The sequence below is a fragment of the Salmo salar genome, chromosome ssa20 (assembly GCF_905237065.1).
Source record: "Salmo salar chromosome ssa20, Ssal_v3.1, whole genome shotgun sequence".
Taxonomy (NCBI): domain Eukaryota; kingdom Metazoa; phylum Chordata; class Actinopteri; order Salmoniformes; family Salmonidae; genus Salmo; species Salmo salar.
Window position 1 is genome coordinate 48,616,781 of NC_059461.1, and position 284,667 is coordinate 48,901,447.

General features: G+C 43.4%; 7 protein-coding genes, 1 long non-coding RNA gene and 2 other non-coding genes across 15 annotated transcripts; 5 read left to right on the forward strand and 5 right to left on the reverse strand.

Moving 5' to 3' along the window:
- The first annotated feature begins 32,294 nt into the window (after nt 1–32,294).
- On the forward strand, nt 32,295–67,846 carry LOC123729246 (uncharacterized). Its single transcript, XM_045703526.1, has 13 exons — nt 32,295–32,391; nt 32,488–32,520; nt 33,560–33,617; nt 46,316–46,458; nt 46,613–46,747; nt 47,072–47,310; nt 52,007–52,038; nt 52,613–52,770; nt 55,931–56,031; nt 56,791–57,020; nt 65,964–66,292; nt 66,530–66,586; nt 66,767–67,846. Exons 1-13 carry the CDS (start codon nt 32,352–32,354, stop codon nt 67,036–67,038), a joined length of 1,827 nt encoding a protein of 608 aa, XP_045559482.1. The 5' UTR covers nt 32,295–32,351; the 3' UTR covers nt 67,039–67,846.
- Nucleotides 67,847–76,689: 8,843 nt separating this feature from the next.
- LOC123729325 (uncharacterized) lies at nt 76,690–77,649 on the forward strand. Its single transcript, XR_006761093.1, has 2 exons — nt 76,690–76,898; nt 76,978–77,649. It is a non-coding gene; the product is annotated as an uncharacterized lncRNA (long non-coding RNA).
- A 618-nt stretch (nt 77,650–78,267) lies between these two features.
- Nucleotides 78,268–95,297, forward strand: calm3a (calmodulin 3a (phosphorylase kinase, delta)). Its single transcript, XM_045703527.1, has 6 exons — nt 78,268–78,745; nt 89,715–89,745; nt 90,134–90,277; nt 91,366–91,472; nt 92,420–92,555; nt 93,157–95,297. Exons 1-6 carry the CDS (start codon nt 78,743–78,745, stop codon nt 93,183–93,185), a joined length of 450 nt encoding a protein of 149 aa, XP_045559483.1. The 5' UTR covers nt 78,268–78,742; the 3' UTR covers nt 93,186–95,297.
- Nucleotides 95,298–107,252: 11,955 nt separating this feature from the next.
- Nucleotides 107,253–158,511, reverse strand: LOC123729248 (prostacyclin receptor). Of its 2 annotated transcripts, XM_045703530.1 has the most exons (3): nt 158,236–158,509; nt 156,904–157,844; nt 107,253–109,613 (listed from the first exon to the last, which is right to left on the reverse strand). In XM_045703530.1, the coding sequence occupies exons 2-3, from the start codon at nt 157,729–157,731 to the stop codon at nt 109,290–109,292; spliced, it is 1,152 nt and encodes a 383-aa protein (XP_045559486.1). In that variant the 5' UTR covers nt 157,732–157,844; nt 158,236–158,509; the 3' UTR covers nt 107,253–109,289. The 2 variants fall into 2 exon arrangements, with proteins under 2 accessions (XP_045559486.1, XP_045559485.1); XM_045703529.1 differs by having other exon boundaries at nt 156,904–158,511.
- Nucleotides 158,512–175,083: 16,572 nt separating this feature from the next.
- Nucleotides 175,084–180,988, reverse strand: LOC123729249 (4F2 cell-surface antigen heavy chain). 2 transcript variants are annotated; one of them, XM_045703532.1, is made up of 10 exons: nt 180,449–180,595; nt 179,099–179,484; nt 177,503–177,667; nt 177,067–177,170; nt 176,890–176,967; nt 176,702–176,757; nt 176,336–176,534; nt 176,103–176,210; nt 175,915–175,992; nt 175,084–175,719 (listed from the first exon to the last, which is right to left on the reverse strand). In XM_045703532.1, exons 2-10 carry the CDS (start codon nt 179,469–179,471, stop codon nt 175,327–175,329), a joined length of 1,554 nt encoding a protein of 517 aa, XP_045559488.1. In that variant the 5' UTR covers nt 179,472–179,484; nt 180,449–180,595; the 3' UTR covers nt 175,084–175,326. The 2 variants fall into 2 exon arrangements, with proteins under 2 accessions (XP_045559488.1, XP_045559487.1); XM_045703531.1 differs by having other exon boundaries at nt 175,085–175,719; nt 180,594–180,988.
- A 222-nt stretch (nt 180,989–181,210) lies between these two features.
- ppm1na (protein phosphatase, Mg2+/Mn2+ dependent, 1Na (putative)) lies at nt 181,211–190,022 on the reverse strand. The gene is made up of 6 exons (XM_045703533.1): nt 189,165–190,022; nt 187,101–187,672; nt 183,111–183,228; nt 182,762–182,876; nt 182,561–182,624; nt 181,211–182,435 (listed from the first exon to the last, which is right to left on the reverse strand). The coding sequence occupies exons 1-6, from the start codon at nt 189,568–189,570 to the stop codon at nt 182,406–182,408; spliced, it is 1,305 nt and encodes a 434-aa protein (XP_045559489.1). The 5' UTR covers nt 189,571–190,022; the 3' UTR covers nt 181,211–182,405.
- A 4,313-nt stretch (nt 190,023–194,335) lies between these two features.
- Nucleotides 194,336–210,396, forward strand: LOC123729251 (reticulon-2). Of its 4 annotated transcripts, none has more exons than XM_045703534.1 (10): nt 194,336–194,470; nt 195,627–195,680; nt 196,280–196,816; nt 197,258–197,470; nt 205,152–205,359; nt 206,073–206,211; nt 208,753–208,822; nt 209,116–209,162; nt 209,282–209,340; nt 209,576–210,396. In XM_045703534.1, exons 1-10 carry the CDS (start codon nt 194,413–194,415, stop codon nt 209,649–209,651), a joined length of 1,461 nt encoding a protein of 486 aa, XP_045559490.1. In that variant the 5' UTR covers nt 194,336–194,412; the 3' UTR covers nt 209,652–210,396. The 4 variants fall into 4 exon arrangements, with proteins under 4 accessions (XP_045559490.1, XP_045559491.1, XP_045559492.1 ...); XM_045703535.1 differs by having other exon boundaries at nt 197,261–197,470; XM_045703536.1 differs by lacking the exons at nt 194,336–194,470; nt 195,627–195,680; nt 196,280–196,816; nt 197,258–197,470 and adding an exon at nt 200,695–200,841.
- On the reverse strand, nt 203,879–203,950 carry trnav-uac (transfer RNA valine (anticodon UAC)). Its single transcript has one exon. It is a non-coding gene; the product is annotated as a tRNA-Val (tRNA).
- A 4,872-nt stretch (nt 210,397–215,268) lies between the features above and the next one.
- LOC123729252 (rho-related GTP-binding protein RhoU) lies at nt 215,269–223,572 on the forward strand. Its single transcript, XM_045703538.1, has 3 exons — nt 215,269–215,752; nt 217,596–217,654; nt 221,099–223,572. Exons 1-3 carry the CDS (start codon nt 215,536–215,538, stop codon nt 221,552–221,554), a joined length of 732 nt encoding a protein of 243 aa, XP_045559494.1. The 5' UTR covers nt 215,269–215,535; the 3' UTR covers nt 221,555–223,572.
- A 24,493-nt stretch (nt 223,573–248,065) lies between these two features.
- On the reverse strand, nt 248,066–248,140 carry trnav-uac (transfer RNA valine (anticodon UAC)). The gene has a single exon. It is a non-coding gene; the product is annotated as a tRNA-Val (tRNA).
- Between the last annotated feature and the right edge of the window lie 36,527 nt (nt 248,141–284,667).

Here is a 284,667-nt window from a genome sequence, read left to right on the forward strand (position 1 = left end):
CTCAATGACATGGATCCCAATCTCAAATTTACTATTGAAAGTGACACTCAACGCGTTCATTACCTCGATATGTGGATTGAGAAATCAAATGGAACCCTGTTTACAACTCTGTATCGAAAAGAAACAGACAGAAATACTCTATTACAGGGGGACAGCTTCCACCCTGAGCCATTAAAAAGAGGACTTCCTAGAAGCCAGTTTTTCAGACTGCGCCGTGTATGCTACTCCAATGATGATTATCTAGAAAAAGCAGCGGAGATGCGCACTAGGTTTCTAAGAAGAGGCTATTCGCCACAATGTGTGGATGAAGCTCTTCATTTGGCATTGGGAAAAACACGAGATGAATTGTTACAAAAAAGACCAGCTAAAGCAAAAGAACACTCCGTTATGTTCACAACCACATATACTTTGAATTCGCGAAAAGTGGGAGGTGTGGTTAAGAAACATTGGCATATTTTATCATCGGACCCAGCTTTGCCGGCTGAATTCAAGAATCCACCACTCATTGTGTATAGGAGAGGTCGCAATTTGCGCGATAAATTGGTTCATGCCAACTGCCAGCCACGAAAGAAAATCAGCCAGGCTCTTTTACGCCCGCTAGTAGCTATAAATGTAGAGGATGCGCACAGTGCAACAATATGATGAAGTGTGAATATTTCTGCCACCCACACACAGGAAAACGGTTTCAAATTAACGATATCATCACGTGCACCACCACCCATGTTATTTACATTATTAAATGTCCATGTGGGCTCTGCTATGTTGGTAAGACCTCCCGCTCTCTCAAACAGAGAATTAGTGAACATAAAAGTTCAATCAGGAGAAACGACAGGGATTATCCAGTCGCAGTACATTTTAATGACCAAAAGCATGACATTTCTACCTTTAGATTTTGTGGTATAGAGAAAGTCAAGATATCAGACAGGGGAGGTGATATTAATAATACTCTGAGCAAAAGAGAATGTTTTTGGATTTTCACCCTCCAGACATTATTTCCTAAAGGACTTAATGATGAAATGCCTATGTATGTTATGTTGTGAATTTAAAATATGTTCCTATTTAAGATTACTTTGTTTTTTCGTATGATGTACCCAATGATTAATGAAAACTTGCTATGTCCTCGTTGTGATTTTATGGACGTGTTCGGTACGTCTTGTCTATACACTTTTGTAATATTTGTGAAATGCATATTGTTATGTTTGGTAGCACTTATTTATTTTTCCTTTGCCTCCAACCCCTTTCCATACGTGGAACGGATGTGGGTGGGGCTAGGTCTACATAGAGGTGCTGTTTTCTGAAAATTCACAAAAGCTCTGACGAAGGCCGTTAGGCCGATATGTAAGCTTATTAAATATCAGTGATACTATCAAGAACAGTGTGCGGTTTCCTTTTTTCATTCATCCTGTTTCAACTGTTGCCATGCACCTGTAACAAGATTGCTCAGATGTGCGAGTGCCTTTTGAATCTTGTTAAACGATTGGTCTAAAATGGCTAGCTGCTAGCCAAGTTACATTACAAAAACGTTCCCATCAAAATCTATCCGTTTTTGCGTCTCAATCCACCGCATGTACTAGTGTTACACTTCCGGGTGAAAGGTGGCAGAGCTAGAGCCGTGTTTGTCAGAGCATCCAGAAAATTGGTCTTCTCACGAAAACGCCCCCACAAGTGTCAGGAGACTTGTCTGAAGTTGGTGCTGTCGATGTGCCAACTTCTGTTTGGTAGCTTCTGAACCGTTTGCGCTACAAACGTTTTGCTCTACGACCCCCACAAGTGTCACAGGACTTGTCTGAAGGTAACTGGTACCGGATTTAACAAACAAAGGGAAGTATGAAGGTAGTTTTGTGCCTACCCCAAAAAGGGGGTTAAATATGAGTAAAAAACTAACAGAATATTTCCTGAGTTTTTTTTAATATCTCCTAGATTTAGGACAGACTCTTCAAAACATTGTTTCTAATGATACTCCCCCCCAACGTCTTAGACTCTAAGGAATTAACAGCCAATGTTTACTTTTTTATTTGGGGCTATGACAGTCAATTGCAAATTTGCAAATTAGTTTGACATAATGTATCTTACCTCACCACCACTAATGAGATGGGTGTGCATGTCGCGTCGCAGCTTGTCAAAGTCAGGAGGTGTGGTCGACAGTGCACTCCTCATCTCTGCTGTCATCCAACCTGGATCGATATTTGATTTTATTGAAGACGAGAGCACTGAATCCAGCTTCACACAGATATGAGCTGGCAAAGGGTACCATGATTTTTATGGTGCTTTCAAGACCACTGGATACACTGAAAAATACGGTCGAGTCGGATCTTTACAAAGGGGCCCAAGTTCCCGAGTTGGAATTCCCGAGTCGGATGACCGTTCAAATAGATTTTTCCCAGTCTGAGCTTGATTTTCAGAAGTCAGAGATTTCAGAGTTCTCAGTTGTTTGTAAAGATGCATTAATGCTTAGAGGGATAGGGCAGGGTATTCCCTTTGAGTCAGGAACCAAAACTCCTCCATAGTCAGCTGTGAACGCATTCGTCACATAACAGCTCGATCAGCTGTTCGATTTTCACTTCGATTTGGAAGAGTTGCCCTCGGTGTATCATACAATGCGTCCATATGGCAGAGGGAGACACAATCATAACTAGAGTGCAGAGGCCTACCCGCCATCGCACCATTGATGGAGCCCCATCTGTGCAAAAGCCCACCATTCGATTCCATGGAATCTGTTTTTCATCAATATAGCCATGCAGCACACTGAACTGTGCCGTTTCATGCTTGGGAATCGTGAAACAGAACAACATGTCCCTGTGAATAGCATCCTCCGACTTGTATAGTGAACAAAAGTCAATGCATGGGCACCTCGGTCCTCACAGCTAAAGTCCATTTGGAAAGCATAAGCTGGGGTTTTCTTGAGTCGTTCAGTCAGAGTTCCTCTTGATTGCTAGCAATAGCATAAATTCTTCGTTTAACAGTGTTATCTGACAAAAGTATTGATGTGAGTTTCTGAGAGTAGCGGTGTGTGGGTAAAATAACTGGGGAAGCCATGCCCCCCCCCCCCAAAAAAGCCATATTACAACCTATGTGTTGTGATAATGGAGACAATAGGAAGACACAGTGGCAGAATACACTCAACCACACCTTTGTTTTATCACAAAACCGGATAGCAACCTCTGTCCAGTGAAGTCCACATAGCATTTTGCATGTACAGTAACAGACAGTTACATGACCTACAGCATGGTCAAGCAAATTAATGTTTCCAACATTTTCATACCACTAAACAACTATTGATTTAGAACCACAGAGAGTTACCACAAGTCACAAAGAAAACAGAAGCTGCCTCCACTATTCCAACACCATTTCAACTTCAACATTTCAACATCATCAAATCATCTCTGCTTAGTATAATACAGTGACAACTAAAAGATACCAAAAACAATTTAGTCCAATCAACGTAAGCCAAACATGGTGTGGCTGTCCAGGGTTCTGATTTCTGTGTGTGCATGCATGTGTGTGTGCATGCGTTCAAATTCGTGCAAGTAGAAAAACATGTTTGACTCACACTACTTATAGAGAACGGGGCCAGAGCTTCCGAGTTGGAAGACCGTTCAAATAGATCATCATGGTGTCATGACCCCTAGTTTGAGAGCAGTTGATTTAACAGGAGGAAGTTGTGAGTCATCCAAATATTTCAATCACTATTACAGTCTAATAATTTATCTGTGGAGATAAAATCCTCTGGTGATACAGGGCTCCTGAGTGGTGCAGTGGTCTAAGGCACTACATCTCAGTGCTAAAGGTATCACTACAGTCCCTGGTTTGATTCCAGGCTGTATCACAACCGGCCATAATTGGGAGTCCCATAGGGGGGCGCACATTTGGCCCAGCGTCCTCCGGGTTAGGGTTTGGCTGGGTAAGAATTTGATCTTAACTGACTTGCCTAGTTTAATAAAGGTTAAATTAAAAAAACTGCAGAGTTGTGCATTGTCTGCATAGCAGTGAAAATCAATGTTGTGCTCTCTGATAACACTGCCAAGGGGTAACATACAGTATATATGACAAAGAAAATCACATGGTGTACATCCCAGACCTGAAGAAGATGTAAGATCAAATATAAAAATATAAATAAGGAAAATATATTTAAATAATGTGTATATATATAAAAAAAAATTAAATGCCTATATATATGGGGGATTGGAAATCATGCAGTGTCACGGTTGTCGTACGGATTAGACCAAGGTGCAGCGGGAATATGTATATTCATCTTCTTTTATTCGGCAGAAAGAAGGGAAAACCAAAACACTCATATACAAAACCAACGCCGATACTAAAACAGTCCTGTCAGGTGCACAAACACTAAACAAGGAACAACTACCCACAAAATCCCACAGAAAAACACCCCTCTTAAATAGGACCTTCAATTAGAAGCAACTAGGAGCAGCTGCTTCCAATTGAAGGTCAACCCATTAACTAAACATAGAACTAGACATACTAGATAAACATAGAAATAACTAACATAGAACATAGCCCAACAAACCCCGAAACACTCTAAACAAACACCCCTCTTAAAACAGAACATAGCCCAACAAACACCCCCTGCCACGTCCTGACCAAACTACAATCACAAATAACCCCTTATACTGGTCAGGACGTGACATGCAGACAATCTATCTGCGATATTAGCTGATCTACCCCCCCCCACCTTCTTTCAATTAGTGGAATAATTCATAAAGAAGTAAAAATATTAGCATTTGAATTATTTGTCAGTTTTCAATGACACATGGATGGGGAAAAAAACTATATTAAAAAAACTAAGATGTGTATTAAAAGTGGCTGTGTGTGGTGGTGATGATGATGATGATGATAGAAGAATAAAAGCCCTGAACGGAGACAGCAAGCACATCCGTGTCACGCCCTGATCTGTTTCACCTGTCTTTGTGATTGTCTCCACCCCCTCCAGGTGTCGCTTAATTCCCCCGGTGTATTTATCCCTGTGTTTCCTGTCTCTGTGCCAGTTCGTCTTGTATGTTTAAGTCAAACAGTGTGTTTTTTCCCCCCGTGCGCCTGCTTCTTCTATTCTCTTTTGCTTGTCCTCCTGGTTTTGACCCTTGTCTGTTTCTGGATTCTGTTACCCGCTTGCCTGACCATCCTGCCTGCCTTGACCTCGAGCCTGCCAGCCACTCTGTATCTCCTGGACTCTGAACTGGTTTTGACCTTTTGCATGTCCACGACCATTCTCTTGCCTACCCTTTTGGATTATAATAAATATCAAAGACTCTAACCATCTGCCTCCCATGTCTGCATCTGGGTCTCGCCTTGTGCCCTTATAATCCGCCTCTTCTTACCAAACATCCTGTAGTAGAGGGTCAGAACCTAAGAATCAGCTTAAGTATATTGGTGAGGGCACTCGCAGCCAACCGCATCCAAATAACACAAACACACACACGCTTTTAAAAGTATTTTGAAGGCCCCCTCGTTATAAGCTGCAATTCTTTACATTCAAATGTCCTTATTGTCATCTGAAATTGAAAATAGCCCACAATATTTTATATTCAACAATGCCTAATTAATTTTGATCCAGGAGTAGGATCAATCAAGTAGGGGGAGTGATTGATTTTTTTTATACAAACACTACCGTAAACACGCTAGCTAAATGCATCACATTGCCCCAGCAGCCTAATTACAGTCTTAACTGGCTTCCACCTTGGTGAACAGTGCACAGACTTTAGAGTGCTACCTCCTTTATTTTGCTAGGCGGCATCAATGTCATAGATTGTCTTGAGTGGTCTACTGCAGAACCAAGGATAAAATACAAAACATTTTCTGCTCACGTTTAACCGAGGGACAACAACATTTACAACTCAAATGGTACTCATAAAACATAACAAAGATTTTTATAACTAACCCAAGATACAGTAGACCAGAAAATTGTTTCCAATGGGAGCAAATGAATAATAGTGGGCAGAACAAGCATGGAGATGGGCAGCACAAGCTAGTGAGACCCCACGTTCTAGAATCTATTTGGATGTTTCTGTTAGGGAATGCTTAACATTTGCCCTTGCACTCCTTCTAAACAACACCATTTTTTAAAACTTTGACGTAGGGTAAAGTCTACAAAACGCAGTCCACTCTGTTTGTTACAGATTCTAGTTTTGGAAACCGAAAACTGTATGGAGATCAAATTGATCAGAAGATTAGCAGAATGACTCCCAAAATCCATCCCACTCCGCCTTCTCCCACTGCCGGCCAGTGGGTTCCCTCTCATCACCATTTAGTAGTAAGTGGAAACGCCAACCGGATGCTTCACATTTATACATCTGGTGAAATATCTGGCTCATTGTTCTATCTGTGAACGTACTCTTTGACCAATTTCAAAGATAATCTGGTAACTCTGAGTTGGTAAGTAACAAATACGAGTGACTTCTCTTAGCGAGCTGTGGACCAAAAATCTAGCTTGTTTTGCTCTACAGCATTGTACTTGGACACTGCTTACAAGACCAAGCATGCTGGCTAGCTAGCGAATGTGACAACACAAACAACTGTGGCAGAGCAACCACAGACAGCCTAGCGCTACTGAGTGCAGCTATAGAACTCTACAGTACCATTCGTGGACAGGGACACGCTTTGTGCAGCCATGTAGAAATACATGGTTTAAACCATGCCAGAGAGGTGGGAGTGTTTGTTTCAATTGGAAGCTTTTATTTTCATATTTACCACTGCATTTTACACAAATAGGAGAATGGTTAAATTAGCGTTATTTAGGGGAGCTAATCTCTCATTCAGTGGAGCTGAGCCCCCCCCCCCTGACTCCCCCATAATTCGCACAATGCCACGATGGTGTAATGAGAAGAGCTTCAACTTGGTCAACGTAATGGCTGGTTGTAAACTGATTTGCGCCAAATTGGATGTATCCATTGCAGAACTAAACAAATATGAATGAGTTTATTATTTTCTGTTGCATAAATCGTTTGCTGTATGTTATTATTGGTTTTGAATATGCTGATTTCAAACATTATGACTAATAATATGTAAACCGTTGCAGAATTCTTGTCTATTAGCAGTGGCGGTTCTAGCTTGTATGGCTCTCGGGGTGAACCCCCCCTGTCATTTCTATTCAGACATTTGGAACAACACAAATAAATAATCATAACATTTAAAACTATATAAATATAAAAAATATATACATAAAATAAAAATCAGACTCATAAATATCAAAGAAGATGTAAGAAAGACAAATAGAAACAAATTTGTGTTGATTTGGCACTCGAGCATCAATACATTACCCATCCCCCAACACTGGCAACCAAGAGTCAAGACTAAACCAATTGACCTTGGTGGTGTGCAGACTGGTTTTATATTATTCTTAACAATTTTACACAAACCAGAAAAAAATGCAACAATATGTCTGTGAAACTATATATTCACAGTATTATGAATGAATTGTGGTTTATTTGGTAGCATTTTGTAGTGTGACTGATTTTACTAATTGCATTAGTACTGTACAAAGTTAGAGTTGTGCTATTTGATAGATTCCCACGCTCCCCCTACCTCGGGCTTCCAGTGGGGAGACGTATGGTCAACCTACCCCCCGCCCCCCTCCCCATCTTGCACTTCTGAATGTGAGACCTTCCCAGGCAGTAGCCTGCCTAGCTCACAAACTAGAATCAGGGCGCCCACTCCGACAAGGTTAATTGACCCACAGTCCCACACGGTGACATGATATCATTAACGTGACGTGTAAATGAGAGAGAGAAAACCGATCGCGCAAATGTCACCATTCCAAATGTTTTGGTGCGGGCGCCCCCGTGCCACCCCCGGCAAGATGCCTGGGCGGCTGCCCATGTCGCCTGTACCTAAATCCGCCACTGTCTATTAGACTACTGTTATTGAGAGGAAACGATGAGAAAATGTGAAAGAAGAAATTTGCTAGTGTTTAGAGTAAAACTGTTTTCACGATACATTGATTACATTACGAATACATTACGTTTTTTTTCTTTTTGATGAAAAAAAGGTTCCAACTAACTCAATTATATAAAAACATATCAGTGTTGCCTATATGCAGATAAACCATGCTGGATATTTTGTAGCCAGTGTCCCTCCAGTTAGGAGATATCGTACCAGTCATGGTAGTCCGACATGTATGACATCCCCTCCGGGAAGCCTGCATCCGTGTTGCCGCATTTCTCTGTCTTTGGTGGTGCTCAAGTCCATGTTCCTGTGGCACAGGGTTTCCACTGTGGCATCAGCACACAAGCATCTACCCACCGGGTTTGGCAAGAACATGGGCAACAGTGGGCATCGTAGGGGTCTACTTTGGCACAGGCAGCTACACAGATGGATCAGCTGACCCAGGATCCAAATCAGCCACGTACATCATACAGGAAGAAGCTGTGTGGTCCACTGGCAATGTGTCCAAGGAGTCGAACCATCTCCCACAACAAGAGCCTGGAAGGAAACATATGAAAGATGCATGTTTCCGTTACGGAACGCCTCCTTTGTGAAGTTCTCCTCTAAATTGTTTCTGCCACAAGTTGTTTTAATTCCCATTCTGTTTTCTTTAATAGTTATAATACCACTCATGCACTATTTTTGGACCACTTCAGAATTCAGGTAGTTTCAAGTTATTTTTTGTCGCCGGTGTCAACTGATTATTTTGATATACAACAATTTCATTGTGGTTTCTGAGGCTCCGCTAAAATATCGTTTTGAGGCGGGGGATCCGGTAACCGAGGTACATATCCTATTGCTTTCTCCAATCACCTTAAGATCAGTGATTACCTTACGGAAGAGAGGAGGGAAGGATGTGTTTTTGAACAAACCCCCTTGAGACACCATCACATTAGTTCCTTCCATTATTTTCAGCATATTTTCAGGAACGCTATATTTATAAGACTATAAGGTGTTCATAGTGTATACAATTGTTTTCCCCGTAACTGGACAGTAATCCTGTCAATGTTCTGTTTTAAAAAATGTGTGTGAAACAAAAGATACACTATATATACAGAAGTATGTGGACAGCACTTCAAATTAGTGGATTCGTCTTTTTCAGCTACACCCGTTGCTGACAGGTGTATAAAATCGAGCACACAGCCATGCAATCTCCATGGACAAACATTGGCAGTAGAATGGCCTTACTGAAGAGCTCAGTGGCTTTCAATGTGGCACCGTTGTAGGATGAGACCTTTCCAGCAAGTCAGTTTGTCAAATTTCCAGTTTGTCAAAGTTCCTGCCATGTTCAGCTGTAAGTGCTGTTATTGTGAAGTGGAAACATCTAGGAGCTACACCGGCTCAGCTGCAAAGTGGTAAGCCAAACGAACTCACAGAACGGGACTGCAGAGTGCTGAAGTACATAGAGCGCAGAAATCGTCTGTCCTCGGTTGCAACACTGACTACCAAGTTCCAAACTGCCTCTGGAACAAACTTCAGCACAAGAACTGTTCCTCATGAAATGGGTTTCCAGGGCCGAGCAGCCTCACACAAGCCTAAGATTACCATGAGCAAAGCCAATCGTCAGCTGGAGTGATGTAAAGCTCGCCGCCATTGGATTCTGGAGCAGTGGAAACACGTTCTCCATCTGGTACTCCAATGGATGAATCTTGGGTTGGTGGATGCCAACCGTAACGTTTGGTGGAGGAGAGGAATGGTCTGGGGTTGTTTTTCATGGTTCAGGCTATGCCCCTTAGTTTCAGTGAAGGGACATCTTAATGCTAGAGCATACGATGACATTCAGGACGATTCTGTGCTTCCAACTTTGTGTCAACAGTTTGGGGAAGGCCCTTTCCTGTTTCAACATGACAATGTCCCCGTGCACAAAGTGATGTCCATACAGAAATGGTTTGTTGAGATCAATGTAGAATAACTTGTTTATTTTTATTTTTTTAAATTGGGGGGGGGGTGGAAGAATTTGCGGCCTGCACAGAGCCCTGACCTCAACCCCATCGGAAAACTTTGGATGAATTGGAAAAGTGACTGCGAGCCAGGCCTAATTGCCCAACATCATTGCCCAACCTCACTAATGCTCTTGTGGCTGAATGGAAGCAAGTCCCTGCAGCAATGTTCCAACATCTAGTGGAAAGCCTTACCAGAAGACTGGAGGCTGTTATAGCAGCAAAGGAGGGACCAACTCCATATTAATGCCCATTATAGGCCAATCTCAAAGCTGTCACCCCTGGTGAAAATACTTGAAACCCTTGTGAGTGACCAGCTAAAAGAGTTTTTATATACTAACTCTATTTTATCAATGTACCAATCGGGTTTCAGGAAGAAGCATAGCACAATTACAGCAGCCATGAAGGTTTTAAATGATATCACTGAAGCTCTTGACAAAAAACAGCATTGTGTCTCACTTTTTATTGATCTCTCTAAGGCTTTTGATACAGTTGATCATGCTATACTAAGGCAGAGATTGTCGAGTGTAGGTCTTTCAGAGCATGCAGTTGCATGGTTTGTTAACTATCTGTCTGATATAACTCAGTGCACTCAATTTGATGGGCTTAGGTCTGTTAAATTGTCTGTCTTAAATGGTGTGCCCCAAGGCTCTGTACTTGGTCCTCTCTTATTCACTATTTATATAAATAATTTAGACAAAAATGTCCAAAATGCACAACTTCATTTTTATGCTGATGATACTGTTATTTACTGTTGTGCTTCATCTCTTACAAAAGCTTTCCAGAACTTGCAAACTGCTTTTAATACTCTTCAACATAACTTGTCTCAATTGAAGCTTATCCTCAATACTGACAAAACTAAACTTGTGTTTTCTAAAGCAAGAAATAGACCTCTGAACCTTTCAGCTATTACTACCTGTCAGGGCAAGGAGATTGAGGTTGTAACCTCATATAAATATCTTGGAATTTTGATTGATGATGGCCTTTCTTTTAAAATGCATATTCAACAACTTACAAAAAAATTGAAGCTGAAATTAGGATTTTATTTTAGGAATAAGGCTTGTTTTTCTTTTGAAGCCAGAAGGAGGCTAGTATCAGCTACATTTATGCCTTTACTAGACTATGGGGATATTTTATATATGAATGCTTCCGCTCAGTGTTTGAGATCAATTGACACCCTTTACCATGACACTTTGAGATTTATTTTAAATTGCAAAACCCTTACGCACCACTGCACTTTGTATACCAGGGTTGGCTGGCCTTCTCTAGTCACTCGTAGGCTCAGTCACTGGTATACTTTTATTTACAAAGCCATTTTGGGTTTACTACCTTATTATTTGGGCATTTTTATTGTTCAGAAATGTGGTGGGTACTCTCTTCGTTCGCGGGATTTTATCTTGCTAACTGTTCCAAATGTCTGAACTGAATTTGGTAAAAGGGCTTTTATGTACTCTGCGCCATCGTCTTGGAACGCCTTACAAAATACTTTTAAACTGGAAGAACTTGTCCCGATTGGTATTTTTAAATCACTGATGAATGATCTTGAGACTGATTCTCTGACATGTCAATGTTTTTAATTTGCTGTTTTTGATTTTGTTATATTCTTTGTTAATTCTATGGTTTTTACTAGATTACTTGTAGTTTTTCATGTTGTTTGTCTGTAATTTTTGTAATGACTTGGCGCTGCCTATCTTGGCCAGGACGCTCTTGAAAAAGAGATTTTAAATCTCAATGAGCCCTTCCTGGTTAAATAAAGGTTAAATAAAATAAAAATAAAAATAAATGATTTTGGAATGAGATGTTCTACGAGCAGGTGTCCACATACTTTTGGTCATGGAGTGTATGCTGTGCTCAAAACGTTTTATTTTCTCTGCGTAGGTCATAGAGAGCATACATCTACTCAGCTGTAGTGATCTCTCTGACATGGTCAGTGTGTTTTAGAATAGTATGTTTGACTTTCTTTGAGACACTTTTGGTGAGAGCTTTGTACATCATACAGCAAGAGGTTGTGTGGTTCACTTGAGAACGGTGTGGTTAACTGGGAAGGTATTCAATGAGTCAGACCATCTGCCACAACAAGAACCTGGATGGAAGCATATGAAAGATGCATTTTCTTACTCACTTTCCTCTAATTTCATGCCAAGTTCTCCCCTAAATTGTTTCTGGCACAAGTTGTTTCCGTTCCAAATTCCATTTTATAAAACAGTTCTAAGGATTTTTTTGCTGACCGGGCTCAAATGGTTTCCTTGACATAATATGGTCCACTACTTTTTGGCCAGAGCTCTGGTGGGCCCTGGTCAAAAGTAGTGGTTTTGAGACGGAGGATCTGGTAACCGAGGTACATATCCTATTGTCACATCCTGACCAGTAAAAGGGGTTATTTGTTATTGTAGTTTGGTCAGGGCGTGGCAGGGGGTGTTTTTCTGTGTGTTTTGGGGTTTGGGGTTTATATTCTATGTCCTTTTTTCTATGTTTTGTATTTCTTTGTTTTGGCCTGGTATGGCTCTCAAACAGGGACAGCTGTACTTCGTTGTCGCTGATTGGGAGCCATACTTAGGTAGCCTGTTTTCCTTTGGGTTTTGTGGGTGGTTAATTTCTGTTTAGTGTTGTTACCTGACAGAACTGTTTTGGCTGTCGTTCGTTTCTTGTTTTGTTTAAAGTGTTCCATTAAAATATTATGATGAGCACTAACCACGCTGCGCCTTTGTCCTCTTCTTCCAAAGACAACCCTTACACCTATTGCTTTCTTCAATCACCTACAGATCAGTGATTACCTTACGGAAGAGAGGGGGGAACAATGCGTTTTTGAACAAACCCCCTTGAGACACCATCACATCAGTTCCTTCCATTATTTTCAGCATATTTTCAGGAACACTAAAATTATAAGACTATAATGTGTTTGGTAGAGGTGTAAAATATGTATGTTGTCCATGCCCAGTGAGGCTCTCCATGGTGCTGTTGAAGAGACACGGCGCTCCACCAACACTCCGTCAAAGCCATCTAACATAAATCATGTAGCCTATACGGTAAAAAGAGTATATAGCCTCTATAGTTTTTTTCTGCAGCCTACAGGGCGACCAAATTTATGACAACATCATGAGCCAGGCACTTTTACCATCATGCGTGTTTCTTATCAAATAGCCTAAATGGCGCCCTATCAAATAAAATGTGCATCGATGTGAATATGAATGAACATGTTAACAAACACACCATATCCTAAAAACAGGACAGTTGAAAGTAAAATGGAAGGCTGATATTCACAGTTTGAATAGGCAAAATGATTAGTCTAAGTCTTTGTCGGGTACCAGGACTATAAAGCTGATGCAACTTCCCGTTTTAGAAACCACATGGATAGGCTTTCATAAAAATGCACTGCAGGCAGACACTGTACAGGCTATAGGATACTATTCTACCTTGCAGGGATAGGAGGAGGGCAGCAATTTTTGGTCTCGCCTTGACAGTCCCACGACAGAATAGGCTTAGGATGATTTTGGCAATCATGAGCTTCACTTCGAAATAGCCAGCATGCATCTCGGTCAGCACAGCCTCCTTTTCCTCTTTAGTGAAAATCCCCCTCCTATGTGGCTGGCCATACTTCCCCTGTAGATTCATGTGATTGCTTAACAAGTTGGAAGACAAGAGTTATAGAAATATAAAAGAGAGGTCAGGCTCGGAACCAAATAGCCAATATTGTAAACCGCTAACCACGTACTTTGAGATACAATCTGATTCAAATAAAGATTTGATCACTTTTTCTCTGTCAATTTTTGTGCAGTTACAAAAAAGGAGAACGACTTTAAACCATTTCTCTCTCTTCATCTCCCTTTCCATGCATGTCCACTCACTAATATGTGGTGACGGAGTTGTTCTCTGCTCAGCTGACAGAGACAGGATAATTATAGTCCATTCTGTTCCAAGTAGGTTACTTTAACTTATTTTATTTTTATTGAATATTAAAACATACAATCTACTTGCAGTGAAGCCGCTCAACATTTACATTAGATGCAGTCATCTAACAGACTCCCATCTAGAGATTATGTTTAACATACAATTTTAATCTATCTAATCGAATAGAATCCACAGATTGCAAGTTGAAGATAAATACTTTTACTAAGAGTATTAGTATATTAGTAATTGACTGACCAGGTCTCTCCAGATCTCCTAACAATTTTAGATTAATGTTATGCTTTTCAGGCATTCCTGAACCTGAGACCAGAAACAGGCTACCTGAGGGCAATACCAAAACAAATGGTCTATTGATTCTGTGTCCTCACAACAACATCTGCAGAGCTGCGATGATTGTATGCACCAAATATTCAACATTTTGTTGGTGGAAAGAATTCTGTAAAATCATTTTAGATGTAAAGCACAGAGTTTTGAATCTTACGTAGTTTTATATATCAACTCATACACCCTGTGCCATGGAATTGGTACATCAAAAATCTCTTCCGAACTATTTTGCAATCTGTATAGCACAGCTGTCAACATCCTGGTCCTCAAATGAAACTGGTATACTTTCGTATTTATGCTATTTTTATTCCTCTGCCAGTTTTGATCCTTTATATTGGGCAGACAGACAAGTTCCCTACCTCCTGCCACCTGCCTCCTCCATTTTTGGGGTAATGTTTTAATCAATTGGTTGCAATCTTGGATTACCATACAATTCTTATAACTCCACAAAAGACAAAACTCTACCATTCCAATTTACAATATTTAAAAACAAAATACCCTTTTCAAACACCTTTTCCATAAATACTGGTATCAACCAGCACATTTATGTTCAGCCATAATATTTGTTGTATCATTTTAGGGGGATGAAAATGAAATTGTAACCAGCTCTGCAATGCTTGTTTGAAAAAGAGATATACTTTGAAAAAGGTTTAATTTTCAATTAATCGAAAATGAGACATGGCAATCTGCAAAAAGGCAATTTTTATACAATGGATGAGCTTTTCTTATTCATCTACTTGAGAACCTGTCACGATCTTTACCTTCATCTGAAGATATTTCGAAATCACTGTCAGACCAATACGCAGCGGGTTGCGTGCTCCACATCATTTTATTAAATATGATGTACACGAAAAAAACAATAAACACGACAGATGAGTTTCACAGGCTGAACAGACAGCAATGCAAAAGATAACTACCCACAACCTACCAAACAAACACACACCCCTATATAGGACTCTCAATCAGAGGCAACTAAAAACACCTGCCTCCAATTGAGAGTCCAGCACCCAAACATAGAAAACCTAAACTAGACAGAATGCAGAAATGCAACCTAGAACATACTAACCTAGAACATACACCCAAAACCCAGGGACAACTAAATCAAACACCCCTCTACAACACACACAAAACCACCACCATACAAAACAAACATCCCTCTGCCACGTCCTGACCAAAATACTAAACAACTTCTCCCTCTGCTGGTCAGGACGTGACAGTACCCCCCCCTAAAGGTGCATACCCCGAATGCACCTAAAAAGACAACACAAAATTCCCCAAAACCAAATACAAACACCAAATACAAATACCCCCTAAACAATAAGGGAGGAAAGGGAGGGTGGCTGCTGTCAACGACGGCACTGTGCTACACCCTCCCTCCCCAACCCACCTATCCTGGAGGTGGCTCTGGTTCCGGCCTCCTGCCCTCCAGGTTGTAGGCAGACTCATTGGGGTCCGGGTCGTAGACAGACTCAATCCATTGGGGATCGTGAGCAGGTTCCCTCATTTCCACGCTGTAGGCAGACTCATTCAAAACACAGTTAGTCACATTCACTTCTGAGTCGTAGGTAGACTCCTTCGGTTCCGGGTCGCAGGCTGACCCCCTCGGTTCCGGGTCACAGGCAGACCCCCTCGGTTCCGGGTCACAGGCAGACCCCCTCGGTTCCGGGTCACAGGCAGACCCCTTTGGTTCCGGGTCGCAGGCAGTCTCCCTCGGTTCCGGACTAGACACTGTTGCCAGATACTCTGGACTGCACACTGGTGCCGGATACTCTGGACTGCACACTGGTGCCGGATACTCTGGACTGCACACTGGTGCCGGATACTCTGGACTGCACACTGGTGCCGGGCTCTTGAGGCTGGGCCGACGCACTGGAAGCCTGGTGCGTGGGGCTGGTAGAGGTGGTACCAGGCTGAAGACACGCACCCTAGGGCTAGTGCGAGGAGCGGGAACAGGCTGAATAGGACTAGGCCGAATCATGGGAAGCTTGGTCCGGGTTGCTGGTACTGGTCGTGCCAGACTGGAGGAACTCACTTCCGGGATAGCACGAGAGGCGGGAACCGGAAAGACTGGGCCATGGAGGCGCACAGGTGGCCGTGACCGCACCGCCTGCACAACCCGTCCTGGCTGGATGGAACTAACAGCCCTGTACGAGCGGGGTGCTGGTACAGGGCGAACTGGGCTGTGCAGGGGCCTGATGGTTGCCGTGCGTAGAGCGGGAGTAGGGTAGCCTGGTCCTAGGAGGCATACCGGCGACCAGACGCGCTGTGCAGGCATCCTCCTACCAGGCTGGATGCCCACTCTAGCACGGCATCTGGGAGGGGCTAGAATGGCGCGCACTGGACTGTGCGTGCGTATGGGCGAGAGTGCGCACTTCAGCGAAACACGGCACCCTCCACCTCATACGGTCCTCCATATACTCACGGGTAGCTGGCTTATGGTTCTTCTTAGGCCTAGCCAAACTACCCGTATGCCCCCCCAAATTTTTTTATTGGGGGTGCCTCTCCGGCTTCTTCGCCAGCGCGTTCCTGGCCTCATATCGCCTCCTCTGTGCCTTAGCTTCCTCCAACTCCTCCTGTGGGTGACAGTATTCCCCAGCCTTGTGCCAAGGTCCAGCCCCGTCCAGAATCTCTTCCCAAGTCCATTCTTCACCATAGTCCATATAATCAGTGTTCCTCTTCTCCTTCTTCCGCTGCTTGGTCTTGTTGTGGTGGGTAGTTCTGTCACGATCTTCACCTTCATCTGAAGATATCTCAAAATCACTGTCAGACCAATATGCAGCGGGTTGCGTGCTCCACATCATTTTATTAAATATGATGTACATGAAAAACCAATAAACACGACAGATGACAGTTTCACAGGCTGAACAGACAGCAATGCAAAAGATAACTACCCACAACCTACTAAACAAACACACACCCCTATATAGGACTCTCAATCAGAGGCAACTAGAAACACCTGCCTCCAATTGAGAGTCCAGCACCCAAACCTAAACATAGAAAACCTAAACTAGACAGAATGCAGAAAGACAACCTAGAACATACTAACCTAGAACATACACCCAAACCCCAGGAACAACTAAATCAAACACCCCTCTACAACACACACAAAACAAACATCCCTCTGCCACGTCCTGACCAAAATACTAAACAATTACTCCCTCTGCTGGTCAGGACGTGACAGAACCATATAGGGTTCAAATAAAACTTTTGTGTAAGTGAAGCTTTTAGAGTGTCAGGGCTGTGCGCTGCTGGTGGAAAAGTCAGGTGCAGGAGAGCAGGGAGTATTGAACAAGCGCACACTTTATTATGGCAGTAGACCTCCATCCCACAAGGCAAAAGTGTAAGGCGCGATAAATGTTCAATACAAGACACTGTAATACAAAATAAACAAACCGTGCGCAAAAAACACGGAAACATGAAAACCCAGTCGGGCACGTAACGATAACCACGTAACACGAAACAATTACACACAAAGACATGGAGGGGAACAGAGGACTAAATACATGCAGTGTGATTATGGAATGAAAACCAGGTGTGTATGGAACAAGACAAAACAAATGGACATATGAGAAATGGAGAAGCGATGGCTAGAAAGCCGGAGACGTCGATCGCCGAACGCCACCCGAACAAGGAGAGGAGCCGACTTCGGCGGAAGTCGTGACATAGAGAGAGGTTTAGTGCTTTTATATTTAATAATCTCAACCCACCTAGCTCATACTCATTATATAGATAGGCACGCTCTATCTTGTCCAGTTTAGCATCCCAGATGAAGCAAAATATTTTTTGCTCATATGATTTGAAAAACAAAATCAGGACTAGGCAGTGCCAGAAGTAAGTGAGTAAACTGAGATATCACAAAGGATTTAATCGGTGCAATTTTTCCATAAATAAACAGGTATTTACCTCTCCATGTTTGCAAGATCTTGTCTATTTTTACTAGTTTTCTATTGAAATTCATTGTGGAGAGCTCATTTATATATTTTGTGATATGAATCTGCAAGTATGTCTGCTTCACCGTCAGCCCATTTTATAGGTAAACTGCAGTGTAATGTAAAAGTTGTATTTTTTCAAGATCCAATACGTAATATGGTACTCTTAACTTTTCTGGACTCTCTGGACTAAAACCTATCTAGATCGTCAATGAGACATTGCAGGGATCTAGCTTGCAGACTTAATATAAAACTTAAGTCATCAGCATACAAGGTTACCTTGGCGCTCCTCTATGTACAGCACTCTGGGGACTTCCTGCGGGTAACCATGACATCCACCAATCACCCCTGTAACTGAATCATTAGAGGTACCTTAGAGGTTCCTCAAATTTATTTTGATGCTGTATGAAGGCACTGTGCTGCTGTCTATTGGTTAGAAAGTTGGTGTCACAACTGTCAGAATGATCGGACCAATGCGCTTCATGGTTGTAGTTCCACATCTTTTTATTTATAGTGAAATGTTGCAATACACCAAATACTAGAAATACAAAAACAACAAAATGTGACGCAGAGAGGAAAACACACTACTCAAAATTAACATCTTAATGTTGCATTCAATGTAACAGTCAATTTTAAGATGGCTGTGGCTGTATCAAAAGAGGCAACTATGGAAAGTCATTTAGCAAAATAGGTGATAACACACGATGTGGGACTGAGCCGAGCTGTAGGGCAATTCCACTCTAAAGAGCGTGGTTAGCACTCAGAATTTTCATTATAAAATGTATGTCAAACAAAAACCAATGATTTCAAAATGGAACAAACCATACAACTCCATGCACAAGGACTACTTTTAACAATTTGCAATAATTGGTTTGTTTGACATACATTTTAGAATGAAAAATCTGCGTCTCAGCATCACTCTACTATCGAGGAATTGTCCTGTTCCAATCCACGCCACTTGTCAGTCAGGATGGCTCCGTATTGAACAGCCTGATGTCGTTTCATGCCCAACCCACCTCATGAAGAGCTATCCTCCTATAGGTTTTCACTTCATCCCTGACCTACTCTACTCATATTGTTTAGCAATTACTATCACATACACTCATTATAGAACCAACTGTCACCTCATGACCCTTGTAAGAGGTCATTTTCTATAGCAGAGGGGTCAGGGCATGACAGGGGGTGTTTGGTTGGTTTTCTTGTTTTCTATTTCTATGTTTTGTGTTCTAGGTTGTAATTTCTATGTTGGGTTTTTCTGGGTTGATCTCCAATTGGAGGCAGCTGGTCCTCATTGCCTCTGATTGGAGATCATATTTAAGTAGGGGGTTTTTCCTTTTGGGTTTGTGGGTTGTTAGTTTTTGAGTAGTGTGTTTTCCTCTCTGCGTCACGGTTTGTTGTTTTGTTATTTTCAAGTGCTTGGTGTATTGCATTTAGTTTCACGGTTAATAAAGATGTGGAACTACGAACACGCTGCGCTTTGGTCCGATCATTTGAACAGCCGTGACAGAACAACCCACCAAAAAACGACCAAGCGTGGGAGGGAGTATCTGGAGGAATGGACTTGGGAGGAAATGTTGGATGGGAAAGGACCCTGGAGGCAGGCTGGGGAGTATCGTCGCCCGAGGGAGGAAATTGAAGCAGCAAAGAGGGAGCGACGATACTACGAGGCGCTATATCCACCAAGAGGCAAGGTGGAGAGGCAGCGGGGCATACGGGGAGTTTGGCGATGTCAGGGGGGAGACCTGATCTAACTTCCCTTGCTTATCAGAGAGAGCCGTGGAGTGAACCGGAGCCAGTCAGGGAGTCAAGCGCGGAGCTCGACGCAAGATTCCTGAGAGAGGTACTGGCATTAAGTGCACTGCAGAGCGGGCGTGCTGAGGAGCAAGTGGATGAACAAGCAATGGGTTATGCTGTGATGCGCACTATTTCGCCCATACGCACTCACAGCCCGGTGCGGTCGGTGCAAGCTCCTCACCGGTGTAGGGCGAAGATGGTCATTCAGCCAGGAAGGAGTAGGCCTGCTCAGCATGCCTGGTCTCCAGTTCGCCTCCATAGCCCGGTACGTCCTGTTCCTGCTCCCTGCACTCGTCCTGAGGTGCGTGTTACCAGTCTGGCGCCACCTAGGCCAGTTCCACACATCAGACCTCCAGTGCGCATGCTCAGTCCAGAGGGTTCTGTTCCTGCTCCCTGCACAAGTCCTGAGGTGTGTGTTACCAGTCTGGCGCCACCTAAGCCAGTTCCATGCATCAGACCTCCAGTGCGCATGCCCAGTTCGGAGTGTCCTGTTCCTGCTCCCTGCACAAGTCCTGAGGTGTGTGTTACCAGTCTGGTGCCACCTAAGCCAGTTCCACGCATCAGACCTCCAGCGCGCATGTCCAGTTCGGAGTGTCCTGTTCCTGCATTCGTCCTGAGGTGCGTGTTACCAGTCTGGCGCTGCCTAAGCCAGTTCCACGCATCCGACATCCAGTGCGCATACCCAGTTCGGAGTGCCCTGTTTCTGCTCCCTGCATTCGTCCTGAGGTGGGTGTTACCAGTCTGGTGCCACCCATGCCAGTACCACGCATCAGGATTCCAGTTCACATTCCCCGTCCAGAGCTTCCGGCGACAGTTCCCCATCCAGAGCTTCCGGCGACAGTTCCCCGTCCAGAGCTTCCGGCGACAGTTCCCCGTCCAGAGCTTCCGGCAACAGTTCCCTGTCCAGAGCTTCCGGCAACAGTTCCCCGTCCAGGGCTTCCGGCGACGGTTTTCAGTCCGGAACCTACTGAGACGGCCTACAGTCCGGAACCCACTAAGACGGCCTACAGTCCGGAACCCACTGAGACGGCCTACAGTCCGGAACCCACTGAGACGGCCTACAGTCCGGAACCCACTGAGACGGACTACAGTCCGGAACCTCCAGCGACGCTCCTCAGTCCGGAGCCTCCAGCGACGCTCCTCAGTCCGGAGCCTCCAGCGACGCTCCTCAGTCCGGAGCCTCCAGCGACGCATCCCAGTCCGGGGCCTCCAGCGATGCTCCTCAGTCCGGAGCCTCCAGCGATGCCTCCCTGTCCGGAGCCTTCAGCGGCGGTCTGCAGCCCGGAGCCTTCAGCGGCGGTCTGCAGCCCGGAGCCTTCAGCGGCGGTCTGCAGCCCGGAGCCTTCAGCGGCGGTCTGCAGCCCGGAGCCTTCAGCGGTGGCCTGTAGGCCAGAGCCTCCAGCGGCGGCCTGTAGGCCAGAACCTCCAGTGGTGGTCTGCAGCACAGAGCTTCCGGTAATGACCTACAGTCCGATTCCTCTGATAATGATCCACAGGCCGGTGTTACAGAAGCGTAGCGATCTACGGGCGGAACGGGGGTTACGCCCTGAGCCGGAGCCACCTCCGTTGCTGGAGGATCGGAGGGAGAGGAAGGTTCTGGGTGTAGCACTAGAGCCGCCATAGACTTTTGTCACCCTCCCTACCCTCCCTTTGTGTTTTGTGGTTGTTTTGTTGTGTTTTTGTTTGTGTGCAGTCGGGGTCTGCACCTTTGGGGGGGGTACTGTCACGTCCTGACCCTTGTAAGAGGTAATTTTCAATAGTAGAGTGGTCAGGGCGTGACAGGGGGTGTTTTGGGTGGTTTTCTTGTTTTCTGTTTCTATGTGGGTTTTCTAGATGTCTATGTTGGAGTTATTGGGATGATCTCCAATTAGAGGCAGCCGGTTCTCGTTGTCTCTAATTGGAGATCGTATTTATGTAGGGGGTTTTTCCTTTTGGTTTTGTGGGTTGTTAACTTCTTACATCTAGACGTTCCGCTAGCGGAACACCGCTCCAATATCCAATGATAGGGCGTGGCGCGAAATACAAACTCCTCGAAAATCCGAAAACTTCCATTTTTCAAACACATGACTATTTCACACCATTTGAAAGATAAGACTCTCGTTAATCTAACCACACTGTCCGATTTCAAAAAGGCTTTACAACGAAAGCAAAACATTAGATTATGTCAGCAGAGTACCCAGCCAGAAATAATCAGACACCCATTTTTCAAGCTAGCGTATAATGTCACAAAAACCAAAACCACAGCTAAATGCAGCACTAACCTTTGATGATCTTCATCAGATGACACTCCTAGGACATTATGTTATACAATACATGCATGTTTTGTTCAATCAAGTTCATATTTATATCAAAAACCAGCTTTTTACATTAGCATGTGACGTTCAGAACGTGCATTCCCACCGAACACTTCCGGTGAATTTACTAAATTACTCACGATAAACGTTCACAAAAAACATAAAGATTATTTTAAGAATTATAGATACAGAACTCCTTTATGCAATCGCGGTGTCCGATTTTTAAAATAGCTTTTCGGTGAAAGCACATTTTGCAATATTCTGAGTAGATAGCCCGGCCATCACAGGCTAGCTATTTTGACACCCACCAAGTTTGGTACTCACCAAACTCAGATTTACTATAAGAAAAATTGGATTACCTTTGCTGTTCTTCGTCAGAATGCACTCCCAGGACTTCTACTTCAACAACAAATGTTGGTTTGGTTCCAAATAATCCATAGTTATATCCAAATAGCGGCGTTTTGTTTGTGCGTTCAAGACACTATCCGAAGGGTAACGAAGGGTGACGCGCCCGCGCGTATCGTGACAAATAATTCAAAATATTCCATTACCGTACTTCGAAGCATGTCAAACGCTGTTTAAAATAAATTTTTATGCGATTTTTCGCGTAAAATAGCGATAATATTCCGACCGGGAGTCGTTGTTTTCGTTCAATGACTGAAAATGTAAAATGGACTCTTCACGTGCACGCGTGCGCCCGTCTCATTGTTCTCAGATCGACCACTATCCAAATGCGCTACTGTTTTTCAGCCATGGACTGCAAAGTCATCATTCAACGTTCTGGCGCCTTCTGAGAGCCTATGGGAGCCTTAGAAAGTGTCACGTTACAGCAGAGATCCTCTGTTTTCAATAAAGAGGCTAAAGAAGGCCAAGAAATGGTCAGAGAGGGCACTTCCTGTTTGGAATCTTCTCAGGTTTTGGCCTGCCATATGAGTTCTGTTATACTCACAGACACCATTCAAACAGTTTTAGAAACTTTAGGGTGTTTTCTATCCAAATCAAACAATTATATGCATATTCTAGTTTCTGGGCAGGAGTAATAAACAGATTAAATCGGGTACGTTTTTTATCCGGCCGAGAAAATACTGCCCCCTATCCATAACAGGTTAACGGCCTATTATTCTGTCGTTCCTTGTATCTTTTGACTCGTTAATATCTCGTATCTCACTCTGCTATATTAGGTTTCCCTCCTTCAATGGATAATCAGACCTAGATGTGCGCCTCCGGAAGATCTGACCATCCCCTCCTAGGCGTATTTAGACAGGCGACCTATATTAATGTAATCATGTGTCACGACTCCTGCCGAGGGTGACTCCTCTCCCTGTTCGGGTGGCGCTCGGCGGTCGTCGTCACCGGCCTACTAGCTGCCACCGATCACTTTTTCCTTTTCTGTTGGTTTTGTCTTTATTGGTTTCACCTGTGTTCCATTAGTGATTAGTTGGGTATTTAAACCCGTTTCCCCACCTGTTCTGTGTGCGGGCTTATTTCTGTCTTTCATTGTGTATTGTGTAAGTGGAACGTGTTTTGTGTCCTTGTAGTTTTGATTACACCCTGTTGTTATTTTTGGGTGTATATTCTCTTTGACGGTGCATTTATTAAAGCACGATAGCAAACGCTCTTGTTTCCTGCGCCTGACTCCACACCCACTACATCAAGCGTTACATCATGTCTCTGACCTACTCCCTCATAATTATATTACTATATTTCGCCTTCCAATTTATGTTTTTGTGCCAATGTCTTTCAACCAATTTTACGTTTAAGGTCTCAACATTTAGCTAGTTTATATTGGTAGTGGCCACAGATACCATGGAGTCATTCCGGACCTCTCCTCCTCCTATTTGGATTTATACCCGATTCCTATTTTCCATTTGCACAGAATACTTGGTTCCCTTTAAAACATTTTTCTCCACACAATATTCTAAAGACAGGTCACCAGATATGAACTCCTTCGGATATACCAGCGTCTAACACCCAGAGTACATTAAAATCGTTCATAAACACTCCCCCCTTTCACTCTCACATCACTCATTTCAACATTTAATGCAAACATACAGGTGCTATCCCCCAAATCCGTGAATAAAGAGCACCACCCTTGATATTTTACAGCTGAGGTTTCAATGTTGGTAGGATCTCGTCACCGCTTCTGTCGCAAACCAGTTCGCCACCGGCCTGTAAAGAACCCTCAGCAAGGAGCCAGGTCTTTAATCTACGGATATTTCATCCGCCTGTGCACGGTTTCGGTGTCTCCTTGGACCGACAGAAGCAGGTATTGAGTTCCAGCTGTCGAAGGACCAAGCTGTCAGTGGAATTTTCTATCCCAATGATAATAAGTAACAATCAATAAGCCTTGACTAATCCCCAAGTTTGTAAGAATAATTAGGCAAGGACTCAGCTTTCTGCAAAAGGTCTGTACAGTTTATTCAGAGAACGTTCTGAAGTCCATTACACAAAGACATTCATTTTATGCTCACTCCCCACTTACGCACATACCTCCACACAAATAGTAGGTGAGTTGTATCCCTCCCCGGAGTTCTCATCACTGTTAATCACTACCCAGCGCTGTCTGTTCCTTTCCCTCGAGATTAGAGGGACCTTGAGGGTCACTCCCTTTCTTCTCTAAGTTACTCAAAGTTCCTCAGCTGTCGGGTCAATCACAGTCTACTTGTTGTCGCTATTTTCTTAGGCCCACTAACACACACACTCACATTTCTCTTCCTTCTGGGCCTCTACTAGACCTTATGGGTCTTTCGTTTAGTACTTTAATTATTCATTATACATGCTACATAACTACTAATTACTAATTGGTTACGTGACAGGGTTGGATTCTTTAATCATTTACCTTTGAACATATTATTCCCTTATCAGTAGGCTGAGATGAACAAGGCGTTCTTGACCGCAGATCGGCAGTACCAAACATTGCCAGAGACCAGGAATTCCACATTTGATATGCGCAGGGTACACTAAATAAGAAGGGTTGCAGCCAAGGAATGGGAAGTGTCTGTATAGGAATGCAGCCTCAGGATATGTGGTTTCCAGTTTACGTAGAGTCCAATGAAGTTCATTCAGGGCCATCAATGTGTCTGCTTGGGGGGGATATATACGGCTGTGATTATAATCAAAGAGAATTCTCTTGGTAGATAATGCAGTCGACATTTTAGTGGATAAGTGACAGCTTGGAATTCAAATGAGGAGATGGACAGGTGAGAAAGGGAGAAAAGAGAAAATCTTCACCACTGCAATGACCAGATGCTCTCGGACAATAAAAGAAAACGTAGACAAATGAAGAGAGAGCAGCTGGAGTAGAGGTGATTCATGTCTCCATCAGGGCCAAAAAGTCAAGGGACTGAAGGGCAGCATAGGCTGAGATGCCAAGGAATGGGAAGTGTCTGTAAACCCTTCAGGGAGAGGAGTCGAACAGGTAATGAAAACACACACATAGTTGCCAAACCTACAAAACAGCAAAATGAGATCATCTGAAATAACTAGGTAAGATACTCAAGTGACTGAGTGGTGGGAGCCTTCCTAGAAAAACTAAGCAAAACAGTATTTTTTTTTGGCAACAGCCTTAGTTTTGCGACAAGACCACCGGCTGACACGACTGCTGCTGAGAAAGCAGGGGAGACAAAGTACTAATAATAATTGCTAAATGCCTTGCAAAGGTGAAGAGCACACCTCCTGGTAATCATCTCTGATTACCTAGGAGGAGAAACCACTCCACCTCCAATACAGCCACTGATTATGAAAACACCTCTCAGAACCAGTGATGATCTCCAGGTTCTTACAGTGGGGCATCAGCATAATCTATAGATAGGGCAGAACAACACAGCAGATGGAATTAGATTTAGTATGGAGTTGAAGTCCCAATTTAAAATCCTTGTACAATCCATAGACATTGTTAAAAAGGTAAGCAAAAGGAGGGCACTGGAGTTTGAGGAAGGTGGAGCCGAGTTGCGTAAGGCATAAGACGAGTTGGTGACTCACTGGTCACAGAGAAAGTTGAATTGTTTTAACTAGGGCTTTACGACCCCTGGAAAATAGCTTATAGTTGTAGACGTATGCGACCTAATGTCCGATTAAAAGTCACCTCTATAGATAAAGTTTCAAGAAGGAAGATTCAACACATAGAAGTAATTGAATACACATTGGGAAATTTTCACGGGGGTAAGAAGATAATTGCATGTGAGGTAGATATATTGACCAGTCGAAAGCCATAAGTAACAACGCAAAAATGGGCTGTTGACCAGGGCCTTAAAACCTCTGGGAAATAGCTTATTGTTGGATACATGTGAGACCCAATAATCTATCAAAAGTCATACAAGTAATTGTTCTAAGATACTAGTGGAAATTAACAGTAGGTAAGAGATTCACATAGAAATTTCGCAGTGTTTTCAATTATATTTTCGACAGAATTGGTAGGTGTTGGTGGGGTTTTGAGAATTTATTGGCTTGACCTTTGGTTTTGCGTCAAATGCTTTTGTCCATATTGCCTTCATTTGCTTTCCATTTCCGGACATATTTCCAGAAAATAGCATTAAAAAGTGGTTGTACAAACGAATATATTGGCCATGTGATTGACGTCCGCTGGGTAAGAACAAGAATGCTTTAATGCAGTGAACAGAGTGACGGGGAATACAATAAGTATTTGAAAGGTTACTTTTGGAAGGTGAAGGTGGAGGAGTTGGTGGATTGGGGTCTCTCCCTCTATGGTCAGATCCGTAGTGCGCCGGGATCCTCCGTGTGGGTGTCCGTCTGGGAAGTGATGGAGGAAGGGCCGGGGCTGATTGGTCTGATTGCTCAGTTTGGCCGGGCGGCCAGCTCTAGGAAGATTCTTGGTGGTTCCAAACTTCTTCCATTTAATAATGATGGAGGCCACTGTGTTCTTGGAGACCTTCAATGCTGCGGACATTTTTTTGGTACCCTACCCCAGATCTGTGCCTAGACACAATCCTGTCTCGGAGCTCAACGGGCAATTCCTTCGACCTCATGGCTTGGTTTTTGCTCTGATATGCACTGTCAATAGTGGGACCTTATATAGACAAGCGTGTGCCTTTCCAAATCATGTCCAATTAATTGAATTTACCACAGGTGGACTCCAATCAAGTTGTAGAAATATCTCAAGGATGATCAATGGAATCCGGTTGCACCTGAGCTCAATTTCGAGCCTCATAGCAAAGGGTCTGAAATTATTTCTGTTTTTCTTTGTAATACATTTGCAGACATTTCTAAAACCTGTTTTCGCTTTGTCACTATGGGGTGTTGTGTGTCGATTCATGAGGACAAAATATATTTAATGCATTTCAGAATAAGGCTGTAAGGTAAGAAAATGTTGAAAAGGTCAAGGGGTCTGAATACTTTCCAAATGCGCTGTTTCCCCAACCATCTACCCATAAGCACCACCCTCCACACCGGTCACCTCCTCATCACTCCTGTCACTTTCACAGAGCTGCAGGAGCGTATCAAGAAACTGAAGATCAAGCCACCAGGGGAGGACACAAGCCAAGTTCCTTGGGGTCACATTCCAAGAAAATATCCATGTATCCCTAAAGAGTGACTGGAGAATGAGGGAAGTAAGTGCTTGAACCACCTTAGGGTACTCTGCAGAAGAAAAGGAGGAGCCACGGCCGGGACAGCCATAAGATTGTATCAGAGCTACATCCGGCCACTCTTTGAGTATGCTACACTAGCCTGATGAAACGTGGGGAGGTCTCACGTCAGAAAACTTTAGACCATTGCCATGAAGATGGTATACAAACTCCTCACGCAAACAAACACACACTGCATACATTAACTTTCAGATCTGAGAACCGAAGAGGAGAGGGATGGCTGTTCTGGAAGTTTACCCTCAGGTCAGTGGACAATCCATCTCTGAATCCCATGATTCAGGAGGAAGAAGCTTACCCGCCCAGATTTTGGTCCAGCACCCCTCTCTCTGTGCTTCCTAAATAGTGAGCATTTTCATCACTTCTAAACCACTTTCAAACCCATTTTAGAGTGGATATCTCCTGTATTTTATTGTGATTGTAGCCTCTCTTATTCCTGCTGATATTTTAACACATGGTTTTTAACCCCTGGACCTACTCTAAACCACTTTTAAACTCACCTGTCCAGGAACAGTGGGTCACTGCAATAGAAGCTGACATTTTAACAACCTAAACCCCAGTTTTACTGCACTGTAAGTTGATTTTTTTCTTTCACATAACTCTTAATAACGCTAGAGGCTGACATTATTTACATTTTTACTATCCAAACCCATTTCAAACCACCTATGGACACAGATGCTCCCAGCTTTTAAGAACGTTTTACATTTGAAAAATAAAAATACATATAATCCTCTTTTTAAAATATGTATACTTACCTGCAGTGACCTTTTAAAACATTCATAGGCCTACTTACCCAAAGTGCCCTTTTAACATGCACACCTACCTAATGACTTATCGGAATATTTACCTGAGATCCAGACCACAATGTAGACGGTATGTTGCTGCAGAAGACATGCGCATAATCCTCTTTGCCTCTCCTGTTGAATGATGGAAACACCCCCAGTAATCTGAAGAACAAGTTTCCATCCCCTACTTTATATTTTTTATAAAGTCATTACACCTCCCCCAACCCCCTTGCCCTAAACCGGGTTTGTATCTTATTTCCAACCCTACCCCTTAACACTTTACCCTAAGCCGGGATTGTACCCTCTACCCAACCCCTCTATTTTATTATTTTCTTTACTTTACTTCTTTTAACATTTTTTATCTATTAAAGTTTGTTTTAATCAAATCAAGTTGAGGAAGAAAAAATAATAATTCCACCACCACCCGTTGTACCTTGCCAAATATGACCTCCACCAGACAGATACATGGAGAAGAGGGATGGATATAAGAGGGCACGAAACTCTGAGTTGTCCCTACCAATCCCAAAGTTCATATTTCTTTCTTGTGTTTATCTGTTCAGATTTTTGTTCACTGGATATACTGTATGGCAATATTCTTAAACGTGAGGCGCAAGAGGACAGTTGGCAAGAGAAGACGTTATTGGTTACTAACTTGGTTAGGTAAATGTTAGGTAAATGTCCTTAAGTCTTCTAATTAAAAATGAGCGCTATTAGCTAACTTTAACGTCTTTCTCTTTTTATTGGTAGAGGATTTTATTATTTTCCTGGCTTTTGAAATGGCACTGTTACTACAGGAGATGATGCTGTCATAGAGCATATGATCTGTAGAAGGACTAGCTAGGCCTGTTAATCATAATGCCCATTGAGTGGACATTCCAAATGACCATGGCAATTATGCATCACAATAGTAATATTAATTTTGCAACACGTAGCAATCCACTCACAGTACCTATTAACTGGCTGCTGCGATTATAGTCTGGGGGGGCCGTGTGTAAAATATTCAACAGATGTTATGACACCCTGCCCTGTTTAACCCAACTCTTAAACTAATCCTCAAATCCTTTCAAATAATCCTGTCAAATAAACACAAGGCCTAAAACAAAGGAAAGAAACGTGAGCTCGTAGAGAAAAAAAGAGAGTTGGAAGCTGTATTACTCATAGTTGATGTGATGATCACATGATTGTAAAGAAAAACCAGGCGCAAGAACTCTATTGAGTGGAGGCCACATCCAAGACTATTTACATTTAAGTCATTTAGCAGACGCTCTTATCCAGAGCGACTTACAAATTGGTGCATTCACCTTATGATATCCAGTGGAACAACCACTTTACAATAGTGCATCTAAATCTTTTAAGGGGGGGGGTTAGAAGGATTACTTTATCCTATCCTAGGTATTCCTTAAAGAGGTGGGGTTTCAGGTGTCTCCGGAAGGTGGTGATTGACTCCGCTGTCCTGGCGTCGTGAGGGAGCTTGTTCCACCATTGGGGTGCCACTATTAATATCAATGTTGCAAGATGTGAGTCTTTGATTAGTTCAATACAGCTTGATTTGGCTCGTTTGGTTTGGCTCAGTAGTGTGAAATGTCCTGGAGTACAGGAAGCAACATACATTATTGGGTGTTTACGTAAGAACCTTATCTCTTTTAGATGAACCAATGTTATCTAAATGTGTTTTTGGCAAAAGGTCTGGGGTGGGTTGCATAGTAATTCCCCTAAAATACTTTTCTCATCAACTGTGGACACGTTCCTACTTTAAGAGTTGCATTTTTGGGACAAACAGTACTGCGGAATAATTATGAATGTGGTTCCATTTGGGAATTACTAACTCTATTTGTATGCTCAGGTCAGTGGAGGCTGGTGGGAGGAGCTATAGGAGGACAGACTTATTGTAATGGCTGGATTTGAATAAATGGAACGGTCTCGGTAGTGTGGAATGGTGGTGTACGTACAACCTGTGGTGGTTGCTGAGTAGCCCCACAGACGAGTAAAGCTGAAATTGCCCTATTATTGACCTAGTCTCATTAACCCCTGTGCGGCAAAACATTAGATTATGTTAGAGGAGTATATCGTAAAAGTAGCCACATAGCCATTTTTCGACCAACCACATGCATCACAAATAACCAAAAAACAGCTAAATGCAGCACTAACCTTTGACAATCTTCATCAGATGACACACCTAGGACATCATGTTACACAATACATGCATTCTTTTGTTCGATAAAGTTCATATTTATATATAAAAACAGCATTTTACATCGGTGCGTAACGTTGACTAACTATTTTCCCTCAAATGCATCCGGTGAAACAGTGCTATAATTTACTAAATTACTATTCGAAAACATTTTTAAAATGTAATATTGTCATTCTAAGATTTATAGATGAATATCTCTTGAAAGCACCTGTAATACCAGATTTAAAAATAACTTTACTGGGTAATCACACTTTGCGATGAAAGGGGATGCGATACTCTGAAAAATAGGCTAACGTTACAGGTCTGCGCCATCTTGGAACAATCGCATATCACATCTAGTCTTGTATACTATTGTCAATAATCCCTTACCTTTGGTTGTCTTCATCAGAAAGCACTTCCAGGAATCCCAGGTCCACAACAAATGTATTTTCATTCGAAAAAATTACTCCTTTATGTTCCAAGAGCTTGTTCTTGTTAGCGCGTCTGAAGGCTGCTCCAAAACTTCCGTCGGCCACGGGACAGCTATTTCAAGAAAAAGCATTTTTTTTCCATTTAGGTTCGTTCAAACATGTCAAACGTTGTATAACATAAATCTTCAGGGCCTGTTTCAACAAGAGAGCCAATCAGATTCGAGGGGGACGATTGCATTGTGTTTCAAAACGTTTCGAAAGGGGAGGGTAGACAGGGCCGCCGGCGTCATAATGGTGATGGCCCTCCTCATGTGACCAATTTCAACAGTGTCTCATTCATTCAGTTTTAACAGTAGGAGACTCAAACCACTTTGTAAAGACTGGGGACATCTAGTGGAAGCAATAGGAAGTGCTCAATGAACCATAGCTCACGGTGTGATTAATAGGCAAAGATGTGAATTTGAGTCCACAATTCAGAATTCCACATCCTGTTACGATCGGTCTCTGGGTTTTGACTGCCATATGAGTTCTGTTATACTCACAGACACCATTCAAACAGTTTTAGAAACTTTAGGGTGTTTTCTATCCACAAGTATTAATTATATGCATATCCTAGCTTCTGAGTTTGAGTAGGAGGCCGTTTAAAATGGGCGCGAATTTTTTTCAAAAATCGCTTTTAGCGCCCCCTATCCTAGGGGAACGCCAAGAGGTTAATCAAAGAATAGCCCTCTTGGCCTCCGGTTCCCTGGTCCTCCTCACATTTTCCTGACATTCTTCCTATTTCCTTTTAAAATGTATACGCCGATGACGTGAATGTCGATTAAGGCAGCCCTCCGCACCTCTCTTATTTTGAGAGGTTGGATTAAATGCAGAAGATACATTTCAGTTGAATGCATTCAGTTGAACAACTGACTAGTATCCCCCTTTCCCTTACCCTGTTCCCCCTGACCCCTACTGTCTCTGTGCTCAGTATCTATGCTGCAATAATCTATGTGACGGGGGGCTAGGGTCAGTCTGTCCTTTCTGGTGTAATTATCCTGTCTTATCTGTGTTTGTGTGTGTGTGTGTGTGTGTGTGTGTGTGTGTGTGTGTGTGTGTGTGTGTGTGTGTGTGTGTGTGTGTGTGTGTGTGTGTGTGTGTGTGTGTGTGTGTGTGAGTGCCAGGGAGGAGGAGCGGCAGGCGTGACATCTTTCAAGTGTGGCTGAAGTATATCTAGTCTTTCATTGTAGAGTGAGACTGCTTTATGGAAAGAGTCACCATGACCACTCCACTACTGATGTTTGGTATGTGACCATCACTATCAAACTCTGCACATTTGCTAGAATTTGTCTGTACAATCTCTGGACTTTTCTTAACATTTGTTTGTTTCATTTGTGCAGTACTTCTGGCTCTACCCTGCTACAGCGCAACTGGTAAGTGGAAAGCACTATCATGTCTTTCATCTGTTTGTATGATGGAAATGGGGCCAACTGTTGAGAAGTGTAGGGATGTGTGGGCTACTACTCTGCCTCCCAGGTTGATGTGTGTACGGTATGTTGTACTGTGGGCTCCTCTTCTTTTACAGTAAGCAATAGCAAAATTGATTGTGAATTATTTCTCTGTGGCTTGGACTTGAGCGTTTGTGCATCATGTACCTTACTTCCTTGATATGCCTGCTGAAAACAAATCTCAACCAGGAATGCATAGATTTTTGTTTAAAGTCACAAACAGAGTTCTGCCTGTAGATGGATATCTCTGCAATCTAGATGATACATTTGTGAAGTCAGTTGAGTCATCATTACCGTAAACAGAATGGCCTGCTTGAGCATGGTTTTATAGAGCTCTGTGATGTTTTACCAGTAACTACTAAGCAAAGCCAGTTCAGACAGAAAGGTCAGATTACACCAATCGGAATCAAATTCTTTCTACCTTATTTTTGTGGTCTATTTAAGTTGACCATTTCTGCTCACACATTCTCTTCTCCTGCATTGCTGTTGCGCTAAGCTATGCGATAGGCTTTTCTTGCTGCTTAATATTGCTGCTGTAACATATCTGCCACCCCGCTATGCATTTTTTGTTTCCCACCAGCCCTGCCTCCATCTGTTTGGTTCTGCTTTTTTTCCTGTCAGATTGGTATATATCTCGCTCACTGCCTGAAGTTGATTAATAAGGGTAATAATTGACTCATTGCTCGGACAATGAGCTCTCCTGAAGGAGCTTAACGCCAAGATCAAATGTATTGCAATCTATTTTGTAATACATGGATAAAGGAATTGTGGGTTTAATTTCTGAATTGAAACAATTAATGATTAAATTCTTTATTTAAAAAAATTCTAAGCAACTGTCATTGACAATATTTTGCACAGGACATTTACATAGGACATTTTTCAGTTAGTGTAAAGAGCTTCTCACAGAACACGTAGCCAGGACATTGTCTTAAGGTGTGGATGTTCCTATTGTTCCATCTCACAGGGCAAATCAATCGTTTTGGACTTCCAGTCTCTGCCCATAGCAGGGATTTCTATGTCAGGTGAGTATAGTCAGTATATAATTCCCTCATCTGTGCTCTGTGTAGAAGTTGCCTAAAACTGACCATAGATCAGTGTTAAGTGGGGTTATTTGTATTTTTGTTGAGCAAAACTTTGTGTGGGAGCTAGGCCTACTACGCTGTGTACCCCAATGCACTCAAAAACTATGAAGCCAGCTATAGCCTATTGCCTGTTTATGAGTCTTGTGGTAAACCGTGGGGTGTTGGGTTGAGCGTGCAGAGATTAACACAGAGACAAAAAACACGACTTTACTAGGCAACAAAATAAACATAACAACAAAATAACTTAGGTTTGGCTCGGTCCTTCTTCTCAGATTCTGCTCCGTGTTTGTTTCTTGGTCTTCCCTCGCAGTGTGCCACGGTGCTCCCTTTATGTGGCGTGCACAGCTGGTTGGCACTCTCCCCTAATTACCTCTACTTGGGGCCATCAGCGTCGGGGTGCCCAGCCCATGTACTCCCAGCAGAGGGAGCCAACGTCGCGGCACATACCTCCCCTCTATCAGCAACCCTTGGGGTAGACCGTCCCCCCCGTCTCCCGTCCCCCCCACCAACCGGGAGGGAGGCGTGCTCAGGGCTAGGTTTGCGTCCCTCCTGGAGAAGGCATCCGCATTGCTTGTGGATGACAGAGAATCGCTGTAAGGACAGGAACCAGCAGGTCATTTGTGTCCTTACCTCTTGCCATCCACACAAGGGGGACATGGTCAGTGGTCAGGGTGAACTTCCTCCCGCGGAGGTAATACTTGAGGGTGTCCAGTGCCCACTTCACGGCAAGGCACTCCTCGACAATCGAGTACTTCTTCTCCCTAGGGAGGAGCTTCCTGCTGACATACATGATGGGGTGCTCCTCGCCTTCCTGCTCTTGGGACAAGACGGCCCCTACCCCTGTGTCAGACGCGTCTGTCTGGACCAGGAGGTTTTTGAGGAGTCGAGTCCCGGTGCAAACATAGCACGTCCTTCAGGGCCTGGAACGCCGCGTCTGTGTCCTCTGTCCTTCGCACACTCTGGGGTAGGCGTGCTTTCGTTATGTCTGTGAGGGGAGAAGCTATTGCGGCAAAGTTAGATACAAATTGACTGTAGTAGCCTGCTAACCCCAGGAACAACTTAAACTGCCTCTTGGTTCGGGGGACCGGCCATTACCTAATTGCAGCGGGATATTTTTCTTGGGGCTTCACATTTCCCTGCCCGATTTGATAGCCCAGGAACTCCACCTCAGAGTAGCCAAATGTTGTGTCTCTGACTATGATAAAATTATATGACATGCTATTTTATCAAATCGATTACCTAACGTGATTGAATTAAATCATGCAACAATTAAACCATTAATAACCTGGGGCATCATGGAAGCATTCATTTATATAGAGCGGTTATCTCCCGAATCCAATCTCTTAAAGATCTGAAGATCTTTTATTATTAATATCTGTCAATTATTAATCGTCACCTTATTCAGTCTCATTCTGATGGTCGTAAAGTACTTGGTTATCTGCACGAACCCTGGCTAACAAGTTGAATCAGCAATACACAAATTGGCTTAATTATTTATTTATTAAATACCGAAATAATCACACAGAATGACATATATATATACACAGGATAGATCATACATCGATTACTAATCATGTCATGAAAAGCCCCTAGTGGGCTAACCCCATATGACGGCTGGTAACACAAAGGAAGGGGGTTGGATTTGAATGAAAGAGCGAGAAGACTGAGAGACAAAGGGATTGGGTCTCTATCAGACCTTGATAAGCTATTCTACCGTAAATACAGAATCTTATGGATTCTAATAACTGCCCATTCGGAAAAGGAAAATGCAAGATATATATTTACTCTGAGCTGCGCTTCGATAGATTAGTCGAAGATAGAAGACTGGTTTACCCAGCAGAGATCGACCATTGTCCTTTGAAGAATCTTTCTGGTCGTAGTGTTGTAGAGCGGATACGTTAAAGTCGTTCTTTGGAGATTGTCTGTCCTTTCCTAAGCCACGTACGTTTACAGCTGCAGCTGATAACTCAACGTCTAGGAGGTATCACTTCTTCTTTAGCCTCTCTGGGCAAGGTGGGACGTGACCGTCCCACACTATTCAACAGCCAGTGAAATAGCATGGCGCGAAATACAAAACAGCAAAAATATCATAATTTCAATTTCTCAAACATATGACTATCTTACACCATTTTAAAGATACACATCTCCTTAATGTAACCACATTGTCCGATTTCAAAAAGGCTTTACAGCGAAAGCAAAACATTAGATTATGTTAGGAGAGTACATAGACAAAAATAACCACACAGCCATTTTCCAAGCAAGGATATATGTCACAAAAACCCAAAACACAGCTAAATGAAGCACTAACCTTTGACGATCTTCATCAGATGACACTCCTAGGACATCATGTTACACAATACATGTATGTTTTGTTCGATAAAGTTCATATTTATATCCAAAAACAGCATTTTACATTGGCGCGTGATGTTCAGAAAATTTATTTCCACCAAAACTTTCGGTGAATGACCACATCAATTTACATAAATACTCATCATAAACGTTGACAAAATACATAACAATTATTTTAAGAATTATAGATACAGTACTCCTGCAACCGCTGTGTCAGATTTTAAAATAGCTGTTTGGCGAAAGCACATTTTTCAATATTCTGAGTACATAGCTCGCCATCAAAGCAAGCTATACAGACACCCGCCAAGTTCTGGGGTCACCTAAACTCAGAATTAGTATTATAAATATTCTCTTACCTTTGCTGATCTTCGTCAGAATGCACTCCCAGGACTGCTACTTCCACAATAAATGTTTTTGTTCGAAATAATCCATATTTGTTTCCAAATACCTCAGTTTTGTTCGTGCGTACAGAGCACTATCCAAAGGCATAACGCGCGAGCGCGGTACCAGAGACGAAAAGTCAAAATGTTCCATTACCGTTCTTAGAAGCATGTCAAACGTTGTTTAAAATCAATCTTTGTGGTATTTTTAACGTAAAAATGCAATAATATTCCAACCGGACAATAGCATATTCCTTCAAGAAGAAAAAGAAGGAACGGCGTGCTCGCGGGATCGTGCATTACCAATCCCTTTGTCCATAGGCAGTCCACTCATTGACTGAGCTACTATTCTCTGCCCGGTTACAGGAGATGGATAAAAAACTTTCTGAACGCTTTTGACAGCCAATGGAAGCCTTAGGAAGTGCAACATGACCCCGCAGACACTGTAGTTTTGATAGGGATTAGAAAGAAGAACTACAATTCTCAGATCTCCCACTTCCTGGTTGAATTCTTCTCAGGTTTTTGCCTGCCATATGAGTTCTGTTACACTCACAGACACCATTCAAACAGTTTTAGAAACTTCAGTGTGTTGTCTATCCAAATATACTAATATGCATATTCTAGTTTCTGGGCCAGAGTAGTAACCAGTTTAATTTGGGTACGTTTTTCATCCGGCCGTGAAAATACTGCCCCCTGTATTTTAAGAAGTTAGTGAATAATCGTTCAAAGTTCAGACCAAGTTTCCATAATCAGCTCACGCTGTATTCTGGCTGGTCTAGTTGAAATTCCGCATTCCAGCGTGGTGATCGTCACCTCCACGTTGAAATTTGCCCTTTTGAACGTTAGGACAGCAGTCCTAACATTTCTGGAACTAAATGTTAATTTCGTTAGGTTGAAGTTGAAATTAGCCCTTTAAACATATGAACACCAGTCCTTACATCATCGAGAACTGAGGTTGAATTCCGTCAACGGGCTTTGTACTGGGGGAGAGAAGGGCGTGTTTCATAGTTCTCAACAAATGTCTGTTCACTTGGGCGTGGCCACTGAGTAAGCATAAGTTTACTTATGAAAACAATTCTCTCATTTAGAAGCTAAAATCACATTTCATCTTCTCACAAATTGTTTCCTATTTAAACATTTAAATTGTACAACAATTCCATGTGAATCTGATAACTACAATGTGTAGAAATTCCAAGATACAATTTATGTTGTCCTATCATCAGATATAATGTCCCAGACAACAACATCTGACATCATATTCTTTAAGTACCAACGAAGACTTTCAACTGGTTGAGAAAGGGAATATTGCTCCACTTCCCAACCTTTTGATGGTAACATACTTTCTCTGTGGTAACACAGGGCTTTCCAAGAGTCCATTCTGTAGAGTGGAGAGAAAAAGGGGAAAGGTATTTATGGGGGGGATCATAAACCTCACCCAACAGGGCAATGTCATGACACCAGCTTGCACTTGTGGGGGTTCGTGGTCAGCCCCGCATCCCTTAGCGCATCCATCACCGCCTGTAACCTACAGAGATGGGACTCCCAACTGTCACTGTGCACGATTATGTCATCCAAATAAGCAGCAGGGTACTCACAGTGCGGGCGCAGGACACGGTCCATGAGTCTTGGAAAAGTTGCTGGGGCCCCGTGGAGCCCGAAAGGAAGAACCCGGTAGTAGTATAGCCCCACCGGGGTGCCAGTACTTGGGGTAGGCGTCGAATTTACTGACCTCGTCCAAGCCCCGGAAGTCATTGCAGAAGCAGACGGTTCCGTCCGGTTTCGGTACCAGCACTATAGGGTTAGACTACTCACTGTGGGACTACTCCAGTACCCCCATCTTTAGCATTGTTGTCACTTCCCGCTGGACTGCCACCCTCCGGGCTTCTGGTATCTGGTATTGCCGTTTACTCACTTTTTTTATGATGTTCCACGAGATCCGTATTCCCCGGCACCTCGGAGAACACGACCTTGTAACTTTGACAGTGGGCGGGATCTGCTTTGGCCGGGTCCACTTTGTGCACAGCGCCTCTCGTGCGTGCCACTTCTTCAGTAGGCTCACATGGTAAAGCTGGAGGGGTTTTCTCCACCCCGGTTCGTAGACCTTATAATTGACGTCGGCTACCCGTTTGACGATGTTGTAGGGCTCATGCCACGTAGCCAGGAATTTTCTCTCCGTTGTGGGGATCAGCACCAAGACCTTCTCACCCGGATGGAACTGTTGTGGTTGGGCCCCCCGGTTGTATACCCACTCCTGGGCTAGTTGCACCTGGGCCATGTGCTCCCTCACCACTGGCCAAATTGCTGTCATCCTCTCCCTCATCTCCTCTGCGTGTTCCACCATGCTGCGAAGGGGGGTTGGTTGCTCCTCCCAGATCTCCTTGGCTAGGTCCAGCAGTCCGCAGGGCTGATGGCCATACAGGAGCTCAAAGGGCGAGAACCCAGTGGACGCTTGGGGTACCTCGTGCACCGAGAACATCAGGTGGGGCAGCAGCTGGTCCCAGTTTCTCCCGTCTCTCTCGATGACCTTCTTCAGCATCTGCTTTATTGAAGCATTCGACTAGCCCGTCAGTTTGGGGATAGTACACACTGGTCCTCACCTGTTTGTTTCGTAACAGATTGCAAAAATTTCCCGCGGAATACCCACCCGGCTGGATAAATGGAAGAGCTCCCGTGCGATACCTTTCACTGCTGCCATGCGTAAAAGGATTGCCTCTGGATACCGAGTGGCGTAATCCACGATTACCATGATGTATTGGTGTCCCCTCGCAGTCTTCACCAACGGACCCACCAGATCCATTGCCACCCGCTCAAACGGCACCCCTATAATGGGCAAGGGAACCACAGGGTTTCTATAATGTGCCTTCCGAGCTGTGATCTGGCACTCTGGGCAGGTACGGCAGTAGTCCTCCAAGGTGCACTTGACTCCGGGCCAGTGGAACCGATTCCCGATCCACTCCCTGGTTTTCTCCATCCCCTGGTGTGCTCCGAGCAGGTGGGTGTGGGCGAGCTGCAAGACAGTCCTAACATACCAGGTGGGTATGAGTAACAAGTCATTCGTCTCCCTATTGTGCTTAACTACTTGATACAATAAATTATGCTTGATGGCAAAGTGGGGGTAGCGCCACTCGGTTACCCCAGGTAATAGCACAACATCCACCGCGATCACCTGGCCCCTCGCGTTCTGGAAGTTGAGGTCTTCTAATTGGGCCGTCCCGAACTGGCCCGTGATGATTCCAGTGTTGGGCGGCCCGTCTGGTGCCTCCACCTCCATAAAGGGGAACCTGAAGTCCTCCTCGGACGATGGCTCGCTTCCCGGCACAGGGTCATCTCCCTCCTCCTGCTCCGACTCGGGCCCAGTGGCCACCTCTGGTTTCGGGGCATCCTTTTTCCTCTCCTTCCTACATCACACACGCATCTCCACAGTGCCTGGAAAAGAAGGCAATCTCTACCCAGGAGAATGGGCACAGGCAGGTTAGGAACAGCCCCCACGCACATCTGGCACTCCCCCTTGGGGTGGTTATCCACACCGGCATGGTTGGGTACCTCTTCGTGTTCTTGTGTACGCAGGACAATGTCACCTCATCTTTCCCCTCTCGTGTGAGCCACTGCGGTTGGGCCAGGGTAACATGCTGCCGGAGTCCAGCAGAGCGCTGTTATCGACGACATCGATTCGTACTGGAACACGACAAGACCGGAATATTGATTAGACCTAGAAGTTTAGTATAGACACTTTTTCATAACATTTTAGTTTAAGTAGGTCTAATGATATAAGTAGGTCTGATGATATTCTAAAAACATAAAGTGCATATTTTTCTCTACTGACCGTATAATAAAAACATTGCAACTCTCCATGTCGCTGAATCAGTGGGAGCCCTGAGCTTGTATCCAGGCAACAAGACTAGGGGTCTAGGGGTGATGGGAGACGTGATCGCACAACAGCTGGGAGAAAGACGGCCCAGTTTCAGTCTCTCCCAACACCGCCGCTAATGTTTGGAACATGTCAAATATGCCCCTGTCCACTCGCTGTCCCCACAGTTCCAGTTTGGCTTTGAATGCAGCCACTTTATCTGCCAACTTAAAGACAGTTGTCATTCTCCCCCTGAAGTGACAGATTGAGTTCGTTGAGCAGGTTGAATATGTTGCACAGGTATGCGAATTTTGCGACCCATTTCTCGTCATTGAAATGTGCTGCCAGTGATGACTTTTTTTCTGAAAGAAATCTCTGTAGCGGCTCTCGTAACTCAAACACTGGCACTCTGGCAAGCGATCTCCCCCTGGATAGCCATCTGACTTCTGTGTATAAGAGAAGGCGTTTGTGCTCTGCGTCCATTTCCTCACAAAGCTGCCCAAACAGACGCAAGTTAAGAGTGTGTGCTTTGATGTGATTGATAACTTTAATAACATAATTTAATACGACGTTAAATTCAGGTGACATTTTTCAGCTAGCCAGCATTTCTCTGTGAATGACACAGTGCGTATACTCACATTCAGGTGCAACCTCTTTAACCCGGGTAGTGAAACCAGACAGCCGTCCAGTCATGTCAGCAGCCCCATCCGTGCATACGCCAACACAGAATGACCAATCAAATTTGCCTGACATGTAATCATCCAAAGACTTGAATAGTTCTGTGGCCGTTGTGTTAGTCGGCAGGGACAGCGCACACAACATATCCTCACGCGCATCATCCTGAAATATATATCGCACATAAACAAGCAGTATTGCCTTGTTTTCGACATCGGTAGATTCGTCAATCTGGATTGCATACCACGGTGACTCGTTAAGCCTCTCTAGCAATTGTGCCTCAACGTCCTTCGCTATTTCATCAATTCGCCTAGTGACGGTGGTAGCCGAAAGAGGAACCTGCTATCTTTTAGCTGCAGTCTCTCCTAAGAGTTCACGGCAAATGTCCTTAGCAGCAGGTAGAATCAACTCCTCACCAATAGTGAAAGGCTTCTTGGCCTTAGCAACGCAGCTAGCCACTAAGTATGACGCTCTCAGTGCAGCCACGTTTTTTGATGCGGTGTCTTTCAAGACTTGCTTCTGTCCTTGTTACAGTTTTCTTTGCTCAAAGAATTCAACATGTTTGTCTTTAAGTGCAGGGTGCTTGGATTCGATGTGCCGAAGCAGTTTTGAGGGCTTCATTGCCTCGTTAGATAGCCTATCTCCACATACTACGCACAGGGGGCTTGGAGCATGCGAGTCACCTTTCGCAATAAAGCCATATTTTAGGTAGGACATCATATTTCCTATTGAATTAGGCATTCTTTTTTTGCAGTCTCGGGCTCTGCTGTCTCTACATTATCAACATCTTCGTTGGGCCTTTTAGCTCCCTTACCCCTTCCGAAGAAGCTCTCCAGCGACGTTTGATTGTTTTTATTCATGTCAGCTAACGTAGCTAGCTCACGCAGACCGTGATGAACTCGCGGCGCACATATTACTCAAGTTCAAAATCTGTAAACTGTTATGAGAGTGATGAGAAAAGACCAACAGACTGCACCAAGTTCAATGTAATTACTGCACAAATAGTCTATAATTGTATATAATAATTATTTTCTTTTACCGTTTTTGTAATAAATTATTTTCCTTTCCGTGCGGCCCAGTAGCAAATGTGCCCGGTGGTTGGGGACCGCTGCTATAGCATACCACATTTTACGGAAGAGTAGGGCCAAGTGAAGATGGAAAAAAATAAGCAGTGATGGTTGGTGGTACTTGGATTATAGTTTTTTTCTCACATTTAGAAGGGGCGGGCGGGGGTTCTAAGCTGACATATGGAATTATTTTAAGATGGTCATACCATGGATTATTTAGCTATTTGATTTGGAATTTTATGACACCTTTAGGTATAAAAAGACAGTCACAAAATAAATAATAAGAAACAAGGTTTTGAAGTGTATGTCCTATTTTTAGATATAAGTAAGCTCAGGAAATATATAATCGTTTTTTTACACTCTTTTTTCAGTAAGCATGCCGGGGGGACATGCCGAGGCAGTTGCAGTACGTTCTGTGTGGTGCATACATTGGATTTATCTAACATTTTTGTCAAACTCTATGTGTCCATGGCTTGACAGAAAGGGTAGCAGAAGGGGAATGATGAACTTTTGTTGCACACATATCCAGATGATGCTGCGAAAACCCTGCAGCTGTGATCTAGACATAATTTAGGGATGACTCATGGTCTGACAAACACCGCTCTAGCTCTGCCACTTTTCATTCTCAAAATGCTTACATCTCGAAATTTAGTTTTGAGTTTACTGCGACTTTATTCTTGAAATATTGTAACTTTATTCTCAAAATATTGCCACTTTTCTCTCGAAATAGTACTACCCGTGCAAAAAGGAATAATCCAAGTACCACCACCCTTATTATAATTGTTTTTATATTTTCTTGGCCCTAATACTCTTCCCTATGGTAAAAGGTCGACGTTTGGAAGTCTCAATAAAAAATACTCTTGTCACGTGACTATAGAAATCTAAACATTCTGTTTTTAGAGACACAATTTTCCAATAGCCTATGATTAAGGTGACTATAGTCAATCTGTTTCTGGGTTCTCACCACCACCACCATCATCAGTGGTGTAAAGTACATAGGTAAAAATACTTTAAAGTACTACTTAAGTAGGTTTTTGAGGTATCTGTATTTTACCATTTATATTTTTGACAACTTTTACTTTTACTCCACTACATTCCTAAAGAAAATAATGTACTTTTTACTCCATTTTTTTTTCGTGACACCCAAAAGTACTCAATACATTTTGAATGCTTAGCAGGAAGGGAAAATGGTCCAATTCATACTCTTATCAAGAGAACATCCCTGGTCATCCCCTGATCTGGCAGCTCACTAAACATAAATGCTTTGTTTGTAAATTATGTCAGTGTTGGAGTGTGTCCCTGGGAATCTGTAAATAATGTTTTAGTAAATAATTGTGCAGTCTGGGTTGTTTAATATTTGGGGTAGACTAGTGGTTAGAGCGTTGGGACAGTAATCGAAAGGTTGCTGGTTTGAATCCCCAAGCTGACAAGGTAACATCTGTCGTTCTGCCCCTGAACAAGGCAGTTAACCCACTTTTCCCTGGTAGGCCTTCATTGTAAAAAATAATTTATTCTTAATTGACTTGCCTAGTTAAATAAACGTTAAATTAAAAAATATATAAGGAATGTGAAATTATTTATACTTTTACTTTTGATACTAAAGTATATTTTAGCAAATACATTTACTTTTTATACTTAAGTATATTTAAAACCAAATACTTTTAGACTTTTACTCAAGTAGTATTTTACTTGGTGACTTTCGCTTTTACTTGAGTCATTTTCTATTAAGGTATCTTTACTTTTAAGTATGACAGTTGGATACTTTTCCCACCACTGATCATCATTATCCTTATCATTAGGCTATTCACATAATTCAAATTCAATCAAGTCACATGCACAATTCGATCGCCCAACATTAATTTATTTTTTATTTGTTTACTTTTGTTTAACTAGGCAAGTAAGTTAAGAACAAATTTGTATTTACAATGACGGCCTACCCCGGCCAAAACCTCCCCTAACCAGGACAACGCTGCACTAATTGTACGCCGCCCTATGGGACTCCCGATCACGGCCGGTTGTGATACAGCCCAGGATCAAACCAGGGTCTGTAGTGATGCCTCTAGCACTGAGATGCAGTGCCTTAGACCGCTGCGTCACTCGGGAGCATTCACTGACATCAGTGCACGAGACGACTCCATTTTTTTTCTTTCAGTGTTTGAACAAATACAACATCGCCCGGTTGGAATATTATCGCTATTTTACGAGAAAAATAGCATAAAAATGTATTTTAAACAGCGTTTGACATGCTTCTAAGTACGGTAATGGAGAAAAAAAAAAATTCACGAAATGCGCTGGCGCGTCACCCTCGGATAGTGACTTGAACGCACGAACAAAACGGAGCTATTTGGATTTAACTATGGATTATTTCGAACCAAAACAACATTTGTTGTTGAAGTAGAAGTCCTGGGAGTGCATTCTGACGAAGAACAGCAAAGGTAATCCAATTTTTCTTATAGTAAATCTGAGTTTGGTGAGGGCCAAACTTGGTGGGTGTCAAATTAGCTAGCCATGATGGCCGGGCTATCTACTCAGAATATTGCAAAATGTGCTTTCACCGAAAAGCTATTTTAAAATCGGACACCGCGATTAAATAAAGGAGTTCTGTATCTATAATTCTTAAAATAATTGTTATGTTTTTTGTGAACGTTAATCGTGAGTAATTTAGTAAATTCACCGGAAGTGTTCGGTGGGTATGCTAGTTCTGAACAAAACATGCTAATGTAAAAAGCTGGTTTTTGATATAAATATGAACTTGATTGAACAAAACATGCATGTATTGTATAACATAATGTACTAGGAGTGTCATCTGATGAAGATCATCAAAGGTTAGTGCTGCATTTAGCTGTGGTTTTGGTTTTTGTGACATATATGCTAGCTTGAAAAATGGCTGTGTGATTATTTCTGGCTTTGTACTCTCCTGACATAATCTAATGTTTTGCTTTTGCTGTAAAGCCTTTTTGAAATCGGACAATGTGGTTGGATTAACGAGAGTTTTATCTCTCAAATGGTGTAAAATAGTAATATGTTTGAGAAATTGAAATTATAGCATTTTTAAGGTTTTTCGTATTTCGCGCCAGGCGCTACCATTGGATATTGGTGAGGCTCTGTCCATAAAGAAACTTTCAAAGTTCTTGAAATTTTCCAGATTGACTGACCTTCATATCTTAAAGTAATGATGGAATGTAATTTCTCTTTGCTTATTTGAGCTGTTCTTGCCATGATATGGACATGGTCTTTTACCATATAGGGCTATCTTCTGTGTACCACCCCTACCTTGTCGCAACACAACTGATTGGCTCAAAAGCATTAAGAAGGAAAGAAATTCCACAAATTAACTTTAACAAGGCACCTGTTAATTTAAAGCATTCCAGGTTACTATCTCAAGAAGCTGGTTGGGAGAATGCCAAGAATGTGCAAAGCTGTCATCAAGGCAAAGGGTGGCTACTTTGAATAATCTCAAATATAAAATAGATTTTGATTTGTTTAACACTTTTTTGGTTACGACATGATTCCATGTGTTATTTAATAGTTTAGATATCTTCACTATTATTATACAATGTAGAAAAGAGTAAAAAATAAAGAAAAACCCTGGAATGAGTAGGTGTCCAAACTTTTGACTGGTACTGTATATGTCTTTTGTATTTTTGAGTCAATTTCAATTCAAGATTTTTCAAGTAATCCGCCCAACCCTCTTTTATTTATTCTGTCAACATTGTAAAAAAACGAGATATTGCCTAGGTCTAGATATAGTAAGTCTATATAGGCTGGTTTAAAGAGTTTCACAGCCAGCCGTTCTGCACACGCTAAAATCACAGTGTTTCCAATTCTATAGCCATGTTACATAGTGTTTTTTAATTGAAACAACCTCAGCCTTTAACCATCCAAATATTTTATAAAAAATTCTGCCGATATGAACTAATTTATTTTAGGACATAGAGTGAACCAATTTCTGTAGTCTATAGGCCCACATACAATACTCTGTTCTTACGTATGAAGGAATGCAGCTCGTGCTTCCTGTGACTTGTTCAATCACATGCAGCTCAGATTTATTTTGTAAAGAAGAGTTATCAAGATGTGAAAAAATATTAACACGGCCTATAATCCAAAAATAACAGCCTTCCCGACTTTCTCCGTGAACCGCCTACAAAGGAGTTCACTCCTGCTGGAACCAAAAATGGACCAAAAATTGTCCTTCAAATGGTTCTCTTATATGGGCACAGCCAAAGAACCGCTTAAGGTTCTAGATAGCAGTTTTTTTCTAAGAGTGTATGTGCTGCACATAATGCCTTATAGATATAAAGATGAGCCTCTGCCTTGCAGGTCTCCCGGAGATAACTTCTGCGGCAAGGTGAAATTTGTCATTTCAGGGTTCACCTGCTGTGAAAGACAATTGCATATGGGGGCTGAGCAGTCCTGCTGTGGAAACAGGTCCTTCTACCTCACCCAGGCTTCCTGTTGTGGTGGTGAGATAGACAGAGTCATGTCTCCTAGCAGTATCCCACTGTATCTATTCACTCTAACCTGATAACTGTGAAAACGTTATTTTCTCAGCACCTATTTAGTTTTGTTTTGATATGCTTGATATGTGTTTATCTGTGATTCAACTATTTCTTGCAGGTCAGCTGACTCTGAATGTGAGCCAGCTGGTGTCAGATTGCTGTGGTTCTAGGGCCTATGATCCACTCAACCAGCTGTGCTGTGACTCTCAGATCCTAATCAGGACCCAACCCCATTCCAAGTGTTGTGGAAAAGGTAAGCGAGATCAGGTCTATTCACATCTATTGACGTCTTTGCTGTCATCATCGATTATGTAGTTGTGTTTGTTTTAAATTCTTCCCAAAAGCATAAAAAGAGTTGGTGTTGTTTTACCGTTTTTACCATAGAGGTCTGTCTACTCCGAAAGCTGTTTGTGAGATGTTTCCCAATTCTCTCATGCTAAGTCTTTGTGACAACCTAATTTCCCACCTGCACCTCATGGCTCTTATGTTCACTTACTAACTTTCACAATGTCAACCTTGTAACACTTGACCTGAGCGCTTGAAAGCACTTGATCAATCATTATTACCTGTTCCACAGAGCTTTACAATGAAGACAACCAGCTTTGCTGTGGAGATGTCGTTAAAAGAAAGGTCCTGACCAAAATGTCTGGTCACCACCGGTGCTGTGGAGACCACCAGTTTGACCAGCGAAGCCACTGCTGCTGCCACATCACTGAACCATCATATCAACTAAACCCTAAACCTCTCAATGCAAGCTGCTGTGCTCCTGCCATCCAGGAAGTGCTACATACTATTCCCCCAGCGCAAACTGGTCAGGTACAAAAACGTATTTGTGCCTTACGCACTGAACCTTCTGAACAAATAAGAACATTAGGGGCATCAAATCCAAAAAATATATATTGATCACATACACATATTTAGCAGATGTTATTGCAGGTGTAGTAAAATGCTTGTGTTCCTAGCTCCAACAGTGGAGTAGTATCAAAGAATTCACAACAATACACACAAATCTAAAAGTAAAAAAATGGAATTAAGCAATGTCTGAGTGACATTGAATAAAATACAGTAGAATACAGTATACACCTATGAAATGAGTAAAGCAGTATGTAAACATTATTAAAGTGACTAGTGTTCCATTTAAAGTGACCAGTGATTCCATGTCTATGAATATAGGGCAGCAGCCTCTAAGGTGCTGGGTTGAGTAACCGGGTGGTAGCTGGCAAGTGATGGCTATTTAACAGTCTGATGGCCCTGAGATAGAAGCTGTTTTTCAGTCTCTCGGTCCCAGCTTTGATGCACCTGTACTGAGCTCGCCTTCTGGATGATAGCGGGGGGAACAGGCCGTGGCTCGGGTAGGGGATGGCCTTGATGATCTCTTGTGTATTGATATTCTAGTTTTGTCCCTTTAGGGCACCTATAACCCCCCCCCTTGCTTACCAACGTTAAAATGCTTGGAATGTTCTTCATGTGAAACGCATTAAACAATGCCCACGTTCATTTCTACTCCCGCCTCATGTCCTGTCCTTATATTAGTTGCATAAGTAATACAGTGTGCTATACAACATTATCTTTTTGGACTCCTGAGGTTGAAGAGGCGCTGTCGAGCCATCTTCACCACACTGTCTGTGTGGGTGGACCATTTTAGATTGTCAATGATGTGTGCACTGAGGAACTTGAAGCTTTTCACCTTCGTCACTGCGGTCCCTTTGATGTGAATAGGGGCATACTCTCCATGAAGTCCACGATCAGCTCCTTCATTTTGTTGACGTTGAGGGAGAGGTTATTTTCCTGGCACCACTCTCCCAGGGCCCTCACCTCCTCCCTGTGGGCTGTCTCGTCATTGTTGGTAATCAGGCCTACTACTGTTGTGTCATCTGCAAACGTGATGATTGAGTTAGAGGTCTGTGTGGCAACACAGTCAAATCAAATCAAATGTTATTTGTCACATGTGCCGAATACAACCTTACAGTGAAATGATTATTTAAAAGCCCTTAACCAACAATGCAGTTTTAAGAAAAAAACTAAAAAAAAAGTAAGAGATAAGAATAACAAATAATTAAAGAGCAGCAGTAAATAACAATAGCGGGGCTATATACAGAGGGTACCGGTACAGAGTCAATGTGCGGGGGCACCGGTGTCGAGGTGATTGAGGTAAAATGTTTCCATGTAGGTAAAGTTATTAAAGTGACTATGCATAGACTATAACAGAGAGTAGCAGCAGCATTCCGCTGGCTACCCAGACTATTCTGCAAATAGTCTGGGTAGCCATTTGATTAGCTGTTCAGGAGTCTTATGGCTTGGGGGTAGAAGCTATTTAGCAGGCTCTTGGACCTAGACTTGGCACACCGGTACCGCTTGCCATGTGGTAGCAGAGAGAACAGTCTATGACTAGGGTGGCTGGAGTCTTTGACAATTTTTCGGGCCTTCCTCGGACACCGCCTGGTATAGAGGTCCTGGATGGCAGGAAGCTTGGCCCCGGTGATGTACTGGGCCGTACGCACTACCCTCTACAGTGTCTTGCGGTCAGAGGCCGAGCAGTTGCCATACCAGGCAGTGATGCAACCAGTCAGGACGCTCTCAATGGTGCAGCTGTAAAACCTTTTGAGGATCTGAGGACCCATGCCAAATCTTTTCAGTCTCCCGAGGGGGAGAGTGTCACAACTGTCTTGGTGTGCTTGGACCATGTTAGTTTGTTGGTGATGTGGAAGCCAAGGAACTTGAAGCTCTCAACCTGCTCCACTACAGCCCCGTCGATGAGAATGGGGACATGCTCAGTGCTCCTTTTCTTGTAGTCCACAATATCTCCTTTGTCTTGATCACATTGAGGGAGAGGTTGTTGTCCTTGCACCACATGGTCAGGTCGTGCCTGGCCGTGCAGTCATGAGTGAACAGGAAGTACAGGAGGGAGCTGAGCACACACCCCTGAAGGGGCCCCGTGTTGATGATCAGCGTGGTGGATGTGTCGTTACCTACCCTTACCACCTGGGGGCGGCCCATCAGGAAGTCCAGGATCCAGTTGCAGAGGGAGATATTTAGTCCCAGGGTCCTTAGCTTAGTGTTGAGCTTTGAGGGCACTATGGTGTTGAACGCTGAGCTGTAGTCAATGAATAGCATTCTCACATACACTAGGTGTTCCTTTTGTCCAGGTGTGGAAGGGCAGTGTGGAGTGCAATAGAGATTGCATCATCTGTGGATATGTTTGGGCGGTATGCAAGTTGAGGTGGGTCTAGGGTGTCAGGTAAGGTGGAGGTGATATGATCCTTAACTAGCCTCTCAAAGCACTTCATGATAACAGAAGTGAGTGCTACGGGGCAATAGTCATTTAGTTCAGTTACCTTTGCTTTCTTGGGTACAGGAACAATGTTGAACATCTTGACGCAAGTGGGGACAGCAGACTGGGATCGGGAGAGATTGAATATGTCCGTAAACACTCCAGCCAGCTGGTCTGCTCATGCTCTGAGGACGTGGCTAGTGATACCATCTGGGCCGTCAGCCTTGCGAGAGTTAACACGCTTAAATGTCTTACTCACGTTGGCCACGAAGAACGAGAGCCCACAGTCCTTGGAAGCGGCCCACGTTGGTGGCACTGTGTTATCCTCAAAGTGGGCAAAGAAGGCGTTTAGCTTGTTCAGAAGCAAGACGTTGGTGTCCGCGACGTGCCTGGTTGTCCCTTTGTAATCCGTGATTTTCTGTAGACCCTGCCACATACGTCTCGTCTCTGAGCCGTTGAATTGCGACTCCACTTTGTCTCTGTACTGACGTTTTGCCTGTTAAAATCCCCAGCTACAATAAATGTGGCCTCAGGATATGTGGTTTCCACTTTGCACAAAGTCCAGTGTAGTTCAGTGAGGGCCTTTTTGGTATCGGCTCGAGGGGGAATTTACACGGCTGTGACTATAACGGAAGAGAATGCTCTTGGGAGGTAATATGGTGGACATTTGATTGGGAGATATTCTAGGTTGGGAGAACAAAAGGACTTAAGTTCCTGAACGTTATCACAAGCACACCATGATTAGTTAATCATGAAACATAAATAACCGGCTTTCTTCTTCGAGGAGAGGTCTTTATTCCTGCGCAATGTACTGAGAACCCAGCTGGCTGTATGGACGGGGACAGTATATCTGGAGGGAGCCATGATTCCATGAAACAAAGTATGTTATAGTCCTCGATGTCTCTCTGGAAGGAGATCCTCGCCCTGACCTTGTCTACTTTATTGCCCAGGGACTAAAGAGTAGTGAGTAAAATACTCGAAAGCGGTGGCTGGTCGCACGCCTCCTGAGTCGGACTAGAAGTCCACTCTGAATATCTCTTCTCCGCTTGTGGCGTCTTGGAGCAGCCTCTGGGATAAGTTAATTGCCCTGGGGTGTACGAACAAAGGATCCAATTCGGGAAAGTCACATTTCTGGTCGTAATGTTGGTGAGTTACCGCCGCTCTGATATCCAAAAGTTATTTTCGGCTGTATGTAATAACACAAAAAACTTTTGGGTTAATATTGTAAGAAATAACACACACAAAAAAAATGAAATACTGCAAAGCTGCTTAGGAGCAAGAAGCAGAGCTGCCATGTCATTCGGCGCCATCTTCACCCTACATTTGGACTCACTCATTAGTGAATGTGCAATAGTGAACTACAGTGAAATGTAACCAACGGTGCAATATAAAAGGGAGATTGTAGGGATGTGCAAAAACATCATGTGCAATATTCAGGTATTTTGGATATTAAGGGGATGTGTAATATTGAATATAGGGGGGGGGGGGGGGGTTTATGTAATGTGGAAGGGTGTTGAAAGTCCTTAACGGTGCAATAAGCAGTTGCTACATCCATTTTTGGACATATAAATGAATAATATGTACCCATTGATTGTTTCTATGAATTTGAGAGTGATTACATTTCTCCAGCCCCATCTCTCAGCTAGGGAAGGTGGGGAGGCTGCTTTGTTTAATGTTATGCCGAGCCTATGCCATGCCTGTCACGCCCTGACCTTAGAGATCCTTATTATTCTCTATGTTTGGTTTGGTCAGGGTGTGACTCAGGTGGGAAAGTCTATGTTTTCTATTTCTTTGTGTTTGGCCGAGTGTGGTTCCCAATCAGAGGCAGCTGTCTATCGTTGTCTCTGATTGGGGATCATATAAGTTGTCATTTTCCTTTTGGGTTTTTGTGGGATCTTGTTTTCTGTTTAGTGTCCATGCTTGACAGAACTGTGCGCTTTCGTTTTCGCCTTTTGGTATTTTGTTTATGTGTTTTGTGAATAAAGGAATCATGAACACTTTCCACGCTGCGCTTTGGTCTACTTCTTTTTTTGTGAACCTTTTCTTACCACAATGCCTTTTCTTGTACATGAAGCAAATATCTATGAAAAACTGAAAATGAAGAAATATCTAATTTCATCTGAAAGGACAATGTTTAATGTTAGTAAAAGGTGATCTACTAGTTTTGTATGGTTTTAATGAAACTTCACATTATGATGGTTAGTCATCTTTGTGTGTATTTTGTTCTTTCTTTTGTTTCAGCACATGGGAATTGATCAGAGTTCTCCAAAATGGTAAGATTGCCTTTGACCTTCAACCATACAGTATACTGAACCTCATGTTTCACTTTCTTTATTCAATGTTCAATTCAACCATTTCATTTACATTCAGGTTTTAAAATAATATACTTGATGTCCATTGGCTAAAAGCCACAATGGGAATGGCATCTGTTTTAAATTATGCAATATTTATTTTTTTTAACACCCACTACATGTCAGCTTTTCTGAAGGTTCTTTCTAGGTGTTACAAATTGTTTTATTTTCCTTGTGGGTTTAGGCTTTTGTCCTTGGCCCGAAACATTGGAATGGTCTGCCAACAAGCACATTGATATTGTGATAACCTCAAGTGGTCCTTTAACTGTAAACCTTTGTCTGAGAGTGGTGGAATAATTAAAAACATGCTTATGGATTATGTAAAAAAATTAATAAAAGAGTAACTGAGCTTGTGCATGTGTATAAGTGTACATATAAATATGTTTATGGTTTGTTTATGTGTGTCTTTATGTACAAGTTTCATATGCATCTAATTGTGTGTGTGTGTGTCTGTGTGTGTGTCTGTGTGTGTGTGTGTCTGTTTCTCCACATGCAGTATGCCTGGGGAGAAGCCTTGTGGTCAATGTGCCTGCTTTAACCCAACAACAGAACGTTGCTGTGTGAACCCTACATCTCTCCAGGGACAAAGTTACTCACATGACCAGACCTGCTGTGAGGGAACACTCTGCCACACCCCAGATAAGACAGCACAAGGTTTACCACTTATCTGCAATGTGTTTGTGTGAGTGTGTGTGTGCGTTTGTGAGTGTGTGTGCGTGTTTCCACTATAATAAACATCTTTCGGACTAGGGGTGCATCTTTGCGAGTCTGAGTCTGAGAGCAGTGCCAATCTTAGCATGTAAATATTGGTGGGGGAAAAGAAAACAAGTGGGATGCATGCCAGCAGAGCCACTACACAACACAACACTAAACAATACATTAATTGCACTATAACGGTGACAAACGGTGCCCACAAACTGTTACCTCCTACATAAAGCTGTCCCAACAGCAGCCTCAACATCTTACCACTGCTACACCTGGCTATCAGCGGAGCCTTGTCTGGCAGCGATAAGATTTAGCCTCATTTACTGCCTTTTAAAAAAACATAGCTGATATGGCTGACTTGCTTAAACAAATGTGGTTTCTAATGACAATTGAGATCCACAAACTATGGCATAAGGGGACGACAAGCGGATAAGAGGCAATCCGTAATTTTGATTAAGACATTAATGAGCGAGCTAGGACGGACGTAGTCAATATAAGAATTTGTTTAGCGCTTTTGAAATGTACAGTGACAGAATTCAGAACATGGGCCATTCTTACAGTGTTCTCCCTGTACACCAAGTCAGAACCGTAGGATAAATAAAGGGAGCATATAAGCAGACAATGAAAGCCCTTACAATATTCGATGATTACATTTCTCTAAAACAGATTACTCTCACTTATAATTTGCACACAAACCACTGTCTGCTTGGAGTAAGAAATAATGAATATATTTATGTGGAAATGCCTTGGTTTGCCGTGTATCCCTCCTAACCGGGCCTTTTTGCTGCACGCTTCTAAGGCTCTGATTGTCCAAAAGGGGTCCCGACCCATCTTCTACTGTTGTTCTCCTCTACAGTCGTCCAGTATCAGGTGACTTGTCGTGTAGTCCTGAACAGAACTACAAGTTTATTCTCCTTCAATTCGCTCTGAAAGATGCTTCTTTGAAGATAGGCTAGCCAGCCATGTTGATGGTTCCCAGTGGGGTGATGAGAGTAGCGTTCCACAGGGGTTTGAGAAGAGTAGTAGACTGGTTCCACTTCAATTCGCTTTCTAGATACTTTACTTCAGACAGCTAATCAGCAGTACCAGTGATTGTCCAGGAGGTGACTTTATCGTCCCTACCTCGTGTTGAGATTAAATGTTTTTAATCCACTTTAAACGTGAGCTGCAGCTCAACGTCTCTCTGGTCTAGTATGTTCATTTCTTAACCAATAATGTATGCAGTTTGCTGGAAAGGGGCAGTTCCGGCAGGCTGACATGCTCTCTGACCTCACTCAAGGGGGCGGTGACTACTTACTGTGCACAGTTATAGAAAAATGTGCTCTTATAGAAAAATGTTTCTAAAATCACATCCCTCTCTTAACAAAAACACTTTCATAATTTTTCAGATTTCATACACAACGCATCGGATGGACCTCACACACATAATGTGTATACTTTTCAAGTTACAGTATTTCCTTTATAACATTTTTAATAACATCACAAACTAACACCCGAAATGTCACCAGTGTTCTCCAGATCGTCTCTGACCATTCCCCACATTCTATGTTAGAAGTATTGTTCCAGAAATATTGTTCCAATATTGTTCCAATATTGTTCCACTTTAGAACGTGTTTGAGTTTTTGCGGGAAAAGGTCTGTTGAAACAAAGGCTTGGGTGAATTTGGAGAGGGAGATGCCTGAATGTGCTCTCCTTGATTTACAAAAAGGTGTGAGTCGTTAACCCCCCATATGGGTGAGAGAGGGTCTGGTTAAAGTTATTTTGTGCAAAGCTGATCTGACCTAATCAATTTCCCTGCCGGTTCTTGACTTTGGTGTCACCATTTATCAAAATTCAGCAGCCGCTACTCTTATACCATTGGATGCCATCTACCATAGCGTCCTTTGCTTTATTACAGGTGACAGTTTTAATATTCATCTCTGCGTCCTGTATCAGAAGATCGGCTGGACCTCGACTAAAGTCATGTTGATCACTTCATTACTCATTACTCCCCAGAATAAATGAAAGTACATTTAAAAAAATTAAAGAATGGTCGTTACCGAGATGGGTACTACCAACACGTCAGCGCCATTCGTGTACAGAGTTAATAGGAGGAGATTACTGGGCTACTAAGTTCACATATAACCAGTGGTGGGAAAAGTACCCATACTTGAGTAAAAGTAAAGATACCTTAATAGAAAATGACTCAAGTAAAAGTGAAAGTCACCCAGTAAAATACTACTTGAGTAAAAGTCTAAAAGTATTTGGTTTTAAATATACTTAAGTATCAAAATTAAATGTAATTGCTAAAATATTGTAAACTATCAAAAGTAAAAGTACAAATCATTTCAAATTCCTTATATTAAGCAAACCAGATGATGCCATTTTCTTGTTTTTTATTTACGGGAAGCATGGGCCACACTTCAACACTCAGACATAATTTACAAACGAAGCATGTGTGTTTAGTGAGTCCGCCAGATTAGAGGCAGTTGGGATGACCAGAGATGTTCTCTTCATAAGAGTGTGAAATGGACCATTTTCCTGTCCTGCTAAGCTATCAAAATGTAACGAGTACTTTTGGGTGTCCGGGAAAATGTATGGAGTAAAAAGTACATTATTATCTTTGGTAATGTAGTGAAGTAAAAGTTGTCCAAAATATGAATAGTAAAGTACAGTACAGATACCCCCAAAACGACTTAAGTAGTAGTTTAAAGTATTTTAAGTTAATCCTTGTGTTGTCTTAAGGTTAAAAAATGACCCGCCACTATGTTTAACAGCAGAGAAAACCCCCTAAATGATGTTTTTTCAACTTGACATTTTAGGACTTTTCCAAGAGTGACCCCAACATTAGAAAAAGTGAAACATCGCCTTTGCTCATATTTCCATGAAATCTGTACACCACCAGGGTTCAAATATTGTGTTAGGGTCATTTTTGACCTGGCAGTTATAAATAATTTACACACCACAAAAACCACAAAGACACACACACACACACACTGAGAAATTAAGATGATGTGTGCTACTGATTGAACTCAGAGGCGAAATTGATTGTGTTGGGTAATTACAAATTAGTTCATGATTTTCCTTTCTTGAACATCACGGTCCTCCCTCCTTCCCATCTGTCTGCCAGGTCACTACCATGGTGCTAGCTTTGGCTCTCAGGTTTACAATCCAGACATCAACATCTGCTGTTCCGGGAAGCTGTCCAATAGGGTGCCTGGAAAGAACCTGGTGAGTCCATTAGCCCACAGACCTAAGGCCTAGAGCTAAAGCTTACTTCACTGAGCCTCCTCCACTACATTAGGTTCAGTTCTCCTCATGTCAGTCAAAGTCAAGTAAAACGGCTTAGTCATCCATCTACCTGTTGAGTTGTTGGTCAAAGCATAAAGACAATGCTGTACAGTACTGGGATGTAAAGTATCTGTCTAAAATGGTCAAAATATCTAAAAGGGGCAATGTAAGACAAGGCTGACAATATAAGTTTTCAACTGACCAATTTAAGTCCACTCAGAATGTTTAGACAGGGCCCCATTGGGAAGTGGGTGTCCCATACTCATTGCCAATGTTCTAGAGTGCTGTCTGTCTATCAAGGACAAAATATGCCCTATGATTTGCAAGTAAAAATGACTATTTAAAGTGGTGTTTGCTTTACTTGGGCTATATGCGGTACTATGTCAGTTTTGGCAGCACAGTTAGTTTTGTAAGCCCCACCCTGCAACCAGTTAGAGTAGAGCAGCTCCTCTTTTGTGTGAGAGTGTGTCAGACGACGGATAACTAGAGGTCTCTTTTCTATCGCTTGGCACTCTGTTGGTAGAGGATGTGTGCACAGGTCCCCTGGTAAGAAAGTTAGACTCTCTTTTATAGCATGTGAACTTTTGCGATTGTGTGTGAATTTTGGGTATGTGCATGCTACGGTGTGTTTGCATGTCTGTTATTCATGTTGTGTGTGTGTGTTGTTACCCTGCTGACTGGTGTGTGTCTCTCTCCCAGTGCTGCGGTACAACTCCGTATGGTGTAGAGGACCGAGGGGTGCTGTGCTGTAACCAGACCTTGCACCGTGTGGTGGAGGATGGGTACCAGTGCTCCCCAGGTGGCTACTTGTATCTGCCATCCCGTGACATGGTGTGTGGTTCACACGTTCATCTCAACGATCCAGGCAAACACTGCTGTGGAGAGGACACATACGACCCTCAGTATGAAATCTGCTGCAACGGACACAAGTGAGTTGCACTGTAGTGTGGAAACTGTAAGTAGTTGAACCTAGTCAGGTAGTTTATCCCAAAGATGTGGGGTTATCACTGTCTGCAAGCACAGTTCAGAATGCCTAAGGGCTCATGATTAGATCACTTCATCTTCAGCAGAATGTATCCAGCCTCCCTGTCTAAGTGTTTTTATTTATATTTAACTAGACAAGTCAGTTAAGAACAAATTCTTATTTACAATGATGGCCTACCCTGGCCAAACCAGGACGACGCTAGGCCAATTGTGCACCACCCTATGGGACTCCCAACCACGGCCGGTTGTGATTCAGCCTGGAATCGAACCAGGGTCTGTAGTGACGCCTCTAGCACTGAGATGCAGTGCCTAAGACCGCTGCGCCACTCGGGAGCCCAAATTGTTGATGCAATGTCTTGAAAGTGTGTGTGTGTGTGTGTGTGCGCGTGTTTGTACTATAACTAACTGTAGAAAGTATTGTAACGACCCGGTATTAAGTAGAGGCTGTGAGGGGGTGGCCAGTTCCAGGGGGAAAAAAAGAGGTTAAGAGCTTCCTGGGGCTGGCATCCTACTATCGTAGGTTTGTGAAGGGGTTTGTGGGGGTAGCGGCTCCTTTGAACCACCTTCTCAAGGAGGACACTGTTTTTCAGTGGACCGAAGAGCACCAGCGGGCGTTTGAGGCCCTCAAACGTGCCCTGATGGAGGCCCCTGTCCTGGCCTCACCAGACCCGAACCGTCCGTTCATCCTGGACACCGACGCAAGCAATGAGGGTTTGGGGGCTGTGCTGGCTCAGCGTGGTCCTAATGGGGAACACGTAGTAGCTTATTACAGCAGAACTTTTGATAAGGCTGAAAAACGCTACTGCGTGACAAGGAGAGAGCTTTTGGCTGTCGTGGCAGCAGTACGCCATTTCAAGTACTACCTGGGGGGCCTGCCGTTTGTGGTCCGGACGGATCACTCCGCCCTTCAGTGGCTTCTCTCCTTCAAGGAGCCAGAGGGTCAGATTGCCCGCTGGCTGGAGGAGCTGCAACCCTACGACTTCCAGGTGGAGCACAGAGCCGGCCTTCGCCACAGCAATGCAGACGCCTTGTCCCGCCGCCCGTGTGCTGAGGATGGCTGTGGGTACTGCGCCAAACGGGTGGAGCGAGAGAGAGAACTGTGCAGGGAGGAGGGAGTCACCGCCACGGTGAGTCAGCTGAGTGTGACAGAGTGCCGGGAGCTTGAGGCTGTGGACGTTGGGGAGTGGAGGCGTCGCCAGGAGGAGGACGCAGAGCTGCGTCCTGTGCTGCGGTGGGTGGAAGAGAGAAGACGACCGCCGTGGGGGGAAGTAGCCCCTCTATCACCAGTCACCAAGGGACTGTGGGCTAAATTCACAGTCCTTAGAGTGGCTGAGGGAGTGCTCCAGAGGGGGTGGAAAAAGCCAGCGACTGGAGAAATTACGTGGCAGGTAGTGGTGCCCAAACGGCTGCAGGGGAGCGTGTTACAGCAGCTTCATGGGGGAGTTGGCGCAGGGCATTTTGGGGTCGCAAAACGTTAAAGCGCGTGCGTAAAGGCTTCTATTGGGCCAGGCACAGGAGGGATGTTGAGGACTTTTGTAGGCAGTGCGACGAGTGTGCTGCTAAAAAAGGACCTCCAGGTCAGTCACACGCCCTCCTACAACAATTCCCAGTAGGGGAGCCCATGGAGAGACTGGGGGTAGACATAGTGGGGCCGTTTCCAACCACAGACAGCGGTAACAGGTGGATTCTAATCGCTATGGACTACTTCACCAAGTGGCCGGAGGCTTACGCTCTCCCAGACCAGGAGGCAGAGACAGTAGCTGATGCGTTGGTGGGGGGAATAATCAGTCGGTTTGGGGTGCCACAGTCTATTCACAGCGACCAGGGGAGAAACTTCGAGTCACGGGTGTTCTCTCTTAGGCGCGGAGAAGACGCGCACTACTCCGCTTCACCCCCAGAGTGATGGGCTGGTGGAAAGATTTAACAGAACATTAGCATAGCAGCTGGCCATCGTTACCTCAAAACACCAGAGAGATTGGGACACCCACTTACCGTTTATTCTTATGGCATGTAGGTCGGCTGTTTAAGAATCGACTGCGTGCTCCCCAGCGCTACTAATGTTAGGTTGTGAGTTGCGCACCACAGCCGAACTGACGTTTGGCCACCCTCCTGATAATGACGACGGGGTTTTGCCTGGCCCGAACTATGTGTGTCGTCTGCAGAACCGGTTAGAAGCGGCTCACACCTTCGCAAGAGAGCAACTCGAGAACGCAGGGGTGCGCCAAAAGCGCCACTACGACTCACGCGCTAGGGGGAGGCACTTTGAAGCGGGAGAATTTGTGTGGCTTCACAACCCCACGCGCAAGAAGGGGCGGTGCCCAAAGCTGGACAGTGCATGGGTGGGGCCGTGTCTGGTGATAGAGAGAGTGGGGGAGGTGACGTACCGGGTGGAGGTCCCTCCACGGAGCAGGAAGGTGGTGGTCCACCGGGACCGATTGGCACCCTACAGAGGGAGGAAAACGGTAGGAAATGGGAGTGAGGTCTCTGATGTGAGCCCACGGGAACAGTCTAACGAGGAGACTAGCGCAACCTGAGCCTGGGATGGGGGCTGCTTCTTCGGAGGGCGCTGGAAATGACATTGGGGCAGATGAGTGTTCTGGGGGTTCACCGGTGAGAGCCACGGGGAGGCCCAAGAGACTGATGCGACCTCCGGGTCGTTTTAAGGATTTTGTTGTGTAACCCTAGGGGCTAGGGTTTAGAAAGGGGGGGGGCTATGTAACGACCCGGTATTGTGTTCTGTGTTTGTGGGTGTGTTATGGTTCTCATGGCTACTAGCAGGGGTTAAATATGTCAGGACAGAGGGAAAGGTTGGGGGGGTATGATGGGTAATCCCGCGGGATTTGGAAATGCATAAATAGGGATTACTGTCTCATCTTCTTTCGTTCTGTTCGGGGCCTTGATCTGTTCCTATGGGAGTGCCCCTTAACTCGACATGGTATAATTGTGTACGTTTGGCATTTAGCGGCGTGGGCTGTGGCCTGAACAATAGCCCAGTTTAGGAATAAACCTGTGTTCTGACCTGCACACCTAGAGTCCGTCTCTTTTCCCTTTATGACCCAGCCGGGTCATTACAGTATTTTCCCACACGCTGTCTGAGACTGGGTGTGTATCTTTGTATGTTTATGTCTGAGAGGCATTGATGGATGCAATTCTGATAAAATAACATACCCACATTCCCAGTCCTACTACCTCAGATGTTGGAGAATTCTTAATTGAATGCACCATATCATACAAACTACTGCCTCCCAGACATATTTCAACAGGGTGTCAACTGCAGAAACCAAAGATCTTAGGGTATCCTCCCATTCTTTCCTTCACGTCCCTTTTCCAGTCAGAGGCATTCAGACAGTTAGACAGCCAGACTGGAGAGGTGGAATGTCTGCTTTTGGGTTTCCAGGAAAGGGGTCGCACAGTGGGTGGTTGTTTTTGTCTAATTCGTCCTGTTGCTTGGCTTGTGCTTGACCTCAGTTGTCTGACTCTATCAGGAAACTGGTTGACTCTTGTTTGGCATTTGAGGAATGTTACTAATGTATGTTCCAAGTAAATGTTGTTCATTATTGACTGAAGTGTGTTTATTTGGAATACAGAAAAATGTACCATGTCTGAGGGCATACCTGACACAGATGGGAAGGACTTTTATAAAAACACTTGAATCTACTCATGTTTTGACTTTGAATTGCGGCTTCACACGCTGATCTAAAGTCTATAGAAATGTGGTCGAGCACATCATTAACAACCAATGCTCCAATGTTAAAGGCTCTAACCCTGTCAATCAAACTGTGGGTCACGACCTTGTAGCGCGGCTCCCAGGAAGTTGCATGGCAGTCTGAATTTATACAGATGCCATTACTCGATACTTTGGCTATGAATCAAGAGAGAAGTCTGTGATAATAGTGCAGTTGTGAGTGACGCACTTCAATCTATTTTCCTTTTGACTCTGGCTGAATCCAGTGGAGGTAGGTACTGTTTACGATTAGAGTGGACGATTTCGTTTTTTTTATGAGCATGGACTTATTTCCAGTGGTGTAAAGTACTTAAGTAAAAATACTTGAAAGTACTACTTAAGTCGGTTTTTTTTTAGTATCTGTACTTTACTTTACTATTTATATTTTTGACAACTTTTACTTTTACTTCACTACATTCCTAAAGACAATTATGTACTTTTTACTCCATACGTTTTCCCTGACACCCAAAAGTATTTGTTACATTTTGAATGCTTAGCAGGACAGGAAAATGGTTCAATTCACACACTCAAGAAAACATCCCTGGTCCTCCCTACTGCCTCTAATCTGGCGGACTCACTAAACACAAATGCTTCATTTGTAAATAATGTCTGAGTGTTCGAGTGTGCCCCTAGCTATCCGTAAATTAAAAAAACAAGACAATTGTGCCGTCTGGTTTGCTAAATGTAAGGAATTCTAAATGATTTATTCCATTTAAATGTGGAAAATGAATTGTATCATTCACGTTATGAGTGTCCTGAAGTTGATGGGTTTATCGATCCCCTCGCCACTCTTGAAGTCACCTTTTGAGTTTCAGGTATCATAGTAAGATTCTGTATTGTCTCTAACCCTTTGACACATACAAACACACTCGTGTGATCATTATACAGTGGTCCCTGTAGCGTACGTTTCAAACCTGTGTGATTAGAACTCTTATTTAAAAACGTCCAGTTACGATTGACGCAACAGTCAGCGTTGAAGCTGGCTACACTGTTTTTTCACAGAAACATTTTACACAGTCTTTACAACGTTATGTCCTCAACGTGACCAGTTTATTTTTGGATGCAATTTTCAGACATTCACAAAAGTAGCTACAGCATAACAAAATTCTCATCCAAACTTGAAAATGTAGATTATATTATTCATAGCGCTGAGGAAGAGTGATCTAACATAAGTGGTCATATTTTGCTAACTTTCGGCTGATAAAAAGCGTAATATGAATTAGCTGATAGCAATTACTATTTACAATTTATCACATCACGGGTGAGCTCACCAGTGATCTAAATATACTTTCTATATATACAAAAGCATGTGGATACACCTTTAAATTAATAGAGTTGGCTATTTCAGCCACACGCTTTGCTGACTGGTGTATAAACTCGAGCACACAGCCATTCAAACTCCATAGACAAACATTGGCAGTAGAATGGCCTTACTGAAGAGCTCAGTGACTTTTAATGTGGCACTGTCATAGGATGTCACATTTCCAACAAGTCAGTTTTGTCAAATTTCTGCCCTGCTAGTGTGGAAACATCTAGGAGCAACAACGGCTCAGCCGCGAAGTGGTAAGCCACACAATCTCACAGAATGGGACTGCCGAATGCTGAAGCGCGTAGCGCGTAAAAATCACCTGCCCTAGGTTGCAACACTCACTATTGAGTTCCAAACTGCTCTGGAAGCAACGTCAGCACAAGAACTGTTCGTTGGGAGCTTCATGAAATGGGTTTCCATGGCCAAGCAGCCGCACACAAGCCTAAGATCACCACGCGCAATGCCAAGTGTCGGCTGGAATGGTGTAAAGCTTGCCGCCATTGGACTCAGTGGAAACAGGAGCAGTGGAAACAGGTTCTCTGGAATGATGAATCACACTTCACTATCTGTCAGTCTGATGGACGAATCTGGGTTTGGCGGATACCAGGAGAACGCTACCTGCCCCAACGCCGACTGCGAGCCAGGCCTAATCGCCCAACATCAGTGCCCGACCTCACTAATGCTCTTGTGGCTGAATGTAAGCAAGTCCCAACAGCAAAGTTCCAACATCTAGTGGAAAGCCTTCCCAGAAGAGTGAAGGCTGTTAAAGCAGCAAAGATGGGACCAACTCCATATTAATGGACAATTCACCAAGGAGGGAGAGGGCAGGGGAGACAAGGATGCTGAGGCCAAGGTTCTCAGACAGCTTGCTCATGACCCCTGACCAGAATGATTGTATAGGTGTGCAGGCCCGAGAGGCATGGGATTGACTGTGTGATTGGGGCAGGGCTTACACTTACTGATTTCTGAGAACCCCATGAGATGTAATTTACAATTAGTAATATGTGAACAGCGACAAATTTCGTACTGTATGAGTTGGGTTCTCGAATTGCCAGTCATAGAAAATGTATTTTTACAGATTGTTTGAGAAAGCTTACATTTTTGAAAAAGCGAGGATAGCTGATTTTTGTAATGATTGATATAAATGTTCTTCTTTCCTGACCAACACTTTACATATTGTATATATATTTTTGTTCAGTATAGTTTGTATGGGTCATGAACAAGCTGTCTGTGAATAGGTTCTCCAGGTGTTACTACTCTTTGTTTCCAAATCCTCTTGTCTACTCCTTTTGGATTATAAATAAACTACAAAGACTGCCTCCATCTGCCTCCTGTGTCTGCATCTGGGTCTCGCCTTGTGCCCTTATATCGTCAGCGAATACAGCCTCAAGTCTTCTTGGGTATGACGCTACAAGCTTGGCACACCTGATTTGGGGAGTTTCTCCCATTCTTCTCTACAGATTCTCTCAAGCTCTGTCAGGTTGGATGGGGAGCGTCGCGGCACATCTATTTTCAGGTCTCTCCAGAGATGTTCAATCGGGTTCAAGTCAGGGCTCTGGCTGGGCCACTCAAGGATATTCAGAGACTTGTCCCAAAGCCACTCCTGCGTTGTCCTGGCTATGTGCTTTGGTCGTTTTCCTGTTGGATGGTATACCAACAGGACAAAGTAAACCTCTCTGGAGCAGGTTTCCATCAATGATCTCTCTGTACTTTGCTCCGTTCATCTTTCCCTCGATCCTGACTAGTCTCCCAGTCCCTGCCGCTGAAAAACATCCCCACAGCATGATGCTGCCGCCACCATGCTTCACCGTAGGGATGGTGCCAGGTTTCCACCAGACGTGACACTTGGCATTCAGGCCAAAGAGTTCTTAGTTTCATCAGACCAGAGAATCTTGTTTCTCATGGTCAGAGTCTTTTAGGTGCCATTTGGCAAGCTCCAAGCAGGCTTTCATATGCTTTTTACTGAGGAGTGGCTTCCGTCTGGCCAGCATAAAAGCCTGATTGGTGGAGTGCTACATAGATGGTCCACAGAGGAACTCTGGAGGTCTGTCAGAGTGACCATCGGGTTCTTGTTCACCTCCCTGACCAAGGACCTTCTCCTCTGATTGCTCAGTTTGGCCGGGCAGCCAGCTCTAGGAAGAGTCTTGGTGGTTCTAATCTTCTTCCATTTAAGAAGGATGGAGGCCACTGTTCTCTTGAGGACCTTCAATGCTGCAGACATTTTTTGGTACCATTCCCCAGATCTGTGCTTCGACTCAATCCTGTCTCGGAGCTCTACGGACAACTCCTTCGATGTCATGGCTTGGTTTTTGCTCTGTCATGCACCGTCAACTGTGGGACCTTATATAGACAGGTGTGTGCCTTTCCAAATCTTGTCCAATCAATTGAATTTAGCACAGGTGGGCTCCAATCAAGTTGTAAAAACATCTCAAGGATGGTCAATGGAAACTGGATGCACCTGAGCTTAATTTCGAGTCTCATAGCAAAGGGTCTGAATACTTATGTAAATAAGGCATTTCTGTTTTTGATTTTGTATACATTTGCAAACATTTCGAAAAACCTGTTTTCGCTTTGTCATTATGAGGATGTTTTTTATATACATTTTAGAATAAGGCGTAACATAATGTGGAAAAAGGAAAGGGGTCTGAACACTGTCCGAATGCATTGTAAATGGTTGCAAGCACAGTAATAACACATGTAGATGACAACTAAACAAAAAATCTGACATTGTTTTTCCATTGGAATTTGGTTGTGCTTTTGATGGTTGAAAGCATAGTTATAATACATACGGAATTCAACTATCTTCTGGCTGTCTTTTTGAGTGGGTAAATAAAAGATTAAAATCTCATTGATCAACATCTTAACCAAATATTACCCCAATTTAAACGTTGAAATGACGTGGTGTGCCAAGTGGGAGGGCCCTCCGAGCGTGTTGGTAGGGGCTGGTTTGGGATTCACTGAATGATATACAGAGGTTTCAAGATGCTGACCTAATTTAAAACTTTAAATACACTGTCCTAACCAAAAATCTAAATATAAAAGATACATTTTGCTGATAGTTTTCTGTTAATTGATTAGCTAAATGGATGGCCTCCTGTCTTGGGGACTGCAGTGTCTGCTAGTTTTGGTAATCTCTCTGCATTGCTCATTCGGTTGATTCTAGTAATCAATGGGTTAAAACTCATAATTCTTATAGCTAGACTGATTGAATCTTCTTCAGTGCTATATCCATTGAAATAGAATGAGTAGCCTCCCGAGTGTCGCAGTTGTCTAAGGCACTGCATCTAGCTGTGCCACTAGAGATTCTGGGTTCAAGTCCAGGCTCTGTCGCAGCCAGCCGCGCCCATGGGGCGACGCACAATTGGCGTCCGGGTTAGGGGAGGGTTTGGCCGACAGGGATGTCCTTGTCCCATCGCACACTAGCGACTCCTGTGGTTGGCTGGGCGCAGTGCACGCTGACACAGTCGCCAGGTGTATGATGTTTCCTCCGACACATTGGTGCGGCTGTTTTCCAGGTTAAGTGGGCATTGTGTCAAGAAGCAGTGCGGCTTCATTGGGTTGTGTTTTCGGAGGATGCACGGCTCTCGACCTTCGCCTCTCCTGAGTCCGTACGGGAGTTGCAGCGATGAGACAAGACTTTAACTACCGATTGGATACCACGAAATTGGGAAGAAAAAGGGGTAAAAAAAAGAGAAAAAAATTAAATAGAATGGGTCAAATACATAACATTTTTAATGATCAGTACATATGGTGTTCACCCAACATGACAGCACAATGGCATTAAGGAAAGGAACCAAATTATGAGAGATGATGCTCTTTTGGTTTTGGGAGGTAAAATATTTTTTCTCTTCAAAGACACAACAGGTTGAGAAATGTTTCCTGCTGCGGAGGGAAGGCCTATTACCACAGCAGTGACCAGATGAAGTGCTGTGCAGAGACTCTGTACAACCTGCAGGTTCAGGACAGACTCTCAGAGGAGGCCCAGTGCTGTGGGAGTGTCCTGATGGAGGCTGGCTCCACGCAGACCTGCTGCTCTGCCCCAGGGCTAGACCTGGTCTACCCTACCCAGCCAGGGTTCACCTGCTGTGGGCACCGCTACCCCAACTCCTCCCTGTGGTCATGCTGCGCGGGGGTCCTGTACTCAAGGCCTGAAACACAAACCACCAGCAAGAACATGATTCCAGGTCAGTGGGAACCGGATACAATCCGAACTTGATTCACATTTTTCATCCATACATGATTTATGCCACAGCTTGAGTTGCGTCTGTTTATCTCTGAAAGGTCTCCTACAAGTCAGACAAGTGATATGAATATTGAATTCTATATCTAGTTCATATAAGATAAAGGGGGTGTCTTCTGATGGGTCCCTGCCTGGAGTCTGTCTCTGTCCATTTGTTTAGACTGTTGTTCATTATCCTCAGGACCCAGGCTTCTACCACTGGGCGATCTGAAGACTGAAGTCCTGTGTTACACCGAAGGTAAGGCCTCCAGTTTGAAGCACAGAATGAAAGGAAACATTACTCAATACTTTTATCTTTAGTAAGAACAGTGGGAAGCACTAAAATCTTCTTTGACTCTTGGATGTACATTGGCTTCACAACGCTTATCTAAAGTGTGTGTGTGTGTGTGTGTGTGTGTGTGTGTGTGTGTGTGTCCAGTTCTGCTGGGGACAGTGGAGAGTGTGTCCATGAAGACGAATGAGCGGTCCATCGTGATGGTGAACGCCATGTACATGCTGGCCTCGCGTGGCCATGTCAACCCCCTGCCTTCCCCTCACTACGTCACATTACCCGACCACTGCAGCTCCCCTGTAGTGGAGCCGGGCAACACTTACATCTTGATGAAAATACCTTTCTCAGACACCATAAGATTCATCTCTGATCTCAGCGATCATTCCTCCCCTGTCCATTCCATCCTTTCCAGGTGCTGAACCTTTTTCTTGCCCAGAGTAAAGCCCTACATAACGTTTGAAAGCTTTACAGTGTTTGTTTACAGTTACATTGTTAACAATCAATGGCGTAATAAAAAGCTTATCTTGGGTTCTGATGGGGTTCGACAGTTGAACTAAGATCATAAGGCACAAGTTATATTCTTCCAGAGTCAATTGGTATATATCGTTCATTTAAAAGTCAAAAAATTGCTGTTGCTATCACAGATTGCCTCTTTAAGCTATCAGTAGACATTTAAACCATGTTTGTGAAGTGATTGTATCACATTGTGCAAGGACAGGATAAAAAGCCTATTTTAACCAAGCATTTGTGTGTAGGTGTATGACTTCACCATTCATCAATTCATGTGGTTGTGTGGGGGTTTGTGGTTTTGTGGTTGCCTTTATCCCATCCACATATATGTACCACATTATCTGACACTTGATCACAGGATCACATTTTTGTTTTATTATTTCACTGCCAATCTGTGTTTGATCTTGTCTAGCCATCTTGTATCAAGAGGACCACAAAAGTCCTAGACTTTATTGTGTGTTATCCTCCATGATTATATTCATGTGCATCTATGACTTTTAAGTTTTATGTGTGCTTGTTTTTTTAAATGGTCGAATTAATAAACTAAACTAAATAAAGGGCACCTAGGGCACTGAGTCTTTGGCTGCGTTTATGAGCAAAGTGAAATTATGAATAAAATATTGTAAAACTGATATATACTGAACAGAAATATAAACACAACATGTAAAGTGTTGGTCCCATGCCTTATGAGCTGAAATAAAAAATCCCAGAAATGTTTCCATATGCACAAAAAGCTTATTTCTCTCTAATGTTGTGCACAACTTTTGTTTACATCTCCTGTTAATAATCACTTCTCATTTGCCAAGATAATCCATCCACCTGACAAGTGTGGCACATCAAGAAGCTGATTATACAATATGATCATTACACAGATGCACCTTGTGCTGGGGACAATAAAAGGACACTCTAAAATGTGCAGTTTTGTCACACAACACAATGCCACAGACGTCTCAACTTTTGAGGGATGCGCAATTGGCATGGTGACTGCAGGAATGTCGATCAGAGATGTTGCCAGATAATTGAATGTTAATTTCTCTACCATAAGCTGCCTCCAGCGTCATTTTAGAGAATTTGGCAGTACTTCCAACCGGCCTGACAACCGCAAACCATGTGTATGGCGTCGTTTGGGCGAACGGTTTGCTGATGTCAACGTTGTGAACAGAGTGTCCCATGGTGACGGTGAGGTTATGGTGTGGGCAGGCATAAGCTACGGACAACAAACAAAATTGCATTTTATCAACGGTAATTTGAATGCACAGAGATACCGTGACGAGATCCTGGGGCCTTTTGTCGTGCCATTCATCCGCTGCCATCACCTCATGTTTCAGCATGATAATGCACGGCCCCATGTCGCAAGGATCTGTATAATACAGCAATGTGTATTACAGCATGTTCCAGTTCAAGCTAATATCCAGCAACTTCACACAACCACTGAAGAGGAGTGGGACAACATTCCACAGGTCACAATCAACAGCCTGATCAACTCTATACGAAGGAGATGTGTCGTGCTGCATGATGCAAATTGTGGTCACAGCAGATACTGACTGGTTTTCTGATCCATGCCTCTACTTTTTTTTAAGGTATCTTTGACAAACAGGTGTATATCTTTATCCCCAGTCATATGAAATCCATAGATTATGGCATAATTACTTTATTTCAATTGATTGGTTTCCTTATATGAACTGCAACTCAGTAAATCTTTGAAATTATTGCATGTTGCATTTCTGTTTTTGTTAATGTCAAGGGTGGCTCAAGGAAGTAGGAGAGGTGAAGTCAAGGGCAGGAGACAGAAAATCCGTGAACACACTTTTAACGGGTATCCACTCAGACCAAAAAGTAGGTAGGGCAGGGCCCATAAAACAAATGCTCAAAAAACCCAGCCCAACACAATGCAGGGACGCAGCCCACAATAAACTCTGCGAAAATCACAGGGAAAGACTTGTTCCTCAAACAACATACGTCCTGATATAGAACAATCACGCAGAAAAAACAATCCTACCTAGCGAGAATAAATACCCCCGCCACTAACAACTAATACAAAACAGGTGCGTGCCTAACCTAGCCCTAACCAACAGAAAGTGAAACAGAGGATCGATAACAGCTAGTAGGCCGGCGACGACGACCGCCGAGCGCCGCCCGGGCGAGGAGGGGCGCCACCTTCCGTCGGTGTCGTGACAGTTCAGTATACTGTATAAACATCTTACTTACAGGTGGTCCCAGAAATCAAACCTGCTGTTTTGGCATAGCAAGCGCCATGCTCTACCAATTTAGCTACAAAGGACCACTCTTGGTAAAAATGAAAGGGAATGCTTATCATGGAGTTGATAACCATCAGATGACATAATAGAAAGAAGATTACTTTGCCTGAACAAGCACACCTTTTAGACATGAGCCATGCTTTTCCTCAGGGTACTCCATCACACACAGAGGTCAAAAAGGCATCAGTGTTTTTGAGCCTTTTATCTGAAATTGGTATGTTTTTTTTATTACAAAGCACTCTTGTCAGAGAGGACAGAGGAGCATCTATCAACAGGTTGTACTGCTGACCAGAAGGGAATAATGTGCTGCACTTTTTTGAAACACTCTGTAGTACAATGGACATATTTACCATCCTATTTACATACCACATAAATGGACTGAAATTCACAACCTAAAAGGATAAACATTAATATCAAGAATATTAATTTATCGGACTTACATAGAGACATACTGTATCCTGACAATACTTGCTTTGTGTGTTTGGTATGCTATGTGACACTACATCACTATTGTTTGTCCTCTTAAGGATCTGACCATTTTTTAAACAATTTTTGTCTAAAATGACATACCCAAATCTAACTGCTTGTAGCTCAGGACCTGAAGCAAGGATATGCATATTCTTGATACCAGTTGAAAGGAAACACTTTTACATTTGTGGAAATGTGAAACTAATGTAGGAGAATATAACACATTAGATCTGGTAAAAGATAATACAAAGAAAAACACGTTTTTTGGTTGTTTTTTGTTCCATCATGTTTGAAATGCAAGAGAAAGGCCAATATATGAATTAGGAATCTAGGCACAATTTAGATTTTTGCCACTTGATGTCAGCAGTGTATGTGCAAAGTTTTAGAGTAATCTGTTTCTGTTCAAAATGTTGTATCAAGTCTGCCCAAATGTGCCTAATTGGTTATTTAATACATTTTCAAGTTCATAACTGTGCACTCTCCTCAAACAATAGCATGGTATTCTTTCACTGTAATAGCTACTGTAAATTGGACAGTGCAGTTAGATTAACAACAATTGAAGCTTTCTGCCCATATCAGATATGTCTATGTCCTGGGAAATGTTCTTGTTACTTACAACCTCATGCTAGTCAACCGTCCCGCGAGGGACACAATCCTGTAGAGGTTGAACCTTGCTGCTCGTTTCTCCTACTTGAGATAAAGAGAGAGCTGATCTTTGGATAAGGCTTAACAACTGTTTAAATCAAGGCGTCATTCCTTCCAGCAGAATCGAAATACAAGGCTGGCTATTGTACATGGCTGGGTGGAAGGCTACAGCCATGCTGGCATCTGCATGATAACATAACTGCTGTATGAAAGACGAAGTAGATTTGGTTCAATTCAACATAAACAACCATCAATCAAAGCTGTCCAGTTCCATTCATGGAAGTATTCAGTTTTAGGGCAAACAATTGTATACACTACAAACACAGTCTAGTATTTTAATTATAGTCCTCCAGAAAATATACTGAAAAATAATGGAAGGAACTGATGTGATGGTGTCTCAAGGGGGTTTGTTCAAAAACGCATCCTTCCCTCCTCTCTTCCGTAAGGTAATCACTGATCTTTAGGTGATTGGAGAAAGCAATAGGATATGTACCTCGGTTAATGAATCCTTCGCCTCATTAACCAGAATGAAATTAAATCAAAATAACCAGTTGACACCGGCAACAAAAAATTGCTCAGAACTGTCGGAATTCTGAAGTGGTCCAAAAATAGTACATGAGTGGTACTATAACGATAAAATAACAATTTAGGGAAGAACTTGGCAAGAAATGAGAGGAAAGTCAGTAAGAAAATGAATCTTTCTTTCCAGGCTCTTGTCATGGGAGATGGCCCGACTCCTTGGACACCTTCCCAGTTAGCCACATCACTCTCAAGTGTACCACACAGCCTCTTACTGTATGATGTAGGCACTATAAAGCTCTGACAGGAAGTGTCTTAAAGAAAGCCAAACGTAACACTATTCTAAAACAGTTCTAACACACTGACCATGTCAGAGAGATCACTACAGCTGAGGAGATCTATGCTCTCTATGACCTACACAGAGAAAATTAAATGTTTGGAGGACCACATCTTTAATTTCATACAAATTGTTTAAAACAGAACAGCCCACATGTCAAATGTAATTTCATGCTGGTTTAGAGACTAATTAAAATACTATTTCCTCCTTTCTAGAGCCACTACAAATTACAGTGGGCTGTACCACTACTAGGGCCAATATCCTTTGAATAATCTCAGGGAAAATACTCATTTGAGCTGGAGAGCGTTATAAACAGGCAATGAAAGGTGATTATGGAGGCAAAGATCAGCTGTGTTAATAAAGAAGTAAATTCACGGACAGCAGCCTGGAGAGTCAGGGAGTAAACACACACACCTCAGATGCTGTCGAAGACTCAGTCTACTTGCAAGGTGTGTATCAAAGCATCTATTAGGAGAACAGTATAATAGAGACTCAATTTGGATGAATGATCTCCAAATGATCTGCTAAAGGAGGCACTGCTTCAGCATAGCTTGGGAATGTCTATCCAGAGGAATGAGGTGGGGTTGACTTGCTGACCGAAAGAAACTCAACACAAGCTGTGGATGCAGTGAATACTGAATATACACAGGAGTGTCCAAAAAAATTAGGAACACGTTCTCTTATTTAGTTGCACCCCTTTTACCCTCAGAACAGCCTCAATTTGTCGGGGCATGGACTACAAGTTGTCGAAAGCATTCCACAGGGATGCTGGCCAATGTTTACATTTACATTTTACATTTTAGTCATTTAGCAGACGCTCTTATCCAGAGCGACTTACAGTAGTGAATGCATACATTTCATACATTTTTTTTTTTTCTGTGCTGGCCCCCCGTGGGAATCGAACCCACAACCCTGGTGTTGCAAACACCATGCTCTACCAACTGAGCTACAGGGAAGGTTGACTCCAATGCTTCCCACAGTTGTGTCAAGTTGGCTGGATGTCCATTGGGTGGTGGGCCATTCTTTATACACACAGGAAACTGTTTGTATTTCTTTCTTTATTATTATTTGTTCCATATTTACATTACATTTCACAACACATTAAGTGTGTGCCCTCAGGCCACTACTCTACTACCACATACAGTATCTACAACACAAAATCTGTGTGTATAGTGCGTATGTTATGTGTGTGTATGCGTGTCTGTGCCCGTGTCCCTTCACAGTCCCCGCTGTTCCATAAGGTTTATTTGTATCTGTTTTTTTTCAAATCTGATTCATGAGTTGCTTGATGTGGAATACTGCTCCATGTAGTCATGGCTCTATGTAGTACTGTTCACCTGCCATAGTCTGTTCTGGAATTAGGGACAGTGAAGAGACCTCTGGTGGCATGTCTTGTGGGGTATGCATGGGTGTCTGAGCTGTGTGCTAGTAGTTTGAACAGACAGCTCAGTGCATTCAGCATGTCAATACTTCTCACAAATACAAGTAGTGATGAAGTCAATATCTCCTCTACTTTGAGCCAGGAGAGATTGACATTCATATTATTGATAGCTCTCTGTGTACATTTAAGGGACTGCCGTGCTACCCTAATCTTGGCTAATTATAATTTTCCTAAATCCCTCTTTGTGGCACCTGACTGGACAGTAGTCCAGGTACGACACAACTAGGGCCTGTAGGACCTACCTTGTTGATTGCCTTGTTAAGAAAGCAGAGCAGCTCTTTGTTATGGACAGACCTCTCCCATCTTAGCTACTGTTGCATCAATATGTTTTGACCATGACCGTTTACAACCCAGGCTTAATCCAAGCAGTTTAGTCTCCTCAACTTGCTCAGTTTCCACATTAATGATTTGTCCCAAATACAATGCTTTTCTTTTTAGAAATATTTAGGACTAACTTATTTCTTGCCGCTCATTCTGGTTTCACTTACACTTGCTGTGGTAGCTGACGTGTATACGTAGTGTTGAGTCCTTATTATTTGTATTATTATACCTTTATTTCAACAAGGAACACAGACTGAGACCAAGGTCTCTTTTACAGCTGGGCCCTGCGTATACATGTTTACACATACAGTTTAGGTATAATGATTAAGAAACTACACAAGACAAACAAAACGACCACAGATAGCACAAAAAAACCAGCAACAGATTACATTTACACATAGGTTATTCCCCTAACAGCACAATAACTTGCATTACCCAAAACAGTTGCAAGCAATACAAAAATAAAAATCCTCCAATAAATATTTAAAATGGGCAAGGGTGACAAGAGTCTTAAGTTTAAGTCTGCAGGCTATTCCATAGGCAAGGAGCGTAACAGGAAAAGGATACATAGACACACATGCCTTACTCAGAGCCAGTGGCAGGTCCTCATGCACTTCCACATTGTAGTAGCCAGAGGTAAGGTCCATCGTCGAGAAAAAGGCATTTCCACCTAAAGCAGCCAGCGCGTCAGCCTGGTGAGGGAGTGGGTGTGCGTCTTTGATGGGGCGAGCATTGAGCAAACGAAAATCAGTACAGAGTCTCAGGTCTCCAGACTTCTTCCATACAAGGACAAGGGGAGAGGCGAACTCACTACTAGACATCCTTATGATTTCACGTTCTTCCATCTCATTCAATGCTTGCTTGAGCTTCTCATAATGATTTGGTGAAAGGCGTCGGTAGGGCATCCGAAAGGGTTTCTCATCACTCAGTTGAATGCGGTGAAGACATCCAGAAGCTTTTCCACAATCCAACTTGTGCCTGGAAAAAAATGGACTGGTACTCAGCTATGAGCTGGATGAGTTTCTTCTTACCAGCAGGAGACACTTGACAGGAGTCGACATCAATATCAGTCAAACCTAAGTCACGTAAGACCTCAGGACTGCTTGAACTGTCAGGTCCGTCAGTATGGTGAAGTTGGCTGGAACCGTCATCAGTCAGCGTCAAGTCATCTTGGCAGTCGGTGAGTATATCAGCCGTTCTCCGCACTTGCTGCTGAAAAGCTGCTGATGAATCGTCATTCACACACGAACAGCCAAAGTCCTCTAGAGCCATGCAAGGAAAGACATCGGTTAGAGTGGCGTTTCGTCTCAATGTCACCGTCTTCTGAGAAGGGTTTATCACTCTAACAGGGAGCCACCCATCCCCCCGCAATAGAGCTACTGTCCTCCCTACCAGGATTGACCTTGGTGTTGACCTTGAACTGCTGGGCTCAATGAGAACAGCACTGCCCGCTGATAGATTCTGACTGTTTCGTAGTCTGCCCCAGACTAAGTGCTCCTGCATAGGCTCTAGAGTCACAGCCCCTTTTAGTCTCACAGTTCCAACTTTGTCAGGTACTTCACTGTCTCTCCATCTCTCCACATTAGCCATCATGTTGATTAGCTTGCTCTCCTCACCCCCGTCACACACAGGAGTAGAAACCCTCTCCCAGAGATCTCCATTAGTGCTTTAGGAGATTGCTGTCCAAGATGAGGTCATCACTCTGGCCCTCAACCACCAGTGTAGGCACGGCAACTCTACAGCCGTACACCTCCATCTCCAGCTCACATACTCTCAAAGGCCTCGTCTTCAACCCACCACAACCAACCAAGACTACCTCTGTAGGACTCAATGATGGACTTCTCAACACTCCTGCATGCAACAGTTCAGGTAAGACCCTAGAGCTCAAGGTACAAGCCATGGACCCACTGTCAAGCATAGCTCTCACTTCTACTTCTCCTCCAATTAACACCTTGGCATAGAATAAATCATCATATGGGGAAAGTCTCTGTGTGTTCTGCATTATGATACTCTTTTCAGTCTCCATTTCGTCACAAACACTTTTATATACAGACTCCAAATCAACAGCTCTCACCGATGGGGACTCTACAAAAGGCCCTTCTACATGCAGGCCTACTAGTTTTCCGGGAGCTGAGCAGTGATTACTGTAGGGACTCCACCAGCTGTGCTGCGGCCTTTGGGCACTGAGAGCGTGCGTGGCCAGCTACATGACAAAGAAAGCAGAGGTGATTGGCCCTCATGTCCAGCATCCCCGCACACGTCACATGGCCCATTAGACTTCAATTTGCTCCTATTCCTTTTTGGAACTTATGGTCAGACTGTTGTGGCCTCTGCTCCAGCACACGCTCCAGCATTGCAAGGATACGTTCCATCGGCTCAGCTGAGCCCTGAATACTCTAGGCTGGGGAAGGCAACACATTAGGTACAAGCAACTGGAATTTTGGCTGAACCCCTACCAACAGATGGTGACAGATTAAATGTCAGGAAACTCTACCTCTCCCAACACCTTCCATCTTAACAATGGGAAATCAACACACTAATAAAAATGGAAATGCAAAAATATATATATATATATATATATATATATATATTTTTACCTCAAGTCAAAATCTAACCTATATCTAGTACACTGGTAAAACTAACCCTACTTATATCAGATATACGTTAGAATTGCAAATAAACAAGTAACACAAAAGTTATATCGTTATCCGTGAAGAGAGTCTCAACCAGAGAAATCATCAATTTCGATAGTAAAACGGGGCAGTAGCGCCCTCTTGTGGCGAAATGCGATATTGCCATAAACTGCACCAGCAACGTCTTATCTGATTCTCCAACGGCAACCACGGCGAAGTTCTGAGATGGAAATCCAGCGAAGGATGATCAGATCCAGAACAACGGTCACGGCACCACTGTAACAGTACTCTTCTTGCGTTGTGTACAATCAATCATCGACACGAACTCCAACTTGTAACACCAGTCATGGAGCTTTATTCTGATAGGAACAGCACAAAATTGCACGTCATGCAATGCCCGGCTCACCATCCAACTCTGCACTCACGCACGCTGGTTTGGTGCTTGTTCACTGGGCAATGTAGTTACCAAAATAATACAGTTACAATATACAATATAATATCTTCAACAATGTACCTGATAGGAACAGCGCAAAATTGCACGTCATGCAATGCACGGCTCACCATCCAACTCTGCACTCACGCACTGTACAAAATATACGACCCCCCCACCAGACACAGTAAGTTGCTAGCTAGTATTAGCTGGAATTCTCTACAACAAAATGCACAAATATTCACCAAAAACCGCTGCATCTTATGTGTGATGTTAGAATAACATTTACAAACAAATTTATATAAATTGTACATTTAAATCATCACTTGGGAGTATAAAAATCACTTTTGACGTACAATGCTTTGCAACCAACAACTTACCGCTGGTTTGGTGCTTGTTCACTGGGACGATTCTAACTGAAACATCCTCCCTCGTAAGCAAGCTACGCAAACCAGCCAATAAGATGCCATGTTGAGTAGGTGAAGGCAAGACAAAAATAAAACCAAAACCCATTGGCTTAACAATAAAGTGGCAAGGGGAATCACCAATATAACCCTGTTACATGTGGTGCTTCCAGTCTTTACTTCGCCATGGAGGGCTGGAGCTACATCGTGTCCCTGTAATTCTGCTTTGTGGCCTTCAGTATGGAGGGCTTCGGTTGACCTGGTGAGCAGCCAGGAAGAGTCCTACGGAGGAGCCCCCAGTGGATCCTACCAGGTGGCTAACTACTTCCTCATGCTCCTGGGTTATGCTGTACCTATACCCTCTTCAATGCCCTCTTTGTCATCATAAACAGGGGCTGAACTGGATCCTGGGTCAGCTGATCCATCTGTGTAGCTGCCTGTGCCAAAGCAGACCCCTACGATGCCCACTGTTGCCCATGTTCTTGCCAAACCCGGTGGGTAGATGCTTGTGTGCTGATGCCACAGTGGAAACCCTGTGCCACAGGAACATGGACTTGAGCACCACCAAAGACAGAGAAATGCGGCAACACGGATGCAGGCTTCCCGGAGGGGATGTCATACATGTCGGACTACCATGACTGGTACGATATCTCCTAACTGGAGGGACACTGGCTACAAAATATCCAGCATGGTTTATCTGCATATAGGCAACACTGATAACTGAAGGTATAATCTTTCGTAATTAAGTTACTTGGAACCTTTTTTTCATCTTAACATTTTTTTTATACTGTATCCTTAATGTACTCAATGTATCGTGGAACCAGTTTTACTCTCCCCATAAAGTGCATTAGGCCTGTGATGATGGTTGTAGTACAGCACTTAAGAGTTCAGCATGTACACTTGTTTGTGGTTTCATGATGCAGTTTGTCTCCACAAGAGGGAGTACATTGATAAAGCCATGTGGATTTTGTTTTGATGGACTGCATATTCTACTGATCCAACTTTTCCCAACTGCTGTCCTGACTTTTTTGTGTGCAAATAAATGAAGGACATAAAAGACTAGACACTCCAGCAAATTCCCTCTGACATTTCCTCCTCCTTGCCTCTCAATAACTGGTCCAGGGTCTGTTATGTCGATGACTATGATACAGATCCACAAACAGAAAAGTGTGAGTTAGGTCTGACTAAATATTGCGATATTGTTACCACCTTCATATGACACACAAACGCAATTAAAAATTATTGATATATCTCTACTTTTATGTACACAAAGGAGCAGTTATTATAGACCCATGGCATGGTGTCATTTAAATGTCAGTACTGAGAGGAAAAATATGATCAACATCATACATTTTTCCTTATCATATAGATCTACATGATGTCAGACTACTACAAACGGTTTACATATTGACCAATTAGTCATATCTGAAATCAGCATATTCAAAACCTATATTAGCACTGAACGATTTACACAACAGAAAATTATAAAGTCATTAGTTCTGCAATGTATAGATCCAATTTGGCGCAATGCAGTTTACAACCAGCCAATTACAAAACCGCTACTTTTCTACCCGTTTCTCTGGACCAATAAGGTACTGCGTTACATTGACCAAGTTGAAGCTCGTCTCATTACACCACTGTGGTCTTACTTGATAAAAAATAATAGCGATCAAATTGACAAAGTACGGTATATCCATTTAAAATCTTGCCTATTGTTCACCGCTTCGATAGACTGAAATAACGAGCGCGTCTGCTTCTCATCAATGTACGCGAGTAGCGCAAGCAAATAGTACAATTACTTTCTTTTTTGTAATGCGTAACAGGGGACGTTCTAGGCAATTTCAGTGAGTGCAGTGGTCAATATAAGGTGAATAAATTATTATTCTGACGCATTTGGTGTGCAGTTAAGATTGGCAGGTTCGTGGGAGGGGGGCAAATATGTCACTTCGCGGAGCGATATAGTGCAAATGAGGCCACATCGGCAGTGACGCTGTCCCTAGTGTTTCCGGGCAACTTCGCAGAGAAGAGACTAGCGAATAATATTTCCAGACTAAACAACGATACATACGTTGACTACAGGTAGTTTGCCAGCCACGAGGGGAACATTGACTATTTAGTACTTCATATTTTCCAAGTTTGAAGACCTAACGTAATAAAATGGTGAGTATAGCCACACACACATCCAAGCGAATGCTATAGCCAGCTAGCTGTCATAAATTCGTTAGCTTGTCGTGTAGCTAGCTAGTTATTTAGCTAACATGAATTCGTTATGGGTTCGAGCCACGTCTATGTAGTTAACTAGCTATATGTCCGTAAACTAGTTAGCTAAATAAGGTGTGACTGTGACAAAGTTTGTCGTTCTGGCAGCACAACTGTTCATATCGCCACCTGGCCGGGCTGTTGTTGCTGGCTCAATGTTGCATTACAATAACCACCAAATGGCAGTTGGAAAAGGACTCAGTGGATGACGGACAAGACAATTCTTGATTGTGGGCATGTATTGTTTGCCGAGGCGTTAGCCATGGCGAATTGTACAAACGGCTAACTAAGGTCATTTGTTTCACTCCTATCGGACTTAAGGTTAGCTATCTAACGTTGGTGTACGAATGGTGAGTGGGCGTTGTGCTTGTGGTTAAGGCATAGCGCAGTTTGATGTAATAACCAAACACTGCCAATTGAATGAACTTACTCGATAGTATTACTTGGCAAGCGAACTTGTGTTGTCATGTTTTCAATAACATAGCTAGCTGGCAATATGATCTAGCTAGTAATACTTGTTGTGCATCGTGTTCTTGCGAAAATTTAGATTTCAATACCTACGCGACATTTGAGCCTTTCCCCGTGGTGCTGTTGCGTATTGCACCACGTTGATCCGCAGTTTGCTGTTCGTGAAAGATCTTCGTTACCACCCCTCCTTCCTTGCCCCTCTCTACCACACGCCTTCCTCCCCCTGCATTGAACCACATCATGGTTGGTGCAGTATACTGACACGGGATCCGCAGTGCATGCTTTGCAAAAATGAGACTAAAATACCTTGCGTGACAAACGAAGGCATGTGCTCTGCTTTGCTTTATCCCTCGTAATTGCTGTTTTGGGGGATGAAAGTGAGGCCTTGGTGCTAAGTCTGTATTATTCATGGTGGTTTGTTTTGCCCTAAAGGATAAAACGCAATTGACAATCTGAAGATCTTGCCATCTGCCCGCCAAAAAACCGAGACTGCACCACTTCACCACCTCACAGTGAATAAGATATTAACAGCCTTTAACCAGGACTGTACAGTATGGCACATGGGATCTCAGTACTGCTCAAAGGCAACACTGTTTTCCTGAGCCATTTGGTGCTTGACACTACCTTTATAAATGCTCAAACACAGCAGTACACTAACTGAATCCTGAACCACTGCTTGCTTTGTCATCCAGCTGCGTGGACAGAATAACCTGCAGTCGGCTTGCTGTCTTTTCCTTCTTCCTCCTGATGACTCACTGAGAGAGCAGAGTACATGTCCTTGGCTAAATTCTTTCTAAACTGTACTGAACTTCTGCTAAATGCAGAATCATATAATGCAAAATGCATCATATGGGGATGATATTCATATTTTGATAACTTGAGTGCTGACAAGCAAAAACATTGAGACTTTCTCAACAATGGACTAATAACATTTTTTTTTAAATATAGTGTTTAACTGTAATGAACATGTCTTGATTAGAATCAGTGTGCTCCTGGCTTTGTCGGTTACGTGCACACTAACCTATTCCCTTGGTGTTTTACTTTCTGAGGGGCATGCACACTTTCACAGGCGTGCACACTTTCCCTCAAGCAATAAATGCTATACATGTGGTGACGAATCTGAAGACCCACAAAAAGCAACAGAGATGGTAATAGACACTGTGCTACATTGGCGGCCCTGTTCGTGCCACTCTAATTATAGCAGGTGTACTGAGGTGTATTTATACCCATCCCTGATCACACTTCCTCAGCCCAAATTGTGCTGGCTGACTGAGACAGGCCTCATAAGACCTCATCCTCAACTGATGGGAGGAAGAATGAGGCCTCCGAGCACGCTCCGGGTGGAAATCGAGATGGCACAGACACACGGTCGCCCAGTTTCTTACACCATTTTATATATTGTGTGTGTGAATATATATGTGCTCAAAAAAATAAAGGGAACACTTAAAACCTCTTACATCTAGACGTTCCGCTAGCGGAACACCTGCTCCAATATCCAATGATAGGCGTGGCGCGAAATAAACTCCTCAAATCCGAAAACTTCAATTTTTCAAACATATGACTATTTTACACCATTTTAAAGACAAGACTCCTTTATCTAACCACACTGTCCGATTTCAAAAAGGCTTACAGCGAAAGCAAAACATTAGATTATGTCAGCAGAGTACCCAGCCAGAAATAATCAGACACCCATTTTTCAAGCTAGCATATAATGTCACAAAAAACAAAACCACAGCTAAATGCAGCACTAACCTTTGATCTTCATCAGATGACTCCTAGGACATTATGTTATACAATACATGCATGTTCTGTTCAAGTTCATATTTATATCAAAAACCAGCTTTTTACATTAGCATGTGACGTTCAGAACTAGCATTCCCACCGAACACTTCCGGTAAATTTACTAAATTACTCACGATAAACGTTCACAAAAAAACATAACAATTATTTTAAGAATTATAGATACAGAACTCCTTTATGCAATCGCGGTGTCCGATTTTAAAATAGCTTTTCGGTGAAAGCACATTTTGCAATATTCTGAGTAGATAGCCCGGCCATCACAGGCTAGCTATTTTGACACCCACCAAGTTTGGTACTCACCAAACTCAGATTTACTATAAGAAAAATTGGATTACCTTTGCTGTTCTTCGTCAGAATGCACTCCCAGGACTTCTACTTCAATAACAAATGTTGGTTTGGTTCCAAATAATCCATAGTTATATCCAAATAGCGGCGTTTTGTTGTGCGTTCAAGACACTATCCGAAGGGTGACGCGCGTTTCGTGACAAAAAAATTCGAAATATTCCATTACCGTACTTCGAAGCATGTCAAACGCTGTTTAGAATCAATTTTTATGCGATTTTTCTTGTAAAAAAGCGATAATATTCCAACCGGGAGTCGTTGTTTTCGTTCAAAGACTGAAAATGAAAACATGGAGTCGTCTCGTGCACGCGCCGCCAGTCTCATTGTTCTCAGATCGACCACTTACCAAATGCGCTACTGTTTTTCAGCCATGGGCTGCAAAGTCATCATTCAACGTTCTGGCGCCTTCTGAGAGCCTATGGGAGCGTTAGAAAATGTCACGTTACAGCAGAGATCCCCTGTTTTGGATAGAGATGATCAAGAAGGCCAAGAAATGGTCAGAGGGGTGCTTCCTGTTTGGAATCTTCTCAGGTTTTGGCCTGCCAAATGAGTTCTGTTATACTCACAGACACCATTCAAACAGTTTTAGAAACTTTGGAGTGTTTTCTATCCAAAGCTAATAATTATATGCATATTCTAGTTTCTGGGCAGGAGTAATAACCAGATTAAATCGGGTATGTCGGGCCCTCATACCACCCTCATGGAGTCTGTTTCTGACCGTTTGAGCAGACACATGCACATTTGTGGCCTGCTGGAGGTCATTTTGCAGGTCTCTGGCAGTGCTCCTCCTTGCACAAAGGCGGAGGTAGCGGTCCTGCTGCTGGGTTGTTGCCCTCCTACGGCCTCCTCCACGTCTCCTGATGTACTGGCCTGTCTCCTGGTAGCGCCTCCATGCTCTGGACACTACGCTGACAGACACAGCAAACCTTCTTGCCACAGCTCGCATTGATGTGCCATCCTGGATGAGCTGCACTACCTGAGCCACTTGTGTGGGTTGTAGACTCCGTCTCATGCTACCACTAGAGTGAAAGCACTGCCAGCATTCAAAAGTGACCAAAACATCAGCCAGGAAGCATAGGAACTGAGAAGTGGTCTGTGGTCACCAGCTGCAGAACCACACCTTTATTGGGGGTGTCTTGCTAATTGCCTATAACTTCCACCTGTTGTCTAGTCCATTTGCACAACAGTATGTGAAATGTATTGTCAATCAGTGTTGCTTCCTAAGTGAACAGTTTGATTTCACAGAAGTGTGATTGACTTGGAGTTACATTGTGTTGTTTAACCTCTTACATCTAGACGTTCCGCTAGCGGAACACCTGCTCCAATATCCAATGATAGGGCGTGGCGCGAATTACAAATTCCTCAAATACAAAAACTTCAATTTTTCAAACATATGACTATTTCACAGCATTTTAAAGATAAGACTCTCCTTTATCTAACCACACTGTCCGATTTCAAAAAGGCTTTACAACGAAAGCAAAACATTATGTTATCAGAGTACCAAGCCAGAAATAATCAGACACCCATTTTTCAAGCTAGCATATAATGTCACAAAAACCCAGAAGACAGCTAAATGCAGCACTAACCTTTGATGATCTTCATCAGATGACAACCCTAGGACATTATGTTATACAATACATGCATGTTTTGTTCAATCAAGTTCATATTTATATCAAAAACCAGCTTTTTACATTAGCATGTGACGTTCAGAACTAGCATACCCCCCGCAAACTTCCGGCGAATTCACTAACAATTTTCTAAATTACTCACGATAAACGTTCACAAAAAGCATAACAATTATTTTAAGAATTATAGATACAGAACTCCTCTATGCACTCGATATGTCCGATTTTAAAATAGCTTTTTGGTGAAAGCACAGTTTGCAATATTCTAAGTACATAGCCCAGGCATCACGGGCTAGCTATTTAGACACCCGGCAAGTTTAGCACTCACCAATATCAGGTTTACTATTATAAAAGTTTGATTACCTTTGTTGTCTTCGTCAGAATGCACTCCCAGGACTGCTACTTCAATAACAAATGTTGGTTTGGTCCAAAATAATCCATCGTTATATCCGAATAGCGGCGTTTTGTTCGTGCGTCCCAGACACTATCTGAAATGGTAAATCAGGGTCGTGCGCATGGCGCAATTCGTGACAAAAAAAATCTAAATATTCCATTACCGTACTTCGAAGCATGTCAACCGCTGTTAAAAATCCATTTTTATGCCATTTTTCTCGTAAAAAAGCGATAATATTCTGCCCGGGAATCTCCTTTTAGCTAAACAGAGGAAAGTAAACAAAACTTTCGGTCGACGCGGGCACGAGCCTGAGTCTCACAGTACTGTAACCAGCCACTACCCAAACGCGCTACTTTTTTTCAGCCAGAGCCTGCAAAGCCACGATTCAGCTTTTTACCGGCTTCTGAGACCCTATGGCAGCCGTAGGAAGTGTCACGGGACAGCTAAGATCCTCACTCTTCAATAAACAGAGACAAGAAGAACGACACCTTGTCAGACAGGCCACTTCCTGCCTGAAACCTTGTCAGGTTTTTGCCTGCCAAATGAGTTCTGTTATACTCACAGACACCATTCAAACAGTTTTAGAAACTTTAGGGTGTTTTCTATCCATATGTAATAAGTATATGCATATTCTAGTTACTGGGTAGGAGTGGTAACCAGATTAAATCGGGTACGTTTTTTGTCCAGCCGTGAAAATACTGCCCCCTAGCCATAACAGGTTAAGTGTTCCCTTCATTTTTTTTGAGCAGTATATATATATATGTATGTATGTATGTATGTATATATGTGTATATGTAAAACTAGGCAAGTCAGTTAAGAACAAATTCTTATTTTCAAAGACGGCCTAGGAACAGTGGGTTAACTGCTTTGTTCAGGGGCAGAACGACAGATTTTTACCTTGTCAGCTCGGTGACTCGATCTTGCAACCTTTCGGTCCAACGCTCTAACCACTACAATATGTGTATGTGTGTATGTGTGTGTATGTATGTATGTGTATATATGTATATATATACATATATACGCACACGTGCGCAGCCCCAGTCAAGAGTTTGGACACACCTACTCATTCAAGGGTTTTTCTTTATTTTTACTATTTTCTACATTGTAGCATAATATTGAAGACATCAACAATTATGAAATGACACATGGAATAATGTACTAACCAAAAAGGTGTTGAAACAAATGAAGAGATTTTATGTTTGAGTTTCTTCAAAGTAGCCTTGATGACAGCTTTGCACACTCTTGGCATTCTCTCAACCAGCTTCATGAGGTAGTCACCTGGAATGCATTTCAATTAACAGGTGTGCCTTGTTAATTTGGAATTTCTTTCCTTAATGTGTTTGAGCCAATCAGTTGTGTTGTGACAAGGTAGGGGTGGTATACAGAAGACAGCCCTGTTTGGTAGAAGACCAAGTCCATACTATGACAAGAACCGCTCAAATAAGCAAAGAGAAACAACAGTTCATCCTTACTTTAAGACATGAAGGTCAGTCAATGCGGAGCATTTCAAGAACTTTGAACGTTTCAAGTGCAGTCGTAAAAACCATCGAGCGCTATGATGAAACTGGCTTTCATGAGGACCGCCACAGGAAAGGAATACCCAGAGTTACCTCTGCTGCAGAGGATACGTTCATTAGTTACCAGCCTCAGAAATTGCAGCTCAAATAAATATCAGACACATCTCAACATCAACTGTTCAGAGGAGACTGTGTGAATCAGGCCTTCATAGTCAAATTGCTGCAAAGAAACTACTACTAAAGGAGACCAATAAAAATAATACTTGCTTGGGCCAAGAAACACGCGCAATGGACATTATACCGGTGGAAATTTGTCCTTTGGTCTGAGTCCAAATTGGAGTTTTTTTGTTTTTGTTAGTTCTAATCGCTGTGTCTTTTGTGAGTCGCAGAATAGGTGAATGGATGATCTATGCATGTGTGGTTCGTACTGTGAAGCATGGAGGAGGAGGTGTGATAGTGTGGGGGTGCTTTGCTGGTGACACTGTCAGTGATTTAGAATTCAAGGCACACTTAACCAGCATGGATACCACAGCATTCTGCAGCAATACGCCATCCCATCTGGTTTGCGCTTAGTGGGACTATCATTTTTTCCCCCCAATAGGACAATGACCCAACACTCCTCCAGGCTGTGTAAGGGCTATTTTACCAAGAAGGAGAGTGGAGTGCTGCATCAGATGACCTGGCTGCCACAATCACCTGACCTCAACCCATTTGAGATGGTTTGGGATGAGTTGGACCGCAAAGTGAAAGAAAAGCAGCCAACAAGTGCTCAGCTTATGTGTGAACTCCATCAAAATGGTTGGAAACACATTCGTCATGAAGATGGCTGAGAGAATGCCAAGAGTGTGCAAAGGGTGGCTGCTTTGAGGAATTTTAAATCTATTTTGATTTCTAACTCTTTCTTGGTTACATGTTTCCATATGTGTTATTTCATAGTTCTGATGTCTTCAAGGGAAGACCCTTGAATGAGTAGGTGTCCATAGTTCTGAATTGTACTGTATATATCAAATTGTATTGGTCACATACATGGTTAGCAGATGTTAATGCGAGTGTAGCAAAATGCTTGTGCTTCTAGTTCCGACAGTGCAGTAATGTCTAACAATTCCCCAACAACTCCGTAATGCACACACATCTAAGTAAAGGAATGGAATAAGAATATATGGATGAGCAATGACCGAGCGGCATAGGCAAGACGCAATAGATGGTGTAAAATACAGTTGAAGTCGGAAGTTTACATACACTTAGGTTGGAATCATTAAAACTCGTTTTTCAACCACTCCACAAATTTCTTGTTAACAAACTATAGTTTTGGCAAGTAGGTTAGGACATCTACTTTGCAAGACAAGTAATTTTTCCAACAATTGTTTAGACAGATTATTTCACTTATTCACTGTATCCCAATTCCAGTGGGTCAGAAGTTTATTTACACTAAGTTGACTGTGCCTTTCAACAGCTTGGAAAATTCCAGAAAATGTCATGGCTTTAGAAGCTTCTGATAGGCTAATTGACATCATTTGAGTCAATTGGAGGTGTACCTGTGGATGTATTTCAAGGCCTACCTTCAAACTCAGTGCCTCTTTGCTTGACATCATGGGAAAATCAAAAGAAATCAGCCAAGACCTCGGGAAAAGAAAATGTAGACCTCCACAAGTCTGGTTAATCCTTGGGAGCAATTTCCAAATGCCTGAAGGTACCACGTTCATCTGTACAAAAAATAGTGCGCGAGTATAAACACCATGGGACCGCGCAGCCGTTATACCGCTCAGGAAGGAGACGCATTCTGCCTCCTAGAGATGAACGTACTTTGGTGCGTTCAAATCAATCCCAGAACAGCAAAGGACCTTGTGAAGATGCTGGAAGAAACGAGTACAAAAGTATCTATATCCACAGTAAAACGAGTCCTATATCGACATAACCTGAAAGGCGGCTCAGCAAGGAAGAAGCCACTGCTCCAAAACTGCCATAAAGCCAGACTACGGTTTGAAACTGCACATGGGGACAAAGATCGTACTTTTTGGAGAAATGTCTTCTGGTCTGATGATGCAAAAATAGAACTGTTTGGCCATAATCACCATCGTTATGTTTGGAGGAGAAGGGGTCAGGCTTGCAAGTCGAAGAACACCAACCAAAATGACCCCAAGCATACTTCCAAAGTTGTAGTAAAATGGCTTAAGAACAACAAAGTTAACGTATTGGAGTGGCCAACCACAAAGCCCTGACCTCAATCTTATAGAACATTGGTGGGCAGAACTGAAAAAGCGTGTACGAGCAAGGAGGCCTTACAAACTTGACTCACTTACACCAGCTCTGTCAGGAAGAATAGGCAAAAATTCACCCAACTTATTGTGGGAAGCTTCTGGAAGCTCCTGAAACGTTTGACCCAAGTTTAACAATTTTTTTAAATCTGTAAGAAATAAAAGCTGAATAAATCACTCTATTATTCTGACATTTCACATTCTTAAAATAAAGTGGTGATCCTAACTGACCTAAGACAGGGAATTGATTGAACTGATTAAATGTTTGGAATTGTGAAAAACTGAGTTTAAATGTATATGTGAACTTCTAACTTCAACTGTACATATGAGATGAGTCATGCAAGATATATAAACATTTATTACAGTTTTTATTAGTGACTAGTTATCCATTTATTAAAGTGGCCAATGATTTCAAGTCTGTAGGTAGGCAGCAGCCTCTCTGTTAGCGAGGGCTTTTTACAGTGATGGCATTGAGGTAAAAACAGTTTTTCAGTCTTTCGGTCCCTGTTTTCATGCACCTGTAATGACCTCGTCTTCTGGATGGCAGCGGGGTGAACAGGCAGTGGCTCGGGTGGCTGTTGTCCTTGATCTTTTTGGCTTTCCTGTGACATCGGGTGCTATAGGTGTCTAGTTTGCCCCCGGTGATGAGTTGTGCAGACTGCACCGCCCTCTGGAGAGCCTTGCGATTGAGGGCGGTGCAGTTGCTGTACCAGGCAGCGATACAGACCGACAGGATGCTCTCGATTGTGCATCTGTAAATGTTTGTCAGGGTTTTAGGTGACAAGCCAAATTTTCTTCAGCCTCCTGAGGTTGAAGAGACACTGTTGCGCCTTCACCACACTGTCTGTGTGGGTGGACCAGTTTGTCTGTGACGTGTATGCCGAGGAACTTAACTTTCCACCTTCTCCACTGCTGTCCCTTCGATGTGGATAAGGGGGTTCTCCCTCTGCTGTTTCCTGAAGTCCACGATCATCTCCTTTTGTTCTGTTGACGTTGAGTGAGTGGTTGTTTTCCTGACACCACACTCCGAGTGCCCTCACCTCCTCCCTGTAGGCTGTCTCGTCGTTGTTTGTAATCAAGCCCTCTACTGTTGTCGTCTGCAAACTTGATGATTTAGTTGGAGGCGTGCATGGCCACGCGGTCATGGGTGAACAGGGAGTACAGGAGCGGGCTGAGCACGCACCCTTGTGGGGTCCCAGTGTTGAGGGTCAGCGAAGTGGAGATGTTGTTTCCTACCTTCACCACCTGGGGGCGGCCCGTCAAAGTCCAGGACCCAGTTGCACAGGGCGAGCTTGAGACCCAGGGCCTCCAGCTTAATGATGATCTTGGAGGGTACTATGGTCTTGAATGCTGAGCTGTAGTCAATGAATAGCATTCTCATATAGGTATTCCTCTTGTCCAGATGGGATTGTGCAGTGTGATGGCAATTGCATCATCTTTGGACCTGTTGGGGCGGTATGCAAACTGAAGTGGGTCTAGGGTGGCAGGTAAGGTGGTGATATGATCCTTGACTAGTCTCTCAAAGCAGTTCATGATGACAGAAGTGAGAGCTACGGGGCGATAGTCATTTAGTTATCTTTGCCTTCTTGGGTACAGGAACGATGTTGGCCATCTTGAAGAAAGTGGGGACAGCAGACTGGGATAGGGAGCAATTGAATATGTCTGTAAACACACCAGCCAACTTGTCTGTGCATGCTCTGAGGATGTGGCTAGGGATGCCAGCAGCCTTGCGAGGGTTAACACATTTAAATGTCTTACTCATGTTGGCCACAGAGAAGGGTGGGGGGACAGTCCTTGTTAGCGGGCTGTGACGGTGGCACTGTATTATCCTCAAAGCGGGCAAAGGTGTTTAGTTTGTCTGGAAGTGAGACGTCGGTGTCTGAGCCGTTGAATTGCGACTCCACTTTGTCTCTGTACTTATATTTCGCTTGTTTGATTGCCTTGCGGAGGGAATAACTACACTGTTTATATTCAGCCATATTCCCAGTCCTCTTTCCGTGGTTAAATGCAGTGGTTCGTGCTTTGTTTTGCACGAATGCCGCCATCCATCCACGGTTTCTGTTTAGGGTAAAGATGTTTACATGCCACATTATCCCGTCTAAAATCAGCATATCCCAGGCATCTTATCTGGGTTTCTCATAACCAGGATACACGCTTTTTTGGGTAATTGTAAAACGGATATGTTTATATGCGTCAACTAAACAGAATACTTGAGTATTCCAAATAATAATGGGATATCAGCATGCATGTGAACGTTGCCCTACTCCTGTGAGCACTGAGGTTATATGGGAGAGTGTATCACTGCCATGTCAACTCGTCTGGTCTCATGGGAATATGATGGAGCAGGTATGGTTACACATAGGAGTAAAAGAGCAGCCATTAGGCGACTGGTGTAATTTACCTCAGTCAGGCTATAATATAGCAGGGGCAGTGGACAACTCTCACTCTTGCTTCCTCTTGTCTTCACAGGCTGACCAACTGACTGAGGAGCAGATTGCTGGTGAGTACTATCCCTGAACAGTGAGGTTCTTTCTGTCCAATTTCAAAGCTCTTCAATCCAATCCCAGTTAGTAGACGTGACTGAGTTCACGTCGGTTGGCAGATAATGTGGGTCCTTAGACTCTTGGCTCCTCAAGGTAGTGCTAGTGACAATGTTGGCTGCTCTGCCTGTTTAGTTTGTAGAAACCATTCTTAGTATTTGTTTTTTTCTTCATCTGCACAGATCTGAACAATTGGGTGAAATCAATATGTAGAACATATTCTGTGAATTTGCCCTTACCTGTCCAGTTCTCTCACATCAGTGCAGACGAAGGATAGGAAGACTATTTAGACTGTTGACGTAGCCAATATAGTCATTTCCACCAATCCCACACTGTGCCCGTAATCAGAGTTCAAGGAGGCGTTTTCACTGTTCGACAAGGACGGCGACGGCACCATCACCACCAAGGAGCTGGGCACTGTCATGCGCTCTCTGGGACAGAACCCTACTGAGGCAGAACTACAGGACATGATCAATGAGGTAGACGCTGATGGTAAGATTAAAGCGATGTGTACAATGACACTCACTCACTCACTCAATCAAACTTGCTGACACACGCACACGTATGGTCAGAACCCAACCAGGCTGACCCTTGTACATTATTCACATGGTGGATGAATGGGAACGCACACACAAACACTGCATAATTACTGGCCTAACGCTCTTAACCACACCTGCCGCCCTCCCTGGATGGCACCATGGCTCTGGTTTCATGGTCGGATCACATTTCAAATATCCAATGTTCCCACACACAACAGAGGCTCACCCGCAGAGTTGGAGGACTCTAGATGGATAAAACATGTTTTTGGCATGGGCATGCAGCTCGTCAGCTTGTAGTCTTAAAACCGGAAATTATTTACCTTTTTGGCTCTTTCAGCCATTCCTATGGGGGAAAGGAATGGGGTTTTGGGATAAAAGCTGATAAGGTCTGAGGTTAACACTGGCTTAGGTCTTCCACGTTGTGTTCTATAAAATATCAGTCCGTTAACATTACGTTTATAAATTATGAAGCCTGTATGTGCTTGTATTGAGTACATAAGTGCTTCATAATTTACAAAGTGACGTTGTCTGATGAACATTATCTCATAGAACAAAGCGTGTAAGATCTCCTAAGCTTGTGTTTATCCAAAAACCCTCAAAACCCCACTTGTTGTTTTTGGCCAATAAGCCATGGTAGAGTTGGTGCCTACAAAAAGACGCCATTACTATTGCTCTATATTACCATTTAGGGCTTCCACCATTTTGAAAGTAGTAAACTGGGTGGGGCTTCCTATGGGTTAAGGAAGGATCAGCCAATGAATTATACTTGTGAGGTGGCAGTATATCTGTCCAAACAACACACTAGGTGGTGGCTTGCACCCTTTCAGTTTGTTTGCCAACTCATAGAAGAAAATTAACTACTTAAAAATGGAGATGGCAAGGGCAGCACCATTGAGTCAATCAGATACAAAGAGCATATCGCTCTCTTTGAGCTCATTCCAAAATGTCCCAACAAGATCTCAGCACTGCTCATGCTGAAATAAAATAAGTCTTTGTGTGTGCTAACAAATGTAAAATCAAGACTGTCTTGTTTGTCCTCAGGTAACGGGACGATCGATTTCCCAGAGTTCCTGACAATGATGGCAAGGAAGATGAAGGACACAGACAGCGAGGAGGAGATCAGAGAAGCCTTCAGAGTCTTTGATAAGGTACTCGCGCGCCACACCATCTCCTTTGATTATTGTACTCAGTCAATTGGAAATGTGCTTAGTGTTTTGGAACATGAGCCATTTTGATGATCTGTTTTAGATTTTTGTGCGTGGAGTTGTGAATATTGGACCAAAGTGATTGTAGGGGGAAGAAAGAGAGAGACTAACACTTCATGTTCTAGGAATGTGATGTTGAACGTGTGATGGACAATGGCGCCACTGCTCGTGTGCATGCCTCTGCAATCCTGATGTTGTGTTAGTCATCATGGTTGTCTCCTTAACTGTGTTGCTGAGAGGAGGGCTTTGTTTGTGGACAGGGAGCGGAGTATAACATTACCCGCAGGCAGGTTATTGCAGTGCAGAAATCTGAGTCACAAGCTAATAGGGAGAGCTCATTGGCTGGGTTTATATTGCTTTGTGCAGCCTGGAACAATGCAACCCCTTTAAATAGAGCCACGTGATTTTGGGAGTGTGTATTGCGGTTGTTTTGTTTGCAGCCTATTTGACGGATCGATGTGAGTGGTGTGATTGTGATCGTTTCCGTGGGACATTTGTGCCACTGTCCTGAAGAACCTTGGTTACTGCTACGGTGCCAGTCTGCTAGGACGCCAGTCTGTCAGCATTCCCCTGCTCTGTTTATCATCTCTCCCTTTGCGGCTCTTGAGACTTGGCAGGGCTAGAGCCAAAGATAACGCCAGGCTGAGGCTGGGGTGAGCAGACGGACCAGAGCCATACATATCTCTGGCTGTCACACAGATGGGGCAGCCAGGGACCATTTTAATTTACCAGCAGACCAGATAAGCCAGGGCTGTGTTCAGGAGAGGGAGATGTCACCGATTGTTCAGATAGGAAACTCTTGTTTAGTCCTAATCTCATTCTGACAGGTCAAAGTACTGTATGTAGAGCCTTCTCTCTTTGCCTATTGAATGAGCCTGTTCTCCCTGTAGGATGGGAACGGCTACATCAGCGCGGCAGAGCTGCGGCACGTCATGACCAACCTCGGGGAGAAGCTCACAGACGAGGAGGTGGACGAGATGATCCGCGAGGCCGACATTGATGGAGACGGACAGGTCAACTATGAGGGTGAGCTCAACGTCCTTCCGCTTTCCCGCTCGTGTGTTTGCAGATCTAAAGGAAATGGATAGGTGGAAGCTCCCCTTAGTAAGCCCATTGCAAGCCAAGGTGGAGCTATCACCGTATTTCTTAGACTTCCCTGGTACTTTAAGACTTGCAAAAACCAGAGGGGTAAGTAAGGGCTAAAGATTCTCTCTCCTCCTTTTTCCTCCCTCTTCCTGCTCCTCCTCATATCTACTGTGAGTTTTTTTGAAGCCGGTGTCTTTCCACTGTTGCCCCTGTCAGTTAAGCCAGGACAAGGCCTGTATTTACACTGAAGCGACGCTTCAGGCTTTCCTCTAGTCCTTGGGTAGGGACAAACTAGTTTTGTGCGCCTTATTTCTCTTTGCTTTGATGCGAAAAGGAAAGGCAAACGGATTGGTTTATACATGACATACTCACTCACAGCTTAATGAATCACTGTTCATTGAATTGAAAATAGTATTTAAGACATTGATTCCTCATGTTCCAATCTTATTAATATGCCTTGGGATGTAATCATTGTTAACAGAATGCCTGTTATTCTTGTGGATTTCTTATTTCTTTCTCCCTGTTTTGTTCTGCCTTGCAGAGTTTGTGCAGATGATGACAGCCAAGTGAAGTGGACTGTGCTCTCACATATATTTCTCTCTCACATTGCTTGTCCTCCTAAGATCACTCTGTCTTTAAGAAAACAAACCAATAATCAAGCCAAAATGTAAAACAAAAAAATTATTCAATGTACAAAATTCTTTAATCAAAAAATCCAAGTACTTCTAGGGGATCTGTTTTAAGAGCGACTGCAGATGAATCCCTAACAGATGTTAATGGACCAAGCTTTAACGAGGCCTGAGGCCCTTAATCCAGAGTAAGATCCTTCGGAGGCTCCCAGATGCCTACTAAATTTGAGGAAAGGGCAACACGGACGAGGCAGAGGGAAAGGAATCCATACCAGAGATGGCTGTCTTTCCTCAAAGAGAGAAGCTTACTATTTTGAGTCTTTTTCCCACCCTGAAAACAATTTAGGCTAACGGTGCAGTATCAAATTGCAGTGCTGATTTCTCACATTGAATTGGGTTACTGCCTTCTTGCATGCACCCCTTCTGAGACAGTCATGTCACAACGAGGTGGTTCTGATCCCATTGTGGATTGTATACACACTGGAAGTATATACATAAATATATAGCTATACACTGAGTGTACAGAACATTGGGAACACCTTCCTAATATTGAGTTGCACCCCACCCCCCCACTTGCCCTCAGAACAGCCTCAATTTGTCCGAGCATGGACTCTACAAGGTGTCGAAAGCGTTCCAAAGGGATGCTGGCCTATGTTGACTCCAATGCGTCCCATCATTGTCAAAGTTGGCTTGATGTCCTTTGGGTGGTGGACCATTCTTGAAATACACAGGAAACTGTTGTGTGAAAAACCCAGCAGTGTTGCAGTTCTTGACACACTCAAACTGGTACGCCTGGCATCTACTACCATGCCCAGTTTAAAGGCACTTAACTTTTGTCTTGCCCATTTAACCTCTGAATGGCAGACATACACAACCCATGTCTCAAGGCTTAAAAATCATTCTTTAACCTGTCTCCTCCCCTTTAAGAAGTGACATCAATAAGGGATTGTAGCTTTTACCTGGTCGGTCTATATCATGGAAGAGCAGGTGTCCCTAATGTTTTGTACACTGTTATATATATATATATATATCTCACTAACTGTTGGTGCAAGAATTACAGTGGAAGAGGTTGCATTGGTGCTAGGTTGAGAGAATTCTCCCATCCCTAAGGGGTTGTAGGGAGTTGATTTAGAAAATCACTGGTTGGTTGGTTGGTTTTAATAGTTTATTTTATTTTTTTTCATTGTTTGGGCAGGCTTTTGTCTTTCATTCTCATACAAGGCTTTTATTTTCCCAGCACCACTGACCTGTGGCATAGGAGTATGTAAAATGTGCAGTTTCAGATCGTTGATTATGGTAACACACTTTGAGAGCATTGCTGTAAATATATTTGATCTGCTAACATATATCCTGATACAAATATTAATGTTCTGCTTTTTAAATGTTAATATATAAATTAAACATTTTGGTCACAAATATTACTGTATCGTAAAACTTTGCATGACCTATTGTTGATCTAGTATAAACTGTGAGATGTTTTGAAATGTGCCATAATACTCTAAAGCCTCAATCTTCTTGCAAGAGCAAATTAGAACATATGAATATACAGTATAAACTATATACACTACATACCTATTTGCACTTTGGTGTAAATCGTGTATTTGAAAATGTTCTGAAAAAGACAACGCTGCTGCTGGAACAACTCATTTGTCTCTTGCTCCTATGGATTTGGCAGATCCTCATGTCGTCAAGTGTTCACATCTTTTATCCGTGCTCCGCTTGCTGTTCTACTGAAGAGTATATATTCACTAATATATTTATTTTTGTCAGTGAGTTGAAAAAAGAAATTTCAGGCTGGTATAAATGAGGGGTTTAAAATGTATTATTTAAGGTTGAATGGCAGGAATGCTAGCATATGTATTGAATTGTTGCTTATAAGACAACTTTGGGACTAAAACTGTTTCTGGCTAGCTTTTACTGGTTGGTTAACTTTGAAAGGTTGGAAAAGACACATGGTTAAGGACTGTTAATCTTCTGGAGATAGTGTACAAATTTAAAGATGTGAAATATTAATGTTTGCCATGAATAAATACATTGACTGTACTTCACTATATGACTGTCTCCTTGCATAATACTTCATTTTTATTGCTCACTTTGTGTAAAATGTGCTGACTTTAGCATGTACTCATGGCAGTTATTTGGAGTATGGATGGAACTTAAACTCAGTTCAATTAGTGTGTGTATCCCTGGCTGCCAGTCTCTTTGCAGTCTTCATAATATCCTTTACAAGACACCCTCTGAGATTGGGTCAGAGGAGGTCACCCTGGCCTCTGTAAGAGGAGCTATCCCTGGCTGCACCAGGCTATATTTGGTGGCTCCTGGGATTGCCACAGGAGCCTCTGGTAATCCGGGTTAGTCCGGTTCGTGACATCTCACCCCTGTAACTCCCAAGTCCCACCCACACGTGACAGGCAGGGACAGCCAATGAGATCAATCATACCTGGGGACGGTTGGATGTGATAGATTATTTTATAGTACAGTAAGTAGCTCCGGTACATTAATTAGGAACCTGAGGACCTCACTCAGCTGGAAAGCTATGACCCCCTTTACTGCACTTCAACTGCCCATGTCTAAATATAGTCTGTCGGTTGTAAATAAAACACATGATCGTGACTGGACAAGATGCCTGTGTAGGGGCGTAAATTACAATTTATGTAGAGATATTACGTTACTGCACTAGTGTAGGAAATTCAATATAATCTGTTATTTAGGAGCAAACTTGTTCTTTAAAGCTTGTTCAGTGAATATTCAAGGTATTGGTCTGCTGCGTTAGAGTGCCTACCCTACTGGTAGTAGATGAGAATAGCCTCTGTTCACATGATATTCTTCCAACTACAGCAGATCTGAAGGAACCAAATAACTGACAGGTTGCTGGTTCGAATACCCGAGCCGACAAGGTGTAATAATAAAAAAACATTTTTTTACTGCCACCTAGTGTTTGCTCACAAGTATAATTCATTGGCTGATCCCTCCTGAAGATGGAATTATGTGATCCTTCCTTAACACATTGGAATTCCCACCCAGTTGACTACTTTCAAATGGTGGAAGCCCTCAATTGCAATGTCCTCTAACTCTTACGTGTTGTCCTCATCTTTCATAGTTGTGTGGAGGACGAAATGGTCTTATGTGATGCTCTGCTCTGGGTGTAGTTTCACATATCCTCACTAGATGATGCTGTATCATTGTCTTGGAATCTGCTCAGAAGTCTGTCAGCTGACAGTTATAGAATTTTTATACAATGGGTGGGTCTAATCCTGAATGCTGATTGGTTAAAACCGCATTCCAGCAGGTGTCTATTCCACAAGTTACCACCGGCTAAATCTATGACGTTAAAATGCCTATCTACTCGGTTCCATCTGACTGCGCAATCTACTGTCTCATCAGCCCAGCCAGGCAATTTATAACCTTGATCTCCACTATAAAAAGCATCTAGACAGTATCTCACATTTCTTTTAGACTAACATTTTGTTTCCAACAGTGGAGATTTGTATAAACCTTGCTGTCTGTCTCTGACATTTGCAACATTGTTTCAATATTGAAATTTGATCTCCTGCTGTCCCATAGTAATGAACGTGTTGGGACGAGACAGCGTTTCTCAGGCAGTCAAAATCATGAATCGGCTGGAATCCTCTTAATGGATATATATAAAAAATAAATAAATAGAAAACAGTTCAAACAAAACGCAGCCAATTTGCAGTCTTTCCAGCTTCAGTTTGAAGTGATTCTACTTTGCACACTCATCTACTGTCAAATCTACCATTCCAGTGTTTTAATTGCTATATTGTGTTTACTTCACCACCATGGCCTATTTATTGCCTTTACCTCCCTTATCTCACCTCATTTGCTCACATTGTATATAGACTTATTTTTCTACTGTATATGTCAAACTGCTTTGCTTTATCTTGGCCAGGTCGCAGTTGTAAATGAGAACTTGTTCTCAACTTGCCTACCTGGTTAAATAAAGGTGAAATAAATAAATAATAAAAAATCAATTAAATACAAATAAAAATTGTGTTACTGTAGCTGTGTTGTTGGCTAGCTCCTCTGAACGACAGTGTCCTGACGAGGGAGCACATTTTCTATGCCAGGCAAAATTGTGCCTCATTAGCTCATTGTTATGGATGTATCCAAATAAATGTCACTAGAAAACAGCTTAAACAAATACAAATGCAGCTACTTGCTGTTATTCTGGCTTTTTGATGTGACTGTAAGTTAGCTAGCAAGAAAGGGATAAGAACATTTCCAGCCAGTATGGCGATGGAACTCTTAGAACAAACGACTGGGTTGTGTCCATAGATACAGAACAAAAACACTGATCAACTGGGTCGCTTCTCCAGTTAACCCTAGATTTGTGTCGGGACTATATCTTGTGGAAGGATGAAATAGTATGAATAAATTAATCAAAATAACGTTTTTAATGAAAATATGTCAATCATTATTTGAATATGTTGATAACCCGTTGTGAAAATGTCCTCGAAGCTGGTGTTTGTAGGATATATTGGCACAGATTGCCAGCCCCCTACTTTAACTTGGGGATTTCTTTTATTTTACTAGGCAAGTCAGTTAAGAACAAATTCTTATTTACAATGACGGCCTAGGAACAGTGGGTTAACTTCCTTGTTCAGGGGCAGAACGACAGATTTTTACCTTGTCAGCTCGGGGATTCAATCTAGCAACCTTTCAGTTACTGGCCCCATGCTCTAACCACTAGGCTACCTGTGGCCTAACAACACCTGTGCCAATATATCCTCCAAACACCGGCTTCTCGGGCATTATCATTTAAGTAGACATTACATTATATTTTTAAATCATCGCTGTGTGTTTATTGCATGAAAAAAACTCAACATATATTTTTATAATGTATTTCCCTGATCCCCCTTTTGCCATTGATTTGCTCAGTCTGATTTTGTGGCTGTGTTGATACAAATGTAAATATATTGACATACACAGCCCTGATTTGCGGATAAGATTGTCTATAGTCCAGAGCCTATCCGCTTACCCCGTCACAGTAGGAGGATACATATGCAAATAAAAGACGACTGGTCATTGGTCAGAATAATCAGATCGGATTGTGATGTCATGCTGAACAGGCTGAAATTCCAGGCTTATTTTGTTTTTAAAGCTCTTAAACTAAAATGGAATTATCATCATTTTCACAATTTCAGTGTTATTTCGACCTCATAGTGTGGAAATATAAAAAACTACTGGAAAATCTACCTTTTGACTGAACATTTCAATGAGTTGAGACTGGTGCTAGTCATTTAATGGGAAAATCATTCTGAAACTGCTCTTATGCTTGTGATTGGTTCAGCAGACCAGTCCCTCAAGGACTGAAAGGTATTGGTCCAGCATAAGCCTTGTTATTAATTTAGGTGTTTGTTGCTCTGTCTCTGTGTCATTAGTAAGATAATATAATTATCCCCTGACATTAATCTTAGTAGGGAAATCTAACACAATCGATTTAGCCTTTCTAATTATCTCGCATTTCACGACTCAGTTATTGTTTGCCACCCATTCTTTTTTACAGACTCCTGGTCACCACTGAATTTTTTTAGTTTTTTTCATCAAATCAAAAGTTATTCAAGTTGAGAGTTCGGGCCATTGATGTGCTACTACTGTACCACATATCAAATGTAGCAGAACTGGTTGGAATTGTGTAGAATTAGCTTTAGAAATGCTAAATGCTTTCAGCCTCATTGCAAAATGTGTAGAATAATATGTGATTAGTTATTAAACTGCACATTTTCTCTCTGCCCCATGGCAATATGTGTAGAATAGCAGGAAATGGGCTTTAAAAAAGCAACATTTTCTCTCAGCCTCATGGAAAAATATGTGGAGTAGCATGAGTTTAGCTATAAAATTGTACATTTTTCTCTGGTAAAATGAGTAGAATTGTAGGAAGTGAACTATTTCCTCCCCCAAAAAGAGCACTGCTCTTTCCTGTGGCACGCCACTGCTTCCACCCCTAAAGCTACTGACTGCCTTTCCAAACTGCCTTTCCAACCAGACATATGAAGCTGTGAAAGACCATCAACCACAGCCTGCCAGATCACTACATTTGTTTTGGTTTTCAAAGCGACTTTGATATTCTCGCTTGTAATGAAAAACACTATACAAAATACATGTATTATTATTATTTTTATAACCTGGAAGGTATAGAGACACACTGGTTGAATCAATGTTGTTTCCACATCATTTCAATGAAATGACGTTGAATTGGCGTCTGTGCCCAATGGGGAGCAATAATAATGCAATCTTTTTTAAGTCACTAACTACGTCATGGCTCATTGGTCAAAGCCTATGGGGAAATGAATGTTTTTTGGGGGATAAATGCCAAAAATAAGGTCCGTGGTAAACACAGGCTTAGGAGATCTTATGCATTTTCTTCTGTGAAATAATCTTCATCCGCTAACATAACTTTTGGGGAATTTTGAAGGATTTATGTAATCAAAACAAGCACCTAAGCGCATAAAGGCTTCATAATTGATGAAGTCATGTTAACTGACTGATATTATCTCACATAGAACAAAATGTATCTTCTAAGCCTGTGTTAACTAACCTCAGACTTTATTTTCTGCGTTTATCTAAAAAGCCCCATTCTGCAGCCAAAGAGACAAACATCTAATATGATTTGCCCCAGCTACTTCAGAAAGCTTTTTGGGCCATTGGACATTGACCCTTAGGGCTGTAACACTGACCGTGTCTCCCTCACTTAGTTTGCCATTACAAACCTAAAGGTTAAACGAAGGCATGGAAGTCATGACCTTTTATTAATGAGGTGTTTGATTCTGTTCTACAGTCAAGAACAGTTCCAACTGGACAGACATGCACTTCTGGAAAAGTGGGATATCTGTGGTCAGATGGCTCAATCCACCTGCAGAAACTCATTACTTACTTTCCCTTTAACCAAAAAGCCCTTGGTCAAGGGAGGTGTCTGGCCTCTATGCACCACAAGGAGTGATGTCCTCTGTTCCAAGTCACAGAAAACAGATGCCTACCTTTCACTGGAGGTTGACATATTAATCGCTGATGGTCATTATAATTACTCCATGGGGAGTCATTGCAGGACTCCTTGACGGAATTTCCTGGAGCGGAACACCATCTCTGTTAAACACATCACCTTTGGTAAACTAGGTAACACGACGCATGCTGCACAGAGAGCAAAAGTGTATTGTCAGGATATCAATCTTTGATTTTGCTTTATGTGTTCTCCATCGAAAGTGTCCAATCAGCAATGAGGTATGATATCTATGTGTAAAAGTAGAAAACTAGTATGATTCTCTTTCCTGTAAATAAAAAATGTCAGGTCGTTTTGAAAATCAGTCTGGAAATAGCCACCAAAATAAAATTAAACAATCATTCTGGTGTTATTAGAACACAGGATGTTCACTCTGAAAATGCAGATCGTATTTGAAATCAGATTAAATGTGAGTCATACTCAGAGGTTCATGGCCTTTTTATCAATAAAAGACATAGACAAGGGGCTCCCCAAGTAATAACACTTAGAAAACTACTGTTTGAAAATCACACTTTGGTTAATGCTCTTTCAACACAAATTCCCTGTTAGATCAATAAGTCAATGGATTGATTTCAGATGAGAATTCCCCATAGACTCTAACATTGTACTTAAAACCCTTCTCAAATTCTCAAAGGCTTCCTTTGCAATGTCACACAATTACGCATTAGGGCGCGATTCAATCCATATTGCCAAAGTTCAGCGCTATAGCATGCCTGAAATGTAAAGGTAATTTCCAATTGACCCTACATATGCAGTGTTTACCATGAATGCAGTCTCCTGCGAATGCGGAAACATAGCCTTTAAATTTCCATCGCTCTGTAGGGCGGATCTTCAGTGCTACAGATTGAATCAAGCCCTTAGTTTTTGTATCTCTCAACCCACCCCCAAGCTGAGGAGGTCAGAGATCAAAGTATGATCACTGTTTCACAATTTCATTTATCAGGAGGAAAGGGAAAGATGTCGACTGAGGGTCTCAGGTGAGGGTCAAGGTCACTGACAGATAAGGTGGTCAAGTTCACCCACTGTAATTAGAGTTTGAGAAAGACTGAGTTCTGAGGAAGAAATAAAAAATGAAAGAAAGACAATGAAAGAACAAGAAAATGCTCATGTGGAAGTGTGTGTATACTGCTACGTATCAGTCTGGTTCATCTCAGTTCATCACTCCCTGTTCTGTTCGTCCATTCTATTTCCATCTGGTTAATCAAGTAACACTTTTAATTACAACCTCAGTGAGGGCCAGGACTGCTGTTCATTAGTGCTCTGCTTCAGATAAAGATTCATCACTGTCAAGACTCTGGTGAATCACAGATAACCAGGGTGATGGGCTTCCTGTCCGTACAACAGACCAGGGCGCTGTTCCAAAACTAGAGCAAAGCATCTTTCCATGCTTCTGATCCTCTGTAGCCCAGTTGGTAAAGCATGGTGCTTGCAATGCCAAGATAGTGGGTTCAATTCCTGCGACCACCTATATGGATACACACGTCTGCTAAATGACATATATTACATTATTAATAATTGACTTGCCATGACTAAATTAACAAAAGTATTGTGATACATTAGTGATGACTTCAATGAAGGGAGGAAGGAAGGAAGCATTTAGAATATATTGTCACGCTGCCGACAGACCTGGGTACTGCATTTCAGACACGTTTGTTTAAAGGACCGTTTTATTATGTTAATGATATTCCTGAAATGTAAAACACTTCTCCAGACATCGCAAGATATATGACCTGTGCAAAATGTGTATCTGGAATGCTACTGTCTCAAAAGACAGGCCTGCTGGTTTTACAGTCTTGAGCACACATACTACTCAACCAGAGTGATTACATGAGGAATCAGCTACGTGAATAGCCTGTACAAAATGACATTCACCTCGCTCAAGGAGTGTTCGCTCGACCAAGTCTTTGTGATAATGGTGATGATGATGAAAGACCATGAAGACAGGCAGAGGGATTTTGGATGGTATCAGAGCGCCTGTTTCTGTATTGGCTCTTAGTGATAAATAAATCTATTGTTATCCCAGGAAATATCATCTTGCAAATGAAGGACCATCTTCAACCACTTAGTGGAATCCCATTAACGGGGAATATTATATATGGAATTTGTTACGTTATTATGAATAAACTGTTTTTGGCTTGTAAACTCTCTCTCTCTTACGCACGCGCAGACACACACAAACACTTGTCCATCATCACAGATTAATAAGACATACACTACCGGTCAAAAGTTATAGAACACCTACTCATTCAAGGGATTTGCTTTATTTTGACTATTTTCTACATTGTAGAATAATAGTGAAGACATCAACTATGAACTAACACATATGGGATCACGTAGTAACCAAAAAATGTGTTAAACATCAAAATCTATTTTATATTTGAGATTGTTCAGATATCAAGGCAAAGGGTGGCTGACAGCTTTGCTCACTCTTGGCATTCTCTCAACCAGCTTCATGAGGTAGTCACCTGGAATGCATATCAATTAACAGGTGTGCCTTGTTCATTTGTGGAATTTCTTTCCCTCTTAATGCGTTTCAGTCAATCAGTTGTGTTGTGACAAGGTAGGGGTGGTATACAGAAGATGGTATTTTACCAAATAGGGCTAAGTCCATGTTATGGCAAGAACAGCTCAAATAAGCAAAGAGAAACAACAGTCCATCATTACTTTAAGACGTGAAGGTCAGTCAATACGGAACATTTCAAGAACTTTGAAAGTTTCTTCAAGTGCAGTCGCAAAACCCATCAAGCGCTATGATGAAACTGGCTCTCATGAGGACCGCCACAGGAATGGAAGACCCAGAGTTACCTCTGCTGCAGAGGATACGTTCATTAGAGTTACCAGCCTCAGAAGTTGCATCCCAAATAAATACTTCACAGAGTTCAAGTAACAGACACATCTCAACATCAACTGTTCAGAGGAGACTGCGTGAATCAGGCCTTTGTGGTCGAATTGCTGCAAAGAAACCACTTGGGCCAAGAATTATGAGCAATGGACATTAGACCGGTGGAAATCTGTCCTTTGGCCTGGAGTCCAAATTTGAGATTTTTGGTTCCAGCCACTGTCTTTGTGAGACGCAGAGTAGGAGAATGGATGATCTCCGCATGTATTGTTCCCACCGTAAAGCATGAAGGAGGAAGTGTGATGGTGTGGGGGTGCTTTGCTGGTGACACCATCAGTGATTTATTTAGAATTCACTTAATCAGCATGGCTACCACAGCATTCTGCAGCGATACACCATCCCATCTGGTTTGGGCTTAGTGGGACTATCATTTGTTTTTCAACAGGACAATGACCCAACACACCTCCAGGCTGTGTAAGGGCTATTTTACCAAGAAGGAGAGTGATGTAGTGCTGCATCAGATGACCTGGCCTCCACATTCCCCCGACCTCAACCAAATTGAAATGGTTTGGGATAAGTCGGACCGCAGAGTGAAGGAAAAGCAGCCAACAAGTGCTCAGCATATGAGGGAACTCCTTCAAGACTGTATGTAAAAGCATTCCAGGTGAAGCTGGTTGAGAGAATGCTAAGAGTGTGCAAAGCTGTCATCAAGGCAAAAGGTGGCTATTTGAAGAATCAGAAATATAAACTATATTTTGATTTGTTTAACACTTTTTTGGTTAATACATGATTCCATGTGTGTTACTTCATAGTTTATGTCTTCACTATTATTCTACAATGTAGAAAATACTAAAAATAAAGAAAAGCCCTTGAATGAGTAGATGTTCTTAAACTTTTGACCGGTAGTGTACATGCGGAAAGTAATTCACACAATAGGGAAGTTACGTTATATATACTCTTAATCTTTATTTAGCATTTTAATCTTTTTACATAGGAACATGTACAGCAACCTATATACAACACATCTAACATGTATTCACATTTGTTACAATTGATCCCAATACTGCAAGAACATATCTGACACCGTATATTCTCAAGTGCAAGAAGCCAGACTGGAACACACACTGGGCATGTGGCACATCATAGCTCGGGAAACAAAATCACTACAACACACCGCAAAACACAACACAAATCACATACACAAACATCAAACACAACAGCACAAAACATCCATACAACACAATTGAGAGAACACATAGAAACGTACACAAAAAGGACTTACCACCAGCAACTACAAACGCAGCACTCTTCATGCAATCACTATCAGAGGCTGCGTTTACACAGGCTGATCTTTTTTTCTGATCTTTTTTGTTGTTGTAATTGGCCTATTTAACAATCTGATCAGCTCTAAAAAAAAAAATCTGATGGATGTGAAAAGATCAGAATTGGGCTGCCTATGTAACCGCAGCCATAGCGGTGGAGGAGAAAGCTGACAGAAAAAGCCACAACTTCAAACATCGTTTTGTGAGCTTTTTCAACGACAGAACTACAGACACAGGAGCAGTTCATATATTGACTAAATTCAAACAGACTCATACATATGTAGGATCTTCATTTGATCACTGCACTGCAATAAATTCATATGAGCATCATAATATACATAAATTCACTGAAAACACACATTAACACACAGTTATATTAACAGTATTGCACTTTTCATGTAGCCTCATTTTTACCAGCTAATAGCCTAACCACCGATCAAGAAACAATATGGACTAAACGTTCAAATCATTTTACTGCAGGATTATTTTGCTGTGACAATATAGGTCAAATGAATTAGCTTGATAAGAAAGAGATAAGAGGTACCCTCTTGAGTGAGTGCACTAAGGAATGCCCATACGATATATTGTACAACCGAATAGCTCCATAGACACGTCTCTCTCAATGAGCCCATAATACACCCTAGCTTTGATTACCTACAACAGCGTATTGATGACGGAAGTGTTGGATGCAAAGGTTTGGAAACTGAGACATGGATTTAAGACATGTCACATGCACATGCATAGGATCCATGATCAATTCATCCTTAAAAGAAGATAAAGAGATTGACCATCATTAAAACTTGACCAAAGATCCAGGGGACATGCACGCAGAAGAGGCCGTCACGTTGTAGGAAGGTGATCTGATGTGACCTAGCCCGGTACGAACCATTCTGATCTCACGCGCTTACGTTCTGTTTCGCTACATGGATCCGTGCCCGTAAGCGCACGAGATCAGGATGGTTCGTACGAGGCTAGCTGTGACCTGCATCCCGCACTTCAATTATGTGACAGATCAGAGGGACATTATAAGAGCTAAGAGGGCAAAGAGATTGCCAATAAAACACAGCATAACCAAATCACATCTTTCTCATTCCTGCATGTTGATTTACTACACTGTTGTGAATGTCATTTGAAGATAATGACCTGAATGCCTTAGGCATATTGTCTGTTCTGATGTATTGTTTTGTACATTTACAAGATGTGAAATCATTCAGGAAGTGAGGAACTCTAAATTCCATAAGGTAGTAATGGTGGACACCACCATACCATCTTTGGTAAGCTAACGAAATGATTAGTAGATATTTTAACAGGAACATTCTCTCCCCAGCTTGGAAATGGTGTTCAGTGATACCTGGACAGAAGACCTAGTGCAATGTTTTCACGGGCGTGTGTATATACAGTGCCTTCAGAAACTATTCATACCCCTTGACTTTTCCACATTTTGTTGTTTCAGCCTGAATTTAATGTTTAATGTTTTTAAAAATGTTTACAAATTCATTACAAATGAAAAGCTGAAATGTCTCGAGTCAATAAGTATTCAACCTCTTTGTTATGGCAAGCCTAAATAAACTCAGGAGTAAAAATTTGCTTAACATATCAAATAATATGTTTAATGGTAAAGAATTGTCCCTGTGCCCAAGAAAGCAAAGGTAACCTGCCTAAATGACTACGGCCCCGTATCACTTACATCGGTAGCCATGAAGTGCTTAGAAACGCTGGTTATGGCTCACAACACCATCATCCCAGAAACAATAGACCCACTTCAATTTGCATACTGCCCCAACATATCCACAGATGATGCAAATCTCTATTGCACTCAACATTGCCCTTTCCCACCTGGACAAAAGGAACACCTACGTGAGAATGCCGGTCATTGACTACAGCTCAGCGTTTAACACCATAGTGACCTCAAAGCTCAACACTAAGGTAAGGACCTTGGGACTAAACACCTCCCTCTGCAACTGGATCCTGGACTTCCTGATGGGCAGCCCCCAGGTGGTAAGGGTAGACAACAACACATCTGCCACGCTGATCCGCAACACTGGTGCCCCTCAGGGGTGCGTGCTTAGTCCCCTCCTGTACTCCCTGTTCACCCATGACTGCATGGCCAAGCACGACTCCAACACTAACATTAAGTTTGCCGATGACACAATGGTGGTAGGCCTGATCACGACAACGATGAGACATCCTATAGGGAGAAGATCAGAAACCTGGAAGTGTGGTGCCAGGACAACTTCTTCCTCAACGTGATCAAGACAAAAAGGAGATTATCGTGGACTACAGGAAAAGGAGGGCCAAGCACGCCTCCATTCTCATCGACGGGGCTGTAGTGGAGCAGGTTGAGAGCTTAAAGTTCCTGGGTGTCCACATCACCAACAAACTATCATGGTACAAACACATCAAGACAGTCGTGAAGAGGGCACGACAACACCTATTTAAAAGATTTGGCATGGGTCCTCAGATCCTCAAAATGTTATACAGCTGCACCATCGAGAGCATCCTTACTGGTTGCATCACCGCCTGGTATGGCAAACGGCTCGTCCTCCGACCACAAGGCGCTACAGAGGGTAGTGCGTACGGCCCAGTACATCACTGGGGCCAAGCTTCCTGCCATTCAGGACCTCTATACCAGGCAGTGTCAGAGGAAGGCCCTAAAAATTGACAAAGACTCCAGCTACCCTCTGCTACCACACGGCGAGCGGTACCAGAGCGCCAAGTCAAGGTCCAAGAGTCTTCTTAACAGCTTCTACCCCCAAGCCATAAGACTGCTGAACAGCTAATCAAATGGCTACTCTGACTATTTGCATTGAGCCGCCCCCCCTTTTCTTACGCTGCTGCTACTCGCTGTTTATTACCCCTACCTACATGTACAAATTACCTCAATTAACCTGTACCCTGGCATATTGACTCGGTACCGGTACCCCCTGTGTATAGCCTCGTTATTCTTATTTTATTGTTGCTCTTTTATTTTTAATTTATTTAGTAAATATTTTTCTTAAAACTGCATTGTTGGTTAAGGGCTTGTAAGTAAATATTCGGCGCATGTGACAAATAACATTTTATTCAACTCTGATGGACTCACTCTGCGTGCAATAATAGTGATGATTTTTACCCTACACTTACAAGTATCTGTAAGGTCCATCAGTCGAGCAGTGAATTTCAAACACAGATCCTACCACAAAGACCAAGGTTTTCCAATGCCTCGCAAAGAAGGGCACCTTTTGGTAGATGGGTAAAAACAAAAGCTGACATTAAATATCCCTTTGAGCACGATGAAGTTATTAATTACACTTGAAATGGTGTATCAACACCCAGTCACTACAAAGCTACATGCATCCAACTCAGAGAGGAAGGAAACCACTCAGGGATTTCACCATGAGGCCAATGGTGACTTTAAAACAGTTACAGAGTTTAATGCCAGTTTAATGCCTGTGAAAGGAGAAAACTGAGTTTGGATCAACAAAATTGTGGTTACTCTACAATACTAACCTTAATGACAGAGTGAAAAGAAGGAAGCTTGAACAGAATAAAAATATTCCAAAACATGCATCCTGTTTGCAACAAGGCACTAAAGTAAAACTGCAAAAAATGTGGCAAAGAAATTGATTTCATGTCTTGAATATAAAGCGTTATGTTTGGGGCAAATCCAACACATCACTGAGCACCATTCTTCATATTTTCAAGTATGGCAGTGGTTGCATCCTGTTATGGGTATACTTGTCATCGGCAAGGACTAGGGACTTTTTTAGGATAGAAACGGAATAGAGCTAAGCACAGGAAAAATCCTAGAGGAAAACCAGGTAAAGTCTGCTTTAGGAGACATATTCACCTTTCAGTAGGATAATAATCTAAAACACAAGGCCATATATATTGTACATTGGAGTAGCTTCCCAAGATGACATTGAATGTTCCTGATTGGCTTAGTTAGTTTTGACTTAAAAATCGGCTTGAAAATCTATGGCAAGACTTGAAAATGTCTGTCTAGCAATGACAGAGCTTGAAGGATTTTAAAAAAATTAACGTGAAAATATTGTACAATCCAGGTGTGCAAAGCTCTTATAGACTTACCCAGAAAGACTCATAGCTGTAATCGCTCCGAAAGGTGATTATAACACTCAGGTGTGAATACTTACGTAAATAAGATATTCCTGTATTTCATTTTCAATACATTTGCAAACATTTCTAAAAACCTATTTTCACTTCGTCATTATGGCGTATTGTGTGCAATTGGTGAGAAAAACAATATATCTAATCCATTTTGAAATCAGGCTGTAACACAACAAAATGTGGAGTAAGTCAAGGGGTGGCAGGTAGCCTGGTGGTTAGAGCGTTGGACTTGTAACCGAGAAGTTGCAAGATCGAATCCCCGAGCTGACAAGGTACAAATCTGTCGTTCTGCCCCTGAACAAGGCAGTTAACCCACTGTTCCTAGGCCATTACTGAAAATAAGAATTTGTTATTAACCGACTTGCTTAAAGGTAAAAATAAAGTATGGATACTATCTGAAGGCACTGTATGTCGACAGAGTTCTTTGCCCCTCCAGGACTGGTTGTCCATAATGAATCCCCCTTAGTGGTCCTCTCCTGCATACATCCATTTCAGTTGCTTGGAGTTTTTTTTGTTTTCAGTGTTTGGAGGCATAATCGCTCACTTTATTCACTCATTTGCAGTCTTTTTATATGGCACTAACATGTATGAAACATGTAGCTCATGCATCGGTATACTCATGCATCGGTATACTATATGCATTCTAGTCAACAGTGGATAAGGTACCTGTAAGTACTAGTGGTCAAAAAAGTTAATTCTCCAAACCCTAAATCCCAAACCCCTTCCCCCAATTGTCTTCTCTCCCACATCCATCCCTCCCTAAATCCCATCCTCTTTCCTGCCCCGAGTCCCACCCCCACATAAGAGGCTGGAGTATAGCTTGGGCTGCAAGGAAACAGAGGGCAAGGGTTTGGGAGACTCCCTGTGGTCGTCAGGGGTTAAGAAGGTGCAGTGGGCCGTGTTCTTCACCGCTCCCCCCGTGAAGTGGCAGCGCAGCAGCGAGCGCAGGTGGCGGAACACGGACTTGCGGAAGATGATGAAGACCCAGGGGTCCACGATGGGGTTGAGGGCCTGGAAACGGAACGCCAGCAGGTTCTCCTGGTCGTCACCCACCGGCTCGATGGCATTGGCAAAACCGGCAATCTAAGGAGGAGAGACAGAGAGAGAGTTAGATAGAGGATTTTTGTTTATTAGGATCCCATTTAGCTATTGCACATGCAGCAGCTACTCTTACTCGTCAAAATAAAATGTAAAATAAGTTTTATGTGGAGGGAGATAAACAGCAAAAAAAATTGCTGGATACTAAAGGGTGGGGGAAGAGAGTGACAAGGGAGAAAGAGAGGAGTAAGGACAAGATACTGTATAAAATCCCATCACATGCCAGTATACAGGACAGAACGAGCCAGGCAGACACAGAGACAGACAGACATCCTGGCCACAGAGAGCAGCTGGCACCAAAAGCATCTCAGCCACCTCATTCCTTTCCTCCGTCTTCAATCCCCTTATTTCCTGTGATATATTCAATAAACAGTCCCATAATTGATTACGTGGCCTGATTGAGTGGTGTCGTGTCACAGCGTAAATGTTTCCCTGTTGCTAAGGCCTGGGAGTGAAAAGTAATAACCCAAAAGACGGAGTGGGAGCAGCCCAGGGACCATTACAGGTCTGAGCCGTGCCAAATCAGCATGCAGGAGGGAGCAGGAGCAGCACAACGCTCCCTCATCTCCACCATGGGCTAACTAGCCAAAACAGACAATGTCCTGTAACGCACTGACAGACTTTATAAAAAGGCGGAGAACATTGTGCAGACACTGTATTCGTGTTGCCGTATTGCCACAACCACAGTGAACTAATGTTTCTGTAGAAATGTAGCAATGCCTTTGATGGACATGAATCCCCACATTGCACAACTGATGTTGTCAAAGTAGTCACACACATTATTTTATATCCTCGTGGGGACCTAAAATAAATTTCCACCCAAAATCCTATTTTCCCTAACCTTAACCCGCAACCCTAACCACTAACCCTTTACCCTAATTGTAACCATAACCCTAAACTTAACCCCAGAGCTTCCTAATCAAGAGGACTAATGATGGATGTAGGGGACCACAGCTATTGTAATTCATTACATTCATAGGAGTGGAGGATCAATTATAAACACAGCATGTTTTCCCTGATTCAGCTGTTCCCTGATTCAGCTGCTGGTCCCAGGTTTTGGCTCAGTTATTCATTCACAGTGAAAGGATGGCCTAGGGGTGAAATACGTGTCATCCAATGTAGCGCACTGAGGGATAGTGAAATAAATCTACCATTGCTGCTATTACTGTAGCCCCAGGCTGAGTTAGAGGACGTATATGTTATATGGGCGGTTCTCTGAGTCAGAACTGCGGCAGTAAGGGTCAGACACAGTTCATAAGACAGTTAAGAGGCCCTATACTGTACAGGCTGACCATTATGGTCCTCTGTAGCTCAGTTGCTTCAGCATGGCACTTTGCTATGCCAGGATAGTGGGTTTGATTACCGGGACCACGCATATGTAAAAAATGTATGCACGCATGACTAAGTCAGTACGTCAGTAAAAGTGTCTACTGAATGGCATACATTACTAACCTGGCTGACGCGCGACCCACGTGACCACACAGCAAGCTGTGACTTCGCGAGCTGGTAAAAGCCAGACTAATATATTACAGGCTGTCCATTGTTGGCATTACAAGGCCTGTAAGAATTATGGTTACAAACTAGGAACCTGTTGAACAGTGATAGATTAACACATAATAAAAAACGGTTTCATGGTGACAGTGTCCAGGTGGGATGTCACACATTTGTAACCTTTATTTAGGTAGGGGAGTCCCATTGAGAACAAGGTCTCTTTTTTTTGAGGGAGCCCTGCATTATAAGACCAAGCAATTATACATTCAAGGCAGGAGCCTAGGAAACATACAAAGAAGAATATACAAAAAAAAACACAATCATACAAAAGAAAAGAAAATGCAGGAAATGTGATTTGGATGTGTACTGTGAAAAAAGCCTAAGATGGTGTTTGTTGTTACGCGTTGCCAAAACATTCACAAAACACTGCTACTGTTGCCACCTTCTCCTTGCCACCCTGCCACATATGGTCCTCTGGGCAGACCTGGTATCCTTTAAGAGGGACACAAATCACGGGCACTGTCACTGAGTGTGGCTTTGGAACGCGGGATAGATGAGAGGCATCAGCCGCTCGTTAAACATGCTCCGTACTGATGAATGTGTGTGGTTTATAAGGCTCTGTGACAGGCTGCAGCAGCAGCGCAGTCTGGGGGGGGAAACGATCAATCAGTTGGAAAAGGCATATACAAGAATCATAAAACGCATGCACCCACACCTAAGGCTGCATCTACCTGGGTACAGTCTGTCTGTGTGGGGCCAGAGCAGGGAAACATGGACACATTATAGGCCATTTGGTGCTGCCGATGGCCTTTGCTATCAGGAAACAGGCCCCATAATGGAAGTCCATAGTGGCCTATTAGTCTCCATTTGGCTCCTGGAGGACTGTTGCTCCCCTTCAGATCCTGTTTCAATGGGAGGATAAAGTCATGTGTCTGTTCATCTCAGAGACAGCAAAGCAGTGGATCAGAGAGAGCGAGAGAGAGATAACCATTTCCCGTATCTTTGTGACCAAAGTCTTGATGATACTGTGATAATTTGCCGTCTAATGCTGACTACAGGTGTTCCTGGGAGTGATAAGACAGAGTGTCAGAGTGACTTTCAAGTGTTTGAAAAATCAAAATCATCAAATCAAATTTAAATTTGTCACATACACATATTTAACAAAATGTTATTGCGGGTATAGCAGGGTGAACAGGCCGTGGCTCGGGTGGTTCATGTCCTTGATGATCTTTTTGGCCATCCTGTGTCATCGGGTCCTCTATGTCTGCTGGAGGGCAGGTAGTTTGCCCACGGTGATGCTTTGGGCAGACCGCACCACCCTCTGGAGAGCCCTGCGGTTGCCGTACCAGGGAGGTGATACAGCCCGACAGGATGCTCTCAGTTGTGAATCTGTAAAAGTTTGTGAGGGTGTTAGGGGCCAAGCCAAATTTCTTCAGCCTCCTGAGGTTGAAGAGGCGCTCTTGCGCCTTCTTCACCACACCATCTGTGTGGGTAGGCCATTTCAGATCATCAGTGATGTATACGCCGTGGAACTTGAAGCTTCCACCTTCTCCACCGCGTTCCCGTCGAAGTGGATAGGGGCGTGCTCCCTCTGCTGCTTTCTGAAGTCCACGATCAGCTCTTCTGTTTTGTTGACGTTGAGTGAGAGGTTATTTTCCTGGCACCACTCTCCCACAGCCCTCACCACCTCCCTGTAGATGGTCTCATCATCGTTGGTAATCAGGTCTACTACTGTTGTGTCGTCTACAAACTTGATGATTGAGTTGGAGACGTGTGTGGCCACGCAGTGAATGGAGGTGAATGGAGAATGGAGTGCAGGAGGGGGCTGAGCACGCGTCCTTGTGGGGCCCGTGTTGAGGATCAGCAAAGTGTAGGTGTTGTTTCCTACCTTCACCACCTGGGGGGCGGCCCATAAGAAAGTCCAGGACCCAATTGCACAGGGCGGGGTTCAGACCCAGGGCCCCAAGCTTAATGATGAGCTTGGAGGGTACTATGGTGTTGAATGCTGAGCTAAAGTCAATTAACAGCATTCTTACATATATATTTTTCTTGTCCAGATGGAATAGGGCAGTGTGCAGTGCAATGGCATCGTTTGTGGATATATTGGGGCGTAAAGCAAATTGAAGTGGGTCTAGGGTGTCAGGTAAGGTAGAGGTGATATGATCCTTAACTAGCCTCTTAAAGCACTTCATGACAGAAGTGAGTGCTACGGGGCGATAGTCATTTAGTTCAGTTACCTTTGCTTTTTTGGGTACAGGAACAATGGTGGACATATTGAAGCAAGTGGGAACAGCAGACTGGGATAGAGAGAGATTGAATATGTCCGTAAACACTCCAGCCAGCTGGTCTGCGCATGCTCTGAGGATGTGGCTACGGATATCGTCTGGGCCATCAGCCTTGCGAGGGTTAACATGCTTAAATGTCTTACTCACATCGGCCACGGAGAAGGAGCGCCCACAGTCCTTGGTAGCGAGCCACGTCGGTGGCAATGTGTTATCCTCAAAGCAGGCAAAGCACATGTCCCGTGTGGCTCAGTTGGTAGAGCATGGTGTTTGCAACGCCAGGGTTGTGGGTTCGATTCCCACGGGGGACCAGTACGGGGGGACATTTTTTTTATTAAATGTACGAAATGTATGCATTCACTTCTGGAAGTCGCTCTGGATAAGAGCGTCTGCTAAATGACAAAAATGTAAATGTAGCTTGTCCAGAAGCAAAACCTCAGTGTCCACGACGTGGCTGGTTTTCCCTTTGTAGTCCGTGATTGTCTGTAGACCCTGTCTCATGTCTGAGCCGTTGAATTGCGACTCCACTTTGTCTCTGTACTGACGTTTTGCCTGTTTATTTGCCTTACGGAGGGAATAACTACACTCTTAGTATTCAGCCATATTCCCAGTCAATTTGCCATGGTTAAATGCGGTGGTTCACGCTTTCAGTTTTGCACGAATGCTGCCATCTATCCACGGTTTCTGGTTTGGGTAGGTTTTAATAATAACAGTGGGTACAAATTCTCCTTGTAGGAATTAAAAAAAATGTAAGTAGCAGTGGTCCAATATTTTACCAGCGCGAGTATTGCAGTCAGTGTGTTGGTAGAACTTTGGTAGCGTTTTCTTCATATTTGCTTTGTTAAAATCCCCAGCTACAATAAATGCAGCCTCAGGTTTCCAGTTTGCATACAGTCCAGTGTAGTTCTTTGAAGGCCGTCGTGGTATCAGCTTGAGGGGGAATATACACGGCTGTGACTATAACCAAAGAGAATTCTCTTGGGAGGTAATACGGTCGGCATTTGATTGTGAGGTATTCTAGGTCAGGTGAACAAAAGGACTTGAATTTCTGTATGTTATCACAATCACACCATGAGTGGTTAATCATGACACATACACACCCGCCTTTCTTCTTCCCGGAGACTTCTATATTTCTGTCTGTGCAATGTACTGAGAACCCAGAAGGCTGAATGCACGGGGACAGTATATCCCGAGAGCCATGTTTACATGAAACAGGGAATGTTACAATCCCTGGTGTCTCTCTGGAAGGAGATTGTGGCCCGGAGCTAGTCTATTTTTTTTTATCCAGAGACTGAACATTAGCGAGTAATATACTCGGAAGCGATGAATGGTGTGCACGCCTCCTGAGTCAGACTAGAAGTCCACTCCGAATACCGCTTCTCCACCGGCTGTGTTTTCAGAGCAGCCTTCGGAATAAGTTAAATTGTCCCGGGGGGAACGATCAAGGATCCAATTCGGGAAAGTAATGCAGGTTAGTTAACGCCACTCTGATAGCCAAAAGATATTTCAGGCAGTATGTAATAACCCCCAAAAAATTCTGGCCTAATAATGTAAGAAATAACAAACAAAAAAAATATATGATAAACAAATACTGCAAAGTTGCTTAGGAGCTAGTAGCAGAGCTGCTATATCTGTCGGTGCCATGAACAGGAGAGGTTATAGACCAAGGTACAGTGCATTCAGAAAGTATTCAGACCCCTAGACTTTTTCAAAAATTTTACGTGACAGCCTTATTCTAAAATTGATTAAAATGTTGTTTTTTTCCCCCTCTATCTACACACAATACCCCATAATAACGAAGCAAAAACAGGTCTTTAGAAATGTTTGCAACTTTATAAAAAATAAAAAACTGAAATATCACATTTACATAAGTATTCATACCCTTTACTCAGTACTATGTTGAAGCACCTTTGGCAGCGATTACAGCCTCGAGTCTTCTTGGCTATGACGCTACAAGCTTGGCACAACTGTATTTCGGGAAGTTTCTCCCATTCTTCTCTGCAGATCCACTCAAGTTCTGTCAAGTTGGATGGGGAGCATCGCGGCACAGCTATTTTCAAGTCTCTCTAAAGATGTTTAATTTGATTCAAGTCCAGGCTCTGGCTGAGCCACTCATCGACATTCAGAGACCACGAAGTCACTCCTGCATATTCTTGGTTGTGTTCTTAGGGTCGTTGTCCTGTTGGAAGGTGAACCTTCACCCCAGTAGGAGGTCCTGAGTGCTCTGCAGGAGGTTTTCATCAAGGATCTCTCTGTACTTTGCTCCGTTCATCTTTTCCTCAATCCCAGTCCCTTGCCGCTGAAAAACATCCCCACAGCATGACGCTGCCACCACCATGCTTCACCGTAGGGATAGTGCCAGATTTCCTCCAGACATGAAGCTTGGCATTCAGGCTAAAGAGTTCAATTCGGTTTAATCAGACCAGAGAATCTCGTTTCTCATGGTCTGAGAGTCCTTTAGGTGCCTTTTGGTAAACTCCAAGCGGGCTGTTTACCAAAGCGGGCTGTTTACCTTTTACTGAGGAGTGGCTTCTGTCTGGCCACTCTAGCATATAGGCCTGATTGGTGGAGTGCTGCAAAGATGGTTGTCCTTCTGGAAGGTTCTCCCAACTCCACAGAGGCCTCTGGAGCTCTGTCAGTGACCATTGAGTTCTTGGTCACCTCCCTGACCAAGGCCCTTCTCCTCCAATTGCTCAGTTTGGCTGGGCGGCTAGCTCTAGGAAGAGTCTTGGTGGTTCCAAACTTCTTCAATTTAAGAATGACGGAGGCCACTGTGTTCTTGAGGACCTTCAATGCTGCAGAAATATTTTGGTACCCTTCCCCAGATCTGTGCCTCCACACAATCCTGTCTTGGAGCTCTACAGACAATTCCTTCAACCTCATGGCTTGGTTTTTGCTCTGACATGCACTGCCAACTGTGGGACCTTATATGGACAGGTGTGCGCCTTTCCAAATCATGTCCAATCAATTTAATTTACCACAGGTGGACTCCAAGTTGTAGAAACATCAAGGATGATCAATGGAAACAGAATGCACCGGAGCGCAAAGGGTCTGAATACTTATGTAAATAATGCATCTGTTTTTTATTTGTAATAAACGTGCCAAAATGACTAAAAACCTGTGTTTGCTTTGTTATTATGGTGGATTGTGTGTAGATTGAGGAATATATATTTAAATACATTTTAGAATAAAGCTTTAATGTAACAAAATGTGGAAAAGGTCAAGGTTTGTGAATACTTTTCGAATGCACTGTTTGTCACCATGGTGTCACTGATCTTTGGCTTTAACTCAGTGGGCAAATGCAGCAGACAACCAGAAAACCAGGTTTGATACCCAGTTAGTATCATCTCTGTCTCCATCTTTCCGTACTCGTTAGACTTATCAGTCACCACCAATGTTCCCTCCAATTTCTTTTAGGCACTAAGCTAATTTCAGGTCTTCTGAGCGCAAACTTGAAGGTTGTGAAAACTTCCAGCTCGTATTGACTGTGAACACTGAGGCTGTACCCACTTTAAGTTACAGTATTAACAGTGGCCAAGTAAGCTACTGTGGCCAATTGATCATAATGCAGGCCTGCCAGAGCGGCCTACCATCAAAAGCTAAGGAGAAAATACATCCCATAACATTTTAACATGGAAGTTTTCACACCTACCGCTCTGAAGCTCGAGGGCACCAGACTGCCCTTCATTACGCACACCTGTCACCATCATTACGCGCAGCAGCGCTCATTGGACTCACTTGGACTCTTTCCCTTTGTCGATTTCCCCGTCTATAACTGTCTGCTCCTCCGTTTGTTCCCTGTGTCTGCATTAATGTCATTGTGTTCTTGTGCAGATGCTGCCCTGCTCCGTTCCATGCCAGTTGATAATTAAAATGTTCACTCCCTGTACCTGCTTCTCGTCTCTACCAGCGTCGATCCTTACAGAAATCGCTGTTCTATCATTCAGCCAATGTATGGCGTTCAATATAGGCCTACATTCCATGAGGGGCTTAACATTAACCTGTTTATCCACTTTATCCGACTTAACTTCGTCCCGTGGAAGTTAAGTCGGGCGTAACTTAAAGGCCATATTGGTCGTCACAATGTCTTTGATCTCTATTAGATCTGTGACTCTCTCACTTCCCTCCTTTCCTCAGCCTGTTATTATGGTCCATCCTCTGAATGCAGGCTGAAAGGTTACAAACATGGGCTAACTTGTGTGTCAGTGCAGGCGTTCCCCCCAAGCCCGGAGACCGGCTCATTCAGGGGAGACGTTCCTATTCGGTGGACATTAATCTATGGGGGTCCATAGGGGTCTTTCTATACTCTATTCTCGGAAGCCTGATTGCCTGAGAGTTTTTAAATCTACTTAGTACTGAGAAACTGGTGTGTGTGTGGGTGGGTGTTGAAGGGAGCTAGACTTTATATGATAAATACCCTTTTTAACCCTATTCCCCATAGCAAAACCATTATGGGGGAAAACGTCTAGATGTCTAGCTCCCAGACAAATGTACATTCTATCGGTGTCTGTCAATTAATTACGTCTGTCCACCAAAATTAGAACCAGTCTACACAATCCTTTTACCATCTGTCAGGGGAATCTCTGTGTGTGTGTGTGTGTGTGTGTGTGTGTGTGTTAGAAAGGCCAAAGGCTATATAGAGAGAGTTCAATGCATCCATTAAGACTTGTGCTCAGCAGGCTTCTGTTTATTGACTGGTAACAATAGGGAGAGTTATTACCCGGAAGGCTTAATACCCAGGTGGGGACTGGATCTGCTGTGTATGCACCAGCAACGAATTAAAGATTTATCTAAGTATCCTACTACAATATACATAGATGACCTGTTGTATACAGCCTCTAATGTACCTTTACTGGAAAGAGTATTATGCTCGGAGGGGCACAGTTATAGAAGTAAGCACAATATTGATCAGGCAGGCGCCAGTACAAAACATCCCATCAGTGCCTGTGGTCTGATCACAACTCTACTTAGCCTGGCAACGATACAGATACTGGGCATCGCAGACCAGAGCTAATACAAGGTCGATATCTCCTCTGTCAGAGGACAACTTCAGAAAGAGAGAGAGAGGGAGATGGAGAGCGTTCTCCTTCATCTCATCTCGTCTTTCTAACAGACGCCTATTGAAGTAACAAAGAACATATGTTTTCCAGTAAATATGACACTTTGACTTTATAGACCCATGTTTTCTCCCATCACAATGTTTTTGAAAACATCTACTCAAGTCTTGTTTTTCTAGCCCTGGGAACATGTCTGCACGCATCCACACTCGCACACAGACACAGACGTGACATTACTCTCAGTGAGTGGTCTGGCAGCTTGGCTTTGACATCTTTCCACCCACTCAGAATAACCCCTTTAATTGTGTTTCTCTTCTTTCAGTTCCCTCGCTCTTTCGTCTCCAGCTCTCTCACTCTGTTTCATTGCTCCCCTCCTTACAAGTCTCTCCATCCTCTCTTATGTTCTCCTGTTTTTCCTTGTTGCCATTATCATGATCTCCTCTCACAAGCTCAGCCCTTTCTCTTCTCCTCTCCTTCCACTCCCACTTTCTCTCACTCGCACCTCGGTCTGCTTACATTCTCCCTTTCAGAAAGCTCCTGTTCAGGTTCCAAGTCCTCTTTTGTTACCACTAAGGGAACTGAGGACAGGTGTTGTAAAAAAAAAAAGCCTGTTGACGTGAAGCAGCATGTGGCTCTATATACAGTACAAACACTGTCTGACCCATAAACAGATAGACAAATAGAGATTGTAAAGTGCTGAATCTGCTCTGTACCAGCCAGCACATTACCTGCTGATAGAAACCACATTAAAAGAGGAAGTGGAACCACTTTCCGGTTGCCAAAGAGGAAGACTGGGTGTTTTACAATAAGAACATAGGCCATGTTGCAATGTCAGTAGGGATGACATGCCAGCAACAAATGCTGACACTACACATCCAAGTATATCTGACCGAATTATGAAAGACAAGAATTGTACTTTTGAATTCCGTAAAGTCAGTGTGGAAGAGGTGAACTAATTATTATTGTCTATCAACAATGACAAGCCACCAGGGTCTGACAATCTGGATGGAAAATGACTGAGGATAATAGCGGACGATATTGCCACATCTTCAATTTAAGCCTACTAGAAAGTGTGTGCCCTCAAGCCTAGAGGGAAGCTAAAGTCATTCCACTCCCCAAGACTGGTAAAGCCCCCTTTACTGGCTAAAATAGCTGACCAAACAGCCTGTTACCAACCCTTAGTAAACTTCTGGAAAAAATTGTGTTTGACCAGATACAATGCTATTTCACAGTAAACAAATTGACAACTGACTTTCAGCACACATATAGGGAAGGACACTCAACAAGCACAGCACTTACACAAATGACTGAGAGAAATGGATTGGCTGAGAGAAATTGATGATAAAATGATTGTGGGGGCTTTTGACATTATCGATCATAGTCTGCTGCTGGAAAAACGTATGTGTTATGGCTTTACACCCCCTGCTATAATGTGGATAAAGAGGGTGTTCTTTAATGGATGCCTCTCAAACAACCCAGGTAGAATCAGGAATTCCCCAGGATAGCTGTTTAGGCCCCTTGCTTTTTTCAATCTTTACTAACAACATGCCACTGGCTTTGAGTAAGGCCAGTGTGTCTGAAATGAAATGATTGCAACACTTAACAAAGAGCTGCAGTTAGTTTTGGAATGGGTAGCAAGGAATAACTTAGACCTAAATATTTCCAAAACTAAAAGCATTGTATTTGGGACAAATCATTCACTAAACCCTAAACCTCAACTACATCTCGTAATGAATAATGTGGAAATTGATCAAGTTGAGGTGACTAAACTGTTGTTAAATTGTTATGGTCAAAACATATTGATACAACAGTATCTAAGATGGGGAGAAGTCTGTCCATAATAAAGTTCTGCTCTGCCTTCTTAACAACACTATCAACAAAGCAGTGTCACGTTCTGACCAGTATGAGGGTTATTTTGTTAGTGTAGGCTGATCAGGACGTGGCAGAGGGTATTTGGTTTATGTGGTTCGGGGTGTGTGTATTATGTAGAGTGTAGTTGATTTATGTATTCCGAGGTTTTTTGGTCACTGCTCTGTTAGTCTATGTTCTTTCTAGTTAGTCTGTTTCTATGTTTAGTTAATTGGGGTGTGGACTCTCAATTGAAGGCAGGTGTTGTCTAGTTGCCTTTGATTGAGAGTCCTATATATTAGGGTGTGTTTGTAAATTTGTGGGAGGTTGTCTCTTGAATTGCTGTCTTTTGCCTTCAAGTCTGTATTCGTCGTCCATCATTTTGTTTTGTTTGTGTAAGTGTTTTCATTAAAGTTAACTATGAGCACTCAACCCGCTGCGCCTTGGTCCATTCCTGACGACCGTTGTTACAAGCATGTCCTATAGGCCATGGTTTTGTCACACCTGGACTACCGTTCAGTCGCGTGGCTCAGAACAGGGCAGCACGGCTGGCCTTTAAAAGTACACAGAGAGCTAACATTAATGACATGCATGTCAATCTCTCCTGGCTCCACGTGGAAGAGAGATTTACAAAAACAAGTAATGATGAAGTCAGAGGTGTTGACAAGCTGAATGTACCGGACACCCATGCATACCCCACAAGACATGTCACCAGAAGTCTCTTCACAGTCCCCAAGTCCAGAACAGACTATGGAAGGCGTACAGTACTAAATAGAGCCATGACTACAAGGAACTCTATTCCACATCAGGTAACTGATGCAAGCATTAGAATCAGAGATTTAAAAAGCATGTAAAAATACACCTTATGGAACAACGGGAACTGTTAAGAGACACACACACAAAGGTGCAGACACACACATTGTGATATTGTTGTATGGTGGTAATGAACATTTTGTGTTGTGGATATGTGGTGGTGTAGGGATGTTATATGATATTCCGTTTTATCTTTAGCTCATTCAGTACATACATAGTTCACTGTTTTATCTTTATATGTAATGTGGGTGCTTCGGTGTGTTCGGACCCCAGGAAGAGTAGCTGCTGCCTTGGCACATACAAAAGTAGAAGGTTTCAGCAATAGGCTGGGTAGGCGTTTACCATTGGATCTTCTCAGGGGTTTTTCCAGATCTAATGACCAGAGAAACTTTCATCTTCCCAAGAACTGCTGTTGATTGTTTTCCTGTAAAATAATCTGGTGTTTGGAAATCATGAATAACAATGCTAAATGGTTGAGTATATTATGCATCCACCCAGTGTCCCTATGGGTATCACTGAGCGTGGCCATTTTAGAGATACTATTAAATTACTCATTCCTAATTCTATGACGGCCATGGTCTAGTGGACAAATATGCATAATGATGAATACTTACAAAACCACAAGCATTGGGAGGAGATGGTAATCACCGACTTTAATATCATAAGGTTATAATTTAAAATAAAACATTCATGAGTGAAAAACTAAGTGATCATATTTAATCATCGTCATCAAAATGGATGGTAATAATTATACTGCTATTATTCACTTAGCATTAATGTGAAAAATTATGGATGATTTCACAGTAATATTATGGTTTTAATTCCCCATTGAGCTCTGACCACACATAAGGGATTGGTTTGGATACAGAGTGAGGGGATAGCCAGTGCCATGTTGGCCAGGACTCCTTTACTCACGGGACGATGATAATGGAAAAAAACTGAGGCACAAATCACATCCAGAAGGAAGGAGGAGAGAAGTGTGGCTGAGTTACAAAGGATGTGGGAAATGGGGCAGAGGTCATAGCCCATCTTCTCCAGCTATACAGGGTGGGACTGGGACATACAGAGACCGGAAGGGACAAGAACAGACCAGGATTGACCAGGACACCCCAACAGAGGGAAAACAGGAGAAAACATTTTAACACAAGGAGGAAGCTTTCCCAATAAAAACAGTCATGTTTGTTTCGTGATTGAAAATAATTTCTCCAGTTTTGTGCCCAAATTAGACCAGAAGAAACCTGGCAGGAAATAGCAGAAAAGGCAGAATATTTGAGGGGTCACAGAGGAACACCAGACCCCAGAGTTACTTCCTCTGTAGCATAGAATCTATAGATAGTCATAAATCAGAACCACAGGGTTTACTGTCACACTGATGTACAACTGATTACCTAGCAAGTAAACTCAGCAAAAAAAGAAACGTCTTTACATGTGCTCAGCAGGCTTCTGTTGTTGGTGAGGACCTGCCTTACAACAGGCCTACAAGTCCCCAGTCCAGCCTCTGTCTTTCAAAGATAATTCGTACAAATCCAAATAACTTCACAGATCTTCATTGTAAAGCGTTTAAAACACTGTTTCCCCATGCTTGTTCAATGAACCATAACATTTAATGAACATGCACTTGTGGAACGGTCGTTAAGACACTAACAGCTTACAGATGGTAGGCAATTAAAGTCACAGTTATGAAAACTTAGGACACTAAAGAGGCCTTTCTACTGACATTGAAAAACACCAAAAGAAGGATGCCCAGGGTCCCTGCTCATCTGCGTGAACGTGCCTTAGGCATGCTGGAAGGAGACTGCAGATGTGACTAGGGCAATAAATTGCAATGTCCGTACTGTACTGTGAGACGCCTAAGACAGCGCTACAGGGAGACAAGACGGACAACTGATCATCCTCGCAGTGGCAGACCACGTGTAACAACACCTGCACAGGATCGGTACATCCGAACATCACACCTGCGGGACAGGATGGCAACAACAACTGCCCGAGTTACACCAGGAACGCACAATCCCTCCATCAGTGCTCAGACTGTCTGTAATAGGCTGAGAGAGGCTGGACTGAGGGCTTGTAGGGCTGTTGTAAGGCAGGTCCTCACCAGACATCACCGGCAACAACGTCGCCTATGGGCACAAACCCACCATCGCTGGACCAAACAGGACTGGCAAAAAGTGCTCTTCACTGACGAGTCGCGGTTTTGTCACACCAGGGGTGATGGTCGGATTCGCGTTTATCGTCGAAGGAATGAGCTTTACACCGAGGCCTGTACTCTGGAGCGGGATCGATTTGGAGGTGGAGGTTCCGTCATGGTCTGGGGCGGTGTGTCACAGCATCATCGGACTGAGCTTGTTGTCATTGCAGGCAATCTCAACGCTGTGCGTTACAGAGAAGACATCCTCCTCCCTCATGTGGTACCCTTCCTGCAGGCTCATCCTGACATGACCCTCCAGCATGACAATGCCACCAGCCATACTGCTCGTTCTGTGCGTGATTTCCTGCTAGACAGGAAGGTCAGTGCTCTGCCATGGCCAGCGAAGAGCCCGGATCTAAATCCCATTGAGCACATCTGGGACCTATTGGATCGGAGGGTGAGGGCTAGGGCCATTCCCCCCAGAAATGTCTGGGAACTTGCAGGTGCCTTGGTGGAAGAGTGGGGTAACATTTCACAGCAAGAACTGGCAAATCTGGTGCAGTCCATGAGGAGATGCAATGCAGTACTTAATGCAGCTGGTGGCCTTTGTTCAGGGACACATTCCATTTCCGTTAGTTACATGTCTGTGGAACTTGTTCAGTTTGTCTCAATTGTTGAATCTTGTTATGTTCATACAAATATTTACACATGTTAAGTTTGCTGAATATAAACACAGTTGACAGTGAGAGAACTTTCCTTTTTTTGCTGAGTTTACATGTCTTTTACAATTTAAACTGTTGGCATGTGAGAGAGGCAGGTACTATGTGATGAGTTTGTTACAGCACAGAGACCGCATGATCTGTCACTGTACCCACTTCACAAGCCCTGACATGTAGACTCTCGTTAAGGTTCTCCATGACTAATGGCCTCCAGAACACACCAAACTTCTCCCTGCACATCACCTCAAGACACTACTACAGAGGTAATACAGGGGCGTGTTAAAATAAAAAAAAACTTTGTCACATGTGCCGAGAACAAGAGTAGACCTTGAAATGCTTACTTACAAGTCCTTAACCAACAGTGCAGTTCAAGAAAGAGTTAAGAAAATATTTATCAAATAAACAAAATAAAAAAATAAAAAAATAGTAACAACAAAATAACAATACAAGGCTATATACAGTGGGTACCGGTACGGACTCAGTCGAAGGGTACAGGTTAGTTACAGGGGGTACAGGTTAGTTGAGGTAATTTGTAGTTGAGGTAGGGGTGAAGTGACTATGCACAGATAATAAACAGCGAGTAGCAGCAGTGTACAAAACAAATGGAGGGGGTGTCAATGTAAATAGTCTTGTGGCCATTTGATTAATTGTTCTGCAGTCTTATGGCTTGGGCGTAGAAGCTGTTAAGGAGCCTTTTGGTCCTAGACTTGGCGCTCTGGTATTGCTTGCCGTGGGGTAGCAGAGAAAACAGTCTATGACTTGGGTGATTGGAGTGTGGTGGCTAATTTCTGCATTACCAAATGAGGAGAGTTACAAACTTCACACACCAGTCAGAGTTATACTTAAACTACATCTTTAATAATAAGAGCTTTGCAAAAGCACTGACTTTCAATGATGCGCCATCTCTAATGAACCATTGAAAAGTGACAACGCAAAAGTACAAAGATCTTTTATAGCCAAGATACACCCCTCTCAACGTACATGACGAACCACAGATCTTAGAAACAGTTCACAAAGGGACTTTATATTTGAGAAAGGAGTATCCCTTAGCCAGATAACATTCGCTATAAATTATTGTTCAGTTTGGTCCCTAAGACGAGGTTCTAATCCCGTTCCTGGTACTTCATAGTACAAATACACCAATTCATCCAATGGCATATATCAATTGTCAACTCTAGATACTCCCATCTCAAGTAAACCCCCTCTTGACTCCACTCCTGGACAAGCTCACTGAGGGGAGTGAGCCTCTAGGTCATACACTATCCCAGGATAAGTGCAAGATCTGAGAGAGGACATACAATGGTTCCAGACACTGCCCTACACCTCCCCCCAATAGAAAAGGAGGGAGTGACTTGCGCACAGACATTGTGGAGACAAGTAATTGGTTCCCCATTAATCACTACATCCCTTCACATGGTTTAAGAATAGGTAAAGAAACATTCACATATGAAGACAATGTTCCTTACTGTCCTCTTCCATTTCTGATATTCTGCATAGCACCAGGGATATTGAAAGACAAGTCTGACCTCTCCCCTCTCCGGGCCCCAAGTGACTGATCCCCAGCTGAGGGAAGAAGTCAGGCTTCCAACACCAGAGTCCAAAGGGATACGTTCTGATTCAGCCGCCACAGGAGTCTGACATTTTTGGGGGGGCTTTCCTCTGACACCGCTTAGTATATAGGTCCTGGATGGCAGGAAGCCTTGCCAAAGTGATGTACTGGTGTGTACGCACTACCCAGAGGCCGAGCAGTTGCCATACCAGGCAGTGATGCAAGCAGTCAGGATGCTCGATGGTGTAGCTGTATAAGTTTTTGAGGATCTAGGGACACATGCCAAATCTTTTCAGTCTCCTGAGGGTGAAAATATGTTGTCGTGCCCTCTTAACAAATGTCTTGGTGTGTTTCGACCATGATAGTTCGTTGGTGATGTGGACACCAAGGAACTTGAAACTCTTAACCCGCTCCACTACAGCCCCGTCGATGTGAATTGGGGCCTGTTCAGCCCGCCTTTTCCTGTAGTCCACGATCAGCTCCTTTATCTTGCTCACGTTGAGGGAGAGGTTTTTGTCCTGGCACCACACTGCCAGGTCTCTGACCTCCTCCCTATAGGCTGTCTCATCGTTGTCGGTGATCAGGCCTACCACCGTTGTGTCGTCAGCAAACTTAATGATGGTGTTGGAGTCGGGTTTGACCACGCAGTCGTGGGTGAACAGGGAGTACAGGAGGGAACTAAGTGCACACCCTAGGGCCCCTAGTGTTGAAGATCAGCGTGGCAGACGTGTTATTGCCTACCCTTACCAACTGGGGGTGGCACGTCAGGAAGTCCAGGATCCAGTTGCAGAGGGAGGTGTTTAGTCCCAGGGTCCTTAGCTTAGTGATGAGCTTCATGGGCACTACGGTGTTGAACGCTGAGCTGTAGTCAGTGAATATCATTCAAAGTAGATTTGTTTAAGACTATCAAGAAACAATCTGTGTGACCCTGATTTAGCCCATTGCAGTAAAAGATTAATAATGACCATTTTATAGAAGGGAACGTTTTTTACTTATATTGTAAGTAATTATAGATCATATTTAATAGATATCTGGAAACACTGCAGTTACTTTAAGGCGATAGATTGGGGGTAAGGCCCTGTGATAGACTAGCGTCCAGTCCAGGGGGGGTGCACTTGTACAGTCGTGGCCAAAAATTTTGAGAATGACAAATATCAATTTCAACAAAGTCTGCTGCCTCAGTTTGTATGATGGCAATTTGCATATACTCTAGAATGTTATGAAGAGTGATCAGATGAATTGCAAAGTCCCTCTTTACCATGCAAATGAACTGAATCCCAAAAAAACATTTCCACTGCATTTCAGCCCTGCCACAAAGGACCAGCTGACATCATGTCAGTGATTCTCTCGTTAACACAGTTGAGTGTTGACGAGGACAAGGCTAGAGATCACTCTGTCATGCTGATTGAGTTTGAATAACAGGCTGGAAGCTTCAAAAGGAGGGTGGTGCTTGGAATCATTATTCTTCCTCTGTTAACCATGGTTACCTGCAAGGAAACAGGTGCCGTCATCATTGCTTTGCACAAAGAGTGCTTCACAGGCAAGGATATTGCTGCCAGTAAGATTGTACCTAAAATCAACCATTTATCGGATCATCAAGAACTTCAAGGAGAGTAGTTCAATTGTTGTGAAGAAGGCTTCAGGGCGCCCAAGAAAGTCCAAGCAAAAGCCAGGACCGTCTCCTAAAGTTGATTCAGCTGCGGGATCGGGGCACCACCAGTACAGAGCTTTCTCAGGAATGGCAGCTGGCAGGTGGTGAGTGCATCTGCACGCACAGTGAGGCAAAAACTTTTGGAGGATGGCCTGGTGTAAAGAAGGGCAGCAAAGAAGCTTGTCCGGAGAAGACAAGGTGAGCGCTACCATCAGTCCTGTGTCATGCCAACAGTAAAACATCCTGAGACCATTCATGTGTGGGGTTGCTTCTCAGCCAAGGGAGTGGGCTCACTCACAACTTTGCCTAAGAACACAGCCATGAATAAAGAATGGTACCAACACATCCTCTGAGAGCAACTTCTCCCAACCATCCAGGAACAGTTTGGTGACGAACAATGCCTTTTCCAGCATGATGGAGCACCTTGCCATAAGGCAAAAGTGATAACTAAGTGGCTCGGGGAACAAAACATTGATATTTTGGGTCCATGGCCAGGAAACTCCCCAGACCTTATTCCCATTGAGAACTTGTGGTCAATCCTCAAGAGGCTGGTGGACAAACAAAAACCCACAAATTCTGACAAACTCCAAGCATTGATTATGCAAGAATGGGCTGCCATCAGTCAGGATGTGGCCCAGAAGTTAATTGACAGCATGCCGGGGCGGATTGCAGAGGTCTTGAAAAAGAAGGGTCAACACTGCAAATATTGACTCTTTGCATCAACTTCATGTAATTGTCAATAAAAGCCTTTGACACTTATGAAAGGCTTGTAATTATACTTCAGTATTCCATAGTAACATCTGACAAAAATATCTGAAGACACTGAAGCAGCAAACTTTGTGGAAATTAATATTTGTGTAATTCTAAAAACTTTTGGCCACGACTGTATATCAAGCTGCCTCACACTACAGAAACAGGACAAACAGGCTCCCACTCATATAAGTCCTTCTGATTCGCCAAAGCCAAGGCTCGTGCAAAGCTTGTCACCTGGGTGGAGCTGGCAGCACACATGTGCTGTGCTGGAGTACAGGAGCATCTCAGGTGAACACACACACACACACACACACACACACACACAATATAATGAGGACAGATTGAGGGCACAGGGTTGAGTGTGGACCAGAATGATACACACTGACTGGGCACAGTCAATCAATCAATCAAATGTATTTACAAAGCCCTTTTTACATCAGCAGATATCAAAGTGCTATACAGAAACCTAGCCAAAAACAAACACACAGACCTCTAATGTGCCTCCCTTACACTCACACTTTTCTTGCGCACGTGTGCGCACGCACACACACACACACAAATCCAGCCCATGACATTGGCATGGAAACACTGAGGGTAGCGGTCACCCGAGGTGATTGATCAGGGACATAAAGTTTAATCAAATCTAATTGTATTTGTCACATGCGCCGAATACAACAGGTGTAGACCTTACCGTAAAATGGTTACAAGCCCTTAACCAACAATGCAGTCCAAGAAATAGAGTTAAGAAAATATTTACTTAATAAAATAAAATTAAAAAATAAGTAACACAATAAAATAACAATACAGAGGCTATATACAGGGGGTACCGGTACCGAGTCAATGTGCGGGGGTACTGGTTAGTCGACATAAATTGTACATGTAGGTAGAACAGTCTAGGATTTGGGTGACTGGAGTCTTTGACCAAGTTTTGGGCCTTCCTCTGACACCACCTAGTATATAGGTCCTGGGGGGCAGGAAACTTGGCTCTAGTGATGTACTGGGCTGTACGCACTACCCTCTGTAGCGCCTTACGGTTGGATGCCGAGCAGTTGCTATACCAGGCGGTGATGCAACCGGTCTTTTTGAGGATCTGGGGACCCATGCAAAATCTTTTCAGTCTCCTGAGGCGGAAAAGGTGTTGTCGTGCCCTCTTCACGACTGTCTTGGTGTGTTTGGACCATAATAGTTCGTTGGTGATGTGGACACTCTCGACCTGCTCCACTACAGCCCCATTGATGTGAATGGGGGCATTTTCATCCCTCCTTTTCCTGTTGTCCACGATCAGCTCCTTTGTCTTGCTCACGTTGAGGGAGAGGTTGTTGTCCTGGCACCACACTGCCAGGTCTCTGACCTCCTCCCTAAAGACTGTCTCATCGTTGTAGTGAACCCTGCCTACCACTGTTGTGTCGTCAAACTTAATGATGGTGCTGGAGTCATGTTTTGCGACGCAGTCGTGGGTGAACAGGGAGTACAGGAGACTAAGCACGCACCCCTGAGGGGCTCCGTGTTGAGGATCAGCGTGGCAGATGTGTTGTTGCCTACCCTTACCACATGGGGAGGCCCGTCGGGAAGTCCAGGATCCAGTTGCAGAGGGAGGTGTTTTAGTCCCAGGGTCCATAGCGATGAGCTTTGAAGGCACTCAATGGACACCTGAGGTGATTGATCAGGGACATAAAGTGTGATTCAAACACACAATTACTGATTAACACACATCTGTGACATAGATGACATCCCATTTGGCACAAACGTCAATTCAACGTCTATTCCACATTGGTTCAATGTACATTTCATTGAAATGACATGGAAACAACGTTGATTCAACCAGTGTATGCCCAGTGATATGGCTATGTATATAATTGTTGAAACTCTCAATGCCCAATTCAGGGAAATGTCCTGTGCAATGTCTACCCATTACCCTCTCGACCTCTTTATTACTGATGGTTTCACTAAACCCGATGGCTTCACTAAACCTTCCCTTTAAATACAATACAGTGGCAGCTACACACATGCCTGAAGGGATTTAGTTAGAAACCAACAGTCCCATGTTAGAGCAACTATGCTTGGTTGTTTATTGCTATGTATTTAGCAACGTTAAATTGAGTATGTAATAATTCAGCTGAATTTCAGGGGAACATAATGGTGCTCCCTTGGCTCCTTTTAGGGGCAGGGGGCTGTTCGCTGAAGCATACTAGTAAACACCAATTATGGGTCAGTGGTCCATGAAACCCAAACCATCAAATTCCGCTATGAGTTCCTGGATGCATGGTTCCAATTATTTTCTTCGAATCGTGCAGTCCCCACTGTACGCATTCTCTAGCTCAGAGTTCTAGGGGCGGAACATGTATTCTCCACATGAACCGAGACTTCTAGAATGAGCAGAGAGATATAATAAACAGAGATTTAATAAAAACACTGCCTAAACAGTCATTAAATAAATCTGAAATGTACAATGTAAGAGATGAAAACAAAAAGGGCAAAGTATTCCCTGCTGGTTTTACGACGTAGGATAAATGGATCAGGTCCATTCATGTTTTAATGGAATGCTTGTTTACTAAATGCAGGGAAACTTAAAACCTGATATTGAACTCCAATGACATAGTATTTGTAGCTGGGGAATTTAATTTAAGCCAATATTCCAATAGGACATGCCATTGTGAATCCTTATGACTCTGTTTAACTGTTGGAATTCCCATGTCCTTTTACAAGGGTGTAAGTATAACTGACATTAGACAGGGTCATAGTTCTGTGATGAACTACAGTAATCCTTCTTGCATCTTCAAAATCTGTGTCACCCTTTGACAATAATGAATTTCCTCATGGTCTAGAGGTCAAGACATCAGTGTCTCCTGTGGGAGACCTGGGTTTTAATCCTGCCCGTAATCCACAAAACTTCCCACAGTTTTGTCAATGATTTAAGGAAACATTTAAAAGCTGATATTAAATCCAGAAATGACTGTTTTTTTTGTGTGTGGGAGGGGGGAAGCAACTCAATAATCCAATAGGACATGATTTTTTTTTTTTTTTAATCAACAAAAAAATACTATATATGCATTTTCAGAAATGTTGGTAAATGTGCTTTTATCATTTAAAGAAATTATGAAGGAGATCAGTTCATGTTTCCCCACTATCAAATCATGGCATGGGGTTGTTCAATGACAGACATGTATTTGTTTAAAATATACCATTTTCAAAAGAGACAAATAATCATGTTTTTTTTGTGTTGCAAAATGCTATATATCCACCTCACTCTCAGAGAAATGAATCCATTCAAATTGTATTTGTCACATGTTTACTTACAAACCCTTAACCAACAATGCAGTTTTAATAAATATAAGTGTTAAGTAAAAAATAGATTAACTTCTCTAGGGCCAGTGGGACGATTTCGTCCCACCTACGTAACAGCCAGTGGAATCCCGTGGCGCGTTATTCAAATACCTTAGAAATGCTATTACTTCAATTTCTCAAACATATGACTATTTTACACCATTTTAAAAGACAAGACTCTCGTTAATCTAACCACACTGTCCGATTTCAAAAAGGCTTTACAACGAAAGCAAAACATTAAGATTATGTCAGCAGAGTACCCAGCCATCACGGGCTAGCTATTTAGACACCCGGCAAGTTTAGCCTTCACCAAAATCAGATTTACTATTATAAAAGTTTGATTACCTTTTGTTGTCCATGTCAGAATGCACTCCCAGGACTGCTACTTCAATAACAAATGTTGGTTTGGTCCAAAATAATCCATCGTTATATCCGAATAGCGGCGTTTTATTCCCGATCGGAATATTATCGCTTTTTTACGAGAAAAATGGCATAAAAATTTATTTTAAATAGCTGTTGACATGCTTCGAAGTACAGTAATGGAATATTTAGACATTTTTTGTCACGAAATGCATCGGGCGCGTCACCCTCCTTTACCCTTTCGGATAGTGTCTTGAACGCACGAACAAAACGCCGCTATTTGGATATAACTATGGATTATTTTGAACCAAACCAACATTTTGTTATTGAAGTTGAAGTCCTGGGAGTGCATTCTGACGAAGAACAGCAAAGGTAATAACATTTTTCTTATAGTAAATCTGACTTTGGTGAGGGCTAAACTTGTTGGGTGTCTAAATAGCTAGCCCTGTGATGCCGGGCTATCTACTTAGAATATTGCAAAATGTGCTTTCACCGAAAAGCTATTTTAAAATCGGACATAGCGAGTGCATAGAGGAGTTCTGTATCTATAATTCTTAAAATAATTGTTATGTTTTTTGTGAACGTTTGGCTGGGTTTTTACGGTTCTAATTACATTGGTAACCAGTTTATAATAGCAGTAAGGCACCTCAGGGAATGGTGGTATATGGCCAATATACCACAGCTAAGGGCTGAACCAGGCACTCCGCATTACTTGTACTCAGTGAAGCATTTACTTGGACTGCAATCTGAGGTGCAGTTAACTCTAATGAACTTATCCTGTGCAGCAGATGTAACTCTGGGTCTTCCTTTCCTGTGGCAGTCCTCATGAGAGCCAGTTTCAATTTTCCATAATGACTGACCTTCATGTCTTAAAGTAATGATGGACTGTCGTTTCTCTTTGCTTATTTGAGCTGTTCTTGCCATAATATGGACTTGGTCTTTTACCAAATAGGGCTATCTTCTGTATACCAACCCTACCTTGTCACAACACAACTGATTGGCTGAAACACATTAAGAAGGAAAGAAATTGCACAAACTGTAAACAAAGCACACCTGTTAATTGAAATGCATTCCAGGTGACTACCTCATGAAGCTGGTTGAGATAATGCCAAGAGTGAGCAAAGCTGTCATCAAGGCAAAGGGTTGCTACTTTAAAGAATCTAAAATATATTTTGATTCGTTTTTCTACAATGTAGAAAGTAGTAAAAAAAAAAAAAAAAAAAACTTGATTGCGAAGGTCTGTCCAAACTTTTGACTGGTATCATAGGTCTGGATTGAAATCATTGCATGCCTGATCCATGGTCAGAAAGAGGGTGGTACGCTCGTGGGGATGGCAATCATACATCTTCTACCTGTATTGATATCATGTATTGTATTTTCCAGAATATTTACGTCCCACAGCTAGTGCATTGATCTTAAAATAGTCTGGCAAGACAACCACACATCATAGTCGTATCTCAACCATGCATCACATACATAAACATTTTATGCATGTTTTTAAATGTATTATGTCTGTAAGTGTTCTTTTATCTGTTTTTTTTAAATCTGGTTTTATTGCTAGCTTGAGTTACCTGGGGGGTACTATGCGTTTCCCAGCCTCTGTTCTGGACCTGGGGACTGTGACGAGACCTCTGCTTGCATGTCTTGTGTGATACCGATGACTGTCCGAACTGTGTGGCAACTGCTTGAACAGACAGTTCGGTACCTTCAACACATCAACCCCTTGCACAAAAACCAATAGTGATGCATGTCAATCTCTCCTCAACTTTGAGCCAGGAGAGATTAACATGCAAGTCATTCGCCCTCCGTGTACATCTAAGTGCAATACGTGCTACTGTGTTTTGGACCAACTGCAATTTGCCTATATGTCCTTCTTTGCCGCACATGACCAAACTGGACAGTAGTCCAGGTGTAATTAAACTAGGGCCTATCTGGTTGACTGAGATAAAGAAAGTAGAGCAATGCCTTGTCATGGACAGACCTCTTCCCATTTTAGTAACCATTGAGTTAATTGTATTGTTAACAAATGACAAGAAAAATTCTCAAAAGTAAAGTGAATATTGCAATTTGAAAAGCAGATCCTTAGATTGAATATTTAACCAAATTAAGTTGAGTGATTTGGTGCAGTGAACAAGTGCCTGAGTTTGTTTGTTGAACTGTCAACTGAAAATCTGCTTATAGTTTTGAAGCATGAGCCATTGATGATCTGTTTCGATTTGTGCTTAGATTTGTTAAAACATACCAGATACTTGTGAAAATTTCACCAAAGTGATTACTGTAAACATTGACTGTTCTTGTTTGCACCAAGGTGGATCTTAGTTTTGCACGCTGTCAAAATGACCTCCCACCTGTGACGAGTTGAGTTCCCACAAAAGTGAAATGGTTACACAAGTCTACAGCCACAACAAAGTGCAGCATCAAGCTTTTTTTCTCAGAGTCGGGAAAACAGGTGACGGTACAGGAAAATAATTCAGAGTCAGATCTAATTGACTACTGCTTCCTGGATGATACTGTGAGGTCATCACTTTGTGCTAGCAGCTGCCACGGTGGACTCTACACAAGCCAGCTGTGCTCCTTCTGATCTGTTACCATCTCGCTCTAACCTCTGATTGCCTCTAACTTGACTTTCTCCTGCTCACTTCTCTCTGTCTGTATGCCATATCTCTTCTAAACCCTCTGTCTTTGTCCTCCACTCTTTGACAAAAATCAACAGTCTACGGCCCTGCTGCACCCTCCTTTACGTACACTATATATACAAAAGTATGTGGACAACCCTTCAAATGAGTGGATGTGGCTATTTCAGCCACACCTATCGCTGACAGGTGAATAAAATCAGGCACACAGCCATGCAATCTCCATAGACAAACACTGGCAGTAGAATGGCCTTACTGAAGAGCTCAGCGACTTTCAACGTGACACCGTCATAGGATGCCAGCTTTCCAACAAGGATGCCAGCTTCCTGGTCCACTGTCATTGGAAAAACTTGATTGGCCTGCACAGAGCCCTGACCTCAACCACATCGAACACCTTCGGGATGAATTGGAATGCCGACTGCGAGTCAGGCCTAATCGCCCAAAGTCAGTGCCCGACCTCACTAATGCTCGTGGCTTATTGGAAGCAAGTCCCCACAGTAATGTTCCAACATCTAGTGGAAAGCCTTCCCAGAAGAGTGGAGGCTGTTATAGCAGCAAAGGGGGGGACCAACTCCATATTAATGCCCATGATTTTGGAATCAGATGTTCAACAAGCATGTGTCCACATACTTTTGTTCATGTAGTGTAATTTGAACCAGGATTCTGCTGTCTTACAGCAGTCAAACACCAGCAAAAGTAAACAGAGGGACAAATCCTCAAAGGTGTGGTGCTTAAAAGGTGCAGACAACACTGTGCCAACAACCTCTGTGTTGGTCTCTGGAAAAATGTTTATGAGCCAAAGGAGGATAAAATGAGGATAGAAATTGAGTGACGGGTTTGTGTGTGGTGTAGCATGCGTGGGAAAGAAAAGAGAGAGAGGGAGATTTCACATTCTCAATCATTTGAGCAGCATAGTCAGATTAAGTGCTATGAAACTTCCCATTGGTCATAAATCTCCCCTAATCTCATCCATAAAGCCACACTTCACCTCCCACACCCGCTTGCAACACTGAGCTGGTCTTGCATCACACACAGCAGGGACGTGCCTCTGAGGAGCTTTAGCAGCTAGTGCCTTATCTCACAGATCCAGTTGACATTCCTTTTCCGACATAAATTAAGTTGACTGATAAAACCACCACTGGAAAAAAAAGATTGTGTTTTATTGCCCATTTAGTCAATTTACAACCTGATAAAAAAGCTGTGGGTATTTTCAGTTTTCGGCAAGAACAAAGTATTCACACCTCTTGACTTTTTTCACATTTTGTTGTGTTACAGCCTGAATTTAAAATTGATTAAATTGACTTTTTTTTGTCACTGGCCTAAACACAATACCCAATAATGTCAAAGTGAAATTATGTTTTTTTTTTAAATATATTTACTAATTAATAGAAAATGAAAAGCTGAAATGTCTTGAGTGAATAAGTAATCAACCCCTTTATTATGGCAAGCCTAAATAAGTTCATAAGTAAAAATGTGCTTAATAAGTCACATAAGTTGCATGGACTCTTTTTCACAGATAAGCGGTCAAATTGTAAACTAAATCTCTTTATCAGACCAACTGTATTAGTAAAACATGTTTGGCATACAATATTGCTCAATATTTTTATTATTAATTTTATGCAGTCTTTTTTCAAGGGTGCCAATAATTTGGGATCTGATTGTACATAGACAACAGAGGCTAATGGGAAAGAAATGGACTGACTAGAGTGCATTGGATATTATTTCAGTGAATATACATTTTGAAATGAGGTCTGTAAATGTGAATACATCACTCCTCTCTCTATGACTAACCTCTAAACACAGCCACTTCTCTGCAACTCCATCATTCACCAGACCAATGACTCAATATATACCCCAAACAAACCACCAGCTGTGTAAGGACCCCCTGCTAGCAAAGTCAGTAAATAATTCAACAAATGAGTCCTGAGCCATCGATTGATCAGCTTGCAAGACTTCAGCTGATTGCTCCACCTCTTATTGAAGACGGAGGGCTACCAGAAGTCAATAGGACTAACAGTGTGGCATCATGCTTCCAGCTGTTATGCGGGGATGGCTCATGGTGATGTCTGATCCACCATAACCATACCTGGAGATTTATAGGGAGTAACAATCAGGTTAAAAAGGTCCTTTTTAGGGTTAGGTTTATGGTTAGGTTTGGAGAGTGTCCCTGGATCACCTCTATCTATTTCCATCTGAGACGTTTAATCTAAAACAGCTCTCTGCACGAGAGAAGTGTTTTCAGGAATCTCACAATATGGAAACGATCAGCCGAGGGCTAGGGAGGCACATTGCATTATGCATGCATATTAAAGACTGTCAGGGGTGAGGTGACAGACAGAAGTGAGCCATTTGCACACAGGGTTAGGGAGTAAATGATTAGATGTAATCAGTTACATATACACTGATTACAACAAAACGTCAGTTACATGCATTTAGATTTTTTTGTTTTTACTTATTTTTTTAATGTTTTCTCAATGACATTCAACTCAGCGTTGAAAACCTGAGCAAAATCTATGGAGTGATGTTTGCCATTAGGGTGACTGACTGGGAAAATGAAACACATGATTGGGTTGAACCCTGTGGCCCATCTCGCTCAGAAAACAAAGGCTTGGGGATGTCAAGAGAAATTACTTGTTTGCTCTTTCTTTCCCTCTTCTGAATGAGGATACCTTTAAGGTGATGGTGATATCAGAGAGGAGGATTGAGCTCTCTCCCCCTCCCTGTCTCTTCTTCTCCCTCACTTTCTCACTCGCTCTCTGTGCCATATCTGTTCAAGATCTTCCTGGACCTGCTCACCACTGGCAATTATTCTCTTGATGCCAACGATAAAGGGTGGGTGGTCATTTATCCTACAGGATATATCTTTCCTGCTCCTGTGACACGTTTACGTTAATCCCATCTGTGCCACACGTTGGAAGTGTGGGTGCTGGGGCAGGTAGAAAGTGTGACGCACCAAACATCACATCTGTGGTGGGCGAGTTTGTGCACTGCCAAACCCTAGTTGTCTGTTAGCAGTTAGGTTTTTAGACTAAACAGAACATTATGTTTCACCGATCCATAACACAACAACATTTAAAGACAACAGCTGGGCCTGGGAGCAGTGATGTAAACTACTTAAGTAGTTAAAGTATTTTTACTTAAGTCGTTTTTGGGCATATCTGTACTTTAATATTTATATTTTTGACAACTTTTACCTCAATACATTCCTGAAGAAAATAATACATTTTCCACACAAAAGCACTTGTTACATTTTAATGCTTAGCAGGACATGAACATTGTCCAATTCACGCACCCTAGACATCTCTACCGCCTCTTATCTGGTGGACTCACTGAACACAGATGCTTTGTTTGTATTACGAGTGTTGGAGTGTGGCCCTGGCTATCCGTCTGGTTTGCTTAATATAAGGAATTTGAAATAATGTATACTTTTGATACTTAAGTATACATTAGCAATTACATTTACTTTTGATACTAAGAATATTAAAAAAATTAAAAATAACACTTTTACACATTTTCTATAAAAAATTTAAAAAAAAGGTATCTTTACTTTTACTCAAGTATGACAATATTGAGTACTTTTTCCACCACTGCCTGAGAGCCTTTGGGCACAGCAATTACCACTAGATCTAGAGGGTGGAGACAGACACAGAGACTCTGCTAGTGTGTGTGAGTCCTAATTCATCCAGAGAGGGAATTCTCATTGTTCAGGTCACAAAAGCTGGCTTTGTATCATTACACACTGACCTTTCCATCGGAGACTTGGATACGCCTGACAATAGGGTTATCTATTTCTAATCAGCCCTGCCTAGAGCACCTGGGACTAAATGGAGGCTCTGGCTTGTGTAAGTATTTCACTCACCCTCCCCTTTACAATATTCTTTCCATCCATTAAGGCTTGACCTTTAAAATGGATGAATGGATGACTTCTCCACACACATGCTACACTAGCGGTTATTGACAGGTGAATGCCAGTTGGCATTACATTACCAGAGAACAGAAAACACCTCTAGATAATCTTTGACCAAAGCATCCTCAGTGTCTGAGATTTTGACTTCTTTCCCACTCAGATCCCACAGTCGGGATCTATATCTATATCTTGTATCAATATCTATATCTTATATCAATTCTATATCTTGTGGCATATTTTGGTTAAACTATCCCCAATTCAATGGAATTGCAACCCTCTGCATGCACAGTACACTCTTCCATCCCACGTACAGCTGATTATCAAGATCTTGCACAGTAATGAGATGCTATTGAACCCACACTACTACACTGTCTGAGCCAAGGACTACATGCTTTCTGGTAAGTTTTGATTACGATACTGGGTGGGGTGAATATATTTTATATGACATACATGATTTGTTGTTAACTAGTAAATAGTAGCTGACAGCAAAGTGTGTTTAAATCATTTCTAACTTGTTAACAATTTCTGCTAGTTAGCTTTTGCTACCATGTGGGTTTTAAGCTTGCTTGAGCCTGCTATCTGAGTGTTAATTCACCTGTTTCCACACATTTCATTTTAAAACATTTATCTTACAAAGGAGTTGTTTAATCTAACTGCTTAACTATTTATCTGTACATGGAATTGTATGTTGTTTTTTTACTCATTTTTTCCTAAACTTTACAGGAAAATGTCAAGGGCACTATCTGATGTGTGGAGACATTTCCCTGCATCTAATGTAGAAGGAAAAGTTGTGTACATTTGCAAATACTGTGCCAAATCATATGTGAAGAATGCAACAAAGATGCAGAATCATCTGGCCAAGTGCATAAAGTTCCCTCAGTGCTCACAACATCTGACAAAAGTCCCTCTACTTCTATTTGAGGTGAAAATGATGAATCAGACACCTTATCAATAGCAATAGCTCATGGTCCTCCTGGAATCAGAAGTTGTTTTGACTCAATGGAGGAACGTAGTCAGAGAAATGCTGATGAATGTCTTGCTCGAGATGTGTTTGCCATAGAAAAAGCAGACTGTATTGCAATCATCTCTGATGGGTGGTTGAATATTCACGGGAAATGAATAATTAACTACAACATTTCCACCCCTCAACCAGTATTCTACAAGAGCACAGACACAAGGGACAACAGACACACCGGTCTCTACATTGCAGATGAGCTGAAGGCAGTCATCAATGACCTTGGACCACAGAAGGTATTTGCACTGGTGACAGACAATGCTGCGAACATGAAGGCTGCTTGGTCTAAAGTGGAGGAGTCCTACCCTCACATCACACCCATTGGCTGTGCTGCTCATGCATTGAATCTGCTCCTCAAGGACATCATGGCACTGAAAACAATAGATACACTCTACAAGAGAGCCAATGAAATGGTTAGGTATGTGAAGGGTCGTCAAGTTATAGCAGCGATCTACCTCACCAAGCAAAGTGAGAAGAATAAGAGCGCCACATTGAAGCTGCCCAGCAACACCCGTTGGGGTGGTGATGTCATCATGTTTCAGTCTCCTGGAGGGGAAGGGGTCTCTCCAAGTAATGGCCATATCACAGTCTGCGGATATGGACAGCCCCATCAAGAGGATCCTTCTGAATGATGTATTTTGGGAGAGTGGTAAGCAGCCTGAAGCTCCTGAAATCTATAGCAGTAGCCATTCCACTGATTGAGGGAGACAATGCCATCCTTTCTGATGTTTACATTTACATTCTGACTCTGCTTGCAGATGTAAGAGATGAAATCCGTACTGCCCTGCCCACTTCACTTTTGCGCCAAGCAGAGGAAACTGCAGTTCTGAAATACATCAATAAGCGTGAAGACTTCTGCCTGAAGCCCATACACACTGCAGCGAACATGTTGGACCACAAGAATGCTGGCAAGAGCATCCTGTCTGGTGCAGAGATCAACAAGGCCTATGGTGTCATCATTACTGCGTCTCACCACTTTGGCCTGGATGAGGGCAAGGTTATTGACAGTCTGGCGAAGTACACTTCCAAGCAAAGGGATGGAGATGCAATATGGCAGTCGTGCCAACATATCTCATCAGCCACCTGGTGGAAGGGACTTTGTGGATCTGAGGCTCTTTCCCCTGTTGCCTAGTGGTTAGAGCGTTGGGCCAGTAACCGAAAGGTTGGTGGATCGAATCCCAGAGCTGCCAAGGTTAAAATCTGTCGTTCTGCCCCTGAACAAGGAAGTTAACCCACTGTTCCTAGGCCGTCATTGTAAATAAGAATTTGTTCTTAACTGACTTGCCAAGTTAAATAAAGATAACACAAATAAAATCCTCAAAATCCCACTAACATCAGCCACCTCAGAGCGTGACTGGTACTTGTTTGGGAACACACACACACACACACACACACACACACACACACACACCAAAGCATGCAACAGGCGGACCAATACAAGGGTTGAACAATTGGTGGCCACCCGGGTAAATTTTAGGCTTTTTGAACCTGACAACAAGCCATCCTCAACAAGGTTGGAAAGTGACAGTGAAGATGAGGCCTCAGAGTCTGATGTTCAAGAGGTTGACATTGAGGTGTTCCAGGGAGAAGACACAGAAGCCTGAGAGGAAGACAACCAAAGCTTTAGTTTCTAGACTATCATTTTACAGATGTATGTTGACAACGTTTTTGGGAGATTCACTGTTGTTCAGTGAAATCATCCCATGTGAAGAGTCAACTCATTTAATTGAAGTTCAATTCGTAAAACATATTTTATTTTTCTCTGTTGGAAAGATTATCATTTTCAATTATGTCTACTTATGATAAGGTAAAAGGTGTATGTTTGTCTCCATATGATATGGTAAATATATCCAATGCAAAACACATCTACATTTAAATGGTATTAATATTACATTTGCATATATTTCTGTTAATTCCCATATATTCCCGTTAATTCCCACAGAAAGTTTCCACCTCTGAATATTCCCCAAAATGTGCAACCATAACTCCGGTGCATATAATGTCAATTTTTATAGTTTACGCAGTTTGCTACTTGAGTCATCTCTTTCTCTCTCTCCTCTTGCTGCTCAGCCTCTGCTGCATGCTGCAAACCACACCAAGCCCTGCTCCCTGTCACTCAAGGAGAAAGCAGTTGCTCGATCACAGAGTCATGAGCACTTTCTTACCTTTCATTCTGCATGGTCAGATGGATGCAACAATGTTGGTGACATGCTGCTTTCTACAAGTGTTCTATAAACTATTATTTTGTGTATCTGTCTGCAAACTACTATCTGCTAGTTTGTCTTGTCTTAACAATTTGTGTTAGCCGCTAATGCTAATCGCTAGTTAGCTAAATGTACTAATGCCTAGATCACACGGACAGCGTCATTGCATTTTGGTAGTACATTCATTTCCAACGGGACGCTGTGTTTGCCTTGCAGCATTGCGTTGCAGGGGCAGTTGCATTGCGTTCTGTGTTGTGCATACGTTGGATTTATTGAACATATGCGTCAAGCATTATGCGTAGACGGCTTGACAGAAATGGTAGCAGAAGGTGAATGTTGAACTTTTGTTGCTCACATATCCAGGTGATGCTACGTACCATTTTGCGTAATGACGCTGTCGGTGTGACCAAGGCATAAGAGTCAGAGCAAACGTAACTAGCTAGCTAATACTGCCTGGTACCAGTGCTGGTGTAGGCCTAGGTAAGCATGTTTGTACAACGGTATCTTATCAGAGAGGAATAGGCAAAGCATGAATATGTTACATTAAGTACGAAAACACAAAGTAACACCTAATTAGGATCACCTGGAAACACTGACCAACACTGTTTCCTACCCTGTCAGTCTTCCTCCCTGGTTTATTAATTCGCTGTCATGTCAAACAATGTATTCAAGGTGCTGCCCACTATATTCCAAACTACTGATTCCATTATTTCAACAGTTCACCAATTAACTAGGCCTATATTTATTTGTCAATATCATGCTGCGTGGCACAGTGTGGAAAGGATAATAAAAGTGCCGAAAATGGGTTCTTAGGTTCTTATTTTTCAGAGTAAATAACCCACGGACACCAGAGAAGCTTTAACCAAGTTTAACTCTTCCCAAAGGTTCTGTACAGCTGTAATCAGACCGCAAAACATTTCTCACCATCACAGTTATATACATCCTACTTAAAACACTCCTTCTCTCCAATCCTTATGTTTTATGGCTCTACAGGAAGCTAATAAAGAGGGTAACAGGATACCAAACCTTTATTGCTGCTTTAAGAGAATCTGTCCTCACCTCCTGACCTCAACCCCTCCTTCATCTAATCCACAGATGTCCATCCCTCTCCCCTGTTTCACATGTTGCTCTCCTCTCATCCAACACATTCCACAGCTATCTGTCTTTCTACAGAGACCCAGTCTCTTTCACTCCTTAATATACTATGCGTCTGATCTATCATGTCTAATATCTCAATGTTCAAAATGTCAACTCCAACAGATTGAACAGTATAAATGGAGAAATTGAAATCACTTAAGGTATGTGTTGCCACTCTAGGGTCATGAACTACTCATAAAGCATATTTACAACTTTTGTTATTCAAAAACATCAAATATATTGTGATATATTTTGTCCATATCACCCAGCGCTAAATATAAATACTGTAATAAAATAAAACTGTAGTATATACTATAGTAATTAATGTAGCATTTCTGCAGATTGTAGTATTTACTTTAGTGTTTTTGTGGACTATACTGTAGTATTTACTGTAGTGTCTTTGCGGACTGTAGTATACTGTAGGATTTACTGTAGTGTTTTTGCAGACATTACTGTAGTATTTACTATAGATATATATATATATATTTTTTAAATATTTTACATAGAAGGCTTTCTCCTTTAGGACACCTACTGGAAATATACTAAAAGAGCAAATATTCCATAACCTGTAGGTAGGTAGGACTGGGGTCTGAACAGATAGTTCAGAGTTTCTGCTCTTTTCAATTACCATTAGGGAACACAATATTTAGGTTTCTCACTTATGGATGGCACAAATTGTGATATGGGGGTGGGGAATGGGCAAGGATGTAAATATATGTAAATTGTATACTGTAGTATTTACTACAGTAAAAAAAATGGTGGTTTTTCCACATGGTTTTTATAGTAGTATTCTACAGTATAGTACATAATTCTATAGTAAGTACTACACATGATTGAGAGATACTACTGTGTGTAGTTTAGTATTCCACATATACTGCAGTTTACTATAGAATTCTATAGTAAGTATTGTAGTATTCTATAGTAAACTGTAGTATTTTTTCATGTGGGTAGTCTTCTAGAGGGCGGATGGGGGATGTACGGGGGTGAGGGTCAATGAGGTGAGAAGCTACAGTCAGGCTATTAGTCTGGTCCTGTCAGATGAATGGGCATGTGTTAACCATATATAGTAAAGAGATGACAGGGGGAGGTCATGGAAGTGGGTTTGTTCTCGCTTTCACACAGCACATCTACTCTCTGGAAGACTCCACACTAGACATGTGGAACTATGACAACAGCATTATAAGGCACGCTGGTCAATGGACAGCTCCTGTGGTCAAATCCTCAAAATTATTTGCGTGAGTGTGATGTCAATCCACTGATGTGGAGGTCCTGACTGGTCCTTACCCACTGAGCTTCTGTCCACTAAGACAGCAATAACACACAGGCCAAAACAATGGACCAGATCACTGCACAGACACCTTACACTAAGAGCCTGTCCAGCCAGTGCTGTACTGCATCTTTCACTCCTACATGTGGTTTGTTATCTGAGAGGAGGATATTATCAACTTGTATGATTCTTATCACACTGCCTACGGGATAAGAGGTTCTTGGAGCGAGCCCTATTGTGTTCCCTACAGCTTATAGAAAAGAGCAGAAGCTTAGAACTATCCGTTCAGACTTCAGTCAGACCTTCCTACAGGTCATGAAAAATGTGCCAGTCCGCAAAAACACTACAGCATACTACAGTAAGTATTTATACAATAGTAAACTAAATATTACAGTATACTACAGTCATGTCTGCAAAACTACAGTAAATACTACAGTATTCACTGCAGCGGTTTTGCAGACTTTACTCTGCAAAAACACTACAGGGAATACTACAGTAAAGTCCACAAAAACACTACAGGGAATACTACAGTAAAGTCCACAAAAACACTACAGGGAATACTATAGTATTTTTTCATGTGGGTGAACTACACTCATCATCCCCATTTGACTAACTAGAGGGTGAACGAACATGCACGCAGCAATACATGCACGCGTGCACGCACAAGCACACTACCTCGAGATGATAGATACAGTGCCTATAGTGAAAGTCTACACAACCCCTGCACAGTGATCACATTGTGCTGCCTTAAAATTAAATCTCTAAAGGAATACACTTGTTTTTTTCCTAACGATCTACACAACATACTCCACATTTTCAAAGTTAAATAAATATTAGAGATAATTGTCCTAATTTAACAAAATGAAGACGCCTTGATTGTGTCCCACTGGGCACACCGTGTCACTTCAATGTGTAGAATTGGGTAATATTTGGTTGTTATGTTGATCAATGAGATCACAACCTATTTTCACCCAAAGAATTGTTTAATTGCCAAGGTATTATCACAATGCTTCAACCATCTAAAAGCACAACCAAATTCCAATGGAAAATCAATGTCAGATTTTGGTTTAGTGGTCACCAAAATGTGTTACCACTGCGCTTTTAACCATTTATAAGCACAACAAAGTTCAAACGGGACTATAAATGTCAGACACTTTCACTGTGCTTCATCTAATAACACAACCAAATAACCTGGATTGCAGTTGAAATGACATTAAAGTACATAGTGCAAGTGATAAATGCTGTTGCAGTTTATTATAGCATTTGTGAAAATGTCCATAGAGCTGCCACCTTTGCATTTAAAGGTTGAATAAATACAGTAACATTTGTTCGTAAGATAGCCTTAACTATAGGCTATTTAAAGCTGCAATATGTAACTTTTTTGGGGCGACCCGACCAAATTCACATAGAAATGTAAGCTATAGATCGGTCATTCTCATTGAAACAATTCTTAAGTTTGGTTTTTGCACCTTTCACTTCAAACAGCAGAAAATTCTATATTTTTGGTTATGGAAAATATATTTAACAGCGGTTTACATGGTGCAATGATTCTTTACACTATACTTACTCGTTTTGTCACAAACTGAAATTAGGCAAACTATTATAATTTTAGCAACCAGGAAATGGAGGAGCGATTTCTGCATAATGCCTCTTTAACCCCCTAGAGAAGATGTCGGCGCCTCTGTGGAAATCAAATTAGCATAAAAGAAAAGTCCCCATAAAATCCATCAGTTTAAGCTAGAGATCTGTTTTTTGCATTGGATGTGTCTCAATCCATCCGCATCCGCCAATGTTGCACTTCCGCATATGAGGTGAAAGGGGAACAGAGCTAGAGCAGTGTTTATCAGACCATGAGACATCAAAATCGGTCTTCTCACAAAATCATCTGTAGCATCCAAACGGTTTGGCCTATAAAACTATTATGACCCCTTGATGGAAAGATGACTCATGAACGAGATGGTGTTTTGCTCTACAACCACCACAAGTGTTTTGGGACTCGTCTGAAGTCGGTACAGCCAATCTGCCAACTTTTGTCTGTAGCGCCCAAATATTTGGTGCTACACATTAATATGAAAGGTGAGACTCTCACAAACATGTTGGTTGTTTTGCTGTAGGACGCACACAAGGCCCCACAAGACTCATCTGAATGTCCCCCGGTAACAGTTGAAAAGTTTAAAATGTAACCTTTATTTAAACTAGGCAAGTCAGTTAAGAACAAGTTCTTATTTACAATGACGGCCTACCCCGGCCAAACCCAGATGACGCTGTGCCAATTGTGCGGCGCCCTATGGGACTCCCAATCAGGCCGGATGTGATTCAGCCTGGATTCGAACCAGGGACTGCAGTGACGCTTCTTGCACAGATGCTGTGCCTTAGACCGGGTTTGGCCGGGGTAGGCCGTCATAGTAAATAAGAATTTGTTCTTAACTGACTTGCCAATTAAATAAAAAAATATTTTGGGTGGATGTGACAAATACAATTTGATGTTAATGTAATGTTAATTAAAACAACCACATTTTCTGTCTGGATGAAACGTACTGTTGGGGAACAAGACTGATTCTAACCACTATTGCACTCAGAAACTAGTGCAGGGCAATTAACATAATGAAAGTGAGACTCGTATTTTTTCACTGTATTGCAAAGTTAAACAAACCACACAACACAGAGACTACTTTGAACATTTTCCACTGAAATCTTTACAAAAATACATTAACTCAAAGAACAGTACAGTTTGGTTACAGAATTACGGTAAAATCTCCCTCTGTTTTTTATGCGACCACGTTTTCCAAAAACTCTTAAATATTTACATATACTCTGAATTAAGATTCAAATATGTCTGCAGAAAGAATGGGGTGCTAGCTATGACATGACACATTGAGTTTAAAGAAATATATTTTGGTTATTGAACCACAGTAAGCGAAGTGGATTAACATCCGATAACACTCGTCAAACTCATTCCAGGGTTTTCGCTCCTCTCTTGAACTTGATTGATAAATTAAGGTCACAATTCTTTTAATTTAAATGATGTTGAAACAATGTTGATTCAGTGGGCTATGATTGGCTCAGATTTGAACTGACCAAATTTCGACGTCCATTTTCAACATCGGGTGTCAGTCGATGCTCAGTAGGTGAATGGTCTGGTTACAGTAAATGGAAAAAGGGGGGGGGGCTCATGGGTAGGTGTCAGTTAGAGCTAGGAGAGGTGACATTAAATGGAGAGGGAGAAGAGACACTCTTGCATTTAACCCCCCACAACAGAAAGGAAACAGTTATGAGCTGAGCATAACAGTATGCCAGTGGAAGAAAGGACAGTAGAAGGTGACCCAACTGTGGTTTGTGACTACTATGAATTCCCATTGTAGCCAATTCAGTCGCAGTCATTCTGTTACTGCTTATTTGGTCATTCAGTTACCGATTTGGTAACAGAATGACATTTGAATCACCTAATAAATCATAAAGTAAATTGTTATCAGTAAAACCACTATAACTAATTGGTAGGTCTACCTTTACTTGTTACTTATGTAAACCTTAATTATTTCTGGTGACAGAATGACAAGACAAAGGCAATATTTCTTACAATTCCAGAAGACAAGACCCCTTTTCCATCTAGTTGACCAGAAAGACTACTTATTCCACATTTTTAAGATGGAAAATGGTTGAAGAATTAATATATGCCTTAATAAAAAAAATAAGAGTCTTAGCTTTCAGTTGACACCAAATTTGATATGCTCCTATAAACTTCACATTAGTGGTCATGGAGCCTTTTACATGGAAATACCCGACACTGTATCAAGCAGCATCAGTCCAAGCCACTCATCTCTTCTCTCTTTCTGGTTTTCAACCTCTCTCTCCTCCCTCCCTCCGTCCCTCACCCCATCCATCCCTTGCAGAGTAGACAGACTGAAAGCAAACACATCCCATCTTATCAGCAAAACGCACCACATTCATCTCTTCTTTCCATCTCTCTCACATTCACTTGTTCCAGCCAGCCTCACTAGGTCTTGTGGCGGTGCTGAAAGCAGACCGCTGTGAGAAAAGCATCTACTCTTCAGCGCCTGGCATTGTGCTCTACTGTATAGTGTTACATCAACGTGTTTGCATTCCATTAATAAGAACTGGACAGAGAGATGGAGGCCTGCCTGTGAGTCTGCGTGTGTGTGCTCAGTATTGACAGAAGTGGTAAGAGCATTACATAAACTAGACTCTCATTGCCACTCCTATTTGCCATATTTTCCATTTAAGCCTACTAGAAAGTGTGTTCCCCCAGGTCTGGAGGGAAGCAAAAGTAATTCCCCTACCTAAGAATAGTAAAGCCCCCTTTTACTGGCTCAAATAGCCAACCAATCAGCCTGTTACCAATCCTTAGCAAACAGTCTTTTAGCACACATATAAGGAAGGACATTCAACAAGCACAGACTTACACAATTGGCTGAGAGAAATTGATGATAAAAAGATTGTGGGGGCTGTTCAGTGTGGCTTTTGACATTATCGATCATAGTCTGCTGGTGTAAAAACGTATGTGTTACGGCTTTACACCCCCTGCTATATTGTGGATAAAGAGTTACCTGTCTAACAGAACACACAGGGTGTTCTTTAATGGAAGCCTCTACAACATAATCCAGGTAGAATCAGGAATTCCCCAGGGCAGCTGTCTAGGCCCCTTACTTTTTTCAATCTTGACTAAAGACATACCACTGGCTTTGAGTAAAACCAATGTGTCTATGTATGTGGACGACTCAAAACTATACATGTCAGCTACTACAGCGACTGAAATGACTGCAACACTTAACAAAGAGTTGCAGTTAGTTTCAGAGTGGGTGGCAAGGAATAAGTTAGTCTTTAATATTTCTAAAACTAAAAGCATTGTATTTGGGACAAATCATTCACTAAACCCAGGGATGCACGATAAAAAAAAAAAAAACTCCATAATTTTTTTTTTTAAAGATTTAAAAAAATTAAAAAAAATTCGGTGAACATATCGGAATCGGGCAATATTAGCTTCAAATGCCAACGTCGGTATCGGCCGATGTCTAGTTTAACGCCACGATGTGCAAAACCGATGTCAAAGCTGACGTGCATACCTATATAACGTAGGTACATGACGTAATGACGGCACGTAAAATTTTGCGCTATACGTGCAACACAGCATTCCTAACCTAGCCCACAATGTCTGCTGTGTGGATCGAGCTGTCAACAAGTTGACCAGTCATTTAAAACAGTAACAAAATTTCAGTGAGACAACTCAAAGGCGAAATCCATTAAAGCCAAGATAATGGTATTCATTGCCCTTGACAATCAACCGCTCTCTGTCACGGGTGATGTTGGCTTTCGCCGACTGGTTGAGCACCAGTACACACAACCAAGTGCGCTATTTTTCAGATGTTGCCCTACCAGAGTTACAAAGTAATAACGTCACTGCTATTAGCTTCACAACATACATACTATGGAATGCCGTTTGGGTCTTTGCGTGTCAAAAAAGATACAGTAGCACTGTCAAATCTGTACAAAAAAAGTCAGCAAACACCGGCCACGAACTACGTGTTTACAATACCGAGTTGGGAATAAAACATCATTTGTTCGACCGCAACTTCTGGGGCAGCTAGCTTTAGCTTGGTACCTAGCTAGCACCAATCCAACCAGCCTGAAAACAAATGACCAGTAGAACCTGCAGTCATTTTCATTATTCTTAGCAATGATTTAGGAATCCTTGTGAGTAAGTACTAGCTAGGTTGCCACTTGTTCGCCTATTGAAATTGAACTTCAGTTCATGAAAATAAATAGCCAGTCAGCAACTTAACCCTGTTGCCCTAATGTTTTATAAGCAGCCAGCTAGCTTCATCTGGCTAGTGAGGCTCAACCGCACCGGGTTATGGGTTGTGAAGCTAGCCACAATAAGGATTAGGCACAATAGTGGAATTTCCGGCTTGCCTTCAAAATAACAGTATGTCATTGACAGTAATGCAAATGAATACAAATAGTATAAATTATGCCATTCTTTTATTTTGAAGGCTAACCGCAAAGTCCACTATTGTGGCTAATCCTTATTGTGGCTGGCTTCACATAGATGGGTCCGACCACCATTAACCAAATAATAACTGTCTTATAAATTAGGGCTATTTTAGATGACACCTAGCTATATAGTTAGCTAGCTACTGAAACAGATGTGTTATTTGACATGTATATTTTTTGACACGCAAAGACCCAAACGGCATTCCATAGAAATCCTGGTTGAGAATGAAATGACTGAACAACGAAAGAGCACAGCAAGTAAGTGAAAGAAATAGGTTTTGATTATGTTTTACTGGTAATGGGGACATACGTAACTCCAACAATATAACTTTTTGGTCAGTGTGGTGTGTGAAACCTTTAACTAGGCAAGTCAGTTAAGAACAAATTCTTATTTACAATGACGGCCTGGACGATGCTGGGCCAATTGTGCGCTGCACTATGGGACTCCCAATCACGGCCGGATGAGATACAGCCTGGATTCGAACCAGGGACTGTAGTGACGCCTCTTGCAGTGAGATGCAGTGCCTTAGACGGCTGCGTCGGTGTGTGTGTTAACTATTTAACTGTACTAGAATGCTTAAAAGCCTGCAAAAATGTTGAATATCGGTTATCGTTAACATTTATTTTTGGCAAGGAAAATATCGGACATCGGCCAAAAATGTCATATCGGTGCATCACTACCTAAACCTCAACTAAATATTGTAATACATTTTGTGGAAATTGATCAAGTTGAGTTGACTAAACTGCTTGGAGTAACCCTGTCATGGTCAAAACATATTGATACAACAGCAGCTAAGATGGGGAGAAGTCTGTCCATAATAAAGCGTTACTCTACCTTCTTAACAAGGCAGGTCCTACAGGCCCTAGTTTTGTCACACCTGGACTACTGCTCAGTCGTGTGGTCAGGTGCCACAAAAAGGGACTTAGGAAAATTGCAATTGGCTCAGAACGGGGCAGCACGGCTGGCCCTTCGATGTACACAGAGAGCTAACAATAATATGCATGTCAATCTCTCCTGGCTCAAAGTGGAGGAGAGATTGACTTTATCACTACTTGTATTTATGAGAGGTATTGACATGTTGAACGCACCAAGCTGTCTGTTTGAACAACGGCGCACAGCTCAGACACCCATGCATACCCCACAAGACATGCCACAAGAGGTCTCTTCACAGTACCGAAGTCCAGAATAGACTATGGGAGGCACACACTACTACATAGAGCCATGACTAAATGGAACTCTATTCCACATCAAATAACTGATGCAAGCAGTAAAATTAGAGTCAAAAAAAAAATATTCAAAAAAAAAAAAATACACCCGCTGTTCCATAATACACCTTATGGAACAGCGGGGACAGTGAAGCAACACTAAAATAGACACAGACACATGTATACACACACACAATAACATACACACATGGATTTTCTATTGTAGATATGTGGTATTGGTGGAGTAAGGGCCTGAGGGCACACAGTGTGTTGTGAAATCTGAATGTATTGTAATGTTTTTAAAATTGTATAACTTCCTTAATTTTGCTGGACCCCAGGAAGAGTAGCAGCTGCATTGGCAGCAGCTAATGGAGATCCATAATAAATACACTCTTAACATATTAATACCATATTACAGAGGGAACTATTGTTCCAAAACTAGTTTCTTTCCGCCATCCTGCATCTCCTCTTGCTCAGGTTTCCGTCATGTTCCAACAGTTTTTCAGCTCCAGAAAGGCAGGCAGTCTTATACTCTAAACCCACATCCTAACTATAGGCCTTAACATGCACTGTGCTATACTCATCTCATCCGATACACACTCCTCCATTACCTCATCCATTCATAGTCACATACAGATGCACGCATGCGCAGGCACACACAAACACACATACATACACCCTCCCCCACACACGCACACAGACACCGGCAGTGTGGCATGTCTGAGGTGTTGTGTGAGTCAGTTGGGTGATTCCTTAATAACAAGCTATTCAATTATTCACCAGATTAACGGCCTTGACATGACACTCAGGATGTATCCTGGCTTAAATTTCCCTCAGGCAGGGCCGGCTCTAGCCTTTTGGGAGCCCTAAACGAGATTTCCAAACGCCTGAAGGTACCACGTTCATCTGTACAAACAATAGTACGCAAGTATAAACACCACGGGACCACGCAGCCGTCATACCGCTCAGGAAGGAGACGCGTTCTGTCTCCTAGAGATGAACGTACTATGGTGCGAAAAGTGCAAATCAATCCCAGAACAACAGCAAAGGACCTTGTGAAGTTGCTGGAGGAAACAGGTACAAAAGTATCTATATCCACAGTAAAACGAGTCCTATATCGACATAACCTTAAAGGACGCTCAGCAAGGAAGAAGCCACTGCCCCAAAACCACCATAAAAAAGCCAGACTACGGTTTGCAACTGCACATGGGGACAAAGATGGTACTTTTTGGAGAAATGTCCTCTGGTCAGATGAAACAAATATAGAACTGTTTGGCCATAATGACCATCGTTATGTTTGGAGGAAAAAGGGGGAGGCTTGCAAGCCGAAGAACACCATCCCAATCGTGAAGCACGGGGATGGCAGCATCATGTTGTGGGGGTGCTTTGCTGCAGGAGGGACTGGTGCACTTCACAAAATAGATGGCATCATGAGGAGGAAAATGATGTGGATATATTGAAGCAACATCTCAAGACATCAGTCAGGAAGTTAAAGCTTGGGTCGCAAATGGGTCTTCCAAATGGACAATGACCCCAAGCATACTTCCAAAATTGTGGACAACAAAGTCAAGGTATTGGAGTGGCCATCACAAAGCCCTGACCTCAATCCTATAGAAAAGTTGTGGGGAGCAGCGTGTGCGAGCAAGGATACCTACAAACCTGACTCAGTTACACCAGTTCTGTCAGGAGGAATGGGCCAAAATTCACCCAACTTATCATGGGAAGCTTGTGGAAGGCTACCCGAAACATTTGACCCAAGTTTAAATTGTTTAAGGCAATACTACCAAATACTAATTGAGTGTATGTAAACTTCTGACCCAATGGGAATGTGATGAAAGAAATAAAAGCTGAAATAAATCATTCTCTCTACTATTATTCTAACATTTCACATTCTTAAAATATAAATGATCCTAACTGACCTAACACAGGGAATTTTTACTAGGATTAAATTTCCGGAATTGTGAAAAACTGAGTTTAAATGTATTTGGCTAAGGTGTATGTAATTTCTGACTTCAACTGTATATCGCGGGTCATTACTTCATCTACTTGAAGTTCATTTGAACTTCCATCTTCTTTTTATCAAAATGCGTTATTTGGCAGAAATGCTTTCTGGAACATGTGAACTTTCATATGCCTTAATAACAAACGTGAATTCCATCTGTAAACACAAATAAAATGGTTAAAATACGAGCCTAGTTGGTTTATGCACAGAAAAAGTCAGCAACCTTCCCGCTAGCCATGATTGCCTGAGATAATGAATGGGCTGGATATGCCGAGAGATGAGTTCCATATAGCACGCTTCTGTCCATTTGAGCTGGTTAATATTTGTAGGTAATCATGTCTAACGCAGCTTTAAAAATATATATATATATTTTGCTTAGTTGAACTGCTTAACCTCTCTGGGCTACGCAACAGCCAGTGTAATCCCGTGGCGCGATTTTCAAATACCTTAGAAATGCTATTACTTCAATTTCTCAAACATATGACTATTTTACAGCATTTTAAAGACAAGACTCTCGTTAATCTAACCACACTGTCCGATTTCAAAAAGGCTTTACAACGAAAGCAAAACAGATTATGTCAGCAGAGTACCCAGCCAGAAATAATCAGACACCCATTTTTCAAGCTAGCATATAATGTCACAAAAACCCAGAAGACAGCTAAATGCAGCACTAACCTTTGATGATCTTCATCAGATGACACACCTAGGACATTATGTTATACAATACATGCATGTTTTGTTCAATCAAGTTCATATTTATATCAAAAAACAGCTTTTTACATTAGCATGTGACGTTCAGAACTAGCATACCCCCCGCAAACCTCCGGTGAATTTACTAAATTACTCACGATAAATGTTCACAAAAAACATAATTATTTTAAGAATTATAGATACATAACTCCTTTGTGCAATCGAGGTGTCAGCTTTTCGGGGAAAGCACATTTTGCAATATTCTCAGTAGATAGCCCAGCCATCACGGCTAGCCATTTAGACACCGACCAAGTTTAGCCCTGACCAAACTCCGATTTACTATTACAAAAGTTTGATTACCTTTGTTGTCTTCGTCAGAATGCACTCCCAGGACTGCTACTTCAATAACAAATGTTGGTTTGGTCCAAAATAATCCATCGTTATATCCAAATAGCGGCGTTTTGTTCGTGCGTTCAAGACACTATCCGAAGTGTAAATAAGGGTCACGAGCATGGCGCAATTCGTGACAAAAAAATTCTAAATATTCCATTACCGTACTTCGAAGCATGTCAACCGCTGTTTAAAATCCATTTTTAATATTCCGACCGGGAATCTGCGTTTAGGTAAACAGAGGAAAGAAAACAAAGCATTCGGTCGACGCGGGCACGCGCCTGAGTCTCACAGTACTGTAACCAGCCACTACCCAAACGCACTACTTTTTTTCAACCAGAGCCTGCAAAGCCACGATTCAGCTTTTTGCCGCCTTCTGAGAGCCCATGGGAGCCATAGGAAGTGTCACGTAACAGCAGAGATCCTCTGTAATGGATAGAGATGGCAAAGAAGGCCAAGAAATGGTCAGACAGGGTACTTCCTGTACAGAATCTTCTCAGGTTTTGACCTGCCATTTGAGTTCTGTTATACTCACAGACACCATTCAAACAGTTTTAGAAACTTTGGAGTGTTTTCTATCCAAAGCCAATAATTATATGCATATTCTAGTTACTGGGCAGGAGTGGTAACCAGATTAAATCGGGTACGTTTTTTATCCAGCCGTGTCAATACTGCCCCCTAGCCCTAACAGGTTAAAGTGTACTGTTAGCTAACGTTAGCTGGCTGGCTCGCTAGCTAACGTTACGTGTATGATCTTATTATTCGTATCTCAGAGCCATTTGCTTGGCTATTTATAGCCTAATGTTAGCTAGCTAACATTAAACCTGGTTGGTTAGCTACCTGCAGATTCATGCTGGGTAGTAACGTCATGAGTTGGGATTATGGTTCATCATTTACCTAGCTACATGTCTTAACAAAAAAGACTCCACTATGTAAGTAACCATTTCCGGTGCGTTCGTAAATTCAGTCTGGCCATCCGATTTCAGAGCACTCTTGTCTGAGTGTGCCAGAGCGCAGAATAACTAATGAATTTACGAACGCCCAACACCCGTTTAATATGGCCGGTATCAGTAAACTGGGAAAAAAGTAATTAAATTGTTGCCAGCAACACAGTTAGTCACCAACGCTCTGGATAACATGAAAATAGCCTAACCAGCTCTGCTAGGGTGAGTAAAATGGTCAGAGAGGTGTTCTCTCATTTTTGTCTGGAAGTCGCTAGCTAATATTAGGCAGTTAGCTTGGGTGCTTGACTGCCGTTGTGAGGTCAGATGACTGCCGCTGTGAAGCCAATTCAACAAATACTTGTAGTACCTTAAAATGGGGGGAACATGTACAAAAGGTGCTGTCATTTCTAAACGGTTCATCCGATATGTATGAAAATACCCTCAAATTAAAGCTGACAGTCTGCACTTCACCCTCATTGTATCCTTTCAAACTCAAAGTGCTAGAGTACAGAACAAAAACATTGTCACTGTCCAATGAATTACGGCGCTCACTGTACACACACACACACACACACACACACACACACACACACACACACACACACACACACACACACACACACACACATCTGTCAGGAGAGAGACAGGAACTCTGTCAACTTCCTGTCTTATCATGGAGTATCACCCACAGGTAGCAGAGAGACCTCAGGGAGATGGTTGGTATTGAATGACTTAAAGAAAATGGGAACAGTTGACATTAGTCAATTACCCTCATTCCTTGTAGTTACTCTTTAACTACTTTGGTAACTGGAATGTCCTTAGTTGCACAAATCAATGATTGAACTTAAATCAAAGGAAACTGACAAGCTTATTTAGTGTGTAACCAAGGATAGCAGGCTTATATCTTTACACTCAAAACAGTGACTTTCAGCAAAACATAGATTGAGGGTTGATACCAAAACACTTTATCTGTAGTTCTACAAATGTCCGTGTCCGTGTCCGTGTGTGTGTGTGTGTGTGTGTGTGTGTGTGTGTGTGTGTGTGTGTGTGTGTGTGTGTGGTAACAGCCAGAAGGGCCAGAGTCAGGGACAGGAAGCTGCCTCCAAAAGCTCAGTGTCAAACCCAGTGAACACCCACAGGTAGGGATAGCCCAAGCAGGGACCCGAGCCATAGTTCCTCTGGAAAGGGAGGGAGGGGCCAGATCCAGTCCTCCAGGGCTGACAGATTTAGCACACACCTCTCAATTAGAGGGGAAAAACATCAAGGTTCAGTTTTATTTACTATCCAAATAATGACTGTCTGGTTGTGCAACCAAGGGATAAACCTCTCTGGGGAGTGGATATGTTATAATGAACAGCCTCATGGGAGTAGAGGAGCGGAGACTGGCCTGCTTGTTTTCTTTAAAACAATTTCCTCCTGGGAACAAAGGTTTCCCCCAGATCTGATACTCTCTTAAAAACAGGGCGGTTCTCATTTCACTTCAATATCAAAACACCAAAGCGATCTAACAGTGAGCGAGACGGCACAGCATGCCATTGTTTACACAGAATGCTAGCATGATGTGTGCATGGAGTGATATCAGGAGTTGAGAGAAGTGGTTTTGAATGGCTAATACCCACAGTATGACAGTGTACACTAGGGTCACGACTAGGTATCAGACAGAATCACATACAGAGAGGATAAGACAATTGAAGAGACACAAATAGTTAAAGATTCAAGACTTAGTCAGAGAAAGACGTCAGTCACAGGAAAAGTGAGTGCATACAGTGAAAGTCAGAGTTTGAGTCACAGATGATGTGTCAGTCATAGACAGGGGCCACGCGTACTCACACATAAACATGCACACACAGGGATATGGGTCAAAGAGAGAGAGAGAGAGGTCAGAGGTCAACTCACAGTGAGCGGCAAGGAGCAGACAACGAAGATGACCGTCATGGAGGCCAGCAGCATCAGGTGGTCCATCTCCTCCTCCCCCTGTCCGAACCAGCCCAGACTCATCTTCCTCTTCCTCCCTCCGTTCACCACCGAACCACGCCGTGTCATCTGGCTGCGGTGCATCCGGCACAGGCTGACAATCACCGAGCCGTTGCACACAAACACCGCCACGATCAGCAGCGCCATGAGTGAGGCGTAGGACAGTGAGAACGCCAGAACCTTCCTCTCGTTGTCCACCCCCTCGCCTGCTGCCTCCATCTTGATGAAGCACCACGTGCCCGGGCAGTACTGCTTGTGGCGGCCAAAGCCGAAGAATGGCAAAACACAGAAGGCGCAGGTGAAGATGTAGATAAGCAGTAGGGCCACCTTGGCGAAGCTGCGTCGGACGCACTTGGAGTAAAAATAGGGGTGGCTGATGGCCAGGCAGCGCTCCACGGCCATGGCACAGAGGATGAGCATGGAGGCCAGGCCGAAGAAGGTCATGGCAAAGGCGAAGAGGCCACAGAGTCCCTGGTCCCCAGTGAGCCCCAGCAGGGATCGCTGGCGGGCATAGCACACAAACACCAGGGGGCTGAGGAAGCAGGTTCCCAGCAAGTCAGTGAGGGCCAGCCCCGTCACCAGGATGCAGAAGACAGAGGACTTGGTGCGCCGCTCCTTCTGGTGGACCCCCAGGATGGCCAGGGCGATGAAGTTCCCCATCACCCCCAGGATGAACATCACTGTGCTCACCACCGGGTTCCCGTCCATGTGGATATGGGTGCTGTTCTCACAGCTCTCGTTCGACAGCATGGCTGGAGGTTCAGTGTGTGTTTGTGTTGGTTGTGTGTGTGTCAGGCTGTAAGGGTTTGTTGTGGTGGTGGTTGTGATGCCCCCTCAAGCTCTTGAAGTCACCCTTTTTTTGCCTAAATCCAATGACATGGTGGCATGTTTTGTTGAATTCACGTTAGTGATAACTCAACCAAATGTAAATCACAACTAAACATTGAACTGACGTCTGTGACCAATGGGATGGCATTGCTGAATCAGTGTTGATTCAGTGGATTTCGCCCAAATTGTGTCCGTTTATCTTGTTGCTCTTATGCTAAGTTTCGAAAGTCTCCAGGGTCTAAAAACGGTTCTACAAGTCCTATTTTTAAAGAAAATATGCAACTATTTAGGGCTCCATTGGGCAAAATGTATATCTATGCCTATAGAATCCAGAAAATCTACGTAAGGGCAGTTCAAATGATATTCGCATTTATGAGTAATAAATTACAGTAACAAATAAGAACGAAACAAGCTATCAAGTCTTACCAGACGGCTCTCAATTGGCGATAAATATCAACTGCCATTCCTTATCTTTTGCCCGGTATGTCCTACAGACCCCGTTAGCGACAGTGCAAAGGCTAACGTTTTATATCGTTCCTCTGAAACTCAAACTCTCCGACTGTCGCACGCATCTGTCTGATATCTACTGATAAACGAGGTAGAGCGCGTGCCACTTTCCGCTCTCTCCTTCGCGTCCACGCGTAGCCCGCGCTCCCCTTCTCTCTTCTACGCACTCACGTTCATTCTCCCTCGCAGTCTCCGAGACGGTTAAAAATACTATTTTAGGTCAGATGACTTATTAGAAATTATACACGACCGTCCGTTTTTCGAGGTCATTTCAGTAGGTTTTGAAATGTTTCATTATTTGGATATGGCAAAATCTTTTTATTCTTTATTTTTCTCTAACCATTACGTAACCAATAAAACATTAAGAGGCCACCTATTGATGAAAAACAAGGACCACCTATTTTCTATAATTAAACAAAAATAAAAAAAACATGTAATTACTTACAAAGTAATATTTATTTTGAATCTATTTGAAATAAACCGAATTTATTTTCAGGAAAATGAATGGTTTATAAATTGTATACCTCATTAACCTGGGCTAGAATTGTGTACGGCTATGTATAACGTCTCTAGGATTTTTAAAAAATATCGTTCTAAAATCTTTTGAATTTTGAGATTTTAAGCCAGAATACAGAATTCAAGTAAATCAGTAAAACTAGGCCTACTCTCTAGCATTTACTAGGTTATACCAATTACCCTGAAGGTAACTGAAGTTTGAAATCTGGCATGGTCAGACAGTTTTAAGAAAATAATATGAACAAATAAAAAATAACTAATACATGTTTCTCCATATATCAATGCAGAAATGGGTTAGTACACTGTAGAAATAATTCACTGAAAGTGAGGAGATGGAGAAAGGCAACACGATGAGGGAGGAATAAGAGAACGAAAGACAAAGAAAAATGGAGGGGCTGCTGACAATGAGAAAGGAGATTGAGACTTGTAACAAGGTAGACCACAACCGATGAAAGCTGGAGAGAGAGGTGTTGGAGAAAGTCAACTAGGTGAGGATGGAACCAGAGCAAGCAAGAGAAAGGCTAATTGAAGAGTTGCTGAGGCAGATAAGGGGGACTGAGGCTCCTATTGAGGTACACCACTACCAATGGAAGCTAGAGAGAGAGTTGTTTGAGAAACAGAGAGAAAGTGTAGTGTCAGACAGAAAGAAGATGGAGCTCAAGATGGCAAAGCTGAAGGTGCAGAACATACTGAACTTGGCCAAAAGAGGAGAGGTGGCAGTGGAGAGTACTAAGCTGTTAGCTGAGAATGAAAGGGAGAGAGAGATGTTGAAGAAACAGAGAGAAAGCTTAGAGGCAGACAAAGAAAATCTAGAAGTCAAGATGACAAAGGTGACGATGCAGAACATACTGCACTTGGCCAGGATAGGGAAGTTGACCGTGGAGAACACGAGGCTGTTAGCAGAGAATGAAAGGCAGTGAGAGGTGTTGGACAAACACAGAGAAAGTGCAACAGTCAACACACAAACGTTGATGGGCAAGGTATCAAAGGTGAAGATGTCCTTGGCCAAGTTATGGAAGTTGAGAGTGGAGAACAAGAAGAGACTGTTAGCTGAGAATGAAAGGGTGGTGAAGGAGAGGGTGAGAGAGAGGAATGGATGGAACCTCATAAGAAATGGTTTGAAGACAGATTTGGCCAAAGCAGACCTGGAGAGGAAACAGACCTTAGTAGGCTGGAAGGAGGACAGGGGGAGATGGGCCAAGGCCAAGGCTGGCCTACAAAGAATCTGGGATCAACAGGGGGAAAGATGGATGAAGGAGAAGGAGGAGATTAATAGAAGGAGCACACAGGCAGCAGAGAGGATGATTGAGTTGAGAGAAAAGGAGAGAGCGATAGAGGCTCTGGAAAGAGAAAAGATGAGGATTCTTTGCCTGCATGGACAAGAGAAGAAGGGATGGGAGATGGAAAAGGACAGGTTGACGCTTACAGGGGAGTGGGAGAGAACGAATAGTGAAATTGAGAAAATGCAAAGGGAGAAAGACAGATGTGCAATAGCGAAGAAAGATATGGTGGAGAGGATGAAGGAGGCATACATAAAGCTGTACCAGATGCAGACTGCCCTGAGGTTCGGAGAGCAAGAGCAGCCACAGGTACAGTACTCCATTTAACCAGTCACACTTCAGGGCAGTCACAAGTCACCTCCTTATGGTTATACTATCAGATTCAATAGATTAAGTTGACTGCATGCTAGAGAATGACTAATAATAATATCTCAGATCACTGATTAACATTAATTAAACTAAAACTGCCCAGAGAATCAGGGCAAAGCAAGAAAAAAAAAGGAGAGGAAAGAAAGAGAGATGTTGGAGAAGAACAACGTGAAAGAGCTGCTCAGAGCTAGAAAAGCAGAGAGTAAGGAAGAAGTGAGGAAGAATAAGGAGAGGGTGAAAGCCCACCTGGACGAGGTGTCAAGGAACTATAACGAAAAGAAACAGAGGGAGAAGGAAAGAGAAAAGCTGTTGAACAAGGCACATGGCAAAGAAAATCACATGGCGTACATCCCAGACATCAAACTGAAGAAGATGTCAGAATGCAACACAGATGGAAAAGTAAATACTCTCAGCTGGCATTGGTCAAAATTGAAATTCTGTCTTCTTTCATTTAGTGGAATACATCATCAATAAAATATTATGAGCATTTGAGTTATTTGTTTATATTTATTTCAAAATGTGGTTACTGAATAATGCAATGAAAGTTAACTTTACTGACATACTGAATCTATTTGAAAGACTGTACTTCCGAGTGCGTGTGCGTGTGCGTGTGAAGTTCTTATCACAGAAGGGAGAACTGAACTGTACCTCCTCCACCTGCTTGATCAAAACATTACTCTGCTTCATCCTATCTCTCTCATCTGCACCCCGAGGCACTAGTTTGTCCCACAGAGCTCATATTGAACAACATCTATTACATGATGTTGCCAACAGTAGGATACACACAGTCTCCAGGAATGATCGGTCTGCCTGGTGGCCTACTTGCCTATCGAGGCCTGTTACAGGCTCTCATTATAAAAGATTTATATGCCCACAGAGTGTGTTGGAATTATTTGGAAAAATCTAAAAATCAGCTGCAGCTTCACACTGAGAGCACCTGCTGCCATTCTCCATAGTGTGTCCTTTTCCATTGCGGAACGCTGCTGTCAAACATAACCCGTCATAGCTGCCAAATTAGTAATAACATTTGGGTAGCTCTGTTTTGCCTCTGCAGCATTCTGTTTACCTTTCACCTTTTAAGCAGTCATTTTCTGGACTGTAATGCATTGAATGGTAGACCAGTTTTTCACCCAATGGTTGTTGGGTTGTGGTAAGAGTTTGTTTCTATAACCTATGTCCCATCATGCAGCTAACCGTTTGTCATTTGAATGGGCTGGCCCTGCTTCTTAGTTGTGTGACACAGCATTTCGCTTGAACTACTGGCCCAAAAAGATACTGTGAAATGTTACAATAAGGGCCTCCACTTTGAAATACCCGAACACACGCAGTACCTTTGATGTAGCAACAAGACTGTATCAAAATGTTTGATGTGGAGCATTTTCCTCATGTCGGCCATGTTCTCTTATCAAACATATGAGCAGGGCATGCAATAAAGAAAAGCTAAGGCCTCTACCCCTTTCCCCTGATCTGTCCATCCCATCTCTCTATCATTCCCCCATGCTCCCTGGCACCATGAGAGGGGAAAAAGCCCTCAAAGATTATCACTGAGAGGAGTGTTTACAGGTCTACTGCCCATAAAACAAAACACAGTGGGATCTTTTAAATAAACACCACCCAGACAAAGCCATAGAGAAGGGCATGGGCCATGGAGAGAATAGGCATGCAGAACCAGGGAGACTAGCATAAATATACCAACTACCACACCAATGTCATAACTCTGACATTATTTACATAGCCCCAAATTGAGATAGATGGTTGCAGACAGTTGGGGCTATATGTTGATTCATTGCAGAGCCTCTGTGTTCGTTGGAGTCCTGGGTCTTTAATTAAGTGATAATGCTCGAGAAGCCAGTGTTTGGAAGAGATATGGGCACGGGTGTTGTTAGCAAACCGTGCCAATATTAGCAAACCGGCAAACCGTGCCAATATATCCTCCAAACACTGGCTTTGAGGGCATTATAACTTTTATACAACGGGTTCTAACTTTTATACAACATATTGAAATAACGGTTGACATATTTTCATTAAAAAAATTATTTTGATAAATGTATTCATACTACAGTATTTCATCCTTCCTCAAGATATAGCCCCGACACAAATCTAGGGTTGCTACCCTAGATTCTAAATGTTCCATTGGCATACTGGCTGGGAATGTTCTTATCCCTTGCTTGCTAGCTAGCCAACTACGGTTAACTTACAGTCACGTCAAACAGTGCAGCCAGAATAACAACAGTAGCTGCATTTGCATTTGTTTAAGCTGTTTTCTAGTGGCATTTATTTGGACGCATCCATAACAATGAGCTAATGAGGCGCGATTTTGCCTGGCATAGAAAATGTGCTCCCTCGTCAGGACACCGTTGTTCAGAGGAGCTAGCTAACAACACAGCTAAACACAATCACTTTGAACTGAAGATGCAAAGACTGCAAACTAGCTACACTTTGTTCCGTTTGAACTTTTTTCAATTTACATTTCTTTGTATGTATCCGTAAAAATTATGACAGATGGTTCATGATTTCGACTGGCTGAGGAAAGCTGCCTGCCTGCCTGTCTCGTCCCGACTCCCGACACGTTCATTGCTATGAGACAGCTGGAGAAAGATTTTGAATATTGCAACAATGTTTCAAATGTCTGTCTGAGTGACAGACAGCAAGGTTTATGCAAATGTCCTCTGTTGAAAACTAAATGTTAGTCTAAAAGAAATGTGAGACAATGTCTAGATTTTTTATAGTGGAGATCAAGATTATAAATTGCTTGGCTGGGCTGATGAGACAGTGGATTGCGCAGTCAGATGGAACAGAGTAAATAGGCATTTTAACGTCATAGATTTAGCCGGTGGTAACTTGTGGAATAGACACCGGCTGGAATGTGGTTTTAACCATTCAGCATTCAGGATTAGACGCACCCGTTTTATTATGTACAGTAGCTTATGAGTAAGCAGAGGATAATGGTAGTGGTAGTGCATGTTAAACCTATGCCTGTTGCCCCAGGATCATAGGGTTTACTATCGGTGAGGAACATGTTCGAAGAACATACTGTACATTATTGATTGGTATCTATTGATGTCTTTGGTTATTGCTGTTATGCTTCATTGGTTGAAGAACAAACAGGTTAGGTAAGTGGTCCGATGGCATGATAACAACCTCCAGCCAACATAATGTGACCTTGTGAAGTATTATTTGAATTTAATAAATGCATCATGGCGACAAACCACTATGAAGTCACTTTTGTCTTGAATTTCATAAAGGTCCACTGTTACAGCTGCCCTGGTCTGTAATGGGTTCAGTGCCTGTTTGGATACTTCACCAGAGACCAGAGGAGAAACAGAAATAGAAACGTTGTCACGTCCTGACCAGCAGAGGGAGTAGTTGTTTAGTATTTTTGGTCAGGACGTGGCAGAAGTACTGTGTTGTATGTGTTTTTCTGGTATTTCTGTTTCTATGTTGGTCTGTGTGGCTCCCGATCAGGGACAGCTGGTTATCGTTGTTCCTGATTGGGAGTCATATATTAGGAGTGTGTTTGTCACCTGGGTTTTGTGGGTTGTTTTATTTTGCACTGCTATGTATAGTTATAGCCTGTGAAACTGTCTCCTGTCGTTCTAGTTTATTGTTTTTCCGTGTGCATCAAACTTAATAAAATGATGTGGAACACACAACCCGCTGCGTATTGGTCTGACAGTGATTTCTCCTTATCGTCAGACGACGAAGTTTGTGACAAACGTGAAGTGGACAATTGAAAATAAACTGCGGAATTGAAGCCTTTGACAGCCATATTTTTACATTACTGACGTTATATATCTCTCTGAAATTATTTAACAAGAGCCCTGGCCTGGGACGTCAGTACTGACGGTAATAGCGTAAACACCAAAGCACTCTGTGTGCATCTCCGGTTTGGCCGCACAGCGGTGGTGTTCCTGGCCGGGAGTTAGCCTGGGAAAAACCAAACTCCAGAAGAATGCTGCTGTTTCTTTGAAGTCTGCTCAGTGCTCTGCTTTGCTCACTCACAGACGGTGACATCTCACCTGTGATCTGTTCTAGTGTATTAAGACTGGTTTGTCATGTTCTTCAGAGAGTACAAGTAAAAGCTAGTCGAGGTTCGCAGTAGCAATAAATACAGCAGGTCTGAGACATCTGGTGATGTTGTGCACTCTCTTATGCATGCAAGCCCACACAACCACACACACAGGCATGCACATTTGCGAGTACACACACACACACACACACACACACACACACACACACACACACACACACACACACACACACACACACACACACACACACACACACACACACACACACACACACACACACAAAGACAAATGTTGGTGAGCCATTCAGCCATTAACCACAACAGGAGTGTGCATTCTAATGGTATGATGCAGACACAGCTGCATGGCAAGAAGTCTCTATCTCACATCTGGCCAAGGAGAGAGCATTGGACTGGTATTGTTTATAAAGGCAGTCATCAGTCATCAGTCCTTAACAGTCGAAATTGAGATTGACAATTGAGGCTAAACAGGAATATTAGAAAAAATGTGGGAATGTGACTCAAACTGCTTCAGATGATCCCAGAGTTGTTTATACCCTCAAACATACCTGACTGACTGGAGCTGCTTCGACCACAGATTCCTCTAAAGAGCTGTAATTGGATTTACGTATTGTTTCAGTGACATCAGCCCAGGTCCCTTTACGTGTGTGATGTCCATCTATAAAATTGTTCAGTCAGAATTGATTAATTGACTTTCTAATGGATATTACAGTGGTTTCAGGGCACAACTCTCAAACAAATGAACTTATTGTCCCAATACCTCTTTGTTTGCCACACTACCTGACCGTTCAGTACGTCTGAGTTGAGTTAGATGATAAATCTAACAAGTAGCTCTAAAGGTATCACTGTTCATCATAAAGTCATGAACATCAAGCCAATTGCTTTGTCTTGGCTCAGGCATAAGCAGTGGCTGTGTCTGTTTTCTGGCCCCTGCATTTGTTCCGTCTGTGTTGTGGTTGAGTTTAAGATAGATCCCCCTGTCTGGTAAACATTGTTTCCCTGCCTAGGCTGTGTCAGAATCAAAACAGGCCCTCAGTCAAAATGGATTATGTGGCACATGATGAGATTGATTTTTGAAAGGTTGACCACCTCCTATCACAGACAGACAGACAGACAGACAGACAGACAGACAGACAGACAGACAGACAGACAGACAGACAGACAGACATGTCATGAGGAATGGCCATTACTATTATGAGTTTAAGATCCTTCATGGAGATGACTGGAAATTGGTTTGTTTTACAGTTTATCGTCAGTGGTCTGGATTTACTTTAACTCTCTGTGATTTCCATTTATGAATTGAAATGAAAACAGTAAATCAACTGGTCTGGATCTGGGTCCATGCTTGACAAGCAGTCTTTCGTAACACTTATCTGGAAGTGGGCTTTTATGAAGTGTTATATTACCTGATAAACATATTTGTTAACACTTTATTTGGATAGTCCATCTGTAGATGCTCTACAGACTCAGTAGCATTTCAACTAACTATCTACTAACCCTTAACCCTAACCTTAACCCTTATCCTGACCCTTACCCAACCTTAACCCCTTACCCTAACCCTTATTCTAAACCTAACCCTTACCTTAGCAAGCAGATGCTTATCAACAGATAGTTTGTTGATAGTATGACCATCTACAGCATCTACAGATGGAACATTCTGACTATCCAAATAAAGTGTGACCACATATTCATAGCATATGAATATCGATTTAGTGAAAGAGTATTATGAAACTGTATGATAAAGCAATAGGATACTATTAGCTGTGACATATTCACAGTATATTAGAACAGCCCCCAATTACTTGTTCAAGCAAATACTTCCTTGTCGATGACACATCTATTTTTATGATGTGTACACAACATGTACTGTAGATGAGGTGACCAAGCAAGTCTGACTCAGCGTTAAATGTAATTTAAGTCCCTGGTTTACTGGGCACTTCCCTCAGCTCAATTTATTAGCTAATGTCAGAAAGTGTAAGGTTTAATATAAAGAGAATCATGGTATAATCTAGAGGTTTAATCATGGTTTTATATCATGGTTTAACATATTTAATATCATGCATTTCTGGATGTTACAACTAGGTAATACATTATTTTGTGAGAATGGATAAAGAACGAGTTATATTTCAACCTTGAAGAGTGTGATGGTTAAAACGGAAAATGTGCTCTGATGTGGTCCCATTGCCTCTTCTGCAATTAAAAGTAGATCGTTATTGGGGACACAGAGATAAATCTCATACTGTAGATACTCAAAGTATCCAGCATTGTGGAATCTTCCAATGACAGACTTTCCAGTTGGAGAGAATGTAAAGCTACAAGTGTCACAAACGTCGTTGTAGGGAGCGGACCAAACTGCAGCAGGTATAGTGAACATCTTTTTATTAGAAGGAAAAACCAAAAATACACTTACACAAAACAAACGACGAAAACCAGTCCTGTAAGGTGCTCAGACTATACAAGGAAACAACCACCCACAAACATAAGAGAAAATAAATCCATTTAAATATGGCCTCCAATTAGAAGCAACAACAACCAGCTGCCTCTAATTGGAGGTCGTTCCCAAAACTAACATAGATATAGAAAAACTAGAAAACCCACATAGAAATAGAAAACATAGAACATAAACCAAAACCCCGAAACACACTAAACAAACACCCCCTGCCACGCCCTGACCACACTACAATAACAAACAACCCCTTTTACTGGTCAGGATGTGACAACAAGGGACTGTGTGTTTTTTCTTCAGTCTGTCTGGGAAATGCAGTTGGACTATTATGGACAATAATATGTTTTTGTTCAAAGACTTCCAAAAATAAATTTGATCAAAATGAAGTAAATGTGGTCTTTCCCATTTCTGTGGTGAAATCTATTCTGCTGTTGAGGCTGTCCTGAAGAAAGGCTATCAGGTTGCTTAATTTGGGGGAAACCATGCTATGACGTTGTATATATTTTCTTTCCTCTATTACATTTATTTTCCTGGGTTTGTTATTTGGAAGATAAGAATCAGGTTTAGGTTATAAGTAATGGAAATATTAAGTTTGAGTGTGCACACACGTGTTGTAAAGCGTCTGTGTGTAGCTGGTGAGATGAGTCAGGTGCAAGACAGCAGATAAGAGTAAAGAAAGCCATTTTACTCAAAATATATCACAATACAGGTCGAAAATACAAGGCCACACAATACGGACCGCAATACAATAAACAATTATTCACAAACAAACATGGGGGAACAGAGGGTTAAATAATGAACAAGTAATTGGGGGATTGAAACCAGGTGTGTAAGACAAAGACAAAACAAATGGAAAATGAAAAGTGGATCGGCGATGGCTAGAAGGCCGGTGACGTCGACCGCCGAACGCCGCCCGAACAAGGAGAGGGACCGACTTCGGCGGAAGTCGTGACATGTGTGCATGTCTTGTTGTTGCGTGCATACCATGTCTCTGTGTTTGTGTTTGTGCATAAGAAAGACATATTGTCAAATGTGCTATCTTGCCAAGCCCAAAGAGAAGTAACTTCCTGTAACTGAGAAATCCACCCCCAAAATATATGAATGAATCTTTACGGGAAATGTTAGTGCAGGCTGGGCCACATCAGGATAAGGAGGGGAATTTCCCAAGAGATGAGGGGCAACAAAAGTTTTCTGTGGCCCACTACAATAGGAGGATGGCGAAAGGGGAGAGAGTGGAGAGAACATGGCTTGTCTATTCCAAGCAAAACGATGCAGCCTTCTGTTTTTTCTGCAAATCTGCTCTGGTCAGGGATGGAACCAGGGACTGAAAGAATCTGTGCCACCTCCTCAGCTCGCATGAGAAGTCGCATGACCACCTAGATAGTTTCCAGAGGTGGAAGGAGCTGGAGATCAGGTTGGTGTCCAAGCAAACTCAGATGATTTGATTTCAGGACAATGGACAGCTACCGAGAGAAAACATCGCAGACTGCAATGCAGCACCACAGCAGAGGAAAGAGGACACTAAACTAAATAAATAAATGCTGAAACTGATGTTGGACAATTAAATACGATATGTAAATAAACAAAATTTGTTAAGGCTGCGACATTGACATAAACCTTATTTTATACTGCTCCAGTGAAACGAGGCCCACCATGCATTTATGAAAGCACTTGTTTCAAAAGCTCAAATGATCTTACTATTTTTACAGTTCTACAGGAATATTAAAATACATGTTAAAGATGTTATAAAAGTGTTATTTGTATTGTAATTGTAACAATTATGGGGTTGTGCCATGTGTGATAACAGGTGAGATGTTATTAATAAGAAACTTGGTTTCCTACTATAAGCAATTGGCTGCATAGTGATAGCAACATCGTAACTCTCCGATGCAGGGGTTAAAGTAAAATTCCCTAGGGACCTCCTACAGTCTAAGTTGGAAGTTTACATACACCTTAGCCAAATACATTTAAACTCAGTTTTCCACAATTCCTGACATTTAATCCTAGTAAAAATTCCCTGTCTTAGGTCAGTTAGGATCACCACTTTATTTTAAGAGTGTGAAATGTCAGAATAATAGTATAGAGAACGATTTATTTCAGCTTTTATTTCTTTCATCACATTCCGAATGGGTCAGAAGTTTACATACACTCAATTAGTATTTGGTAGCATTGCCTTTAAATTGTTTAACTTGGGTCAAACGTTTCGGCTAGCCTTCCACAAGCTTCCCACAATAAGTTGGGTGAATTTTGGCCCATTCCTCCTGACAGTTACACCAGCTCTGAGTCAGGTTTGTAGGCCTCCTTGCTCGAACTCACTTTTTTCACAAATGTTCTATAGGATTGAGGTCAGGGCTTTGTGATGGCCACTCCAATACCTTGACTTTGTTGTCCTTAAGCCATTTTGCCACAACTTTGGAAGTATGCTTGGGGTCATTGTCCATTTGGAAGACACATTCACGACCAAGCTTTAACTTCCTGACTGATGTCTTGAGATGTTGCTTCAATATGTCCACATAATTTTCCTCCTCATGATGCCATTCATTTTGTGAAGTGCACCAGTCCCTCCTGCAGCAAAGCACCCCCACAACGTGATGCTGCCACCCCCGTGTTTCACGGTTGGGATGGTGTTCTTCAGCTTGCAAGCCTCCCCCTTTTTCCTTCAAACATAACGATGGTCATTATGGCCAAACAGTTCAATTTTTGTTTCATCAGACCAGAGGACATTTCTCCAAAACATACAACCTTTGTCCCCAGGTGCAGTTGCAAACCATAGTCTGGCTTTTTCATGGCGGTTTTGGAGCAGCAGCTTCTTCCTTGCTTAGCGGCCTTTCAGGTTATGTCGATATAGGACTCGTTTTACTGTGGATATAGATACTTTTGTACCTGTTTCCTCCAGCATCTTCACAAGGTCCTTTGCTGTTGTTCTGGGATTGATTTGCACTTTTCGCACCAAAGTACGTTCATCTTTAGGAGACAGAACGCGTCTCCTTCCTGAGCGGTATGATGGCTGCGTGGTCCCATGGTGTTTATACTTGCGTACTATTGTTTGTACAGATGAACATGGTACCTTCAGGCATTTGGAAATTGCTCCCAAGGATGAACCAGACTTGTGGAGGTCTACAATTTTTTTTATCTGAGGTCTTGGCTGATTTCTTTTGATTTTCCCATGATGTCAAGCAAAGAGGCACTGAGTTTGAAGGTAGGCCTTGAAATACATCCACAGGTACACCTCCAACTGACTCAAATGATGTCGATTAGCCAATCAGAAGCTTCTAAAGCCATTACATTATTTTCTGCAATTTTCCAAGCTGTTTAAAGGCACAGTCAACTTAGTGTATGTAAACTTCTGACCCACTGGAATTGTGATACAGTGAAATATAAGTGAAATAATCTGTCTGTAAACAATTGCTGGAAAAATGACTTGTGTCATGCACAAAGTAGATGTCCTAACCGACTTGCCAAACTATAGTTTGTTAACAAGAAATTTGTCGAGTGGTTTTGAAACCGAGTTTTAATGACTCCAACCTAAGTGTATTTAAACTTCCGACTTCAACTGTATATTTGCACGCGTGCACAAAATTTTTTATGAGCATAAACATAGAATTACATATAGATTTGGAGCCTATTTCTTCATCTTACAAAAAATAAGTGGTAAGCCTACCTGTTTGACAGACACAATTATGCTGTCGGTATAGCCAAATACTCCAATACTGTCGCATGCACTGATTAAATAACTCCCTGTCTGGGAAGGGCTTGGTGTGTTTGACTAAAACCAGGATTTGAATTTGAGGGTATCACATACCCTTTGTTAAAGAAAAGGGCAAAAAATGATATCTATTGTTTGCTTTATATTTTGAAATAAATACATAAAACGTATCCAGATTATATCAAGTGTTCTTATCAGAACTCAGGATGAGACCCAGATGCAGACAGCTAGAGTCACTGATGTTTATTAACCCAAACAGGGGGCAGGCAAAAGACAGGTCAAAGGCAGGCAGAGGTCCATAATCCAGGGCAGAGTCAAAAAGGTACAGAACAGCAGGCAGGCTCGGGGTCAGGACAGGCAGCAGTTCGTAAACGGGTCAGAGTCAGGCAGGTACAGAACGGCAGGCAGGCAGGCAGGCAGGCAGGCAGGCAGGCAGGCAGGCAGGCTCGGGGTCAGGGCAGGCAGAATGGCCAGAACCCGGAGAAACTAGGCAACAGAGCTTGATAAAGCAGGGAGCCGTGAAACCACGCTGGTAAGACCTTACAAGACAAGACGAACTGGCAACAGACAAACAGGGAACACAGGTATAAATACACTGGGGATAATGAGGAAGATGGGCGACACCTGGAGGGGGTGGAGACAAGCACAAAGACAGGTGAAACAGATCAGGGTGTGACAGTTTTATAACAATAGTTAACTTGTGATGTTTTATGATAGAAACAAGCTCTAATGCCTGCGAAAGACATGACTTCCGATGCATATTGGGATATATTGATTCCCCTCTATGACAATCTGTTAAACTGCAGCCTATAATATTCCAGGAGATTAAAAAAAAGTACTTTGCTATTCTGTTCCTATTAATTTACCTTTTCGCTTTCTGAAAATAGATTTTTGTTTAAACCCAGGCAGCTTTTAGGGAAGCACTTTTGTTGTTGGGTTATACAACGGACGAGTAGCCAGCATTTGAAGCTTACATTTTTCTGTGTCGGTAGAGCCTCTGTCTGGGTGGAAAGGTAACTTTTGAAAGTGCCATGCTTAGATTCATAAGGATGTTTAAGATGCAATTATTTGCAAACAGCATTGCAAACAAGACACTCTGGCTTGACATTGAGAAATATGGCAAGAATGCCTATTTCTCTGTCCATTACTCCCTAAAGCTTCTATTTCCATTATCCACCTTTCTTTTGAGACTTTCTCAGCTCAACATTATCTTGATTGCAAGCTGTTTTCCCCCAATCCACACACAAAGAAATATAAAAACGAATTTAATAGAGACATTGGGGATTTTATCAATGTAATCAGATTGGAAATATTAGGTTGTTATATTTACATTGAACTGATTATATAGCCTACTAACCAGATGTGTTAAAAATCGGCAGATTTTTGTCTCGCCTAGGGCGACAGAACGTCTAGGGCTGGCCCTGAGACCCATGCTTCTGATGTGTGATGGTACGCAGATTGTGTTCCTCCATACAATGCTGGCATGATTCAGCCAGGCCAGCCTCACTTGTCCATAGCTAATTCAATAGAAAAACATAATGCAATTTTTTTTATACAAATGTAGCTTTCCCAACAGGCAGAAAGTACAATCAAAATAACATGCCCTGTGTAAAACAATGACCTCCTCTGGGAGCGCATGGACGACGACGCACAGTGTGACGAATTGGATTCCATATCACATGCTCGCCTGATTTGAAACATGAGAGAGAGAGAGAGAGAGAGAGAGAGAGAGAGAACAGACGTGCCATTATGTAAAACCGATCCTTCCTGAGAAATTGAGGTCACAACGGCTGAGCTTTACATAAACAGTCTCATATTTTATTCCACCAAATAGTATTTTGACCAATCACATAAGATCTTTTCACATTAGATCTTTTTCAGAGCTGATCTGATTGGTCAAAAGACCAGTTAGTGAAAAAAGACCAGAATTGGGCTGCCTGTCTAAACATAGCCAGAATGACCCCTTGGGTTTATGTAGGTATGTGATATGTAAGAACTGGTGGGAAATGCCAGACACATTGGCTGCGTTTACACAGGCAGCCAAATTCTGATTATTTTTCCCACTTATTGGTCTTTTGAAAAAAAAAATCTGCTATTTTTCTAATAATAACAATGAATCCCACAGTTGTGTCAAATTGGCTGGATGTCCTTTGGGTTGCCCATTCACCCTCTGAATGTCACACATACACAATCCATTTCTCAATTGTCTCAAGGCTTAAAAATCTTTATATAACCTGTCTCCCCTTCATCTACACTGATTGAAGTGGATTTGACAAGTGACATCAATACGGGATCATAGCTTTCACCTGGTCAGTCTATGTCGTGGAAAGAGCAGGTGTTCTAAATGTTTTGTATACTCAGTGTATATCTCAATATACAGTTCTGAGGAATTGGAGGGCTTGTGGGTTAACTGGTATAATATGGTTTTGGGATTTTACTATGTCTGTAGACCTGGTTGGTGATTGGCAAATATTAATTGTACACAGAAAGAGGCAGATATTAATGGCAACCTTGAATATTACTATCTGAGGAATTAAAGGAGTGAGAATGAACAAATTGAGGAGTAATGGTCAGAGATTATGAGTGCCAGCAGTTTGGGTTAAAGGTAAGAATAGTTGGGTTTACCGCAGGTAGTTCTTGGTCATGTGACTGTATAAGGCTGCATTTACAACAGGCATCCTAATGTGGATCTTCCACTAATTGGTCTTTTGACCAATCAGATCAGCTCTTTTGTCAATAACTACACTGTCTAAACGCAGCCTAAAGGCTGTTTCTTGAAAGCACTCCTACCAGTTCAACTAATTCATGATTGTTTAGATACTGATATTAGATGAATGGGTTTGGCTTGTTTGAAAATCATAAACGTACCATTAACACGTTATACCCTTGGGGCCACACAACACAAAGTGGAAATAGTATGGCAGTGCCCTGACTTGTGCAATAGCATCCCCCAGTGGCTGGTCAACTCACACCAAACACAATGAAAGACTTCAAGGCAGCAGCTACTCTTCATGGGGTCCAGCGAAATTAAGGCAGTTTATACAAGTTTAGAGACATTACAATACATTCACAGATTTCACAACACACCGTTTGCCCTCAGGCCACTACTCCACAACTACCACATATCTACAGTACAAAACCCATGTATACGTGTATGTAGTGCGTATGCCATCGTGTGTGTATGCATGTGCCTATGTTTGTGTTGCTTCACAGTCCCCTTCCATAAGGTGTTTTGTGTTTTTTAAATCTCATTTTACTGCTTGCATGAGTTACGTTTCCCGTTTTTTACGTAGGCTGCCTACCTCCGTGATCAAGGAAGCCACCTCAAGCCTATAAACAATACTTAATAAATACAGCTCCTACAGCGATGGAAGCGTTCATTTATTTCTCCCAAAGAGCGCTCCATTGCAAAACTCATCTGGTACCAATTTCGTTAGCTTGATGGCTAGCAGTTTAGCGTCTCTGTCAAGTAGAGTTCAACCTGTGTTAAACGGGATTCCGGGACAAGAAATAGCGGTCCAAGCTGTTTAAAACTAATCGCGTCCCGGAATCCACGCAAAAACTAGTTTTGTATTGGTTCTTTCAAGACAACTGGGAACTCGGGGGGGGGGGAAAAACGAGGTCAAATCATGTCAGTGATCTTCAGGTCAGAAAGATGTTTCCGACTTGGAATTCCGAGTTGGATGACAGTTCAAAATAATTTATCCTAGTCGGAGATAGTCTCATCGTCGTCCCCTGCTCCCAATTCCCAGTTGTTTTGAACGCGGCATATATTCTGAGGTGACACACTGGAGGAGTGTCATTCCCTTGACCACGGTTTCCCAATCTCTGTCCTGGCCCCCTCCCCATCAGCATACATACTGCTGGCCCAGACGTTGCATGTGTCACCCTGAACCCTGGCTGCTGATGCTGTTCGGTTGGCCTGCAATTATTTATTTCTAGCTTTCTGTCCACAACAAGAATTGGAAGGGATGAGTAGTGCATGTGTCAGGTTTTGTTTCAAACTGCTTTGCTTTTTGGCACCATTATATAAATCACTCAAAGCAGTAATGTACTTTGAACCAGAAACATGTGAGACCTTCCCACCACTCATTGTGGTTGATTCAGTGATTTACTGTGTTTCACCACATTACCCTGCTGCATACCTCAGGATACAGCATACAATGTTGTTTCTCAACTGAAAGATGTTGAAATCAACTGTTGAGTCAAGTGTTTGTCACTCATGATAATTTACAGTAAACTGCCCATGTTCATACACAGGCAGCCCAATTCTGATCTTTTGTCACTAATTGGTCTTTTGACTAATCAGATCAGCTCTGCAAAAGATCTGTTATTGGTCAAAATACAAATTGGTGGAAAAAATATCAACTAGGGCTGACTAATCTCAGCCATAGCCTTTAAATTCTTCGCCCAGTGTTTGCATTGTAGTCAAAATATTTGGCACCCTCTGAAGTTGACCATGTCATCAGAACAAATGATAAACAATGATTTATTATTTTAAGAACATTTTGACATTTTGATACAGCCTCAAAAGAAAAGAAAAAAAGGAATAGATGGCTAAATAGTTACTATTTCTGCCTAGTTATCCTCCCCGGCATCCAGTCCTAGCCCCTCTCACGCTGCCTAATGCCCCAGACCCCAGGCCCTAGGAGGAGTAGCTGCCAGACTCAAACAGTTTGATGACTATGGCCTCCTCTGGCTGGAGCCTCAGTGTTTCCAGGGAGGTGCCACCCAGGCGGTCCATCCCTGTGCTGGTCACAAACACCCCAGAAGTGGGAAGGCTGGGAGCCCATGCTGGGTCCAGAGCTTGGGCCTCAGGCCCAAGGTTGAGCAGCACCAGGAAGTGGACACAGCCCCAAGAGCGTAGGAAGGCTAGCACCGGGGCCAACGGGGGGTCCAGGGTGGAGTTGGAGGGGAGGGAGGTGGTGTTGAAGGGGAGAAAGGTGAAGCTCCCATAAAGGAGAGATTCTTCTCTGAGGCGAGAGCCACTGAGGGAGCTGAACAGAGCCAAGGCAGAGTGTTTGAGCTTCCTCTGTTCCTGAAGGAAAGAAGGGAAGAACAGAGGTGTCGTAAACGGAGAAACAGATCAAAGGAAAAATAGGCCTGTCATTCTGAGAGACTTTCTGTGGTAAACATCCTTAAACCACTTGCATCTTTCCTAGAACCACTGAGCTCAGATATGGTAATACAGTGGGTATATGAAGACTAACAAATTTGATATTATTTTACTTACACTACTCCCCCCAACAGAGTCGTTCAGTCCATTGGTCTTGTCTGCCTCACATTCCCAGCTCATGTCTGCAGACACATTCTTCACCACAGAAAGAAAACGATTCAATGGTGTTCCACTGTACTAAATAAAGCATGAGCACATCAGATGCAGGTAGTCTGTATTGCATCCCCAGGACTCAAGTCTCTTACCGGTGAATTAACTATTTCTTCTCCGTATTTGACAACAGGTGATCCAGGTAGTGTCATCATCAGAACCAGGAGTATTCTGTGCAACATCGGTGATGCTTCACCGCCCACCTGGTATCTCACACACACACACACACACTATTGATGCAATTTTGCCAATAAATAAGGAGTTGGACACCATCCTCACTAGCCTATACTTTGTGATAGAATGAACAGAAAGAATGTTGGGTCATTACCGTCCAACTGGGCCAAAGTTCGCCGTGGGATGTCGACAGGTGTCTCTCCACAGCAATGGCCACTTCCTGTCCGGACAGAGGGTGATGCTCAAGCGGCAGAAGTGACATCATAACCAGCTCCACCAATGAGCTGTTGACTGACGTGCTAGAGGTATTCAGGGCAGGTAGAGACTCTCCTGTTTGTTTCACCACTACAATCCTGCACAGATGACACAGGTTTCATTCCAACGTCAACCGCAACTACTTTGCAATAAAACATGAACTAGATATTCCTCAATCCTAAACAGATTCCTCACATATAATCAACCAAGTTGTGTATCATTTGGTCTGTACTGTATGTTAGAAGTGTTCGCAGTGCCACAGCACCTCTCATCATCTGATGTGTTGAACTCCTTGACCAGAACTCTCCACTCGGTCAGGGTCTAAAACGAACAGACGGCATGAATGGATAACATTCAGTTAAACATCTGTGCTTATAACGAATGAACTTGAAACCAATTGGTCTGGCTTTGATTGGATGGCAACCAATTTTGAGCATTGCTCAACAGTCTGACCTTTTCTGAATACGCAGCATCTGTGTCACAGATCCCAAATCCTGCCACACCCTGTTCCAACCAAAATCGGAGTGCATACTGGAGAAACAGAACAATTATTAAAACTATTAAAAAGTCTAACAATTGAAACCAAGATCTAGCCATTCTACTCATGGTGTCATGCAAGACCTATCCTACCTGTATTGAGCCAGTGAGGTCAGAGGGAACAGCAGAGTCGTTGCCGACCGAGTCTTTAGGTCCGAACAGGTCCAGATCACAGAAGTCAAACACTACTTTGATGCCTAAAGGAGGGAGACCATGTGAATAGTGGATCAGAACATACAATAAGTTAAGTGCATCTTTCAAGAGCTCTGGAAATGTCCTTGTGAGGATACAGGCTAGCTGGCCTCAGTTTAGGTCTGGCATTAGTCAACTTGTAAGGGCCAGGGGCTCAATTTTTTGTTTTAGAAGTGTGTGTGCGTGTGTGTGTGGGGGGGCATAACTGTTTTTGTATCACATTCCAATGATAACAAAAAACGCAATTTCAGAATGTGGGGGGGGGGGGGGGCCCATGTCCCCCATTTCCAGTGAAAGTTGTGCCCCTGGTAAGGGCAATGATTTCTTGGGTACATACCTGCGTTGTGGCTCTCCATGAGCAGTTGTTGGATCTGAGGCACTGTACCCACTCGCTCATCAATCTTTCTGAGGTCCAGTGGGGACGCGTCCTGGTGAAACAGCCCCTCCAGGATCAGAGCCTTCACACCCAGGGACTTCAGGTACGGTAGCTGCTCACACACCACTGAACAACCAGAAGAATACCACAAAACAACTCAGAAACTAGCTTTACAGATATGACGCTTCGATTCAGCTATGACAAGAAGTGACTTTTTTGTAGCAGGTTAGGAGAATTTACAGAGCAGCCGTGAGAAGTAGGGGTGCTGAGGGTGCTGTAGCACCCCCGGGAAAAAAAGTATAAATATTTTTCACAAAAGTAGTGTACTGAGCCTGTAGTCTTGTATTAGCAGACGATATAACTGTCTGTAGTGCGGACAAACAGGTTTTTCCAGCAGGTCTGCAAATTATAATTTTTTGCAGCACCCCAAACAAAAGTATGTGGACACTTGCTCATCTCATTCCAAAATCATGGGCATTAACATGGAGTTGGTCCCCCCTTTGCTGCTATAACAGCCACCACTTCTGGGAAAGCTTTCCACTAGATGTTGGAACATTGCTGTGGGGACTTCCATTCAGTCACAAGAGCATTAGTGAGGTTGGGCACTAATGTTGGGGCGATTAGGCCTGGCTCACAGACGGTGTTCCAATTAATCCCAAAGGTGCTCGATGGGGTTGAGGTCAGGCCTCTGTGCAGGCCAGTCAAGTTCTTCCACACCGATCTCAACAAACCATTTCTGTATGGACCTCGCTTCGTGCACAAGGGCATTGTCATGCTGAAACAGGAAAGGGCCTACCCCAAACGGTTGCAACAAAGTTGGAAGCACAGAATCGTCTAGATTGTCACTGTATGCTGTAGGGTTAAGATTTCCCATCACGGGAATTAAGGGGCCTAGCCCAAACCGTGAAAAAACAGAGGCTGTTTGGAACTCTGTAGGTAGTGTTGCAACCGAGGACAGAAATATTTTATGCACTACGCGCTTCAGCACTCGGCAGTCCCGTTCTGTGAGCTTGTGTGACCTACCACTTCGTGGCTGAGCAGTTGAAGCTCCTGGACATTTCTGCTTCACAATAACTGCACTTACAGTTGACCGGGGAAGCTCTAGCAGGCCAGAAATGTGACAAACTAACATCCTATGGACAGTGCCATGTTAAAGGTCACTGAGTTCTTCAGTAAAGCCATTCTACTGCCAATTTTTGTCTATGGGGATTGCATGGTTGTGTGCTCCATTTTATACACCTGTCAGTAACGGGTGTGGCTGAAGTAACCAAATCCACTAATTTGTATCCACATACTTTTGTATAAATAGTGTATATCAGTAGGATTAATCAGTGTATATCAATGTGGACACAATGCCTTTTAAAAATGTTTAAGACTGCATTGTAATTTTTAGTGCGTTTTGTGTTTAAAAAAACATTAAATAAAGTGTTTGTACTAAAAGCGCTACTTTCCCAGCGCATGCACACTTTACATTGTGTAGACAGAGTAGTCTATATAGTGCAGCTATTGTATTCTTGGGTGTTTAGGGCCACTGACCGCCCTCTTCCTTTAACTCACCGTCGATACCACCTGGCACCTCGTTCTGGGCGTCCATGAGCAGTATGGGCTGTACGCGGTAAAACAGCGCCCTCTGCCACCACAGTAGCGTCGGTGCGACCGGCCGAGGGCTCTGCACTATGATGGCGATAGAGGCGCCCAGCAAGGCCAGCCAACCCAACCAGAAGACCAACATCAGGAGGGAGCGTATTTTCCTCCACCCTGCCCCCCCCGCTTCGAACTCCAGCTGTTCCTTGGACATGGGCTGCCATTTCGGCGTCTCTGGTTCGGGGTCTGTGATCAGCAGTGGGACCGTCTCAGAGCCACCCAGACTGCCCGACATCCCAGAGCCCACTGCCGTGCTGCCATAGCCACCATCCATGTCCAATGGCATTCCAATTCGGCTACTGCAGTTTCAATTACAAATATTTTGAAAAATGCCATAATCCAATATTATTTACATACAAGGAAACTATCAATTAATAGTTGACAGGCCTACAACTAGGCTACAATTCATTACACTTTCAAACATTTGATGACTTTAAATCGAGGGTTTACGCACGTGCGCCATCTACAAAACGGATTGTTTTTAAAGCTTGCGTAAAACACGCTACACGTTCTATTTTTGTGCCCCTTTCGATAAAATATAGCAAGTTATTTTAACAGAAGTACACCCAGGGAACTCGCCTACGGGACATGCGAAGGCTGTCAGCGTTCGGATTGTCGGGATAGAGGACAGGTATGTCCTGACAGTGACCCTGTCGTCTCTTAACGTGGCGGGTGAGTGCACACACTTGCACGTCATCTTGAAAAATTCCAACCATGCGTTTTAAAAACAACCAATTAGCCAATTTACCTTGTCAATTCATTTGAATTCTAACTCCATCCATTAGCTAAATTTACCAACGTTTAATTTAACAAATATTGATCAGATGAAATAAGACAAAATACCAAGTCTATTTTCCTGGACAAAGCAATATTCTGACCACCTGACAAACAAAACGCAATTTCCCTACATCAAATGTCACATTATATATATATATTAAACATTAATACATCAAATTACCTACTCTTGGCTCTCTCACATGTCACACCCACATGTTTGTGAATAATTTGCTAAATGTCATGTTCAAGGCATAAAATGCTGAATTATGTGATCTATAATATTGATCGATTTATAGAAAATCTTGGCTATTTAATTACATCGCATCATTTCTTGTTACAAAAGGAATAAACTGATAGAAAACATTGTGGCAACCAACACCAGACTGACATCCAACCAACCCTGTGAGTGTTTGATGGCTAATAACTCCATGTTGGAATAAGATGAGGATAAAAAAATGTTTTAAATGGTTCCCATTAACACAATACCTTGGTATTTATATTACTGTTGAAAAGAGTCTTGCAAGATATTGGTGCTGAGAATCACACCAGAGTAAAAAGTGACAATCAGCATCGGTCTCCCCTAATATCTGTCAAATCTAATGCAATGATCTCTAAAAGCGTCATAACACACCTGATAACTGGCGAGCGCTTGTCTTCCTACTGTTCTTTCAGTTTATCCTCTTCTGCTGCATGTGCTTTCTGCAGACCAGTTCTATCCAGTTGGTTGTGTTGTTTTTTTGTCCTCTTAAAGTTTAAGGGGTATGGAGGTGAGAGGGACACTGTGTCTGTCAAATGAAATCTTGGCCGGCGCAATTAGGGTGGAGGTGTTGAGTCTTGACACACCCTGACAACACATTCCGGAGAACCCGTGCTCAACGGGTCTGAGGCCTTGGTAGGGCTTCATTAGAGCCAGGGCTCCCTACTTCCTTTAGATCACGCGTCAAACTCGTTCCACGGAGGGCTGAGTGTCTGCAGGTTTTTGCTCCTCCGTTGTACTTGATTGATGAATTAAGGTCACTGATTAGTAAAGAACTCCCCTCACCTGGTTGTCTAGGTCTTAATTGAAAGGAAAAACCCGCATTTGAAGCCCCTGGTTTAGATGCATAAAACTGGCCAAAAGACAGTTCTGGAACGATACCAATGGTTCATTTTGGAACTGTCTTGTATTCTTCTCCCATGGTCCTTAGTCTAACCCTGTAGTGCTGTGTCTATCAAACACTCCGCTCTATCAAAAATCACAGAATGTCATTTCATTTCATTCATTTATTGCCCCTTGGGTCAGTTAAGGGCTTAAATGCAATGCCCATACAGTCATCAAATCACTGACATACATTTGTGAAAGTTCTCATGGTAATGTGTTGCGCTGTCGAATCCTCTTGGATCCCACTTCCTCCTGATTTCATAGAATTCAAACAGACATGCTGCAGCAGTGTTTGATCCCGAGTCTAGCTCTCTTTGACGTCTGACCTCTGTCATGGAATACAGCTACTACGTTCATCCATTTGGTATGATCCGAAGGAGGAGTAAAGTAACCGTACAACAACAGAGAGCTTTGTAAGGCAGCGCAATGACATGTATTGAAAAGAAAATATGCTAACAGCAGAACCACTTATTTTCAAAAACAGAAGAACAATTTACCTGTAGCTATACTACTTTACCTGTCACAGTGGTCTAAATCGTGTCTAACTGTGAGCATCTGTGCTCTAAACTGCAAAAGGTTACAGTGTGTGTGCTAATAATCCCACAGCCCATATTATCCACTCACTCACTCACTCACTCACTCACTCACTCACTCACTCACGCACACACATTCACACACATTCACACACACTGGACATATGATGTTGTGTCCATCATCGTCATGACACACATCTATTCATGTCACCCATGCTCCCTCACAGGATTATGCAGATGATCTAGTGTAGGCCATGCCATCACAGGACACATGCATATCGGAGCCTTCACTGGTCTGCAAGGGTTGTTTTTTCAATTTAATTTGATGCGGCAGTATGGAGTTGCACACTGCTTAAACATATCAGTTTGATTTTAAATGAAATAACATGATCAGCCTTATTCATAAGCTTCTAGTCTAGAAGAAAATGAACTACCCAGGCACTGTAATGTGTAAAGTAAGAAAGTTAATAAATATTATATCTAATTATCATGTATTTTAAAGAATAGTTTTGGAATATGTAATTCTTCCCTTACTGGAATAATGCTAACTATTTGATATTTTCTGATGGTACAGTAGACTTGTTGATAGACAGTGTAAATGAGGAACAGAGAAGAGATGATTGGCTAAGGGCAGGCCCAGGTCACACCCCCTCCCACCATAGTTCTTTATTTAGCTATTGGCTGATTCCTCCGCTGAAAAGCGGAGGCCCCAATTCTAAATGGTCGCCATGGATACGCGAGGCTGAAGAATACATTTCCATGGATACGACTAGTTGGAGTCTTCAGATCCTCCAATGTCCTGGAATGCGACACGTCAATTACGTGTCAGGGGAAAAGGTAACTTAGTTACTTTGTAGTCCAGTTTGCGCTTATGTGTTTAGTGAGACAGAGGGCACGCTTGCTCTATGTTTGGTCATCTCCTACCATTGGTTCCAGAGCTCTGAAGGGTGTTACAAACTTCCGATATGCAGAGATGACACAGTCTCTTCTGCAAAGGAAAAAGAGAACAAGTTATGACAAATTATGAACATTTAATATAAACAATTACTCATTTGTTCACACACATCTAGGCCTCTTGTCACTTTTTGATCTCTGACTGGTGAGTCATGTGATCGAGTGACTTACTTGCTGGTGACTCCTCCCCCTGGTGGCAGGCCAGGTATGTCCTCAGAGACCAGAAACTTCATCACATACAGCAGGTCTGGGTCCTTGTCCCGCGACTTTAGCAAGTTGACAATCTCTACACACACAGACGGAGAGAAAGGGAGAGAGTTACGTAATACTCGGTCCCTGTTGTCAGAGGGGAGAATTAAGCTGCTATTGTCTCAGAGTTCTTGTTATTGTAATCAAGTTTCATTTTGATGTGGTGTGATGCCATATTAATATGAAAGCCTGCTGTGAGTGAGACCAAGCCAAGATGGTTTAGAGTCGCATAGTAAGCTTAATCGCAACTCAAGCCCATCGAAATTCCTACCTTCCACTTTGGCCTCGAGGATTGTCTCTAGCTTGGCCTCTTTTTGTAGGGCCTCTTGTGACACCTGGGGTGCACCAGGGAAGGTCACGATGATGATGCTCATGTTGTCCAAACTACCCTGTAGGGGGCGACAAAGAGGCAGATTGATATAGGCACAATTCTACGAGCTCTTGTAAGAGAAGCATAAACCAATATTTTATATGAATAGGAAACATTGTTGGCGTATGATTCATTTCAGTAATGTCATTTGTTACCCCAAACATTGAAAAGCTAAATGAAATGTCATGGGGGGGGGAGCTGTCATAATGCTGCCACTATTGATTGTTTACTTGAGGAATAATAATATGATGGTGAGGAATATTCTTCGCATGCTTAATGGTAATGTAAACAGAGGATAAAATAAGTGTCATTGTGACATCACAATGGAGAACAGGACTATGACGTCTCAAAGTGCACTGTGTTATGTAAAAATCTTCTCAGCTGGGAAGATTTTTACATGGCATTGCAGGTGGAGGGAAATTGTGATGTCATAATTGTGTACTGACAGAGAGCAGAGATGAGAATTTTGGAAAAGGGTCACAATGGAACAGTGGGACGTGGAATTAAGAATTAGAATACCAGAATGGACATAAGTCGCTATGGATACTAAATGGCTAAAATATAATGATGGTTCCAAAGTTCAGCCAATGTTTGCCAGTGCTGTGATAAATTCTTCACGTTCATTGTTTTACACAATATCTAATCTGCACTGTATGTGTGTTAGCTAGCTAGCCAGCCAGTTTTAGAGGAGTGATTCCATTAATTAATATGCCAATATTCCATTCAAACAATGCAGTCAATCCACAGCTGAAATCAGTTGATGATAGGTCTTACACAAGTTGTAAATGCATCAAGTACTGATATTGTATCATATAACAGCACTCACAGCTTTCCCCAAAAACTAAATCTGGACATATATGTCTGTTTACATATATTTTAGAGGCTATTCATACATCTGTATAAACCTGTATAAACGGTATTTATAATTATATGACAATATTTTAGGTTGACTATAATTCTATTACACAATTTATGAAACATCACATGCCTTACATTTACATTCCTGCATAAATAAAAGCAGGAAATGCATCACCCATGTCTCTACTGCCATTCATTCCAATTAGACTGGTTTTGGATTTCTCCCTGATCAAGATGGCTGCCATTTCACCCCATTCTGGAATTGTGAGGGTACATGACATAGCCCCTCTAGTAATGTAATAGGATCTCTATGGGGACTAATTGGTTATTGTGATGTCATGTCACAGAGCTGAGAAGCTAGGTTCACTGTGTGTTACAACATAACCCGTCTAGCTGAAGTACAGACTCCAAAGAGGTAAGCCTGTTCTGTTGCCATTGATAAAGTGAGCCTCTTCTTGGCCAGGTTAATAGGCCTAGCTCCCAGCTGGTGTGGCCCTGAGACCCTGACAGTCTAACACACACACACTCACCCATAATCCTTCACTGTGTTTCCCTCACCTCTGTCCCTCTCTCCCTCCCTCTCATAATCCTGCTATTTAGAGGACAGGTACAGGTCGTGCCAGTGTTAAGATGTACCATTGTAAGTCCTAACCAGCCTAAGCAGACCTGAATAAGATAACTGCTTACATAATGCTTGGTACATTTGGTATGTAACGATGAAGGCCCTTCACCACACACCCTGTCCAGTGATTAGTGCCATCATGAACTCCCCTTCACAAAGGTGGTGACCCTTGTGACCTAAATCATTAGAGCCCTATTTCTAAACTTTCTTGCCTAGCTAAAATATTAGAATCCTTGATTAATTCTCAGCTAAGATCGTTCTTATCTATGAAATGTATTCTAAATGTACATCAGTCAGGTTTTAGACCAGGTCATAGAACTATCTCTGCTGCAACCCTAGTTATAAATGATGTGGTTAACTATGTGGATAAAAGGCAACATTGTGCTGCCCTATTCATTGACCTGTCAAATGCTCTCGATACTATTGATCACTCACAGCTAATTCGGAGGCTTTCCTCAATTGGCCTAGACCAGGCTGCATGTAACTGGTTTAAAAATGAAATGATAGATAGAACTCAATATGTATCTACTCATGGTGTTCAATCAGGTTTTCTGGATATTACGAAAGGTGCCTTGTAGGAGTCAATTCTGGGTTGTGTACTTTTTACTGTTTACGTTAACAAAATCAACTTGTCTGTAACAGAAAAAGTGTTACCTGCACTGTATACCGATGATAGTGTTGTGTATGCTATTGTCCCCACGGTTGACCAGGCTCACTCTGAACTACAGTCTGCCTTCATTGTATTACAGAACAACGTTATTGACCTGAAATTAGTATCGAGTGCAGGTAAAACAAAGTATATATTGTTCTCTACACTCTTAGAAAAAAGGTGCACATCTAGAACCTCAAAGGGTACTTCGGCTGTCCCCATAGGATAACTCTTTGAAAACCCCTTTTTGGTTCCAGGTAGAACCCTTTTTAGTTCCATGTAGAACCTTTTACACAGAGGGCTCTACCTGGAACCAAAAAGGGTTCTACCTGGAACCAAAAAGGGTTCTCCTATGGGATAGCCGAATAACATTTTTGGACCCCCTTTTTTTAAAGGGTGTAGAGCGCATAAAAATAACTGTGATGATTTAAGAATATGTACTTTAGATGGTGTCCATATTGATCGTGTCCCTTAGAAATATCTGGGCATCTGGATAGATGAAAGGATGTCTTTTAAAAAGCATATTGATGAGTTAGTTAAGACGCTGAGAGTAAAAGTGGTCTTCTTCGACAGAAATAGGTCCTGCCTCTTGCTAAATAGTAGAAAGCAGAATATTCAGTCGAAGTTCCTTTAGGTCCTAGAGTATTGCGACATCATCTATATGAACGCAGCTGCCACTTCATTAAAGCCGTTAGATGCAGTTTATCATGACGCACCGTGCTTTATTACGGCCGACAATTTTAGCACTCATCACCGCATTCTCTAACAGGAAGTTGGTTGGCCCTCTGTGATGTCACGTAGGTTGATACATTGCTATGTTTTCATTTATAAAGCCCTTTTACAAAAGGTCCCACTGTACCGGACATCATTACTAAACTTTAGGTACACGAGTTACCACCCCCGCTCTCAGGGATGGCTAACTCTGGGAATTCCTTTGGTCTCTACTGAGTTAGGTACATTTACATTTTAATCATTTAGCAGACGCTCTTATCCAGAGCGACTTACAGTAGTGAATGCATACATTTCATACATTTTTCTCCGTACTGGTCCCCAAAATCAGCTTTTACTTTTCTTGCACCTCATTTGTGGAAAAATCTTGAAAATGTTCTTAAATTGGATGTATTGGTACCTCTAGGGCAATTCAGAAAGCTGATTGAGGACCTTATTACTGATCAATGTGTTGTTTTTCTTTTTTCTTTCTGCTTGCATTTTGTATTTATATTTTGATGTGTACATTTTCTGTAATTTCTGTAATTCAGGGCTCATCTGTAAAATAGACCTTTGTCTCAGTATGACTCCATGATAAAATAAAATAAAAATAATAATCTTGAATTAAAGACAATATTTAGGCCATTGCCTATCGAGGAGACTCCCTACAGTGCAGTGTAAGTCATCTTGCTGTACCAACCTGGCTGTGTCCTGCTGTTAAATCCTCTGACTGATCTAAACTGAGGATTGGAATGGTATTTGTCTCCAGGACTCCAGGAAGGGAGAGGACAGCCAAGACCTGGGGATGATATCATTGCCTGAAGATACTGCCAAAGTCCTCTTAACCCTCTCACCCCCGGCACCTTCTGACTTTCCATACAATGTCCAGTTATGGTCATTGTTGCAATTTACTCACTTTGGCAATTATTGAGTATGAGTGTACCCCTTTTGAAGTTTATACTCTGGTCCTGCATATGTACCCATATAGAGAAGGCAGAGGTTTAGGATCAGTGTGACTCTGCATGTAGTGTGATCTGACCATTTATACACTGACCTTATAGAGGCAGAGGTCAATGACCTGGTTGCAGATCTCCCTCAGGTCATCGCACACCTGCAGGCGACTGTGGACGAACGCACACAGCTCCTCATTGCCGATGGCGTCCCACACTCCGTCACAAGCCACTATGAGGAACTCGTCTTGCGGGGACCTCTCCAGCTCGTACACCTCTGGCTCTGGGGAGACCAGCTGCTCAGTCTGGGACCTCCAGTCCACCTCCTTAAAGTCAAAGTCTCCCAGGGACCTGGACACGGCCAGGGAGCCGTTCACCCTATGCTGGGTCACCGAGCCACCTGCGTTCTGTATCCGCTCCTTCTCCCTGGGGTTGAAGGGCTTGTGGTCCTCCGTGTAGAAGATGACCTGGCCGTCACGGCAGAGGAGCGTCCGCGAGTCGCCACAGTTGACGAAGTAGACGTACTGCGGCGAGAGCATGACGGCGGCCGCCGTGGAGCCGCTGCGCTCCCAGCATTCCTGGCGCGTCAGCGTGTGCATGTGGCTGTCAATGGCCAGGAAGGCTTCGACGATCCCCTCCTTCACGTCGTCAGGGTCCTCCTGTGCCTTTACGCGCCCTGGAGGAGAGATCAATACGAGTTAACGACCTGGCCTATACGTGACAAATAAACATAATTTGATTCTAATTCATATTACCGTAATTTCCGGACTATTAAGCGCACCTGAATATAAGCCGCACCCACTGAATTAAAAAAAAGTAATTATTTTGAACATAAATAAGCCGCACATGTCTATAAGCCGCAGGTGCCTACCGGTACATTGAAAGAAATTAACTTTACACAGGCTTTAACGAAACACGGCTTGTAACAAAAATAAATAGGCTTTAACGAAACACGGCTTGTAACAAAAAATAAAAAATTAGCAGTAAGCTTTAGTTGTCTTTTTGCACTGAGTCAATTCCTCACGCTGCTGTTTCCAACGTCTTATCATCGACTCATTAAGACCAAGCTCCCGTGCAGCAGCTCTATTTCCTTTTCCAACAGCCAGATCAATCGCCTTCAACTTGAAAGCTGCATCATATGCATTTTTCCGTGTCTTTGCCATGATGAGGGTGACAAAATGACTACCGTAATCAGAATGATGTGAAGTTTGAGAGCGCTTCATTTAATCTAAACAGTAAACAAAAAAGTTGTTTGACCGTAACCCGTTCGGCAATTTCATTGGTCTAATGAAAGCTTCATGCCGCCAAAAAACTGAGTACGTCACAGAATGTGTTTTTGTTTTTTTTAAATTTGAAAGCGGGAAAAATCCATATATTAGCCGCGTCATTGTTTAAGCCGCGAGGTTCAAAGACTGGGAAAAAAGTTGCGGCTTATAGTCCGGAATTTACGGTAGGTCTCGCTGCCTAAAATCGACATGCAGAAGTTAACTACAGTGTGGCCAACTACAGGATAACTACACATAGTTACAATACAATTCTTTGACCCCCAGCCTTACCAGCTTGGTTCTAGGGGACAAATGCCCACTGTGCCCTGCCAGAGCCCAAATCTCAGAGCTCAGATCGTGTTGTAGTCCTCTGAGGTGACTGTCTCTGTCTTGCCCGTGGCATTATTTTGAATTAATGCCATGTAGGTTAGGATTAAACGTTTGTCTTGAGTTAAGTAGCAGACACTGTAGGCTCAAGTGGCAGATTAAGTATCTCATACTTCGGCCAAGAACAAGGATCAAGAGGTTTTCAACAACAACAGCTGTCAGCCATGTTGTGCTACCATGTTTATGTTTAGGAATAATAAGTAAAACCAAGAGAGATAATGTCTTTGCTATTCAAGATGAAGATTACACTCTCCCTCATACACCATACACATAGCCTACTGCACAACGGCACCTTGTCATTGCTCCAATTGAAGACACCCATGCCTAAGACAAAGTTGTTTATTGATTTATCAAACAATATCTGTCTGTGGAACACACACTGGAAATAGGTGTTGTAAAATGCTTCCCTACTTGCCCAAATAAATGCTTGCACATATTCCCTTCAAGTGAAAATAAATGAGGCTGCCAACAATGATTATAAATCAGTTAGTCAAAGTGCGCGGCCCAATTTGGTACCTGTAGCGAGGATGTGTTGCAGCAGGTTGTGGGAGCAGTACTGTGCCACCATGTTGCCAGCGTGTCCATCAAACACTGCATAGTAGCCCCACTCCGCCAGCTCCCCTCCCATCTCCGGCATGCAGGTGTGGGCGTCCTCCATCTGCGCCCTCCAGCCCTGCATGCTGGCCGTTGCATAGTTCACTCCCCACTGAGACCTCCCCTCGGCTGTGTGTTTATCCAGGATGGGCCGGTCCAGGTAGACGCTCGGCCCATTATCCTCATCACTGAAGTCCTCTTCGCTCCCCTCCTGGCCATCTCTCTGTCCCCCCTTAAAGAAGAAGGTGACCATCTTCTCTGTCTCCTTGGCTAGCTGGCGTAGGAAGGAGGGCACCTCCACGGTGCTGGCCCGCCTGGCTGTCCTCATGGCTCCTCGGAGGTGCCGCTCGAGTCTATTTCCTGACCTGGCACTGGTCCTCTTCTTCCCCTCTCTCCTCCTTCTCCCAGTCTGTGTCCCCCGCAGCAGGTCCAGGGCAGTGGGTTTAGCTGGACACGCTGAGCAGGTGGACAATGTGTCAACTCTGGACTGTAGAGTTGTGTTTAGGTGGGCTTCACAAGATACTGGCAGAAATCGTGGTGGCCATCCTTGTCTTTGTAAACCGTAGTATCTGTATCTAGTTGCCGTAGTATCTGGATTCCTAGCGTTTGTCTCAATGTGTATGTGTCTGTATGGTGTCCACTCTAACTCCTTCTAGGTCTTTCTACCACTCTTTCTCTCCTGTCCCTGGCCAGTGTTTGCCCTGTGATGCTATTGGCCTAAATCTATTTCTATTGACTTATCCCTCAGCATGATCACTGCTCCTCTCTCTCTCTCTCTCTCTCTCTCTCTCAATGCTACTAGTTAATCTCCAAATTGCGAGGGATCTTAGATTAGCACTTGCATGAACGAATGTACAGTATGGATTATGAGCCTGTCAGCGTTTTGTTGCAGCACGGTGGACAGATAGAATGAGCTCTCCAACTCTCTGTAACTGGATCCCTGTAGTTTATTTTCAGAACTGTTAGCAATTATTCACTGAATATAGTCCACCACTCTCTTTCTTTCTCTTTTTCTCTCCTTCTCTTTAACACGATGCCACACACACGCTCACACACAACACACACACACATACTAGAATGGATTAGCCCATCAGTGACTCATCTGATACGGAGGACCCAGATTATTATCCAGGTGTGTCATGATTAAACCAGTTTAACAGGTCAACCAGTTTAACACAAGTCAGTTCACCTCATTAGTGATATAACTGAAGCATGAGGGAAATCCTCACTCAACAGGTGTGATCTGGGCCCCTAGCTACAGTACAAGTGTAGGCATTCCTCTTCCACCTCTGCTGTTTCTCTTAAGATAATTACCTGGTGTGCATTTGCAGCTTCTGACCTATTTTAGATGCAGTCATTCTGGCGTGGTCTAGTAGATTACTGGGTTTAAAGTTGTGTATACGTGAGGTTGGGAGCTGATCACGCTATCTATAAAGCCCGTTCTAGGTCAGGTTGTGTGTTCAGGTTGGGGATGGGACCCGCTATATGGTGGTCAGATACAGAAGTGAATGAGTAAGTAACCTACACGTGCACTCGCCTGCGTATTTATTTGGACAGTGAAGCTGAAATGTGTAAATTTGGCTCTATACTCCCACGTTTTGGATTGGAGATCAAATGTTTCAGATGAGGTGACAGTACAGAATGTCACCTTTTATTTGAGGGTATTTCTCATGTGTTTTAGCATTTAGAAATGAATGCAATTTATGTATCTATTCCCCCCATTTGAAGATGTCATTTTTTTCCCTATACAAATTCACTTGTATATTAAAGTAGTCAAAACGTTAGTATTTGGTCCCATATTCTTAGCACGTGACTACATCAAGCTTGTTGGGTGTATTTACAGTTTGTTTTGGTTGTGTTTCGGATTGTAACGATGTACGCTGAGAGTCGGGAAGCAAGTTTAGGGAGTGAATACATTTAATAAATAAATGAACAAAACAAGAAACACAAACAGCGCACCGACATGAAACTGCAACAATGACGACTGGAGAAGGAACCAAAGGGAGTGACATGTAAAGGGAAGGTAATCAAGGAGGTGATGGAGTCCAGGTGAGTGTCGTTATGCGTGTAATGGTGGTGACAGGTGTGCGCCGTAACGAGCAGCCTGGTGACCTAGAGGCCGGAGAGGGAGCACACATGACACGGATTATGTTTTGCCCAATAGAAACTGAGTGGTGAATAATGTATTGTGTCATTTTGGAGTCACTTATTGTAAATAAGAATAGAAGATGTTTCTGATCACTTCTACATTAATGCGGATAATCGTGAATTTATTGTGAATAATGATGAGTGAGAAAGTTACAGAGGAAATGCAAATAGTCCGGGTGGCCATTTGATTAATTGTTCAGCAGTCTTATGGCTTGGGGGTAGAATCTGTTAAGGAGCCTTTTGGACCCAGAATTGGCGCTCTGGTACTGCTTGCCGTGCGGTAGCAGAGAGAACAGTCTATGACTTGGGTGACTTTAGTCTTTGACCATTTCTTTGGCCTTGCTCTGACACCATGTAGTATATAGGTCCTGGATGGCAGGAAGCTTTGCCCCAGTGATGTACTGGGCCGTACGCACTACCCTCTGTAGCGCCTTACGGTTGGATGCCAAGCAGTTGCCATACCAGGCAGTGATGACACCAGTCAGGATGCTCTCGATGGTGCAGCTGTAGAACCTTTTGAGGATCTGGGGACCCATGCCAAATCTTTTCTCCTGAGGGGGAAAGGCATTATCGTGCCCTCTTCACAACGTTCTTGGTGTGTTTGGTATGATCATTTGTTGGTGATGTGGACACCAAGGAACTTGAAACTCTCGACCCGCTCCACTACAGCCCCATCGATGTGAATGGGGTCATGTTCGGCCCTCCTTTTCCTGCAGTCCACGATCATCTCTTTTGTCTTGCTCTTTTGCCACACTGCCAGGTCTTTGACCTCCTCCCTATAGGCTGTCTCATCGTTGTCGGTGATCAGGCCTTCCACCGTTGTGTCGTCAGAAAACTTAATGATGGTGTTGGAGTTGTGCATGGCCACGCAGTCGTGGGTGAACAGGGAGTACAAGAGGGGACTAAGCACGCACCCCTGAGGGGCCCCCGTGTTGAGGATCAGCATGGCAGATGTGTTGTTGCCTACCCTTACCACCTGGGGGTGGCCCATCAGGAAGTCCAGGATCCAGTTGCAGAGGGAGGTGTTTAGTCCCAGGGTCCTTAGCTTAGTGATGACCTTAGTGGGCACTTTGGTGTTGAACGCTGAGCTGTAGTCAATGAATAGCATTCTCACATAGGTGTTCATTTTGTCCAGGTGGGAAAGGGCAGTGTGGAATGCGATTGAGGTTGTGTCTTGTGTGAGACGGTATGGGAATTGGAGTCGGTCTAGGGTTTCCGGGATGATGGTGTTGATGTGAGCCATAACCAGCCTTTCAAAGCACTTCATGGCTCTCCATTTAGGCAGGTTACCTTCACTTTCTTGGGCACAGGGACTATGGTTGTCTGCTTGAAACATGTAGGTATTACAGACTCGGTCAGGGAGAGGTTGAAAATGTCAGTGAAGACACTTGCTAGTTGGTCCGCGTATGCTCTGAGTACATGTCCTGGTAATCCGCCTGGCCCTGCAGCCTTGTGAATGTTGACCTGTTAAAAGGTCTTGCTCACATCGGCTACGGAGAGCGTGATCACACAGTCGTCCGGAACAGCTGGTGCTCTCATGCATGTTTCAGTGTTGCTTGCCTCGTAGTGAGCATTAAAGGCATTTAGCCCTTCTGGTAGGCTCGCGTCACTGGGCAGCTCAAGGCTTGGTTTTCCTTTGTAGATGAAGGGTAGGAGACAGGTTAAAGAAAGATTTTTAAGCCTTGAGACAATTGAGACATGGATTGTGTATATGTGCCATTCAAAGGGTGAATGGGCAAGACAAAATATTCAAGTGCTTTTGAATGGGGTATGGTAGTAGGTGCCAGGCGCACAGGTTTGAGTGTATCAAGATATGCAATACTGCTGGGTTTTTCACACTCAACAGTTCCCCTTGTGTTTCAAGAATGGTCCACCACCTAAAGGACATCCAGCCAACTTGACACAACTGTGGGCAGCTTTGGAGTCAACATAGGCCAGCATCCCTGTGGAACGCTTTCAACACCTTGTAGTCCATACCCTGACGAATTGAGTCTGTACTGAGGGCAAAAGAGGGTACAACTCAATATTAGGAAGGTGCTGCTATGTGTTGTACACTCAGTGTATTGCACCTGCCAGAAAGTGCACTTTATAGCTTCATTAAATGTGTGTTTTTTGAATGGAGAAAATTTCTATATTGCATGTAATTTCCCCCTTATATGTTGTCCAAGTCTGAACAGTCAGGATGATTTAGCTGACACATCATGTGACTACTCATTTGCAGAAGTAGCTTCAGGCAGCACACCAGGGCTACAACGAGCTGGGTTACAGTATGTGCTGCTGCTGCTACGGCTGCTTACTGCTGCCAGGCAATCTACAAATGCACCCTTCTGCTTTAGCTAGCAGTTTCACACATGGTGGTTATTCAAAACACCCAGTAAGACATACTGTCTGTCTGTGTGTGGGGGGGGGGGTGCAAAAAGACATATATTTGTAATGAGCTCTATGTTCCCCTTTGTCATGTGTATGCAACAAGGCCATGCCCACTATCACTACCACTACCAATCATCTTGGACCCCAGGAAGAGTAGCTGCTGCGTTGGCAGCAGCTATCGGGGATCCCTAATAAATACAAAATACAAAGCCCCGTAAAATGCAGACAGATATACTCCACTTGGCTGGATGGACACACTAATGATTAGTCATGAATGGAAGGAGGGAAACACACACACACACACACACACACACACACACACACACACACACACACACACAAACTCTTTCTCTGGCTCTGCCCTGCCTGTGCTGCTCCCCTGCCGTCATAGTGATGTGAGAGCAGGAGAGGGAGGGGAAAAAAGAGAGAGCAGGAGAAGGAGGTAGGGAGGGGCCTGTGCGTCAGAGAAGGAAGGGGAGGGTGCATGGAGGGAGAGCCAGAGAGAGAAACAGCAGTGCTGCATCGGTGGAACAAGGAAGGGAGGGAGGGAGGGAGGTGGAAGAGGGAGAGAGCAGCGAGAGAGAGAGAGAGAGAGAGAGAGAGAGAGAGAGAGCGAGAGATCCAGAGGAAGAGAGGGGGGCTTCCAGACTGGATGGGCCCAACAGTGCCTAGATGGAGCATGGGCCAGGTTCTAGGATTCTCCCACTGCAGTGAGTGTGTCGGCTTCTGTCTGTCTGTCTGTCTGTCTGTCTGTCTGTCTGTCTGTCTGTCTGTCTGTCTGTCTGTCTGTCTGTCTGTCTGTCTGTCTGTCTGTCTGTCTGTCTGTCTGTCTGTCTGTCTGTCTGTCTGTCTGTCTGTCTGTCTGTCTGTCTTTCGCATCCCTATATATCTGTACAGCATCTGTAATAGCCATATGCGTGGCCATCGATCTCCCCTCTCTTTCTCTCGCTCCCTCCCTTGATAAACACATGGTTGAACGGATGGATTGATGCAGTGCTGTAGCAGACGCACCTTTTTCTTTTCCTTTGTAGAGACCTATTGCAGATGTGTGTGTGTGTGTGTGTGTGTGTGTGTGTGTGTGTGTGTGTGTGTGTGTGTGTGTGTGTGTGTGTGTGTGTGTGTGTGTGTGTGTGTATGCAGGTGTTTTCATTTTAGCCAGAGCTTCTTTCACAGTTACCAGCTGCTTGATTTATTGGATGATCTGAGGCGGCAGGCTAGCTAATGTAGTTAAGGCCTCACCCCTGCCTGCTCTGCCAGGGCTGGTCTGTACTGTAGGAGAGGGAACATAGTTAGCTGTTAGCATAGCGTATACAAACACCAATGAAATTGCTTTTAAAGACTGGGTAATGGCTTAGAAAAAGGCTACTCAAATACCTGGATTCGAGCCATGGATTCTCCTAAAAAATACAAACGCAACCGTTTTATTTCTTCTCTCAATCTCATCTCAATGTATTGAGATACTATAGAAACGCATTTACATGATTGGAAGTACGTAATCTGTCTGAGAATAGGCTATGTGTGGTAATGCTTTTGTGCACAATGTAATGCATTTGAATGGGATACAATGCTTTATATTGAGAGGAAAACGTATCTCGATAGTGTCTGCTCTCTAGCCTTACATGCAAATAGGCCTTGGTTAAAAGTTGCAGACATAGAAATAGAAGGAAGACAGGAGTTGTAGACATAGACGGTATAGAAGTGTCTCCAGTTTCACATAGAATGGCCAAATGGCAGTCCTTAATCAGTTGTTTTTTTGAGATACAAATTGTCTGTTTTGTAATGTACATTTCACAACTGTGGTTATGATAGTTCCCTAGCCAATGGTGATAGACATGTCTCTGATTAATCTTGTTCTTTTTCTTCCAGAGGAATATGGTTCTGTCTCCTCCACACCTGATTCAACACCTCCCTGCACTGAAGGTAACATCACACAATGCATACATACGGTACAGGTTTAGAAATGGACTACGTGAATGATTGGACTTTGTATGTGAGAATCATAATAGGAAAAAAAATTATATTATGACATGTCTACAAAGTCTCCAGGTGTAACCTGAAGTTGATTGTGCCCATTTGTTTGCTTGAATGCTTTTGTAGCCTTTCGGAATAATGAGATCTGGAAAGTTTACTCCCATCAAAAGTGTTTTGCACCTTTTGGATGTTGCCCTTTCATTCAGACAAAGCATGTTGTGCTTTATTGGGCGTTCAACTCAGCGCTCAAAAACATCAGAGGATATGTAGATGAGAGAGCAACGTCAAACGGCTTCTCTGTAGACATTAACGTCACAGAACATGTGATATGTTTATGGAATAATATTGTGTACTTCTATAGCTTTCTCCTTGGATTAAAGTTTTCACTGTAGTTTATAGCTAACTCTATAGCTTTTCTGTAATGAAAGCCTACACAATTTTCAACATATAACATTGACACAGGACAGAATAACAAATATAAAAATAAAAAAATTCTTAAATCAATATAGGTTTTACTTTAAGGCTTTTCCTGTGCCTGTTCTCTCCAGGTGGGAATGAGGAGTCTGAGCTGTACGACCTGCAGACGGCCAGGGAGTGGTCTGACGAAGAAGACGGGGGTCCAGAGGATGATGACGGTGGAGCTTCATCCCCCTCCATTTGGGGGACCCCGAGACAGAACTCCTTCGAGCCCACCTTCTCCTACATCGCCATAGCCGAGGCAGAGGCAGGCGGAGCCTCACGACATCATCGTGACTCATCATCAGGGAGCCGGCGGAGGGGCGGGGCCAGGGGAGGCCGCACCTCCCTGATCCGCACAGACACCGTGGAATCGCTCCTCCCCCTGGACTCCCCCGACGTGGAGTGGGACCCCCACACCTTCCTCACCCTAGAGGATGAGGATGAGGAGGAGAGGGAGAGGGAGGAAAGGGAGAGGGACGTCCACAGACAGACTGTGACAGTCCAGGCCTCTCTCCTAGATACTGAGATTGATCCTCAAGAGAGGGACACAGAGACCCAGAGAGAGGAGACGGAGCCCCTGGAGCCCCTGGAGCACCAGCACTACATTCCCTCTGACAGCCACCAGGGTGAGCCCACTATGGGGCAGTGGGGATGGGGTGGGGCTATCTAGATGAGTGGGTAGATGGGATCAGGGTAGATATACCTGCATGGAGCTACATTTACAAAAGCAGGAGATACTGCATCTTTTCATGCTTTCTAGACCCTGAAATCACACTGTGGGTGAGCATATTGCTCCAGGGTAAATGGGTGTAACCTCCATGTTTTAAAATGGGAAGTGTGTCCCATTTGATAGTACATAACTGTGACAGGCTTACGCACAACACAACTGAGTTGAGCTAATAATGCGTGCGTGCGTGCGTGTGTGTGTGTGACCACAGATGAAGTCAGGTAAATAATGACGTCATCAGATGAATGACATTTCCAGTTGATCTAATGCGACCTGCCTGTAGACTAACTTGATGCAGGGCGATGACATCGTCACAATTACCTTGTGTCCTGTTTCTCAGCAGCGTCACCGCCCCCTGAGGCTGAGTCCCTCGTAACCACGGAAACCACCGTCCCACTGCTCACGGCTGTGCGACCAAGAGGCAGCCTCACCGATGACGTGTCATCCACTTCCTCCACCTCCATTGGTCGAAACACTCAGGAAGAGCTGGTTAGCGAACAGTGGTTTTCAGCGCTCAACCTATCAGGCCCTACGATATGCACCCACATAGCAGGTAACGTTTGTAGCACATCTTGTCTATGTTTACGTGACTTTCCTATCTTGGATCTACCTTTGCATCTACCATCCCCTTGCCCGACTCATTCTATTTGACTTCTACTACATTATCTTACGTCCGATAGCGCGTCTGTACTGATAGTTCACGGCAATGCGGTCGTGTTAGAATGACGCCATCTGTCGGAAGACAATTACCCCTACCCTGTTACCTCCCTCTCATTTCTGTCCTTGATATGTTGCTGAGAGCACAAAGCCTTCCTCAATCAATCCTTTTCAAACGATAATGAAAATAAAGTAGATACACATTTCCCTCTCAGTGCCTGAGTAACATAGACCCTGGAATATATTTCGCTGTGAGCCCTGTGTGTCCCATTGTGTCCCCATGGCAAAATTCCCTTGGGATTCCAAGGGGTAATGGGCTAATTCCACCAAAAATCATTCCTGCTCTGTCTGTATGTGTCTGCTCGGACCTACACGCTAACACCCTAATCTTTCCGTATCCCTTGGATCACTGTACACATGATAAAGAGAATGTGAGACAGGGCAGTGAAGGAAAGAGGGGGGGAGAGAGAGAGAGAGACCAAGTGTGAGACATTAAATCTATCTTCTCTGGCCTCCATGGTCGATATGGATGACTCTTCAAGGGGGATGCCATTCAATATGGACCTCCGCCATATCCTCCAATCTTATTATAGTGGGTGGACTGGGGGGTGGCTGGCCCGGTGGCTGGTTGGGCTGGGTGTACTGTACTGTCCACCCCCCTCACACTGACCCTGGGTGATTAATGGCTGGTCAAGCTGTTGACAGGCTTTAAGGGTTTCTAGATATCATGTAAAGCGAACCATCTGGTTTCTGTATCAGAATGGGGCTGAATATGTCAGAACACATTTGACTCCCCATGTTTATTGTGAGGTTAGACTAGCTGGTTACAGGTTAGACTACCGCTATGCATATCTGAATATATATATGAGGTTATTTGAGAAAACATGCCATCTAGAACCTAAAAGGGTTATTTGGCTGTCATAATAGGAGTTCCCTTTGAAGAAGCCTTTTTGGTTCCATGTAGAACCCGTTTGGGTTCCACGTAGAACCATTTCCACAGAGGGTTCTACCTGAAACCAAAAAGGGTTCTCATATGGGGACAGCTGAAGAACTCTTTTTTCTAAGAGTTTGTACCTACTGGTAGGACGGTACTGTCTTCATCTCACAATAATGTGTTTTTACTTCTATACCTGCTCCTTTGTTAGCTGTTGTTGGTTCTGACTCTGCTTACATAAGTGTGTTATGTAATTCTCTGTCTGTGTCCATGTCCATGTGTGTTGTTTCTCTGAATGGGTGTGTGTGTCATCGTTGTCTGTGGTTTTGTCTCTTTGCTATCCACTATGGCTATCTACAGTAGCTCACAAAAGTGAGTACACCCCTCACATTTTTGTAAATATTTGAGTATATCTTTTCATGTGACAACACTGAAGAAATAACACTTTGCTACAATGTAAAGTAGTGAGTGTACAGCTTGTTTAACAGTGTAAATTTGCTGTCCCTCAAAATAACTCAACACACAGCCATTAATGTCTAAACCGCTGGCAACAAAAGTGAGTACACCCCTAAGTGAAAATATCCAAATTGGGTGTGTCAATATTTTGTGTGGCCACCATCATTTTCCAGCACTGCCTTAACCCTCTTGGGCATGGAGTTCACCAGAGCTTCACAGGTTGCCACTGGAGTCCTCTTCCACTCCTCCATGACGACATCACGGAGCTGGTGGATGTTAGAGAACTTGCACTCCTCCACCTTCCGTTTGAGGATGCCCCACAGATGCTCAATAGGGTTTAGGTCTGGAGACATGCTTGGCCAGTCCATCACCTTTACCCTCAGCTTCTTTAGCAAGGCAGTGGTCGTCTTGGAGGTGTGTTTGGGGTCGTTATCATGTTGGAATACTGCCCTGCGGCCCAGTCTCCGAAGGGAGGGGATCATGCTCTGCTTCAGTATGTCACAGTACATGTTGGCATTCATGGTTCCCTCAATGAACTGTAGCTCCCCAGTGCCGGCAGCACTCATGCAGCCCCAGACCATGACACTCGCACCACCATGCTTGACTGTAGGCAAGACACACTTGTCTTTGTACTCCTCACCTGGTTGCCGCCACACACGCTTGACACCATCTGAACCAAATAAGTTTATCATGGTCTCATCAGACCACAGGACATGGTTCCAGTAATCAATGTCCTTAGTCTGTTTGTCTTCAGCAAACTGTTTGCGGGCTTTCTTGTGCATCATCTTTAGAAGAGGCTTCCTTCTGGGACGACAGCCATGCAGACCAATTTGATGCAGTGTGCGGCGTATGGTCTGAGCACTGACAGGCTGACCCCCCAACCCTTCAACCTCTGCAGCAATGCTGGCAGCACTCATACGTCTATTTCCCAAAGACAACCTCTGGATATGACGCTGAGCACGTGCACACAACTTCTTTGGTCGACCATGGCGAGGCCTGTTCTGAGTGGAACCTGTCCTGTTAAACCGCTGTATGGTCTTGGCCACCGTGCTGCAGCTCAGTGTCAGGGTCTTGGCAATCTTCTTATAGCCCAGGCCATCTTTATGTAGAGCAACAATTCTTTCTTTCAGATCCTCAGAGAGTTCTTTGCCATGAGGTGCCATGTTGAACTTCCAGTGACCAGTCAGTATGAGGGAGTGTGAGAGCGATGACACCAAATTTAACACACCTGCTCCCCATTCACACCTGAGACCTTGTAACACTAACGAGTCACATGACACCTGGGAGGGAAAATGGCTAATTGGGCCCAATTTTGACATTTTCACTTAGGGGTGTACTCACTTTTGTTGCCAGCGGTTTAGACATTAATGGCTGTGTGTTGAGTTATTTTGAGGGACAGCAAATTTACACTGTTATACAAGCTGTACACTCACTACTTTACATTGTAGCAAAGTCTCATTTCTTCAGTGTTGTCACATGAAAAGATAAACTCAAATATTTACAAAAATGTGAGGGGTGTACTCACTTTTGTGAGATACTGTATGTGTATACTAACGCGTGTGTCTCAAGGTTTGTCTCTGTCTCGGGTCAATATACAGTATATGCATGTACTACATGTGTGAATAAGTGAATATATTTGGCATCTATCTTATCTCTGTATCTATCTGTCTATCTACGTTGTAGTCTACATGAGTCTTGAAAAGGGCGGGCCCTATTGGGCTGATTATTTTGGACTGAAAAGTCTCTGTACTGCTGACGGGGCAGGGGAGGCCAAAAACAGCTCAGCGTGGCAGGGAGAGAGCAGGGGGACTGAGAGAGAGACAAACAGAGAGAAGGGGGGATCGCCTGAGCAGCAACCAAAATGGCCAACATTAACGGTAAGACCCTGGGCTCAGAGAGACAAGAGGGAGATATTATGAGACGGTGTCAGTCGGCACACTGAGATCTATCAGTGAATTGACTAGGCGGGGAGGCAGGTGACCTATTCAATGGGCAAAGCAGTGTCTCGTTTCAGACATCGGCAAGATCAGGGCACAGTTAGAGTTACAGTACCTGTCGTCCTCAGCCGTCGGGGCGTTTCCACATGTAGGGACTGACCCCGTCTATCCAGTGTAGAGCCGTGCATTTAGTGACCGTGGCTTTGGAGAGGAGTCTGAACGTCAGGAGACCAGCTACAGCCGAGGGTCTTTGGGGAGATTTTTACCACTCACCGACCAGGAGTGTTTAAGACCGTTCCAACTTTGCAGAGGTGTGTGTGTCTGCCTGCTTATTGATGGGATTGTTTCAGGCGGGTTAAGAGTGTTTTTAGATGGTGGCGACTAGGGTTTTGACGATACCAGTATCGCAATATTTTTTCCATGGCAAAAAAATTTAACTCTTTGCTCCTTTAAAAACCTGCTCATCCTGGCCTTAGTGGTGACCATCCAGAGTTGTGTTATAGCTTGTTACAGCATGTTGGGACCATATATGTGATTATTTGTGTGTATGTAAGAGGCTAGTAGTGTGATGAGCTGGTCTGTGCCCCATCTGACAGGGTTACCTCTTTGGGCAGCAGGGTTGGCAGTAGGGTTGGCAGAGCCAAGGTGTTTCACAGGGCTACTCTGGGACTTCCTGCCTGCCCTGTAGTGTTAAAATGGCTGGGTGGTGGTTTTGGTTGTGGTGGTAAATAGGTCAGGCTGTGAATTGGTTGACTGGTGATTTTATTATGTTGTAGTAATGATTGAGTCAGTCAGTCAGTCAGTCAGTTAGTTCAGTCTGAGCAGTGCTGCATTGTATTTCCTCATGGTGTAAGAGTATGCTGAACTTGGCATAGATAGAGAAGTTTCTCTAAGATTATGGCAAATACAGCTTTCAATTTGGTCTGTGTGTGTGTGTGTGTGTGTGTGTGTGTGTGTGTGTGTGTGTGTGTGTGTGTGTGTGTGTGTGTGTGTGTGTGTGTGTGTGTGTGTGTGTGTGTGTGTGTGTGTGCGTGTGTGTGACTCCCCCCTTCCCACTTCATATTGTCTGTACTATTCTCAGAGAGTTCATTATATCACTATATTAACATTAACCAATATAGTCGTGGCTTAGTATAGAGTCAATCTATTGGACTGTCACATGAGGGGTTTGTTTTGCCCCGGCGTTAGTATAACTTGCTGTGGTATGTCTTCCATTTCTTAGTGCCCTTAGTCTGTGCATTTAACAGTGTTACCGTGTGCTGGTCAATGTTGCAAAGTGCCAACACATCAGAGAGCTGTATGCTACTGTACTGTAGTTCCACCTGTTGGGACAATGGGCAGGTAGGTCTCTGTGTAGGGAGGTCTCTGTGTAGGTAGGTCTCTGTGTAGGTAGGTCTCTGTGTAGGTAGGTCTCTGTGTAGGTAGGTCTCTGTGTAGGGAGGTCTCTGTGTAGGGAGGTCTCTGTGTAGGTAGGTCTCTGCGTAGGGAGGTTTCTGCGTAGGTAGGTCTCTGTGTAGGTAGGTCTCTGTGTAGTGAGGTCTTTGTGTGGACGTCTATGGGGAGGTGGGGGGGGGTCTGCTGTTGAGGAAGTGGGGAATGTTTCATAAACCTCAGGCTTGGTTTTAACAAACCAAAATGACTGCTGTACATAGGAGATATTCAGTAATGCAGTGTTGGAAGCACTATCTGTCAAAAATAAAAAATTGTAACAGTTTTAACTAGGCTGGCTGGGTGTTTGTCTGTGTGGAAACGGAGAGGAGGCAGCACGGACTCTCTTTTATGTGCGTCAGGTAGCCTAGCAGTTAAGAGCGTTGGGCCAGTAACTGAAAGGTTGCTGGTTCAAATCCCAGAGCTGACCAGGTGAAAAATCTGTTGATGTACCCTTGAGCAAGGCACTTAACCCTAATTGCTCCTGTAAGTCACTCTGGATAAGAGCTTCTGCTAAATGACTTACATTCTAAAAAATGACTGGTTGTTGACAGGCACTGGGGGCTTTGGACGGATGGCTCAGGGATGACATAATAACGGGACACAGGGTGACCCGCTGATGGACTCCCAGGACAGCTCAAGGCAGGACGCTCACCTTATGGGGAGGGGGAGGACATTATCGTAAATCTCCCGACAATAAAGAATGCCCTGTCACATACGCCCATGTGAAATATATTCCCCTGCCCCAGAAACAGTTTGAAGCTTTGACGTCATGGCTCTTTTAAGACAGACACTGCAGAAAGGGAGAGATTGGTAGTATCAGGACAGATTCGATTGCAGAGAGGGCAGCTGATGCCTCTCTGGTTGTTGTTTTGAAAAACATACCAGCATACTTGCCCCAGCAGACCTTTACATCTGCTATTGACTGCAAGTCTTTATGGGCTGTTATGGTGTCTCTGCCCTTGGACTTTGGTACAGTGAGGGGAGAAGGGGCTCCTGCTCAGGAGTATAGTTTATATAAGCTAGATAAGCCTCTTCTACTTGCAGGGTAGGGAAAGCTCCTGGGTATTTCACCCCGTCTATCAGTAGGGTGGAGCCCTCTGTCTCTGAGAGGGTGGCTTGGTGCTGAACATTCTATGGATTGGTCAAAGCAGAGAAGTTTCAAGTTTTATTAGTCGTACGTATGGCATACGCATGGTATACATCGTCCAATGAAATGCTTACTTGCAGGTTCCTTCCAGACAATGCAAACAACAATGAGAAATAATAAAATATAAGAATACAAACAGAGTAAATGGCAGTAGAATACAATAAACATATTAGCATAAGTATAATACTGGAAGGCAAAATGTATAATGCAACATTTATATGTGTATTGCTTAAGAGGGGATGGGGGCAAGTATATACAACAGGAGTCTGGTAGCAGCGGTTGTGATGTGTGTGTAGCATTTACATTTGACATTTTAGTCATTTAGCAGACACTCTTATCCAGAGCGACTTACAGTAGTGAATGCATACATTTCATACATTAGATATTTTTTTCGTACTACTCCCCCATGGGAATCGAACCCACAACCCTGGCGTTGTAAACACCATGCTCTACCAACTGAGCCACACGGGACTGTGTGTGTGTGTGTGTGTGTGTGTGTGTGTGTGTGTGTGTGTGTGTGTGTGTGTGTGTGTGTGTGTGTGTGTGTGTGTGTGTGTGTGTGTGTGTGTGTGTGTGTGTGTGTGTGTGTGTGTGTGTGTGTGTGTGTGTGTGTGTGTGTGTGTGTGTGTGTGTGTGTGTGTGTGTGTGTGTGTGTGTGTGTGTGTGTGTGTGTGTGTGTGTGTGTGTGTGTGTGTGTGTGTGTGTGTGTGTGTGTGTGTGTGTGTGTACCGGAGGCTTTGAGGGTATTAATGCTGGTCAGGTATATCAGTGCACTCTATTTGAATTCCCAGGCTCACTCATATACTGATAGCCATGGAGTAAGGACCACATGTCTTTGTCACTACAGTTTACCACCTCCGAGTTCAGCTTCATTACACTGTGCTATCAGTGTGTTGGCTGTAATTACTCTGTTGGTTGGCCGCTACTGCTACTTATTCCATGGAGGGATCAGGCCAGGGGAGCCTCCATTTTGGCTCTGAGAGGGCCCAGTCGCAGTGGCTCCAGTTGCTGGGTGACTGATCGAGGGAGACGGACAGGGTGCAGAAAAGGGGTGGAAGCGGGCTTGAAGATTGTCAGCAGGTGCTCTCCGAGGCAACATTTAAATTCAGGGTTCCTGCTCCCTCCTCTCCTCTTTTCTTTCCTCTTCTCTCTCCTTTCATCTATAGAGTGCGCAGGCTATATTAAGCCCAGGCTAGGCTTGACATCTCCCCCTGCTCTATGTTTTCTCTCTGCCTGGTGATCACTGTCCCTCTGCGCTGCCTCCGCACAGCTGAAAGGCCTTCTGGCCCACTGAGCACTGAAGAGTCAAAGACAAACAGGGACTGACTGGCTGGTGATGCTGTGGGGTTTTTGTAAAAGGCACATAGGCAGGAACAGTGAGGAGGAGAGACTCTTGCAGCTCTGACTGTCCCTGCTGCCGTTGGCAACCAACTAAAAAAATCTGAGGAAGTGTCAGATGCATGGGCTTGTCCCCTCCCCCATCCTGCTTCAATGAAGACCATGTTGGCTTCCACTCTGTTTCTCATTGGTTTATACTTGAAGTGAACATGTAGACAATGCATCTAACTTTCTTCTTTTCCCACCTTTTCTCCCTCTTGTCAATTCCCCTCTCCATCCCTCTTACCGTCTATCCTTCTCTGGCTCCTCTGCTCTCTCCTCCTCCTCTCCTCAGTGATGGACCTGATCTACTGGAAGGACACAGAGCGTACAGGCATGGTATTCACAGGGCTGGTGGTGGGTTTGCTGTCCTTGTTCCAGCTCAGCATCATCACAATCATCTCCACCATCTCCCTGGGCGCCCTGTGCTTCACCGTCTCAGTCAGCCTCTACTATAAAATCCTGCACGTGCTCAACATGGGAGACGGAGTGCCCCCCTTCAAGTGAGTGGCTGGCCACCTGGCATGAGATGGGATAGAATGGGGATGGGGAAGTGTTCCTATTACACCTGGAGGGGGTTCTCCTCTCTCAATGCAATCATGTTCTCTCCTCTCCATTCTCTCTGTCAGTCCTCTCCTCTGCTCTTTTAAAAACATTTCCTCTTTTCTCCTTTATTATTGTCTTCTTCCGCTCGTCTTCCCCTCTTCTTTTCCTATTTCTTCTCGCCTTTCCTCTCCTATTTCCTCTCATCCCCCACTCCCTTCCACTCTTGTTTATCTCCTCTCTTCTCTAATAACATTGTGGGAGTGGCATTCAGGAATAGGTTCTTAATTGGCTGGATTCCCTCACCTCCCAAAATAAATCATGCCTGGGATCACAGTCCAGTGGGCTTGTCTTTAAAAAAACGGCAGTGTGTTTTTAATGTTTTTTTTTTTATAGGTTAACCACTGCTGTTTGACAAACTAGTTGATAGACGTCATCCATCATGATCTGAAAGGACATTTCTATTTGAATATCTGTGCTGATGGAAATCATTGAGGCGTAAGACGACAAACTGTGTTCTGCGTCAGGACCCTCGTGGCGACAATCGCTCATTTTCTAACCAACACTGCCTCTTTCCTCCTTCCCACTGGTCCTGAACTCTATCTCCCTCTCTTTCTCCATCACTCCCCCTCTATCACTCTCCTTTTCTACCCCGCTCTCTTTCTGTCCTTAGGGCGTATCTGGATCTGGACATTAGTTTCAGTGGGGAGCTGGCTGACCAATACATGCAGAAGACCATCGTTGCAGTCGTCTCTGCTGCTAACTCACTCAAGAATCTCTTCCTGGTTGGAAGCCTCTTCGACTCTCTCAAGGTGAGACTGCCTAGGTGTTGGATCTCGTCGATCTTCGTCTAGAAAGGGCCAGAATCTGGCAGTACCTTTTTTTAATATGCTCTCCTTCAAGAGCTCCTCTCAAGTCTCATTCATTCACTTAAAACTTCTTCATGGTTGGTGGGTCCCCTCTGGGACAGTTGAGCTAACGCGGGCTGATGCGGTTAGCATGAGGTTGTAAGTAACAATAACAGAAATGCAATGGTTCATTTGATAAGTCTAAACCTTTGCACATACACTGTTCCCATCTAGTGGCCAAAATCTAAATTGCACCTGGGCTGGAATAATACATTATGGCCTTTCTCTTGCATTTCTAAGATGATTGTACCAGATATTTTACCAGATCTATTTTGTTATATTCTCCTACATTCCTTTCACATTTCCACAAACTTCAAAGTGTTTCCTTTCAAATGGTACCAATAATATGCATATCCTTGCTTCAGGGCCTGCGCTATAGGCAGTTAGATTTGGGTATGTCATTTTAGGCGAAAATTGAAGAAAAGGGGCCGATCCTTATTAAGGTTCAAATAACTTTTTACACAAGGAAGCTCTTCAGAATGGCATAGACCTTTTGTCCCTCAAAACATGCCCTTTCTCTCTCTGCCTCTCTCTCTCTCTCTCTTTTCATCTCCTTCCCTTCTCCTCCTTGTCTCTTGAACCCCGTCCATGACCCTGTTTACAGGAGGCCATCTTGTCATTGTGGATTTACTTCAACTACTACATCTAGCTGTCTGGGCTCGACTCTCTTTCCTTAGAGCAGACATCCCTCCCTCCTCTTTCTCTATCCATATTTTTCTCTTCCTCTGCTCTGTACTGGCATCAGCCTGCCTCCCCGTTCACTGGAGATGACGACGTTGTCATGCCCACCGTCGTCAAATGACAAATGATGACTGTGTTTCCTAACAAGACCACTATCAAAGACCGCTGCTGTCATACCCACAACTCACTGTGGTTCATATGATTGTGATAATCATGTACATATAGTCCCGCTGCTTTAAGCGTTCCCTTGTTTTTGTTCGCATCGGAGTGTGATGCAAGCAAACTGGCAGCAAACACAATTGCAAGTTTGTAGAACGTTGGGATTTTATTGAATTGGTATCGGGGACGATGCGTCACATCGTAAGGGTAACAATAAGAAAGCAGTACAACTGTATCGTCCCCTTGCCAGTATACCTGAGAGCTCTTAAAGCATTGCAATGGTGTCCTTTTTTATGGAGGCTAAAACAACATAGTACTCAAGCAAAGGTTACTTTTAACAGTTTGCCAAAGGTTCTCGTCCTTTCCCTCTCCCCATCCTATGTATGTGTTTCATACAGAACATGTATGACATTTCTCTGTGTGTATTTCAGTTACACTCTAGGTCAGTCCTGACATATTGATGAAGCATGTTCCCTTGTCATGGTCATACAATATGTACGGCAAACTTCGACCAATAATTCAATAAAGTTCAATTCTAATCTGAATCTCAATTCGTTATCAAATGATAAAACGTTTCTGCTAGAAACCTTCCTTTTAGACTTCGTTCATTTTCTCTCCAGTTTACCGGGACAGTAGAAGGAAAACATTGGCACATTAAATCAACAACAGTCATGTGGCTCGCACCATAATGCTTTAGGGTTAAATGTAAATTTACAGCAGGAGTACTTAGTGTGACTTATCAGAGTTAGTGAGAGCCAGAGTGACTGTACCACGTAGCCTTAAGCCTGAGCCCCAGAAGCCGAAGAGCCCCTTGGTAAGAACCCTGACCTGGCCGGTATGTGACATGGGACACAGGTGGCTGTTAACCCAGTTACAGGGGGGTACGAGAGGAGTTTCGTCTTCTCTGAGAGGGGGGTGTCCCGTTTCAGGATGGGGGTAAGGGCCCAACCCACTGAGCTATATTACACCAACTCCACAAGGGTTATGGTGGATGACCTGGGAAATATGTACTCATTCATTTGTCAGGGACCATGTGCAATTTTGACATATGATGCGTGCATTCATTGACATTTTACATTTGAGTCATTTAGCAGACGCGCCTATCCAGAGAGACTTACAGTTAGTGCATTCATTTTAAGATAGCTAGATGGGACAACCACATTTCACAGTCCTAGTAAGTAAATGTTTCCTCAATTAGGTAGCTATCAGGAAAGTCAGAGCTAGTAAGGAGGGGGGAAAATTCAAGTGTGACTGTTAGATCACGAAAGGTTTTGGGGGGGGGGTGCGGGGGGGGGGTTGCTGTGGGATTATTTCAAATACTCTTTGCAACACATTTGCCACAAGCTTATGCATTCTAAGTCTTTGGCAGTCCTGTACCACTCAGTTGGTAGAGCATGGCGCTTGAATCGTCAGGGTAGTGGGTTCCATTCCCGGGGCCACCTGTACTTCAAATGTATGCATGCATGACTGTAAGTTGCTATGGATAAAATCGTTTGCTAAATATATTTATATTTTGATGGAATTTGCAATGCTTATTGCCGAGAGTACATTTACATTGTGCATTGTGTATGTGGAGCTCACTGTGTTTCCTCCCGTTCTTTTCAGCTCCTGGCTCTGATTTACCTGTTGACCTTCCTGGGAGACCTGTGTAATGGCCTTACTGTGCTCATCATGGGTGAGAATCACAGACACAGTTAGAATCACTATTCGAATAACTTTATTGAATTGCCATTCAATAATCATGATGGCCATTTGTCCTGTAGAGACTGATACCATTGGTTGATGCATGCTGACATTGTCGAATATTGTACTTTGAGTATTTCAGTTGAAGACGGTGCTTATATTGTTTTATCAACAGCCTTTTGATTTGAATGAAAAGGCATGCCATGTTGTTAGTCTGAAGAAGCTATTTACTCAATCAGAAAGCTTAACACATGCCATCTCCTCCCTTTCTGTCTTCTTCTCCAGGTGTGATCGCTCTATTCTCTCTACCGCTGTTCTACAGGCAGCACCAGGTAAAATCTCACTCACGCTGTTGACAACTGCTCTCCTGATTTATTCAATGAAAGAAGGTACTTCTGTCAATTGTTCAAATGAAATGTGTTTCTCACCAATACCTCTTTTGATGTTCCAGGCAAAAGTGGATGGCTTCTTTGCAGGAATTCAGGCAAACGTTGACAACGTCAAGGACATGTGAGTATGGCGCCATCTTTCGGCACAACGGTGGCATGCAACATTCCTCTTTCCTTCCTGTAGTTTTCCATTGCAGCTCTGCAGACCCTGAACTGATTTCTGAATCACTGTGACATTTACTCAATTTGTAATGGCTGGTAGTATTGGAGAGATGGTATGGAAAAAGCCTATAACCTTTTATCAAATGACCAATGTAAATGAGATCATGTGATATTGACCCCTCTCTATAATACAGTCTCCACAGAATTGCCCAAGGGGGTGGCCCCACCCCTGACACAACCCCTGGCGGTGCCAAGCCCAAAACACAATGAAGAGTCATGGCGGACAGGAGAGGAGGATGAGGAGCAGAGAAGAGGAGGAGTTACAGGCTGTCACTCAGATGTCTTACTCAGCATTCTGTTCTCAGAGCTCCAGAAGGTGGAGCTTCTGAGATTGGGGGGGGGTTGTGTACGGAGTCATGGGGTTGGGACATCATGATACTGTATACTGTATGGTGGGATAGGGTAGGTTGCTAGTGGGTGAGGATGAGGGAACGGGAGTGATATCTGGACGGGAGTTGTTGCTGTTTCGAAGGAAGGTTTAAGATACAGCTCGTGATTGTTGGTACAGCGTTAAATGACCTACATGGGTGATTGTGGCTTGAATGATACAGACAGTGGCAGTCCAGTAAAGTAATAAGACTGATTGGAACCTCGAACACTAGGAGACCTGTGTGTTCCTTATTGACAGCTGTATATCTGAACAGAGGGAAGTAAAAACTTCAGAATAGAGTCCAGCGGGACTGGAGTTCACCAGGAGCTAGGACAGGGTCAGTCCCGGGTCAGAGGTTAGAGTTCACCTAACTAGAGTTCATCATTATTAATGGCAGCCTAACACTTGGAATCAGGATGTGTGTGTGGTAGAGTGTGTATGTGTGTGTGAGGGAATGATGGCACTTTTGTGCTCATGACGAGTGTGTAAGTGTGTGTGTGTACACAGTATGTGTGAGTTGATATGCAGCTTGCTGATCTGAACCTGTTACCTGAGAGCTATTAAAACCACAATTTGTTCTTTTCATTTCAAATGTTGTGTTTCTTTTTGCCCACATAATCATCCCCACGTCTGAGATTTGTATTCAACGACGTTGAACGTCTTCCATTCTCATTTCACCAGTCTATACAACCAGTCAGGTTTCTAAAATGAACCCCACCTTCAACTGTAGTATGCAACAGCACAGTCAGAACCAGGCCTCTAAATGCCTTTTCTGAATGAATGAATGATAGAAAATGTACACAAAGATTGAGGTAAAATGAATTTGGGTAATACATTACTGAGTATTGAAGGTTATACCAGATCTCTGATGATGGAGTATTGAAACAATTATATGAATCTCCTTCATCGCAGAGGCGCACACATGTTCTTCTGGTCATGCATCAGAAGTATTTATGCAAAGGAGTTTAAAAAATAAAAGGGTAGGTGGATAATCTGAAGACCTACGAAGGGGGTAGTATTACCCAAACATTGAACCTCCATCACCCACACAGAGGGTACCTCTGGCCTAACATCTCGTGGACAGATGCACGCAACATAGGATGGTATCATAGAGTCTGTCAACAGACTGTGGGATGCAACGACTAACGAGGAACTTTGTGTGGAGATTTTTTCATCACTGATAATTTGGACAAATCAAGATTTCACAGGTCTTTGTATCTTTCAAATTTTGGAAGGGGAGGGGACATTTGGCCCATGCTTGAGCTGAGAGTTTCCGTTTAGGGGTGTGGAGACTTCGCTAGTCTCAGTATATTTTCTATGAAACTCAGCAAAAAAAGAAACGTCCCTTTTTCAGAACCCTGTCTTTCAAAGATCATTCGTAAAAATCCAAATAACTTCACAGATCATCATTGTAAAGGGTTTAAACACTGTTTCCCATGCTTGTTCAATGAACCATAAACAATAAATGAACATGCACCTGTGGAACGGTCGTTAAGACACTAACAGCTTACAGACGGTAGGCAATTAACGTCACAGTTATGAAAACTTAGGACACTAAAGAGGCCTTTCTACTGACTCTGAAAAACACCAAAAGAAAGATGCCCAGGGTCCCTGCTCATCTGCGTGAACGTGCCTTAGGCATGCTGCAAGGAGGCATGAGGACTGCAGATGTGGCCAGGGCAATAAATTGCAATGTCCGTACTGTGAGACGCCTAAGACAGCGCTACAGGGAGACAGGACAGAGCTGATCATCCTCGCAGTGGCAGACCACTGGTGTAACAGGTGTAACAACACCTGCACAGGACCGGTACATCCGAACATCACACCTGCGGTACAGGTACAGGATGGCAACAACTGCCCGAGTTACACCAGGAACGCACAATCCCTCCATCAGTGCTCAGACTGTCCGCAATAGGCTGAGAGAGGCTGGACTGAGGGCTTGTAGGCCTGTTGTAAGGCAGGTCCTCACAAGACATCACCGGCAACAATGTCGCCTATGGGCACAAACCCACCGTCGCCGGACCAGACAGGACTGGCAAAAAGTGCTCGTGGTTTTGTCTCATCAGGGGTGATGGTCGGATTCGCGTTTATCGTCGAAGGAATGAGCTTTACACCGAGGCCTGTACTCTGGAGCGGGATCGATTTGGAGGTGGAGGGTCCGTCATGGTCTGGGACGGTGTATCACAGCAGCATCGGACTGAGCTTGTTGCCATTGCAGGCAATCTCAACGCTATGCGTTACAGGGAAGACATCCTCCTCCCTCATGTGGTACCCTTCCTGCAGGCTCATCCTGACATGACCCTCCAGCATGACAATGCCACCAGCCATACTGCTCGTTCTGTGCATGATTTCCTGCAAGACAGGAATGTCAGTGTTCTGCCATGGCCAGTGAAGAGCCCGGATCTCAATCCCATTGAGCACGTCTGGGACCTGTTGGATCGGAGGGTGAGGGCTAGGGCCATTCCCCCCGGAAATGTCTGGGAACTTGCAGGTGCCTTGGTGGAAGAGTGGGGTAACATCTCACAGCAAGAACTGGCAAATCTGGTGCAGTCCATGAGGAGGAGATGCACTGCAGCACTTAATGCAGCTGGTGGCCACACCAGATACTGACTGTTACTTTTGATTTTGATTCTCCCTTTTTTCAGAGACACATTCCATTTCTGTTAGTCACATGTCTGTGGAACTTGTTCAGTTTATGTCTCAGTTGTTGAATCTTGTTATATTCATACAAATATTTACACATTAAGTTTGCTGAAAATAATCGCAGTTGACAGTGAGAGGCCTTTTCTTTTTTTGCTGACTTTATATCTCCCCCAAGAACCTAATTGAGCATCTAGCACAATTTACGTGAGATATTAGTTCTGGGTTTCCGAGATTACGTCTAGCCTTACAGGGTGTTTGGGAGCAATGAATCAATAGGTGCCCTTCTAAGAACAGTTGCATTAGTGCGTGAACTGAATGACTTTGCTTGGCTACCCAAACTCCTTGCTCCGGGCCAAACACTACGCCACTACCACGGATCTTAGTTCCTTCTCCGTAATGAGTACCTCCCCGACAATTTTTAGAACGTAAACACATTCTAACCATTCTGATTGGTCCCAGAAACCGATGGGTTGGGCCAGAGCCAGAACACACGTGGGTAAAGCGGCGTTTGGAAAATGTGTCATTGACTTTGATACTGGGGTTCGAAACGATCCAATCGCTGATGACTTTGTTTTGTACAACACCCCTTGTTTTGACGTCACCACAAACGACATAAACGATGGCAGTCTCAGACTGAAGTATGTAGCGAACATAGAGCAGCAGAACAATTCAGTTTGAGTCATTAGGGAATGAATTACTAGCTAGATAACTGCTTCTAGACACCTTCTGTAACAAGCCATTCATGTTGGACTAAAACCAATACTTTTTTCGAGTCATTTCACAATAATGTAAAATATTTCAGAATATGCTGCCACTGAAATGCCCAACTCTTTACATCTATTACTTTAAGGTCCTCACCACAGCTTGGCAGTGTGCTTTAGTCGTGCACTAAACCTGTCAAGTTTTTTTATGGGTAAATTTTCTTCTGCCTTATAATTATTGTATGTTCTGACTCTGTGTGCCATAAAGTTGGACTTGTATGTTAAGAGTTAGAATTAACTTTATCCCAGGACATGATTTAGATGTGGCTGTTCACCTACAATTGACATCGCCCTAACCTTCTATAGTATGTTGCACTGATCTCACTACACAGTCCTAGGGATGCCTGATGGCCCATAGACCTGAACACTTGGTAGATGGTGAATTGGAGGATGAGAGGTGAGATGGATTATGGTTCACAGGAAGACTTTATTAACTAATCCCTTAGAAGAGGCAAGGACAGGAGAGCAAGTCTTAACAAACCTCAAATTAAATGTCATTACTTGTATTATACATAGACCGACATTAATTATTTTGTATTATCGAAAATCAAATGGGTACCCAAACGTTTAATCTTGCAATAAGATATTAAACACAAAGTCTTGACAAATAAATCAACATTTTGACGAGTCTAGTGTTTGATTCGTTTACGTGTTTCCCACCACATGTGTGTGTGTGTGTGTGTGTGTGTGTGTGTGTGTGTGAAAGAAAGAAAGAAAGAAAGAAAGAAAGAAAGAAAGAAAGAAAGAAAGAAAGAAAGAAAGAAAGAAAGAAAGAAAGAAAGAAAGAAAGAAAGAAAGCGATAAGACTCCGAGTTTTTAATATAAACGTTTTTAAGCTAAACTAAAAGAAAAAGAGGGAGCGTTATCGTTGCCATTTGATGACTAGCTTTTTACCACAGGGAGGCGACAAAAGCCAATCCATGTACTGCAACAGTAATACCGTGTCACAGATTAATAGTGAAGGTGTCACTCCATTTTGATTTTGAATACGACATTTACACTTGATCGACTGTGACTCTGCAGAACTTAATATGCAAATATCCGCGAGGCTGAGATATCTTTAGAATTGGTGATGGTAAAAATAACCAGAAATGACGGAATTGACTGGAAATGCAGTACTGCCTGCTCAGGCCTCAAATATAGTGCAGTAGGCTCCATAATGTATGGGCCGAGAGCAAACTCAACCATGACCCTCACTGGCGTTTCAGTTTGTGCATTACTAAAAGGTCGGCACGTGACAGTAGGAAATTGGGTCATTTAAACTGGTTTACCTTGACAAGTCTCAACATGCCCTTACCTCAAACTAGGCGTTAACGGTTTGTAGGCATATTGGCTCTGTCTTTTTGTTTAATCTGTTCTCACTGTAGGACGTCAAAATAATATTGCATCAGCCTAAATCTGTTATAGGTGTGCCACAATTCACTTTCAAACCAGCTGCTTGACAAAACCAATTAATGTGAACAGTTGAAGGGTTGGGACTCATTTTTTGTATAATTATGTTTTGTGTTACTGGCCTTCATTTTAAATAGTTAGTAGGTAAATTTCCAAAGGGGAAATGAGTGTCAAAGTCCTCCAAAAGTTGCCTTTCAAGTTTTTCCCTTCCTCCCCACAAAAAAAAAAAAACATTTTAATTTTTAGAATTTTTGTTGTTGGACATAAGACTGTAAAATCACCAGGAAATCAGCTCAAAGTTATTTTAATTTACAATATCTGTTTCCAAGTATTCCCACGCATAAATAGATAGGCATATGTGATCATATCCCATTGTAATCAAGATTTGAAATAATTGTGTTTTCGTCAAATCTGTTTTTGTCAAATACTATATTTGTGTGGATTCTTGCGGTCAATTTGCAGTGTACAAACTATTGTTAACTATGTCCAGGCCCCCCGGTTGAATAAAATTGGAGACCAGTGCAGTACACAAACCTCCAGGTACATGCATGTGCAAATTTTTACACTGACAGAAGGCGTGTCCATCAACTCGCTCCTTTCAAAACGCAATGGTGGAGGAGAGGGGAGGGAATAGTCAAATCACGCTTGAATTTATAAAGCAGACCATCCTCCTCCAATGTCTAACAGATTAGAGTAACGGATTGGAGTATTCAAACCCGGGAGAAGTGACTGTTTTCAACTTTTTACACATAGTTATTATTAGTTCTTTGGCGATCACAAGACTACTCCTTTGAATTATAAAAAATAAATGCTATAGACCAACCTGTCTACTTGACAAATATATTATATGCTACAGAAGACATTCTCATGGTGCTCTCTTTATTTGCTCCTACTGGAGTAAGGAAAAGGTGTTTGTAACAAGTGCTGAATGTCACCTCCAGTTCCAATGGATTATAACAAGACCATGGCTCCTCCAGTGCCGCCGCACAAACACCAAACTACCCGGCCAGGCGAGGCTCAGGAGCGGGTGTTGAAGTGCGTATTACTCGGCGATGGAGCGGTTGGGAAGACCAGCCTGGTTGTCAGCTACACAACAAATGGCTATCCAACGAAATACGTCCCCACTGCGTTTGATGACTTTTCAGGTGAGTCAGTTCAAACTATTGTTTTTTGGTACTATTCTTGGACAGAAATAATGATACATTTTCCTCCTATAGACATGAAATCTGCAACTTCCCAGCCAGATAAAATAAAACATGTTTTCTGTTGCACATTGCTACGTTTTGATTTTGACTATGGGTCAACACCCTTATATTGCACATTGCAATAAAGCCTTAATTGACCATAGACAGTCGCTGCTGTTAGCCTCCAGGGCAGCAAAATGACAGAAGTAAAGTTCGGTGATTCGTTCCGCAGAATGGGTGACTGCAAGGGAGAGCGAGCCCGTTTCACCTTTACAATGTAGCAGGTCATTGTATTATTGCACGCAAACTATACGCCCTGGTAATTTTATACGTCCTGGCTTGTTGTATTTTCCAGTTGGCAGAGTTCCATTTTCCAAAATGCTGCCACCAGCGAAGTTTTGTCTAATGTACAAGACCAGTGGAAAACTTCAACAGTATACTAGTTGAAACTAACCTCCGTTGGCAAGTGATGAAAACCGCGGCACACACTGACGTTATCGTGTCATTATCACAGGAGAGGCCTATCCTTCCTTTTGAAGTTTTCCCTATCAACTTTGATCTCAGGAAACTACCACCAAAACACAATGTCTGAATTAATCTAAACTTGCATGACATGATGAGGCTTGATTAGGAAAATGTGACGCCCTCTTTATGCCCATCCAAAATTATAATTTAACACAGCTGCCCTTACTTATCCGTTCATCAGCAATATACATCTATTATAACCATTCTATTATTCTGAACACCTTACTAGACTTTTCCCAACTGCCATGGAAGGTTTTGAATGAGAGAATATTGCATATTTTGATAGGCTTAAACACACGCTAATATCATTAATATTCATCCCTTCCTCGCTGCCCTCAGAAATTGAAGTTGTAGGCCTAAACTGAACAGAACATGCTTGTTGAACATGTGCAGGCATGGTTTTGGATTGCACAACTCTGGCCATTGTTGTCAGCCTTGACCTAAAAGCCACGTCTCTACTGTAATGTAACGGGCACATCTGTTGCAATGGCTCTGAGCTGAGATTGTCTTTTTTACCCCAGTGACAGAGAGGGATTGTGCCGTTGGAGCCCCATTTGATGATGTCATGTATCTGTCCCTGGAATCAGAGCCCTCTTTTGAAAGCTGATTTCTGGGCAGTTATGCAATTTCACAGGTGACACTTGGTGTAGAGGAAAGGGGGGGGGCAGAGAGTTTTGGGCCCAAGTAGAATTCAAGGCAGATCATATGTCAGGGATTTGGGAATGATTGCACAATGGGCGCTGGGTTTAATGAGGAGTAGTCCCTGCAGCTCTTTGATCAGGGGGCGTGACCGTATACTCCAGGCGCATTGTAAACGCTTCCATAAGCTTCACCACATTGGGCTCTTTTGAAACATGGCCTATAATGAAACTGCTAGTGGCATGACTCATAGCACTCTTCCAATCTGGAGAGAGTAATTGGTAGAGTCACTAAACAAACAAATCGGCTTTGTTTTCCTCTGTAGACGGCTTGGCAGGGCTTTCAAAGCTTGAAAGAACACAGAATATGATATGAGAGAGTAGTTATTGCCTTTACTTTAACTGGGCGAGTGGGCGGTCGAGTTAAGGCCCCGACTCTGAGTTAGGGGGATGGGTGAGGTTTCTGTCCACTGTGTCCAGTAGGTATGAAGTATGTCAAACTGGCTTGTCAGAGGTCTCTCTCTCTCCCTCTCTGTGTGTGCATGTTTGTTTAAAGTGTCTGGTAGAGTAATGGGGAGGCAGATGGGACAATAGCTCTGCTGACAGCAGGTGATTTAGCTCTCTCTCTCTCTCCTCTACAGCGGTGGTGCAGGTGGATGGACACCCTGTGAGACTACAGCTTTGTGACACTGCTGGACAGGTGAGAACAACAGCCTCATATCGACATGCAGCAGAGCAACCCTCCACATACTACATGCAGTGCTTCCACAGAGTATGCTTCGCCAGTTGGTGCTGCATCGCTGCGTCCACCATTCTGTCACATGCATGTATGCCCAGAGGAGAAAGGATGCTGAGCCCCACTGAACTTCCCCAATGGCCGTTCTCCTTCTTCTGCTTGGTTCTCATACATGTCACATGATTTTAGTGTCAGAGTCAGTGTTGGCTTTGGTCCACCACTCTTGCATGCCGTCTTTGCTGGTGGGTATTGCTCAGGGCAGAATTCTGGGGCACCATCTTATTTCCCAGGCTTTCCCACAACTCTGTGGCAGCTGTGGGGCCCGCTGGTGTCTCCTGGGAATGTCTCTCTAACACCCCCCTAGAGAGAGATGAATTCCTGGTCTCTGCTGCAACCAGGCAAATTCATTGGCATAACTTTTGGGGATGGGGGTTGAGAGGAGGGATTTGGGAATGGTGAGAGGCGATAGAAGGCTGTGAACTCATTATAACAGAACAGATCTGGGGTGAAGCCACTTTGTGTGGCAACCGCTAAGAGGGAGGGAGACGACGCAATCTCAGCAGGTAGCTGTTAATGCATGTTTTTTTAATCTTGTTCTGCTCTCTCCCTCTCTTCCCCTCACCCCTCTCTCTGTAGTTGTGCAGGCATAGGCAGGCACGGTTGGTGTAACTGAGAGTTGTGCCCCTGAGCTCTGAGCGTCATGCCAAGCCTTTTTAACATGGTTAGATTGTTCTAGAAAGGGAACAGGTTGTGAAAGCCCTGGTGTTTTCTCTCTGGGCGTGGGTGGTGTGGTAATCTCATTCTATAGCTACAACCCAGAGAGCATAGTTTAGTTTAGTTTAGTTTATTGGGATCCCCATTTTCTACTGCACATGCAGCAGCTACTCTTTCTGGGGTCCACGTAAAATGTACAGATACATGACAAAGTCCCAAACCGTAGTAGACAAGAACAACATAAGATATATACATTTTGAATTTCATATAATATGTTTGGACACACCTACTCATTCCAGGGTTTTTCTTTATTTGTACTATTTTCTACATTGTAGAATAAGACATCAAAACTATGAAATAACACATGGAATCATGTAGTCACCAAAAAGTGTTAAACAAATCAAAATATATTCTTCAAAGTAGCCACCCTTTGCCTTGATGACAGCATTGCACACTCTTGGCATTCTCTCAACCAGCTTCATGAGGTAGTCACCTGGAATGCATTTCAATTAACAGGTGTGGAATTTATTTCCTTTGATGTGTTTGAGCCAATCAGTTGTGTTGTGACAAGGTAGGGGTGATATTCAGAAGATGGCCCTATTTGGTAAAAGACCAAGTCCATATTATGGCAAGAACAGCTCAAATAAGCAAAGAGAAATGATAGTCTGTTACTTTAAGACATGAAGGCCTTTGGTCTGATGATTTGTTTAACATGATTCCATATGTGTTATTTCATAGTTTTCATGTCATGTCTTCATCAATGCCTAAGAAGACTTGACTGTGTTTGGTTGAGTGTAGAGTTCACAACCATTGGAACGAACACAAGGCCCAAACACTTCACAGTGTACATGCACTGTAATGTACTCCACACTGTTGTCTTAGGGCTGCACGGATCTGCCCACTTTGTACACAACTTCTAAATCCCCCACTCTCACAGTCAGAGACCTGGGGGGAAAAACAAGCAGATAAAGTCAACAAACATCTACTGTACATATATGTACTTTCATAACAGGAGAACAGATACCACACCTTGAGAAAGCCTGAGATAAACAATAGCAACGTGGCTGTTTGGTCATTCTCGCGAAACGGTAAAAAAAAAAAAACTGTCATTTTTTACGAAATGTCCTCTTGAATCACTGAGATTAGGATCTGTACTTATCTATTTCATAATTATTATGTTTTTTGATCAGATAATATGCATTTTACGCACGTTTTCACAAAAAAGTCCCAACAAGTCATAAATAAATCAATATTTCTGATATTTTTTAACATTGCTCCCCTAATGAAGATACTTGCGTTAAACACAACACTGATGAAAAAAAATGTCTAAAGAAATTATACAATTATTATAAAAATATAAATTTGAGCTCTTTAGCCATTTCTTTAATGAGAAGGCCAAGTGGGGTAAAGTTTTTGTTGTTGTAAACTTCAACTTGTATACCATTTTTATGATTTATCGACAAACTACAGCAACATATTTGGTGTTTTATTCAAATAATGTTTTTCTAAATAATGTTATAAATAAAATTACCCGAATTTAATCTGGATGCAGTTCGGTAATGTACAAAATTCAGGCGAAAATGTCTAATGTATTTCAAATAAGACACTTTCCCCAAAACTAAACATCGTAGTCCTCAGAATGATTGTTGATTCTTGCAGATGCATCATGGTTTTGTAACTCAATTTGCTACAGACATTTTAAATCTGGATTCATAAGAATTACCCTGTTAATTAAACAGTCACTCCCTGCTCAGAAAGATTGATGCGTTTTGTATGTTAGCCAATATCTCTGCGCCATCACCTCAGTTTGCAAACACTTAAGGCGAAAGTATGATTTGGAAAGGAAAAGTGTGTAAAAAGACTTCCACTCAGAGGCTCCTGAATATAAAAAAAGTACCTTTCCATGTCAGGCTTCTGAAAGTGGATAAAGAGAGAGGGGTTTGTCAAGTTTCTGCCAGCCTTAATGTGTGTACTCAAGGATGTGGGAGGCCCTTGTTATCCAATGTTCTGTGGCTCCTCAATGTTAATTTGGGAAATCAGTGTGATATAAGAGGTTGGGCTTTACTGCTCAACATAAACAGACTTTTCTCACATAGTTTGTTATGGAGAGATTATCACCACCATTTATTTTCAACTGACATTCTACCTGCTTGGTTTGCATTGACCTATAAAGCGATTACTGAAATGTGTTGGTTTGAAACTGGTTTGTTTATGTGTGAACCTTGAAGTGAAATACATCAGACAACAGAGTTGGTAAATCTCAACTAACTAGGGATTAGGTGCTTTGGAAAATGTTTGTAATACCTTGATGGATTCTATATAACATCGTCCGTGCTTGGATCTGCAAAACCTAAAGATAATTAATTTCAGTATCCAGCAGTTTTTTTTTTGTGAGTATTTTAGAAGTCACTGCTGGTCTATACACTCTCCCACTCCATCGGTCTTCTTCAGTCTTCTATAAACATACATTTTTTGGGGAAATATAGTAGCCTAAACAACTTATCCCATGCGCTTTTTTTCCCCCTTCTACACTTGTTTGTCAATGTTTATGCCAAGTCAACTTTTTTCAAGATACTCAGTTCACCATTGGTTTGGGTTCACATATAATGGCCCTGGCCCTGTGTTACTGCTGAATGTCAGCCTCTCACTAACCCCCCCATGTCCCTTGTGTCTCTCTCCCTCCTCTCTCCTCAGGATGAATTCGATAAGCTTCGTCACTTCTGCTACTCGCGCACCGACGCCCTCCTCCTCTGCTTCAGCGTGGTCAGCCCTGCCTCCTTCCAGAACGTCTGGGAGAAGTGGGTCCCAGAGATCCGCCGGCGCTGCCCGCTCGTGCCCATGCTGCTGGTGGGAACCCAGTGTGACCTGCGCGAGGACGTCAAGGTGCTGATCGAGCTGGCCCGCCGGAGGGAGAGGCCCGTGGCCGAGGTGGACGCCCGTATCCTGGCGGACAAAGTGGACGCTGTGGCGTACGTGGAGTGCTCGGCGCTCACCCAGAAGAACCTGAAGGAGGTGTTTGACGCAGCCATCGCCGTGGGGATGAAGCACGCCGATAGGAGGGCGCGGCGGGAGAGGAAGGTGCGCAGCACAGCTGATAAGATGAAGACACTGTCCAAGTCGTGGTGGAAGAAGTACTTCTGTATTCAGTAGAGAGCAAAGAGGAGAGGATATTGACTATGAAACTGAGACTGGAAACGTGTTCAGACAAGCCTATGTTGTTCATATGGATTGAATGAAGGACTTCTGTCTTAGCTCCGCTCACATGACCACACTTTGGTCAAAATTAGGGTTGCAAAACACCAGGAACTTTCAATAAATTCCCTGGTTTTCCCGAAATCCCAGTTGGATGATTCCCGAAATCAGAAGGGAATAAGCAGGAAATCGGGAGTCTTCCAACTAGGATTTCTGGAAAACCAGGGAATTTATTAAAAGTTAAGGGAATTTTGCAACCCTAGTCAAAAGGAATGACCAAGGACCCACGGCTTAGTAGAGTGAGGGGATGGACTGGGGACTGGGGGTGAGAGACACTGATTGGTTGATTGCATAGAGACTGACAGGACTGGGCTCCAACCACTCCCTGTCTGCTTGAGCTAGTCTGAACTCTAACGTCTGAGCAGAGTGCTATCAGAGAAGATCAAGGAGTAAACCCATCAGCATGATTGTCAGTATAATGGAGCAAAGAGCGAGTTGAACTCTGAGCAATAATGACTTCTATATAAACTAATGGCTGGGGAGGGGAAAAGACTGCGATCTTCAAGTACTTTTATACTCCCTCACATGAATTGGCCAAATACGGTACTTAAAAAAATAAAAAATACTATATCCTAATGTGCGGCATGCTGTATGTATTCCTCCTGTCCTTATACCTTATACATGTTCATTTCTTTTATGTTATCCACCACTCTGTAATCAAACAGCCAGCAGATCTCATTGGCAGAGCTAGACTAAAATAAACTGAGGGACTAACATGGAAGTAAACTCAAACCAAATACCACTACAATGCATTCATATCTACAATCGATTACATTTACAGACTTTAGAGATATTGATAAGAGACTTTTCCACCGATTCCATCCGGCCCTAATCGTCACTGTCAGCAGCATGACCTGTCCCCATGGTCCTCTGGTGGTGGTCATTAAGTCAGGGGGTGGAGGGTTACGCCTGGTGTGTGTGTGTTTAATCACATGACCGACTGAGGGCCCTCGCCCAGGTCCCTAGCCCAGGTTGTGTATGTTGGCCTGTCTGCTTTAGCGCTACGTTTAAGTGTCTGTTGATACAGCTGCTGCCACTGTCAGCAGACCACACAGTGAGGGACTGGGCTCCCCAGACAGAGAAGAGCTCCTCATCAATACATGTTAATGGTCAGACCTTTTGGAGAGCTTTCAACAATACACCCCCCCCCCCATTGATCTCCACTCAACCTACTTGAACTGGAGAACTTTGATCGTCATGAGCTCGGCGGTTTCCATCCAATAGCCACTCAACTCATCTGATGGGAGTGTAAGAGCTACTGAGAGCGTTGTCTCACTCTGTCGGGGTGAGGAGATTAGATTGAGGAACACATGGTCATTGAGTGGTGCCACTGTAAATTACACTTAACCCAAATACTTTGTTGGAGTCATGCCAATGGTGCCATCCAATGTCCTTTAGACTGTACAGGGTCTGATGCCCCTCTGTCATTTAAAACTAGATGTTCACACTTCCATGAGAGTCGCAAGGTTTTCACCCCACTGTTGGTCACTATATTTTTGTAATTACAGAACTGTAAGCCCAAATATTGAGTTCAGTGGTACTCATTCTCCTCTCCAGCAACCTTATGATGACGGGGTGAATTGCCAAAGAAACCGATTGTATTTGCTTCTTATTTTTTAGAAGCCTGTCTGTATGCTCTCTATGAATCCCTTTTATTTGGGGCATCAGCCATAAAATGCACAGCCACTGATCAACCCTACAAACAAATGTATGAGAAATGGCATGTATATTTTGTATAACAACGTTTTTATAATGTGATATCTATCAGGGTAATTTTGTGTACATTTTGTTCTGTAGCTGTCACAAGCTGTCCTGAAAACACCCTCCAATGGTACAGATGTGTTTCACTTGTCTGATACTGTCAAGGACTGTTTATAAATCAACAGAGATTGAAATAAATGTGAAATCTTAACAAACATGCCGTGTATCAGCGTTTTGTTAGCGTTTTTAATGAGAGAAATGTGATCTTTCACCCCGTGGTGGAGTATGTGAGGGATTGAATGAATCCTATCTCCCATTGAGTCTAAAATGAATACTGGTGACACTCCGTGTGAGGTCAAAGGTAAGAACACTATGTAAATGTATATGTTGAGGGAGCATTGTGTAAGTCGTCCCCCCCATCACACCCTCTGGTTCGAGAATGTGCTGAGTTGGGGTGGACGATCATTGACAACCGTGTTGTTTTAAAGGAATACCTCTCTGGTTCTCCTGAACAAAAAAAAAAGAGCTCTAATATTATCGATGACGATCCATCAATAGATCCTATAAAAACTGTTGGTAGTCATCAGTGTCTTTGGTGCTGTCTATTATAAATGGAGGAGAATGGCAAGAAGAGAAAGTCTTCCTCCAGGGGAGATAATGGGTTGACAATTACATCTGGTTATAGTCTGTTTTGATGCTGTAATGATATCGAGAGTTGTTGCGTTTGGACGGCAGTTGGGTGTGCATGCAGATTCTGGTGACCGTGTGGGTGAAACGGAGGTAGGCATTGGGCCAGTGGTTTAATTATAATGGTTACAATGTTTCCTGGGACACTGGTAGTTTGACACCAAGCTGTTGTTTTTGTCTCTCTCAGAAGGAGCCATTGCATTGTGTCCAGCCTTTGGTAATGGTGATAAGCAGTATGGTAGAGACGAGGCAGTACTTACACTTAGCTGTAAAATCTACCTTTCTGATATATAACTAGGCTTGGGCTCCCGAGTGGAGCAACGGTCTAAGGCACTGCATCTCAGTGCTAGAGGCGTCACTACAGACCCTGGATCTATTCCAGTCTGTATCACAATCGGACGTGATTGGGAGTCCCATAGGGCGGCACACAATTGGCCCAGCATCGTCCTGGGTTAGGGTTTGGCTGAGGTAAGTCATCTTTGTAAATAAGAATTTGTTCTTAACTGACTTTTGTAGTTAAAGGTAAAATTTAAATTTAAAAAAGGCCTTCTCAGATAGGAATCTTGAATCCAAGTGTCGGTCGCAATGAAAACAAAGAAGATTTACAGTGCAAGATGAAACACCCTTTCCATTTTCAGATTTTACTGTTGTTGACTGATGGTGTGCAACTGTCCGGTTTATAAGATCTCTGAAGTATTGTGAAAGGTGAAATCATGTTCGATGCCAACTGGAGTATCTAGAAGTCGGGCATCATAACAGGCAATATATACAGTGCCTTAAAGTATTCATACCCCTTGAATTATTCCACATTTTGTTGTGTTACAGCCTGAACTCCAAATTGATAAAAAAAAAAATTTTCTCGCCCATCTACACACAATACCCCAGAATGACAGTGAAAACATGTTTTTAGTAATTTATGCAAAAAAATGCTGTGCATTCGGAAAGTATTCAGACCCCTTCCTTTTTTCCAGATTTTGTTATGTTACAGCCTTAATATAAAATGTATAAAAAAAAGTAAATCCTCAATCTACATACAATACCCCAAAATGACAAAACGAAAACTGGTTTTTAGATATTTTTGCAAATGTATTAAAAATAAATAACAGGAATATCTTATTTACATAAGTATTCAGAACCTTTGCTATGAGACTCAAAATGAGCTCAGGTGCATCCTGTTTGCATTGATCATCCTTGAGATCAATCAATCAATCAAATGTATTTATAAAGCCCTTCTTACATCAGCTGATGTCACAAAATGCTGTACAGAAACCCAGCCTAAAACCCCAAACAGCAAGCAATGCAGGTGTAGAAGCACGGTGGCTAGGAAAAACTCCCTAGAAAGGCCAGAACCTAGGAAGAAACCTAGAGTGGAACCAGGCTATGAGGGGTGGCCAGTCTTCTTCTGGCTGTGTCGGGTGGAGATTATAACAGAACACAAGATGTTGAAATGTTCATAGATGACCAGCAGTGTCAAATAATAATAATCACAGTGGTTGTCGAGGGTGCAACAGGTCAGCACCTCAGGAGTAAATGTCAGTTGGCTTTTCATAGCTGATCATTCAGAGTATCTCTACCACTCCTGCTGTCTCTAGAGAGTTGAAAACAGCAGGTCTGGGACAGGTAGCACGTCCGGTGATCAGGTCAGGGTTCCATAGCCGCAGGCAGAACAGTTGAAACTGGAGCAGCAGCACAGCCAGGTGGACTGGGGACAGCAAGGAGTCATCAGACCAGGTAGTCCTGAGGCATGGTCATAGGGCTCAGGTCCTCTGAGAAAGAGAAAGAAAGAAAGTGAGAAAGAAAGAGAGAGAAAGTGAGAAAGAGAGAGAGAATTAGAGAGAGCATACTTAAATTCACACAGGACACCGGATAAGACAGGAGAAATACTCCACATATAACAGACTGACCCTAGCCCCCTGACACATAAACTACTGCAGCATAAATACTGGAGGCTGAGACAGGAGAGGTCGGGAGACAATGTGGCCCCGTCCGACAATACCCCCGGACAGGGTCAAACAGGCAGGATATAATCCCACCCCCTTTGCCAAAGCACAGCCCCCACACCACTAGAGGGATATCTTCAACCACCAACTTACCATCCTGAGACAAGGCCGAGTATAGCCCACAAAGATCTCTGCTACGGCACCACCCAAGAGGGGTGCCAACCCGGACAGGAGGATCACGTCAGTGACTCAACCCACTCAAGTGACGCACCCCTCCTAGGGACGGCATGGAAGAGCACCAGTAAGCCAGTAACTCAGCCCCTGTAATAGGGTTAGAGGCAAAGAATCCCAGTGGAGAGAGGGGAACCGGCCAGGCAGAGACAGCAAGGGCGGTTTGTTGCTCCAGTGCCTTTCCGTTCACCTTCACACTCCTGGGCCAGACTACACTCAATCATAGGACCTACTGAAGAGGTGAGTCTTCAATAAAGACTTAAAGGTTGAGACCGAGTCTGCGTCTCTCACATGGGTAGGCAGACCATTCCATAAAAATTGAGCTCTATAGGAGAAAGCCCTGCCTCCAGCTGTTTGCTTAGAAATTCTAGGGACAGTAAGGAGGCCCGCGTCTTGTGACCGTAGCGTACGTGTAGGTATGTACGGCAGGACCAAATTGGAAAGATAGGTAGGAGCAAGCCCATGTAATGCTTTGTAGGTTAGCAGTAAAACCTTGAAATCAGCCCTTGCCTTAACAGGAAGCCAGTGTAGAGAGGCAAGCACTGGAGTAATATGATCACATTTTTTGGTTCTAGTTAAGATTCTAGCAGCCGTGTTTAGCACTAACTGAAGTTTATTTATGTTTCTGCAACTTTCTACAACTTGATTGGAGTCCACCTGTAGTAAATTGATTGGACATGATTTGGAAAGGCACACAACTGTCTGTAAAAGGTCCCACAGTTGACAGTGAATGTCAGAGCAAAGACCAAGCCATGAGGTCGAAGGAACTGTCCGTAGAGCTCCGAGACAGGATTTTGTCATGGCACTGTTCTGGGGAAGGGTACCAAAAAAATTCTGCAGAATTGAAGGTCCCCAAGAACACAGTGGCCTCCATAATTTTGGAACCACCAAGACCGCCCGGCCAAACTGTGCAATTTGGTGAGAAGGGCCTTGGTCAGGGAGGTGACCAAGAACCTGATGTTCACTCTGACAGAGCTCCAGTTCCTCTGTGGAGATGGGAAAACCTTCAAGAAGGACAACCATCTCTGCAGCACTCCACCAATCAGGTCTTTATGGTAGAGTGGCCAGACGGAAGCCACTCCTCAGTAAAAGACACATGACAGCCCACTTGGAGTTTGCCAAAAGGCACCTAAAGGACTCTCAGACCATGAGAAACAAGATTATTTGGCCTGAATACCAAGCGTAACGTCTGGAGGAAACCTGGCACCATCCCTATGGTGAATCATGGTGGTGGCAGCATAATGCTAAGGGGATGTTTTTCAGCGGCAGGGAGATCGTGGGAAAGATGAATGGAGAAAGGTACAGAGCGATCCTTGATGAAAACCTGCTCAGGACCTCAGACTAGGGTGAAGGTTCACCTTCCAACAGGACAACGATCCTAAGCACACAGCCAAGACAACGCAGGAGTGGCTTCGGGACAAGTCTCTGAATGTCCTTGAGTGGCCCAGCCAGAGCCCGGACTTTAACCCAATCGAACATTGGAGAGACCTGAAAATAGCTGTGCAGCGACGCTCCCCATCCAACCTAACAGAGCTTGAGTGGATCTGCAGAGAAGAACGGGAGAAATACAGGTGTGCCAAGCTTGTAGCATCATACCCAAGAAGACTTGAGGCTGCCAAAGGTGCTTCAACAAAGTACTAAGTAAAGGGTCTGAATACTTATGTAAATGTGATTTTACAGTTTTTAATTTTAAATAAATTAGGAAAAATGTCTAAACCTGTTTTCTCTTTGTCGTTATTGGCTATTGTGTGTAGATTGATGATGGGGGAAACAATTGAATGAATTTGAGAATAAGGCTGTAAGAAAATGTGGAAAAATGTATTGGGTCTGAATACTTTCCGAATGCACTGTAAGTATTCACACCACTGAGTGAATACTTTGTAGAAGCACATTTGACAGCGATTACAACTGTGAGTCTTTCTGGGTAAGTCTCAGAGCTTTCCACACCTGGATTGTGCAACATTAGCCCATTATTCTTTTCAAAATTCTTCAAGCTCTGTCAAATTGGTTGTTGATCATTGCTAGACAACCATTTTCAAGTCTTGTTATTGTTCTTGTTCCCAATAAAGCTAAGGTAACTGAGCTAAACGGCTATCGCCCCGTAGCACTCACTTTCGTTATGTGCTTTGAAAGACTAGTCAAGAATCATATCACCTCCACCCTACCTGACACCCTAGACCCACTCCAATTTACATACACCTTAGCCAAATACATTTAAACTCAGTTTTTCACAATTCTTGACATTTAATCCTAGTAAAAATTCCCTGTCTTAGGTCAGTTAGGATCAACACTTTATTTTAAGAATGTTAAATGTCAGAATAATAATAGAGAGAATGATTTATTTCAGATTTTATTTCTTTCATCACATTCCCAGTGGTTCAGAAGTTTACATACACTCAATGAGTATTTGGTAGCATTGCCTTTAAATTGTTTAACTTGGATCCAAACGTTTCAGCTAGCCTTCCACAAGCTTCCCACAATAAGTTGAGTGAATTTTGGCTCATTCCCCCCGACAAAGCTGGTGTAACTGAGTCAGGTTTGTAGGCCTCCTTGTTCGCACAGGCTTTTTCAGTTCTGCCCACAAATGTTCTACGGGATTGAGGTCACGGCTTTGTGATGGCCAATCCAATACCTTGACTTTGTTGTCCTTAAGCCATTTTGCCATAACTTTAGAAGTATGCTTGGGGTCATTGTCCATTTGGAAGACCCATTTGCGACCAAGCATTAACTGCCTGACTGATGTCTTGAGATGTTGCTTCAATATATCCACATAATTGTCCTGCCTCATGATGCCATCTATTTTGTGAAGTGCACCAGACCCTCCTGCAGCAAAGCACCCCCACAACATGATGCTGCCACCCCCGTGCTTCACGATTGGGATGGTGTTCTTTGGCTTGCAAGCCTCCCCCTATTTCCTCCAAACATAACGATGGTCATTATGGCCAAACAGTTCTATTTTTGTTTCATCAGACCAGAGGACATTTCCCCAAAAAGTACGATCTTTGTCCCCAGGTGCAGTTGCAAACTGTAGTCTGGCTTTTTTATGGCGGTTTTGGAGCAGTGGCTTCTTCCTTGCTGAGCGGCCTTTCAGGTTATATCGATATAGGACTCGTTTTACTGTGGATATAGATACTTTTGTACCCGTTTCCTCCAGCATCATCACAAAGTCCTTTGCTGTTGTTCTGGGATTGATTTGCACTTTTCGCACCAAAGTACGTTCATCTCTAGGAGACAGAACGCGTCTCCTTCCTGAGTAGCATGACAGCTGCGTGATTCCGTGGTGTTTATACTTGCGTACTATTGTTTGTACAGATGAACGTGGTACCTTCAGGCATTTGGAAATTGCTCCCAAGGATGAACCAGACTTGTGGAGATCTACAATTTTTTATCTGAGGTCTTGGCTGATTTCTTTTGATTTTCCCATAATGTCAAGCAAAGAGGCACTGAGTTTGGAGGTAGGCCTTGAAATACATCCACAGGTACACCTCCAATTGACTCAAATGATGTCAATTAGCCAATCAGAAGCTTCTGAAGCCAAGACATAATGTTCTGCAATTTTCCAAGCTGTTTAAAGGCACAGTCAACTTAGTGTACGTAAACGTCTGACCCACTGGAATTGTGATAAAGTGAATTATAAGTGAAATAATCTGTAAATAATTGTTGGAAAAATTACTTGTGTCATGCACAAAGTAGATGTCCTAACCGACTTGCCAAAACTATAGTTTGTTAACAATAAATATGTGGAGTGGTTGAAAAACGAGTTTCAATGACTCCAACCTAAGTGTATGTAAACTTCTGACTTCAACTGTATCTTCTGGACTAAGGGCCTACACTCAAATAGTTTAATAAGCCGACTGTGGCCTAGAAGAAAGATAAGTACAGTAAGTCACTCAGCATATGTGACCTTGTGGTACAGTAGCCTGTGTTCTTTGAGAAATCACATGAAGTGGAAAGCCTGCCCAGTTCAAATCTACAGCAGCTTTGCAGCACGGTTAGGTTCAGAAAAGGAACCTTCAACCTTCTCTCTACTGCTTATGTGACGTTCTGGGAAACATTTAGGTAACAGATGAACTTTGACTCCACATGAAAGAGTTGTTCCATAATACGTTTGGATGGCTTAAAGTTGGTGAAGTATTTCTCTTGCCCTCCTTACATGATTATGACCAGAATCATTAGGCATGAGCCTATGGGAACAGGATTAGAGTTGAACAGGGACTTTGTCATGTACGTCGGGACTCAGGGGCCTGGGCAATCTCAGGCAGTCTCGCCCCATGTGGTCCTCTTGCTAAAGGTGTTGTCTTTGTGATTAGCATTACCCAAGCACTTGTAATGAGATGCAATGTGTCTGGGCCTAATGAGAAGCCTTGGCCACAGGATTTCAAAGTATGTTTAAGGCCTTGGGTCTTGCGACGATTGCTCCTCTCTTGTTAGAAAGGCTTATGACGGGGGTTCTCACAAAGTTGAATGGCCACATGACCACGCCTTGACATAGTGAGTGTGAGGTGAGGATGATGGGCCCAGACTGCTTGGTTTCTCTCATAGAGAGTTAAGCAGTCTTTACGTCCACCATGTCTTCAGCACTTCTCACCGACACTGCCATAAAGACAACATAAAGTCCCATAGACCATGGACACTGCCATAAAGACAAGATAAAGTCCCATAGACCATGGACACTGTAATAAAGACAACATAAAGTCCCATAGACCGTGGACACTGTAGTAAAGACAACATAAAGTCCCATAGACCGTGGACACTGTAATAAAGACAACATAAAGTCCCATAGACCGTGGACACTGCCATGAAGACAAGATAAAGTCCCATAGACCATGGACACTGCCATAAAGCCGACATGAAGCAACATGGGCTTCTGGTCAGGTCAGCTCTGGGCTCGTTGATTGTTTGATGACCTTTTCTAGACATCCCTCTCTGTCTAGTTAGAGAGAGCTAATTGAACTCATCTCACTTTCCCAGGTCCGAGGTCAGTGGCTCAGCCTTTGAACAGCCTCTGGTTGATAGGCCATAAAAATAGCTATCTCTGACTCTGGACCAGCTGGTCGCTGGTCTGCGTACTATGTGTCACAGTTTGTGTGCATTATTGTGTGTATGCGTTTGTGTGTGCGTATGCAAGCATACATGCATGTCTGTATGTGTTTGTATGTAAACTCAGTGTGGACCTTTTGTTGTTATTCCAGTGGTTCTTTGAATTTGAGCACATTTGCACACAAACAGTATGCTATCATGTGAGTGCTGGTCACATGTGGCCTTTATCCCAGTGTGTAAGCTACAACGCACCCAGCTTAAAAGGCAATTCATGCTGTGCTGTCTAAAATAGACCATCTGACGGAAGTAGAACAATATCTCGCAGCCTTATCTTGGCTGTTATGGACAGTAGAAACTTCCCTGCATTGTGGATCTAAGTTAATGATTGTCTGCTTATCACCTGGAAGTGAGAACTCTTCCGATGTTTCGAAACTGGCCCTCAAAGATGAGTAACAAACATGAAAGTTTAGATACAATGCTATTGTGTGTTTCACATTTCCATACGAGTCTACACTGTATGTGCTTCCTGACGAGAACAGTTTGAGCCGCTTCTCAAGTTGCCTGAACTGTAGTTAGTTTCGGCCCATGGTGCCAAATTGTATCTGGGGCATGAAAGGTTCTCTCTCTCTCGCCTCATTTCTGGTAAACGAAATGGCTGGTGAAACCGGAGCCCGAGAGTAGAGGCTCTGGGGCCTAATTCAATAAGGTTGGGATTTCCAAGAGGAACTCTTTGGAGCATTTTGCTCATCAGCATAGATCATATTTCCTGGTCTGAATCCAACTGTACCTCTGAAGTCACAATCGGAATGTATGATTGGCTGACGGCAGCAGCCCACTTGGATGTGGTTGTCTAATTGACCTTTTGGGAGGTACGTAGTTTTTGTTTTGTGTGCGTTGAGTGGGTTGGTGTGGTGACCTCGCCTCATTTTAGCTATACGATAGTTTCTCTCTCAAAACATTTTCTCTCTCTCTTGCTCTCTCCACTCTCTCTCCCTCTCGCTCAGTTTTTCCCTCTCCCTCTCCCTCCTTCTCTACCTGTATCTCTACAGTAGTTTGATTTGTTGACGTTCCCCCTTCTTTGTTTGATGGTCTTGCTCTTTGATCTCTCACATGGGACAGATAAGTTCTGTGTGTGTGTGTGTGTGTGTGTGTGTGTGTGTGTGTGTGTGTGTGTGCGTGCGTGCGTGCGTGCGTGCGTGCGTGTGTGCGTGTGTGTGTGTCTGTGTGAGCAACCCTACCTACCGACCTATCGACCCTCCCTCCTTCCCTCCCAGGCCTCAGTATTGATCCTATCCTCCGTTGCCCTGGCTGTGTGTTTGGAAGAAAGCAAGCCAAACATGTAGCAACTGCTCAGCTAATCTGTCTCATGCTTCCGAAAAGAGATGATCTAATAGCTGTTTGTGCCAGAAGTGCAGTTTCATTCACAAAGAAAACACAGATTGATGAAATCAGTAATTAGAGTTGTTGGTCAGTGATAACATCACTGTTAGAAGGTCATTAGTCACTCCTATGACTCATTAGGTTTTGCTTGCTCAGTGACCGAATAGACCGGAATCAGTCTTAGTGCAAACAGACATACAAGTATTTCTCGTAAACCTCTACGCAGTTGTTTGTGTTCCATCTAATGGTCTGCTGTACATGTGTGTTTACTGTGGAAACATTTTCAATAGTTGTCGGTGTCAGTGATAGATGCTCAAAAACAGTCCCTGTTCAGATCGCTTGCTCATTCCCTGTATGTTTTCAAATACAAATTATAATCAACGGGTGGACCGACGTTTGTTGAGAGGTGGATTTTGACGCCTGTACTACTTCATTCTCCCAACCACTTTCCTTTGCCTCTGATTCAGTTACCTCTATAAGAGTTTCCCAAAACGTGTCTTTACCAGGATCAAGACCAGGACCATGTCTGTTCTCAGTCCAGTTTCTGATGTTATTAGTAACATACACATGAAGTCTGGCCTGTGGACCCATGGAGGTTTACAGCAAGCCCAGACCCAGCTGTTGGCAGTAATGGGGAGGGTTACATAAGTGTGCCCCTCTCTTCTCTTTGCAGTACGACTCCTCGCTCACACCATGTTGAGCAAAAAGAGGCTTCATCTGTCTCCAAGATAACACCCGCAGAAGCTCTTCACTTCTCAAAGCGCAATGGAGTAGCTTTACAGTCCCGCTGACCAGACTAACAACAGCAGGGTTGAACTTGTAGCCTTTCACAAGGATTCTCTACTCTTCTTTCTGCAGCTTCTGTCTATCCTTCTTTTTGCACCAACTCTTTCTCCTCCCTTTTTCTTTTACTGACTTTGCTCATTTCACTCGTTCCCTACCCTCCTCACTCTCTCCACCTCTGTATCTCTTTCTTTCTCTCACTCACTCTCTGTCTGGCCCTTCATACCACATTTATTTAACATGGCAAGTCAGTTAAGAACAAATTCTTATTTACAATGACGGCCTACACCGGCCAAACCCAGACGACGCTGGGCCAATTGTGCACCGCCCTATGGGACTCCCAATCACAGCCAGTTGTGATACAGCCTGGATTTGAACCAGGGTGTCTGTAGTGACACCTCTAGCACTGAGATGCAGTGCCTTAGACCGCTGCGCCACTCTGGAGCCCACATCTAAATATATGCATTCAGTTTCTCATTTTCTTTCTCTCTGCCTTCTCTTTCTCTCTTTTCTCTCATTCATCCTCCGTTCACCCCCCTCAGAGTGATCTGTTCTTTAAAGTATTTTACCTACTAATCTTCCAACAAATATAATTCTCATTCTCTCCCAAACAATGCCCCTTCTCTCTCTCTCTCTCTCTCGCTTCTCTCTCTCTCTCTCTCTCTCTCTCTCTCTCTCTCTCTCAGCTAATAGTGTCTTTACTCTTTAGCCCCCTTTGAAACACGTCCCATATGTAGTAGTCCTTTCTTCCCGTTCAGTGGGCTCACACAGTGACTGTGTTTATATACTGGGGTCAATAGGAGAGGTGCCCTGGTCCTGAGTGATTGATTTCTGGGTGACCAACTTCAATCACTGAGTTAAGCCCCGCTGCATGCACTGCATGCTGGGTAACAAACCCTCGGAGACAGACAAGGTAATTGGGTCCATGCGGCCGTCGACAAGACGCTCATTGCCTCTTTAAGCGGACGAGCTAATCGCTTCCACTTTTAGTGTTTAATTGCGGAAGCCATTAGTGTGTCTGCCGCCTTGCCTCGCTCCACAAAGACACAGCAGCCTTAACTAGAGCTGAGCCCTGAGAGGGGGACCCCCCTCCCCCAAATCTGAGCCCCCCTCTCCTCACCTCTGACCCCCCAGACCCCAGCCAGCTTTGAAACCTGAGAGTAGCCCTGACCCCTGACCTGACCCCTCCCACCTCCCGGGGTTAGGGATGCTCCCCCTGGTCCCCCCTTGGACAGGATGTGCCCTCTCTGGAGGCTCTGTTGGACCCCAGACACTGTCCAGGCCTGGCGTCTGTACCTGGACAACATGACAAGTCAGAGAGAGAGAGGGTTCGGTCTCAGGCTGTTTTCAGAAAGTTGTTTATGTTTTCAGAAAGGCAGTTGTTGTTGAGCTCTACCATGAGAATGTTGCAAACTCTCAATCCTGTAAGGTGATGAGGTGCTCATGACTTTAGTTTCGGTGAACTCTTGGCCTATTAGCCCTGTGTATCTGAGTTGCCCCTGTACTAAGAACCCTGTTTAATCTAAACAGATGTAAAAGCTCCCAGTGTGTCCTTTTTAGAGTTGCACTTTGTCCCTGCAGTCTGCTAATAATCTACTTGTTGCATTCTCTTGGTTAGAATCTATAGGGGTTAGTAGGTTATTGTCAGAATGCTGAGAACAGTACAGTACAGTCTATGCTGAACAGCCTCTTGTAAGGGAGGTTTGGTCTTTCTTTGAGAAACAGACAAGGAGATTTGACAACTCTGTGTTGCAATCATCAACTCCACAGGTTTCCAAGAAAATGCCCCCCTTAAATTCATTTTAGATGAGGATGAGTGAATAATCACTTCCAAACTTCAACTGAATGTTTGAGTTAAATCTTAAAGTAGTTTAGACACTGACATTTGTCTTGTCCCTTACACATTAATAAACTATTGTCTAGCGTTTCCGTCAGCCCATTCTCTCCCTTTTCTTTTCACTTATTCATTCACTCCCTGTCAATTCTTTTCCATGTCTTCTCCTCATCCTCCGCTCCAGTTCCACCACCCCCGTCCCCCCCCCAAACTCCCTTTGTCATTCCACTGGCCAATGTAAATCCATATCATCCGTTTGATTTTCGTCCCTCTCTTGTTTGTCCGATGCTTTCCCAGAATGGCCCATTGAAAAGCAGGTTCCCCCTCTCTCTTTCTTTCTCTCTCTATTGTAGAAAAAAAGGTTTTGATGCCTTTGATTGAGGTGTTTTTGTCCGGTGTCTTTCCTTTTGCCTGTTTGTTATTTTTTTTCATTTGCTCCCATTGTGGGACTGATAAAGCACCAGGGCCTGTGGAGTTGTTGTTTGTGAGGTTTGGATGATGTCTATGTGTGTCAGTTCCTTTTACGACCATAAGTCACACGAAGAAGTAGAGCAAGCAGGTCCACCTTTTACATTTACATTTACATTTAAGTCATTTAGCAGACGCTCTTATCCAGAGTGACTTACAAAATGGTGCATTCACCTTATGATATCCAGTGGAACAACCACTTTACAATAGTGCATCTAAATCTTTTAAGGGGGGGGGGTGGGGTTAGAAGGATTACTTTATCCTATCCTAGGTATTCCTTAAAGAGGTGGGGTTTCAGGTGTCTCCGGAAGGTGGTGATTGACTCCGCTGTCCTGGCGTCGTGAGGGAGCTTGTTCCACCATTGGGGTGCCAGAGCAGAGAACAGTTTTGACTGGGCTGAGCGGGAACTGTGCTTCCTCAGAGGTAGGGGGGCCAGCAGGCCAGTGGTGGATGAACGCAGTGCCCTTGTTTGGGTGTAGGGCCTGATCAGAGCCTGAAGGTATGGAGGTGCCGTTCCCTTCACAGCTCCGTAGGCAATCACCATGGTCTTGTAGCGGATGCGAGCTTCAACTGGAAGCCAGTGGAGAGAGCGGAGGAGCGGGGTGACGTGAGAGAACTTGGGAAGGTTGAACACCAGACGGGCTGCGGCGTTCTGGATGAGTTGTAGGGGTTTAATGGCACAGGCAGGGAGCCCAGCCAACAGCGAGTTGCAGTAATCCAGACGGGAGATGACAAGTGCCTGGATTAGGACCTGCGCCGCTTCCTGTGTGAGGCAGGGTCGTACTCTGCGAATGTTGTAGAGCATGAACCTACAGGATCGGGTCACCGCCTTGATGTTAGTGGAGAACGACAGGGTGTTGTCCAGGATCACGCCAAGGTTCTTAGCACTCTGGGAGGAGGACACAAGGGAGTTGTCAACCGTGATGGCGAGATCATGGAACGGGCAGTCCTTCCCCGGGAGGAAGAGCAGCTCCGTCTTGCCGAGGTTCAGCTTGAGCTGGTGATCCGTCATCCACACTGATATGTCTGACAGACATGCAGAGATGCGATTCGCCGCCTGGTTATCAGAAGGGGGAAAGGAGAAGATTAATTGTGTGTCGTCTGCATAGCAATGATAGGAGAGACCATGTGAGGATATGACAGACTTTTCACTCAATTTAAATCAGTAAGTGTTTTAGTGTGTTGGATTGGGCCTCTCTTGGTGAGCCTTTGTTGAATGTTGATCCCCCTACGAGGATTACCATGGGCATGGTTTTCCGTAAAGCAGTAAAGATTGGCCAGTGAGCCGTAGACCAAGGGCATGGTTACCCCGAATCAGGTCAGAACAGGGCTCAGGGTAGGATGAGACAGAGAGGCAGGGCGATAAAGGGAGTGAGACACAGAGAGACAGAGAGGGAGTTAGCGAAGGATTGAGTGATATAACGAGGAGCTGGGAAAGATAGAGATAGGCAGGGGAGAGATGGAGTAGAAGACTGTGAGGGCCCTTAAAAAAAAAACATGATTTCCCATATGAAAATCACATGTAGTTTCATGTTATCACGACGCATTACACGTTGTCACGTGATAACATTAACTTCACTTAAGATCACATGTGATTTTGGAACAAATTACATGAGATGACATGAAATTCATGTGGTTTTTACGTAAGGGGGAGTAAGATGGAAGCAATGAGGGTTTTATTTTTATTTATTTTTATTTTATTTCACCTTTATTTAACCAGGTAGGCCAGTTGAGGACAATTTCTCATTTGAAACTGCGACCTGGCAAAGATAAAGCAAAGCAGTGCGACAAAGACAACAACACAGAGTTACACATAAACAAACGTACAGTCAATAACACAATAGAAAAATCTATGTACAGTGTTTGCAAATGTAGAAGAATTAGGGAGGTAAGGCAATAAATGGGCCATAGAGGCGAAATAATCCCAATTTAGCATTTACACTGGAGTGATAGATGTGTAGATGATGATGTTGATACTGGGGTGCAAAAGAGCAAGAAGATAAAGAACAATATGGGGGTGAGGTAGTTGGGTGTGCTATTTACACATTGGCTGTGTACAGGTACATTGATCGGTAAGCTGCTCTAACAGCTGATGCTTAAAAGTAGTGAGGGAGATATAAGTCTCCAGCTTCAGTGATTCTTGCAATTTGTTCCAGTCATTGGCAGCAGAGAACTGGAAGGAAAGGCAGCCAAAGGAAGTGTTGGCTTTGGGATGACCAGTGAAATATACCTGCTGGAGTGCATGCTACGGGTGGGTGTTGCTATGGTGACCAGTGTGATAAGGCGGGGCTTTACCTAGCAAAGACTTATAGATGACCTGGAGCCAGTCGGTTTGGCGACGAATATGTAGCGAGGGCCAGCCAACGAGAGCATACATGTCGCAGTGGTGGGTAGTATATGGGGCTTTGGTGACTAAACGGATGGCACTGTGATAGACTACATCCAGTTTGCTGAGTAGAGTGTTGGAGGCTATTTTGTAAATGACATCGCCGAAGTCAAGGATCGGTAGGATAGTCAGTTTTACGAGGGTATGTTTGGCAGCATGAGTGAAGGAGGCTTTGTTGCGAAATAGAAAGCCGATTCTAGATTGAATTTTGGATTGGAGATGCTTAATGTGAGGCTGGAAGGAGAGTTTACAGTCTAACCAGACAACTAGGTATTTGTAGTTGTCCACATATTCTAAGTCAGAACCGTCCAGAGTAGTGATGCTAGTCGGGCGGGCGGGTGCGGGCAGCAATCGGTTGAAGAGCATGCATTTAGTTTTACTAGCATTTAAAAGCAGTTGGAGGACACAGAAGGAGTGTTGTATGGCGTTGAAGCTCGTTTGGAGGTTTGTTAACACAGTGTCCAAAGAAGGGCCAGATGCATGCAGAATGGTGTCATCTGCATAGAGGTGGATCAGAGAATCACCAGCAGCAAGAGCAACATCATTGATATATACAGAGAAAAGAGTCGGCCCGAGAATTGAACCCTGTGGCACACCCATAGAGACTGCCAGAGGTCCGGACAACAGGCCCTCCAATTTGACAAACTGAACTCTATCTGAGAAGTAGTTGGTGAACTAGGCGAGGCAGTCATTTGAGAAGCCAAGGCTATTGAGTCTGCCGATAAGAATACGGTGATTGACAGAGTCGAAAGCCTTGGCCAGGTCGATGAAGACGGCTGCAGAGTACTGTCTTTTATCGATGGCGGTTATGATATTGTTTAGGACCTTGAGTGTGGCTGAGGTGCACCCATGACCAGCTCGGAAACCAGATTGCATAGTGGAGAAGGTACGGTGGGATTCTAAATGGTCTGTGATCTGTTTGTTAACTTGGCTTCGAAGATTTTAGAAAGACAGGGCAGGATGGAGATAGGTCTATAACAGTTTGGGTCTAAGTGTCTCCTCCTTTGAAGAAGGGGATGACCGTGGCAGCTTTCCAATCTTTGGGGATCTCAGATGATACGAAAGAGAGGTTGAACAGGCTAGTAATGGGGGTTGCAACAATTTTGGCGGATAATATTAGAAGGACAGGGTCCAGATTGTCTAGCCCAGCTGATTTATAGGAATCCAGATTTTGCCTCTCTTTCAGAACATCAGCTGTCTGGATTTGGGTGAAGGAGAAGCGGGGGGCGTGTGGACTTGGGTAAATTGCTGCAGGGGGTACAGAGCTGTTGGCTGGGTAGTGGTAGCCAGGTGGAAAGCATGGCCAACCGTAGAGAAATGCTTATTGAAATTATCGATTATCGTAGATTTATCGGTGGTGACAATGTTTCCTAGCCTCAGTGCAGTGGGCAGGTTGGAGGAGGTGCTCTTATTCTCCATGGACTTTAGTGTCCCAAAAGTTTTGGGAATTAGTGCTACAGGATGCTAATTTCTGTTTGAAAAAGCTAGCCTTTGCTTTCCTAACTGACTGTGTATATTGGTTCCTGACTTCCCTGAAAAGTTGCATATCGTGGGGGCTATTCGATGCTAATGCAGAATGCCACAGGATGTTTTTGTGCTGGTCAAGGGCAGTCAAGTCTGGGGTGAACCAAGGGCTATATCTGTTCTTAGTTCACATTTTTTTGAATGGGGTATGCTTATTTAAGATTGTGAGGAAAGCAGTTTTATAGAGCAACCAGTCATCCTCTACTGGCGGGATGAGGTCAATATCCTTCCAGGATACCTGGGCCAGGTCGATTAGAAAGGCCTGCTCGCTGAAGCGTTTTAGGGAGCGTTTGACAGTGATGAGGGGTGGTCATTTGACCGCGGACGCAGGCAATGAGGCAGTGATCGCTGAGATCTTGGTTGAAGACAGCAGAGGTGTATTTAGAGGGCAAGTTGGTCAGGATGATATCTAAGAGAGTGCCCATGGTTACGGATTTAGGGTTGTACCTGGTAGGTTCCTTGATAATTTGTGTGAGATTGAGGGAGTCTAGCTTAGATTGTAGGACGGCTGGGGTGTTAAGCATAACCCAGTTTAGGTCACCTAACAGTACGAACTCTGAAGATAGATGGGGCAATCAATTCACATATGGTGTCCAGGGCACAGCTGTGGGCTGAGGGGGGTCTATAGAAGCAGCAACGGTGAGAGACTTGTTTCTGGAAAGGTGGATTTTTAAAAGTAGAAGCTTGAATGGTTTGGGCACAGACCTGGATAGTATGACAGAACTCTGGCTATCTCTGCAGTTGATTGCAATGCCGACCCCTTTGGCAGATCTATCTTGTCGGATAATTTTGAAGTTGGGGATGAAAATTTCAGGGGTTTTCGTGGCCTTCCTAAGCCAGGATTCAGACACGGCTAGGACATCAGGGTTGGCGGAGTGTGCTAAAGCAGTGAATAAAACAAACTTAGGGAGGAGGCTTCTGATGTTAACATGCATGAAACCAAGGCTTTTACGGTTACAGAAGTCAACAAATGAGAGCGACTGGGGAATGGGAGTGGTGCTGGCGGCTGCAGGGCCTGGGTTAACCTCTACATCACCAGAGGAAAAGAGGAGAAGTAGGATAAGGGTACGGCTAAAGGCTATAAGAACTGGTCGTCTAGTGCATTCAGAACAGAGAGTAAAAGAAGCAGATTTCTGGGCGTGGAAGAATAGATTCAAGGCATAATGTACAGACAAGGGTATGGTAGGAGGTATACCTAGGTATACCTAGTGGAGGTATACCTAGTTATTGAGTGGCGATGAGAGAGGTTTTGTCTCTAAAGGCACCAGTTAAGCCAAGTGAGGTCACCACATGTGTGGGGGGTGGGACAAAAGGGCTATCTAAGGCGTATTGGCAGGGCTAGGGGCACTACAGTGAAATAAGTGTCACGCCCTGACCTGAGAGAGACGGTTTATTTCTCTATGTTGTTAGGTCAGGGTGTGGGGTGGGCATTCTATGGTTTATATTTCTATGTTTTGGCCAGGTATGGTTTCCAATCAGAGGCAGCTGCCTATCGTTGTCTCTGATTGGGAACCATACTTAGGCAGCCCTTTTCCCTCCTTGAGTTGTGGGATCTTATTTTTGTACTGCTTTTTAAAGCCTGCAAGACGTGACGGTCGTGTTCCATTGTTTATTATTTTGTTCAAGTGTTCAGAGTTCAAATAAATATCAAGATGAACACATACCACGCTGCACCTTGGTCTACTCCTTTAGACGATCGTTACAATAAGACAATAATCACTAACCAAAACAGCAATAGACAAGACATATTGACTTTAGGGAGAGGCATGTGTAGCCGAGTCATCATAGGGTCCAATGAGTAGCAATAGGTGAGTCAGGGAGCCGATTCAGTAGTCGCTACTACGCTAGGCGAGCTGGAGACACAACGATTCAGACAGCTAGCGGCCGGGGCTAGCAGATGGGATTTCGGTGACGTCGCAACGCAACGTGTTGGCAGTAAAGGGTCCAGGCCAATTGGAAAAAGAGGTATTGTAGCCTAAGAATTAGCTGGTGGCCCTTCTCGGCTAGTCGGGAGATGGGCCTAGCTCGAATCTAGCTCAAGGCTAACTGGTGCTTGCTTCGGGACAGAGACGTTAGCCAGGAATAGCCACTTGGATTGCAGCTAGCTAGCTGCGATGATCTGGTGTAAAGGTTCAGAGCTTGCGGTAGGAATCCGGAGATGTGGTAGAGAAAAAGCAGTCCGATATGCTCTGGGTTGATAATGCGCTGTGCAGACTGGCAGGTGTTGACCGAGCTGAGGCTGGCGTCCGAGTTAACGGTGAAGACCGCTAGCAGTGGCTAACTGACTACCAGCTAGTAGCTAGTTTGCTGTCTAGCTTCTGATGGGAGTTCCATCAGAAGCTAGACAGCAGATCCGTACCCCATTGGGTGAGGCGGGTTGCAGGAGAGTATATTCAGTCCGTAGATGGAAAGTGAGATTAAAATATATACAAAATATATACGGGAAAAAACAAAGGAAAACTATATTTACACGAGACACGGCGGGACAAGACAAAACACACATCTTGGAACAACCTGTGAGAATTAACAGGGAAAGTTGGAACAGAGAAAGGAGAGGAGAAGGATTTATTCCATTATGTTTCATTCAAACATGACCAAAATCAATTATTTGGATTGTTATATCATTGGAGAATCTTTAGAGGAGTTACTAATAAAGTTTATAGAAAAGCTCATAAAGAGGTTACATAGGAAGAGGGAAGAGGGTACAATTGGGCATATATAGAGAAAGAGAAAGAGAAAGAGAGGGCGAGAGCGAGAGAGAGAGGGAGAGAGAGAGAGAGAGAGAGAGAGAGAGAGAGCGAGATGGACAGAGTCGGGAGAGAGATTGAAGGCTTCCACTCCCCAGCCCCCTAATTACTCTCATTAGCATCTGACTTCCTGGTGTACGCACGCAGGCCACCGTGACCTTGGCCTTTGAAATGTAGACCTGCGTCGTCTCGTCTGAGGAGGGGAGGGAGGAACTGGGGGAACAACTGGGCTCTCTGTTAAACCAAGCTGTGGACGTCTGAGACAGTGTGCGTGCGTGCGTGCGTGCATAGGTGCGTACGTGTGTGTAGGGGCCAGTGTGTGCACTTGTTCGTGGGTGTGAGCGGGTTCATGGTGACCCCTCTGACGTAAATCTGATACACTGACACAGACTCTGTTTACATGCTCACTAGATAATACTCTGATGGTCTGAGACAACGATTAGACATCTTGGAGCAACAGTCTGTGTCCTTTACTACGATACCTATAACTCATTCATGCTTTTCCATCTGCGTTGCTTGCTGTTTGGGGTTTTTATCCTCGGTTTCTGTATAGCAGTTTGTGAAATCTGCTGAGGTGAAAAGGGCTTCATAAATACATTTGATTGATTGATTCTATTCTATTTGTTCGCCGGACTCTGAGGTACATTGGGTTCATATGGCATGAAGTTGGAGGTTCATGTCTGGCTTCATAAACATGAAAGGGAAGAAGAGCAGCTGAGAGAGAAATTGGTCCCCTTTGCCCTGTGATGAGACGACCAGCTGTCTAGAGACATCCATGATCCTTTCCTTGTGTTTCAGCCCAGCACAAAACACGGCTCAGCACCGGAGGTTCCCCATAGTACACAACATCCATCTCTCTCTGTCTTTCTCTCTCTGTCTTGCTCTCTCTCTCTCTCCTGGGAAAACAATGATCCAGTGTCCTCACTGACCTGTAAATCCACAGCAGTTATCCTGCTGGTTATGGGGAATCTCTACCGTTTCACTATTTTACACTCTCGTCCCTCTATCTTTCCCTTTCATTTGAGAATACTCTGGTTCTCTCCATCCGTCCAGGCAGCATTGACAGTGTTTACTCAGTGACTATATTCACCAGCTGGTTCTAACATCACTCAGGACCTATAGATAGCCTGCCTCCTTTTAACTAGCAGTGCGGTCTCCATTCCCAAAACAGCTGATCTGACAATACACACACACGCGCACGCACACACACACACATACACACACAGTGTATACAGTACACTGACTCCAATAAAACACACACCCTCGACTTGTCAGTACGGTAAAACCGGTTTTATATTGGCTACCATGTCAACCCTTTTCTGTTTTGGTGCTGTATGTGTTGATTTTTGATTGACAGTGTGATTGAGCTGCGTGTTTTGGGATGGAAAGTCAGCAATACTGTGTGCTAATCGTACTGCATACTATTTCGGATGTACTGTTTAGTAAAAACTCCTTCAGTAAGCAACAAATATCATCATACTAGGCTCACCCATCCTGAGAATGAGTCATCTCATGCGCAATTGCGATGATTCCCGCCGTTGGTTCATTTGGGTACAGCGGGTCCCCTTGTCTCATTATCAGCTGATTATCAGCTGTTGTCAAACACATGTGGCTCTGGGAAGGCAATTTTTAACTAGATACTAGATTTTTCGAAATTTCGCATACCTAAAATGCCAACTATTTAGAACACAAGTATGGGTATACGGACTCGTCCACAGACACACCCAGATGGATTTAAACTGAGTGTACAAAACATGCTCCTTCCATGACATGACTGACCAGGTGAATCCAAGTGAAAGCTATGGTCCCTTATTGATGTCACTTGTTAAATCCACTTCCATCAGTGTGGAGATGAAGAGGAGACCGGTTAAAGAAGGATTTTTAAGCTTTGAGACCATTGAGACATGGATTGTATATGTGTGCCATTCAGAGGGTGAATGGGCAAGCCCAAAGATTGAAGTGCCTTTGAACAGAGTTTGGTAGTAGGTGTCAGGGGCACCGGTTTGAGCATTTCAAGAACTGCAACACTGCTGGGTTTTTCACGCTCAACAGTTTCCCGTGTGCATCAATAATGGTCCACCACCCAAAGGACATCCAGTCAACTTAACACAACTATAGGAAGCATTGGAGCCAACACGGGCCAGCATCCCTGTGGAACGCTTTCGACACCTTGTAGAGTCCATGCCCCAACGAATTGAGGCTGTTCTGAGGGCAAAAGGGGTTGCAACTCAATATTAGGAAGGGGTTCCTAATGTTTTGTACACTCAGTGTATATTTAAGCTAGAATCCATATTTGGTGAAACTGACACGACTGTTTGGGATATTACTAAAACAAAGTTACTTCAAACAACGAACACAGTTTTTCCCCCTAGAGCAGCAGAGTATGCACTGTCAGACGCTCCTCTCCTCCGTGTCGCCAACAAAACAAAAAGGCTCTGGGGCCAACGGTGGCGCTGTTTCACCAAATACAGATTCTAGTTTGAAACACCTTCACTCAGTGTGTGTGGAGTGACGAAGTCAAGTGACGTGACCAATGCTCCAGTGACCAGAGGGCAGGTCTGCTGTGTGTGGTGTGGGTGTCTGCGTGTGTGTTTTGCATGCGTGCCCATGTGTTTCTTTGTGTGCATGCACGTGCGTGATGTTTGTGGACTTGTTTTTCTGCTTGTGTGTATCCGTCTCTCTGTTGTTTGTCTGTGTGTCTGTAGGCTGGTATGAATAGGCGGGTGAGGTTGTTCGGATGGGTGGTGTCTTGGGGTGGGCTATGTAACTAGCTACAGAGTGGAGGGGATGAGGCGGGGCGAGGGATGGGGTTGGATGTACAATGTGTCTCCATGCTGCGACATGTCGGCTGGAGCAAGGCCCCTTGTTCATCTGCATCCACGATTCCTAGCATCAATGGGGCTCTTTCAGAAACAGAAGCACACTGTGTGCCATTCGTCAACCTACTGCCCGCTCCCTTCCACTGACCTCTCCCTTCTCACTGCCCCACTCAGTTTGCCTCTTAAGTGCACTGTCCGTACCGATGCCCGATGCATCCACCCACTGCACTCCCCCCAACCCCACAAACCCCCACCAAAAAACGGAAAAACACATCGTCATAAAAATATTAAATTAAATGATCCCATTCACATGTCGACTTCACTACCCATACAAACACATATCGTTTATAGCAAAACCCCTGCATTTGCTTCATTTATTAAATAGATGGCTCTGGTATATAGCACACTACATGCATTCAACGTTCAGAACACATCATGCCCTAACAGGTATAATGAGAGCCTTCAAAGCTGCCCCTCACACACACACACACACACACAGACAGTCCCGAGAGTAGAAATACACACTCATATCGTTTATAAATATAGAAAGATAAACAAACTAGACACCCCTAGAGATAGCGACAGACACAGTGTATCCTAATTTGAAACACAAACCCTCACTCTCTTTCTCCCTCTGTCTCAAACACATTTGTATGCATTACACTGTCTGGTTCTGGGTGGAAATAACCCCCCAGGGGAGGTGGAAAGTGGGATATGCATGCCTTTCAGGTCGAGTTCTCAGGTGAACTCTGTTAGTGTGTCTCCAACACAAAGGCAGGACTTTTTCAGGAGCCTGTTTGTAGAAGGAGGCCTGCATGCAACGCCATGTAGACAGTGTCATCACTCAGCCATCTGCTTGGATGGAGCCCAAATGGCCACTTAACCCATCCTGGCTCTCTACTGGTCAGTGTAGGTAGGTCTCTGTGTAGGGAGGTCTCAGTGTAGGGAGATTTCTGTGTAGGGAGGTCTCTGTGTAGGTAGGTCTCTGTGTAGGTAGGTCTCTGTGTAGTGAGGTCTTTGTGTAGGTGGGTCTCTGTGTAGGTAGGTCTCTGTGTAGGTAGGTCTCTGTGTAGGGAGGTCTCTGTGTAGGGAGGTCTCAGTGTAGGGAGGTTTCTGTGTAGGTAGGTCTCTGTGTAGGTAGGTCTCTGTGTAGGGAGGCCTCAGTGTAGGGAGGTCTCTGTGTAGGTAGGTCTCTGTGTAGGTAGGTCTCTGTGTAGGTAGGTCTCTGTGTAGGTAGGTCTCTGTGTAGGGAGGTCTCTGTGTAGGTAGGTCTCTGTGTAGGGAGGTCTGTGTAGGTAGGTCTCTGTGTAGGTAGGTCTCTGTGTAGGGAGGTTTCTGTGTAGGTAGGTCTCTGTGTAGGTAGGTCTCTGCGTAGGGAGGTTTCTGCGTAGGTAGGTCTCTGTGTAGGTAGGTCTCTGTGTAGTGAGGTCTTTGTGTGGACGTCTATGGGGAGGTGGGGGGGGGGGGTCTGCTGTTGAGGAAGTGGGGAATGTTTCATAAACCTCAGGCTTGGTTTTAACAAACCAAAATGACTGCTGTACATAGGAGATATTCAGTAATGCAGTGTTGGAAGCACTATCTGTCAAAAATAAAAAATTGTAACAGTTTTAACTAGGCTGGCTGGGTGTTTGTCTGTGTGGAAACGGAGAGGAGGCAGCACGGACTCTCTTTTATGTGCGTCAGGTAGCCTAGCAGTTAAGAGCGTTGGGCCAGTAACTGAAAGGTTGCTGGTTCAAATCCCAGAGCTGACCAGGTGAAAAATCTGTTGATGTACCCTTGAGCAAGGCACTTAACCCTAATTGCTCCTGTAAGTCACTCTGGATAAGAGCTTCTGCTAAATGACTTACATTCTAAAAAATGACTGGTTGTTGACAGGCACTGGGGGCTTTGGACGGATGGCTCAGGGATGACATAATAACGGGACACAGGGTGACCCGCTGATGGACTCCCAGGACAGCTCAAGGCAGGACGCTCACCTTATGGGGAGGGGGAGGACATTATCGTAAATCTCCCGACAATAAAGAATGCCCTGTCACATACGCCCATGTGAAATATATTCCCCTGCCCCAGAAACAGTTTGAAGCTTTGACGTCATGGCTCTTTTAAGACAGACACTGCAGAAAGGGAGAGATTGGTAGTATCAGGACAGATTCGATTGCAGAGAGGGCAGCTGATGCCTCTCTGGTTGTTGTTTTGAAAAACATACCAGCATACTTGCCCCAGCAGACCTTTACATCAGCTATTGACTGCAAGTCTTTATGGGCTGTTATGGTGTCTCTGCCCTTGGACTTTGGTACAGTGAGGGGAGAAGGGGCTCCTGCTCAGGAGTATAGTTTATATAAGCTAGATAAGCCTCTTCTACTTGCAGGGTAGGGAAAGCTCCTGGGTATTTCACCCCGTCTATCAGTAGGGTGGAGCCCTCTGTCTCTGAGAGGGTGGCTTGGTGCTGAACATTCTATGGATTGGTCAAAGCAGAGAAGTTTCAAGTTTTATTAGTCGTACGTATGGCATACGCATGGTATACATCGTCCAATGAAATGCTTACTTGCAGGTTCCTTCCAGACAATGCAAACAACAATGAGAAATAATAAAATATAAGAATACAAACAGAGTAAATGGCAGTAGAATACAATAAACATATTAGCATAAGTATAATACAGGAAGGCAAAATGTATAATGCAACATTTATATGTGTATTGCTTAAGAGGGGATGGGGGCAAGTATATACAATAGGAGTCTGGTAGCAGCGGTTGTGATGTGTGTGTAGCATTTACATTTTACATTTTAGTCATTTAGCAGACGCTCTTATCCAGAGCGACTTACAGTAGTGAATGCATACATTTCATACATTAGATATTTTTTTCGTACTACTCCCCCATGGGAATCGAACCCACAACCCTGGCGTTGTAAACACCATGCTCTACCAACTGAGCCACACGGGGGGTGTGTGTGTGTGTGTGTGTGTGTGTGTGTGTGTGTGTGTGTGTGTGTGTGTGTGTGTGTGTGTGTGTGTGTGTGTGTGTGTGTGTGTGTGTGTGTGTGTGTGTGTGTGTGTGTGTGTGTGTGTGTGTGTGTGTGTGTGCGTGTGCATGATTGAGTGCATGTGTACTAGGGTGCGGAGAATCAGAGCAGGTGGTCAGTCCAGTTCAAGTGTCCGACAGTAGGGGAGAGAACAGTTCGTGGCTGGAGGGTGTGTGGGGCCCTTTATGATGCTGCTTGCCTTCCTCAGGCAGCGTTTCGAGTAGATGTTCTGGATGAGTGGAAGCACGGTCCCAGTCGTGTACTGGGACGCCTTCACCACCCACTGGAGGGCCTTGCGGTTGTGGATGGAGAAATTTCCCATACAAGGCCATGATGTGACTGGTCATGACGCAGTGGTAGTATTTGGAGAGGATCCAGGGCGGCATGCCGAATTTCTTCAGCCGCCTTGGGAAGTAGAGACGCTGTTGCAGCCTCTTGACAAGAGTGGTGGTGTTGTTGGTCCATGATGATGATGACAAGTCCCTGGTGATGTGGACGCCGAGGAACTTAAATCTCGAGACTCTCTCTGCTGCGTTCCCGTTTATGTGTTTCCTGAAGTCAACTATCAATTTGTTTTGCTGACGTTGAATGCTCAAAGATTCATCCACCCAGGACTCATCCATGAACATGGAGGAATGTACGTCATCAGTCACAGGCTTAGGAAACGTGTTGATGATGTTGTACAGTACCCACAATTACAATCCGGACATACCCCAACCAAAAACCCTGGATAAACGGAGATATCAGTACCATGCTGAGAGCCCGTACTGCAACATTCAATGTCAGCAGAACGAACCCGATGACTCGGTGGCGCGCGGCGCGTACAAAGCAAGCAGACACGAGCTCCGCAAGTCCATTAGGGACGTAAAAGGACAGTAGAGACTCAAAGTTGCATGGATGTTCGATAACTCAGACTCGAGTCGCATGTGGCAAGGACTATAAACTATCACAGACAACAAAGGTAAATCCCTCCCTGATAACAAGTCATCTTTTGCTCTACAGTCAGTCTATCAGTGGTCTGTTGTGAACCTAAACATTTCTCTTTTCTCCCCTCTTGCAAGAGACACAGGTGTGTTCTCGTGTTTGTGTGGTCAAGCCAGTATGTTGCTCACGTGTGATCTAGAGTTTGTGCTCAGCCAGAATACACAGGGGAGGGTAAATGAGGGATGTTCCGGTTCCTGTTGTGTTTTTTTTGGTCTAGCATGTGCTTTCTTCTGAAACCTGTGATCACAATCTCACTTCCGTTTCTCTAAATAACGTTTGAGTAGTATGAATAAAATGGAGGATGACAGCCTTTGTTTTCAACTTTGTTTTCATCATCATCATCATTTTTATCAATGTGTGATAACTAAATGGTTGATGTCATCTGATTTGTCAAAATGTGATACAGTATTTACCCATATCTTTGAAAGTGTATTGTTTTATAAAATCTGTAACATAAAGCTTATTGAAGAACACCAGGAATTCAACAACATTGGCTGGGCTGGTTCTTATTTAAAGAATTGGAATGAGAATCCCATGAGAAATGGGCAAGTCTCAATCAGATGTCTGTCCAATCGCCTATTAAGTGTCATACATGAACACAGAACGTGCAAACGCACACACATACACACAGTCCAGTCCCACTGCTCCACTATGTGACTTGTTGTTGCCACTGTGACCCATGTCTCTGCAGCCCTGCGAGAAAAACAGAGTTCCTCTCATATTACACTCCGACATCTGCCACGTTAGACACAGATTGTAAGAAGAAGGGTGTTCTTTACACACACACACGCACGCACGCACACAAACACACACACACACACACACACACACACACACACACACACACACACACACACACACACACACACACACACACACACACACACACACACACACACACACACACACATCCCTCTCACCCCTGCTGTCTGTGGGCCTCTCTGTTTTGGAAAGAGATATTGGACCTCCTCATACACTCACAGCGACCCTGTCTGTATATCAGGAGAGACAGAGGGTTGAGCTCACAGCGACCCTGTCTGTATATCAGGAGAGACAGAGGGTTGAGCTCACAGCGACCCTGTCTGTATATCAGGAGAGACAGAGGGTTGAGCTGGGGGAGTGAGATCTCCTCTGCTTCTCTTTACGCTTCTTATTCGAGACACTTCCACACAATGTCGGTCAATTCAGAGAGATTGTATTATTCCCTTAATCCATGCTTATTATTATTTCCCCTAGTCACCGTTTATTCCCTACACACAACTAGAACTGAAGTGACCTCAACTCTGTGGTATGGGTGAAACTGGGAGGTAGTAGAATAGTTAGTGTGAAATTGCGTTCCCATGGTGAATGAAGCAGGGTTGTATTCTCTCTGTATCCGGGTCAACATTTCAACATGAATTCAATCTGCCACTTAAGTGTAATTAAAGAGCATATCGAAAGGCCCAGTTGAAAGAAGTTATTACACTGAGGAAATTAGATTTCTGTGTTTATACCACAAGCTCGTAGAAAGACCACAGGGGTTTGTTTTACGCTATAATTGACTCAAGCCTGAAAGATTTCCTCTCCCTCTCTTCCCTACATCAATTAATCAGCGGGCCCCTCTATGCCAAAACACACACACACACACACACACACACACACACACACACACACACACACACACACACACACACACACACACGCACACACACGCACACACGCACTCACACACACGCACTCACGCACACACGCAAGCGCACACTTCAATAGAGACAGACGCAGACTCAACCACGCATACACACACACATTCCTGTGCTGATATGAATGCCAGGCATTGATGCGTCTCCCTTTGAGGCCTGTTCCCAGTGTAAGTGTTGTACTGAGCAGGTAAACGGTAGTAGGTAAGCCGATCTGTCCCCTGGGCCCTCTCCCCTCTCCCAGACACACACATCGCTGCTATTGTTCCCGCTCCATGTTTTCCCATGTCTCCTTGCTTCCTGGGCCCCTCCGCTACCTGCCGGCACATTCCAGCCTGTCCATCTCAGCCCTTTGTGTGTTCTCTCTCTCTTTATCGCTCTCTCTCTCTCTATCTCTCTCAATCCATCTTGCTTTTTTCAATTTTTACTAACGACATGCCACTGACTTTGAGTAAAGCCAGAGTTTCTACGTATGAGGATAACTCAACACCGTACACGTCAGCTACTACAGCGACTGAAATGACTGCAACACTTAACAAAGAGCTGCAGTTAGTTTCAGAGTGGGTGGCAAGGAATAAGTTAGCCCTAAATATTTCTAAAACTAAAAGCATCGTATGTGGAACAAAACACTCACTAAACCCTAAACCTCAACTAAATCTTGTAATAAATAATGTGGAAATTGAGCAAGTTGAGTTGACTAAACTGCTTGGAGTAACCCTGGATTGTAAACTGTCATGGTCAAAACATATTGATGCAGTAGTAGCTAAGATGGGGAGAAGTCTGTCGATAATAAAGCGTTACTCTACCTTCTTAACAACACTATCAACAAGGCAGGTCCTACAGGCCCTAGTTTTGTCGCACATTGACTACTGTTCAGTCGTGTGGTTAGATGCCACAAAAAAGGACTTAGGAAAATTGCAATTGGCTCAGAACAGGGCAGCACGGCTGACCCTTGGATGTACACAGAGAGCTAATATTAATAATATGCATGTCAATCTCTCCTGACTGAAAGTGGAGGAGAGATTGACTTCATCACTACTTTTATTTATGAGAGCTATTGAAATGTTGAATGTACCAAGCTGTCTGTCTGAACTACTGGCACACAGCTTGGACACCCATGCATACCCCACAAGACATGCCACAAGAGGTCTCTTCATAGTCCCTAAGTCCAGAACAGATTATGGGAGGCACACAGTACTACATAGAGCCATGACTACATGGAACTCTATTCCACATCAAGTAACTGACGCAAGCAGTAAAATTAGATTTAAAAAACAGATTAAAAAAACACCTTATGGAACGGCGGGGACTTTGAAGCAACACAAACATTGGCACAGACACATTCACACACACACACACACACACACACACACACACACACACACACACACACACACACACACACACACACACACACACACACACACACACACACACACACACACACACACACACACACACACACACACACACACACACACACAGAGATATGTGGTAGTGGTGGAGTAGGGGCCTGAGGACACACAGTGTGTTATGAAATCTGTGAACGTATTGTAATGTTTTAAAATTGTATAACTTCCTTAATTTAGCTGGACCCCAGGAAGAGTAGCTGCTGCTTTGGCAGCAGCTAATGGGGATCCATAATAAATACAAAACTACAATTCTCTCCTTCCATCACACATTACACATGCTTGGATTTCAAACACCGCTCCGGAAAGCTTTAAACTGTGGCCACCTCCCTGCCCAACCACATGGTCATCATGACCTGCAGTCAGACAAAAATAAGGCCACTTTCTTTGGATGTTTCATCAAATTATAAAAGTATAAACAGATCCAGAATGATTTGTGCAGTAGTGATATGAGACATCCGGGAGAGGATGTCCAATACACCCACAACAACCTTTCCCAAATGACCTTACTCTGATGAACTTCCATGAATTGACTTTCTTCCATCATCTTCAAAATCCGCATTAACCCCTGATCTCTGCTCTGAGAGAGGTAGGGGGGAAGTAGGAGAGATATATAGAAAGAGAAAGTGGTGGAAATATGGAAAGGAAGAAAGAAAGAAGAAGAGAGAGCGAGAGAAGGGAACTGGGACAGATGTCACTATTTAGGATCTGCCTGCCCTTCCTGTAGTCCTTAATGAAGTACTTAGTGAACCCCCCACTCACTAGTTTGAAGGTTTAAAGCCATTTTCACCCCTACCCCAATAACCCTCCACCCATCCACCCTGAGGCTCTTTCCCCCCTCCTAGTACCCTTCTCTAATCTCCTCTTCCCTGCTCCAGTGCCAGTGATGGGTGGTCCTCTTTAAGGGTCAGGGGTCAGCCCCAGTGGTGTGTGGGAAACGTGCTGCGGTGCTGTGAGGAAGAGGTGCAGGCAGCCCGGTTTACTCCCTGAACCTCCAGAGTTTGTTTAATTGGGCTCTCAGGGTCAGTGGAACACGGGCGGGGCGGCTGGTGTCTGTTACAGTTGTGATTTATTGGACCAATTTCTTCTCCAAATGTGCGTTTGTTTGGGTAGGGCCGAGTCAGAGCAGACTGTCTTAGGCTGGGGGCTCAACGGCGTCGCCACAGGATGATATGAGCACACGTGTATGTATGTGTGTGTTTGTGTGTGAGGAGAGAGAGAGAGAGAGAGAGAGAGAGAGAGAGAGAGAGAGAGAGAGAGAGAGAGAGAGAGTGATAGTGTATGTCTGTGTGAATGTGCCTGTGTGTCTGTGTGTGTGTCTGTGTGTCTGTGTCTGTATGTAAGGACTGACAGGTGCTTACCTATTACATGCCCACCTATTTACACACACACACACACACACAGACAGACAGACAGACAGACAGACAGACAGACAGACAGACAGACAGACAGACAGACAGACAGACAGACAGACAGACAGACAGACAGACGCACGCACGCACATAAACACACCTTTTACCTTTTTTTTTATTGCATAACACAAGCCACTTTGAAGGCCCAGTCTTCTTAGGCCTGATGTCAAAGGATTTTTATTTGATTTAACCTTTATTTAACTAGGCAAGTCAGTTAAAGATAAAATTCTTATCTACAATGACGGCCTACCAGAAGGCAAAAGGCCTCCTACAGGGATGACGGCTGGGATAAAATAAATAAAAATAAGAATAAGAATTATAGGACACAACACACATCACGACAAGAGAGACACCACAACACTACATGAAGAGAGACCAAAGACGACAACATAGCATGGCAGCAACACATGAAAACACAGCATGGTAGCAGCACAACATGACAACAACATGGTAGCAACACAGATTCATGCATCGATGCACAGATGGCACACATACATTGAGGAGCGTTTAGTACAGTACACTCTCATCCTTAGCACACAGACTTATGACAGAGTGTACGGGACTCAACATGTAGTGGGATGCATAATCAGACACTAGATTGATGACCTGGTTCAGACAGAACGGCCTCTAATGTATGGCTCTTCACCTCTTCCATTCGCAAACAAATAATAACTATGTCAGTGTTATGTGTATTACTCTATACGTCAGTTTTCCATTGGAAACACGAGATGGAATGTGGTTTGTGTACTTTTGTTTTAGACCTGAGAGGCATAAATGGAAAATGTACCGATGGAAAACTTTGTGGGATCCTCTCATTCCAAAGCAAATAGTCTGATTACTGACAACGGCATATATGAAATAGGTGGTGCTTATATTTGTCCTGTTTCCCTGCATGTACAAGTGAGTAACCGGTACGAGTAGGAGATGGAAATGTGTTTTTTTGCATATCCCCGCTGAGAGTGGGGTCACGGCGACCGATCAGCCATTATTGACAGGGACCCTGGAGCAATTAGGGTTAAGTGCCTTGTGCAGGGGCAGATTTTTCACCTTGTCAGTTCGGGGATTCAAACTAGCAATCTTTCGGTTACAGGCTCAACGCTCTACACACTAAGCTAACTGTAGCACATATGTAGTGTTCTTAATGTTCTTAAGTTTTTATACTGTATATTGAGAAGAATGGCAAATGTAATTATACATACTGTAGATGATCATAGAGTCAGAAGTTGGGCACTGAGTTCTGCAGTCACACATACAGTGGCTTGCTAAAGTTTTCACCCCCTTAGCATTTTTCTTATTTTGTTGCCTTACAACCTGGAATTAAAATAGATTTTTTTGGGGGGGGTTGTATCATTTGATTTTACACAACATGCCTACCACTTTGAAGATGCAAAATATGTTTTATTGTGAAACAAACAGGAAATATGACAAAAAAACTGAAAACATGAGCGTGCATAACTATTCACCCCCCCAAAGTCAATACTTTGTAGAGCCACCTTTTGCAGCAATTACATCTGCAAGTCTCTTGGGGTATGTCTCTATAAGCTTGGCACATCTAGCCACTGGGATTTTTGCTAATTCTTCAAGGCAAAACTGCTCCAGCTCCTTCAAGTTGGATGGGTTCTGCTGGTGTACAGCAATATTTAAGTCATACCACAGATTCTCAATTGGATTGAGGTCTGGGCTTTGACTAGGCTATTCCAAGACATTTAAATGTTTTCCCTTAAACCACTCGAGTATTGCTTTAGCAGTATGCTTAGGGTCATTGTCCTGCTGGAAGGTGAACCTCCGTCCCAGTCTCAAATCTCTGGAAGAATGAAACAGGTTTCCCTTAAGAATTTCCCTGTATTTAGCGTCATCCATCATTCCTTCAATTCTGAACAGTTTCCCAGTCCCTGTCGATGAAAAACATACTCACAGCATGATGCCGCCACCACCATGCTTCACTGTGGGGATGGTGTTCTCAGGGTGATGAGAGCTGTTGGATTTGCGCCAGACATAGCGTTTTCCTTGATGGCCAAAAAGCTCAATTTTAACCTTATCTGACCAGAGTACCTTCTTCCATATGTCTGGGGAGTCTTCCACATGCCTTTTGCCAAACACCAAATGTGTTTGCTTATTTTTCTCTTTAAGCAATGGCTTTTTTTCTGGCCAGCTCTGTGGAGTGTACGGCTTAAAGTGGTCCTATGGACAGATACTGCAATCTAAACTGTGGAGCTTTGCAGCTCCTTCAGGGTTATCTTTGGTCTCTTTGTTGCCTCTCTGATTAATGCCCTCCTTGCCTGGTCCGTGAATTTTGGTGGGTAGTCTTCTCTTGGCAGGTTTGTTGTGGTGCCATATTCTTTAAATATTTTAATAATGGATTTAGTTGTTCTCCGTGGGATGTTCAAAGTTTGGGATATTTTTTTATAACCCAACCCTCATCTCTACTTCTCCACAACTTTGTCCCTGACCTGTTTGGAGAGCTCCTTGGTCCTCATGGTGCCACTTGCTTGGTGGTACCCCTTGCTTAGTGGTGTTGCAGACCTGGGGCCTTTCAGAACAGGTGTATACATACTAAGATCATGTGATAGATCATGTGACACTTAGATTGCACAAAGATGGGCTTTATTTGACTAATTATGTGACTTCTGAAGGTAATTGGTTGCATCAGATCTTATTTAGGGGCTTCATAGCAAAGGGGGTGAAGTTATTTTTTTAATTTCACTTCACCAATTTGGACTTTTTTGTGTATGTCCATTACATGAAATCCAAATAAAAATCAATTTAAATGACAGGTTGTAATGCAACAAAATAGTAAAAACGCCAAGGGGATGAATACTTTTGCAAGGCACTGTAAAGAAATGGGGCCTTATAGGCCTAATATTAGCTGCTCAATGCTATCACACAGCACCCAGCAAGCACAGAACCATATGGTTCTTTTTTATTTCTTATATTTTTCTTTCACCTTTATTTAACCAGGTAGGCCAGTTGAGAACAAGTTCTCATTTACAACTGCGACCTGGCCAAGATAAAGCAAAGCAGTGCGACAAAAACAACAACACAGAGTTACACATAAACAAACATACAGTCAATAACACACTTGAAATAATCTATGAACAGTGTGTGCAAATGTAGAAGAGTAAGAAGGTAAGGCAATAAATAGGCCATTACAATTAAGCATTAACACTGGAGTGATAGATGTGCAGCTGATGATGTGCAAGTAGAGATACTGGGGTGGATCGGAGAATCACCAGCAGCAAGAGCGACATCTGAGAAGTAGTTGGTGAACCAGGCGAGGCAGTCATTTGAGAAACCAAGGCTATTGAGTCTGCAGATAAGAATGCGGTGATTGACAGAGTCGAAAGCCTTGGCCAGGTCGATGAAGACGGCTGCACAGTACTGTCTTTTATCGATGGCGGTTATGATATCGTTTAGGACCTTGAGCTTGGCTGAGGTGCACCCATGACCAGCTCGGAAACCAGATTGCATAGCGGAGAAGGTACGGTGGGATTTGAAATGGTTGATGATCTGTTTGTTAATTTGGTTTCGAAGATATTCGAAGGCAGGGCAGGATAGATATAGGTCTATAACAGTTTGGGTCTAGAGTGTCTCCCCCTTTGAAGAGGGGGGTGACCGCTGCAGCTTTTCAATCTTTGGGGATCTCAGACGATACGAAAGAGGTTGAACAGGCTAGCAATAAGGGTTGCAACAATTTTGGCAGATCATTTTAGAAAGAGAGGGTCCAGATTGTCTAGCCCAGCTGATTTGTAGGGATCCAGATTTTGCAGCTCTTTCAGAATATCAGCTGTCTGGATTTAGGTGAAGGAGAAGAAGGGGGGGGCTTGGGCAAGTTGCTGCAGGGGGTACAGAGCTGTTGGCTGGGAAGGGGTAGCCAGGTGGAAAGCATGGTCAACCGTATAAAAATGTTTATTGAAATGATCGATTATCGTAGATTTATCAGTGGTGACAGTGTTTCCTAGCCTCAGCACAGTGGGCAGCTCGGAGGAGGTGCTCTTACTCTCCATGGATTTTACAGCGTCCCAAAAGTTTTTGGAATACTGCTACAGGATGCAAATTTCTGTTTGGAAAAGCTAGACTTTTCTTTCCTAACTGACTGTGTATATTGGTTCCTGACTTCCCTGAAAAGTTGCATATGGCGGGGACTATTCAATGCTAATGCAGAACGCCACAGGATGTTTTTGTGCTGGTCAAGGGCAGTCAAGTCAGGGGTGAACCAAGGGCTATATCTGTTCTTAGTTTGAAATTTTTTGAATGGGGTATGCTTATTTATGATGGTGAGGAAAGCACTTTTAAAGAGCAACCAGGCATCCTCTACTGACGGGATGAGGTCAATATCCTTCCAGGATACCCGTTGATTAGAAAGGCCTGCTTGCTGAAGTGTTTTAGGGAGCGTTTGTCAGTGATGAGGTGTGGTCGTTTGACCGCGGACCCATTACGGATGCAGGCAATGAGGCAGTGATCACTGAGATCCTGATTGAAGACAGCAGAGGTGTATTTAGAGGGCAAGTTGGTCAGGATGATATCTAAGAGGGTGCCCATGGTTGCGAATTAGGGTTGTACCTGGTAGGTTCCTTGATAATTTGTGTGTGATTGAGGGCGTCTAGCTTAGATTGAAGGATGGCCGGGGTGTTAAGCATATCCCAGTTTAGGTCACCTAACAGTACGAACTCTGAAGATAGATGGGGGCAATCAGGATTCAGAGACGGCTAGGACATCAGGGTTGGCGGAGTGTGCTAAAGCAGTGAATAAAACAAACTTAGGGAGGAGGTTTCTGATGTTAACATGCATAAAACCAAGGCTTTTACGGTTACAGAAGTCAACAAATGAGAGCGCCTGGGAAATGGGAGTGGTGCTGGGGATGCAGGTCCTGGGTTAACCTCTACATCACCAGAGGAACAGAGGAGGAGTAGGCTAAGGGTACGGCTAAACGCTATAAGAACTGGTCGTGTAGTGCATTCGGAACAGAGAGTAAAAGGAGCAGATTTCTGGGCGTGGAAGAATAGATTCAAGGCATAATGTACAGACAAGGGTATGGTAGGATGTGAGTACAGTGGAGGTATACCTAGGCATTGAGTGACGATGAGAGAGAGGTTTTGTCTCTAGAGGCACCAGTTAAGCCAGGTGAGGTCACCGCATGTGTGGGGGGTGGGACAAAAGGGCTATCTAAAGACAATAATCACTAATCAAAACAGCAATAGAAAAGGCATATTGACATTAGGGAGAGGCATAATATAGCCGAGTGATCATAGGGTACAATGAGTAGCAGTAGGTGAGTCAGGGAGCCTATTCAGTAGTCGCTACTACACTAGGCGAGCTGGAGACACGGCGATTCAGACAGCTAGCGGATCGGGGATAGCAGATGGGCCTTTGGCGACGTCGCAACGGAAGAGCCTGTTGAAACCACCTCGAACGATTACATCGGCAGATCAGTCGTGATGGATCGGCGGGGCTCCATGTCGGCAGTAAAGGGTCCAGGCCAACTGGCAAAAGAGGTAATGTAGCCCAAGAATTAGCTGCTGGACCTTCTCGGCTATCCGGGAGATGGGCCTAGCTCGAGGCTAGCTCAAGGCTAACTGATGCTTGCTTCGGGACAGAGAAGTTAGCCAGGAGTAGTTACTCAGATTGCAGCTAGCTAGCTAGCTTGTTCAGAGCTTGCGGTAGGAATCCGGAGATGTGGTAGAGAAAAAGCCATCCGATATGCTCTGGGTTAATATTGCGCTGTGCAGACTGGCAGATATTTACCGAGCTGAGGCTGGCTGGTGTCTGAGTTAACGGTGATGACCGCTAGCAGTGGCTAACTGACTACTAGCTAGTAGCTAGTTTGCTGTCTAGCTTCTGATGGGGGTTCCGGTTCTCAAGTATAAAGATAGCAGATCCGTACCCCATTGGGTGAGGCGGGTTGCAGGAGAGTATATTCAGTCCGTAGATGGAAAGTGAGATTAAAATATATACAAAATCTATACGAAAAAAAACGAGGAAGAAAACGATATTTACATGGGACGAGACGGGACAAGACGGGACAAGACAAAACACACGTCCGACTACTACGCCATCTTGGATACAGTTTCTGCAGGATAGTTGCCAGTGGTTTAAAGTACTGAGGTAAAAATACTTTAAAGTACTACATAGGTTGTTTTTTTCTGTACTATTTATATTATTGCCAACTTTTACTTTTACTTCTCTACATTCCTGTCACGCCCTGATCTGTTTCACCTGTTTTTGTGCTTGGCTCCACCACCCTCCAGGTGTCACCCATTTTCCCCATTATCCCCTGTGTATTTATACCTGTGTTCTCTGTTTGTCTGTTGCCAGTTCATTTTGTTCGTAGGACCTACCAGCGTTTTGTTTCCCTGCGCCTACCTGTTCCTTGCTCCTGTTTTCTAGTTTCCCGGTCTGACCATTCTGCCTGCCCTGACCCTGAGCCTGCCTTTTGTCCTGTACCTTTGCCCCACTACTCTGGATTACCGACCTCTGCCTGACCTGACCCTGAGCCTGCCTTTTGTCCTGTACCTTTGCCCCACTACTCTGGATTACCGACCTCTGCCTGACCTGACCCTGAGCCCACCTGCTGTCCTGTACCTTACAACCTCTATGGATTATTGACCTCTGCCTGCCTTGACCTGTCATTTGCATGCCTCTGTTTGAGGAATAAATGTTTGTTTCTTCAACACTGTCTGCACCTGGGTCATACCTTAAAAGGTAATACATTCCTAAAGAAAATAATGTACTTTTTACTCCATAGATTTTCCCTGACACCCAAAAGTACTCATTACATTTTGACAGGAAAACGGTTCAATTCACACACTTACCAAGAGAACATCCCTGGTCATGCCTGCAGCTTCTGATCTGGCGGACTCACTAAACACAAATTATTTGTTTGTAAATTATGTCTGAGTGTTGGAGTGTGTCCATGGCTATCTGTAAATTTAAAAAAAAAAAAAAAAAAATGTGCCTTTTGGTTTGCCTAATATAAGGAATTTGAAATTATTTATACTTTTACTTTTGATACTTAAGTATATTTTAGCAATTACATTTACTTTTGATACTTAAGTATATTTTAAAACAAATACTTTTTGACTTTTACTCAAGTAGTATTTTACTGGGTGACTTTCAGAAACAACTCAAAGGGTTAAGTTTAGGTATAAACTACGAGTGGTTAAGGTTAGGGCAACGGTTTGGGGATAGCTTAAAACAAAATAATTAAAAACAATGCACTGTTTCCGTTAAGTTTCATCAAGTATTCTCCCTATTTGCTAGAGAATTGTGAACTGCATATATTTTTGATACCTAAAGTGGTCCTAAAATTCAAAATCAAATTGCTGAATAATTCATGGTATGACCCCCCCATGGCATGCTAGCTCCATCCTTGTGGCGCAGTGGACTAATTCCATGGATACAGAACAAAAAATGTAAGGTTTGAATCTCACTGAAGACTTGCCACAATAAAAAAAAAGTATGTGTTTGCATGATTAATGCCTAAGCAAATACATTTCCAGTGGTAATATCTGTGCTTAGAGTTCAAAACAGTTAACCTAAGCCAGCAGTGTTATTAAAAGTGTTATTCAAACATGTTCTCAGAACATTATATAATAACCTTCAACTAACCTATAATTCCCATTCTCAGAATGTTAATAAAACCTCCCAGGAACCCTTTCAGGGAACCAGAGTAAAACGTTCCCAGAACCTCCCTGCAACCTAGAATTAATGTTTACAGAACAGGCAAAATGTTCACTTACATTCTCAGAACATTTAAAAACGTAACATTTTACCGGTCAGGAAACTTATGTCTTCGTTCCCAGAACGGGCTCCTGAGTGGCGCGGTGGTCTAAGGCACTGCATCTCAGTGCAAGAGGCGTCCCTGGATCGAATCCAGGCTGCATCACATCCAGACGTGATTGGGAGTCCCGGAGGGCGGCGCTCAGTTGGCCCAGTGTTGTCCAGGTTTGACCGGGGTAGGCCGTCATTGTAAATAAGAATTTGACTTGCCTAGTTATATTAAAAAAAACAAAGAAATAATGGGAAACCCAAAACATATGTCCCCACAACTTCCAAGGAACCAAATGTGCTAGCTGGGAATTCTAGTGATGAGTTATTTTAGCACTGAATTGTTCTGTGGATTGCCTATGTGATAATAAACTATGGATTACACTGCCAAGTTTACATGAGGTGAATCTTAGAAACAGAGCCTGTGTCCCAAATGGGACCCTATTCCCCATGAAGGACACTACTTTTGACCAGAGTCCTGGGGAATAGGGTGCCATTTGGGACACACTCAGTCACCCTAGGCCAAGTAAAGGATTTCCTGAATCTCACTGTTTGATTCTCCAGAATGTAGAGGCCAACACAGAGAAACCGGATTATCTCCAAAACCCTAAACAACAGCAACCATGTTGAAGAGATCTTATCTGGACCACGTGACAGCTCTCAGTCACATTTCTCTCAGTGTTTGTTATGTTTCCATAGCACTCGGGTTGAATTACCACCAATATGTTACCTCGTGTTCTCTCTCTCTCTCTCAGTCAGACACATCATTTACAGTAAAGTAGCCGGATTCAGAGGCTATTGAGCTTCTAACGAGGCGGGAGGTTGGAAAGGCTTCTAGTGTAAGAGGGGGGATTGTGACATCATGGAAAAGTAAAGCATGTGTCATTGTAGACCCCAGGTGAGCTCTTTGATTAAGAGATTACAGAGGAAATGAAAGGTTTTCACACACACACATACAGTACATGGCCAGATATGATTGGGTCCTGACAGCGTGTATGTGTGTGTGTGTATGTGTGTGTTTGTGTGTGTGTGCGTGTGCCCGTGGTGGAGCTGTAGAGGGGAAGGCAGGTCGTTGGGGCTGCCTGCCCTGGCCTCCTGACAGTCTCTGCTCATTTTCATGAATGAGGAAGGCTTATTCAGCACAGCTACAGGCAAACCAACCCAAAATAAGCCCCCTCCTACCACACACATACACGCGCGCGCGCGCACGCACGCACACACACACACACACACACACGCAGTCAGGACCCAATCATATCTGGCCATGTACTGTATGTGTGTGTGTGAAAACCTTTCATTTCCTCTGTAATCTCTTACTCAAAGAGCTGAATTTGCTCTCAACTGAGATTTCACCTCAGAACTCAGACGTTTTCCAGCTGAGTTGGATTTTCCAACATCTAAAAATGTGATTCTAACATCCTCCTCGGCCACCCTGTAGGGGCATGCTAGATCCTAGTTGGTTGAAGGGAGGATTACATTCCCATTGACTTCCTGGTCCTCTGGACACAGGAACATGATTACCAGATTGGCCAGTCTAAATGGCCACAGATGTGGCCCCCAGGATCCTATTGTGTACCAGGCTCTGGGGACGACTGGAGGATCTATCTCCCTCAGTATGGGGGCGGTACACCACTTTAACAGCGCTATTGTCTACAGGGTCAAGAAATGATAGACACAATGTATGTGTGTGTGTGTGTGTGTGTGTGTGTGTGTGTGTGTGTGTGTGTGTGTGTGTGTGTGTGTGTGTGTGTGTGTGTGTGTGTGTGTGTGTGTGTGTGTGTGTGTGTGTGTGTGCGTGCTGTTGTCATTGTAACAGAAATATAAAACAAATGGCACTTTCTGACTTCGGATTAAAATGACTCCCCCTCACCTCTACCCGGTTTCTAAACCGGTCACCTCCACAATACCTAATCCTTCTGTCCTACTGTGTCCTTTCACCTCCTCTCCCACCCCCTGGAGGACAGCCTCTCAGAGTGGTGTCCTGTGCTAATCTAGTCCAAGGCTCTCAGGGTCTACTGTTTGGTGTGGGATTTAAGGCAATGTGTCAGTCAGCGCCACTCTGGCCCTTCAAACAATCCCTAATTGTTGTTCGAGTAAGGATAGTAGTGATGGAGTGGGAGACGGAGGGGCTGGAAGAGGTTTTAACTTTTAATTGAACCTAGACGACATGATTGTGCCTTGTTTGCTGAGGGGACCTGAGGCTCAGAGAGGGGCAGTGAGAGAGGAGGAAGCTAAACGAAGGGGAGGGAACAGAGAGTCGGCAAACAGACAGACAGTCTCACTCCCACTGAGAGGGACACAGACAAAGGCCCTTTTAAACAACAAAACATTCACAAGAGTTATCAACAACAAAATTCCCACGGACACACATAAAGATGTAGAAGGAGTAGAATTGCCATGTTGACTAGGCAACCGCATAGCTACTGTAGTGATTCTATTTCTATGGAGACAAACACGTGAGGGACAGAGCAGACCAGACCGTCTCTGTGTGTGGAGATAAAGAGTCACATCTGGGACCAAGGCTCTCCCCCAAACATAGACAGACAAGGTCCCATTCAAATAACGCCTCATTCACTCCCTGCCACCAAGTTTCAACATGCTCCCCTACCTGTGTGTGTGTGTGTGTGTGTGTGTGTGTGTGTGTGTGTGTGTGTGTGTGTGTGTGTGTGTGTGTGTGTGTGTGTGTGTGTGTGTGTGTGTGTGTGTGTGTGCGTGTGTGTGTGTGTGTGTGCGTGTGCGTGTCTCCCTGCATGCACATGCATGGGTGGGATAGACATTAGAAACAGTAATTGGGCAACAAAGCCAGGCTTGCTGATGAGAGACAAGGTGAGAAAACCAAGGCAGGGATGCATGGAAAACAACCACACACGTAAACACACAAACACACACAGACACACACACACTCACACGCCACACATACACCTGAAACACCCACACGTCTTTGTGTCTAGAATAACAGGGGAAAGACCATGACACATCTGTTGGTGCTATTATTACTAATAACAGTTTTTTTTTTAAATACACCCAAACACAGTACTCAGAAGAAAGGGAAGAAAGAAACGAGATTTTGACGGGGTAGAATGGTGGCAAGTTGGAAAGTGTATGAAGAGAGCCTTTGAAGAGATGTGGGATGAGTACACAATTAGATAGGCTTTTAGGGAGTGAAGAGGGGGATGGGCCACACACTTCCCTTTGTCCAAGCAGGCAGAGGGGAGCACAGGTGTGGAGGTGGTGCACCTGGGGGACTGTGTCATAGCTCGCCTGAGACTGGCCTGTGACCTGTGGCTGGAATAGAAAGGTCACTAAAGCAGAATTAGCAGTAAAAGCAGCATAAGGAAAAATGTGATCCCTTCAGCAGTTATCTTTCAGGATCAGTCCACAGCTTCATGTCACTGTGAGAACTGCTTTGTATGGCTATGAGAAAAGTGGTATCCGTTTGTTGGACGTCTTTGCATCGAGTTGACAAGCTCTCGTTAGCATTCTTTAGATCAGGGCTCTCCAACCCTGTTCCTGGAGAACTACCCTCCTGTAGGTATTCGCTTCAACCCCAGTTGTAACTAACCTGCTTAAGTCTATCAACCAGCTAATTATTAGAATCAGGTGCGCTAGGTTAGAGTTGGAGTGTAAACCTACAGGAGGGTAGCTCTCCAGGAACAGGGTTGGAGAGCCCCTGTACTAGATAGCTATGATGCCACGTTCTAGAATGATGGGTGGTTGTCTGGTCCCGTATCATGCCTCGTGTGATGCATCGTTTCCTCTTCAATGAGACCAGGACATGATCTGGTCTAGCTAATCCAAATGTTACACTGAACAACCGCCGTCCACTGTTCTGAACAGCTCTCCCTGGTGAGGTATAGGTAGTTCCCCAGAGCGGGTGTCGTCATGGTGAGTGAGTGTGCAGAAGTATGGCCTACATGTGGACACATGGACTCTGTGGTCAGTGAAGTCATCCCTCATGGCCCTGACATCATCCTCAGGGGACGACTGTTTTCTCTCTCTGACACTGCCGCAGGCTAAGTCTCTAGGACATGCACACACAGGCTAAAGCGCATACTTTTAGACTGAGACGTAGAGACGCAGGTAAATGTGCACATCCATCTCTAGACTTACGTTTAATTTCCCAGACTGAGTCTGTTTCACTGACCTAGATTACCTCCTGGACTGCTACTGTCCGTCTGAAAAATTGATGATTTGGACATTACTCCATCATTCATGGGGAAGACAATACTATAGCTTGGAAACAAACTATAGCTGAAATCAGGGCTTTGTTTAACCTCACGCGCTTCTATTTCTTCCTGTTATGCAAATGTAGATGATTGACTGTCTAGTATAAAGTCTAAAATGGTTATGCAAGTACATAAGACGGTGCTATAATCGGGTAATTACGGGATTAGGATTTCTGTGTGGAGAGGAGGACTTCTCGGGCGTACTGACAACTGACGGAGAAGATAGAGGGTGGGTGACAGAGGGTAAGGTGTATACCGTGCCTGAGGGGGGGCACCTGAAACTCCCCTGTGCTTCTCTCAGAGTGTGAGAGGTGAACCCTTGAGCTGCAGGTGTTAGTGTGGCAAATAGAGGATCAGAGGTAATCCCTGAGAGAGAGAGAGAGAGAGAGAGAGAGAGAGAGAGAGAGAGAGAGAATAAGAAAGCTTTAGAGACTAACGCTATAGAGTTTGTGGAAAATGTCAATTGTTGAGATTGTTTTTCCACTTCGTGTACGTGCAGTTTGGTGCATGAGTGAGAAGGTAAGGGTGAGAAGGGAGATTCTAGAACTGAAGGTGCTGAAAGATTGAGTGACATTGATGCTTGCATAATATTCCATAAGAAATATGAGCATTTCTGAAAGTTTGCTATGATGGAGGGAGTAAAAATAAAGCAATGCCTGGACACGAAACAGACAAGAGTTGAGTAGACCGCGAAACAGTCTGCGTTACATTTGGGGTGCCTTGGCCCTTGGGCCACCCTTTCACTCAGTGCCCCAGGGACCTGCCAGTTGAGATATTTTCCTTTGCAAACCCACAGTGTTCATGAATTCCACACATTTTGAATGACATCATGCAAAGATGCCTCAACGAGTTACATCCAGCATAGGCCTACACATATGTCGATTGTGTCATAGGGCTGAGGCAAGAATATGATTCATGGTTTTAATTGAAGGCACGTTTTTCTCTTCATAGTGCTTTTTATGGTGCTTATCATTCTTGATCCCTGCTATATGATTGGCTTGCAATGTGCAATGACTTACGCAATGGTGCATCACGTCAACCCTATCTTGTGGAAATATGAATTGAGAAATAATGTGCTTCAACTATCCTGCAGTTTGTTACTTCTTAAAGGTTTTTAAGGTCAGAAAAACAGCACAGAGACAATTGATGCTAACTGCGGCGGTGGCTAATAGAAGTGTCTATGCTCATTCTGTGTAGTCTCCAGCTACATACTGTATACCACTGTGTTCTCTGTTAGCTTATTACGTAATGCTATAGTAGGCCATGCAGATTGGGGGGAAACCTAGCAACCGGAACATAAAACAACTCAACCAACACGAGTAGGGGGTCTGCCAACCACACTGTGTTTTCTTTCAGGATGTGGCTGTCATCACTTTTCCCTCATTGTTTCTTTTCCTGTCCCCAAACATTCTCCATCCTTCCTACTTCTTTCTTTATCTTCATGTTTCTCTCTCCCGTGACCAGATATCCACAAAGTACTTGTCAGCTACCTCAGCATGTTCTTTTACAGACTTAGCACACGTATACTAAGCGTACACATTAGTGTGCATATTGCGTCTGTCCATGAAACATAGATTAGTCCATGTCTCTGTCCCTTTTACCTCTAAATCGTTCTCTTTCTTTAAGAACACAAACACATTGTAATCAGTGTAAAGGTGGTGTAACCAAAACACTTCAACAGCAAAAAACGTCTGCCCCCCCCCCACTCCCTCTCCTTTCCCCAGGGTGTGGTGTGACAGTGTGAAAATAGGAAAAAGGGAAGGAGGAAGGGAGGAGGGGGTTAGTGTGGAGGTGAAGAACGGTGAGTTTCCAGGCTGTAACTCATCCCTGATCAAGTAGGAGGCTACCGAAGGTCAGATAGCGATCTGGGACTGAAGGGGTCAATGGATTCTTTCCACTAGACATGGCCTGGCCTGTCCATACCCTTAACCCCCTCACCTCAGCATCCCTCCCTCCGTCCCCACAGCCCCAGGTTCCCAGGGTAACCCAGCCAACTGGCCAGAGAGAGGATGTGATAAACATGTGTCACGTTTAAGCATACAGGCCCTGCTTAGCACTCTGACGTCCACTCACAGTGTTACCATGGCGTTGGGCGGTGGTGAGAGGGGGCGAGGCTGTTACCATTTTAGGTTTCAGTAGATTCATATGGGATCATGTCTCTGTGTCGCTCAGCGGTTACTGAGTTCCACTGCAGAACCTCCTGCTGTCCCTAAGCTGCCATATTGTATGCATTTACACGTTTCTTGAATACGTCAATGGAATGGTACCAACACATCCTCTGAGAGCAACTTCTCCCAACCATCCAGGAACAGTTTGGTGACGAACAATGCCTTTTCCAGCATGATGGACGAGACTGAATTTATGACCAAAATTATCCTATTTACACTGCAGTCAATTTTGACACTAGAATAAATGTTTTTGACTCATATCGATGCCACATTGGCCGTTTTCAAAGGGATGTCTTGTTTTTTAGGGGAAGTCGTGCTTTAACAATTATCAATCCATACCATTCTTTATTCATGGCTGTGTTCTTAGGCAAAATAGTGAGCCCACTCCCTTGGCTGAGAAGCAACCTCACACGTGAATGGTCTCAGGATGCTTTACTGTTGGCATGACACAGGACTGATGGTAGCGCTCACCTTGTCTTCTCCGGACAAGCTTTTTTCCGGATGCCCCAAACAATCGGAAAGGAGATTCATCAGAGAAAATTACTTTACGCCAGTCCTCAGCAGTCCAATCCCTGTACCTTTTGCAGAATATCAGTCTGTCCCTGATGTTTTTCCTGGAGAGAAGGGGCTTCTTTGCTGCCCTTCTTGACACCAGGCCATCCTCCAAAAGTCTTCGCCTCACTGTGCGTGCAGATGCACTCACACTTGCCTGCTGCCATTCCTGAGCAAGCTCTGTACTGGTGGTGCCCTGATCCCGCAGCTGAATCAACTTTAGGAGATGGTCCTGGCGCTTGCTGGACTTTCTTGGGTGCCCTGAAGCCTTCTTCACAACAATTGAACCGCTCTCCTTGAAGTTCTTGATGATCTGATAAATGGTTGATTTAGGTGCAATCTTACTGGCAGCAATATCCTTGCCTGTGAAGCCCTTTTTGTGCAAAGCAATAATGACGGCATGTGTTTCCTTGCAGGTAACCATGTTTGACAGAGGAAGAACAATGATTCCAAGCACCACCCTCTTTTTGAAGCTTCCAGTCTGTTATTCGAACTCAATCAGCATGACAGAGTGATCTCCAGCCTTGTCCTCGTCAACACTCACACCTGTGTTAACGAGAGAATCACTGACATGATGTCAGCTGGTCCTTTTGTGGCAGGGCTGAAATGCAGTGGAAATGTTTTTTGGGGGATTCAGTTCATTTACATGGCAAAGAGAGACTGCAATTAATTGCAATACATCTGATCACGCTTCATAACATTCTGGAGTATATGCAAATTGCCATCATACAAACTGAGGCAGCAGACTATGAAAATTAATATTTGTGTCAAAACTTTTGGCCATGACTGTACACTGTTTGTATTCAACCATATTTCCAGTCACCTTGCCATGGTTAAATGCGGTGGGTCGCGCTTTCAGTTTTGGGCGAATCCTCTATCTACGGTTTCTGGTTTGAGTATTAATAGTGACAGTGGGAACAAAATCCTCTACACACTTCCTGATGAACTCAGTCACCGTGTCTGTGTATACATCAATGTTATTCTCAGAGGCTACCCGGAACATATCCCAGTCTGCGTGATCAAAACAATCTTGAAGCACGGATTCTGATTGGTCAGACCAGCGTTGAATAGACCTTAGCACGGGTACTTCCTGTTTGAGTTTCTGTCAATAGGAACTGTGGTTTGCCTGTCCTGCTGAAGGAGCCTATCATGCAGAATAGGTGGTTGGAGTTCGTTGGTCCTCAGTAGTGGTGAGTTTTTATTTTTTATTGAACCTTTATTTAACTAGGCAAGTCAGTTAAAAACAAATTCTTATTTACAATGACGCCCTACAACGGCCAAACCCGGACGACGCTGGGAAAATTGTGCGCCGCCCTATGGGACTCCCAATCACGGCCAGATGTGATACAACCTGGATTCGAACCAGGGACTGTAGTGACGCCTCTTGCACTGAGAGTGAGTGCCTTAGACCACTACCAGTAGGGCTCCCAAGTGAGTCTACCAGTAGCTTGAGCATAGACTGCCGGTTATGTCTCTGGTTATGTATATCATCATTATCGCTATCACCACTAGGATAGCCCACATTACCTAATTACCTAACTAGCTACCTAGCTATCTCGCTGGCTAACGTTAGCCTACCACAATACAACTTGGATTTGGCTTGGAAACATGATAACATCTTAAAAGAAGGCCCTAACTAAGATTGAGGGGACCACTGTATTTTAGCTAGCTAACATTAGCATTGCTAGCTATTTTTGACTAACTTTGCTAGTAACAGTAATGGCAACATTGCCATCTCTCTAAAGTAAATTTGACAACATCATAATATGGCAAAATGACTTAACAATATCGTTGTATTTCCATGCCACTCTAAGTTAGTGTAATTTAAACAGTTACGTCATTAGCCTCTGAGGTGCAACCCCTGTCTAGGGCACAAATTTGGTTGCAGCTATGGGGGTACTAGCTAACTCATGTCTGACTGCAACAGTGTACTAACTTGCAGAAACAAATTCAACCATCCCAGGACCATAGCAAAACATGTCACAGTTGGTTGCATAGTGTAAGGGTGTTACCGGCCTGAATCTAATCCAATCTGGAGCCAGTCAGTCTACATCTGTAAAGCATAGAATTAGCTTGCAAACGAGATGATGTTATTTCTCGATGTATGTTTATAATTGAGGCATGATGATAGCTGTTGACCCTGTTTTCTCTCTCCCTCGACTCAAATGAAAAGGACATGCCATCATGAGGCCTCTGATAGTGACCCGAATTACTGCTCTGATGACACAGACAGCGTCATCAACAACGACCAGTAATGTATGTTATGTGAAATGTGAAAGTTGTATTCAAAAGTACCCGGCGTGATAAAATAGTATGCTAATTCCCCAGCCAAGCAGATACAACTAGTAGAGTCATTTTGGTTGTGAAGTGCGTAAACAAAAGTTTTGGCTGTCTATATCACCCTGTCACAGGCTCTCCCAGTCAACATCACCTCATGAGATTGCCTATTGCAGATGTTCGAGAGATGTCCAATTTGCAGTCAAACATGCAGCATAGAGAATACCAGCAAAGGGGCCCTCATCAGCATCATGCAGATATGACCTCACTGTGAGCATTCCTATGAATGGAACAGTCAGCCATATGTTGACAAGTATCTGGCCAGCAGCCTTCACCTGTCAGCGGCAACAGCTTTCACAAGCTCATTATTTGTACAAATAAAAGAAGGTAAACCACTTCATTACTTCGACACATTTGATAACCCAATTATAAAACAATTTATGTAAACTGACATTATTTGTTGCTTATTTTCTACTTCGTAGAAAATGTTCAGAGCATAACCTAGCCTGGTGGAACCAGCCTGATCGAAGTGAATTTCATAGGTGAATGCAGCGACCACGTTGGTTCCACCAGGCTAATCATAACCACCATTGACAAGGCCGCAGGGCCAGACGGATTACCAGGATGTGTACTCAGAGCATGCGCAGACCAACTGAAAAGTGTATTCACTGACATTTTCAACCTCTCCCTGTCTGAGTCTAAAATACCAACATATTTCAAGCAGACCACCATAGTCCTTGTGCCCAAGAAAGCGAAGGTAACCTGCCTAAATGATTACCGCCCCATAGCACTCACGTCGGTAGCCATGAAGTGCTTTTAAAGGCTGGTCATGGCTCTCATCAACACCATTATCCCGAAAACCCTAGACCCACTCCAATTCACATACCGCCCCAACAGATCCACAGATGACGCAATCTCAATCGCACTCCACACTGCCCTTTCACACCTGAACAAAAGAAACACCTATTTGAGACTGCTTTTCATTGATTATAGCTCAGCGTTCAACACCATAGTGCCCACAAAGCTCATCACTAAGCTAAGTACTCTGGTATTAAAAACCTCCCTCTGCAACTGGATCCTGGACTTCCTGACGGGCCGCCCCCCAGGTGGTAAGGGTAGGCAACAACACATGTGCCAAGCTGATCCTGAACACGGGGGCCCCTCAGGGGTGCGTGGTTAGTCCCCTCCTGTACTCCCTGTTCACCCACGACTGCGTGATCAAGCACGACTCCAACACCATCATTGAGTTTGCTAACGACACAACAATGGTAGGCCTGATCACCGACAACGATGAGACAGCCTATAGGGAGGAGGTCAGAGACCTGGCAGTGTGGTGCCAGGCCAACAACCTCTCCCTCAACGTGAGCAAGACAAAGGAGCTGATTGTGGAATACAGGAACAGAAGGGCTGAACACACCCCCATTCACATCGACGGGTGTCCACATCACCAACAAACTATCATGATCCAAACACACCAAGACAGTCGTGAAGAAGGCACGACAAAACGGGCATGACAAAACCTATTCCTCAGGAGACTGAAAAGATTTGGCATGGGTCCCCAGATCCTCAAAAGGTTCTACAGCTGCACCATCGAGAGCATCCTGACTGGTTGCATCACTGCCTGGTATGGCAACTGCTTGGCATCTGACGATAAGGCACTACAGAGGGTTGTGCGTACGGCCCAGTACATCACTGCCATCCAGGACCTGTATAATAGGCGGTGTCAGAGAAAGGCCCAAAAAATGGTCAAAGACTCCAGTCACCCAACATAGACTATTCTCTCTGCTACCGACACGGGAAGCGGTACCGGAGCGCCAAGTCTAGGTCCAAAAGGCTCCTTAACAGCTTCTACCCCCAAGCCATAAAACTGCTGAACAATGAATCAAATGGCCACCCAGACTATTTACATTGACACGCCACCACCCCCTTTGCTTTTACACTGCTGATACTTGCTGTTTATTATCTATGCATAGTTACTTTACCCCATCTACATAAAATAAAATGTTATTTGTCACATGCGCCGAATACAACAGGTGTAGACCTTACAGTGAAATGCTTACTTACAAGCCCTTAACCGACAATACAGTTTTAAGAAAAATAAGTGTTAAGTAAAAAATAGATAAGTAAAATATTTTAAATAAAACAAACAAATAATTCAACAGCAGCAGTAAAATAACAATAGCGAGGCTATATACAGGGGGTACCGGTACAGAGTCAATGTGCGGGGGAACCGATTAGTCAAGGTAATTGAGGTAATATGTACATGTAGGTAGAGTTAAAGTGACTTTAACAGCAGCAGCGTAAAAGAGGGGTCTGGGAAGCCCTTTGATTAGCTGTTCAGGAGTCTTATGGCATGGGGGTAGAAACTGTTAAGAAGCCTTTTGGACCTAGACTTGGCGCTCCGGTACCGCTTGCCGTGCGGTAGCAGAGAGAATAGTCTATGACTAAGGTGGCTGGAGTCTGACAATTTTCAGGGCCTTCCTCTGACACCACCAGGCATAAATGTCCTTATTAAGTAAATATTTTCTCAACTCTATTTCTTGAACTGCATTGCTGGTTAAGGGCTTGGAAGTAAGCATTTCACGGTAAGGCCTACACCTGTTGTTTTCAGCGCATGTGACAAATACAATTTCATTCGATTTTTTGATAATGTAATGAGTGCTCTGTGTGTGTGTGTGTGTGTGTGTGTGTGTGTGTGTGTGTGTGTGTGTGTGTGTGTGTGTGTGTGTGTGTGTGTTTGTGTGTGTGTGCGTGTGCGACCAACCAGTGTCTTTGATGAGGGGCCAGGAGCTGATCTACGCTGCTATGTCCGTCAATGGGGCTCTGGCAAACACCTCACCTCCAGCCTCACCTCTTGCCTGCTCACCAACAGTCGTCGATGGTGAGAACAGAATTAGGTAGGTTTAGTTAAACTTGTTCAAACTTCAACATAGTATACAGTGAGGGAAAAAAGTATTTGATCCCCTGCTGATTTTGTATGTTTGCCCACTAACAAAGAAATGATCAGTCTATAATTTTAATGGTAGGTTTATTTGAACAGTGAGAGACAGAATAACAACAAAAAAATCCAGAAAAACGCATGTCAAAAATGTTATAAAATGATTTGCATTTTAATGAGGGAAATAAGTATTTGACCCCTCTGCAAAACATGACTTAGTACTTGGTGGCAAAACCCTTGTTGGCAATAACAGAGGTCAGACGTTTCTTGTAGTTGGCCACCAGGTTTGCACACATCTCAGGAGGGATTTTGTCCCACTCCTCCTTGCAGATCTTCTCCAAGTCATTAAGGTTTCGAGGCTGACGTTTGGCAACTCGAATCTTCAGCTCCCTCCACAGATTTTCTATGGGATTAAGGTCTGGAGACTGGCCACTCCAGGACCTTAATGTGCTTCTTCTTGAGCCACTCCTTTGTTGCGTTGGCCATGTGTTTTGGGTCATTGTCATGCTGGAATACCCATCCACGACCCATTTTCAATGCCCTGGCTGAGGGAAGGAGGTTCTCACCCAAGATTTGATGGTACATGGCCCCGTCCATCGTCCCTTTGATGCGAAGAAGTTGTCCTGTCCCCTTAGCTGAAAAACACCCCCAAAGCATAATGTTTCCACCTCTATGTTTGACGGTGGGGATTGTGTTCTTGGGGTCATAGGCAGCATTCCTCCTCCAAACACGGCGAGTTGAGTTGATGCCAAAGAGCTCCATTTTGGTCTCATCTGACCACAACACTTTCACCCAGTTGTCTTCTGAATCATCCAGATGTTCATTGGCAAACTTCAGACGGGCATGTGTATGTGCTTTCTTGAGCAGGGGGACCTTGTGGGCCTGTATAAAAGACACCTGGGAGCCAGACATTTTTCTGATTGAGAGGGGGTCAAATACTTATTTCCCTCATTAAAATGCAAATCAATTTATAACATTTTTGAAATGCATTCTTCTGGATTTTTTTGTTGTTATTCTGTCTCTCACTTTTCAAATAAACCTACCATTAAAATTATAGGCTGATCATTTCTTTGTCAGTGGGCAAATGTACAAAATCAGCAGGGGATCAAATACTTTTTTCCCCCACTGGTATGTTTGTGTCAAATATCACCTATCCCGAACTGCCACTGGTAATGGAACAGTGACTGCGTGTATGTATCTCTCATGAGATGCAGAGAGACCTGGCACTCAACACATCCACAATAAGGTGATTACTAATAAACACAGTACAACACCAATGTCCAGTAATAGCAACACCCTTTACATTCCATGTGTCAATGGTGAACTCTGCTTCAACTCTGCCTATTTCTACAGATGGACTGGAGATGCTTTTGCCAGACGGCAGCTTCAGTCGTTTGATAGGGAGACCATAATTGGGTAGGTTTTATCTGACCTGTTCAAACTTCAACATAGTACCTGTGTGTGTCAGATATGACCTATCCTAACTGCCATTGGTAAATAGAACAGTGACTGTGTGTACATGTTCACAGAAACGGGCTTGATACTGATGTCTCTGAATGGAGAGAGACCTGGCACTCGGCGTAAACATTTTTCTAGACACGACCGTTTACTTGTATTGTCTTTTTTCCTTATTGAATTGAATGGTATCAGTCAATATGGGGAAAGAAAACCCCTGTGTATTCTGTACCAGGATCATGGAACTGTTGTATACGGAACACCACATAGGAAGATATGACCACTCTGACATGTTTGCCAAGGTAGCCCCATTACCACCTGACAAAATGTCGATAGGCACAGTGTCTGTATCAGCTGGGAAAGACAATGAAAGATGAAAGGTGCACATTGTTATACAGTATTAGCAGAACACTGCTTCTATGGCATTATGTAAAGGGTTGATTATTCTACATGGACCTGTTACTACATTTGAAAGTTATCAAAACACTTAGTTTAGAATATCTACATAAATTGCGCAGTTGCATTCTTCTCATTATTCTGTAGGCTATTGACCTATTCAAAGCTTCCTCCGGCATCTCACCATGCATCTGCCTGTAGTTATTGAAGTCAACCTGCAGGAGTTTTTTGTTGTGATTGAGTAGGGGGAAACAGCTGCAGGCAAGGTTCTGACAGATGGTTTAGTCTTGGTGGTGGCAAGGACTCACCCAAGAAACACCCTCATCAAACCACACCCCCAAGCCAACTCACGTTTGGCTTTGCAGTTCCACTTTAAATGTCTTGATGTGTTGGTTAGCGATAAAGAACAACTTTTTGTGACAGATTATGTTTCTCTATCTTTTCTCGTTCAAGTTAATTTCATTCCCCTAAGCGTACCTATTAAGCCCACCAAAATCTATGTTGAGATATTACTAACCTATACTGCCCTACTTTCTTGTGAGATTGGTGGATATAAAATGTAAGATTAAGATCTCATGTGAACTTTTATGACTTTACTTCCAGCATTTTTTTGATAACAAATATTTGATAACATATGTGAAAAGTCCGGACTAGGCTCAATGGTTACTGAACGTACTCTTCAATCAAGACATGATTAGTTTAATCAGGTGTTATTACTTGTTTAGAACACAAACCTATGTAACCGATGTGAAATGGCTAGTTAGTTAGCGGTGGTGCGCGCTAATAGCGTTTCAATCAGTGACGTCACTCGCTCTGAGACCTGAAGTGGTTGTTCCCCTTGCGTTGCAAGGGCTGCGGCTTTTGTGGCGCGATGGGTAACGATGCTTCGTGGGTGTCAGTTGTTGATGTGTGCAAGGGTCCCTGGTTCGAGCCCAGGTTGGGGCGAAGAGCGGGACGGAACCTACACTGTTACACCTACACATACACACACCGTCCATTTGTGGATAAGATGCCATGCACAAAGACCATAACACACACAACTTTCAATGAAATATTTGAACGCTGATTCACATTTTCTGTGCTGCCATTCTTGTTAATTAGTTCAACTTGTCTTCCTAAAGCCTGTCTGAATACAGTTTCAAATCTCCCTCTCTACTGGTGTATTATAAAGCTACAGGTGGTGGACAAAAAAATGCAATCACCTGCCACAATGAAGGACAACAATATGACAAATCCCCCACCCAAAAATGCATGAGGAGTCACCCAATAGCACAGAATCATCTAGAATTTCATTGTATGCTGTAGTGTTAAGATTTCCCTTCACCGGAACTAAGGGGCCTAGCCTAAACCCTGAAAATCAGCCCCAGACCATGATTCCTCCTCCACCAAACCTTACAGTTGACACTATGCGTTCTACTGCATCCACCAAACCCAGACTCCAAAGAACGGGTTTCCACTGCTCCAGAGTCCACTGTCTGCGAGCTTTACACCACTCCAGCCGACGCTTGGCAATGCACATGGTGATATTAGGTTTGTGTGCGGCTGCTCGGCCATGGAAACCCATTTCATGAAGCTCCTGAGGAACGTTGCTTCCAGAGGCAGTTTGGAACTCGGTGTTGAATGTTGCAACCGAGGACAGACGATTTTTATGCACTACGCGCTTCAGCACTTGGCAGTCCCATTCTGAAAGCGTGTGTGACCTACCACTTCGCGGCTGAGCCGTTGTTGCTCCTAGAAGTTTCCACTTCACAATAACAGCACTTACCGTTGACCGGGGCAGCTCAAGCAGGGCATAAATTTGAAGAACTGATCTGTTGGAAAGGTGGTATCCTATGACGGTCCCATGTTGAAAGTCACTGAGCTTTTCAGTACGGGCCATTCTACTGCCAATGTTTGTCTATGGAGATCGCATGGCTGTTTGCTCGATATTATACACCTGTCAGCAACGGGTGTGGCTGATATAGCTGAATCTAAATACTTTTGGCCATGTAGTGTATTTCTGTATTTCATATTCAATATATTTCTAAAAACATATTTTCCTTTGTCATTATGAGGTATTGTTTGTAGATGGGTGAGAGAAAAAAATATTTTATCCATTTTGAATTCAGGCTGTAACACAATAAAATGTGAAATACGTTAAGGGGTGTGAATACTTTCTGAAGGCATTTTACATGGGGTTAATTGGAACAACAGTGATTTATGGTGAAAAAGACAATAGAAAAGACTACTCATAAAATATTTGGTTTGGGGTATAAATATACATTACAGACCACAATATTATTACATTTACATATTTTAGCAGACACTCTTATCCAAAGCAACTTACAGTAGTGAATGTATACATTCCATTAAAAAAAAAAATCCATACTGGTCCCCTGTGGGAATTGAACCCACAACCCTGGCGTTGCAAAACACCATGCTCCACCAACTGAGCCACACGGGACCAACAACCTGAACAATATTTATTTATTTCCATTTACATTCTGTGCAGAGGGGGTGCTATTGTGTTACTGTCCCCTTTCATTTAAGCCCACTTAGGATAAATGTCAAATTTACAAAAATGGCATCTATGTTTAACAATGCAGGTTTATTTAACAGGAAAATAAGACAAAATGCATTCAAAGATGTAACCTGGGAATGCCTGAAATACTGTATATTATCTTGTTGTAGTTCACCAAGTTATGTTGCTACAGTGTGACTTTGACATACAGACATGACTGCTAGCATGAAAAACCCATATTTTTAATTGCCAATAAATAGTAATTAATTAATGTCCATGAAATATTGTCACGTCCTGACCATAGAAAGATGTTATTTTCCTTGGTAGAGTAGGTCAGGGCGTGACAGAGTTTTTTTCCCTCTGTTTTCTATTTCTATGTTTAGGTTCTAGTTTTGTATTTCTATGTTGGGGTTTTGTTTGGGTTGATCTCCAATTAGAGGCAGCTGGTCCTCGTTGTCTCTAATTGGAGATCATACTTAAGTAGGGGTTTTTCCCACCTGGGTTTTGTGGGTGATTAATTTTGAGTAGTGTATGTTTCACCTCTGCGTCACGGTTTGTTGTTTTCGTCTTTCAGTTTATTTATGTATTGCATAGTTTCACAGTATAAATAAAATGTGGAATGACACACACGCTGCGCTTTGGTCTACTCCTTTCGACAACTGTGACAAATATGCTAATGCTAATATATCCACGAGTCACTTAATTTTACATAAAGTATGAACACTTATCTGAGAAGGTACTAAAAATATCTGAAAAATGTGTTTATCTGAGGGTAGCCTCAACACCTGAAAATGTTTGTTTTATAATTTTTTATTTGAATCCAAAGATGGAAGTGAGCTTAATGGGTACGTGGACTTAATAGGTACACTTACACTTTCCGGGCTGTATCACAACCGACCGTGGTTGGGAGTCCCATAGGGCGGCGCACAATTGGCCCAGCATCGTCCAGGTTAGGGTTTGGCCGGGGTAGGCCGTCATTGTAAATAAGAATTTGTTCTTAACTGCCTTGCCTACTTAAATAAAAGTTAAATAAATACAAATAAAAATAAACTTACCCTATCAAATTTGTCATTTGGTTTGTGTGTTGTCTTTACCACTGTTTACACTGTACACCAATTTCCTTGATGCCTATGAGGCCACCTTAACCCTCACCTCAATGCCCTCTTGGACCCATCAGTAAGCCCAGGATCACTGGGCTTACTGAACCAGAAGGGAAAGCAGGAACTTCGGGTGAGACTGAGAGACAGCAATAACACCCGCTGTTTACACTGTAAATTACAATGCCTCATGTGTTCCTTTGTTCTTGTAGTGGTGTTATAGTGTTATAGTTATAGTCTTGTAGTGGTGTTTTCACTTAACACAAGTCTACATATTCAGTGGATTATCATCTATTAAGAGCTGCTATTCAGTTGACCATTAACAGCCCCCCCAAAACATATGAAAGGATGCAAAAGAAAAATATAAGGAATAGATAAAAGGCCAGGCAGTCAGCGGTAGCAAAATAAACATCATGCCTTTTCCTGCTTACTGAAATACAATAGGTCTCCGGGTAGGTTCCGATGCCTTGCTTATATTTTGGAACAACAGCCCGCATAGTTTCTTCCTGTTGTGACTATAACGAAATGCCACTTTTAGAATATGACCTTCACTCCAAAAGTCAGATTCTCAAAATAGAAGCAAGTTTCTCAAACCAGCTTCTCCAATCAGATGGGGGGGGGGGGGGGGTATCAGTATGAGGGCATAACCAGAACCCTACCTATTCTGATCCTAATTCCGATCTTGTTGCTACAGCAGGGTCCCATGAGCAGCTCTGGCAGTGCAGAGCTTCCTACCACTGACTTCAAACATAAACCACCTCTAATCTTTTATTCCACCTTTATTTAACCAGGAAGTCTTATTGAGATTAACGAGATAAAGAATCTATTTTATAAAGGAGACCTTTATAAAGTGGTGATAAACTCTGTGTATAGGAAAGAGAGGTGACTCTCCAATTTACAGTGACCCACGGAATGACTTTCAAGCATGCTCGCATGCTCTTTACTTTCCAGCATTTCTTCTTCAAAGCCTAATACTGTATCTCTCTTTGTTATGGTGTAATTTTCCTCTCCTCATGTTTCTATGCTCCTCCGTAGCCTGAGGAGTCTGTGTCAGTCAGTGTGGCTAGGAGAGCACAGACACTCGGCAGCAGCAGAGTTGGATGAAGCTAAGCGGAGTAGATAGGCTACTAGATGCCATGGCATGCGCCACACAGACCCACAGTGTTACACAAGCAGAAGGCTCTGTAAATACACCCCCTCAGAGCAACTCAGAGCAGCTCTGTTCTCTCACCACTCATGGCATAGTGTCTCCTCTCACTACTCTGACAGAAAATAGGTTTGAATTGAGTCATTATGTTCCTTTCCACACTGCCTCCAGAGAGCTCAGAGCTTTGTCAATGCTTTCAATAAACAGTACTTGCAATGTATGTACATATACAAAGTACATATCATCACAGCTATTTATTCAAGAACCACTTTATCTCTCTTTAAATAGCAGGTGTTTCACTTTGTTCCTGGGATGACTAATGAAATGTATACCTTGTTGTTTATAGCCATGTCTGCCAAGTATTCTGTGATGCTCACCTGGGTTGATTCACTGTGGTTCTACAGTGGAAAATGACTCATTGTTGTTAACACCATAGATCTTGTGTGACTGTCTGAGTCTGAAGGGGGCCTCCCAGCTAGCACATAATGTTCTGAGAACCACATGTTTCTTAGAGCTTGATGAGAGTGTGGTTGTCCTATGGTTATTTTGCATACAGCCTTCCAACAATTTTCTGGGAATGGTGCAGGATGGTTGCTTGGATTTGGAACATTCTCAGCACATTTAAAGAACTTGACAAAATAATGGTTTTTTTTGTATTTCATTACTTTAACAGAATGTTTCCTAAAAGTTAAAACATGGTTATATTTAATGTAATTTTTGGTAATGTTCTATGAATGTTCTCCAACTGGTTTGACAATGGGCATGGTCTCAAATATTTCAGAGAACGTTAAGAAACAACGTTCTCCTATGGGAATTTCAATATTTCAGCATAACATATCCACCAGGTTTCCTCATGGTTCTATTTAAAGTAATGTTCTCAAATTGTTCAGAGAACATTAAGAAACAACGTTCTTCTGTGGGAATTTCAATACTTCAGCATAATGCTTCCTACAGGTTTCCTCATGGTTTTATTTAAAGTCAGGTTCTCACAGTGGTGTGTATTCATGGATGCCAAGAGAAGCCAGGCTTCCCCAAATATTTGACCTGTGTTTTCATAATTTTCCATCAATTCCCAAGTGGCTGAATCTCACCGGAGAAATCATCCGAGCAAGGGAAACAGTGCACCTCAGTCTCAGTATGTGTATAAAATAATTTCATTATCAGCGTTGAGTTCAACTGTGGGTTGTCCTGGTGCAGCAAAACGCCCCCCAAAGGAGGCCAGTTTGGATTTGGCTTCACACCAATCAAATCACATCCTAAGCAAAACCTCATCTTTGTCAGACAAACGTGTCTGTTTCTGGTCTATTTGTGTTGATGTCCTTCAGTAGCTTGCTTGCTAAATTTGCCCTCTCCTAAGTCATGGATGGAGATGGGGATTTGGACTTGTGGTTTTGACTAATTCTCTGTACAGGCCAATGATTATGACAGTGATTCTGATCTAACCATAAATTAATATACTGTGCTACTGGCCTGAGACGATTGAAGTTCAATATGTAGACTAGATGTAGCTTAGTAGGCTCAAATTAACTAGCTAGCTAATTTAGCTGGTTCATTTTTGCCCATTCGAGGAAGTTTGGCTGGCAAGCATTTTAGCTAGGTAGCCTATGAAAACAAAAACTAAAAGCGTACTGTATAACAGAGCCATAGACCGTTTTGCCAACATGAAAGAGAGGAGGATGGCATTGGCATACTTCTATTTTTTTACTTGTGCACACACACACGCACACACACACACACACACACACACACACACACACACACACACACACACACACACACACACACACACACACACACACACACACACACACACACACACACACACAGAAATCAGTACCATGGACAGCCATATGATATTTAGCAACATTGATTGGACTAAATTGTTTTTGGTATCTTAAAGTTTGTTTTCAGGGTATTAAACTAAGCATATTCCGCCACTGTGTGACTGTTGTCTTTTTGTTGTCATTACCTTATTTTATATCACGGTGGTGTATGAACAAATGGGTTACAGAGCAAACAACTCATATATCACAACATAGGTTGTAATATGGCTTTTTTATTGGCTTGGCTAGGCTTCCCAGTGATCTTACCCACGCACCGCTACTGTGTTCTCAGAACGTTCAGAGAACGTTAAGAAACAAAGTTCTTCTGTGGGAATTTCAGTACTTCAACATAACGTTATCTGCAGGTTTCCTCATGATTCTATTTAAAGTAATGTTCTCAAAACATTAAGAAAATGTTCCATAAAAAAACACAAGAAAACATTAGTAATGTTCAAAGAACGTTCTAAGAATGTTATTGAAAAACATATACATTCCGTTCTCAGCGTCGACAAAACTCTCGCTATTCTCTATGTTGTTAAGTGTGTTCAGGTGTATTGGCCGCAGCTATTAATTGTCCACACCTGATCTTAATGAGTGCTTGTTTCCTTTTAAATGGGGTCTGTTTGAATAGATTAACAGTTTTGTATGAGTAAAAAAAAACATGGCATGCTAGCTCCATCCTGGTGGCGCAGGGGACTAATTCCATGGATTACGAACAGAATTAGTCCACTGATGCCGTACCACAGTGAAAAATAAATGTGTTTGCATGATTAATGCCTAAGCAAATTAGTTTCCATGTGCCCTACCTACGCTTGGAGTTACAAACAGAACGTTAATAAAACCTCCCAGGAAAACTTTCAGAGAACCATAGTAAAACGTTCTCCGAACCTCCCTGCAACCTAAACATGTACGTTCCCAGAACATGCAAAATGTTCACTTCCATTCTCAGAACGTTTAAAAACATTCCGTTTGAAATGGCCAGGAAACTTATAGGGGCCTATGATTTCTTAATCTGGCCCTGGAGACAGCATTGAGATAGGAGAACAGGGACTGGGGGAGAGAAGATAAGAGACAGGGTGTGTAGTAGACCTCCAGATGTTAGTGGATCACAGAAGAAAAAAAAACATACCGTACCTTTGTTTCCCTCCAACCACACCTCAGACAGTGTGTAGTCGAGTAGAGACCACCTTAGGAAAACATCCGTTCCCCCACACGACATTGTGCCTTGCGCTTCCTTCTCTCTTTAATGTCAGTGAAAAGGCCTTTTAAACAGGGCTAGGGAGGCCGGGGGGGATCTGACAGGGCAGAACAAAGGCAGGGAGGAACCAGGGGAGACAGTGGAGGTGGAGGGCTCTCTCATTTATCACCTGTTGCCCTTGGGCGGTCCTCCCCTCCACACTGTGCTTTGAATGTGTGTGTGTGTGTGTGTGTGTGTGTGTGTGTGTGTGTTTGTGTTTGTGTGTGTGTGTGGTTGTGTGTGTGTGTGGGTGTGGGTGTTCTAGACAGTATGGCAAGGTGATGAATGAGAACGCACGCATTCTTCATCCCAACCTCAAAAGACTCTGCATTGTTGAACTTTTTCAAACAGAGGAGGAGTCAACTTGCTTGCCAGCCCCTGCAAGTCCCCACATCGAACACCCTCCTAACACACAACCAGACTTCCTGGTGAAATAAAGGTAACAGAAAGACTAAAAGACACTATCTAAACATACTTACCCACAAACCTATGGGACACTATGCAGACTGGGCATATAATGGAAATACTAGAGAATGGCTACTCAGATAGATATCACCAAAGAAAACACTGAGCAGTTTTTATTATGTTTACATTCTATGCTAAAATAGTATAAACTTAAACAGTTGTATTAACGCAGGTTTAATGTCATGTCATATCATATTATATTTAATGTCATTTCATGTCTTGTCGCAGGCCTGTCAATGTTTGGTCTAATAATTCTCAGACCGAGCGCAATAGACTTCAGGCACAAACCTTTATCTGTGCCTGCCATCGCGTGGCCAGCTGTTGCATCTACATGCAACGCAGAGCTGCGAACGCTCACGCATTGGCTGCGAGACACGCATTTGACCCTCTTCTCACACGCTCACACGCCACACCTTATATCTCATGCATTGAAAAGCACTGATTTTATTTGTCTAAATCCATTGTATAGTGCGTTAACTTTTTCAACTGTATACTGCTCCAACTAGTGTTCAAATCGGAGCATCTGCGACTGCAATTTAACATCCCCCCAAAATTTCAAAGTTACAAAGTTGTCAAATGAGTGTTCATTTAATGTTCAAAGCATTCTGAATACACCTGACCTGTGTTTTTCTTCACCCTTGTCATGGACCTAAGCCATGTCAAAATACATATAATTGCAGGAATTTAGCTTTAAAACAGTGCAATTTTCCTGAAGGGGAAAGGCTTTCTTCAAAAGTTGCCAGCCCTGGAAACAGCTGCAGTGTAGTGAATCCCTAATAATAATAGCTGTCCTTAGATTAAATTCTTGACCAATTTGTTAAGAGACTGGATTCAATATACCTTCGTTACTCACCAAAATAAAGTGAAGAAAGCAGAGGAAGATGGACCAAGGGGGAGGTATCCTAAGAGAAGTGGTGTGAGTAA

What these genes read in the sequence shown, in the direction of transcription:
- LOC123729249 (XM_045703532.1), bottom strand. Translation starts at nt 179,471, where the DNA reads ATGCCATTGGACATGGATGGTGGCTATGGCAGCACGGCAGTGGGCTCT. An exon ending in CATGGAGAGCCACAACGCAG is followed by an intron (nt 177,171 to 177,502) that starts GTATGTACCCAA and finishes TCCCTCCTTTAG; the next exon opens with GCATCAAAGTAGTGTTTGAC. An exon ending in ACTCTGTTGGGGGGAGTAGT is followed by an intron (nt 175,720 to 175,914) that starts GTAAGTAAAATA and finishes TCTTTCCTTCAG; the next exon opens with GAACAGAGGAAGCTCAAACA.
- LOC123729248 (XM_045703529.1), bottom strand. Translation starts at nt 157,731, where the DNA reads ATGCTGTCGAACGAGAGCTGTGAGAACAGCACCCATATCCACATGGAC. An exon ending in TCTGCTCCTTGCCGCTCACT is followed by an intron (nt 109,614 to 156,903) that starts GTGAGTTGACCT and finishes TCTCCTCCTTAG; the next exon opens with ATTGCCGGTTTTGCCAATGC.
- calm3a (XM_045703527.1), top strand. An exon ending in CCTTCAGAGTCTTTGATAAG is followed by an intron (nt 91,473 to 92,419) that starts GTACTCGCGCGC and finishes TTCTCCCTGTAG; the next exon opens with GATGGGAACGGCTACATCAG. An exon ending in CGGACAGGTCAACTATGAGG is followed by an intron (nt 92,556 to 93,156) that starts GTGAGCTCAACG and finishes TCTGCCTTGCAG; the next exon opens with AGTTTGTGCAGATGATGACA.
- ppm1na (XM_045703533.1), bottom strand. Translation starts at nt 189,570, where the DNA reads ATGAGGACAGCCAGGCGGGCCAGCACCGTGGAGGTGCCCTCCTTCCTA. An exon ending in TTGACCTCTGCCTCTATAAG is followed by an intron (nt 183,229 to 187,100) that starts GTCAGTGTATAA and finishes CGCCCCCTACAG; the next exon opens with GGTAGTTTGGACAACATGAG. An exon ending in CCTCGAGGCCAAAGTGGAAG is followed by an intron (nt 182,877 to 183,110) that starts GTAGGAATTTCG and finishes CTGTGTGTGTAG; the next exon opens with AGATTGTCAACTTGCTAAAG.
- LOC123729246 (XM_045703526.1), top strand. Translation starts at nt 32,352, where the DNA reads ATGGAAAGAGTCACCATGACCACTCCACTACTGATGTTTG. An exon ending in GATCAGAGTTCTCCAAAATG is followed by an intron (nt 52,039 to 52,612) that starts GTAAGATTGCCT and finishes CTCCACATGCAG; the next exon opens with TATGCCTGGGGAGAAGCCTT. An exon ending in AGTCCTGTGTTACACCGAAG is followed by an intron (nt 66,587 to 66,766) that starts GTAAGGCCTCCA and finishes GTGTGTGTCCAG; the next exon opens with TTCTGCTGGGGACAGTGGAG.
- LOC123729251 (XM_045703534.1), top strand. Translation starts at nt 194,413, where the DNA reads ATGGGCCCAACAGTGCCTAGATGGAGCATGGGCCAGGTTCTAGGATTC. An exon ending in TCTAGGATTCTCCCACTGCA is followed by an intron (nt 194,471 to 195,626) that starts GTGAGTGTGTCG and finishes TTTTTCTTCCAG; the next exon opens with AGGAATATGGTTCTGTCTCC. An exon ending in AACACCTCCCTGCACTGAAG is followed by an intron (nt 195,681 to 196,279) that starts GTAACATCACAC and finishes TGTTCTCTCCAG; the next exon opens with GTGGGAATGAGGAGTCTGAG.
- LOC123729252 (XM_045703538.1), top strand. Translation starts at nt 215,536, where the DNA reads ATGTCACCTCCAGTTCCAATGGATTATAACAAGACCATGGCTCCTCCA. An exon ending in TGCGTTTGATGACTTTTCAG is followed by an intron (nt 215,753 to 217,595) that starts GTGAGTCAGTTC and finishes TCTCCTCTACAG; the next exon opens with CGGTGGTGCAGGTGGATGGA. An exon ending in TTTGTGACACTGCTGGACAG is followed by an intron (nt 217,655 to 221,098) that starts GTGAGAACAACA and finishes CTCTCTCCTCAG; the next exon opens with GATGAATTCGATAAGCTTCG.